The sequence below is a fragment of the Girardinichthys multiradiatus genome, chromosome 20, assembly GCF_021462225.1.
Source record: "Girardinichthys multiradiatus isolate DD_20200921_A chromosome 20, DD_fGirMul_XY1, whole genome shotgun sequence".
NCBI classification, from domain to species: Eukaryota; Metazoa; Chordata; class Actinopteri; order Cyprinodontiformes; family Goodeidae; genus Girardinichthys; species Girardinichthys multiradiatus.
In genome coordinates, this window is record NC_061812.1 from 15,086,971 (window position 1) to 15,333,093 (window position 246,123).

The following is a 246,123-nucleotide window of genomic DNA, read 5'->3' on the forward strand; positions in this document are numbered from 1 at the left end:
CAAACATATCTTAAGCCACATGCTATAATTTTCAATACATTTGAACTTCACTGGGTTTTCCTTACACTGTAATCCCCATATTTGAGCCTGATATGAGCTCTTTCTACTAAAGACAGCACTGGCCATGGAATAAATTCTGATTTCATAGACATTTCTAACAAAAACCAAATCTGTAATCAGTGTAGAAGAATTTAGTTAGGTTTCACTAGTCTAAAAACTGTGTTTTTTATGCTTATCTCTAGCTTGTGGCGCCCTCTAGGATGTCCCGCCCCGGGTAGTGAGCCAAAAACCACCATTTTTATATGAATCCAAGGACTGCGCGCTAATGGTACACATTTCATAAAAAATGAAGTAAAGTGGATGAAATAAAGAAACGACCGAATGAACGAAAACTAAGGGTGACGCAAACACACTTAATAAATGGACCAAACAAGCTCTAAGAACTTTGTCAACTATGTTTCTAAATGCAACACCTTAAGATCGTCTTCCTTCTTACTACTTGATAAACCTCTTTGGAGGAGGAGGTGGTGAAATCAGTCTGAGTGTGTTTCGTTATGGTTGTGTGTGTGTCTGCATGCCCCCTACCCCAGCCCTCCACCCCCTCTTTACAGGACTGCCAGCCCGTCTAGAGTTATTCCAGGAATGCGTTGAACATGGCTGCCGCGATGAAGGCGCAGAAAACAGGACTGCTGGAACTTCGACTAACCGTGGATCGTTGGATCCGAGTGCTGGCCACGCTTACCGCGGACACTCTCACAGCAAACCCCGGTGAGGGCGCCGAGGAGCTCGCGAAGCCCAGCCTGAGTCCCGCAGGTGCTGTCAACGGAGACCCCCCGAACCTCAGCTCGTCTCCGGTCCCGGAAACCATCACCAACGTGAAGCGCACCGTACGAGTAACCAAACAAGACGTGGGAGGACTTGGAATTAGTATTAAAGGTAGGGTAATACAAGCGGGGATTTACTGTCAGTCAACAAGTTTGACTAGGAGTTCAAGAGCTTTAAGTAAAAAACACAGCAGTCAGTCTTCAAACTCTCATCAACTCTTAAAAAACATGCAAGTTAAACTTTTAGGATTTTTCAAACACAACCTACTTGTTTGTGTTGCAAACTCTTCTACATTTTAAAGTATTTCTGTGCGCAGAAAAATATGACAGCTGTGATTTTTGTTAAGCCGCGACTCACCTAGACGGAGGAACCATTTCAGTGTCCCAAAGTCACTGGGAGTAGGTCCTGTAACGTTTCAGACTCTAACCTTTATAATCAGAAGATATATTTTTACCCTCATTTCCCTTTAATTTAGCCTTTGAAGATAAACCAACGCAGAATTATGCAGGAGAGATATGCTGATCACCTCAGGTACGAAGAATTAAAGAAATAAACACACCTCTCAGAATCTTGCTTTTGTTGGAAGCATGTTCATGTTCCCAGAACGACTTGATTTAACTCTTTTTTGTGCCTAAAAAACTAGTTATTTTCAATAGGTGTGGAAGACACTGCTCTGTTTTTTTTCTCTGCAATTTGTAAAAAGCAGGTTTATAAATGATCATCCAACACTGAGTGGAGCCCAGTGTTGGATGCTAAATTTGATTTTGCGGTCCTTTCAGCTACCATCACTCACTACAACTTCACTATCTTCTTAATCTATATGTGTATTACTCATTTACTATAAAAAGTATTATATTTTACTATAGGAAAAAACAATGTAATACATTAATTAAAACTGGGCATGAGTTGACTGAATCTCACAAGTCATTCCACTTGATCTGTTTACTAATTGTTGGAATATGTTTTTTTTATATGTTTAAGAAAATTAAAATACAATGTTTGTAGTTTTTAAGAGAACGTTTTGTGAGGCTTCTGAATGTCAAAGGTTTGTACTTGCCAAATGCTCCTTTATATGAGTGTGCTGAGGAGTTACGCTTTGGTAAACTTGCCTCTAGTGATAATTGTAGTGCTCTTGGGGTCCTCTGCTGGTGTGGAGGACCTAAACAGCTGCTGAGCTTACTTGTGCCTTGGGTCAGCTTTGGGTAACATATTTCATAAAGAAAAATGCCAATCATATTTAATCAAAGTTGCCAGTGAAATGTTAGGTAGCTGTGTACACCGTGTATTTATAGTGGTTTTTACATATTTTAACATTGTCTTTTAGACCAGGGGTTCCCAAACATCTCAGCCTGTAACCCTAAAAATAACAGTACCAGTGACTGGTGACCCCTTATTGGTGACCTGGTGAGCCCCTAAAAATAAATATAATTAAGTCACCCACTCAATTTATTAAATAAATATAGAGTTTTATAATTACCGCGGCGGCCGCACTGATCTGTCTATTGTGGTGAAGAGAGAGCTGAGCCGAAAACCATAGCTCTCGAGTTACTGGTCGGTCTACGTTCCTACCCTTACCTATGGGCATAAACTTTGGGTCATGACTGAAAGAACGAGATCCCGGATACAAGCGGCCGAAGTGAGCCTCCTCCGCAGGGTGGCCCGGCACTCCCTTAGAGGTAGGTTGAGAAGCTCGGCCATCCGGGAAGAACACGGAGTAGCTGAGAAGACAACTGTTCACACACTGGCAGCCCAACCTGCTTCTCTGTTTTAGTTATTGATGTTAATCTGTTCTGGAAAATTTATGCATATGACGCATTTACATAATTCTAGTTACATAAAAAAAATAATACATTTGCCATAACTTTTGGTGAGTTACAGAGGTTCAGGAGAGCTGCAGGATGCAGGCACCTGGGCTGAATGTTCGAGACTGTAACACACAAATCATAGCTGGCAAAAGATCCAAAACCACATTGTCAGTTGAATAAGATGGAGCACAATTCTATTCAAATTCACTAAATATTTTTTTACATTTTCAATACTAATAGTGACATCAACAAACTTTTTTAATATAATTCTAAAAGCAATGGTCACATTTGTTTTGTATTAAATATGTCAGCAATAATAGGTACAATTCTGTCATATATGCAAACTCAGGTTCATTAATTGAATTCATTCATCATATTACAATACAGTAAAATTTAGTCAGTCAGTCAGTCAGAGTCAGTCAGTCAGTCAGTCATTTTCTACCGCTTATTCCATAGTGGGTCGCGGGGGAGCTGGTGCCTATCTCCAGCAGTCTATGGACGGGAGGCGGGGTACACCCTGGACAAGTCGCCAGTCCATCAAAGGGCAACACACAAACAACCATGCACACACTCATTCATACAGCTAAGGGCAATTTAGAGAGACCAATTAACCTAACAGGCATGTCTTTGGACTGTGGGAGGAAGCTGGAGTACCCAGTGAGAACCCACGCATGCACGGGGAGAACATGCAAACTCCATGCAGAAAGACCTCCGGCCGGGAATCGAACCCAGGACCTTCTTGCTGCAAGGCAACAGTGCGCAGTTGGTAAAATTTAGTAAATCATTTAATGCCAGTTGATAGAAAGATATCCTTCTAAACAAGCCCTGCCAATTGTATTGAGTTGTTGACTTTCTCAAACTGAGTAAGCACGTGACAACAGTGGAGAGCAGCCCTTCCCTTTTAACAGGAAGAAACCTCCAGCAACTTAAGATTGAGAGGTCAGAAGCAGATACAGAGAAAGCAACAGAGAAGCACTAGTCTTGAAGTATTTTTCATGGGAAAGAGAAGGAGAGTAGTCCGAGTTATTGGCAATAGTAGCTCTGTTAAGAGTTTCTTCTTTAAGAAAACACAGTTACACAGATAACCATTCCATCCTAGTGCTATCTATGGGATGAAGAAGAGAATACATTTAGTTATTGGAAGCAGTAGCTCCTTTAAGAGCTTTGTTCAGAAAGGGACAAAGTTAAGCACAGAAGTGCATCTTCTGTTGCAAGAAAAAATGAGAGAACAGAAAGTTAATGGCTGCAATAGCTCAGATGATGGCCCTTTCCAGGAAAAGGATGCTGGACATATGATGTTTTTTCAACCTAACAAACCAGCTCCCAAATTGCCTGACTTCTAAAAATACAACTTTGTTTTGCCGGTAATGTTTTGAGGGTTATTTTACTTGTTCAACTGTAAAACAATGGAACAAAGATGATAGATTTACACCCTTAAAAACAATATTTTTCATACTGTCATACTGTTTAATGGATGGTCCTTGTTACAGGTTTATTGCAACTTTGTGAGCAATTACAGTTGAATATGTTTAATATCTTTCTGACCCAAATTAAGGTTGTGATTTGTTAGCCCTAGGACACCTTAGTAGGGATGTGTGCAGCATTCTAACATGTTCAATAATAAAAAAAATTCTTTTATCTTGACTGTACACAGTATGTGTTTGAACTTGCCTTGGAGTGAGCTACAGCCTTCTCCTCCTGGCAGACTTTATGCTTACATGTAATCACTTGACCTGTTAGCTGATAGCTGATGGGTTCCACTTGATTGATTGTTGTAAACTTGCACTGCTGTCATGCTGCAAAGATGGCTCATCACTGAAAATGCTCATTTAACCCCCACCCCACCCCCCACTATTGTCAGCAACGACAGATCAAAGCTGGGCCCTAATGTCATAAATGTAAGGTCCATCTTTTTAGAAATGGGTGGTTATGAAAATAAGACAGCATGTTATTACAATGAAGTCAGAGCTGGCAGCCTGTTGGTTTGACATTGTGATGCTGGCATCTCTAACACAGAGAAGAAAAAACAAGGTGCAGCAAAAAGGCGCAAAGAGCATGCTGCAGTTGAAATGGGACATAGAATAAGCCCAAGAAGTTAAATGAGAAAGGAGGAAAGGAAAGCAAATGTCGGAAAAGGTGTCAAACTGTACCAGGGGAATGCAAATGAAAGAGGGCAGAAGTTGTTGTGGACTAGCTGACCACGCATTGTGAACAGCTGAGTGGAGCAGTCCACAGCAGTCAGTTGTCATTGGCCTAAGATGAAAGCTATGTGGCTGGGAGTGGAGTACTCCACTGGTGTTAATTTTAGGGAGCCCACCCCAGCTTGCAGAAGAGCATGGAGGCAACCTTTACTCACATGTCTAAATTTAAGAGGGGAGGCTCGGTAGCTAGACTTCTGGTCTCTGGATCAGACCACTTTTCTGAGGGAGAGAAAGAATGCTTGTGCTGACCTTTTCATTTGTTTTGGAAGCTTCTCATGTGCAGGATTTGGGATTTCCCCCAAGCAGAAGTAACAGAATGTGAAAATTGAGCAAGTTTTGAAAACATCATACAAAAAACTATCCTAGACATTGATTTAGTGACCTTGTTATAAAGAAAACTGAAAAGTCTCCTTTTGAGATGAATAAATAAGTTCTTATCCTTAAAACTATGTGTGGAGCAGATTATTTTGAAGATTTTGTTTTAAACCTGTTGTTTGATGTTTACTTTATTTTTCAATAACAGTGTCAGAAACTTGCCTGATACGGTGTGAAGTGCTGACCATGCAACATTTTTGACAGGAGTTCTCCCCCAACAATTGCACAGTTAGCACAAAATTACCTAATTAGGCCCATGTCAGTACTGTGCATGTCAGTACAATTCAATTACCTGTCATAAGTAGCTCCAGTAGCTCCACCTTATCTCCACTGCTGCCACCCACCTGTCAGCTGAGTGACAGGCCCCCAGCCGGAAGGCGCTGAAGTATTTGATATGAAAAGTTGTCGAAAGGAAGTAACAAGAATGCAAAGGGGATACATGTGGTGTAGGATTTGGAGTCACACTGGTGCTTTTTTTCTACTCAAATATGTCAAAGCTGTTTATTCAGCAGTCATGTCAGTAAATTATATTTCAGGCTGGAGTAAAACATAAAGTATGAGACACGAGGGAAAAAAAATGGCTAAGCTGGGTCGTGTAGGCTCAAAAGAACCAGAATTAAGGTTCTGAGAAACGTAAGGAATGAAGTTAAATTGAGAATCTTAAACAGGTCGATCATGTCCGAAAACTGCTGCTGAATTAAAACAAATCTGCAAAGAAAACTGGCCAAAAATTCCTCCACAGCAAAAAGACTTCATGCCAGTTATCACAAGTTTAGGAAGGAGGTATTTGCTGTTGTTAGGTTTTGGAGGCAATTACCTTTTCACTTCGATCAGGGTTGGTTTATTTCCCTTGATAACTATTTCCCTTGATAACTTATTCAGGTTATCTATGTCTGATTATATAATGTATATGACCATCTGAATCTTATGACAAAAAAGCAATTACAAAGGAAATCAGTAAGAGAGCTTTACAACATCGTAACTCATGCCAACGTTTCATTCATCTACTTTAGCTACAGTCTCAATGTACCCTCCATCTGTTTTGATGCTGATTTTAAATGATTTTGACATAAATGACACTGCCTTGTCACTCTGACACCCTTGACACTGTTATCTTCTTGCAAGCTTTTGTTTTCCTACTTGTCCAGACAAAGGAGAAATGCAGCTGACAAAGTGGGAAGTGTTATGATGAGCACTCTAGTGACATAAGATGCACTAAACTCATGTTGGCTTTAATAGACAGGAAGCTACTCTCACTGAGTCTGGGTCAGTGTGCCCCTTAGTCAATTTGTTCCCACAATTGCACTGATACATTGCCATTTTATTCCATGTTATGTCCATTTTACACCTGGAAAACAAACCAAAAGTGTGTCAGCTTATTTTTCTTATATACATTTATTGATTATGTATAGAGATACATCATAAAAATTTTCAAATTTCATCTATCATTTAAATGAAATGTATTTTTGTTTTATACTACACCCTTTTTTATTTGATTTTGGTTTTGCTCCCCCGTGGACCAGTTGACTCTAAAATACAAAGAATTGCCAAACTATATCTGAGTGAGTGGTTGTACTTCATAAAGACTAATGGTAGTGTTAAAGCCCTAAATTCAAGGATATATTTGCAACTTGTACAGTGGTGGTAGTGCTCAAGCTCAAACCTTTACATGTAATGATAGATTTTTGGGCTCTGTAATTCAGAAAATATGTGGTGCAAAAAGGGCTAAGGGTGAGGTGAAGGCAAGTGAAGCTTCTTATGACAGGAATGTGTTCAAATTGTAATCCTTAAAACGGCTGAGAGAGCTTTGATTGATCAGAAATGCGGGTGCCAGGCAATTTAAATTCAAATTATAAGTCTCACATGTAATGTTTCCAACGTCATGATAAAATAACCTTTTAGTTGTGCTTATGATTTGCAAATTCTAGCCAGGCTTTTCAGTTCCTGTGCTTTGAATGTTGTGAATTTTAGCCGGTTTTGTTGCTGTGATTTTAGTTCTCGAGTGGCTATTCATGGCATTGTTACTGACATGTGTGCTTTATGATGCAGTGACTTTCAAGCCAAGAAATCTTTTTAAGCAGAATAAGAAAGTGTGTTTTAACTTTAGTTGGCTTAGGGCTGTGTAACTCTCATCTCTCATTTGGCTTTAACCCAAAATGTTCCCACACTACAGCTGTGAAGTGCTGCTTTTGAACGTGGGCCATCTGGTCCAACAGCATTGTTCCATACTTTTTCTGTTGGGGTGAAGCAGTCTAAGGGAAAAACTGTTCGGGGGGAATGTGAATGCATGTTTGCACGTCTACTTTGTTTGCTCCAGTTTCATACCACAGTTCAAAGACCTACATTAAATATGTGCCTCCAGGCCTAATCTAGCTGTAGGTATGTGTGTTAGCCTTTGTCAGCTCTGATAATATCTTGAACTGTCTATCTAGTCCTGGTGTCCAAAGGTTTTTGTGTGCGCCTCCCTCTGTTTTTTGACACTTCGGGCTTTAAACCAGTAAAAACAAAGCACAAGAAGTGTACCATAGCCCATTTTGTTGATGTTCTTGTTATTATTAGAAATAACAAATATTTTATTTGAAAATTGATTTTCTCTTGTGATTTTGATTGTTAGTCATTGTGGTTTTGAGTTTGTGCAAAGGAGCTGTGCCCTCCCCAACAGTAAACCGCCCACTCATCTTCATCAGCTTCAGCTTTATTCCTTTGAGTATTGTGGCTTAACAAAACAATACAATAGGACTGGGAACTAGGATGAAAACAAGAAAAATTGAGTAAGCCTAGAGAAATTTGGCTGAAGGCCATTTAAGAAGATTAGTGCTTTGAGTATTAACCACCCCTAAACCCCAAACCCTCTCCCCCACAGGTTTTCTCCGTTTAAGCTCCTTTAGACACCTACAAGTATAAGATAATCAAATAAATGTTAATATTAGACAAAGATATATGAGTAATTATTAAAAGCAGTTTTGAAATTATATGTTTATTTATTACTTGTTACTGGTTGTTATCCGCAACAGTTGCAGTTAAGGAGATAACGGGCAATGAGGCTTTGAAATCATGGTAGAGGAATACTGGCCACTCTTCTTCACAGAATCGTTTTTATTCAGTGACATTGAAGGGTTTTGAGCTTAAACAATCTGTTTAAGGTCAGTTTTAAGTCATGACTTTGACTAGGCCACTCCAAAACCTTCATTTTGTTTTCTTTGAGCCATTCAGAGAGAGGCGTTGCTGGTGTGCTTTGGATCATTGTCTTGCCGCACAATCCAAGTGTACTTGAGCTTAAGGTCACCTATGGCTGGACATTCTCATTCAGTATTTTCTTTTACAGATTAGATCTTATGATTTCATAATTTACAGCAAACTGTCCAGGTCCTGAAGGAGCAAAGGAGCTTCAGACCATCACACAACCCCCACCTATCTGTTGTTACTGTATGTTGGTCTTTTTCAGAATTGCTCTGTTTGTTTTATCCTAGATCTAACTGGACACACAACTCCAAACAGTGTTCATTTTTCTCTTTTATGTTCACAGAATATTTTACCAAATTTCTTGGGCATCATCAAGATTTATATGTGAGACAAGCCTTTTTGGTCTTTTGTGTCAGCAGTAGTTTTTGCCTTAGAACTCTCCCACGAATGTCTCTTTCTTGTTGTTGCATCATGAACACTGACCTAAGCTGAAGCAAGTGAGCCCATCAGTGCTTCAGATGTTTTTTGTGATCTCCTGGATGAGTTATTAATGCAGTCTTGGATAAATTGTAAGCTGGCCCCTTCCAAGAAGGTTCACCGCTGTTCCTCGTGTTTTCCATTGGTAGACAATGGGTTTCTCTATATTTTACTGGAGTCCCAAAGCCTTAGAAATGGCTTTGTAAACTTTTTCTAGACTGATATATTTCAATGATTTTGTTTCTCATCTGTTCTTTAATTTCTTTAGCTAGACGTATGGCGTTCTGTTGTTTTTTAGATCTTCTGGCCTACTTCATGATGTCAGACAAGTTATTTTGTAATTATTTCTTAATTCTACAGGTCTGGCAATGGATAGCTGGTGAGGCGGAACTAAAGAAATGTTTTTAATCAAAGTTATTTTAGGATTTAACAAATTGGCCATTACATTGTCGCTAATGGCCTGGGTGGTTTTGATAGCTTTTTCCCTTAATAAATAAAATCATCATTTGAAAACTGCATTTTCTATGTACTCAGGTTAATTATGTCAGCTCTTAAAATTTGTTTGATGATCTGAAACATTTAGTTGTGACAAAAAAGCTAAAAACGTCTGTGTTAAAGTAAAATATAAATAAACGAGGAACAATTTAAGGCTTTTGCACAGCAGTCTGTAGAGTAAATTGAAAGGAATAACCCTGAAGATACAACCTGTTCAAGATGTATTAAAAAAAAATTTAATGGAATCTAATCCCCTTTTTAGATTGTTTTTTACTAGCTAGAAGGCTTGACTGCCATCTGGCATTAATAGTGATATTTCTTGTGAAGAGTAGTAGCCGACAGCAACGAGTAGATTCACTGACGTACTACCTGACCTTCACTTAACGATAATGAGAGAAAAAGAGGGAGAGGGTGTGATAGGAAGCTGCTGAAAGTAGTACAGGAGGAATAATTGCTGCTAAATGTCTGTTCTCGTGTGCTTTTAACCACAGTTCACGTACATACCCTTAATTTAGAGGCTTAAATATGAGGAATGCAGCAGTCAAAGTAATAACAGTTTTAGGATGGGGCTTAATTTAGAATTTCTGCTTCTAACTAGGCAGTCATGACCCTTGTTATGCGACTCAGTAATTCAGTCCTCTGATTTTTTTGTCACATTTTGTCCTTGGAAAACTTTTATTTGCCAAGGACATTTCAATGTTTTCAAATCTACATTTTATATAGATTGTGTAATTAGGAAAGGGCTTGATATAAAAATTATTTCCAAGTTTTTAATGGTTGCACTCTGCCAAAATGAATGTGCAGCTATTTGAAATGTTCCTCAATTATTTGCTAAAATAAGTAAAAACTCTTTCTCTTCTCTTTTGTTACACAGGTGGAAAGGAAAACAAGATGCCCATCCTCATTTCAAAAATTTTTAAAGGCCTTGCTGCTGACCAAACTGAGGCACTATATGTCGGGGATGCCATACTGTCTGTCAATGGTTTTGACTTACGAGAGGCCACACATGACGAGGCTGTGCAGGCTTTAAAAAAAACTGGCAAAGAAGTCATCCTTGAAGGTAAGATATGATTCATTCACAGAAAGAGAAAAAACAGAATTAATCCGTTGACTCCGATTCATCTGGCTTTTCTGCCTCGGCTTGTATTTTAAAACATACTGAGAAATGACAGGAGAACTAACTCCAAAACATTTAGAAACATATGTCATAAATAATGTATTATTGTTTTCTGATTAGTTTCTTGCCACCTGAAAATTGAGTTTTTTTCCAAAACAGTCTTTTTTTGTAAATTCTGAGATAATTATTTAGATGGAAACATTTTTTTTTTCCATCTGAATAAAAAAGTTTTTATTGAAAAAGTTGTGTCTAACTGACTTATTCTGTTTTGGCAATGGAACAACTTAGTAGTAGTTGCTTAATGACTTCCACCTTGCCATCTTCTTACCCAAAAAATAGTTGATGCTGCGCTGAACAATGAGGGACACGCAATATTATTACAGTCCAAGTAGTTCTTTGCTAAATGCATCTTGCATATAGTGCGATTAGGATAAATGTGCACTTTATTGCACAATCCTACTCTGTAGTTCTGTTAAACCAGTTTAATTCACTGTCTGAATCACAGTTTTCAATGTGACAGCTTTTTTAGAAGGTTAATGTTTTTTGATGGCCAGCATCAGTATGCAGACAAGACACAGCAAGAGCTCCTCTCAGCAGAAATCATTGCAAATCCTCCTGCGTTACATGTCCACAGTCAAGCAGAAAAGTGTTGATATCAGACGTCTCAGTTGACCCAGCTCTCTGATCCGTAGTGTCAGGAATCATTTCACGGGTTTCCCTTCCCCCAGAGAATCAGGAAATAAGCTTGGAGGCTAACTGAGGCAGTATGTTGATGGGAGTGTTTGAACCCTGATCCATTTTTTTCTTCTTTTTTGATGTTTTGATGTGTCTGTCTGACCTGGAGATGACCGGATTACCTGATGTCTATCTTTAAAGTAAGATTTTGGTGGATATTTTGATGTAGTATAAGAAATGCAGAAATTATTTGCCTAACATAGGCTTATGACCTTTCCAAGTGCAACTTTAAAGATGTGGGTACTATTTTATCTCTACTAGACAATTACAAAAATATGTGTAAATACAGAGGGAAAAACGTTCAGATTTAGTGTTCCGCTTTGTCCTTTGGCATTTTATCAAGATTTTCAGAATCTAACTCAATCTTGGCACTGCTGCAGTGTTAAATGTCAGATCTTTTTTATGTGACCAGCAACAAACAACCACCACTGCTGTGCTCAAGGTGGTTGTCAGTGTTCTGTTAAATTCATAACACAGACAGTCTTGACTGAGATGAAGGTGAAACTGCTTCCTTCACATTAAAATATCTGGAAAGTGTGAACAGTAGCACTTGAACTGTGCTTTTAGAATGATTAATTAGCCTCCCTGGTTTTTCCCCTATGGCAGAAGATGAAAAATGCAACACATATTGATTCCACTTTTGCATCAATGCATGCAGTGAAATAAAGGTAGTCCTTCTCATGACATTTGCATTGTGATCATTTTATAATAGACATTTGTTTCATCCAGTCACTGTATAACATTAACAAGGTAAGGATTGTCAGTTGGCATCAGATTAAAACATTGCCCAAAGATATTTTGTGAGGATTCACCTTTCCCAGCTGCACACACACACACACACACACACACACACCTGGAAGTAGTTTAACCATTGTAAACTACTGAGTTGTACTAAATCATGTGATTTCAATGTGCCACATGGTTGCTTAGCAGCCAGAAGAGCAGGGAAAGGGCAGCAATGACCAGCCCCCAGGTGTAATCTGAATGTTTGTGAACTTTTTCACCATTTGCATTTGTTGCTTCAAAAAGGAAACAGCTAATATACCTTTTGACCTTAATGTCACAACTTCTATCAAAATGGGGATGGAATAATCAATGTGTGTGTAAGAGAGGGGACATGGGAGGGTCAGATAAATATAACAGACCAAATGAAACCATAAAAGCACAGCTGCCTTCATTTCCTCCCAGCGACATTTACTGCCCCACTCAATGTGTGTGTGCGTGTGTGGGGATGTGTGTATGTGTGTGTGTGTGTGTGTGTGTGTGTGTGTGTGTGTGGGTGTGTGTGTGTGTGTGTGTGTGTGTGTGTGTGTGTGTGTGTGTGTGACTGTGAGAACACATGTTCTGAGTCTGTGTGCTTTTGCTTGTGGTGTAACTCTTTGTCTACATTAAACTGTTTCTCTAGTTGCAGGAAAATAGGAAAAAACATGGGGAGAACAACTGCAAATAACACATTTTCCTTGTATTTAACCTATTAAGAAGTTAATCTATTCAGTTTGCCAGGCAAGACAGATCCTGTTTCACTTGTGCACACATACACAAATGCATAGTAACAGAGTAATAAAACTGTGCATGCGTCCATGTATGTGTATGAAAGACATAGAAGGGGGCTCTGTAATACCTTAGTTGTAAAGCTGTTTCCTTGGGAACCAAGCTCTGACAAAAAATATACATGGACATATACATTTACACACATACATGGACACACATTTACACACATTGTTATAGGAAGTACAATATACAATTGAAAACAGGACTGGATAATGAAGTAAGTGTAAATATGACTGTCTAGGTTAAGCATATGTATGCATTTCTTAATGTATACATGCCTGGTTGATTTCCCAGTCTAAGTGCTGGGACACAATATATATATATATATATATTTTTTTTTTTTTTTACTGTGTCCTGTCTGGCAGAATAGCGCTCAGAATTGTTGTCTGATTGCCAAGAAATTGCCCAACAGATTTACTTTCATAAGCGGAGCATCACAGCTAATGCTTTAAAGCTCTGTTTGATATTTATAAAAGAAACTTTATTATAAACTTCTTTGGGAATATTTCAATTGTTACTGAAATGAAAAGGAAAAAAAGAAGCTCAAAATAGAAAGAGATGGGGCAAAAGGGAAAAAGGGGAGAAAAGGAGGAAAGAGTGGAGGAGAGAAAGAAGGATGAAGAGAATACAAGATTACACCCTGCTTGCTTATACACCTGCAGCTGTTTTTTTTTTTTTTTAACAAAATAGTACACGGTAATTATGAATGTAAAATGTACTTAGTGAGAGGTGTAGCCCAATATAGAACATCTGTGTATCTGTCAACACCTGAAGCTTATCACCTGTGACTATGAGTGTGGACGCGCTTTTGTATACAAGGTTTGTCCACAAAAATATGCAATAGCGAGAGTGAGGACCCACAGACCTGCCCCATGGTCCCTGGACGGACAGTGAGGAGATCTGAGCAACAGACATCCAAAGGCCCCCCAAAGCACAGGAACCCCAGGAGAACCACCGCCAGGACTACCGCAACCCCCCCAGAGAAGAGCAGTGGAGAGTCCCAGGGGAACCACCCAGCAGTGACAGTGCAGAAGCCTCAGGGAGCCGCAGCGACGAGCCCACAGGCCCTGCCGGCAGCCGTCCACGCCCGAGCAGATCCAGCCATGGACCCAGAGGCCCAAGACCCCAGGACACACCACCCCCCAAGCAGAGGCCCGACAGAGCCCAGGGGGCCAGCACACACCAAAGCACCCGGCACCGGACACCGAGAACCACAAGTACACCAGCGGGCAGCTTAGGCCCCCCATAATATGGGGGGCCGAAGCTGATCCAGGAGAGGGAGCAGTCCAAGACCCAACCTGTCACAAAAAAAACAAAACAGGCACACACAGTCACAATCAACCACTTCCACCCTCATGCATACACATAAAATCACTCGCAACAACAAACAACAATTGACGTCATACATTTACTCACACTCCCCATGCATACTCTATACTCCCAGGTCCAGGTGCCGGAACCCCCTAGGGGCAACCAGCCCCAGGACCCAGGAGGTGGTCCCCTTCCCTCCTGGAGCAGAGACAGGCAGACAGCGCCAGCACCGCCCAGACCCGGGTGACCCCGGCCTAGCTCCCGCCCCCCCGCCCCGAACCCAGTCCCCAACAACCCCTATCCACCTCCAGAGAGGGGGCTATGTACAAAAGAGGGGCCCACGTGGCTCAAACCAGCCCGCCAACCGGAGCCGCCCCAGGACGGAGCAGTCCCGACGCCCCAATGAGCTCCGCTCATGACCCCATGACCCCATGAGTGTCCCACCCCCAGTGAACACCAACAAGAACCTCCCCACAGGGCCACCCCCAACACGGACACCGATATCGAACACATCCCCCCGAACCCAAACGCCACGAATCCCCTCCCCCACAGGGGCCCACCCCCACAGGTGAACTCCATGGCCGAGAAGCCGATGAAGCCACACCCACACAGCGCAAGCTCCACACACAGCCCTGCTCTAAGAACCCCCGCCGCACCCTGCTCCCCCACCACACAGCGCGCCGCAACGGCAAGGCAAGGGCCCCGCGCAACGCCACCCCCGCCCACTGTCGCAACAGGACCGACCCCACCGATCACCGCACCCACAACAGGACCCCGAACCCCGCACCATGACAGGACAAACTTATCCTCCAAGAGGTCCCCGGCCAGCGGCAGGCACCCAGGGCCAGTGTCCCCCACCATGCCCCCCTCAGCCACAAAAAACACTACATCACTGCCACCGCAACGACCGCCCGGGGAGAAACACTATCCAGCTCAGCTCCACCATCGCCGATCCAAACGCCGGTGACCCCGCGCTCTAGAAGTGGACACAATCCCTCCACCCCACAGGCTGCAGCCCCTCCACGCCACCCCCCAGCCCACCACCCCGATCCCCCCCCGGACACAACAACCAGCAGAGCAGCACACCTCCAAGTCCGCCAAACCCCCCCAGATAGCACCAGCCGGGTACCTGGGCTATGCAGGCCAACCGCTCCAGGCCAAGCACAACCCGCCAGCCACCCCGGTGCAGTCACAAGACATGCTCCGCCGACCCAACCGCCAACCGCACCACGGCCCTCTAAGCAGTCCAGCCAGCCAGCCCCTCCACCAAAGCGGGGATTATTTTTTAACACACATGAAGAATTTAGCATTCCGTTGGTCAAAGTAATAGACAAGATGGCATGTGCTTATTAAAATGATTTGATCTACTGCAGCAAATGTAAAAGTTCTGCTGAGTATATATTAAAGTGTGTCACAGATTGGGTAGGGGTCGGCCTCACTAGTCACAGCGTATTTTAATAACTAATATCTTTAATCGTTAAATTGCTGTATGTTGGACTTATTGTGTATATGACTACTATAGCAAGCTTGCATTAGCTTACCCTCACACGTCCTCTAGCTCATACCCGTTAGCTTCATATGGCATCATGGCTCCCCTCTCTCTCCTGTACTTATCCAGATTGCTTCGGCTTGCCTCCCGCATCCTTCTCTGTTTCTCATCTTTCACTATAAGTCTGACAACAGACCAAAGACTGAGCAGCAGTCAAGGCTGTTGTTGTGTTTGTGACAAATCACATCATCTTATCTTTTTCATACTGTGGGGCCGACCACATTAAGAAGGTACTCAACTGTAATGGAAAACAAACTAAACCATGTAGAGCTGAGACGAACTGTGCCGACCTGAGTCAAGTAGAGTAGGTACTAATGGAAAAGGGGCACTAGACAACAGTAACTGAAATGGAAAGGAACAGATTTCGCATCATTTGCAAGTCTAGACAAGAAAAAAATTAAAGCTTTTATTAAAAATCAAATACTAGCTTAGGTGGGATTACTATGTTGGAAATCTTTGATTGAAAGACAGAACCATGTTCGCATATGGTGCAGATATTATCCTAATGTCAATATTCGTTATTGAACAATTTACTTGAACTTTTGGAGGGATATAATTTGCAGTGTCTCTGTTCAAGTATGAGTTTGCATAAGAGAGACTGACTGGCAAACTGTGAGCAAAGAGCAAGTACCCGTGCCAAGACTTTTGTGAACTTTTCTATCGTGTTCAGTAAATTCCTTGTGCTCAGGCTCAGGGTTTGTACACACACAGGGATTAGCTTGGTTTAGTTATGGGAGCTCTTTATCTGCAGTTTCCATCTTGTTTAAACATATTTTTGTGAGGCAGTGATTTGTTATATACGTTTTGAAAAATGCTGACGTAAAATAATGCAGCTTTCAAGACTGAATCCAGCTGTGCCTAATGTTTCTTTTTACAAATTAATTGAGAGTAGAATACCCAACAGTAAGGTTACCTCAGATAGAGATGCATATCTCAATTAATCCAAAATGTTTAGCTTTCAGCAACTGAAAGCAGAAACCAGTGACAGACTTGCAACATATGAGCATTGCTATTATGTCATTTAAAATGGATTTAGTAGATAGTAGATAGCAGCAAAAAGCCTTAATACTATAGATAGTATTTATATCTATTGTAATCAGTAAGTCAAAAATATACTTAAAGATTTTCTGAAGACCTACTCTTTTATGGCTTAGGTTTCAAAAACACTGATCTAAAACACATTGCGTGAGTTATGAATGTTTTTACTTAAATCTGTTACTGAGTGAGTTTTATTATTTGGAAACAAAATTCCTTAAAGACTTTTTTGGAAATGCAAAAACAAATATGCGTGATTCTTTTTTTTTAGATGCACATCTGTAAACGTTTTTTTCAGTCATCTGTGTGGTCGCCAACAGGTTAAAATCTGTGCTTCTTTTTTCATTTGTTTTAGCCACACAAATTTAACTGTAGCAGTTGTTCCAGTAACTAAAAGATAGCTTTTTTTTGGTGACAGCCTCTATGCAGTCATGTGTGGCCATGTTGTTTGGATTGTCCTCTCTGGAAGATAAATGTGGAAACTGTGAATCATAAAATTGCATCTTTTACCATGAAATCTCTGTGGACATGAATTATGCACATTTGTATTTAATATTTTGTTATATTGACTGCCATGTATGCAGATGTACTGATCTGAATTTTCTGACATATATACAATCTTTTAAAGGTTTGACCTGGCAATACCAATTTTGTGTAGTTACGATTGTGGAAGTACTGTGTGAAACAGCAGTCAAATATACAGGGGTTGGACAATGAAACTGAAACACCTGTCATTTTAGTGTGGGAGGTTTCATGGCTAAATTGGACCAGCCTGGTAGCCAGTCTTCATTGATTGCACATTGCACCAGTAAGAACAGAGTGTGAAGGTTCAATTAGCAGGGTAAGAGCACAGTTTTGCTCAAAATATTGAAATGCACACAACATTATGGGTGACATACCAGAGTTCAAAAGAGGACAAATTGTTGGTGCATGTCTTGCTGGCGCATCTGTGACCAAGAGAGCAAGTCTTTGTGATGTATCAAGAGCCACGGTATCCAGGGTAATGTCAGCATACCACCAAGAAGGACGAACCACATCCAACAGGATTAACTGTGGACGCAAGAGGAAGCTGTCTGAAAGGGATGTTCGGGTGCTAACCCGGATTGTATCCAAAAAACATAAAACCACGGGGTCAAAATACACGGCCGGGCTGCTATAGCCAAACCTTTGGTCACTCATGCCAATGCCAAACGTCGGTTTCAATGGTGCAAAGAGCGCAAATCTTGGGCTGTGGACAATGTGAAACATGTATTGTTCTCTGATGAGTCCACCTTTACTGTTTTCCCCACATCTGAGAGAGTCAAGGTGTGGAGAAGCCCCAAAGAAGCGTACCACCCAGACTGTTGCATGCCCAGAGTGAAGCATGGGGGTGGATCAGTGATGGTTTGGGCTGCCATATCATGGCATTCCCTTGGCCCAATACCTGTGCTAGATGGGCGCTTCACTGCCAAGGACTACCGAACCATTCTTGAGGACCATGTGCATCCAATGGTTCAAACATTGTATCCTGAAGGCGGTGCCGTGTATCAGGATGACAATGCACCAGTATACACAGCAAGACTGGTGAAAGATTGGTTTGATGAACATGAAGTTGAACATCTCCCATGGCCTGCACAGTCACCAGATCTAAATATTATTGATGTGTACTATCATATCCTGGCTTGGCGCATTTCAGCATGACCCATCCAATGTTTGTTAAAGGCGGCAACTTATGTGAGTTAATTGAAAAATGTTCGGTTGTACCCCTGATGTGCGCTCCCCTTGTGAGATTAGATATGAATGGTTCCATATTTGTTAGTTAGCAATGCTTCGTCAGCATTCAATGGGAGCAAACCTGAAACCTAATTTGTGTGCATACGTCTTTGCCTTACATACAGTTTCATGCCTTCATCTAATTCCTTACCTGCCTCTGTTACTAAAACATCTTTTTCTCTTACAGTAAAAGGGAATTTTGTGTTATGTACTACGTATGATAATTGAACAACGGCAGAGTGATGTTGATTTATTATGTTTTATTAAATAAAAAAAAGGTCTTCTCCATCAAGATAGGTATTGTTTTATCCTGGCAGTGTAAAAGAGAAACCTTGAGGAGGAGCTCAGAGCATTTATTGAGCACACTACATAGAAGTTGAAGACTGGCCTCAAAAGGCAGCAGCATAATCATTATGTTATAACTACTTTAAAAATATAAATTACGACCCAAATCTAAATAATAAACCTTTGTTTCCAGTAAAAGATAAACAGTGAAATATTCCCGACATCTTCAGAGTGCTGGCAAAGAGTTTCAATTACATTTGGCATTGAGGGCTAAAACCCATATTTGTTATCTACAAATCAAGCTCTTCAAGGACATGTGTGAAGATGACCGCTGAAAAGAAGATACATACTATATAGTATTTTTAAGTAAGGTCAGCAGAGACATTCATTCCCACCCTATCTTCAAAGCATGGATTCAAATATGGTTTGGTGAGTGATTTATGAAATATAAAGCATTTGGGGAGCCAAGTTAAAAGCTCGGCACAGAGACACAGCATACTGCTGGCCAAGTCTATGATATTCATTCTTTGTCAAAAGTTCTTTTTGTATAACTTCTGGTTTTCTTACTGCGGCAGCATATGCCTCTGTCCTGTTATCTGTTCACACATATCTGTAAAAAAAAATAAGACTGTCCTCATGTGTGCAAGCACATTCAGTTGCATATTCATTTGCACTCCTACATTCTACCACATGCTGCGGTTCAGATCCAGATGATTTCTGTTGTTTGATTTGCTGGAGAGGTAGTTGGCACATCGCAAGTGAGATTTTCTTAATTTACAGTTTCTGATTGAAAATTCTCAGGTAGTTCTCTCAGTTTATTTTTTAGATTTGCAGTTTGTGTTTCTGTAAATTAGCTAATCTGTTGATCTGGTGGGTGGAGGCAGAAACAGCATCGCCCTGATGTTTGAAATAATATTCCCAGATGCCCTGTATCTTCTTTATCTGGTTTAGGAATGTAAACCTTATTTTAAGCGTTTTCTTCAACAGAATGTGTTTAGACAGTGAAATATGAGTGCTTTAAGCAATATGTGTAGCCTTTATTTTCAAATCTGACTGCACTGTTTGATAGTTAGGATTAATTGGAATGTATGTACCCAAATTTAAATCTGTATGATTTGACTGAATTAACTTTGTAAAGTGCCTTGAGATGACACGTGTTGTGAATTCAGGACAAAGAAACTTGAACAATAAATATAAAAAACAACATGCTAGGAAAAATGGCCTAAACTTCAAATGATCAAAACTGAATTATCCAACACATACCACAATTAATACAAAGGCTCCCATAATATAGTTTATATCAAGAAATGTTTAGCTATGAGTACTATAGTGGGACAGTACCATGTAGTACAGTACAGTTGCAAAGGTATTTACACCCCTTGACCTTTTTCACATTTTATAAAAGGATGATGATGTATAGTTTTAAAAATTCAATTACATTCCTAAAAGTATGGCGTGCATTTGCATTCGGCCTTATTGTATCAGTATTTTGTAGATCCACATTTGGCTGCAGTCATAGCAGAGAGTCTTCAGGGGCATATCTCCACCTGTTTTTCACATTAAGTGGCATTTTTATCCTTTCTTCTTTGCAAAATAGCTCAAGGTCCGATTAAATGGAGAGCATCTGTGAAGATCAATCTTTAAGTTTTGGAATTCAACTTGGTTTAGATCTGATTCCTAACTTGACCAAGGATATCTAAACCAGTCTTTTGAAGCTGCTTACAGGTTATATTTCAGGATTCCTGTAATTAGCTCCACCCACTGACGGTTCAACTCTGAGCAGCTAAACCTGCTTCTGCTGAAGAATTTCATCCCACAACATGATGGTGCCACCACCATATGGCACTGTGAGGGTGTTGTTCTCAGAATGATCTTCAGTGTCAGTTTTGTTACAGGAAATCTTTTGCATACAGGACGAAAAGTTACATTTTTGTCTAAAGTGAACAGAGCTTTCCCTACATTTGTTGTTTTAAACTGCAAACAAGAGCTCTAATGGCTTTCTTCAATGATGTTCTTTCATGCCACTGTTTTGGTAAATGATCACGTGTTGGTAAGTTCACAGTTGTGCCATATTGTTTACATTTTCAGATGACAGGAATGGTGTTTGGTGGGATGTTAAAAGCTTGGCATAATGTTGTCTAACCTAACTGCCTGAAACTTCTCCACAACTTAAATCTACACCTGTCTGCTGTATTTCTTAGTCTTCATGATGCTGTTTGTTCACTAATGTTCTCTAAGAAAAAACATCTGATCCCTTCAGAGAACAGCTGTATAATTCTCCTTAGAAGGAAATTGGTTGCACTGGATCTTTAGGGGAACCAGCATGAATGGGGCATAAGACAAATGTATGTACAAATTTTGAGTTATGAATAGTTTGCAAGGAGCTTGATTGTTAAGCTTGGGTCTTTCAAAGCCATGTAGGAATAGTTGACAAATAAACATAGTAAAACTGAGTAAATTGTATGTTTGTAAAATAATTATATATTTTGTGGATAAGCTAGTAGAATGGCAATGTTTGAACCCAGCCAGTGCTGAAAGCAAGACCTTCTGTTATGACTGTTTTTTCTGTGGAAAAGCAGAGCCATAGCCATGTACTTTATAAGATAATTAAACTTTCTGGTTCCTCCTTTTGTGACAGTATAATTATTACTTTTAAAACTATTTTACTCCATACACTGTCTGAATCCCTGTTTCTATAGCTTCTGAGAACCTCCAACAATTGGATATTTTTCCCAGTGTTCTCTTTGCTCCTTCCTCTACTCTCTAACTGATGTACATAACAAGACAGAGATTAAAGATTTTCTTGTCATTTAAGATGCATTATCTTTTTTATGAGGGTGTTTGTGGACCAGTGCAATAAACCAGCTGGTTTGAATTAAATAAACATAATGCACATTTTATTGTAGATGTCATAATGATATTGAGACAACTGAAGTTTTAATTTTTTTATGAGATATATTTTTATGAATTCATCAATATGTAATGTGGTAATACAAAGTCCATCAAAACTCACTCAAACACTCAAAAATTAAACGTACAATCATCTATTTTATAAGACATTATACGTACTTGTTTTATGTAAAGTTTATGATAATTATTTTAGGACTTTAATTTGCGACTCTTGCCTGGATACAATATGGTGTGTGGTTTTAAAATATAATCTGGCAATTTTTTTTAACTATTCCTTCTTATTGTGTGCCATTTACCTCCCAGGAAACTAATTCAATCTCTTAGACAACTTATTTAAAAAAATAAAATTAAGTTGTGTTGGTTGTGTTAAGCTTGGTTGCATCATGCCAAGAGAAAGTGTTGTGCTTCAAGCCAGCTGGCACTGTTTATTCCTAATATAGGAATACTTAAGGATATTGACAGAAGAAACTGGTCTTTGTATGTATTTTATTTAAAATGTAGTTTGATGTAATGAGAGCAATCTCTGAACGTCAATCATCTGTTATAATCTGTATTCTTCAATAGCTTTAGAGTCACTGTAGGAATGCCTGCTGTTAAATGTCCAACCTTATACGCACAAAGCTTGGTTTCAGAATTTTGTTAGAACTGAAAACTCATTGTGCCATGTAGCCATTAACCCTTTAAATAGCTTTAATAAATCACAACTTTTCCTCAGGCCATTCCCCAGTGTCTGGCTGTAAGTTATCTTAATAAGGCCCCGTCTGAACCCCTCTGTCCCAATCCTGGGCCTCTGATAAACTGGTGGCTGACTGTTAGTGCCACTCTGGCTCACATTCAACTCAACTGTCTCAGTATTTTGCAGCACCATGTTTGCATGCTGGAGATAGAAGGCAGCATCCTTTTGCTGTAGGTTTTGCAGACTTTACTTCTTAAACTCATTGCTGCTAAACTGTTCTAATTTTGTTCTATACAAATAACATTTGAAGTGGAAATTAGGTCCTTAAGTTGCAAACAATATCACTGAATCTCACTGAACGCTCACAAATGAACAAAAGTAAAAATTTAAGTTTCTTTTACCTTTAGGCAGCAAATAGAAAGAGAAAGTTGGAACGTAATGTGAAACTGTCTGAAGCTGAATCTTTTTTTCACTCTGTTCATGTCCTCTGCCAGATCATGTCCAAGTTTCCTTCACTTTCACTTTGCTGAATTAAGGATAATTAACTCTCCCGACACACTATGCAAAGGAATCAAATCTGTGCTTTGGCACTATATGAATTAGTTTTAAAGTCTAATTCAGTGGTCTGTGCCCTCTTTCTGTTTCCACTTCTCTCAGACCATATACCCCCCTTCTAAGATTGGCATTCATCTACGATTCTAATTAGATGGGCTGCAGGAATGATGTTCTTATCTAAATCATACAGAAAAGAGGAAATCTTCACTGGATAATTGGCAGAAAGACACCTAAAGAGAAAGACATATTCATAAGAGAAACACAGAGGACACCTAAAGCTGGCATATGCCAAAATGCTGATACAAAGGTTAATAATTACCAAAAAAAATTTTTTTTACATTTGCTTCCTATTTGTACCTATTTATTCATGCCTCAGAACATCACTTCTCAAATAAACAGAAAGCATGATGATTGTTGAGGTACAATAATTCCACCATACATCATAATACGCCTCAACACCCCAGTGCGGATGTCGTGAGAAAGAACAGATGAAGAGCAGGAAATTAAGATTAACACAGGTTTAATTTGGTAAATCCTTACAGTGTTATGATCAGACATACCATTATGATCAGTAACCTTATTGTATGTTACCCCGCCCCGCCCCACCCCAGCCCCTGACACTGATGGTGTTCTGTGGTACCTGGTACCAAGATGTCAGCAGCTGATCCAGCAAGTTGGGAGGCAGGACCTTCTTGAATTTAGCCTTTTTGTGCAGCACATCCTATAGATGCTTGATTGGATTGAGATCTGGGAAATTTGGAGGCCAAGTCAACATCTCAGACTGGTTGTTGTGCTCCTCAAACCATCCCTGAACCAGTTTTGTCTTTGCATTGTCCTGCTGAAAGAGGCCACAGACATGAGGTAATGCCGTTTACATGAAAGAGTGTACATATTCTGCAACAATGCTTAGGTATGTGGTACATGTCAAAGGAACCTTCTAATTATGGATGACAGGACCCAAGGTTTCTCAGCGGAACATTGCACAAAGCATCACAATGCCCCCACAGTGTTGACTTTTTCCATTCTCGTTCTATGTGTGCCCTAGGTAAGCGAGACACTTGTGACAGGCCACCAACATGATTTGCCCCGTATTCCAGTTCTGATGCTCAAATGGCCATTTTTGATTCTTTGCACGGAGACCTGCATTGGCACTGTGACTGGTTTGCTGCTATTCAGACCCATAGGCAAAAAACTGTGATGCACTTTCTATTGTACCTTTCTATTAGAACTAGCATCACCTTCTTCAGTACTTTGAGCCACAGTAGCTTGTCTGTTGGATTAAACCACAAGGGCCAGTCTTCACTTCCTATGTGCATCAGCCTTAGCCATGCAGACTGATGCCTGTTCACCACTGTTCTTCCCTTGAACCAGTTTTTATCACAATTGGCTTGCAAGCTTTGAAATTATGTCAGTGGCATGCATGGAATTACCACTTTAGAGTAAATATTCGGTAATCCTGGTTAAAGGATTAATTTGAAACTAGATTTATGTTTCAGCACAGTGCAGTCAAATAGCAATAATAGATTTATTTATTGTATTGTTAGTAATGGGTGATCTTCAACCTAAGTTGTGTTACTTAAAATTATCCTAGCCCAACATAGGCTAATGGGTTTTCGTAGTTCATCCTTATTCCTTAACATTCTGGTTTTAATGCCTATGTATGGAGATTTGAATCCTAAAGTAGCTACAACACAATTATGTTAAAGCTGAAGGTGTCTGAATAATAATCCATTGCATCAGATTTTCTCAGCTAAGCAACCATTGATATTTACACCGATACATATTTTTTCTAAATCTGCCTTCCAATCTGTCCAATCCACAGCTAAACATGATCAAAACTTATTTTCATAATTGCTATACTTACAGAGTTCACATACAGATGCTTCTGTTTTGCTCCTGACCTCAGTGCACAAATTGAAAATGGCAAATGTTCTTTTGTTTTGTGCAGCGATTTATGTTCATTGTTTTGGCCCCAGACATCTTCCCTTAGAGATGTGACACTGGGGCATTCTGCTCCTGACATACTTTACAGAGCAGACATGTTTCTGAGGTCGCTGGCTGGACTTTGAAATTCCATCAACTCCCACAGTAACCAGTGGTGAGAGCATGAATGGCTACTGTTCATCTTTATTGCACTGACAGTTGTCAAGAAGCCAATGCCTCTTTTTGACCCTGAAAAGAAGAAATGTGTTGAAAACAAATATTCCAACAGCAGGCTGTTGCATTTTTGATTGAATAGCAGAGGTTTTGAAGACTGCAGAATTGATAGAACCAACGAAGAACAGTGATCATTTGGAGAATTTTGCAGAGCGCTTGTAAAACCACTGAATTAGCATTAGTTTTGCGAAGTTTGGCATGAAGATATCGGCAGTTTGGGTCTATTTGGGCCTAGGTGGTGCAGATTGGGGACGTTGTGAAAGAGATTTTTCCAATTGTATATGATATATTATTAATCAGTCTGGAATTTGATTGTTATTAGTATGTTTAGGTCGGATTAGAAAAAAAATATATATATTTTGGTGGTGCAACAAAAGCCAAACTTTTAAAATGTAGGCTCACATTTTATCATTTATCCATCCCACTGACCCAATTGTCTATACTTGTCTGTATTGCTATGTCTGTACTGCTTCGTCCTTGCTGGGTCATGAGGTGAGCTGATGCATATCTCCAGCAGTCAATGGGAGAGAGGCTTGTGTGAATGAAATCATACTAGAGGAAAACAGGTAAAAAAAAAAAAAAAACAGAAACATAAAGTTTTCTTAAAAACTTTTTTATTTTATTTTACAAAATATCTATCTCAGATTGTCACAGTCTTTGCAATATGAATATAATAAATACCACTTAATGTTCTCCAAGAACCATTAAATCGTGCAGTTAGGTAAATTGTTGCAAAACTTACTTTGCTAAAAAGATCTAGATAGTTTTTATGAGGTTCGGTGTAATAGTGGAGAACCGAGCATGAAAAGCTTACTGGCAGACCTTACATAAGAGGGAAAGAAACTCCTTGACTCTCACACAGTACAAAAGTAGTTTCGCTGGCTGGCAGATAAGCTAAGTAATATCGGTTCAATCTCAGCTAATTTTAGCTCTGTATTGAATGTGTCGCCACTGGTATTCACAGCAACATTTCTGGCTGAGTTTAACTGTGCATTCTGTGTGCCTGCTTTGCCCATCTTTTCCTGTTTTAATTGTTTTGGTGAATTACATTACCTTTTTCTTGGAATTATAACCGTTCTCTCCTTCTCTTTATGTGTATAAGGTGTTTTCTCTGATTGCTAATGACCAAAGTTAATGCATGTTGTGTAGAATCTCTAGGACAGAAATCCTTTTTCAGTTAAATACCAAACCCAATTTTTTTAAATAAATAACGCCCTAAGTCTGTTATATCAAAATTGAAATATACTGAAATATTGGGTGTATTCATTCTTTTTTTATCGTAGTTGTTTTTTCAGTCCAGAAAAATCAATATAAAAACATTTTAAAGACTAATGACATCTATGATGCCTTTTTATGTTCAGTAACCCAGTGTAAGTATAAGTGAATTTCTTAATGTCTAATCGAGTGGAAACTTGGTCATGTTCATCTGCCTACCAGGGCCCACCAGGATGCTCTGTGGATGTTCACATCAAGAGTTTTGTGACCAGCTTGAAGGCTCTGATATACTGGAGTTTAAGTTCTGCCACTTAAGAATCACTGCAGTTCCCATTTTAAACAGTAGTAGCTACGGAGGAAATCTGCCTGATCCTTAGATACACAGCTCGACTTTACATGTTACTTGAAGGTGTTTTATTGCTGTTAGTTAGCACAGCAACAGTAATACTCTCAGTAAAAGGGTAGTTTTTTTTTTCCTAGATTACTTTTTCTTGTCTTCCGAGTAGACTGTTTACAAACCAGCACATTATCACCCCCTATGAGGCTGTATGTCTGTATGTCTCTGAGCGATAAGCTGTGATTCACCTGAGACAAAAATAGGATGAATTAGGTTTACTGCTTGTCAACGAGGTCTAAGAGACTGCAGACCTTTCATATCAGTGTTGCTCTTTTAGTGTAACAGTCTCCTTCGGTTTTCTTGAAAATTACCCTAAAGGTTTGACAGACCTTTCCTCTTGACGTTTCTTCCATTTCCTTCTGTAGAATTGTTCAAACGCAGGTAGTATGGAGGATAATTATAGCTATGTTTTTTCATATATTTTATTTTAGATTTTTCCATAGCTGAGATGCTATTTTAGGTAACAGTCTGGACTCCGGCTTGGTCTGCCCTTGAGAGAGTTTTCCCAAACTATGTTTCATAGCAGTGTGCTTTGGTTTGTGTTCTTGTTAGAGTGCATAGTTTTCTCCCTTTCCAAGATTCAGGGTTCTCTGGAAAAGCTTTTCGTGTTGCCTTCTTGTTTTTTTTCCCTGCCGCCTCACTGTTATGGTTTTTGTGTGTGAAATGCATTTTGCTAACTGTTTTTAGATATAAAAATAATGTAATAATGTAATGTAAAATAATATGTTTTTCCAAAAAAAAAAAAACTCTGGCAAAAAACAAAGTTTCTTTGGGCCAGATTTGGCAAAGAAATAAAGATATCTTTATTTTATGTAGCTGTTGTTTATTGAAAAATGAATGGCTCAATTATTAGTCAAGCAGAAGAGACATACTTTGCTGTTGAACTGGCAGCTTTCTGCTAAAATCATGTTTCAGTCAGTTTTATACTGAATTTGGAGAAGAGACCGTAATTACCAAAACATTTATTTTATCCCCACCATGTTGTAGAGAAGTATGTAATTTATTATTTAAATATTAGATGTGACTTTATTGTGTCAACCTATTGACTTATGTCCACATTTTTCCATGCTAATTATATTTAATGTTTTGTAAAAAATTAACTGACAGGTGAGAATTATTTTCTATACAAATATAGTAATTTTGGCTTTTGCACACTTTATTTTGTTAGATTTTTTTGTTTGCTTTTTAAAGTTGTTTTGAAATTCTGTTTTATCGCCCTTAAATGAAAAAGCTGTATTCTGTTGCAGTTGTTATTGGCCAGGAGGCAGGCTACACTACGAAGCCCTATCACTATACAAACAAGACGAATAACATTGCATGCTCAGACTTATTTCAAAAGGTCAGTGCAGATAATCACCATGTTTTTAGACTGTGAGAAGACACAGTACATGGATTTAACACACACATGCATGGGGAGAACATTCCACACATAAAAGACTCAGATTCAAATTTGGAGACCTTTTTGCTGTGAGGTGACAATTTTGTATACAGAGCTAAATACAAAAGCACACCACACTTTTCAGATATTTACTTGTATGAAAATGTGAAAACCAAGTATTCTTTTAATTTCCCTTCACCAATCTGCGCTTGTTTGTGTTGGTGTGTTAATAAAACTCCTAAAAAATACATTGAAGTTTGTAGTAGGAGTGCAACAAAATCTAAAACAGTTTAAAGGGTATGTGTGTTTTTCAAGATACTGTAAATAGTTCAGCAAAATCTGTGATCCTAAACAATGAGCTGTTATCATTAAGGAGAGTATGTTAAGTGACCTAAATAGTATTAGGTATTTTGGTCAAATAGTTTTCATCAGATTAAAGCATGTTGCATCTATGGACGAAGTACACTGTTACAATATTAGCTAAGAAATAATAAAGTGGGCTGAAATCTCAATTTTGCCTCAGCAAAATACTGTCAGTGGAGTTAGAAAAAAATTAGTCTGGAGAACTGTGAAAGAAGAAAACTGAATCTCAACCATGAACATTTTGGAAAATGTAAAAACTGCCCAAAACCTTTGTTGCTGCAATTTAGAAGATGTTCTGAGATATCTTCAGCTTAAGGTAATAATGTAAGCAAGCCTATTTCCATTCTTATTTCCATAGTTCCAGTGAGATTAACTGCATAAATGTTGAATGACCTCAGTGCAGAAACAAGATGCAGTTGCCTTTCCTAAACATCAGTGTGCTGGCACAGGAACAAATGGACAGAAGCTCATTCCCATGAAATATTACATATGCAAGTTGACAGCTACTTCAAAGCGTGTTGACATTAGATGCTCACTGTTTGATACATGCTCCCAGTCTGCACATGCCTAGTTAGTATAGGAATTTGTCTGCAGATTTTGGGGGGGTTTAAAATGTTTATTTTGCACATTTTAATTGATGCATGTAAATAATTAAGAATGGTTGGATATATTAATATTGATTCTTTAATTGCATAATAATGAGAACGGTATGAGTTTAGAGCTGCACAGAGCTCACCAATACTTGTTAGCTGGATACTAAAAAAATACCTACAGTGTTTCAGTCAAAGCCTGATTTCAAAGCATTTACTTGTTTTTCTTTTAGAACCATACTTAAAATGTTAGAGAGCTTCTGTATCAAACACTAATAAGAGGAATTTTAAAATCTCCAGATTTTCCCTTACATTATTCATATACAGACATTATATAAGTACAATTAGTAAAAACAGTTTGATTTAAGTATTTGTAGCAAGTTTTGAAAATAAATTTGTTTATGTCGCAGAAAGCTTTTTTTAGCAGACCATTGATGAAAGAATACCTTCAAGATTGGCAAGGAGACAGGAAATCATTGGGGAAAGTTAATAAATGTTCAAGGTAGGATTATTCAATACTCCACATCCAAAGGAGGACAGAGGAATCATCCCACTCTTATTCTTCTTACGTTTTAGTGATTCAGATGATTTTGCTTCTTTGTTTTACAACTGAGCTCTTCTGTGAGTGGGAAGACAGAAACTAAGATCAGAGACATAATGAGGATCTAGAAGATTATTATTAAGGAAGAATAGATTTTCAAAAGAAGAGCTGCACATTCAGTGATACTGAACATTGTTCTGAGGAGGAGTTACTGTCAGTTACAATTTGTTTTCTCCTCGCCGCTTCCTTTCCTCATCAAATTTGCAGTTGCACTCTGAATGCCTATCATCATCTTAAAATGATTTTTTTTGGTTACATTCTGCTTTGTCAGTCCCAAGACTAGAAAACATTTCTTCACTTTTCACATGGTGTGCCCATTAATTATGTTGACACATCCATCTATCCTAAATGAGTTGTGACTTGACACAAGTATGTTTGTAAATTTACACACTTTATTCAAAGAAAATTCTAAAACATACTGTTACTACACGTGAAGCTTTACAAAGAAAAATCATTTTGAATGGCTTTACTGAATATTTCTTTTTTTGTCTAGAAATAAATGGATTCATTTATAGAGTACATTTAAAAAACAACACCAATTGCACCAAAGTTATGTGCACGTAGAATATAAATAAGTAAATAACAATAAAGTAATGGGATTACCATTAAATATAAGGAGGTCTAACACAGAGGTCACAAATCAGAGAATAACAGTGATAAAACTGGAGTATCACACAGAAAGTCTGTTCAAAGGGATTCAGAAATTATTAGCAAATCCATAAGCAGATGTTACTACTGCAACATTTTTTAAGTAATTTTGGAGCTGAAGAGATTGATTTTTCAATGTAATATTCACAGTATACAGCTGACTGACAGTTGAGATAGCTAAGTATCAGACTGGTTTATCCCTTAAAGGAGGGGTGGCCAAACCTTTTGGAATGCAGGCCAAATCAGCAATTTGAAAGTAGCAGTAGCAATAAAAAAGTAAAAAAAAAAAGAGTTAGCACACTGATTAACAAGCTAATTGTATGAAAAGCAGGTAGGCTGTCATAGGATCTATTTAAACGCAGGAGCCCCCTACTGTCTGCTCTTGTCTGGTGCTGTGACTCCTCTGCTTGCCCCCCGGCAGTTTGCCTCTTGTACTGTGCAAGAAGAGCACTTCACACTTCTCCAATGAAACCAGAGCCTTACCTTCAGCCTCCTGACTTACCATGTCCTTTAGGCTATTTTTACTCCAGCAGAGGCTACAATTGCTGAACCAATACCACAGCCTGCTGAGCCAGAGTTGCAGCATGGTGGTGGTGTGTAGGTGTATGTGCATGGGTGTGTGGATGGACAAATTTTAGCAAGATATGTTTTTTAGATTTGCTCTTAAACTGAATTTGCTTGTACCTAATTATAAAACTACAATTTATTTTATGGCTTCGGTGACCATGAGTCATAGTCTGATTAGGGAAATAAAATATGATGTCTTCAACCTATGATTCTAAGATTGTAAAGGTCCCTAATGGATTTTAAAAATGACATTACAACTGACATTTGATCTCTTTAGTTGTTTGGGAGAAAATATGGAGATAAAATTTTATCATCCACTGAACTGAGTATAAATTATCATACACCATGTAATTGTGTCACAATTGACTGATTCATGTTGGCAAAACAGCATGAGTTCAACAATTGACTGACAGTAAATGTTGGTAGCAATGTGTGTAGTTAAGTGAAACTCTTGAATCAGCTTAAAGGTTACACGAAAAGGGGGTTGAACTTGATTCACCAATATTAATAATTAAGAATAATTTATTATATTTGTAACATTTTAAATCTCAAAGTGCTACATGATAAAATATACCAAAAACAGCAGGATTAAAAATACATTAAATACAATAGAATGTTATGCTCATGATCCACCTTAGGAGGTAGTCACAAAACCGTAAAGACTTTAAGGTATAAGGGGGAGATATGATTGCAGACTGCATTGTCCGAATGCATACACAGCACCATCTCGAGGGATCCCAAGTTTACCATGTCACTCGCCGACTGAGACACATCCCTATTCAGGAGAACCCCCTCATCCTCTCTCCTCTTTGATTAAACCAGTGGGCTCACATTGTTGTGGTGTGGTTCTTGTTAGTGAAATCAGATTAAGTCAATGAACTGCTGTGTCTGTTCTCAAATGGTAATTGATTGTCCAGCTGGGGAAAACAAGCAACTAGATAAAATCATGAAATTAAGATAAACAAACTTCTTTTGTGCTTTTAAGAAGTGTTCTACCATGTAGGAAGGTAACTGCTGTGTGAAGTATACAGCACTAAGAAGTAAGAAGGTATTACGTTTAGGCTGTGTGCAGCGTAGGAATCCAGAATACAGACTAGCAGGCAGCATGATGGTAAGTGAAAAGGATTGAACAAAAACTCACTCCTGATGAGGCAGGATCAAAACAGGCAAATGAACCAAGCAAGACAGGCATGACATGATCGAGCCAACATTACTCCCAGAGAACAGCAACAACTCATCCAGGAGGTCACAAAAGAGCCATGAACATCAAAAACCATGCACGCCTAACTTGCCTCAGTTAAGGCCAGTGTTTATGTTCTAACAATAAACTGGCTAAAAATGGCATCCACGGGGGAGTTTCAAGGCCAAAGCTACTCCTTACGGAACAAAAACACAAGGATTTTTGCCTCTACACCCATCTCACATTTGCCCAAAAACATCTTGATGATCCCCAAGACTATTGGGAAATCATTATGTGTACTAATGAGACAACAGTGGATCTTTTTGGAAGGCGTGTGTCACAAAAAGAACATCATAATGACTCAAAAATATAGCAATGATGATGTTGGACTGTGTTGCTTCTTCAGGACATTTACAAGAAAAGTCTGAATGAGGATATCCTTCTAACGTGGCTGAGTTTAAAACATTTCTACAAAGACGGGTGAGCAATACCTCCTTCACAGCGATGTGAAAGACTTGTTACCAGCTATTGCAAACACTTGATGCCAGATGTTGCTGCCAAGGGTTGGTCGACCAGTTTTTAAGTTTTGGGGCAATTCATTTTTCATGTGAGGCCAGCTTTTCGCATATGAAATGAAATCATTATTGTAAAACTGTATTTTGTGTTCAATCAGGTGATGTTTGTCCAAAATTAAAATTAGTTTGATGATATAAAGCATTTATGTGTTACAAGAAATGCAAAAACAGACGAACTTTGTAAGGCAGCAAATACTTATTCTCAGCATTATATATAGTATATGAATCTGTATTTACCCTCTGTGCCTGTGCTGTTTTTCTCTGTATTGGTTTTCTCATATACATTTAAGTCTAATTGTCTGAAGAGGTGTGAAGTGACTTCCGCCTTCTGACACTTGCCCTCTGGAGTGAATAGTCTTGGCAGAAATGTTGAGATCCTTGTCGTTGCTTCCGCCCCTTTGGTCTATGACTTCTCCTAAAGATCCAGCTGTGCTTGGTCACCCATGCCATTGTGTAACACTAAAGTAGATTACAACGCCTTTATGCCTCCTGCTGGTACTCAAGGAATCACCACTCAAAACAACTTTGAGACAAAAGCATACCTAATTTGCAATCCAGTCCAACTTTATAAAGCACTTTAAAAAACCAGTGCAGGACCACAGTGCTGTACAGTTTAATAAGTAAAAAATAAGCATATTTAAACACACGATACACAAGTAAACAGTCCTATATTAAAACAATATAAAACAGCATAAAAGTCTACTAAAAACAATAACTATAAAAATAACCTAAAACCAACATGTCACAACGTGTCAAATGCCAGGGTAAATAGATGGGTTTTCAGAAGAAGACAGGCAGAGAAGATGCCTTTCTAATTTCCAGGGGAAGATAATTCCACAATTTGGAAGCTTCTACAGCAAAAGCGCATTCTCCTCTGAGTTTACACTCAGTCCGAGGTACTGTGAAGACCAGTTGATTAGCAGACCTAAGAGAGCAGGTATGTACAGGTCCTTCTCAAAATATTAGCATATTGTGATAAAGTTCATTATTTTCCATAATGTAATGATGAAAATTTAACATTCATATATTTTAGATTCATTGCACACTAACTGAAATATTTCAGGTCTTTTATTGTCTTAATACGGATGATTTTGGCATACAGCTCATGAAAACCCAAAATTCCTATCTCACAAAATTAGCATATTTCATCCGACCAATAAAATAAAAGTGTTTTTAATACAAAAAACGTCAACCTTCAAATAATCATGTACAGTTATGCACTCAATACTTGGTCGGGAATCCTTTTGCAGAAATGACTGCTTCAATGCGGCGTGGCATGGAGGCAATCAGCCTGTGGCACTGCTGAGGTCTTATGGAGGCCCAGGATGCTTCGATAGCGGCCTTTAGCTCATCCAGAGTGTTGGGTCTTGAGTCTCTCAACGTTCTCTTCACAATATCCCACAGATTCTCTATGGGGTTCAGGTCAGGAGAGTTGGCAGGCCAATTGAGCACAGTGATACCATGGTCAGTAAACCATTTACCAGTGGTTTTGGCACTGTGAGCAGGTGCCAGGTCGTACTGAAAAATGAAATCTTCATCTCCATAAAGCTTTTCAGCAAATGGAAGCATGAAGTGCTCCAAAATCTCCTGCTAGCTGCATTGATCCTGCCCTTGATAAAACACAGTGGACCAACACCAGCAGCTGACACGGTACCCCAGACCATCACTGACTGTGGGTACTTGACACTGGACTTCTGGCATTTTGGCATTTCCTTCTCCCCAGTCTTCCTCCAGACTCTGGCACCTTGATTTCTGAATGACATGCAGAATTTGCTTTCATCTGAAAAAAGTACTTTGGACCACTGAGCAACAGTCCAGTGCTGCTTCTCTGTAGCCCAGATCAGGCGCTTCTGCTGCTGTTTCTGGTTCAAAAGTGGCTTGACCTGGGGAATGCGGCACCTGTAGCCCATTTCCTGCACACGCCTGTGCACGGTGGCTCTGGATGTTTCTACTCCAGACTCAGTCCACTGCTTCTGCAGGTCCCCCAAGGTCTGGAATCGGCCCTTCTCCACAATCTTCCTCAGGGTCCGGTCACCTCTTCTCGTTGTGCAGCGTTTTCTGCCACACTTTTTCCTTCCCACAGACTTCCCACTGAGGTGCCTTGATACAGCACTCTGGGAACAGCCTATTCATTCAGAAATTTCTTTCTGTGTCTTACCCTCTTGCTTGAGGGTGTCAATAGTGGCCTTCTGGACAGCAGTCAGGTCGGCAGTCTTACCCATGATTGGGGTTTTGAGTGAAGAACCAGGCTGGGAGTTTTAAAGGCCTCAGGAATCTTTTGCAGGTGTTTAGAGTTAACTCGTTGATTCAGATGATTAGGTTCATAGCTCGTTTAGAGACCCTTTTAATGATATGCTAATTTTGTGAGATAGGAATTTTGGGTTTTCATGAGCTGTATGCCAAAATCATCCGTATTAAGACAATAAAAGACCTGAAATATTTCAGTTAGTGTGCAATGAATCTAAAATATATGCATGTTAAATTTTCATCATTACATTATGGAAAATAATGAACTTTATCACAATATGCTAATATTTTGAGAAGGACCTGTATATAAGGCTGCAACAGTTCAGAGAGATGGGCTGAGGCAAGGCTTTAAAAGCAAATAAAATTATTTTAAAAAGAATCCTAAAAGGCATGGGCAGCCAGTGAAGGGAATCAAAAGTGGGGGAAATGTGCTCAAACGTCCGAGTGCCAGTTAAAAGAGGAGCTGCAGTATTTTGCAACCCTAACTGTCATTGTTACATTCATCATGTTTAAGCTGCTTTTATAAAAGAAGTTGCGATTGATCTGTTTGTGAGTTGTTACACATGGGTTTTGGCACTATTTAAAACAGCTCTTAAGCGCAGAAGTTTTTCATTTAAACCAAACTTGAAAGCTCAATTTTTGCAAAAAAACAAAATCTTCTCCATCTTTTCTGCCTGCTGTGCTTTGTCTTGCTTACCATCTAATTCTCCCATTTCTGCACTTGTTCTTTTACAGTTAAGTACATCAAGGAGATGTCTGCATTTTTTAAAAGCTCCGGTTCCCCCGGAGCAAGCCTCCCATGGGATTCTCCCCCCTCTACACCTCAGAGGGGCACTGAGGTCTCCTCTGCCGAGGTGAAAGATCCTCGCAGCATCCCAATGAAGATGTGCCAGGTGTCACGGAAACAGTGCCCCCCAGACACAGAGAACAGGTACTACATTTTACACACCTCAGTTAATGTCATGTTTAATTCAGGTAATATATTTCTCAGAAACAAGCTGAAGCTGTCTGACAAGTTACAAAAAGACTTTGAAAGATTACTGCAAAAGGGATTTTTTCATATCTTACTTTGATATTCTCTTTAATTTGTGAAAGTTCCTCTTCAGCCTGAAGCTTTGCTCTCTTTGAGGTTTGTCTTGTTTTTTTAACAGCCCCCTTTTACCATCTTCTTTCCTCCCTCTCTCTTCTCCTTTTATCGCACTTGCCAGGTATTTCGAAGTGATTTCATCCAACAGAAAGAATTCAATGTTCCTGCGGGCAAAAGACCCAGCCATGGCTCAGTCGTGGTATAATGCCATCCAAGCTGCTGCTGCCAACCTTTTACCACAAGTGAAGGAGGAGATGAAGAGCATGCAACCTGGCATGGAGGTCAAACATTTGGGCTGGCTTACAGAGCAGGTGTGGAAGGATACAGGCAAACAGAGCCTCGCTTAATCTTTTTTAGCTTTTGTACTTAATTACCATTTTTACATTCTTTCAAGTTTTAGTGATACAGTTTTTAGTTGTGTATGACTCTCAACTTCTCAATTTCCAAATTTTAGTGTAGCCACCAAAAAGAACGTTTAAGAGTTGAAAACTTTTAAATGTTCAAACCAGCTTTTACGAAAATCAGATGTGGACAAAAAATGTTGTACAGGGCCTTATATGGGTATAAATAGCCCATCGTACTAACATTTTGTTACAACAACTATTATTAAACAACAAATTAGTTAATAATTCTAAAGTTAAGGAAAAAAAAAGACATGTGTTTCAAACGTTTTTACAAATAAAAATTTGATGTTTGGTGGGCATTTATATTCAGGCTCCCTGAACAATATTTTGCAGAACCTAATTTCCCTGCTGCAAGTTTTTTTGAAGAATGTCTCTACCACCTTTGCAATTCTATAGGCTGAATGTTTTGCCATCTTTACTTCTCCAAATGGCTTAACCTCAGTCAGACTGGATGCAAAGTGTCTGTAAACATCTATTTTTAAGTCGCAGATGCCCACTTGGATTGAAGTTTTGGTTTTCACAGAAATGTTCAAACACACACCATTATTTGATGTTAACCATTCCATTGTAGCTCGGTCTATATGTTTAGTCTTTTGAATTCTTAGACAATTATTCATCCAGGGTTCCTCATTTTCCTCAACTCTGTCCCCACTAAATAATGGTATCCCGCAGTATAATGCTGCCACCACCTTTCACTGTGATGGCACTGTGATCAGGCGGATGTGCAGTGTCAGTAGTACACAACACATATCAGTTTGCATGTAGGACAAAATTTTTAATATTTTATTTCATCTGCCCAGAGCATGTTGTTCCTCATTTTTGCGGTGTCTTTTACATGATTTTTATCAAACCTTAAACAGGGGTTCTTATGGCTTCTTCACGGCCAGATTGGCTTGTTGAAAAGTGTTTCTTTTCTGGTGAAATCTAAAAACATCACCATGGACAAATTTTGTAATGCTAATATTCATTTAACACTGTTGCGAGTTTGACTTACAACATGAAGACAATGAATGATAATGTAATATTATGAGGATGAGTTACTGCCCCAAGAGAAAGGATGCCATTTGAACTATATTCTATGGGGGTGTCTTAAACATACTTACCTTCGCCAGATGAGCTGGCAAAGGTAGATCTATAGGGACCCAGGCCCACTGAGTGGGGGGACAAATGGGCCTGTTGTTCTGGGCAGGGGCCCCGGCTGCAGTGTGAAAGACAGACCAGACCGAACAAAAGCGATGTGAGGGACACTGCCCGCCTTGGAGAGGAGAGACACACTCAAGCTTACAGCTTAATTTAACTTTATCACCAACATCGTCATGCTACCCCCGGCCCAGTCTGTGGGCCTGTAGGGAGGTTAACTGAAGCTCTTTCCCCCACAACCCAGTCACAAACAACAGCTACAAAAATGAATGGATGTTATCTTAGAAGAAAACAGAGCCATTAAACCCAACCTGCTGTATAGTTTTAAAATATTTATTGTCTGTTTGTGCAGATGTCCCAGGGTCCAGAGAAACCTGTCCTTGCAGTGTTAACAGAGAAGGACCTGCTTCTGTATTCCTCCTTTCCTGATAGCAAAGAGAGCCTGAAGAACCCCATCAAGAGTCACACCCTCATCGCCACCAGGTTAAACATCTTTGAAGACATATTGCTCTACATGAGAGTCAATGGGACCCTTAAAATGTTTTTTTTTTTTCTGGAGTCCTTGTTCGCAGTTTAAAAATGGTACAAATTTGTCTCACCAACACAGACATTTGGTGAAGATGGAGGCATATTTTTAATTTTTAGGCACATTTACACTAAAACATTAAACACACCTTAAAATAGAAAATGTGTGGTACAAGAAAAAGTGTTTATTTTTATTAACCACATTTCTTTCCTTTTAAAGACAGAAAATAGAAAGTGAAACATATAGCAGCTTTTACTTAATAACAGATTTGGGCACACTAATTTATTAAACCTGGCTACAGCAAGTGTTTTTGAGCAGTGACCCATTTCCCATCCTTGTTGCCCAGCATTGACGTTTTTCTTTTTATATCTTTAATTATCTACAAATCATTTCCCACAAAAATCTGATTATTTTGCATGTTTCATAGAGATGATGTATGGTTAGTTTATTGTTTAGCTGGTAAAAATGTATAAAACTCTGACAATAAAAATATGCTTGCATTTAAATAGTATTTTGTAACCAGTTAGTACCTTCAACTTGGTGATTTTACCCATATGGCAAAACGTTAAGACTTCCCTGCTCTACCTATACCCACACATTAAATCCTTACTTTTAAAGTAATAGTTTGTCATATATAAGTTGAACAGATTTGTACCCATCGCTGATCAGCTCATTTTGTTCCAGTGGTTTGTGAGCCTTCTGCTCACACTTTCCATAACTGAACCACTGGAAATTTTGCATCATAACATCACTTTAAGTTGGAAAACATTAGTATTTGCAGAAGCTTTGAGTCATGTTTTCCCTTCTCTCCCCTGTGTACTCCACACCTCCTTTTCCACGTAGGTAACAGTTTCTCCTTTAGCCACAGTCTATCCTATAATTCCTAATTACAATCTTTTTAGCCACAATCTGGTGATATTTTCTTCTTTCTCCCCAAAGATTGGTCCACTCTGGTCCTGGAAAAAGTTCCCCTCTGTTAGACTCTGAGTTGTCGTTCGGCCTGCGCTCAGGCACCAAGCAGGGCGTAGAGACTCATGTGTTCAGAGTGGACTCTGCCAAGGAGTTGTCCGCATGGACTCATCTGCTGGTCGAGGGTTGCCACAATGCTGCAGAAGTTATCAAGGAGGTCACTGCAGGTAAAATGATCCAAAAGGCCATGGATGTCCATTTCTGTTTTTATAGTTACTAAGTAAAGAGTCAGAGCAATCTTTATTGTCCCTCAGTGCAGTCTCTGCTCTCTTAAGTTAAAATGTTATACTTCTCTGAGTTTGAAATTCATTGATTTAACTTCATTACTATTATTCATCACTGTTAAATCCCATTTGTTACATTGTTAATGTTTTGTAAAGCATCCAGAATGCTCTAATCTACGTTTGTTTTGGGGTCTTAGCTTACTAACGTGACATTCAGCACATAGCGTTCCACCATTAGTTGGAGTAATATCATTGCACTGCCATCTGCTGGTGATATTAGGTGGTACAGAAAACCTTAAGATAGAAAGTCATCATTTGGACATATTTTTAATTTATTTGCAAACTAATGTTTATATCAAATAGAATTTGAAGACATTAAGATTTTCTGGGAACAAAAAACTTGAGTCCTTCTTTTCTCATCTCAGCACATAAAGGCAGCACAGTCAAAGGAGACCGTAAGAAAGACTTGACTCACCATCCAATATTAATATTCCCTCAGCTTTTAAACTACCCTTTTGCGTGTGTGCAGCCTGCAGTTGGAATGGAAAAGAGTGTATGCTGGGAGTGCACATCGATGACGGCTTCATATTATTCACAGAAGAAATGGGTGTCAGAAAAAATATTCTCCTCCAGCAGCCTTTCGAGCGCCTCCGGATGTCCTCAGATGATGGTGTCCGTATGATGTTCCTGGACTTTGGAGGCCCTGAGGCTGAAATTGTGAGAAATACTTTATGAGTTTTAATAAAGAATTACTACCAGAAAATATTCAGTGTGTGAGAGGGTATAATTGAATGTGCCGGACTTAAAAGCAGGACTGTGATTGGGGACAATCTGCTGAATTGATTAAAACAGACATTGAAAAGTTGTGCATTTCAAATAGAAGTGTAGTATGGATGTAATTTTGTGTGCAAGAGAGCAAAATGGTTACAGGGAAACATACAGAGGGGGACAGATTATTTTGTAAAATTTATCTGGAAATACAGTATAGGTAAACTTGTTGTTCAGAAGGCCTGCCAGGAATAAAGGTACTTCTGTCCTGCTATCATAAACGTACTGAAACCTTTAACTGGAACTGTGCGCTTTAGTCAAATGATACTTATATTAGGCTGTAGGTTAATAAACACTGTAGATGTTTCTGAAAAAAAACAAAAAAACAATGGATGAATATGTGGAACAGCAACCCATGACTACTATTATGTATGGTGGAGGATATGTGATGCTGTGGACCTGATTCTCATCCAAAGGGAATCTTGAAATATCTTGGCATTTTGATAAACATTTGGTGGCCAGTTCGAAACTGAAACTTGGGTGTTATTGTGTCTCTTAGTTAGATAATGATTGAAAACAAATCCAAATCAACACGGAAATAAAAAAATTCAGTAGACAAAAAACTGTGGGAGTGGTTAAAGAAAAGAGAGCTTAGAGGAGACCTAAGACTCTGGATGATCTAGAGTGATTGCAACTAAAACAAAATGACATTTGTTTTAAGACTTTTTACTCACCTTTACCAGGGGTCCAAAAAGCATTGAGGTATCATGAGTAAAGTTTAACCTTATCTGAAGATGCTTACAAAATGTGCTGCAGAAAGGACACCATGTGCTTGATGGCATATTAACCATTGACCTGCTTTTTAAATGAAATGACTATCAAAATATAAACATCCTGATTTGTTCTTTGTCTCTCTCTGCTCCCAGCAACTGGACCTACACTGCTGCCCAAAGACCTTAGTGTTCATCATCCACTCTTTCCTGTCTGCTAAGGTCAAGCGACTTGGTCTCCTGGCATGATAAAGGCCAGCCATCCATAAAATAAAAATAGGAATATTCAGTGAAAACAAACACCAGCCCCAGAAGACCTTCGACAAAAGGGCCAGGGAAGTGATGCTGACAAGCTCACTTTTTCAGCCTTTGCTCTGCCTTTAAAGCGTATTGTTTTTGGCCAGGCTCTCTCTGGTCTTTTTGGGAAAAAGAAGAGAAAACTGGAACACTGATGGACATTTTTGTATTTGTAGTTGTTAGGTAAAAGATGTTTTTACAGTTAATTCAAATCTGTAATTATTTAAGGGGTCTGTATCTTTCAAAGCTGTCTAAGTAGGTCAGGCCACCTCATGATGGGAAACTATGACAAAGTCATGACAGCAAGTATCTTAATGTTTTTAAGCTTGAAGTCACAACCATTTTTCTGTAGTTTTATTTTAATGAGTCACAGCAGGCTTTTGTCATAAACATCAATCTCTGCTTCACAAATGTCCTGATTGATGTTGGACAAACATTTTTCAGCTTCAGAGGAGTGACAGCTTGACGTGGCTGATTGTAACATGATCAATAGCTTGTGCTGAACAGAGTACAGCTAAACTGACATGCTGTTTGCGCAGTTATTTATCAACTTGCTGAATTTACAACACTTTCCCTATTTTAACCAGAAACTATGGCCTATCAAAGATAACAAGCATAACTTTATCAATATAAATTAGCTGTGAAAAAAAAAAACGCTAATATGGCAGTTTTGCCACAATATCTTTCATTTATTTACATCAAAGACAGCTTTTACATCACATAATTATGTTTTATTTTATTAGTGTGAATTAAAAAATATAAAATTGTGTTTACATCATAAAATGTGTGATTGTTTTGTTTCATCAATATTTAGCTTGACTGAACATTGTTTTATAGTTTGGGGCCTTCTCTAATATGTAAAGGCTAGACACACATATAGTAATATATGTTTTAAAACCTGTTTGCTTAAGAAAACAAATGTAGAATATATTCTTATTTAAACAAAGGTGTGCCTTGCAAGGTTGGTTGTATATAAACATGTAATAAACTTTGTTAACTTTTAATGATTAATTTGCCTTTGTGTAATTCCTAAACTTCTTTTATAGCTTCTTGCATATAATTCCTACTTGTTGAATCTTTTCTATATGTTGTCACATCACAACCTGAAACTTCAAATGTGTTTTATAAAGATTTTATCTGACCAACACACAGTATTGCATAATTGTCAGAACTGTGTTGAACACACTAGTACTGCAATGAAGCTAGAGCACTTTTTGTGTAGGTCTCCAAGAACTTTGAACATGTAGTGAATGAGATTTTCCATGTTCTCTGCAAAACAGCTCAAACTCAGTCAGATTGGATGGAGACCATCTAGAAACATCAATTTTCTGTTCTTTCTATAAATTATCTGTTAGATGTAGGTCTGGACTATGACTGGGCCAATTCAACCCATCGGCATGTTTTCCATTGTAGCTCTGATCATACGTTTAGTGACAGTATCCTGCTGGGATCGTACGTTTTTTGCAGCTTCCCACAGGGTTTCTTTCAGAATTGTACAGTACTCAGTTGCAATGGTCTTCCCATCAAGTGTGAAGGGCATGCCCACACTATTGCTGCCACCACCATGTTTCACTAATTGGATGGTAGATTAATTGTTAGTTTCCCAACATACATAGACTTCTGCATTTAGGTCAAAAGTTCAATTTGCTCCAATATAACCAGAGCACACCTTATGTGTTCTGCGGCTCCTGTATGAATTGTGGCAAACTGCAAATAGGACTTCTTATGGTCTCTTTTTCAGCAAAGGCTTTCTTCTTGACACTTTTTCATAAAGGCCAGATTTGTAGAACGCAAGACTTACAGTTATCCTGTTTACAGATTCCTACACCCTGAGCTGGGAATCTCTGCACCTCCTCTAGAATTACTATGTACCTATTGGCAGCTTTGCTGATTATTCCTTTTTCTGCCAACCTGTTGAGGAGGACAATACTGCATTGTTAGATTTACTGTTGTCCAATTCTCTTTTAATTTTCAAATAATAGATTAAGTAATGTTTTGTTTCTAAGTTCTAAGCTTCCAATGTTGTTTTATAATTTGTCACCATATTAAACTTCTCCACAACTTCATCCCTGACCTATCTGATGCATATGTTGGTCTTCATAAATCTGTTTCTTCACAAAGGTTCTGTAACAAACTTTTAAGATCTTCACAGAGCAGCTTTTAATACTGGTTCTATTTACTAATTAGGTGACTTCTGAAGACTGTTGATTGCAGTAAATTTTATTTAGGGGGTTCAGATTAAAAAGTGCTGAACACAAATGCACACCATACTTTGTGGATTTGTTTTAGTAAAAACTCTCAAAAACCATGTGTATGTCATGATTTATTGGTCTTTGTGTTTAGTGCCATAATTGTGGTTTCTTTGTAGCATCATTATTCAGTGTATTTCTTTTGTATTTTGTTTGTGTTTTTGATTACTAGTGTTAGTCTTTTACCTCAGTGCTTTAGTATCCTGGTCTCTAACAGCTGTTTCTCATCTGTCCATTCACTCACCTGTGTAGCATTCACGTACAATCACTCCATGTTGGATCATCTGTTGTCCTCAGCATACTCCCTATGCTCTTGCTGTCCCTGTCTTTGCATTTGAGTCCCCAAAAACACCAAGATATGACAGTACAACTTTCCTTTCACTTCCCAGTGGTACTACTTTGTGTTAGTCTATCACATAAAACCTCCAAAAACATCAAACCATGTGTTTTCTTTATGCCAAAACATGAAAATATAAGAGGGGTATTAATACATTTCCATGGTAACCATAGACGTGAATTTTACATCATAATATCTCAAGAAGGTTGTTCTTCGGTGGTGATTCAGACAGCATATCTTGCCGCATGCTATCTTTATTTAATAGTCCCAGTTGATGCTCTGTCAGTTTCATTAAGGTCCAGACAGATCTGTAGAATGGACAGAGCAAAGTGATGATGATGATAATTATGATGATGTGATGCCTAAGTCAGCAGGGTGAGTAATTGGAACAGTTAGTCCTGCTGCTAGCCATTGTAAAAGGAGCAAACAAAGACTATGCTCTCATGTGCTTTTTATTGCCATTAAGTGGTGTTATCAGTGAGGAGCAGATGCTGTGTCAGCCTTTGTGTGTTCTTTTAAAAACGGCTGTTTCCGTTTGTGTGCCTCAACCGCAAATACAAGCAGGGCTGTCCAGTAATAACAACACGAGCTGGATAACAAATCAGAATCCAGCGTTCATATTTGATCATAACGCACCCCCCCCCCCCCCCCCCCCCCTTCATTTCTCCCCCACCCTCTTGTTGAAAAGTTGCTATAGTAACAGCAGAACACACGAGATTCATCTCTTTTCCACTGAACTATGGTTCTGCTGGTAAAATTGCCAATCAGCCCCTCAGATCCAGTTGGTATGGAGGGAGGAGACAGTGTGAATATATTTTGATTAACAAGAGTGGAAGGGCACTTTGGATGGAAATGAACGGGAAAAAAATATGTAACAAAATATGATGTTCATTGGAGAAGAAGGCGAGAAGATGTTGCCTGAAATAGAGCACATGCTGAGATTGTTTATGTTGAATTCTGGAAAGCTACCAATATAACAAATCTCTAAATAAGACTGACAAAATACCTTTATAGCTGGCCTTGACAGACTTCGAAAATAACATTTTTCACAGGAAGACAGGAATTTGAAAAATGTTTTAGGCATTTATGTGTTTTGTTACCTCACAATGCCTTTTGTTTTTAGACCCATTGTTTATTTCAATGTCTGGCATGTCGTTTTCATGGAACTGGTATTGAGAGTGGATATTTAGTGCTAGCTGCGTTATGTTCTGATATTAAGAACATGTTCAATCAGTAAAACATCTCAAATTAAATTAGTATATAAATATACATATATATTTACATATTTACACATATGCACACACTCCAGCCAAATGCATGTATAGATAAGCATTTGGCTGCAGCCAAAATTATTGGGTTACATCACCAAATCAATGAATTTTGGTGTTCCAGTTACTTCCATGGCTGCAGGTACACTTCTGATTTATCACTCATTACTATGATTACAATTTTTATGATTATTCATCTAAGATTTACTTTTTGTTCCACAAGGATCTGATTGGATAATTTAATTAATAAAATGTGCATAACCAAAACACCATGATCTCATTAACACATGGAAATTGGATATATGTACTGTATTAATTTGTCTTTACATAAATTACATAAGAATACACTGAAACTGTCTTACTGCTTTGAACATTGAATGAAAATTAAATAATGTTCAGATATTTTTTGCTTAATTTACCTAAATAAACTTGTTTAGTTTGATAATCCTCAATCAACATTTACAATTTTGGTTCAAACAAATAAGTGTATTATCGTTTTTCGAATATTTTACGTATTAGAAATTAGCTGAAAAATATCTAGTTATTTAAATGAATCTCAGAATAAAAATGCCTATTGTAAAAATGCAATAGCAGTAGCTAAACAACAAAACAAAACGGATTATCTGATCATTAGCATTTACATCTGTAAAAACAAACGTTTCTTACTCTGAGGCTTTTGGAAGTGTGTGGAAACAAAAATTCCTTGCATATTGCCCTTTATTCTGGAAAATATTAAAATAAACAAAGTATACAATAATCTATAAAAATTCAAAAGCTGCCTCAGTCATGGGTTATAGCATGTCAGTTAGGAAATCATAGGACAATCCTTCAAAAACAGAATAAACTTTTTAGAAGAACAGGATTGCTTAGGTGTGCAACAATCCATCTACATAACCTACAAGACTTGTTTCACAAATAACACTAACCTGATGTTTGGCCACATAAGGTGAAAATCAAACAAACAGTGACACAGTTGCATGCAAATTGTCAAGCACGGTGGTGGAAGAATGAAGATCTGGGCTTGTTATGCAATGACATGACCTTTCACTAAGTTGACCATAAATTTATCTCTACACCAATGTATTCTGGAGTAAATTTAAGCCATCTGTCTGATAGTCAACGAATCCTAAGAACCCTATAAAATCTATAGCAACATGGCTAAAAAAGAATCTATTTTACCAAACCTGACCGAAATGCTGTGTGGGATATTCATAAAACTCTGCATAAATAATCCTCTGCAAACTTCTGTATTCAAACTTTCTTTTAAGATGAGTGAGATAAACTTTCTTTATAGACTAAATTCAGAATTTGACAAGTTTAGTCATGACCCAACTCTGCGTTATTTCCCTATAAAAGTGTTTCTACAAGCTATGAAGTCATAGGGACAAACCCCCTTTTTTTTTTAATGAAATACAAATAAACAAATTACAGAATTGGTAACATTGTAGGTTGTCTAATTCTCTTTCAAATCCTTTAATGTTTACACTATATTTTTAATATGCACTCATACATAAACTGTTTCAGTTGATATAAACTGTTTTTTCTTCATCTCATTACTTTATTGTAGGCAGAAGTGATGTTTTGCATTATATTTATAGCTGGCAGGTGGCAGTAGAGTATTAAACACGTGAGAAAAAGGGCTGCTGTCTGGTTCTGCAGACAGTAGGGGTCTCTATGTCTCCACAAAACATTTTTTAAAGACAGAGGTGATGTTGAAAAGGGGAAAGAGACTGAGAGCATTACAGCTTTGATTGGTTCTGACCAAATTTTGAACAGGACATCCCATCGTATCCCTAACTGTACGCCGCCTCCCCCAACATCCTCTCCACAAACACAAAAGAACAAGAGAATGGAAAGAGGACAAGAGATTAATACCAAGGCTCTCTCAGAGCAATTCATATTCCAACTGGGGAAGCATGTTATCTATTTTCTCACACTCATCCATTGTGCTCCTGTTCCAGAGAGGCATTCGAGCAGAAGCAGAATTCAACATGAATCAAATGGGACCTTTAAGGAACCGCACAATGGTGACAACACTTAGTACAATGAGAAAACATTTCAGGCTCACACAGAACCCAGAAGAACAAACTGCAATCACTCCTGTATCACTTTCTCAATAAAACCATGTCAAATCTGTACAGAAGGGATGGGCCGAGGCTGCCGCTGAATCCTGTGTCATTGGAAAGTCATTCTTCCAAGCTTAATCAATCTGGGTTGTTTGATTCAATTCAAACTCCCTCCCAGGCAGAAGAGAGGAGAGGAAAAGCAAAGCAGAAAATGAGAGTCGACTTGAGCCAACTCTCTCTAACTTTGACAAGGATTCTCACCATCTTTTGTCTACTTTCTCACTTTTCTCTCATCGTCTGTCTGCAGGCAGGAATTATAGCTGCTTATTTCATGCTAAGCCATAGTTTGATTTTTTTATTTATTTATTTTCCAGTCACCAGCATTTTCTTTAAACGTTATTACTGCTGTATGTCTTAAAGACTACGTTAGGGTTATTAAATATTCCAAAGCGAACAGTATTTCCTCTCAAGTAAGCTCCTTGGAAAAATTCCATCAGGGCACCCTTTTATTCTTTCCAAATGTAGTTATGAATTTTAAAGTAGACTTGTATTACTTGGGGAAAGAGACGTGTGATCAGAATACAGAACAAAGCCTAGATTGGACTTTCTTCTCCTTGGAACATCAAAAAGGAGACAGAACAGGATAAAGAAAGGAGGAAATGGTGTTTATTTTGGCTAATGACAACTACTCCTATGTACTCCTTTTTTTCCCTCTTTCCTCTAATTACAACAATAACATTCAGTCAGATTGCCTTTGCAATCATAAGTAATCTGTAGTTTGGTTTTGAATACAGTTCCACTTCTTTTCTTAGCATGGCTGATACAGTATTTAATAGACAATCACATTCAGCACCATCAGCCGTCCTTCCCCTCCCTGACTGATTTTTTTATTTTTTAGTATTCATGAGCATATGCTACTGTGTGAAGTCCCCTGTCAATAAATATGCACAGTCTTAATTGTTCCCATCATAATTACACTACAGTTCTGTTCTTTTTGGCTCAGGTGTGTGTTAAAGCTCTTTCTTTTGTCTTTGCGGCTTGGCACCTCTAATGATTTCCATGACAATCGTTTGAGTGAGTGAGGAAGTGAGAAAGAAAGAGAGACAGAGAGCGAAGTAGAGCGAGAGGAGGTGAGAAACAGTTGCTGGAATAAAGCCCCTTTCTCAATCTGAATAGCTTATTAATAGAGCTGGTCCCAGGCAAACAGATGGCAGCTGCCAAAAAACAAACACAGAAATCACAGAAATGAAAAACCCTAATTCAATTAAGCGGGAAGCGTTTCTCTCTGCAGCGGTTATTGAGCAGTTTTCTTTAATTTGATAACCCATTTTTCAAAGGAAATGGATAAAAAAGTTTGTTTCCCCCCCCCCCCCCAACACTCTCCTGTAATTTTTATCTGAAACTGACAAGCAGGGAATGCAGAGGCCACACGCTGCATGAAAAAAATGGTCATTACATGGCTCATAATTAAAAAATGTAATTAAACTTGCTAATGAAGATTTAAACTGGAGTGGTAATACGAATTAGTGCTTCAGATTAAAACAGTTCATATGGATAAGTGAGTTCATTTCTGTTATAATTACATATTAGCAGAATATCTGTTATTATGACTAAAGCAGCAGATCAATATGAAAAGGTAGTTAAAAACTGGGTTTACTGTAATTCTTATCTATCTCTTTAAATCAGCTATGTATTAGTATTAACAAAAATAATATGTAAAACATTAAAACAGTTTTTAAAGCTGCAACGAATGGACACCACCTTTGGATCTACAGTACATGCCATAAAACACTGAATTTATTCTGCCGAATCCATGTTGCTTTGGAGTTAACATCAAACCTTAAATTTCAAATTCAATAAAATAATAAATGTTGTTAGATTTAAACAAACAATACAAACTCTAATTAGGTGAAACTCAATTTCACAGAAAGTGATTAACCAAGAGAGCTGCAGACCCTCTTTTGGTAGATGAAAGATAAAGGAGCTTCCTTCTGCAGAGCAAAGAAAGCAGTAAGGATCATATGTTTTCATAAACAATCATCCTAACAGAAAGCCTTGTTTGCAACACCACATCAACAAAGTAAGAGTACCGCAGCTGAAGCCAAATTTTGAATTGTCTCTACTGTTTATGTACCAGCTAGCGTCAGGTCTGCAACATAGCTAAATGCTTCAGGAGGTAAGAAAACCAGCAGTTTAAAACTTCCATGATCTTTTGCTTTAAAAATCATAGGTTTATTCATGATGTTTTTATTTCTGCAGGACTACTGGTCCTTCTCAAAAAATTAGCATATTGTGATAAAGTTAATTATTTTCCATAATGTCATGATGAAAATTTAACATTCTTATATTTTAGATTCATTGCACACTAACTGAAATATTTCAGGTCTTTTATTGTCTTAATACGGATGATTTTGGCATACAGCTCATGAAAACCCAAAATTCCTATCTCACAAAATTAGCATATCATTAAAAGGGTCTCTACACGAGCTATGAACCTAATCATCTGAATCAACGAGTTAACTCTAAACACCTGCAACAGATTCCTGAGGCCTTTAAAATTCCCAGCCTGGTTCATAACTCAAAACCCCAATCATGGGTAAGACTGCCGACCTGACTGCTGTCCAGAAGGCCACTATTGACACCCTCAAGCAAGAGGGTAAGACACAGAAAGAAATTTCTGAACGAATAGGCTGTTCCCAGAGTGCTGTATCAAGGCACCTCAGTGGGAAGTCTGTGGGAAGGAAAAAGTGTGGCAGAAAACGCTGCACAACGAGAAGAGGTGACCGGACCCTGAGGAAGATTGTGGAGAAGGGCCGATTCCAGACCTTGGGGGACCTGCGGAAGCAGTGGACTGAGTCTGGAGTAGAAATATCCAGAGCCACCGTGCACAGGCGTGTGCAGGAAATGGGCTACAGGTGCCGCATTCCCCAGGTCAAGCCACTTTTGAACCAGAAACAGCAGCAGAAGCGCCTGACCTGGGCTACAGAGAAGCAGCACTGGACTGTTGCTCAGTGGTCCAAAGTACTTTTTTAGATGAAAGCAAATTCTGCATGTCATTCGGAAATCAAGGTGCCAGAGTCTGGAGGAAGACTGGGGAGAAGGAAATGTCAAAATGCCAGAAGTCCAGTGTCAAATACCCACAGTCAGTGATGGTCTGGGGTGCCGTGTCAGCTGCTGGTGTTGGTCCACTGTGTTTTATCAAGGGCAGGGTCAATGCAGCTAGCTATCAGGAGATTTTGGAGCACTTCATGCTTCCATCTGCTGAAAAGCTTTATGGAGATGAAGATTTCATTTTTCAGCACGACCTGGCACCTGCTCACAGTGCCAAAACCACTGGTAAATGGTTTACTGACCATGGTATCACTGTGCTCAATTGGCCTGCCAACTCTCCTGACCTGAACCCCATAGAGAATCTGTGGGGTATTGTGAAGAGAACATTGAGAGACTCAAGACCCAACACTCTGGATGAGCTAAAGGCCGCTATCGAATTTGCGGGGGGGTCAAAATAGCATCATCATCTGGCAATGTAACCCCCCTCCTCCTCCCAAAAACTTTGTATCACCCAACCCACTTTCTCCACCAAGCATTCACTGTTTGCTGTACTTTTGATTCAGTCACTGGTGAGAGTGGTTGTACTCTCAAAAACATGTGCGTACAACAATTTTTCAAGTCTGTGGGAAGGAAAAAGTGTGGCAGAAAACGCTGCACAACGAGAAGAGGTGACTGAAAAGCTTTATGGAGATGAAGATTGCCTCCATGCCACGCCGCATTGAAGCAGTCATTTCTGCCAAAGGATTCCCGATCAAGTATTGAGCGCATAACTGTACATGATTATTTGAAGGTTGACGTTTTTTGTATTAAAAACACTTTTCTTTTATTGGTCGGATGAAATATGCTAATTTTGTGAGATAGGAATTTGGGGTTTTCATGAGCTGTATGCCAAAATCATCCGTATTAAGACAATAAAAGACCTGAAATATTTCAGTTAGTGTGCAATGAATCTAAAATATATGAATGTTAAATTTTCATCATGACATTATGGAAAATAATGAACTTTATCACAATATGCTAATATTTTGAGAAGGACCTGTATATGAACTCACTTTTCCAAATTCCAGTGTTCCAATTACATCCATAGCCACATTTGTATAAAATCAGGCACCTAGCCATGCAGTCTGCTTCTACAAGCAATAATGAAAGACTAGCTCACCTTAAGGAGCTCAGTAAATTCCAGTGTGGTGTTGTGATAGGATGCTAACAGTTTAACAAGTCATTTCATTCATGAGCGTTTAGACCTGAATTTCCCCACTGTGGGACAATACAGTATCTCTATTCTAAATTTCCACACTACTGACATTCTACTGTCAACATTTATTACTTTTATGAGAAAATGGAAGCAGTTGGGAACAACATGGTTGGCCAAGTAAAATCACAGAGGTCAGGGGATGCTGAAACACAGTGCACAGAAGTCACCAACCTTCTACACAGTTAGTAGCTACAGAGCTCCAAACTTCATTTGGCCTTAATATAACCTCAAGAGCAGGGCGTAGATAGCTTTATGGAATGGCATCCATAAACTACAGGGGTTGGACAATGAAACTGAAACACCTGGTTTTAGACCACAATAATTTATTAGTATGGTGTAGGGCCTCCTTTTGCGGCCAATACAGCATCAATTTGTCTTGGGAATGACATATACAAGTCCTGCACAATGGTCAGAGGGATTTTAAGCCATTCTTCTTGCAGGATAGTGGCCAGGTCACTACGTGATACTGGTGGAGGAAAACGTTTCCTGACTCGCTTCTCCAAAACACCCCAAAGTGGCTCAATAATATTTAGATCTGGTGACTGTGCAGGCCATGGGAGATGTTCAACTTCACTTTCATGTTCATCAAACCAATCTTTCACCAGTCTTGCTGTGTGTATTGGTGCATTGTCATCCTGATACACGGCACCGCCTTTAGGATACAATGTTTGAACCATTGGATGCACATGGTCCTCAAGAATGGTTCGGTAGTCCTTGGCAGTGACGCCAAGGACGCGTCCATCTAGCACAAGTATTGGGCCAAGGGAATGCCATGATATGGCAGCCCAAACCATCACTGATCCACCCCCATGCTTCACTCTGGGCATTCAACAGTGTGCTCCTTGCACCATTGAAACCGACGTTTGGCATTGGCATGAGTGACCAAAGGTTTGGCTATAGCAGCCCGACCGTGTATGTTGACCCTGTGGAGCTCCCGACAGACAGTTCTGGTGGAAACGGGAGAGTTGAGGTGCACATTTAATTCTGCCGTGATTTGGGCAGCCGTGGTTTTATGTTTTTTGGATACAATCTGGGTTAGCACCCGAACATCCCTTTCAGACAGCTTCCTCTCGCGTCCACAGTTAATCCTGTTGGATGTGGTTCGTCCTTCTTGGTGGTATGCTGACAGTACCCTGGATACCGTGGCTCTTGATACATCAGAAAGACTTGCTCTCTTGGTCACAAATGTGCCAGCAAGACGTGCACCAACAATTTGTCCTCTTTTGAAGTCTGGTATGTCACCCATAATGTTGTGTGCATTTCAGTATTTTGAGCAAAACTGTGCTCTTACCCTGCTAATTGAACCTTCACACTCTGCTCTTACTAGTGTAATGTGCAATCAATAAAAACTGGCTACCAGGCTGGTCCAATTTAGCCATGAAACCTCCCACACTAAAATGACAGGTGTTTCAGTTTCAATGTCTAACCCCTGTATGTCATCGAGTGCAATGCAAAGCATCAAATGTAATGGTGTAAAGCTTGCCACCAATGGACTCTAGAGCAGCGCAGATGTGTTCTCTGGAGTTCCAAATCTTACTTCTTTGGCAATCCAACAGATGAGTCTGGGTTTGGCAGTTCCCAGCAGAATGGCACGTGAATGCACTGTGCCAAGTGCAAAGGTTGGTGTGGAAGGGACTATAGTGTGATGCTGTTTTCCAACGGATGGGCTTGGAGCCTTATCTCCAGTGAAAATTGCTTCAGCATACCAAGACATTTTAAATGATGTCAAGCACCCACCTTTGTGGAAACACTTCAGATATTCCTCCTTTCTGTTAGAAGGTGTGAATGGAAGCCAGACCTTCTCTTCCAACATCAGTGTCTGACCTCACAACATTTTATCTAGGAGAACAGTACAAAATTCCCATTAACACACTCCTGAACCCTGTGTAAAGCCTTCCACGTGGAGGTAAAGCCGTTACACCTGCAATAGGTGAGCAGACATTAAAATAATCACTATGAATTAAAAATGGGATCTCACTCAAGTTTATTTGTGAGTGAAGGCAGAAGAGCAACCATTGGCAGACCATTATGGTAGTGTATGCAGCAGTTTTCAGTACTGGTGCCGCGAGAGGACATTATTTCAAATTTGCCAGGTGTTAACCACAATGATAAAAGAACTTGTAGCAATACGTAATATGTTGACAGCATTCATCAGAATAGTTAAGGCAGCTTTATTGTTGGCACAAATATGACAAGGAAGGAAAGAAACATGAAAACCAAGTTAGAAGTCTATTTATATTTTTTACACTGTTGAATATTCTCAGTAGGAGTGATCAACCATCTCCCCTGGAAAAGTTGTTTGTGTGTGTCTTTGTTGAATCTATTGTAATAAAGCACACATACTTTGGATGTGAACATTAACCTTTTAAACTTTCCTTTTTCAGGTCACACAACTGAATGTAGAAACAACAATAGTCATTAGATGAAAATATCAATGCTTTAATGGTCTTGTTGTTATTTTTCCTGTTTGTAAAGCTTAGAAACAGTCTCCCTCATGCCCAGAAGAAAACATATATTTAGATTGGCTAGTGTTCACTTATCCGAGTGTCTATAAAAATCAGCCAACCAGTTTTTCTTTCAAATACGTCTGCATGGTCAATTAGCTTCCACCCGACTGGTCTATCCCAGGAAGTAAAGGGATCCAAGGAGTTGAGACATGTAGATTCATCATCACCACCACTGCCAGGTAATGAAGAAGTGGAACAGATCACCCATTTCCTGTGTTCGGTCATGCTGACTGTTCTGTTTGTTAGCATCCCTAATTTATATATATTAAATACTAAGTTGGTGTGAGATTGTACAGGTCCTTCTCAAAAAATTAGCATATTGTGATAAAGTTCATTATTTTCCATAATGTCATGATGAAAATTTAACATTCATATATTTTAGATTCATTGCACACTAACTGAAATATTTCAGGTCTTTTATTGTCTTAATATGGATGATTTTGGCATACAGCTCATGAAAACCCAAAATTCCTATCTCACAAAATTAGCATATCATTAAAAGGGTCTCTAAACGAGCTATGAACCTAATCATCTGAATCAACGAGTTAACTCTAAACACCTGCAAAAGATTCCTGAGGCCTTTAAAACTCTCAGCCTGGTTCATCACTCAAAACCCCAATCATGGGTAAGACTGCCGACCTGACTGCTGTCCAGAAGGCCACTATTGACACCCTCAAGCAAGAGGGTAAGACACAGAAATAAATTTCTGAACGAATAGGCTGTTCCCAGAGTGCTGTATCAAGGCACCTCAGTGGGAAGTCTGTGGGAAGGAAAATGTGTGGCAGAAAACGCTGCACAACGAGAAGAGGTGACCGGACCCTGAGGAAGATTGTGGAGAAGGGCCGATTCCAGACCTTGGGGGACCTGCGGAACCAGTGGACTGAGTCTGGAGTAGAAACATCCAGAGCCACCGTGCACAGGCGTGTGCAGGAAATGGGCTACAGGTGCCGCATTCCCCAGACCTGGGCTACAGAGAAGCAGCACTGGACTGTTGCTCAGTGGTCCAAAGTACTTTTTTCGGATGAAAGCAAATTCTGCATGTCATTCGGAAATCAAGGTGCCAGAGTCTGGAGGAAGACTGGAGAGAAGGAAATGCCAAAATGCCAGAAGTCCAGTATCAAGTACCCACAGTCAGTGATGGTCTGGGGTGCCGTGTCAGCTGCTGGTGTTGGTCCACTGTGTTTTATCAAGGGCAGGTTCAATGCAGCTAGCTATCAGGAGATTTTGGAGCACTTCATGCTTCCATCTGCTGAAAAGCTTTATGGAGATGAAGATTTCATTTTTCAGCACGACCTGGCACCTGCTCACAGTGCCAAAACCACTGGTAAATGGTTTACTGACCATGGTATCACTGTGCTCAATTGGCCTGCCAACTCTCCTGACCTAAACCCCATAGAGAATCTGTGGGATATTGTGAAGAGAACGTTGAGAGACTCAAGACCCAACACTCTGGATGAGCTAAAGGCCGCTATCGAAGCATCCTGGGCCTCCATAAGACCTCAGCAGTACCACAGGCTGATTGCCTCCATGCCACGCCGCATTGAAGCAGTCATTTCTGCAAAAGGATTCCTGACCAAGTATTGAGTGCATAACTGTACATGATTATTTGAAGGTTGACGTTTTTTGTATTAAAAACACTTTTTTTTTATTGGTCGGATGAAATATGCTAATTTTGTGAGATAGGAATTTTGGGTTTTCATGAGCTGTATGCCAAAATCATCCATATTAAGACAATAAAAGACCTGAAATATTTCAGTTAGTGTGCAATGAATCTAAAATATATGAATGTTAAATTTTCATCATTACATTATAGAAAATAATGAACTTTATCACAATATGCTAATTATTTGAGAAGGACCTGTATGTTCTCCACTAACTCAGCAAGATTTTTGGGGGGGTTTCCCCTTTCACTTTAGCAATTTGTTTCTGTTTTGATACAAGACTGGAATTCATATGTACATTAGTCAGACAGAACAGCAAATTCCTTCCCTGGAGTGACCACAGACAGACTTAAACATCTGTTTGTGCTAATACCCCACTGTCATTGAGGCTGAGACGGCTGTGTCTGGAACAACACATCCCTAGCGATCGAGGAAGGTTGCTTCAGAGGTGAAACACCATGATTTGGACCTCAAGTAAGGCAATGTTTTTTGTTCTACTAAGGTTGTTTTCTGGAGCTGGTAAGGTTGTCTGAGACCACTGTGGCTCTTCTGACTGGACCACTTTCTTTTTTCTCACTCTTTCCTCTTCGATTAAAGTATTATAATTATCGGAATTAGGCCATAAAATCCATTTCCTCTCAGTTAAACAAACTGAAAGGAAACCAACAAACTCCTGGTAATTTGTAGAGCCTTAGTCAGTTTAATTACTGATTTAATGTTCAAGCCCTGGTCATTAAAGTACGTCAATTAGAATTAGAAAGTGATGTTTGTCAGTTTGTTAGTTGTTGTTTATTTTAGGTAATCAGTAGAGAACAGTTTGACTGATAGTACATTTGATATCAGCATTAATCTTTGCATTGATTGTAAAATGATTCTAAACACCTGAGGAATGTACTAAGATCTCCTTGTTCTTCTTTCAGCATCAAATTGAGATACCTTGCTGGTAGGGAAGTCTTCATCCTTTAGACTGATTCTGAGAATTTATTACATTTATTGATTTATGAATATTATCAGTATTTCATGTTGCTTAACTTCACTAAACTGTTTTAGCATCTTTCTCACTACTGAGACCAATACCAAAACAATTTTTCCTAAAAAAATTCTCTTTTAGCCTTCAGCCAGAATATATAAAAAATGTTTAATAAAAACAAATCATTCTCTCATTTCTTGCCTCATTTTTTCTCGCTACAAATGATCACCTAACCTTTCTCTTTCTCAGGTGGTGCGCTACAACAAAACAGAAGTGAAACAGTTTCATCACATTCACTCTTGCAGCCCGATTTTCACAGCGTAACCTCCATCAGGATTTGTATGGAGGCACCTGGAGCTCTCTGTGAATGACTTTCACCAGGATGTTTCTTTTTTTCAAATTTAATCCCAACTTAGAATTCAATCCTCATTTTTCACTCGCTCTATGCCTTTGAAGTCAATTTCTCTAAAACCAGGGAGACTGATTGAAAACACTTTGGAGTGATAGAAAGTACCATTACCTAGAAGAGACACAGACAGGGATAAAACTGAACCAAAGAGAGGGAAAACACTCAGGTAGATTTGATTATAATGAATGCAGATGCATCTGACAAAAATAAATGTCCCATGGGAAGAAAAAAGAAGTTTATCACACGGACCTAAATAGAAAGTGAGGGGCTTTAAAGATGAAGCGATTTATTGGATTTGAAATATGAAATTTACAATCATGCACAAAGCATTCTGGATTTTGCAGGTACATAAACAGTGTAATTGATGAGAGAGGAAAACTATCTGAGCATGACATACCATGTGTCAGATACAATGGAGCTCACAATGACTGAACAAGACAATCTTGTTTGTTTGCACTTTAACTTTGGGTGAGCTCACACTCAAATCAGTGATGAAAGAATTATACTTGTCATATTTTGAAAAGAAGCAGCCAAACGTGCATCAATTTTTAAAGAGAAAGTCTAGTTGGAGTTTATCAGTGTTGGCTTGACAGTAGTTAAGATTAGTTCATTGTCCCAAGATGCTGTATAATCTGTGATATGACCACAGGATCTGCTTTTGCATTTGTAGTATTGTGCTAAAGGTTTATTGAATGTTGAATTTTCCAATTTTCTTGCTATATTTTAATGTGGTCAAAACCAACTTCTTTAGGGCTTGTTAAGGTCTCTCCGTGTCTTTGTTTAACTTTTTGCTATGGTACTTTACCATTTTTAAGGCACTGGTTTTTTGTTGTTAAATAAGCTACAAAGCTCAGACCTGCATCACTAAATACTGAACTAGCTTTTAAAACAGACAATAACTTCGCAATTCCAGTTAGACCAGTTTTATTTTTCTATACAAGATGATGTGATTTTATCTTAGTTAGCTATTGGTTATTTTTGCTATCTACCTGCAAGAGGGTAGAGATGAGAATTAGTCTGTGTAACTATTCCTGGCACATTTTTATGATGGCAGAACATATAATGATTTGGGCACGGCACGTGGCGTAGTGGTAGTGAGCACTACCCATACATGGAGGCTTCAGTCCTTGACACAAGTGTCCTGGGTTTGAGTCCTGACCCTGGAGACCTGTGCTTCATGTCTTCCATCTCTTTCCACCCCACTTCCTACCTGCTTACTTTTGAATAATAACAAAAATAAAGGCCAATAGTGATAATGATTTCCAGAGTTATTTGCTGAAAACTGAGTGCAGAACATAATATGTGTTACTCTAACGCTTTACGTAAAAAGTCTTTTTTCCATGCTTCGGTGTGTGATTTAAAGATACTTTTCATTTGCTGAAGATTGTTTGTTTGTAATTGTTGCACACTATCCGAGAGGGCAAAATCCTGATTGTATGTTCACATATTTTCTTGTATCTTATAACAGTTAAGAGCAATCCTGTGCTCAGTTTGCAGTTCTGGCCATTTTCAGTATCAATCAAGCACAATTGCAACTGGCTAAATTGAACAATTTCAGTAACAATTTACTATTTAAAAAATAAATCAAAGTACTAATCAGCACAGTTTCAAATAGCATCTCATCTACTAAAAAGTAATATTCATGTGACTGATATCTTATGTTTGCTGTATATTGGCAAAGCTGGTTCCCCAGATTGGTTGCTATGGTACTGAATTTAAGAACAAGGACCTTTTTTGCCAGCCAAATGGTAGGACTGTCTATTATACAACATGCCAACATGCTGCACTACATTCAGCTGAATCCGTTCCCAATCTGATATTCAGGCTAATTCAAACACTGTGGCATGCCAAATGCATGACAGAGACAAATACCTAACTTCCCAAGTAACTAGAGTTTTGTCTCATAACAACCCTTAAATCCCAGACATCTGGAGCAGAACCTCATTTCAATAACAGAACCGTTTGTTTCACAAACTCTCTCCATCATGCAGTTATCAGAGGATGTGAGGTGTAGCGTGTGTGGGCGATATTGCTCAAACAGAGCAGCTGTGGTGTTTAACAAACATCTAAAATGAATACATATGGCCGGTCGTGTTTCTGTGGCTCGATTCTGAGGTGATCCAGAGCATAACGAGACCTGCCTTTCACAGACGAACGAAGGGGGTTATGAGAAAATGGTTATGTGTGTGGTTCTTGCTCTGACTCATCTGCACTTTAAGTCAAGATTTAAGAACTGCTGAGATGTGAGAAAACTGTGGCTTCTTTATTTTAGCTCTTAGTCAGAGAGGTTCTTTGTGGGGATGAAGACTCCTCTCCCATAAAGCCACCAGGCAAATATGGGGGGGTGATGTGAGAAAGGGGGGCTTCACAAGTTTATTTTCATGACACCATTGCCCTAATGTTTACAACCACAACCTTCACAAATCTACAGAAAAATTCAAAACCATTTGATTTTATTTATAACTTGGTCCGTATAGAGGAAACTGACAAGATGGAATATAAACAGCTCATAAAGTATGTCACAGAAATATTCGCACTTGGATGGATTTGCTTAGCTTACAGCTGTCTTCCTGAGAAATCTTTACACAAAATGCATCAGAAATAAGACTCAAATGTTGTACTTTAGACCATTTTTCAATTGATCTTACAACGCTGATAGTTTGATATTGAAATATTTAAATTTGGTTTATTTGAGTCATAGAGAGAAATTCTCCCTCACCTGATGTTTCACAATGATGCACAGGGAGAATTATAATTAGAGAAAAAAAAAACCTAAGTTCTGACTCACATGAAGATGTAGCAGCAAGTTTAAATATTGTTTGTTTGTTCTACCACTAAAACAGGAAATTGGTCTTGTTTGGCCACCGCCAGCAGCAACTAATGGTTTTCAAAGCTGACATAGCAGGTATCTTGCATGATGTCAGTAACTACAGGTGTGAAACCGCAAGCGCTACATGTTGCACTTCATGCCCTTAGTTATATATTTTGTTGTGTTCTGTTTGTTTGCTTTGTTCATGAGTGCAAATACAGCAAAAAGATTCTAATAAATTACTGTGTTTTTTTCAAAGAATAAAAAACAGGTTACACCAATTCATTGTCACTCAAATTGTTCTGGTGATTCAGTCAAAAATGTGAAGACTGTACAAATATTTAATAATGACAGAAATTAGTGTTGATGTGTCTGGATTATTCAATGATAAATCGATTATGTGCTGCACAGTCATCTTAAAAAGAATCCCCAACTGATTCTGAAGACAAAGCGAAACTCGTTTCTTGTCACAACCGCCCACGTTTCCTGCCGTTTGTTTCTGAAAGTTGCAACTGAAAGGTTTTGGGTGAATGCGACAGCTTCAGTGCATTTAGAGTTCACTGCATGCAGCTGAGTTTGGCTGAACAATTTAGGCACTGACCACTTGATCTTTCTAAAAAATGAATCCAACATGTAACTCTGTTTGTTTTAAAAAAAAATTTATATAATTTAATAATAAACTCTTACAGATAACAGAGAAAGCAAAATACGTCTGACAGAAAATAAAGATTTTCAGTCTCACAGCTCTTGTAATAAATGCTGCCATGATGTCCATCTATAGGTTTGTGATCTTAAGCTTGAGAGCACTTTTGTTATGCTGCAGGAATATGACCCAAAGCAAACCAGCAAGCTCACAGGCTTAACAGATGTTGTGCCATGACCTAAAACAGACTGGTTATTCTTTATAACCCTCTAATGTGGTGGAATTAAAACAATTCTCCAAAGAGTATAATGAAAACTCTCCTCCATAGCAACGTAAAAGACTTTTTGCTAGTTACTGCCAACGCTTGATGGCAGGGGTAAGATGGTTTAGATAGCTGTTTACCCACAATATATGAAATCCTTTATTCAAAACTTCTGTTTGGTTTTACTCTGATCAAACGAATTTTAATATTAAAATTTGTTTAGGTGTGAATCAACCAGTTCAGGTTTAAATCAGTATCTTTAACATTTTGAACAAGGTATGACTCAATGCAGTGCAGATTCTTTAAAAACAGCAAATAAGCTCTTCAGTTTGGCGCCAAATTGGAGGTTGCAAATCAGAAACTAACTTTACTGTCATTAGCTAGCCACAGGGTGCGTCAGCATTTTCCTATCATGCTTACACATGAACAACACAGGATGCACCCACTCCCCATTGAGTTAACATGCAAATAAGTAAAAGTAAAATTGTATGGGAAAACTGACTGATGCCATTTCGTTTTTTAAGTGCCAATGACCCCACAGCCCATGCAGCCCTGGGCAGTAAGAACATGATCGACATTGAAGTCTTTCATCAATATTCATTAAGTACAAGGATCATGATGGTCTTTGACTAATAATGCATTAATGAAATTGCTGCACACCACCTTTGCAAATTAGCTTATAAACCAATGTGGGAAAATGAACATAACTGGACAAAATATTTTTCTGTATATTGATAGCCTCCTAGCATAATTGCTTAAGTCATAATATGACTAAGCCAATTATGCTACGAGGCTAACAATATGTTTTTATTTAGTATTACATCCACTAAAGTAATCTATAAAACTAACTAAGTAAATCTATTTAAGCCAAAGAGGCAGGATCACATTGACAACCTCGGCCTCAACCATAAATTGTCCATTTTCACTCCAGCTGGCCTCATGACTTCGACTTGGGGTTGAGGAATGGAATAAAAAGGCACTGACAGACGTGTCAAATGATGGTGTCTGTTTACAGCATTCACAACAGAATTACTTTAGACATTAAAGATCTGTTTTGCTGCTTATGGTGGAGCACATGTTAATTTGATTTTTGTGGAAAATAAGGGAGAACCCATCATCACCATACTGTTTTTGTATGCATAAAGCTCAACAAAACCCAACCACAAAAAATGAAAACACACTCATATTCATATAAGAAGATATTCATTTATGTACACAAAAGGCACATAGCCAAATCTGTGTGGCTGCACCCAAACTCCCTCTTATCTGACACTGCATTAAGAATGTATGAGTGTGATTTCATATAATGTGTGTCATATCACAAAGTGGCAGGTTTTCCAATTGTCCAATAATGATCTATTTGCCAATTCAATGCCACCGAAGAAGAGATGGCAGGCAGGCGTAAAATGAATAAAACATCGAATGAAAAGACCGTGACAGTTTCATTTCAATCTCTCCTAGCCTTCTTTCATGAAGTCTCTAAGAAGACTTGTGTGCAATTGGGGTAAAATCAGCAGTTGGACGCTTGCCTGAGTTTGTATGCACATTGCATTTTTTTATGTTCTCTCACACTAGACGCCTACGATGCACTACTTTCACAAGCAAAAGCAAAACGTCTCCTCGCATCTGCTCCCGTTTGTTGAGATAGTTTACTGGCAGTATCCATGCTGGCTTGTGCACACTGTATCCATCCATGGTTAATTAGCTAATGCCACTGGGGCTAAATATAAATATGGGAAACAAAATGTGACCCTCTTAAGTGTGGATATAAAGTGCAAAAGCGAGTTGGGGGGTGGGTGGGGGGATTGTCCGTCTTTCCCATAGTTATTATCAAGCGTTCAATAAAAGGTGTGATCATCTAATTGGAGACGAGGACAGAAAAAGAAAATATGTCTGTGGGCAATGAAATAACATGTGTCAAACTCACTTTTTGAACTTTTTTTTCTTTATTATGCAGGTCTGAAATAAAAGAAGCATTATGACAGAAAGTGATGCTGCTGGCAAGGAAAGAAAAAAAGGCAGCATCCAAAATATAAAAAAACATTACCAAAAAATCATCCTTGTGATCGTCATCATTATTTATCAAACCAAAGCAGAGAATAATAAAATAAGAATAAAAATACACCTCCATTGTAAGAAGCAAAAGTGATCTCATTTCTTTTATAAATAAGAAAACCTGTAAAACAGCCAATGGGTAACTAGCAAAAAAACAATGTAGAGATAACCATTTCAAATATTTATCATTACTGGTTTTACAAATAAAATAACTACAGTTGGCAGTTTTTTTGTTTGTTTTGTATTTTTCCTTACATAACTTAAAATGTTATTGTGTTGCAGCAACTAAAACTGAAATTCTGCTACACAAAAAGAGATAAAAACGAGATGTCTTTCTCAGCAAAATGCAATTTCTGTTAACCACACAAGAGTTAGAAACACAACCAAACACGAACCAGAAACTTATAAAAATCACTTGTGATGTATATGTTCACATGTTGCAGGTCTCCCCTTCCTGCATGGCAAGGAGACAACATGAACATATTGGTCAGATAGCTAAACAAAAGAAGGGAGGGGTGGGCATTTTGAGGCATTAATCCCTCCCCAACTTCCCAATCTGAAACTTCACATCTCATTTTATCTCACAGCATTTCTTTTCTGTCTCTGTGCTCTCTGTCTCTCTACTTGCTCTTCCCATTTCATGATCTGCAAGACATATATTGTGTGTTTGGTTTAAGATTTGTCAAAAAAAAAAAAAAAACAGCAAAACACAAGTGAGCACAGATTTAATGCAGGAATGAAAGTGTGAAATACTCCTCTGAAATCCAGCTGCATGGCATTGTTAAACTTCACGAGAAAGACTCAAATACTGAGACACTCGCACTTACTAGTCCTCTGCTCGCACACACATGCCACGTCATGAATGGGGTACATTCTAACGTCCAGACGTACTCACACACATACATAACATACATGTACTTTTAGAGGAACAAATCTATCTGGACTTTTAATTCCCAATTCGATTCCACAAAAGTGATATTTACAATCACACTGTGACAGCTCAGTAGACCTCTACAGGTCTTTAATAATAATAAAAAAGATTTGCTTTGTTTTTCTGTCTCATTCCCCACCAAACCTTTAATCATCTGGCCTGTAAGCACAGCTACCATAACATCAAGGCCTATGCTCAACATACTAAGAGTTAATATTTCTCTATTATACAGGGCCCATTGCTTACTAGAAATAAACTTAAAATAAAATAAAAAAGAGGAACAAAATAGCCAGCAAGAAATAAATAAGGCAGAAACACAAACAAAAGGAGAAAAAACTACAAAATTGGATGAAAAAAAGGAAGAACACTTATTTTTTTCTGCTCATTCTACATAAAGCTAGATGGGATCCCCAAGGGGTCTTTTTGATGGTGACACACAAGAGGAGTGCTCCACAGCTCAGATCAGGGAGGGCTCAGACACATAACTAAATAGGAGTGGAGGTAGGACAAGGAGGAGGAGGAAGGGGAGGAAGAGAAGGGAGGGGAGGCTTTATAAGTGCTTGGCAAATTTAAACAGCAAGAAGACCATTAATACAATAAGTGGTACAGACAGTGGTCATCTAGTCAAAAAACTCAGGTCACAAATTCTATAAACTGCAAAAAATAATAATTACATTAACAATGAAAAACAAACAGGTTGGTGGTGACAGTTTTCAGGAATCTGAATATGTGTTTGTGTGTGGCTGTATGTAAAGTGTACACTGGATGTAAGAGGAAGGAGGTTGGGGCTGGGTGAGGAGAACAGAGTGGGATGAAAATAGACTCCTCGGTGTCGTCATTTGTTGGCAGAGGATAGTCTTCAGTTTCAGGTGAGGTAGAGGGGCTTGTCCCTGCCTATCATGCTGCCACTGTAACACAACAAAAACATGAAATTAGACTGCGGCAGAGATGCACAGATACATAAAAATAACAACACATCAAAAGAACATAAACATACTTTCATTCCCTAGTTATCACAGGCTTGGTTGTCTTACTTTTATTTTTTGATCGAGTTTAAGCCTTAAAACAAACCAACAATCAAATGTTATGAGCATGCTTTTATTATTTTATTTTATTATAAGCATCTGTAGTACTGTGCAAAAGTTTTAGGCAGGTGTGAAAATGCTGTAAACAATGAATGCTTTCGAAAATGGAAGTGTTAATCATTTATTTTCATTTATCATTTATCAATCAACAAAATGCAATGAATGAACAAAAGAGAAATCTAAATCAAATCAATATTTGGTGTGACCACCCTTTGCCCTTAAAACAGCATAAATTCTTCTAGGCACACTTGCACACAGTTTTTGAAGCCCTGGTAGGTTGTTTCAAACATCTTGGAGGACTAACCACTGATCTTCTGTGGATGTAGGTTTTCTCACATCCTTCTGTCTCTTCATGTAATCCCAAACACACTCAATGATGTTGAGATCAGGGCTCTGGGGGCCATACCATCACTTCCAGTAAGTCTTGTTATTCTTTACACTGAAGATGGTTCTTAATAAAATTGGCTGTATGTTTGGGTTTGCTCACTTAGCATTTTGTAAATTGGTAAAAAAAAATATCATTCATATTCCTGAAAGCATTTTGTTTACAGCATCTAGACTCTAGACAACAGTACAATAATCTAGGAAGACTTAAATGAGGTGAATGAGTATTTGCTGTATTGTACATAATGATGTCGGTAGCCTTAGCTTAAGTGGTCATCTACTTGGGGTTTTATTAAGCTGTAAGCAATAATCATGAAATTAACAGAAATACATATGGGAAATATATCTCTAATTCATATACTCTATATCACTTTTGAGTTGACTTACTGAATTACATTTTCAATAATCATTTAATTTCTCATTTATTGCAATGTACCGATTTTTTGTACAGACTTGCGTTTTACAACTTGGAGCTTAATCAACTTATATATTACAAATACATTATTTTAAGTCGTAAATCAAAACATGTGGTTAAAGTGAATCATTGTAAAACTACAACTTGCATCAATTACTGTGTCTACACTGACCTGCAGTGGTTGCCACACTCTCGATTGCAATATTCTCCATCCCACTCGTGGGTCTGAGCCACTCCGGGACCTGGACCAGAACCAGGAGCTCCTGGAGACTGGGAACCTCCAATACTCTTCTGGTACTCAGACTGGAGGTGGGAAAAACCCTGAAGGAGATTATTCAGGAAAATGTAAGCAACATCCCTGAGTAAAAATGTCACACTGACCTCATCAAATGTGACTAAGTTTATTTCTATACCTGCTGCCCTGGAGGAGGGGAATGAAGAGAGGCCTGTAACCCCATCTGGTGAGAGATGATTGGCTGGGACTGCACCTGCTGCATGCGGATGGGCTGGTTGAGGAGAGAGCTCTGGTGCAGGGAGAGCTGGTGGTGGGGGTGAAGTGGCGGGCTGATCTGGAAGGAGGAAGGTGGAGAGGCACTAATGCTGGGCAGCATCGGCGACTGGCTGAGCGTCTGTGACAGAGCGTGGCGTGGGGCGTGACCAGCGTAGCTCTGCAGATCGGTTAGAGGGAAGGCCCCGGGTCCCAGGTATGGTGATGACGGCTGAGGTGGCACACTGTACAGTGAGTTGGTTGGCATCATATGCGGAGAGGCCTGGCTCGTTTGTGGAGTTTTAGTTTCCCCCGGGTCGTTATACGTCTAAAAGGAAAACAGAAGAAACAAAACACAGTAATTACACCAACTGTAAAAATGCTTTCTCAAATGAAAAAAACTCTTTACATATAGTTTACTGCAGATAGTATTATCATATCTGCAAAAAAATATAGTGAATATATATATATAAATATATATGTTTTAGAACGCCTTTCTCACTTAATGGGTCTCTTTATTTTCTTGACTATTTAAATTGTTGATTCTCACCAGAGACAACAAACCTGTGAATGAACACACATGGAATTATGTAGTAAACAAAACGTGTGAAATGGAAAAATGGAGCGGGAGATCGACAGACGGATTGGTGCGGCTGCCGCAGTGATGGGGGCACTGTGCCGGTCCGTTGTGGTGAAGAGAGAGCTGAGCTGAAAAGCTTTCGATTCAACGGTCGGTCTACGTTCCTACCCTCACCTATGGCCATGAACTTTGGGTCATGACCGAAAGAACGAGATCCCGGATACAGGCGGCTGAAATGAGCTTTCTCCGTAGGGTGGCCGGGCACTCCCTTAGAGATAGGGTGAGGAGCTTGGCCATCCGGGAGGGGCTCGGAGTAGAGCTGCTGCTCCTCCACATTGAGAGGAGCCAGTTGAGGTGGCTTGGGCATCTGTACCGGATGCCTCCTGGACGCCTTCCTCGGGAGGTGTTCCAGGCACGTCCCACCGGAAGGAGGCCCAGGGGACGGCCCAGGACACGCTGGAGGGACTATGTGTCTCGGCTGGCCTGGGAACACCTTGGGCTCCACCCGGAGGAGCTGGAGGAGGTGTCCGGGGAGATGGACGTCTGGGCGTCTCTGCTGAGTCTGCTGCCCCTGCGACCCGGTCCCACATAAAGCAGAAGACGATGAGTACGAGTACGAGTACAAAAAGTGTGAAATAACTCTAAACATTTTTATATAGATTATATTATTGCTTTGATCACTGCTTTTCTGTCTTAGCATTCTCTCCATGAGCTTCATGAGGTGGTCACCTGAAGTGGTTTTCCAGTAGTGTATGTATATATATATATCAGTGGCGATTGCTCTAAGACTGCAAGGGAAGCTCAGCTTCCCCTAAAATATCAAAAAATAAGTGATCAAATATATACTGTTGTGTGTACATGTCATTGACTAAATATGTGTTACAAAGCGCTCAACTTTTGTTCAGAATCAGCTTCTTATCACTGGTAACGACGCGGCTTTCCTCTCACTCATTCTCACAGCTTCACAGTGCTTAAAACAGTGAGTTCAATAGCGAAGCAAAAATGGGGTCTATGGGGCAGTGGGCTGGCCCGAACGCTCAGCCTTCGCATGATGATTGGATGATCTGTCTGAGGCTGAATCCCTTTTTGATTGACAGCTAAATGAGTGAATCAGCGATCTTGAAATTAAGCTTCCCCTCCTTGAAAGACCAGCATCAACCACTGGTTTATATATATATATATATATATATATACATATATATGTGTGTATATGTGTGTATATATATATATATATATATATATATATATATATATACACTGCTCAAACAAATTAAGGGAACACGTAAACAACACAATATAACTCCAAGTAAATCAAACTTCTGTGAAATCAAACTGTCCACTTAGGAAGCAACGCTGATTGATAATCAGTTTCACACGCTGTTGTGCAAATGGAATAGACAACAGGGGGAAATCTTTGGGGATTAGCAAGACACACTCAATAAAGGAGTGGTTCTACAAGTGGGGACCACAGACCACTTCTCAGTACCTATGCTTTCTGGCTGATGTTTTGGTCACTTTTGAATGTTGGTGGTGCTTTCACACTCGTGGTAATATGAGACGGACTCTACAACCCACACAAGTGGCTCAGGTAGTGCAGCTCATCCAGGATGGCACATCAATGCGAGCTGTGGCAAGAAGGTTTGCTATGTCTGTCAGCGTAGTGTCCAGAGCCTGGAGGCGCTACCAGGAGACAGGCCAGTACACCAGGAGACGTGGAGAAGGCCGTAGAAGGGCAACAACCCAGCAGCAGGACCGCTACCTCCGCCTTTGTGCAAGGAGGAACAGGAGGAGCACTGCCAGAGCCCTGCAAAATCACTTCCAGCAGGGCACAAATGTGCATGTGTCTGCACAAACGGTTATAAACCGACATCGTGAGGATGGTATGAGGGCCCAACGTCCACAAATGGGGGTTGTGCTCACAGCCCAACACTGTGCAGGTCGCTTGGCATTTGCCAGAGAACACCAGGATTGGCAAATTCGCCACTGGCATCCTGTGCTCTTCACAGATGAAAGCAGGTTCACACTGAACACATGTGACAGACGTGACAGAGTCTGGAGATACCGTGGAGAGCGATCTGCTGCCTGCAACATCCTTTGGCAGTGGGTAAGTAATGGCATGGGGTGGCATTTCTTTGAAAGGCCGCATGGCCCTCTATTTGCTCGCCAGAGGTAGCCTGACTGCCATTAGGTACCGAAATGAGATCCTCAGACCCCTTGTGAGACCATATGGTGGTGCGGTTGGCCCTGGGTTCAGGACAATGTTAGACCTCATGTGGCTGGAGTGTGCCAGCAGTTCCTGCAAGATGAAGACATTGAAGCTATGGACTGGCCCGCCCGTTCCCCAGGCCTGAATCCAATTGAGCACATCTGGGACATCATGTCTCGCTCCATCCTCCGAGGTCACGTTGCACCACAGACTGTCCAGGAGTTGGTGGACTCTACATGCCTGGTTCCCACCATGAAGCATGGAAGAGGAGGTGTAATGGTGTGGGGGTGCTTTGCTGGTGACACTGTTGGGGATTTATTCAAAATTGAAGGTATACTGAACCAGCATGGCTACCACAGCATCTTGCAGCAGCATGCTATTCCATCCGGTTTGCGTTTAGTTGGACCATCATTTATTTTTCAACAGGAAAATGACCCCAAACACACCTCCAGGCTGTGTAAGGGTTATTTGACCAAGAAGGAGAGTGACGGGGTGCTGCGCCAGATGACCTGACCTCCACAATCACCGGACCTGAACCCAATCGAGATGGTTTGGGGTGAGCTGGACCGCAGAGTGAAGGCAAAAGGGCCAACAAGTACTAAGCATCTCTGGAAACTCCTTAAAGACTGTAGGAAAACCATTTCAGGTGACTACCTCTTCAAGCTCATCAACAGAATGCCAAGAGTGTGCGGAGCACTAACCAAAGCAAAAGGTGGCTACTTTCATACAGTATTCATACAGTATTTCAGTTGTTTGACACTTTTTTGTTCAGTATATAATTCCACATGTTTTAATTCATAGTTTTGATGCCTTCAGTCAGTGTGAAGCTACAATATTCATAGTCATGAAAATAAAGAAAACTCTTTGAATGTTTTATTGTGGCTCCTCCGAGCATCTGATATCTGCGTGTCCGGTCCGTCCAAAAGGGTGGGTCCACCGATGGTGACGGGGTGCCCGGCGGACCGAGAACCTGGTTTGCCCACCCAATTCACACTGCCAGCCACTTTAATTGTAAGTCGTCGCACTGTTCCCCTGACTGCCCTATTAGACTCGGGGTGCGAGTGAGACGTGATTGATTTGGTTAAGCAGAGGCACATCAGGACCGAGGCTTTAACTACGCTGCGCCAGGTTCTGGCCTTAGATGGCCAGACGCTCCATAGTATAACTCATAGAACTGAACCACTTGAGCTGGTGTTGTCCGGAAACCACAGCACATCACTATTTGTTTACCCTATCTCCCAGGCCTCATTAGTTCTGGGCTTCCCGTGGTTGCAGACACATAGCCCCCATCTAAATTGGACTGATCTAAGAATTGAATCCTGGTCTAACCGTTGCGTATATACCTGTTTGCAGTCAGCTGTCACCCCTAGAACTCCTATGGAGGGAGAGGAGGACGAACCATCTGATATTACCCGGATGCCGTGTGAATACCACGACCTTGGATCGTTTTTTAGTAAGTCTCGGGCCCTGTCTCTCCCTGCTCATCGCCCCTACGACTGTGCCATCGACCTCCTACCGGGCGCTCTGTTGCCCTCCAGCCGGTTGAACAAGATCTTTCGACCAGAGAGATATAGCTGAGTCCCTTGCAGCCGGCATAATTTGGCCGTCCTCATCCCCGCTCAGAGCCGTTTTTTTTTTTTTTGTCGGCAAGAAGGACGGCTCCCTTCGTCCCTGCATCAATTATAGGGGATTAAACGCCATAACTGTTAAGAATAAGTACCCCATTACCCCTGCTGTCATTGGCTTTCGAGCTGGTTCATGGAGCTACCATTTTTACCAAGCTTGATCTTAGAAATGCGTACCACTTAGTCCGGATCCGCCAGGGGGATGAGTGGAAGACGCCATTCAAGACCCCGCTGGGACACTTTGAGTATCTGGTGATGCCTTTTGGTTTATGCAACGCACCTGCAGTGTTTCAGACTCTAGTAAACGATGTGCTACGGGATTTTTTGAATATTTTCGTTTTTGTGTACCTGGATGATATTTTGATTTATTCCAGAACTGCCGGTGAGCACCGCTGACATGTCCGCCTGGTGCTACAGTGCCTCCTGGAGAATCAGCTTTTTCAAAGCCAAGAAGTGCCAGTTCCACCAGTCTTCCATCAGTTTTTTGGGGTTTGTCCTCGAGGGTGGGCAGGTTCACGCCGATCCAGACAAGGTCTTTTCCCGCTTTAACCTGTTAATTTCTTTCAGACCCGGTACCAAGAACATTAAACCTGATGCCTTGTCCAGTCAGTTCACCTCAGATGACTCCGAAAAGCAGACCGTGCCCATCCTCCCCGCCAGCTGTACTGTCGGGGCCGTGACCTGGGAGATTGAGGACTGCGTGCAGCAGGCCCACCTTGCTGACCCGGGCCCAGGTACTGGACTGCCGAACTGCATGTTCGTCCCCGCTGCAGTGCGGTCCCAGATAATTGCATGGTTCCACTCCACAAGGCTCGCCGTGCATCCAGGAGTCAGTCGAACCATAGCTGCAATTATTAGACGCTTCTAGTGGCCCACACTGCACCGTGACGTCAGAGTACGTCTCCGCCTGCCCGGTCTGCGCCCGGAACAAGACGTCAAGCCGACCGCCTGTGGGCCTCTTGCAACCACTGGGCATACCCCGTTACCCTTGGACCCACATCGCAGTGGATTTCGTCACAGGCCTGCCAACATCTCACGGTATGACCACCATTATGACCATTGTGGACAGATTTTCTAAAGCCTGCCATATCGTCCCTCTCAGGAGGTTACCCTCAGCCTTACAGACCGCTAAGCTCCTGGTGAAACATGTGTTTCACATGTTTCATGTCCTGGCATACACCAGGACGTGCTGTCCAACCGTGGTCCCCAATTTACCGCCCGGCTCTGGAAGGAGTACTGTGCAGCAATGGGAGCGAAGGTCTCACTGACATTCAGTTTTCACCCACAGACCAATGGGCAGGTAGAGAGACTCAACCAAGAACTGGAGGCCGCGCTCCAATGTGTCACATCCTCCAATCCCACCGAATGGAGCACCTACCTGCCATGGATTGAGTATTCACACAACTCCCACGTATCTGCAGCAACTGGTTTCACCCCGTTTGAGGTCTCTAGGATATCAACTGCCCCAGACGAGAAGGAGATCGCAGTGACGTCAGCGCAACTGCATATCCAGAGGAGCAAGCGCATCTGGGATGCGACGTCCAGAACAAACGTTACGCCGACAGGCAGCGTGTCCCTGCACCAGGCTACCACTCGGGCCATCGGGTGTGGTTCTCCACACGGGATGTTCCCCTCAAGTCTCTGTCCCGAAGGTTGTCTCACAGGTTCATTGGCTCGTACACAATCGAGTCTCTGGTTAATCCTATTTCTGTCCGTCTTCGCCTGCCTGCCAGTTTCCGGATTCACCCCATTTTTCATGTGTCCCAGGTTAAACCGGTCCAAACCAGCACGTTCTGCCCTCTGGCCTAGCCTTCTCCGCCCGCCCGGGACTTCAAGGGCCACCCCGCCTATTCTGTTCGCTGCATCGTGGCCTCCCGTCAGCGAGGTAGGGGTGGCAGTTCCTCGTTGATTGGGAGGGTTACAGTCCAGAGGATCATTCCTGGGTCCCCAGGTCGTTTATTCTAGATCCGAACCTCATTCAGGACTTCTGGGCCTCTCACGCCGGTTCCTCCGGGCCGCCGAGTGGCGTCCGTTGAGGGGGAGGTGGTGTCAGAGTCTGTTTTTCACCCTGCCTGCTTCTAACTTTCCTCCACCACTAAGGGGCGCAGGAGCTGGAGTCTCGAGAGTCTGACAAGTGCACATCGTTGCCTCATCAGCTGGAGGACTATATGAGGGTGGCTCGCCAGCTCTTCTACACCTGAGTGTTTTTCCCTCTGCGGTAGTGATCACCTGGCCTGTTACCTTTGTAATCTTCAGAGAATCTAAGAAGTTCTCTCACTAATTGCCTGTTTGTTTTCACTTCATCCTAGACCTGTCAAACCGAGCTCCTCGCTGGAGACCTCCCTTGGAACCACCTGCAACGGAATCTGGATTTCTGGATCACTTTCTGGCCTGGCAGCCCCCCTTGCAATTCCACCAGTCTGATTGAGCGCAACCTGCTCGCCCTCCCACGGAACCATCTGGACCATCAGAACGCTTCAGCCTTCCTGCACAGCCACGCAGCCCCAGACTTGCATCTCTCCCCCCGGCGGATCATTCTCCACCTGAACTGTGAGCTTAGTTCGTTGAAGTGTTATCTTACCCGGGCCTCCACTAACCTCTGCCGTTTCCTTGAGGACCGGCCGCTTCCACTCTCCACCTTTTCCCCCTGAAGCCATGTAAATAAATAATTGAGTGTTTCTCTCTGCATGTGGGTCAAGTCGGCCTTAAAGAAAATGATCACAGAGAGAGCAAGACCTCAGCAGATAACAGGAAGACTGCAATGGAGCAAACCTTTCTTTCTTTTTCATTTGAGTTTTCAACCTCATGTTTGAGGCCATGGAACAGTTCCATTTGGAAATGTTGCCGGTCTTCTGAAAATTTCAGACATAAGGTAAAGATCCACATTCTGTACGGAACACACACTAGGAGTGCTGTTTCTCTAATGCTAACATTGCTAATCGCGCTAAGTATAAAATGCTAAAGTCTGACTGTTAGCTGCATCCTCATTTTTATTTGTTTTAACATAACAATAAAATTATGTTTCACAACAACTCCTCTCCAACACACAAGCATAAAATTGTCTCTGCTCTTAATATAAATGATTAATGCCCCGGACATTTTTTTTCTTTCATTCTCTTCCATCTTTTAATATTATAGTTCTTAATGAGAAAATGAAACAGTCTAAAATCAGTTTTAGCAAATAAAAAGTCAGTACAATAAAAATAGGAAATTGTCACACAGCTCTGATCAATACATCCCTTCATTAAATGATGTAAAGCTGGCCTGATTTTAGTGTACAAATAAGTTTTGAAGCAAATATGATCATGTGTACAGCAGAGGATGGAGCTCAGGGTCCATTAAATATTCACATTATTCTGTCCTCCTTAAGACCAGAACACTTATTTTCAAGTGCATTTACTTGGGGATCTTCATGTTATAATTATAATTCATTATTCATAATGAAAAAAAAAACTTAAAACTGAGTTATTTAATACTTGTTTGAAAGGTCTTGCTGTATTCAGTTCATTTCTCTGTGTTTAGTTTTGTTAGGAAGTTGAAATATTAGTTCATTACTTTATGTTTAGTTTTTTACCTATTGGGTTCGGTTCTCTGTGTATTTGAATTAATTCTCTTAGACCAGTGTTAAGTCTTTTCACCTTGTTTTTGTAGTTTTCTTTGTGTCTAGTTCAGCTCTCTGTGTTAACTACTTACCTTTCCTTAGTCTCCCTGTTTTGCTGTCCTCCACAACTGTTCAAAATTCCCCTATTTAGCTCACCTGTATTCAATGCCATTCTCCACCCTTACCTCAGTATGACAGCTCACTGTTTCATTGCTCATTACCAGTTCTTTCCATTAGGCTGCCCATGCTCCATGTCCTGCTCCCTCCCCTTTTGTTATTTCCTTATTGAAACTCTGCTCAGTCTCTACGTTAGGGTCCTTTTATAAATTACATCATAACACTTTTACCTTGAAGTAAAGAGCTTACAGTATGTAAAGTTGTGCCCTATCTTATTATTTATTCATTTTTGTTTATTCTTTAACTCCACCCAGCCATTTCGACACTCAGCTACACCCATTAACATTCACTTTCCATGTCTTTTCCATGTACAGTTTCATAATAGCTCTCAGACCTGCTGGAGTGATGTGTGATGATCTGTTATTTAGTTATGTCTCCCATCCATCCAGCCAAATCCCTTAAATAATCAATGGGATGATATGAAGGAGCAGCTAAAGCACGGGTGACAAGACACATTTGCAAGGGTCAAGTGGAAAATGAAATAAGGAAGAAATGAGGTGAAGGGAAAAGGGGAAGAGTGAGATGATGGGTTTGATTTGTTGGAGCTCATTTATAAGTGGATAGTCAAATACGCTGTATTAAAGTAGATGGACTGGAGATGGTTCTTGCTAAAAGTCAGTTTATCTTTAAAACGTTAGCCCAAGCTTTCAATTTTACCTTTTAAACATTTTCCATTTCAAATTCAATTTTTTAAGTTTTCAGATACAAAAGAAGGGCCAATGGTATTTAGATTTGCTGTAAACTTATTTTGCTGCTCCTTTAACACAAACTTACAAATGTCACAAAACAAAAGGGCAACAGGTGCACACAGGATGTAAATCCTTCAAACGATCCTCCAATTACCTCCAATTCCACCCACCCCAATTCACTCTGAAAAGACTCCATCTGTAATTAACAAAAAAATAAGAGAGAGTCATTTTGAAGGATGAGGTTCAGTCCTGCATTCAGATTGGCTCCTCCTGAGTGAGAGAGAGCGAAGGTTTGCAGGTTTATTTTTGTCAGATTTTTTTTTTCCTTTTGACTCTTAAACTGCCATCATATGGCATCAATCAAGCTTCTGCATAGGATACCCTGAATGTGTAATCGCACCAGAGACAAGAGATGAGAATAGTCTTTTGAGCAGAAAGTATGGCACAGTGAAGAGGCTGATGAATTAACTATTCATGCCTTAATCAAGGTGCTTGTTTTCCAGCCATGAGCACGAGAGGAAGTGTGGCGTCGTGTTTGGGGGAGGAGGGCTGGAGAGGGCGAGGAGGAGGAGCTTGGCATATGCTAATGCAATTTAGAGTTGAATATGAAGAACAATGTGGAGACAGATATGAAATTCAGTTGAAACAGTGCTGTTACTGCTTTTAAGCTTCATACATGTGGTCTCTATTTTTCACACAAACATGGGCAGAAGAAATGTTAATGGTCTGGGCTTAAACTGCTTCAAAGAGAGGGCAGAGGATGTGAGCACACCTTAGCCAACACATTAGCAGCCCACCGGGGAGGAACCAAGCACCAGGAGGATGGCAAATGACAGGTAATGTCCACTCCTGCTTTTACACATGCATGCTGGTGAGCAGGCATGCAGACGTGCACTATTACTTTTTATTTCTCCCCAGGTTACAAATTGAGGTGTGTTTCAGGTCTAATTTTCCCTGTTTTCTGTGGAGCACACACATAGCCTTTCTTTTTTACCTCCACTTAAAAATAAATTTACATATTTACATGATAACAGTGAAACACTGTTATTTATATCTATAATAATATATGTCTACCTGAAGACATACTAAACCCTCTTTGCAGTTAGTGGACTGTTTTCTTGGAATGAGAGAGAAATTTTGTCTAATTTATCATCCCTTATATTGCAGCTGACCCATGTATATCAAACATGTGACCCCGCTGTTACCTTGGAAACCAGACTGGCTCTGTAGGCGGCCAGGGCTTTCAGGTACTCCTTCTTTGCAGCCTCTGTTTTTCTCTTGTAGCTCTGCAGGAACAAACAACAACAACAATGTTTGATTACAAGCTGATACCAAATGTTGCAATGAACCAAACGTTTCACGCTGACTGATGCGGTTGAGATTTTGGGAGTCACAGCTGTGATGAAAAAAAGACATTTCACATCCATTTGCAGCACATTTATCAGGTCAAGGAGAATTTTGCCCATCTGCATGATGCTGTTGCATTTGAATCATTTGCTTCTTGAAAATCAAATTCAGCCCAAAATGAAATGTCAAGAAAGATTCTGCACAATAACACAAAAATAGAAGTTAAACGAAGAGTGAAAGCCTGTTTGTCACTTTGCGCACTTTTTTTTTTGTGTTCTTCTCTATTAAGGCCGTTGCTCATCTCTTAATCAGAGCTGATGTCACAGCAAATCACTCCGATAAGAGAGAGAGAAAAAAAATTAAAAGAACTCAAAACAGCTTTAGTAAAAAGGCAATCTTGAACTGTCTGAATGAACCTCAAATGATGCGTTGAGACAGGGAATTCAAGTTAATGTCATCACATGTCACTCATGGCCTGTGAGCAACTGCCGCTGTCTTTTTCATGCAGCAAAAGCGAGTGGCAGAAAGTCCACCCTAAAATCGATAAAGAAGACTCAGATCTCAGCATTTTAATATGAAAGAGGGCACACTTCTTTGCGTGAGTGAATGCAGTGGGTAATTACTGATCCTCTATGAGATACTGTCAGTGGCTACATGGGCAGGGTCATCTCTTCTCAGAGAGGTGGGGTAGAATAACCATTAAGCATTCATGGGTTGCAAAGTGAGCATAGGCTGGCAGCTGCTGACGCATACACTTAAACAAACAAGCAAACAAGAAGGACAGCAAACAAAGTAGGATGAAATCAAATACAATCTCTTGCTCAAACATCTGATGTTTATCCTCTCACTCAATCCTATTTACAATATTATCATTATTACTTTGATATACAGTGCCATTCAAAAGTATTCACACCCCATTTTTTCATCTTTTACACCCAGAACCTTTAATGTTTATTGTTATTGTATGTAATACATAGCAACACATAGTAGGGCATATGTGTGAAGTGGAATGATGTTGGAAGGTTATATGATTTTCAAAAAACTAAAAAGTGTGGTTTGCATTTGTATTCACCTCTCTTCACTCCGATACCCCTAAATAAGCTTTAGTGCAAGTGTCATTGTTCACATGTGTGGAATTTAATCTCAGTTTAAATACAGCAGTTTGTTTGAGAACATTAAAAATCAATAAACTTTGAATATCTTCTGGAGCACTGTGCAATAAGTCATCCAAAAATGGAGGGAGTATGGCACAATTGCAAATGTATTACAACATGGCTGTCCACCTAAACTGAAAGGTAAAGAGAGCATTAATCAGAAAAACAGCCAACAGTCCTATGGTATCTCTGGAGGAGTTGCAGAGACCCACAGCCTAGTTAGGAAGATCTCTTAAAAGGACAGTAACTAGTTGTGTACTTGACAATTGTGGCCATGTTGGTAAAAAGAAACAATAGTTGAATGTAAGCCATAAGAACTCATGTTAAAAGTTCACCACAATCCCTGTAGGGGGCACACCCAACAAAGATGCTTTGTTCCGGTGAAACCGAAGATTAACTTTTGGGTCTACCTGCAAAATAATAAGCGAGGTGGAAACGAACTCACTGCTCATCACCGTGAAAACACAAATCCCATAATTAAACATGGTGGTGGCAGAATCATGCTGTAGCAATGTTTTTCATCAGTAGGCACATAGAAGCTGTTCAGAGGTAATGGGAAGGAGGAAGAAGATAAAACACATACATTTTGAAAGAAATCCTATTAGGGGCTCCAAAATATTTGATACTGGGGCAAAGTTTCACTTTCACATGGTGCAGTGTTTCCACAAAGTATTAAGCCAGAGGGAAAGAGACATACATGCTATTCAGAAATCAAGGTATTATTTTCCTTCCATGCACTACTTTATTTAATCATGCAAAATTCCCATATAACACATTAACGTTTGTAGTTCTGATGCTACACAATGTGGAAAATACTTTTGCAAGGCAATGTGTGTGTAGACTTTATGGAGCAAATCTAGGAATTGGAAAATACTGTAAATATTTACCAGAAACACAGTTCCTAGAATAAATCTTTAAGTCACTACTCACTTCTTCTCAAACTCTTTGCTTTTAACGCTAACTTCTCCCAGCAGCCTTAATTTCAAATTAATTTAACACAGTTAATGATCTATACAACGAAAGATACTTTCAAGCAAATTACTATGCCTAAGGATGTCTAATATTCGAAAGTGAGTGGATTCATTATAGTTGAAGCCGTCAAAGGCTGCAGGTCAATGTGAATTAAAAATAACAAAGCTGCAAGGGGGGATAGCATACGCCTTCAACCTAATCCCAGCACAGAGGTGTCCCATTTGAATTAGCCCCCTAATTGTACGTTAATGAATTGTTCTTGTTTGATAAGCAGTTAATTACAGGAGACAATAACCCTGCGCCCCGCTGACACCGATGGGAGTGATTACCCTGTGAAACAGAAAACCGAACGATTGGTGAGACACAGAGGTAAGGGTGGGGATGGGAGTGCTGGCGATGGAGGATAAGATGAAAGACATAATAAGTAGTAATGGAAAATAAATGGGAGAGGTAAAAAGAGAGGGGTGAAAAAAAAAAAACAACATAATAAAAGTTCACAAAGAGGGAGACGTAAAACATAAAGTGTATGGTTAAATCTAAGCCTAAGCAATGAGTTTAATATCCAAACATGCAGCTTGAATTAAGTGACAGTCTGTTTTTTTTTTTTAGATCTCTGACCTTTCAATAGTACACAAATTCAAAACACAGACTCAATTAAATAAAGCTAAGGTTTCCCCTCACTCCGACGCAAGTCCATTATCATTACCCCCCCTTTCACTGCTGCAAAAACTGAAAATTGATCTTAATCTCAAATAACAAAAACAAGAAGAATGTTTTTTTGTGTTATTGGGGCAGCCGTAACATGTAGTCACCTTGAGTAATATGCAGCCCAAATAACACATTGATCTTTAAAGCACGGGCCTTTGGAAGGAGCATAACTAAAAAAAGTTATAACGAAAAAGAAGAAAATGGACATAAGCACGTCTGTTCTGCTGTGCCTTCAGACAACACAGGGAAAGTAGAGAAAACACAATGAAGCTCAACAAAAAGGATCACAAACAAAAAACAAATGACAACAGAGACGAAGGCAAAGAAAGCAATGACAAAATACTGATCAACATAGCAAAAGACAAAAAATGTGTTCCCTTTATTGTATTTATGTGAATTTTTGCTGCACCGTATGTTTGAGGAGCACTACACATAATTGGAAACAGGAGCTATGATCTAGTTAAAACAAAGCTGTGTAGGGGAAGGATTGTGTTTACATTCTGGTGTTCCTGCAAGGCTCCAGAGGGTCTGACTGAGACATTAAAGAATACACCTCAACAGTCCTCTGGAGATGACGTGACGGCCACATGTTGGCAGAAAAAGCATAGAGGCAAATATATAAACAGATCAAGAGGAGTTAGGTTAAATAAATTAAAGCTGTATGTTGAAAATGTTCTCAGGAGTGAGAAATTGCCATGAACAGCTTTTCCTATAGGTGCAGAGTGTTACAGAAAAGAAGGTATTTTTATGCATTTGTATGCATTTATGTATTTTCTTAATAAAAGACAAGAAAAGTATTTGAGTTGATAGAAAGATGGAGCAAACCTGGAAGACAACATGGGATGGATGTTTACCTTCCAGCAAGATGATTTCACACATATAGCTATAGCTACAAAGGAATGTTTTAGATCAAAACACATTTATGTGTTAGAATGGCCCAGTCAAAGTCCAGGCATAAATATTATTGAGAACCTGTGGAAGACTTAAAAATTAAAGTTAACAAATGCTCTCCACCTAATGTGGCTAAGCTTGAGCTATTAAGAGCTGCATTTGCAATGAAAAGTGGCTGTAAAAAGTCTTGACTTGTGGGAGCTGACAACACATTCACACCATACTTTTTATATTTTTATTTGCAAAAAAATGTAAGGTAATACATTTAAAGCATCATTTTCCTTCCACTTCACCATTATGCTACTTTGTGCTGATCTATCACATGAAGGTGTCAGGTTAAATGACTGTGGTAGTCTGTTGTAATAATTAAAGCAATCACAGTGTTATTGCCCAGACAAGGGTGCTACATTTCATGCGATAATGAATCATTAACTCATGTTAATTACGTGTCCTGCGAGGTGACATGTCTGATTAAACACATGATGCAAAAATAAAGGAATTAGCTATGGAGTGGCATACTAAATGGGGTGATGTTGCTGGTGTACTGCTAGTTAGTTAGGTCTGTTCCTGTTTTCCTGGTTCCCCAGTAAAAGGCAAATGCATATGCAATGTGTGAAAGGGAAACAGAACATCGAAAGAGTGTAAGAAACTACCAGAATAGAAAGGGTTAAGAAGCACAAACAATAACATTTCAGGAGCAGATGTCCTTGAGGGAAAACCAAGGACGAGCCAATTGCTAATCTTGTATTCCCAGCATGATCAAATCACCGGGCAACAGATATAAATAAAAGGACAGGAAATGAGGAATTCACATTCAAGGGTGTCAGCAGCGAAATGAAGATTCATGGTGAAGAGCCCCGGTGAAGGTGGCAAAAATTAACTACAAATAAAAGGGACAGCCGGCCTCCAAAGTCCGGCGTATAAAGCAGGTTCGGATGGGAGAGAAAAAGACACATGCTGGAGAGGGGCGCTGCAGTGAATGGGCTGCACTTTGTCATGAAGACAGGTGCTTTTATTTGACACCCAATAGGCTGTGCCCCCGACTGGATATTCTAAAAATATGAGTCTGCGCACGATCATCAGACTGTCTCATTTTCCGTTCATTTCACACTATCATTTGTTACCACAAAACACACAGAAACCTATGCGTGTCTGTTGGGTTGGAATGTTTGAAAGAAATTGAAACTGTGCTCCATTGTGGGAATCAAAAAACTGCAGTAAATGTTAACTCAGTTTCATACAGGTTGGGCTATACTAAAAACCAAATTTAGATGAGGCCGCTAATGGCTAAAAACAGTTTCACTTCCTTCAAAAAACGCATTTACTTCTGTACTGATGGTGAATGTCAAAATTCATAAATAAACACGAAAGAAGAACTAAAATCTTTTCAAACATTACTGTAAATAAGTAAATAAATGTGTTACGTCTCGCTGTCATGCAAGCTGTTTTATTGCAAGCAGTTAAAATCTATTTAATCTGTACAAATGCTGCTTGTTGCTGTACTTTACAAATAAATGTCCTTGTGCAGTTTAAGCACACAATAAACAAATAAGAAGACATGGTTAAAAGGTTAATTATGAGGAAAATTATAAAGTGTACCATAAGCTTTAGAATTTTCTTTGATTAAATGCTAGCAGTGATCAGATTGCAAGCTGAAATTTATGAGGCTACAAGCTTCAATGTTTATTCAATTGTAGATGCTAGATGGACATGTGTTTTTAACTAGATCACCATGACTCAAAGTTCATAACTTTGAACCTTTTCACATTGTCAGGTTACAACCACAAACGGCAGTGTATTTCAGTGTTATTTTAGGTAAAAGAAGTAGTGCATACTGTTTAAGTGGAAGGAAAATCATACATGGTTTTGAATTTGTCTGTATAAATAAAAAGCTGAAAAGTGTGTCACACATTTGTATGCCCCTTTACTCCGATCTCTCCCCCCCCCCAAAAAAAAAACAAATGGAAATGCATTGAAAAGTCACCTAATTAGAAGATTAGTAGTAGTAGGCATTTGTGTGTAACTGAATCTCAGTATAGATCTCAGTATCGATAACAGCTGTTCGTTGAAAAAGTTTGTTAGAGAACATTAGTGATCAAACAGCATCACGAAGACCAGGAACACAGCATACAAGCCGGTAAAATAGGTTTGGGCATGTTAGGGTAGGTCGCAAAAAAATATTGAACACTTTAAAAAGGATCCAGTGTTCAAGCCATCCCAAAACAGAAAATAAACGTACGGATGGCAGTATCATGCTGTGAGGCATGGACAAGGAAACTGGTTAGTGTTGATATCTGTTAGACGTTGCAAAAGACTTACAACTGTGTCAAAGGTTTTAATTCTAGCAGGACAGCAACCCTAATCAAACCCCCAAATATGGTGAAAGGTGGATCTACATAGAACTGACTCAGGGGGACCTAAAGACAAATGCTTTTCAGTTTTTTATTATTTTATGTATAACAACTGCTGAAAACCATGCATCAGTTTATTTCTCTTTCACAATTAAATGTTACTTTGGGTTTGCCTGTCACATAAAATCCCAATAAAGTACAATAAATTGAAGTGAAATAACATGAACTGGTTTCAAAGTGTATGAAAACATTTCCAGTGCATTGTAACTTTGAATGCTCTTAACTTCAATGAATAAATGTGAGATTTATTCCAAAATGGGCAAAACACATTTTATGTGTACCTGTTTCTGCTCCTCTCCCAGTCCATCCCACATGGAGGCGACTATTTTGGAAACGTCTCCAAAGGTCGCATTTGGATTCTGTCCCTTGATGGCTGCCTGGGTGTCTCTGAAGAACAAGGCATAGGCTGACACGGGCTTAGTTGGCTCATTGGGGTCCTTCTTCTTCTTCTTCTTTTGGGGCTTGGGCTTGGGCTTTATCATCTCTGAAGATGGACGTTTCTCACCTGTCATCTGGAAGACAATCAGTGCACACACAACACAGAAAGGGCTTATTGATACTGAAACGAGTTTTACCAATTTCATGTACAAAGAAAAAAAGATTTTCACGAAATGAATAATTGCTCCTCTGATGAATGCCTATAACACTGGGTCCAGGTGAAGCGTGTAAACTTAATTAACTCTATAATTTGATTGCTCAGTTCAATAACCAACGTTTGAATATTGCAGCAATGTTTCACTGACAGGAACGCTCTCACACACAGGCACTAGTTGACAGAAATTGTCTTTTTTTTTCTCCTGCGGCACTTTGTCAGAAATATCATGTGCTAGTTGAATTTATCAGACCTTTTCAAATCTTTATTTTGCAGTTGCTCAGCAAGTCATAAATTCAGACTTTTCATGCCTGGGCTGAAGGGAATTTTAAATCGTCTGATGTATCTGCTCTGGCTTTGATGTGGTCTCAGAATGAATTGGAGAGAGCAAATGGAATTACTTACTGATAGAAGAGATGGTAATCATTTTTATTCACATGTGCCCTGTGAAACCCAGCAGAGATGTATAGGCCTAGAAATACTTTTTTTTTTAAACTAAAGCATCCCCCTTTACTTATACTGTATCACAACGAACTGCAACTAAAACGAGATTAATCTGATACGTTGATGAGGTGGCAAAGTCAGTTATATACATATCTGCATTCCTTCTGGTTGAACTCAGGCAAATACAAGTAAATTAGGTTGTGGCTACAGTTACATAAAGAGAAAGAAATCTGAAGATCAGCTTAAAAGATATTTCAAAAAATTAGGATTTTAGAGTCAGACTTGAACATGAATGTAAAGCAGCGGCGGAGATCAGAACAACTAAGAAGTGTATGCTTTTTAGACAAAAACATTGTAGAGTCATACAAAGTAATGTAAAAATAGGAACCCCAATTGAAAATTCAGTTCTTTAATAAGAATTGTTAACATATTGATGTCTAATCTTTTCATTTTTTCTGGAAAAGAAAGGGCTTTAATTACAGATTACTAGGAAAATGAGCATTGTGTAACTCATTAAACAAAACATTTCAACAAAAAATATTCTCTAGCTGAGCAAGGAGTTAGGACACCTTACCATCTAATGGCTAGTCTTAAGATCTAAGCTTTGATGCAATTAGGGACTTTCCATTTCTTTATTCTCATCCAGTTCTTGATGGATTTACTAGTATGTTTTGGGGTCATGGTCATGTTGCAGGGCCCAGTTTTTCTTCAGTTGCTGGCAATTTCTATGAATATTTACTTGTAAACTGCTTTTCATACATTGGAATTTCTGATTTCCAATTCTTTTGAGACCGCTTTAGATCCCTTACAAGTCTCAAGATGCCACTATCTTCTTTCTGAAAGCTTAAGACAGCTCCTTCCATCTCTCAATGGGGTTCACCCTCACTTTAGCAGTCAGAAGCTCACAAAACTAAATGCCTGAGGTTTAAACAGGGCAAACCTCCTTTAAAATGCTAAGTAACAATTGCATTTTTTATTACCTTTTACAGAAAATGTTGTAAGGTATTTTCAGAAAATATCAGGTTTTCATAGGGTGTTTCTTTTACATGACTTTATCTAAATTTGACTTTTTAAATATCAGATATAAAGTTTGTGCTTTCAAGATTTTACCAACAACCTAAGTCTAAAAAACTCCACTCTGCCAAACAACCAAACACACATAACAGTGACGTAACATTTGTAACTGTAATTCCAGCAAAACTATAAAAAAAATTAAATATATTTTGTAATTCCTCCCAAAAATCTTCACTGTACTTGTCTTTAAGCCATCTCAGAAGAGCCCCTGCCTCCATCTCCACTACTAAAGAAGCCACATAAGTACCTTCGAATGAGGATCTGTCTCCTCTTCCTGATTGGAGCTTGAAGGGGAGGGTGTGGCTGATTTACTTCCTGGAGGCGAGGGGGAACCATGAGGCAGTGTGCTCCGGCTGACCTGAGGGTTTAGCTGAGACAGTGCACTCATGGGGTTGGGGAGTATCGGAGGTGAGCTGTTTATCATGTGGTGGTTACGGGCAGGATCGTAATGAGCGCCATCAGGGTGCTGGTGATGGTGTTGCTGTTGGTGGTGGTGGTGCAAAGCCATCTCCTGCATCTGGGATGAGAGAAGAACACCAGCTTTACTATCTTCTCTGCTCAGAGCAATAAACGCTGCCAATTAGCCAAATGTGCAATTATTTTTAGGTGGAGATGACATTTTTATGTGGTATAGTCTATATGGTGATTGAAAAAAATCCTAACAGATCTAATGTTGACCTGTACCATTCTAAAATTAAAAAAATTATTTCTTTATCTGAAATATAACAGTTTTGCTTAAAGTTTTTTTTTTTAGTTTTAGTGGAATATTAATAAATATTGCCAAACATTTTGAAATATTTTTCTGTGGGGCAAAGAATAGATTGGTATGCACAAATTAGTCACAAATGATTCAAGTAACTATTATCCTTTGTAAAGCACTTATCAAGTTTTGGGAAACAGAAAACAGTGTAAAGAACAGTATCACACACACCCATTAGCGCTGTAGCTTCCTGCTAGACAAAAAAAAAGTAACAAACTTATTTTGGATTTCTCAATTGACTTGTTGGTTTCTATACCTGTTTTTGGTTTTTTCGGTTCCTCACACTCAGTTTTTTCTTTATCTTACTCTTGTTATGGCATCTACATTTACCCCTGAAAAGTCGTTTGGCATTAACATATAACGCTGGTTCGGGACCTCACACAAGAATGTTGTTCATTTGATTTGTCTGCCTGTCAATTAAAAATGTCAGAACTGTTTTGGTCAGCTTACAAAGTCAAGCCAAAAGCCTCGAGTATTCAAGTTTTCAATTTCAAACCCAATATTTACTTCTATATGGGTTGAAATGGACTGCAGGCAGACCAAAGGTGAGACAGAACCACAAAGCCTGAGATAGACACGTCATGGATTCAGTGATTACTCCACTTGGACTAAGTCAGTATTTAATAAATCTACTGCAATGCTTTCCGTACTTGATGGACAGACTGATAACCTACAATCATAACATGATAGTGCTTTGTTAGAAGCAGGTCTGTTTCAACCCCAGTAATGACTCCATTCTACTAGTTTTATCTTAGTACCAACTTTTAGGTGGTCCAGAGGAAAGAACCACTTTTTTTAAGGAGCTTAAGGTGGGCTCATGGAAACCAAAAACATTTGAAATGTTATGGTTGCCTGAATTATTTCTGCTATGCAAAATGTAATACAGAAAAACATGAAAACGTTGACCATCAGCAATCTTATAAATCAGACCTGCACAAAATATCACAACATCAAGGCATGCAAATTTGCAACCTCCAAAGACTGCACGGATGCAATATATGGGAGGGTATATTTTAAGCACCATGAATGCAATTTTGTACTGCCAAAAATATTTTGACCTGTTGGGTAGACTTGCCCTCAATCCTCACACTAGATATAAATGTGTATGTTTTTGTGGCCAAGACATTAAAGCTCACAAAGAGTGGTGGGACATTGTGGTGAAGAAAAAGAATAAAAGATCAACAATCAAGATCATTTTTGGAATATTCAGGAACAGTGAGGCAGTTAGTTTTCTGGTTATTGTGAAGCCCTACAAAAGCAAAAATTGGCACTGGAACATGAGCTCACTACCTCATATTTTCCTACTGTTTATATTGACATCACTTGTCACATACAACCCAACATCATTTTGGTCTTTCCTCTTTCAGTCTTTTAATATTGCCATTAAACTGCAATCCTCTACCAAGAGTAAAAGAAGGGTTGTTAGTGATGTAATGATGTTACTCCGAGCTACTTCTCTGCCTGCGGATAGTCAAAGCTGTTCTGTTATAGGACCAGGAATGAACTAGCTTTAGTACCAGCCCTGGTTAAATAATGTAAATGCTTAGGTGTAAATTCATGTCTTGCATTTACAGTTTAGTGAAAATTAAATACTCGAGTAATAACAATTAGAAGTAGATGGAAATATATATTAAAATCCAAGCTTTTTCAGTATTTTATTATCCTAGTTTCACTTATTTGGTTTCTTTTTTGTCACCACAATGAGTCACCTAATGAACTATATCTGAACACCATAGATGACGTATCAGTCAAAATTAAACACATTTTTAAATTCATTTTGAATTTTTAAATACATTCTCTTTTAGGTATTTTAGTTTATTTCTGATCACTTCTTGAGGCAATACATGCATCAATTCTCAGACTTCATTGGTTGTGAAGAAGGACTTCAGTTCTTGCGGCTGAAAACGAATTCTTGAGAAGCTGGAGCTTTCAGCACCTGGTAAAGCAATCACGAAGCCAATGATATTGATCAACAACCCCATCAGCCCCCTGTAGGTACATTATGCTCACCGTGTGCAGTGAAGTAAGAAACAATTACTTAGTGCCACGTCAAACAGTACCTTTTTGCAATAACTGGGATCACAAATAGAAGCAAAAGTGGTGCTCACAGCTGGAGAAAGAGCCCTGCATGAAGAACACCCTGCAATAATTATAGAGTCAGGCTCTCACAAAGTTCTGCTCTTAGCTATCTTTAATCTTCAATAATAACCAGATCAAAAGCTCTTCTTCAAGATTCATGTGGACATAACATGAGCACGGAGCAAAGGATGCTTTTAATGCAAGCATAAATGGGAATGTTTGGCAATTTACAGACCAGAAAGTGATGAGCTAGCATTTGTTAGCCCTTTTAAACATTTATGAGTTAAATAATACATTACACATTAGTGCAGTGCTAAAAAGATCAAATTGAAAGGGCCTGAGCATATGAGGTCTTGATAAACACGAGCAAAGGTTCAGAGATGAAGGCTTGGTTCTCTAATCATAATTGGTCCCAGTAGATTGCTAGAATAAAAACGGACTACAAAGTAATGTTGTGTACTGCTCTAGCCTGCTTTGAAATAATATTCACACCACATTAGTTTCTGCATTGCCTCAGCAGCTGCTCACAAAAGCCAGTCCCAAACAAAGTCATTCCTTTTGCATTTCAAATAACAAAGCTGTAACCTCCCCCATCCATGGAAATCTCTGACTTCCAATCAGGATTTAAAACACCATTACTACACTCAAATAGTGCCAGCAAAAGTAGTTCAAAAAAAGAACAACAAAAGAAACTGGTGGAAAAGAAGGAAAAATAACCTATTTATTTTTAATTTTCAATGGACTTGTTCCATAAAGATTCTTGCAACCCAAGAAGCATTGAAAAAAAAACAATTAATCAAACAAGAATAGCCTTTCATTGCTGTGGCAGATGCATTTCCATAGCCACAGCCTCCTAGCAAAATTGTCACCCTTTAATCTGAGTCACACCGTGTTTAATATAAACAAGAAAAAGACATCCAAAGCAAAGCAATTCAGAAAAGGCAAAGTAATGCTGCTTGTTTAAAAATTTAGTATGCCAGAATATACATGAATCTTATAATTTCCCCGGTAAAGGCAAAATCACAAATGATTTTAACTGAATGAAAGAGTTTTTCTTTTATATGAAGTAAGACTTTCATTCATTTTATTTCTATATGTTAAATTTATTTTAAAATGATACTAATTATTGCCAATTGCTGAAAATCTGCATGTTTTGTTCCCTAATTAATGAACCCATTGCAATGTACAGGGGTTGGACAATGAAACTGAAACACCTGTCATTTTAGTGTGGGAGGTTTAATGGCTAAATTGGACCCGCCTGGTAGCCAGTCTTCATTGATTGCACATTGCACCAGGAAGAGCAGAGTGTGAAGGTTCAATTAGCAGGGTAAGAGCACAGTTTTGCCAAGTACGTTTTTGGACATACAAGGAATTTGTTTTGGTGTAGTCAGTGCAATACAATACAAATTAAAAAGTATAAACATATCTACAATATAATATAAATATATGTGCACAGTTTTAAGTGAGTGAGAGTAAGTATAGAGCAGTATAAGATGCAAGAGCAATACAACAGTGCAGATGATCATTGTGCAAGTATGGCAGTGCAAGTAAAGCAGGAGTCCAAGCTGAGCGTTAATGTAACGCATAGAGTTACAGTGTTACAAGTGAAAGGGGGAGTGTCAGTGTGGTTTCCGGGCTTTGTTAACAAGGCTGGTGGCAGATGGGAAAAAACTGTTCTTGTGGCGTGAGGTTTTGGTCCGGATGGACCGCAGCCTCCTGCCAGAGGGGAGAGTTTCAAAGAGTCTGTGACCGGGGTGGGAGGGATCAGCCAGAATCTTTCCTGCCCGCTTCAGGGTCCTGGAGGTGTACAGTTCCTGGAGCGACAGTAGACTGCAGCCAATCACCTTCTCAGCAGACCGAATGACACGCTGCAGCCTGCCCTTATCCTTGGCTGTAGCAGCGGCGTACCAGATGGTGATGGAGGAGGTGAGGATGGACTCAATGATGGCTGTGCAGAAGTGCACCATCATAGTCTTTGGCAGGTTGAATTTCTTCAGCTGCCGCAGGAAGAACTTCCTCTGCTGGGCTTTCTTGATGAGGGAGCTGATGTTTGGCTCCCACTTGAGATCCTGGGAGATGATGGTTCCCAGGAAGCGGAAAGATTCCACAGTGTCAATTGTGGAGTCACAGAGGGTGATGGGGACAGGTGGGGCTGGGTTCTGCCTGAAGTCCACAACCATCTCCACTGTCTTTAGAGCGTTGAGCTCAAGGTTGTTCTGGCTGCACCAGTCCAACAGATGGTCCACCTCCCATCTGTACGTGGACTCGTCACCATCAGAGATGAGTCCGATCAGGGTGGTGTCGTCCGCAAACTTCAGAAGCTTGACAGACTGGTGACTGGAGGTGCAGCTGTTGGTGTACAGGGAGAAGAGCAGAGGAGAGAGAACACAGCCTTGGGGGGAACCGGTGCTGATGGTCAGGGAGTCAGAGACGTGCTTCCCCATCCTCACGCGCTGCTTCCTGTCAGACAGGAAGTCAGTGATCCACCTGCAGGTGGAGTCGGGCACACTCAGCTGGGAGAGCTTCTCCTGTAGCAGAACTGGGACGATGGTGTTGAAGGCAGAGCTGAAATCCACAAACAGGATCCTGGCGTAGGTTCCTGTGGAGTCCAGGTGCCGGAGGATGAAGTGAAGGGCTAGGTTGACTGCATCATCTACAGACCTGTTGGCTCTGTAGGCAAACTGCAGGGGGTCCAGGAGGGGGTCGGTGATGTCTTTTAGGTGTGAGAGCACAAGGCGCTCAAAGGACTTCATCCCCACAGAGGTCAGGGCGACGGGTCTGAAGTCATTAAGCCCTGTGGTCCTTGGCTTCTTGGGAACAGGGACGATGGTGGAGGACTTGAAGCAGGCTGGCACATGACATGTCTCCAGTGAGGTGTTAAAAATGTCTGTGAAGACTGGAGACAGCTGATCAGCGCAGTGCTTCAGGCTGGCTGGTGAGACAGAATCCGGACCAGCAGGTTTCCGGGGGTTCTGTCTCCTGAAGAGTTTGTTGACGTCCCTCTCCTGGATGGAAAGAGCCGTCCTCGGCGTGGGTAGGGGGCTGGTGGGGGGGAACTTCAGGGTGGGGGTTGGAGGTGCCAAGGCCCCTCTTGAGGTTGGAGAGATGGGGGTGGTGGATTGTGGCTGCAGCTGTTGGGGGGCGTCGTGGGGGATGGTTGCAGGACTGTCCCTTTGTCTTTCAAAGCGGCAGTAGAACTCGTTCAGGTTGTTGGCGAGGCGTCGGTCGTTGATGGAGTGGGGGGCTTTTGGCTTGTAGTTGGTGATTTGCTTGAGCCCTTTCCAGACAGACGCAGAGTCGTTGGCTGAGAACTGGTTTTGGAGCTTCTCAGAGTACAGTCGTTTGGCCTCTTTCACTGCCTTGCCAAACTTGTACTTTGCCTCTCTGTATATGTCTTTGTCCCCACTCCTGAAGGCCTCTTCCTTATCCAGTCTTAACCTTCTGAGTTTAGCTGTGAACCAGGGTTTGTCGTTGTTGTAAGCTGATGTAGGAAGTCACAGCCTCTGTGTACTCGTCCAGACTGTTGGTAGTAGTCCTGAACACATCCCAGTCTGTACAGCCTAAACACGCCTGGAGATTCTCCACAGCCTCACTGCTCCACTTCCTTGTCGTCCTCACAACAGGTTTGCAGAGCTTTAGTTTCTGCCTGTATGCAGGAATCAGGTGGACCATGATGTGGTCGGATTGGCCCAGTGCAGCACGTGGGACGGCGTGATAAGCGTCTCTGATGGTGGTGTAACAGTGATCCAGAATGTTGTCCTCTCTGGTCGGACATTTTATAAACTGTCTATATTTGGGGAGTTCGTGGGTGAGATTACCTTTGTTAAAGTCACCAACGACGATTACTAAGGAGTCCGGGTTGGTCCGCTCCACACTCAGTATCTGGTCGGCGAGCATGCGCTGTGCGACCTGCACGTTAGCTTGCGGCGGGATGTAAACACTGACCAGGATGAACGAAGCGAACTCACGGGGGGAATAGAAAGGCTTACAGTTTATGATGAAGGATTCCAGGTCTGGAGAACAGTGCTGCTGAATCACTGTCACGTCGTTGCACCAACCACTGTTGAGGTAAAAACAGATTCCTCCACCTTTTGCTTTGCCGGAGAGTTCCGTGTCTCTGTCCGCTCTGTAGAGCTGGAATCCTGCCAGCTGCAGCGCAGAGTCCGGTAATAATCCACACAGCCACGTCTCCGTGAAGCACAAAACTGCCGATGAATAAAGGTCCCTGTTTTTCCCCAACAGCAGTTGTAGTTTGTCAATTTTGTTGGGAAGTGAGCGCACGTTAGAGAGAAATATTCCAGGTAACAGTGTTCGTAGTCCACGCTGGCAAAGTCGTACCAGCACCCCAGCCCGTTTCCCTCTCTTCCGGCATTTCACCGCGTGAACAAAAGTGAGCGCACCTTTGACCAGAATGTCCAAACATTCCAGAGCAGTAGGCAGAAAAGTTGGAAATAACTCCTCTGGTGTAGTAGCCCTGATGTTCATGAGTTCTTCTCTGGTGAGAGAGCTCCGGGTACCATCACAGAAGACCGTTTTAAAGCAAAAAACATAACAAAGCGCACCAACACGCCGAGGCAACCATCTGTGGCGCCATCTTGGATCCAGGGTAATGTCAGCATACCACCAAGAAGGACGAACCACATCCAACAGGATTAACTGGACGCAAGAGGAAGCTGTCTGAAAGGGATGTTCGGGTGCTAACCCGGATTGTATCCAAAAAACATAAAACCACGGCTGCCCAAATCACGGCAGAATTAAATGTGCACCTCAACTCTCCTGTTTCCACCAGAACTGTCCGTCGGGAGCTCCACAGGGTCAATATACACGGCCGGGCTGCTATAGCCAAACCTTTGGTCACTCATGCCAATGCCAAATGTCGGTTTCAATGGTGCAAGGAGCGCAAATCTTGGGCTGTGGACAATATGAAACATGTATTGTTCTCTGATGAGTCCATCTTTACTGTTTCCCCACATCAGTTACGGTGTGGAGAAGCCCCAAAGAAGCGTACCACCCAGACTGTTGCATGCCCAGAGTGAAGCATGGGGGTGGATCAGTGATGGTTTGGGCTGCCATATCATGGCATTCCCTTGGCCCAATACTTGTGCTGGATGGGTGCGTCACTGCCAAGGACTACCGAACCATTCTTGAGGACCATGTGTATCCAATGGTTCAAACATTGTATCCTGAAGGTGGTGCCGTATATCAGGATGACAATGCACCAATACACACAGCAAGACTGGTGAAAGATTGGTTTGATGAACATGAAAGTGAAGTTGAACATTTCCCATGGCCTGCACAGTCACCAGATCTAAATATTATTGAGCCACTTTGGGGTGTTTTGGAGGAGCGAGTCAGGAAACGTTTTCCTCCACCAGTATCACGTAGTGACCTGGCCACTATCCTGCAAGAAGAATGGCTTAAAATCCCTCTGACCACCGTGCAGGACTTGTATATGTCATTCCCAAGACGAATTGACGCTGTATTGGCCGTAAAAGGAGGCCCTACACCATACTAATAAATTATGGTGGTCTAAAACCAGGTGTTTCAGTTTCATTGTCCAACCCCTTTATATAAAGAGATAAGTTCAACTGTTGCAAGTACATAACTATTTAAAAGTATTCTATAGTGTGTCTACAACAAACGTTATGTCACATTATACAAATTTTGCCTCTTGCTCAGGCCACTGTCACTGTGCTAATTCATTTCTTATAATAATTCCTTTTTGCAGCTGCGGGCTTTTAATTGGTGCTTTCACCTGAATGAGGAACAAAAAGCAAGAGGTTATCACACAGTGGCATCAGACCTGGGCTAAATAAAACTGGCTGCAGACGGCTGTGCAAATATGAAGAATCTGATTGCCGGTTGCCATAGGTACTGTATGCTAATTCCTAATGGTGTCTTTCAAATTGCACAAAGAGTAACTAGATTTAATTAGTCTTTGCTCTTTTTGTTAACCATATAACTACTGGTTACTTTACATTGACAAAAGCAGGGGGTATTTATAATCTCTAAATCTAAAGATTTACAGCTCTTGAAGAAAACTGAAAAAAAAAAAAAACATTAGGTAAGTAGGTAAGATTTGACTGCCTTTTAAATGTTTCTTATAATGGGTTAATATAGAGAGTAGGCCTGGGTGGTTTAAGGTTTCAAGGTAAGCCAAGATTTCGAGACGTCCCAAAACCAACATACCATTTCTATGGTCTATTTTGTTGTGGCACTAGTGGTCTTATTTTATAAGTTCACTGGGTGGAGAGAGACAGGGGAAGACATGCAGCAAAGGTCAACAGGCCTGGTCTCAAATCCATAATGGCTGAGGACAGTAGCCTCCGTATATGGGTCACACCCTTTTACCCCTGCACCACCGCTGCGACCCCTTCTGTGGTCATTTTATTAATATACCAGACACTATGGTATTTTCTCCAGTTGTATGGAGCACAGAGTAGTGTTGTCATCCCTTACCTTATGCTGCGACCTGTGAGTCAGCTAATGAATGTTAGCAAATACAGAACAACTAAAGATTTATTCCCCCAAAAAACACATAGACAGCTGTTCAGATTTCTTTTTTCTCTGTGCCAGAAAACATAAATTCATTGTTTGGATACCAGAGGAGAGCCAATCAGCTATGAAATAAAAGTGATTGTTGAGATTATTTGAAGTGAAGTTGTGTTAAGTTATTTTTAGTAATACTTCCCTTACCTGACAGATGTCATATCAAAATTTTTTGTGATGTGACATCATTTATGTAATTTAATTCTTAGAGCAGTGAGATTAATTTTAGTAATTTAAAACAGCTCAGGCAGAAATAGTTTATCTCCAAAATCCGTGTTATTGTGTGAATGCTGAAGGCATTCACACTATTGAGATCCTGTTTCTCTTTATTCTTTACTATTCCGTCTTCTTCTTATTATTATTCTGGTTGCTTCCGTACACTTTTTGATTCACTTCTCCTTCTGCATACTTTGTGCTGTTTTAAACGTTCAGCTTAAAGACAACTATTCAGCCCTTTCAGGACATTCAGGCTATGACTTTTGGTATTTATACCTTTCATACTTTTTAAAATATTCAGCTTTTTACGATTTTTTTGCTCCCATTGGAATGAATGGAAAACAGCAAAAATTATGCTAAAACGTCACTGTTTTGCCATTTAACTACTTCCGCATACATTCAACTTTTAAAATGCTTTCACAACCCTTTGCTATTATTGTGTCATTCAACTTTTTGATATATTTTACAGATTTTCTACAATTTTGATTCAAACTTTATTACATTTTTTTCAGATTTTTAGTTTTATAATGTAATCCTATCTCCTCCTTCATTCTTTGTGCTATTTCAGCCATTCAAGTTTTAAAATGTTCAGCTCATTTAGGACATTATGGCTATGACTGTTGGTATTAATATTTTTTATACTTTGTAAATTATTCAGCTTTTTGTGCCGATTTTTGGCCCATTGAATTGAATGGAAAATCTTAAAAATTCCGCAAAATTCAGCTAAAACTTTGTGCTCTTTCACAGCTTACTTCTTCTACATACTTTCAGCTAGAAACACCATTCAACTTTTAAAATGTTCACAATGTTTAACAATCGCGATTCAAATTTTACCCAAGATTTTTGAAGTTTTCGATTTTTTAATGTAATCCAATGGCGGACTTCGTCAGTTGGTAGAGTGTGCACTCTAGGTTTTTGAATAACCTGAGAAAGAACAAATAAACTCTCCTCACTCGCTTAATTTTCACTCTACCTATAGAAATTATACATCAAAACATAGGATGCTCTTTCGCAATTCAGAAAATGTCACCCTCATTGATGTGGGACTAACAGATTTCCGGCAACATGCCCCAAAGCAACGCAAAGTCAACACACCCTGAAAGGGAAACCTATAGGAATTTCAGGAAAAATCTGAGCAAAAAATCATTAAACTCACATGTTTTCAAATTTCCGTTTCTCGTAAACCGTTTGAGGTAGAGACATGAGCCTTGTGCAGATTTAGCTTCAGACCTTGCTGGCGCTCACAGTGAAGGACGTTTTTTGATACCTTTTATAGTTTTGTCATAAAAAAGGTTTGTTTAGGAGTACCCAATCTGTCCTTCCCAAAATCCCTTGAAATTTAAAAAAATAAAAATTATCCACTTTTCTACACTGTCACATCTCCTACACGGATTTATGTAGACACATTAAAATCTCCAGGATTGTTCACCAATCCGTGCTGATACCTACGGTCCACAAATTATTTGGATACCTTTTATCATTTCCTCGTGAAGTATGTTTGTTTGACAGTGAAAAATTCACCTTCACTCAGGTTAAAAATGGTCAAAATGATCCACTTTTTCACATGGTCACACCTCCCAGACAGATTTCTGTAGAAAATTGAGAAGCTCCATGATTGTTCAGCAAGGCCTGCTTATTAATACAGCGCATGAGTCAAATTGATAGTCTTTATAGTTTCTGAGGTATTAGACATTATTTGAGAGCATGTTCAGGCATTTTTGTGTTTTTCTCCATTTTTCCCTTTTTCACCTGGAGTTGTGCCTGTATTATTATATTTTCAACAGAAATGTGTTAATATTCTTGTTCACCTGTCCGTTCTGAGAAAAACAGTCCAAGAACGGCGTTGATAGCCCTTGCGGTTTCTGAGTTATGGGCAGTAGTTTGAGAGCATGTGCCACCATGTTATAAAGCCAGGCCATGATGAGACACAAAGTATGGTGCTGTGTGAGTGAGAAACAGCAGCTGTTGGGCACTCATTAATTACCATAGCAACAGAACACAGCTGCCAGTGAACTTAAGTAACCTCTGACAGAGAGTGGCTCTGAGGCTGACCTCAGGCCAGAAGCTTCCATGCCCATGTCCCAATACCCGCACTTCCACCCTTGTGTCCCCTGAATTGCGCGTTCCCATTGATGGGTTCGAGTGCGTAGTGTGTCCCAATTCCCCAGAGTCGTCCTTAGCCCCGCCCCCTTTGTGCCCCACATTTCAAAATAAAAGCCTCAACCTTCCATAGTTACTAATGATTTTGTAAGCTGATAATAGCATAGACAATGATTTTAGAACAACTAATTGAACTAACCCAGACCTGAAAGGACAACCTTGCTGGACTTTCAAAATAAGACAAAACATGCTCTACAAAATAAGTCTTTACATTTTAAACTATATATCATTGCAGGACTGGGCATTACACTACTGTTGGAGTTCACCCAGTGTTGGAAATGGGACTATGCTGGTCCTTTGAAATAAGGCTTACTGAAACTTTCAAAATTAAAGCCTCAGCATTCCATAGTTTGTATTGATTTTTTAAGCTAATAATAGCATACGCAATGATTTTAGAATAGCAAGCAGGTTCTTTATATCTAGTGGAAGAATGCCAGACCTAAAAGGACAACTATACCAGACTTCCAAAACAACACTTAGACATACCCTACAAAATAAACGTCTTCATATTTCACACAGCGATAACTGCAGCATTGGTCTTAACACTATTGCTGGGACTCTGTGATGGAAATGGATCTACTTTATCCTTTAAAAATAAGCTCACTGATATTTACAAAATAAAAGCCTCGACATTCCTTAGTTGGGGCCTGCCATAGCAATGAAGGGAGAACAGTGAGTGGCCTGACTCCCATGCCATTGCCTTGTGGCACCCATTACTACAAATCTCTAAACTGGACTCTTTATTTATTGGCGACTGCCAAAGCAATGCAAGGACGCATGATTACTGGTGAAACAAGAACAGGTCTAGATAGACATCTTAACCTTCTACCCTCAATCGTGATGCACACCGTTCTGTTGCTTTGGTTTTGTACCTCAGCCCCACAACCTTTGGCTCTGGTCCGAAAAGCACGCACCAAGAAGCAGGCTCCGTCTAAATTTCTTCAGAAATGTTCTAGTTTATTATTATTATTATTATTATTGTGTGGATGCTGAAGAGTGAATAATTGTAAATGGCAATTTCATAGACTGTTGAATATAGGCTGTAGTAAGCATTGGCATTTTAGCTAATTTTAGCGTATATATTGCTTTTTGCATGGTAGATGGGTTAAATTAATATCAGCCTTCATGCTAGTGATAGCCAATATGCTAATATCAGCATTTTAGCTTCTTTTTCTCCACTCTTCTCTCTAAGCTGAAGAACACTTGTTTGTTTTTGTGTTTCTTCAGCGTATTTTTTGTCAGTTAATTTTTTCTGAAATGTCTGCAATTTTTTTATGTATTTTAGCAGACTTCAAATTCTTAGGTTATATTTTTGCTTCAGTCTATGCTTTTTCAGCTCATCTATAGCAGCTCTTTCCTACTTTTTTAAACTGTTTGTCAGTTCTTGCATTTCAACAACTCTTTCAACAAGTAGTTTTGAGGTAACTTTACATTGTTAAGTGGTTTTATAGCTAATAGTCTTCCTGCTTAAACAGATCAGATGACAGTTTTTCTTTGCTGTTTCTGCTATTTCTACTAATTTATCAGCTTCCAGCAGATTTTCTGCAGTCAATTTCAGCTAAAAAATTCAGCTTACAGCATTCACACTGCATTTTTGCAGGAAATGCTAATTCTTCTAGTTACACTAAAGTCACGGTCAAGAAACAGTTTCAGTCTGTCCAATCAGCTGAGTGTGAGTCTGCTGGAATTATTTCCAAACAACTATGAGACCCTGAAAAGCACAAGAATGTGGCATCTTCGAGGCAGTTGCACATTTGACAGTCACAAAATCCCAGTTTAGACTACATGGAGCAGGCTGACAAGTAAAAACTGTTGAGGAAGACAGCAGGCATCCTCAAAGAATGTTACTGTAGAATGGTAAAAAGGAAATTGTTCACCTGAGAAAACATCAACTTCCCAATAGTCTCTTGGGAAAGTGTAGAAGTTTATTCCAATATTATGATAATGCATAATGTATACTAGACATTTTAACTTCGAGCCGTTTTAAATAGTCCAGGCTAGCTACATGACAGGACAATTTATTTGTTAATGCCCAGTTAACAATTAAACAACTAGCTAACATTAAATTGTCAGGCTTCAAACATAACTTTACAGTAAGCCTAATAGAATAAAAAACATAAAATTCTGTGCCCAATTATTTTGAACTACAACTAAATTAAGCTGGTGTTTATATTTGTCTTTATTAAAGAAAAACGTTATCACTTTTAAAACAGCCTGGTGACTCTATGGTGTTTTAATTGAGACCCACTTATCAAATTTCTCCTTAATACTGGAGACAGAAATATATTTTGAACCTTGATTATCTAGTAGCCACTGAGTTCTGCTTTAAATAAAAACAACAAGATCATGGTTTACAATTTGCCCTTTTGTTTTTCCAGAGCAATTTATTGTGACAGGGGTATATTTGCTCATTTTTATCAGTCAGAATCTACTTGCAGTAGAGAAAAGTGTGTGTGTAAGTAGAAATTCCCTGCCCAAAGTCAGCAATGGGACAGTTGGGTTTTGCTTTTGGTGACAAGCAGCCAGGCAAAGCTTAAAGTGTGATGTAAAGCCAGGAAACTCGGTGTGAGCTCGTTCCTCTGCCTTCATTACGCCTGTCTTGTTTGTATTCACATCTTGTACATCATAGTCAAATGGGAGTCAAATAACAAAGGCTTTCCAATTATGTGTAGCACAATGTATGAGAGATGGAATATCACAAAGCCATTGTTACCCCTATGCTCCTGCTGACCCTACCTTCGAAATGGTTTCATGGCTGTTTCAATTGCTTGCACCATTTGATTTAGCTAAATGGATCTGATCACCAGCCCTGAGATGTTAGAAAAAAGGAAGAAAGTTCTACACAGCTATGAGGAAAAAAGGAGAATCACACTCCGCAGTTGATCACATCAATAACTCTGGAATATACCTCCTTATGATTATTATATTATTTGTTTCATCAGTTAAATAAGGCAGACGAGAGCATGCAAGGTTTATTGAACTGACATCATAAGAAAACTTGGACATTATACCTCGGAATCTACAAATGTTAGCACAATAAAGCTTAATTCATTACTTTAAATATGTGAAAAAATGTGCCTTCTAATTTGGGGCTGGAAATAAAACAAACTGGAAAAAACAAAAGGATGAAGCATTTTGTCATTAGTTGTTACTATTTGAATAAGCAGCACAGTGATCGATGCCTCTGTGACTCCAAAGACTTCCTCTCCCTACTCACTGCTTGACTGGAGCCATCTTGTTTGGAGTGATGGCTCACTCACACAGGTTCACAGCTGCTATTGTAAAATCAGTCAGCGTTTAATTGAAACAAATGACTATAATAATAGAACATTATCCCTGCAGGCACCCAGCCATGACAGCTTTAATTAGAGGCGCACTCGAGACTGATCCTTCAAAAGCACAGCCACCGTGCAACAAGGTGGTAAACACGCCTTTAGGTGGGGAACAGACCCGGCTCCTCACAGCCCTCAAAGCTACTTCTCATTTACCCCAAGGGCAAAGCACTAACAACTCTGTTCCTCAAAGAGCCTTCAAGCCTCTCACCTCTCTTTCCCTCTTTCCCTATACTCTTTCCCTTTCTGTGTTTCTTTCTCTCTTCCATCAAGCATGTCTTTGGTTTATCAAACTTATATATGCCCTGGAGGGTCATTTACACAAGCTAAGGAGAATTAATAGAAGAATTAATTCATGAATCATATGCTACTTATGTGTGGAAGCAATAGCAAAGCACTTTGCCAGCCTTCTTGAGACATCAGACAGATGTTAAGTAAGGATATATGTTGAACAGTGGATGGAATGTTTCAAACTGAAAAATATAAGTGTTTCAGTGCTGACGTGTTAAGCAAAACAGTCAAATCATCACAGTACAGCATTCATCTGCACCACTCTGTGTTGTCAAAATAAATCACTTAAGAGACAATTTTAACCATTAATCAGATTACAATATTGAGATTGCACAAAAAGTAAGCAAAATCATTTCAGACATCATAGTATATCATTGTTTTCCAGACTTAAAAATAACAGTAGGAGAGACAGATAGTACTACAAGTACACCTTTGCTTGCATACTACTCTACCACGTTGTTTTATTATGACGATCTTTTACAGTTATGGCAAACACGTGCTATTAAAAAGTATCTTTAAATTTATTTAGATATCTGTACATCATTTAAAATCCCTCCACTTGATGCTCAATGACCCACAGTGGGTTTATTATTCCGACTTTACAGTAATAAATGTTGCCTTTATTTTACTTGCGATGACTGAAGTACTTGCCTTGTTAAAAATGTGAAAGGTGTTGGGGTCTATTTAAGATAAGGGGACCTCCTATAGGTAGCAAATTTTGTTAAGATCAATTTTAGTGATCATTGTGAGTAAGGGGTTTTCTAGTCTTATTTATGTAATATATATTCATATATTTTACCCATTCCGAATGACTGTGACTAAGTCAGTTATTCTGAACCGGAAAAAATAATGTCTTCTTGAAAAAGTATTGAATAGTCAAAATAATCAGATTGAAAATGAAACCTCTAAAAACAGAGGATCGAGCCTGAACACAAAATTATGGGTGATTATATAATAATAGTACAGGACTAATTTAAAGAAAGAAGTTGCTGGGTTTTTTTTGTGTGAGAAGAACTGTGAGCCATTAAAACATTTCTCAGAGTGAATCTGCAGCGGCAAAAAAAAAAAAAGCAGAGGTTGATTTGCAGATAGTAATGTCATGATGTCCCCCTTGGCACCATCCTCCATGTTCCTCATTACCAATAATGTGAGATAGAGACTCCTTTACTTTTATCCCCCCAACCCCTTCCACTACCACCCCTAGTTCTCTTTCTTGTTCCTCAGTTCACCATCCCCCCCCCCCCTTTCTTGTTCTCCTCTCTTGTGCCCCCACACCCCTTCTTGCTCCCTCCCTGCCTGGGTGTGTCTCTGAGCTCACCTCACAAAGCACAGCGTCAGAGAATCAGAGCCTTGGCTGACATGACATGTGGAAGATGGTTGTGAGGAGCGGAGGGGACACACACTACTGACAGCAGAAGGCAAGGCTCCTCTTCTGCCACTAATGAGACTCCTGACTGCTGTGTCAAACACACTTTGTGTGCGTGTGTGCACTTACGGATGCAGAAAAATTGCAGAAGCAATGAACACAAAACAACAAAGAGCACATATACTTTTGAAACAGCACACAGTACTCTCTGTGCCATGCAAGTGAAGGTCATGTAAAAGAAATATGTGAATGTAAAAATGTTCTCACAGAGAATTTCACACATCTGACAGTAATTTGAAAGTCATTTTCACGCTATTGTCAAGATTTTTAGTATTAAAGCTTCAAACTGCCAAATAAATTAACTTGTGATTACAATAACCATTAAAAATATCAAACTGTACAACAGGGTTAGATGTCTTTAATAGGTTTTCCATGATTATTGTTCCACACATCTATGAAAACAACAGTTGAACACAAGGGACATTTTCTAAAGTTTTAAAATAAATGCGAAATAGACATGCAACTGATTTAAACTATGGCATAGTTTCTCTCTTTTACGGCACTTTCAAAAAACATTCTGGGCTTTCTGAGGTAAAACATGGTAGCTGCGGTCCCTGAATTCAGCCCTCATTCTACTAACTGTGCTTAGCAAATAAAGTGTTGTTTTCATCACCCTGCCTCAAGCCACTCCTGTGCATGTTAACCAACCAGAGTGGCAGCGTTGTTTTGAAGTGGTGGCTGGTGGCACAGCGGGAGGGGTGGCTGTCCCAGAGCGAGACGACACAGCTCTCCACTGCCACCAGAGCTGAACACTCCTGCCACCAGAGGCAGAATGAGCTGATGGATGGCTGAGATGGGGTACGGTGCAATATGGACATGATTTCATGGCATGATAAATCTCAGTGGGGGGGCATGGCTAAGTTTAATATAAAATTTGTTATCTTTGTATCAGGTTCTCATAACACCTTCTATCTGCTGTGACTGAAGCTGTGTTTTGTTTAGCTTCTGTTTTATGGTTGAACTGCTACTGTTGATCACATCTAGTGTGGATGAAGTTGTTGAAAAAATGTGATAGATCATATTTTACTCTTCTGCTCCATAAATATGATTACAAATTGTCACTTGGGAGATGCTACTCTTCTTATTTTGATCGCAGTGAAAAGCAGGATTATTATAAAAGATTGTATTTGCCCAAAACAAGTTTAAATTACACCTCCAGAATAAATTAAATGAAATAAGATCACATTTTTCCATTTTTTTTAATTAACAGGCAGAAATTAAGTCACCTTGTCCTTTGATAATATTAATCCAGTATGTTAATTGACTTTATCTGGGTGGAGAAAATAGATGAGTTGCCATTCCAGCATGCAATAAAATGGTGAAATTGGAAAATAACCTCTACTTCTTTGAAAATATTTCTTAATATACAACTACAGTTTCATATCACATTGCCAGAGAAATAAGGTACTTTCTCCCAGTAGATGAGAAAAGAATTGAATTTTTCCTTATCGGTCATCTGTTTTTTCACAGAATGCTATTACTTGCTGCCTGCCGTTGCCAAGCAACAGGAAATATTAATAGGACCTTTTATTAGCTCGGCTTTACCCGTGGAGTACTAAAATGAGAAAGTGGAAAACATGAATGTGTTACATAAATCTTTGAACCTTTCAGGATTTGCACAAGTCTCTGTTTGTCCAGTGATTTATAGCGCTGATGGTTCATTTATGGGCGAGGGAGGTGTGAAATACCAAAATGGAACGTTAACTCGAGCGAAAATTTGAAAATAAACAATCTTACAAAAAATGTAGGGGGGGGGGGGGGGGGTCATTTTAAAGAGTAACCATCCTGTCTCTTGGCTGTCAATTTCAAGAAGCCATGAAACAAGCAAAACCAGATTTTTGTTCCACTGGAAGCATTGATCATTCAAAATCATCTATGCCTGAATCAACATTGGAATAAATAATACAAGTCCCTTTCTATCACTGGGCTTGTAATGAAAAGACAGACATTCCATCATTCTTTTTTTTTCAGACACTCAAATCCCTTTAAAACATGCCTGAAAATGAAGGTCTTTCAGAGGAGAAATAGGTTTTCTTCATTTGAATGGATGGTACAGTATAAGCTTCAAAGAGCAGAAAGTCTATAAAGACAATTTTAAAGTTCATATTGGCAAGAACTGTAAACACAGTTAAGTGCAGGACTTTTGAAATGTCATTTTTTTATACAAAGTTAGAATTATGGAGATTTTATTCTTCCTTGAAAGCATATTTTCTAAAGCATTTCCTTTTGTTCCAGATTTACACAGAAAACCAGCAGGTGTACAGTTGGAGATAATACGCTAGCTGGGAGCGAATACATTAAAACACACCTCTAGTCTCTTATCATTTATTCATCCCAGCTTGTCTGTGACAAGTTCAGTTGACATTGCAGCTCATATTTCATTCACACAGGTTTGGGGAGCGAGCACCTGCCAGGAGGACTTAATACCTTGTGAGGAAAAACAAAAGCACAAGGGGAAAACACAGGCTTCCATCCAAGTTAACACGACAGTCGGGGTGGGATTAATACTTGATAATTAACCTCAACAACCGAGGATAAGAAGCTTGTGTGAAAATTCTTATTCTCAAACATTGTAAAAAAAAGAAATTGAGGGAATGAATTTGAATATGAATGCAGTTGGCAGCTCTTTACGGTGTGACAACCTTCATTAGCAATGAACTGACCCTTATTCTGATAAATTTGTGTTTTATATTCAAGAAAAACTTGCAAATGCGATAATACCTGTGAATCTGATGGAGCTAAAGTTGCTTTTGCATACAGCTCTTTCTGTTCTTACTCTGCTGTTATACATAACATTCCCTTCCTGATTATACATTCATCATCTGTTACATATTCAAAACATCACACTCAAGCCAGTCTGATGATGGCTCATACTGGATGAACCACAAAAAAACCTAATGAAAGATAATTTATTCCAGCTGCATGCATTTAAAGAAAAACCATATAGAGCTTTTCAGCTAAAATACATTTCAGGCACACAGGTGTGAGGCTCACATAAACAGATTTATTCAGCCAATGATTAAACAGCTTTGCTTTCAGCAAGTTCAGGTGTAATTGAAAGTGGAAAGTGACTACAATGTGGCCACTTTGCTCGTGAGTCCAAAAATTATTCACCAGTGGCAACAGAGATGTGTATCTGTTCTGGGGTTGCATTGATCTTATCAATGCAACCTGAGCAAGGCTATTAAATTTCTAATGTGTTTTGGAACTTGTAGATGCTATGACAGTCAGGGCATTAATGGAGAGAAGCAGTGAGAGGCTTTGCCAAGTGCAGCGGAGCATCAGAGAAAAAGGGCTCTCAAGTTAGTCCAGGAGTAGTTTCAGACCAGAAAACAATAACCACCAGAAATAATAATAATCATTGAAAATGGGCTCTTTGCAAAATTAGGAGAGTGGTTAATTATGTCTTTCATGTTGTGACTAGAGAAAAACATATATTTTCTGTTAACTTCCACTATGAATGAATGGATTAAACCAGCAAAATCCTTGTTTTCGAACACTACAAGCACGAGTCAAATGGATTAGCAGGAAATGTGTTAAATATTTTAATGAAGCTGATTAATTGATGGTTTCTTGAAATTACTAAAATATAAAAATAGCCAATTTGCTCTTATAAGGAAGTGAAACAATTCCCCAAAACAAATACAATGCTTTTAAAAGAAATTGAAAAGATTAATTTGAAAATGAAAAACAATTGACCAATGGAGGCTTAATTTTTATGTTGATGTTGGTAATATTTCTGCTGATATAATTTAGACCGTTTTCAACTGCTGCTTTTTTGTAAATATATTTTCATTAATAGAGGCTCAGTCACTGTTGGACATTAGAGGCTCTGACAGCAAGTATTTGACAACAGTATTTGACTCTACTGAATTGCAATTAATTCTGCAGTTCACTCTGGAGGCACTTATTACATGTTGTTTGCAATTCTTGCACTTTTGCATTCTTGAAAGTTTGCATGTTCTCCCTTCGCAGGCATAAATATTCTTCAGGTAGTCTGGCTTTATCCCACACTCGAAAAACATGAATGTTAGGATAATTGGCAACTTTTAACGCTGTGTATTTGGCTTGTTCGTTTCTGTGATGAGCTTTGACGCACACCTGACCCACAATGCACATCTGAACAGGATCAAACAGATACAGAAAACTGATGGCTGAAATTAAATTAATATTAGGGTTGGGCTGTCATATGGTAATATGTATACTGGGGTATACCTCATATACACAAGAAGGCTTCTATGATTAATACAAACTTGGGTGGCAGTGGGTAACACAATGGAAGTAAATTTTTCCTGCACTACAATGCATATTTAGGTCGGATCTTGAGCTAGAATGCCTGCTACTGCTTCCACTCTGAATGTTTGAGGCCAGTATACTGGTAGGCTGATTTTAAACAATAATAACCTGAAGAGGTGACGAGCTAATTTAGTGATGTGTTTGCAACATTGGGAACTGTTTGAAAATATAATTAGATCAATCCAATAGAGACAGATTAAAATTTAATGTTGTACATTACACCGTGAACCTAGTTGTAATACAAGGCAGTAAAGTTCAGTTTATTATGCCAGTTGGTAAGAAGCTGTCTAAGAAAGAACAGCCGCCTTCAATGAGTTGAGGGGTAAATGGAGCAACCACTCCTTCTGAGCAAGTATGCAATGACAGTGGAAATTAATGACTCAGTATGAGCAGCCAGCTGCGTGGACCAAAATTATATGAGGTAGAAATTCAACATCACAAGCCTCTCTATGCTGATGGTAATACACAACCTAGTATTTTCTTAGGACATCATGGAATTAAAAATTGTACATTGCCCAACCCTACTACATATAGCTGAGTTTGAACTGGATCTGATTTGTTTAGCATACAATGCTTGTTGATGTTTGTCCTTAAAAAATGTAACTAAGCAGATGCCAACACACCTGAAACAGACCAACATAAACCCAATATGTCAGTTAAACATCCACTACGTCCACTGCTATAGTCTAATGACATTGCTACCAGGTGCAACAGATGATTAGTCTGTACTTCAGTGTAGTCTCCAAATATCAAGGTAGTGAATCACAAATAGATGGACAAAAACATCACTTGTTTAAAGAATTTAATGCAGAGCGGTCTGAAAAACAGATAACATGCTTTAGCTTTTAATATCATTTGTGGGAAGCTTTTGGTCTCCACACAGATTATGTACTTCCATACCACTGAAGGCTCAAATGTGATTGGTTAGTGGTATCTCACTTAATATATACATCTATAGCAAGACTTACACATTCAGTAAAACGTTACAGTAAAAATGAAACAGAACGTATTCAGAAAAGGACTAAAATGCCTTATTAAGAAAAGATCTTTAGCCCTCTAGCTAACCATTACTCTATGTTTAGCTTTGAAGGCACCAGATTTTTTCTCAAAGGTCTTCAAGGCCTTTTTTTAATTGAGGAGAAGCAGATCCAAAATTCCTGTTTTACTTCTGTCAATATGGGTTATCTTTGCCATTTTCTGTAAATGTCTCTAAATAAATGGCAGCAAATTGTGTCTTTGTAGCAGTCTGCCAGTAACAAAGTGCCCAAAAAATAACCAATCAAGCTAAGCCACTTATATATTCTATCCAACAGCTACATGATTATGATCAAACTGCAAAATTCTACTTTGTCTAAATCCTTGGATCTATATGATCAGCCTATTTATTATATGTTTGTTGTTGCACTTGTACTGGAGTACATTCAAATATCTGCATACTTCAATCTAAATTGAACCACATTTAAAAAACAGCAGCTTTCAGGCTTTTGTTGGGATAGAATAACCTCATTTTACTGAACTGAATTATCTCTAACATATCTAATAATGAAATCCAGAAGGTACAGAAAATTGGAGCTATACGCTCATTTTGAATAAGAGTTACCTTTTTTTTTTCTTTAGAATTTCTACTTGCTTTCCCAGCCCCAATCTCAACCACCCCCACAACCCCCACCATGTCACCCCCAACCTCTCCTCTCCTCATCTAACTCTATTGCACTCTTTTCATTGCCCAGCTCACGTATTGAATCTGCTTGATGAAAACAGATCTCACTGCAGCACCACAATAGAATGGTTGATGCAGGAAAGATGAACCCTAATGGATTTTTTTTTCAATGTGCTCAAGATTGAATATAAGGCCTGACCTCCAGATATAGTGGATCCATTTCAGCAGCAGAGATATTGTTTATAGTGAAGACAAAGAAATGTATAAATATACATACTTGGACACTTACATAAAAGTACAATGTCAACACAAGAAGCAGATTTTTGTATGGTGTACAACAAAAACAGGCAAAAAAAATGTGAATTAACCCGCGCTATTTATCCACCCATGTCAAGTGAGGAATTCATAATGATACCATCTCATGTTTGAACTGCAGAGTTTGCTTAATTACTCTGTTCAACAGACTGTGTCAAGGTGAGGCACCAATTTAATAGACACTCGGTTCTCAGAACAAATGAAACTCAGTTACGGTTTGGTAGTTTATGCCAGAGTATTTGAATTAGAGAGAGTTTGCTTTATATGCTGCTTTTTTCAGGGTGAAGTTAAAGCAGGGCACTAAAAGGATCTCTATTCTTCTTTTAAAAGACATTAAAAAGAAAAGGGTTGTTAAAAAAGTATACTTTATGAATTTATATGAAAGAAATCACTTAAATTGTTTACATTTTCTCATGGTACAACCACAAACTCCATATTTTGGGATTTTATGTGATATACAAATACAATGTAGAGCGTAATTGTGACGTTGAAGGAAAGTTATATATCGTTTTCCGATGCTTTTACAAATAAAACTTTGAAACATCTGGTGTGCATTAGGCATCAGCTTCCCTGAGCTCAAACCAGTTTTTGCTGCAGTTACAGCTGCAAGTCTTTATATGTCTCTAATATCTTTGCACTGGAATTTTTGCCTATTGTTTTTTTACCAAATAGCTCAGACTCACTAAGACTGAATGGACACCATCGGTGAGCAACAATTTTCAGGTCACAGATTCTCAGTTGGATTTAGGTCTAGACTTTGACTAGGACATGTTCGCAACACATAGCAGTTGGCATGTAAGCCCTCTTCTAAACTTTAGACATTGATCTGAACGGTGCTCCGGGAGATGTTCAAAACTTTGGATAGGGTTGGTTTATTACCTAATACTGCTTTAATGGTCTCCTAGGCTTTATCATTGACTTGTCTGATGTGTTCCTATGTCTTTATGATGCAGTTTGTTCACCAATGTTGGTTTACAAATCTTGCAGGAAAGTTATATTTATACTCTGATTAAGTTACACACATGGTCTCTATTCACTAATAAAGGAACTTTTGAAGGCAACAGATTGCACTGGATTTTATTTATTGGTATCTGAGTGAAGGGGGATTAATGCAAATATAAATATACTGTTTGCCTCCCTATTCACAATTATTAAATTGTTCATTTAAAAAAGGCCAAAACATTTACTGTCTTATCTCCAAACGTAATCTTTAAATGAACCAGGGTTATCAAAACAACACTCACAATAAAAAAAAACTGCAATTGGAGATTATTTGTTCAGATTTCTGTTCGATATGTTGTGCTTGCTGCACGTTGGGTACCTCATACATTTTTATCATGCAGTCAGCTGTATTCAGCTCCATTAAAACCGAAGCGTGGCTCTTTCTAACACAAACAAACACACACTGACGATGGATTGAAAAACTGGCCAATCAACCAATGTCTCCACAGTAAAGGTCATGACCAAAATGTGAAATGAATATAAAGATAGATGACATGTGGAGCTAATACCTTGGGGGAATTTTCCTGCATTATATATAATGCATAACATGTATGTATTTCAGATCTTTATCAAGATCTATTTCAACTGCTGTTTACCTCTTTCTCCTCTGTTTGTGATGAACATGGTGCATCATACTTGAGCTTGATATGCATTTGTATATGTCTACAGTACTTTTATCTGCTTTATTAACTTAAAAACACACTGGGAACCCCTGCTATTTCTAATGATAAAGAGCAGTGAGAAACAGCTGTGATCCAAAGTGGTTTTGGGAATTAATAAAAATTACAAAAAAGGCACAGCTGCCAGATATAACTACATCTGTGCCAGTTTATAATATCTCTGTCATTAATCAGTAATTTAGAAGGATAGGAAATTCTTGACCTTCAATTCTTAAATAAAAAAGAATATTTCTTATGTTAACATAGCTTTCCATATAATTTGTTTCATTGGGATCTCGGTGCTGCAATCAATAAAAAACATCAATCCCATCCTCTTCCAAATGGATGCATTCAAGTCTGACATTGTCAAACTTAAAAGGACTGCTTTTCAGGGCAATTCTTACATGTGTGTTGCACAGTGGGGAAGAATAATCTGAATAACTTGAACTTCAAACTCACCTCCAAATTTAACAATAAATCATACATTTCAGACTTTATCTATACAATATAATAAAAACAGCAGCATGTGAGTACATTTCATACCTAAACCTTTTCAGATTTTTGTGTTGTTCTGATAGAAACCTGCTTTTTGCAGCAGTTCCCATAAAAGCAATTATGGTTTGGAGATGCTAATTTGCAGACGAGCCCATTTTTGTGTGTGGAGCTGAGGGAGTAATCAGCATGTATTCATGTTTGAAGGCATGACAGATTGACCGATGCATGCTGTCGAGGCAGATATGATGCTGATGGATTTACCCACAATCCTTTTCTCCATGCATTACAGCTGACAAAGCAGGCTCTGAACAATCTTATGTTTCCTTCACTTAGTCTAAGTCTACTTGTCTTGAAAATTACATTAATGTTTTCAGAGTACGATCTGTTTCATTGTTGAAATCATCTGTTTCATTGGTGTTAAAATATTTCCAATGCTATTTTGTTAGCAACAACAATCAAACATAAATCATTGCAAAATTTCATGTGTTTTTATTGATTATTTTAAATGGTAAATATAATGGTGTTTTTTTGTGTACTGCATATTACAAATCAAATCAAATTTGGAGGCTTGCATGTAACCCATTTAAGTTAAAAATCTCCCTTTTTTTAAATGATTTAATAGCCCTAAATATCTGTGACCAATACTCTCTTCCAACACTGCCTCTGATGCGACCAAAAAGCCCACCATAAGATGCTAAATCCAGGCAGTTCTACTCACCGAGGGCATTTGACTGGAGACAAGGTGGCTCTCCTGCGCCAACATGTTCGACATCATGAGCGTTGGCAGCTCAGTGTAGGAGTATGGGTTGATGAGCCCATTGTGTGGCAGCGAATGACAGAGGTAGCCTGTAGAGTCATGCTCCATCAGGTGAAGAAGAGATGGCTCGGGGTGGTTGGGTGGAGTGATCGGCGGGATCTCGTAGTCTTCGTCCCCAGTCCCGTTTCCACTCGAGGTGCCGCCACCTCCGCCTCCTCCCCCACCGCCGCCTGTCTGGCTTGTGTAGCTCTGATTGGAGGGAAAACGATGGGAGGGAACATAAGGAGAAAATGATCATGTGAACAAGTAAAATTAGATGATACTTAAGAGAAGATTGTATGTTTTCTATAACAAAAGCTGAGCTGATGACAATCCCTGTTGCTAAAAGTAATAAAAAACTATGGTGTCACAAGGTAAAACGTGTAAACCAAGTTTTTAACCAAATAGAAGATGAGAAAAAAAAGACAAGCATTATGCAAAAGTTAACAATGTAATTAAAAAAACAGCAATGATGTGTGCATAATTTGTTAATAACATGGATTTTGGGAACATTTAAAAAATATATTCAAAAGAATGGCTTCAAGAAAGTGAGAGGCTACCTTTAGGCATCACATGGTCACAGATATCAAGGTATACCAAAGTTGTCCAGAGTTATAATTTCAAAAATGCTAAAATGTTATGCGATGCCTTTGGTATGGTTTAAGGCCCTTTTAGTGAGATGTGAGATAAATTGTCAGAATGACCAGAGTTTCCCGTCTAACTAATAATCAACACGTTATATTAGTTTAGCAACAGTAAGTTGTTTAAAAACCTAAATTGTCCTAAAGTCTAACAATTCAAACTATGATTTGGACCTTGAATGTTTAAGGATTAAAAAAAAGAGCAAACGTATCTTTTCAAGTTGAAGTGTTTTCTTATAAACTTTTGTTAAATGGGAAGAATAAATAACATCCAATGTGTCTTGCATTATTGCTTTCAGACTCAAGGGTAATCATTTGTTTTACATTTTTAACTAACAGCTGCACATTTTTCAGATTAGTGTATGAAAATCCCACAATGGCTTGCAGAAAGTATATTCACAAGGCCGATCATTTTAAACTTGAGGACCTGGATGTGCAATAAAATGCAAAGAAATTTTTTGCAGCAACAGTTAATAGTTTTAGCTTATTTCTGTTAACAGATTATAAGAAAAATAAAAAGAAGTATGGAAAACATGTATCCTTATACACATGTATTGTAATTGTTTTGACCATTATTTTGTGTAGATGTGACATGTGACACTGAATAAATCACTTTATTTTATAACGTTTTTTGAACTTAATCAACTTGAGGGGCCTCAATGTCAGAAAAGAAAAGAAAAAAAAAAGTTATGATTTTATTTGTAGTTCATTTCATAAAAAAATAAAGCTAATCTCTCAAATCAAACATCAGACATCGTATTTTAGATGCAAACATGAAGCATCTGACCTTGGTGATAAAAGAAAACAATGCTTGATGCATTTGATAGCTGCTGCGCAAACACTGTAAGTCCAATCAGATCGGAGCTCTGCACAGAGCAGGAAGAAAAGAAAAATAGCAGGGAAATTCAACAGGGAATGAAAAGCAATTTTGTCTGAGACGATCCAACTTGACTCCCATTGTAATGACTGAGTCAAATTAATCATCACAAATAATATTCTGGTGTCAGCCATTCAAGGGGTTTTTAATAGAATTTTTATGATTCATGTCTAGCGGTATACATCAAACAGTCAGTTCTGCAACATTTCTGAAATCAATTCAATATCATCTTTGTGTAGGCTGTCATCCTCGGCACCAGACTGGTCATTTATCTCTCAAACAGATACTTTTGGAAAATGAGGACCATGGTGAGATGGAGAAAGGAGAGAAGATACAGGGTACATTTTTTTCTTGTTTCTCACAATATTGTTTCAGTATAAATGGAAAAAAAATCTTTTTGATCAAATATATAAAATTGTTAAACAACAAAGACGATTTTCTGATTTGTACATAAAAAAAAAACATTTTCAGCTGCTTAGAATTAAAATCCTAGGCTTGATTATAAACAACTTTATACAATGCCAGAAATGCAAACTAAACTGTATTCTGAGTGCTAATTGATCCTATTGATTGTTTTAGTTGTTTTGGTTTTTGCATTTAGTAATCAGGTATTCCTTCCATTTACAGTACCACAGAGAGGACTTGCCTCCTTGCAGATTTTTTATGATTATGCTATTTAATTACGCAAATTTATACTATAATGCATTGATGACCTGAGTGAATAACGTGTGTAGTTTTCAAATGATGCCCTGCGATGAATTGGCAACCTTTCCAGGATGTACCCTGCCTCTTGCTGGTAGACTGCTGGAGAAGACACCAGCTCCCCCGTGCTCCACTATGGAATGAGTGGTATAGAAGATGAAAGAATGAATGAATGAATGAACGAACGAATGAATGACTGGAATTGAAAAATCCCTCAAAACCAACCTGTCCTTTGTTAAAAGGTAATTGTCGCCTAAATCTATAATAAGTTGTACTACCTGTGTTCTCATTTACTGCTAATAAGTCTTTGACATCTTTGTGGATAGATTTTGGCTTCCTCACATTGGCGGATTTTGAATGAAGGACCTGTGTAAGGTCTCAGTTGGATTTAAGTGTAAAGCTTGACAGGGCCACTCAATGTTTTTGTTTTATAAAGGGGTTGCAGAGTATCATTGTCCTAATGTATAACCCAATTGTGCCTTGAGTTTAAGGTCACACACTGATGACCATATGCTTCAAGATTATATGTTGGAGAGCAGAAGTCCTTTTTTCCATTAATTATAGCAACTCATCCAGATCAGAACCTGGATGACCCTGACCATCACACTACCATAACCAGCCTTAACTGACAGTATGATGTTATTTTTCTGAAATGCTGTGTTAATTTTATGCCACATGTAACAGGATGCACACCTATGCACCTTTGTCTCCTCAGTCCACAGAATAATTTCCTAAAAGTCTTGAGAATCATGAAGATATTTTTTTTGGCATGATGTGAGATGGCCCTTTGTGTTATTTTGTGTCAGTAGTGGTTTTTGCCTTGAAATCTATGGACTTATGGACACTGAACTTAAATGAGGAAGTCACACATAAAGTGCTTTAAATGTTGTTTTTGTTTTTTTCGGATCTCCTGGATGAACTGTTGATGCCTTCTTAGAGTTATTTTGGTAGGCCGGCCATTCCTGGGAAGGTTCTCCACTACCCCATCTTTTCTCTATTTGTGGATAATGGCTAAATGTGGATAATCTGAAACATTTAACTTTGACAAAATAGGAAAATCGGTAGAACTTGTAAGAGGCAAATACGTTCAAAGCACTATCATCCAATAAATTGACATTCTTCTTCTTCTTTAATTTCCTGAAGAATTGATATTTAAAGAAAAACACATTTATACTCCATACGTCAAAGTATGTTGCAACATCAAGAGTTTAGTGTTCTTTCCTTTATTTGATTTATTTTGTTCTAACATAGCTTGAAAGCAAGCTGATATAAATTTTCTGGACTGTCCTTTAAAGACAGATGTTTTTCTAAACCTTTGGGAATGCTGTTATTGTGTGGCCTAATGGACAAGAAAACAAACATTTCCTGAGATTCAATTCCCCTCATAATTGTTGGAAGGAAACTAAATGCTCTGCTGTAAACACCGTTTACATTGTGTGAAGAGAGTCCCTTGTGCATGTCCCCCTTTTTAGCCATCATGTGTGAAGGCGTTCCTTGTGCGAGAGAACTCCAGGTAATCTGAAGAAAAGTCATGTTGAGTCATCACAAAGCATGTTCATCAAAATGTTGTTTTTTGTCATCCGTTATCAATAAACGCCTGAGCTCTAGAAAAATTTTTTAGTGGCTGCATTTGATTGTGCAAAAGGGACAAGGAGTGGAGAAGTGTCATGTGTTAGATTGCTGTGACGGCTCATCCAGCGCCCTTGATGATAAAATGTAAATACCAAGGACATTCCCAGTTGGATTGTGGCAAGATAAATTATTCATATGACACTGTTCAGAATGAAATTGCAAGCACAAAACCACATGCACAGCCTGGATAATGTATACTTTAGTCGACTTTAAAAGCAAAATCGACACAAAGCCAACTTAAATGGTGTGTCACATTGCATGTTTTTGAAAACAAATGTTTTGTTCTTATCTTTTAATATTCCTCTGAGTTTAATTATAAAGTAAACACTTTTTGCTAAAAGCTTCACTACACAGAGTTTAATCCAGCATAGAACCATCTTTTATTAACCTCATCTGCTCCATGCAAGACACTGTAGCGAACATTGTTTCCAACGCACAGTATGTTGTCTGCGTAGCGAGAGAAACACAATCTGCAATGTTTTAATTAAGACACAGATCTCTCGACTGTAAGTGTTGCATACCAGCACACCTTTCATTTCGAGAGAAACAGATGAATAGACAGTTGGTCTGGGACTGAGAGAAAAAAAAAGCACTGATTGGGAACATTTCCAGCTTGTCTTTTACTTGGCGCAGATCTCCAACTCCCTCTGTAACACTGCCTGAGTACTCAAGGCCTTCTGGAGATGATATTGACTGTGGCTAATGGCTCATTATCTCTATATTCCTTTTCTTATTAGATTATTGTTGTGGTGCCTGTAGAAATCAGGATTTAGGACATCATCCAGTTCCTATTAAATTGTATATCCATTATAAAAAAGTTCCACTGTCAAATATAATTAATTTGTGCAATAGAAAGCCGAATGCCTTTTTGTGGAAGTAAGAACCATAATCGTGGTCTGCTTTTGTATTATGAACTGTAAATATTGGACAATAAACCAGTCTGATGGACAGCTGGTATAAAAACAAAACTGTCAGTATTTCAAATTTCAGGATTTTCCATTCCAATTTTGGGGATTTTTATAAAATAACATGCTAAGACATTACATTGATTTAGACTTTAGTAATTGAGATTTTTACTGTGCTTTGAAAAGTGTTCTTACCTGTTTAACTTTTTCACATTTTCTTTACTTACAATCACATACTGATTGTATTGTAGGATTATATTAACACAATGTTAACACAAAACATGAAGTGGATGGAAAATTATCCATATTTTCACAAAAATTATGTAAATAATCTCTCTTTTTTTATTCAGCCCTCCTGATTCCATACTTTCTACAACCATCTTTCCTTGCACACATGTACAGTTTTGATATTTCTACCCACGCTTCTTTGCAACGTAGTCAGATTGCATCTGTGAACAGCAATTTTCCCATCCTACAACAGGTTCTCAGTTGGATACAGGTCTGGCCTTTGTCTGGACCATTCTCACTCATGAATATACTTTGATCCAAACCATTTCATTGTAGCTTTGGCTGCATATTTTGGGTTGCTGTCCTAATGGAAGTCAAACCTCCATCCCAGTATTGTTATGATTCTGGCACATCCGCTCTACCCTGTCTCCCTGGCTGCAATCAGCAGATGAAATGCACCTGGTGGCTGTTGCTGTGCAGTGCAATCTGTGGCATGCCATACACCTGTGTCTTCCCTGATATATACTAACTCTGACAAGCAGACGGTGCCAGATTTTTGAAAGCCATTGTGTGAGTAGATATCCAGCGTTCCTTCCTGTCTGATCATTGTTCTTGACCTCGCCTTGCCTTTTGGATTTATGTCTCTGCCTGCTCCCTGTCGGACTATTTGGATTTTGGTTTTCGACCTTGTTTCCTGCATCTGGTTTATTCCTCTGCTTGCCCCTTGCCTGACGCCTCTGGTTCCGATCGTTGACCCTGTTTCTGTCCTTGGATTATTGAGCCAGCCTAGCCCTCGGATTATTCAGCCTGGAGTCACTTCTTACCTGTGCTGTGGAGATCACCGCCTGCCGCCCACTAAGGTTTCCCCTCTGGGTTTCAAGTTCCACTCAAGACAAAAGCAGGTTAGTGACTTTTCTGATCCCTGCAAAATCTGGAGAGACTACAAGTCACTAATCCCTCTTTCTGCCTCAGTGATTCCTGGAAGCTGTGAGGAGTGTTACCTGTGTGACGTTTTCCTGTGGCTGAATAAACCTTTTAAACTTTCAGTACTGTGTCTGGCTGAATCTTGGGTCTGCCTTTTTCTGATTCATAGCAGAAAAATCTGGCCAAAAAAATTGACCCATCGCCAGCACAGCAGAGGCGCACCCACATTGATGAGACCTTTTTCCGGTTGAGATCCAGCATGGAGGAAATATTTTCCACATTACGTTCTGGTAATCTTGTCTCCGAGCCGCCACCGTCACAAAGGGAGCCACGCCTATCTCCGCCTCAGATGTTCAGGGGAGACCCAGACCAGTGTCGAGCTTTCCTAACTCAGTGTGAAATTCATTTTTAGCTTCAGCCGTCATCCTTTCCCACTGAACGTTCTAAGGTGGCTTTTGTTATATCTCTGCTGGCAGGAAGGGCGAAGCAGTGGGGGACTGCTGAATGGCAGAACAGGTCTGCATCTTGTACCTTCTATGAAACTTTTTCCAAGGAACTCATTCGAGTTTTTAACCCTTTTCTTCCAAGTCGTGAAGCTGCAAGAGGCTTACTGTCCCTCAAACAGGGTGATCAGTCTGTCTCGTCTTATATAATTGACTTTCATTTGTTGGCCGCAGATAGCCGTTGGAATGAGGCAGCACAGATGGATGCATTTATGCAAGGACTAAACGCAGACATCAAGGATGAGTTAGCAACCCGTGACTACCCCTCTTCCTTGAAACTACTCGAGGACCTGGCTGCTCGCATTGACATTCGGCTGGCAGAGAGAGGGAGGGGGAAGCGACATGAGGAGGAGCAGGAGGCCAAACCTGAGATGCAGTGTGCTATGTCCAAGGCTAACAGCGAGGTGGCTCAGTGGAGAACTAAGTATGAAGAGAGTCAAGCCGAGCTGGAAGGAGCTCAGAAAGAGGCACGTACTTTGAACACAGAGCTGTTCAAAATGAAAAACTCCTATGAAGAAGCTATGGACCACCTGGAGACCCTGAAGAGGGAGAACAAGAACCTGCAACAGGAAATAAGTGAATTGACTGAGCATATTAGTGAAACAGGAAAGACAATTTATGAACTGGAGAAGGGTAAGAAAACTGCAGAGAATGAGGTCAGCAGCAGGAACGATGTCCTAAGGTGCCAAAGAATATGGAGAAAAGCCAGGAGGTTGATGATCAGAATGTCACTGATTCAGTCAAGAACGGCCAACCGCAGACGGACCCCTGCCCCTAAGTACCAGGTGGGGCAGAAAGTTTGGCTCTCCACCAAGAACCTACCATTAAGGGTAGAATCCCGGACGTTGGCACCCGATTTGTTAGACCTTTCCCAATTTCCAAGATCATCAACCCTGTCGCTGTACGGCTGAGATTATCCAGTTCCATGAGGATTCACCCCACGTTCCACGTTTCTCAGGTCAAGCCCTTCATGGAGCCCCGACTTGAGTCATCGTGGGCTCCTCCTGTGGGCTTAATGCTCTCCTTGCCCATATTGTCAGCTTAGGTGGCCAGGGATGTCTTGGAGGATTGCAGTTGTGGCAGACTCTTTAAATTGTTGGATGATGAATTGAAAAGTACTCTTGGATGTCCAAAACTTGGAATATTGCTTTATAACCTAACCCTGCTTTAAACTTCTCCACAACCTTATCTCTGACCTGCCTGTTGTATTCTTGGTCTTCATGATGTGATTTGTTCAAAAATCTATTAGGGCTTTATACAACAGCTATATTAATACTGAGAAAAGCCTCTACATTGCTTGCTTTGAAGCGCAAGGATCTGAGACAGTTGCAGCTCTAACACTGGGCTGCAGCAGCTCCTGCCTCATGATGCAAGAGCACCAGGTGAGGTGCACACTAAGGACAGTAAACCCCAGGAAGGCTGCCATACCAGACAGCTAACCGGCAGTGTCTTCAGCAAATGTGCAGAACAACTGGCTGGGGTCTTCACCAAAATTTGCAATTTCTGTCTCAGTCCTTCATCCAAGAGTACCTAAAAACATCCACAATTGTCCCACTGCCCCAAAAGTACTTAGTGCCCTACTGTACACTCTGTACACCAATGACTGTGTCAGCAACTACCCTGACAATGCTGTCATCAAGTTTGCTGATGATACCACCGTGGCAGGGCTCATCTCTGTTGGTGATGATATGACATACAGTGACAAGGTCATCAGGCGGGTGGGTTAGTGTGCTGATAACACCTTGGGCATTAACATCTCTAAGATCGAAGAGGTTATCATTGACTTCAAGACGAGGAAGTCTGACCTGCGGCCTATCACTATCAGTACAGCATGTGTGGAGAGGGTGGCCAGCTTTAAGGTTCCTGGGTATGCACATGAATGCCATCCTCCAATAGAACTCTAACAACACAGCAATTGTGAAGAATACCCAGCAATGGCTCCACTGTCTTAGGCTCCTCAGAAGGCTTAACCTGTGGCGGGCCCTGCCAACTATCTTCTACCACTGCTCCGTTGAGTGTGCTGATTTACTGGATATCTACATGGTTCACAGATACAGAGTGCTACAGGTTATGCCCTAATAGACTCAGGGACACTTTTTACAATGGTGTTATAACCCTAATCAATACCTTGCTTATTTGAAGTGAGCCATGTGCAATACACAAGTGCAATTTTTATTTTTATGATTTATGGCAGCACAATTTATGCACGGCATTTTATTCTCTACATAGTTTTTGTTACAGAATTTCTCTTTGCAAATTACAGGGGTCAGCAGCCTAATTCTGTTGTACTACTAGAAATTGTATTGTGGTACAATGATAATAAAGATTTATCTTATCTTATTTAGGGGAATCAGAGAAAAATGGGCTAAATACAACTGCACTTCTGTTTTTCAGATTTGGCTGTAGACTGTATGTATCATTTTCCTTCCACTACAAAATTGAGCACTACAGGTCCTTCTCAAAATATTAGCATATTGTGATAAAGTTCATTATTTTCCATAATGTCATGATGAAAATTTAACATTCATATATTTTAGATTCATTGCACACTAACTGAAATATTTCAGGTCTTTTATTGTCTTAATACGGATGATTTTGGCATACAGCTCATGAAAACCCAAAATTCCTATCTCACAAAATTAGCATATAATTAAAAGGGTCTCTAAACGAGCTATGAACCTAATCATCTGAATCTACGAGTTAACTCTAAACACCTGCAAAAGATTCCTGAGGCCTTTAAAACTCCCAGCCTGGTTCATCACTCAAAACCCCAATCATGGGTAAGACTGCCGACCTGACTGCTGTCCAGAAGGCCACTATTGACACCCTCAAGCAAGAGGGTAAGACACAGAAATAAATTTCTGAACAAATAGGCTGTTCCCAGAGTGCTGTATCAAGGCACCTCAGTGGGAAGTCTGTGGGAAGGAAAAAGTGTGGCAGAAAACGCTGCACAACGAGAAGAGGTGACCGGACCCTGAGGAAGATTGTGGAGAAGGGCCGATTCCAGACCTTGGGGGACCTGCGGAAGCAGTGGACTGAGTCTGGAGTAGAAACATCCAGAGCCACCGTGCACAGGCGTGTGCAGAAAATGGGCTACAGGTGCTGCATTCCCCAGGTCAAGCCACTTTTGAACCAGAAACAGCGGCAGAAGCGCCTGACCTGGGCTACAGAGAAGCAGCACTGGACTGTTGCTCAGTGGTCCAAAGTACTTTTTTCGGATGAAAGCTAATTCTGCATGTCATTCGGAAATCAAGGTGCCAGAGTCTGGAGGAAGACTGGGGAGAAGGAAATGCCAAAATACCAGAAGTCCAGTGTCAAATACTCACAGTCAGTGATGGTCTGGGGTGCCGTGTCAGCTGCTGGTGTTGGTCCACTGTGTTTTATCAAGGGCAGGGTCAATGCAGCTAGCTATCAGGAGATTTTGGAGCACTTCATGCTTCCATCTGCTGAAAAGCTTTATGGAGATGAAGATTTCATTTTTCAGCACGACCTGGCACCTGCTCACAGTGCCAAAACCACTGGTAAATGGTTTACTGACCATGGTATCACTGTGCTCAATTGGCCTGCCAACTCTCCTGACCTGAACCCCATAGAGAATCTGTGGGATATTGTGAAGAGAACGCTGAGAGACTCAAGACCCAACACTCTGGATGAGCTAAAGGCCGCTATCGAAGCATCCTGGGCCTCCTTAGGACCTCAGCAGTGCCACAGGCTGATTGCCTCCATGCTACGCCGCATTGAAGCAGTCATTTCTGCAAAAGGATTCCCGACCAAGTATTGAGTGCATAACTGTACATGATTATTTGAAGTTTGACGTTTTTTGTATTAAAAACACTTTTATTTTATTGGTCGGATGAAATATGCTAATTTTGTGAGATAGGAATTTTGGGTTTTCATGAGCTGTATGCCACAATCATCCGTATTAAGACAATAAAAGACCTGAAATATTTCAGTTAGTGTGCAATGAATCTAAAATATATGAATGTTAAATTTTCATCATGACATTATGGAAAATAATGAACTTTATCACAATATGCTAATATTTTGAGAAGGACCTGTACTTTGAGTTGATCTATCGTACAAAAACTTAATACAATACACTAATGTTACAGGCACTATATTTTAACTGAAGATCAAAATACTGAAAATGTTTATATAGTGGGACATGAGTCAAAAAAATGAGTTTAAGAGCTGTGTATTCACATCTGGTTCTTGTTTTCTACACAGAAAAAGAGCTTAAGAGGCATCCCAAAGGTAGAACAGACAACTAGAAGGCAGACGATGACATATCTGTCCTACAACTAATGTGCACTTATCTGCATGTTTGAGTGCTTTGTCACAGTTGTGATTTATGCCTGAAATGCCTCGCACAACACCACTACTTCCATCACCTCGGACACTCTTCATTCCAACACTTTCCCATATCCAACATGCAGCCCTCTGCACACAGAGTAGAGCCCTGTTATCTCTTCTTCCCATGTGGTTTGTAAAGAAAACTGTTGATTTATCTTTCGAAATGTTTATAAAAGCTTTCATTATTTATTCACTTTATTCATTATTCTAGAGTAAGATTATAGTTCACATTTATGAATTGTCCTGTTTACAACACATCTTGTTTGCAAGACAAATAATTGTCTGTCTACAAGGGTCTTCTAATTTAAACAGCGTGATCTCTTTACTATTTGTTTTTGTTCTTTTCTTGTTGATCCTCTCTTCTTATCTGCCCATCTCTTCTGTCCATCATCTTGGGCTTAATTAAAGCCATGGCTGTTCTTTTGCTACAATACCAAGTCAGAGGGTATCAACACGCCATTGAGCCCAAAGAACTGGGAGGGGGAGAGCGCAGAGGATCCAGTTTCAGCCACCCTACACCTCCATTTTTTCCTCTTCTCTCGGCTGGCCCAACACCAGCCTTTAAACCCAAAACAGTTCTGGTACATGCTCAGTATCTAGTCTGACCTTGATTACCCCTCTGTCAACCATACATTTCTGTCAACATATCTTGTTCTTGAATTGCCCAATTGCATTATTTATCTGTCACTATTTTGTGGTTTGGAAAAAGGAGCACTGGCGAAAGCGATGTCCTGGGAATAAGTAGAAAAGGTAACTTGGGAGAAGGGAAGGTGGGATGGAAAGGAGGTAGGGAGGTGGCACACATTTAAGAAAGGTGAAGCCCAGCGGGAGAGAAAATATGGAGGGAATTAAGTGTACAATTGCTGTCAAAAGCTGAAAATGCCCTCATTCACCCTAGATACTCTGCTGATTACTAACTAATCATCATTGACTAAAAGTAGCCTTTATAATTGCATGTACCTGCCCACCCCACCTTTCCTTTCATGTTTTTTTCCCTCGTTCTCCCCCATGTATCCTGTTCCCAGTACCTGTCTCACTTGTCAGTCGGGGTTAGAGGGTCATCTCCATCTGATCGCGTGTCAGAACCGATTACAATCAGAGCTTTTGTGCAATGTCATATTTCATTATGCATCTGACTCATCTCGTTGGTCCAAGGGTCAGCGTGATTTGATTGGATGACAGAAATGATATAATTTGTGTTTAACCCTAGGCTGTACGAGGTTCTGAGTGGTGTACTAATGCATTTTGCAAAGATGGGGCAGGCCCTCTCCACGAGCGACTAATTTGAAGTGGCACACCACAGAGTTGAAGGAGAGCCAGAGCTGTTGCACAACATGCCGAGGTTATAAGGGCGGCTTTATCAAATAATAAACACAAGCTCCCTTTTACTCCACGATTCTCTTATGCTTTCTTTTAAAGTCTCCAAGCTGATGTGACTAAATATTAGCTACATTCAATGACAAATCTCTTCATGTCATTCATATTTTCCTTTTTTCCCCACACTTGGATATATTGAAAATATGTCACAAGCATTCTTCGCTCTTGTTGTCTTTTTGTTTGCCTCTCCCTCCTCCCCTCTCAGTAGTCACGCTTTTTGTCAGCTGCAACAACCGTACTGCTATCACTTTTTTAAGGAAATATTAGACTCTCCACCAAACCGATGTAAAAGTTTGTATGGGCATTTAATCAGACAGTGTGTCAACAGACAACAGTTTAGGTTGTTGTGGTTGCAAGGACATGCAGATGCAGCAATGTCAGCGTCAATTGCGATCTCCTGCAGTGGGGTTGGTTGGGAGGGGGGTAAAAACATGGGTGCTCAGGTTTCCCAATCATGTTCCAGAGTCAAAGTGATCCCAATGCTGATACTACTGAGGTGGTGGAGGGGTAAGATGGGGTGAGCAGAGAGGAAGAGAGAAAGGATAAGAGGGTGCTGAAAATGAGGGGAGAGGGGACAATAATCAAACTTAATGTCAGATGGGGTGAATCTAGAATTACAGTGGTGCTTTGGCAGAAAAAGAGTATTATTTCCCCCCTGTCTCTTCCTGTAGGGAGCAGCCATGTCTTGTTAACAGGGAAAGCCTTTAAAACCTTGCTTATTGGTGCAACGTTGCCTGTTCTGCAATGCTAAACAGCAACCACTATTGCTGCTGATTTATGACTTGACAGAAATACAACAAGGCCAACAAACAGCAGCTGGTAAACTCAACTGCACAGTCGTCGTCCGTCCGTGCCCCCTGTTAGAAATTACCATTAATGTACAATCATGCCACTGTGTCTGAAAGACTAATTATTGTTATAAGAAAAAGTAAATGGACAAAAACAGCAGAATAAAGGGGTGGTGGATGAGTACCAACTGACTGTCACAATGCTCAAAATGACAAAGAGAGTGCTGATGGCGCAGTCATCAAAACAAACATGCATTATTCTGGGAATTGTTTGGATCCTGTCACCCTCAAATAATGCTGCAGATAACTACCCCTGGAGAAAAAGCGTGTAGAATAGCATGTAGATTGAGAAAGTGGATCCTGTTTGTGCATTTATGGTGAATGTGTCTTGGTGCAATTTTTTCTCAATGTTTCTACTCACATACCTACTTTTCTCAAATAAATTCAGTTGTAAGACAGTGTGTCTCCCATATGTGCATCTGTGTGTGTGTGTGTGTGTGTGTGTGTGTGTGTGTGCGTGTGATGTCAGCTCTTCTTGTGTGCCTGCTTCAGAGTCAATGAGCCTGTGTATCAGTGGCTGGCACAGCTGGTGGAAGCAGGAGCCTAACATCTGGACCCTCGCAATCCTGGTGCCATTCTTAATAAGAGGCTGGTTGTGAGTGGAGGGGAATGGAGGAGACAGCTCTCAAGAGTGTCAATGAACCTCCCTGTTTCTCACTGGTTCAGTGTTGCAACTTGCACTTCGTGCGTCACAAAAAAGGTTTCACAAATGGGCACGGAACATAGATGTGGTACATTTAAAGTAGAACATGCTGGTAGGACTGTTTTTTCTTGTGTTTAGTCACTTTGGCACCAGGACATTTGATTGGTCCTTTAGTAATTTATTTAGAGACATTTTTTATAAGATCTCTAAATTCAAATTTTTAATCTAATATTTTTTTTTCATTTTTGGTTTTAGTGATTTTATTACTAAAAACCTTGGTGCATAAATTAATTTGAGCCTAACAGTGCCACTTGCCATGCTTATTAGACAGTTACAATAATAGAAACAACCTTTTCCAACCTGCTAATTCACAGAATCAACTGACTTGAACAACCATGTTATGTTATCTGGGTTTAAATAGTTGAAAATTGTTTTATTTACTTGCAGTATTCTGGTAATCATTTTTGATAAACTCCATGTTGAGGATTTCAGGTATGTCTGATGCATAATGTGATAGCAGACATGTGGTAATAACCTCAGGCTATTCGAGTTGTAATCTTCTAATCAGGTGTGAGAAGTGTTTTTTTTTCTTGTAACACTTTCAAATTTTTCAGTGCTTAAGCTGAGCTGAGGTGTGCACAATAATGCTATAAATAAAGTAATTTTTATTTTGCTATGCTTTTTTTACAAGAAAAAATCCACTAATTTCTTCTCTATTAGATCATTTCTGTCACTTTTTCCGAACACTAATTTTAATGAATGAGGAAAGAAGCTGTAAACAAATTCTGGATTAAATCTATCTTTAGAACAGTTGCAGTTCTAATAAATGTACCACCCATTCAAAATTCATTGAATGTTTATCTTGCCAAGATGGATGGCAGCAGTATGTAATACTGTTAGCACACATAGCTTTGATGCAGCTCTTGGTACTGATATTTCCAGACAAATTTCTAATTACACTCCTTATTTAGAAGGCAATGTCAAGCATTGATATGTTGAAAAGATCTGGACAATTTGACATCAAAGATCTTTAAGCAAATTGAACAGATGTGATGGAGTCTACTGATGGAGGAAGTGACAGATATTGCCTACCCAGAACTAAGGAACTAGTTCAAGGTTTTCTCCCACCGATTGCTTTTTACCAACTAACAAATATAAAAAGAAGGTTTAGTTTATGCGCCTGATGATTAATTCATTTTCAAAAAAACCAAACAAGGCAATAAACTAACAATGAGAAATGTTTTACCAGACATTTCACTATATGAACGTCAAACAAGTGATTCTATAACATAAGATACATGGGCCATATAAAATATATTAATAAATCAAGGAACAAGTGGTTCCTTTTTTTAGTTAAAAAAAACTGTATCAACTTGTATTACTTTACATGTTGCATTTAAACTGGAAACAACTCTTAAGAAAATAATTGTTAATTCTGGTATATTAGCATTCAACTTTTGACTTTTTAAAAAACATTCACACTAATTAAACTTAGATATGAATAATTAAATACAATACTAGAAAACTAGCATGCCCATATTGTCTACCAAACACGTGAACAGGTGGTACTTTCATTTAGTTGTAAAATTAAGATATCTAACTCATGAGGGTAAATCTCACCTCAGTTTCTTCACATGGTGGGCTGCTTTAAAACCTAGTTATAAATATTTTCTTAATGTAAAACAGTGCAATTCATTGGCCCTAGGTCCCAACACCTCTGCTGCATGCTGTTTAAGTGGTTTATTAGGAGAACTTACATAACCTGATTTCAACTTTATCTAAGCTGAGGAAATAAGCCAGGATGAATTGTTAGCTCAGCACAGTATTCTCACCTTTTAAATACTGCATTAAAAAATAAATAAATATTTTATTAAGTGTTTGTGGTTCAGTGTAATGCTCTAATATCCCCTAGTCTTTCTTCCACAGCAATTAAGGAAAAATGATTCAAGGCATTCTTGGAAAGTTTGCTCTTTAGAAGAAATTGAACCATCTGATGGAGTGAGTTAGCTCAATATAAAAGTATGCAACATATTTTTCCAGTTTTATGACACTTTGGTATGTTATCTAGAAAAGAGTGAAAGGTGGATCTCTCATTTTACAGAGAGAGTCAAAAGGCCTCCACAAACACATTCAGGTGCCATTAGTTTTTTCTGTTAACTCCAGGCAACGAGAGGGAGGGACAGAACGACAAATCTGGGCCTTACACAAATATACATCTTTGCATTTATTTACACACAGCCATATCGGATGTGTGTTCCAAACAGGGAGCTTTTAAACAGGGTTAAGAGAGGAGAGGCATTAAGGGTGGGGAGTTTCCAAATGGCTGCTAAAATACCATGGTGGAAAAAGCTTTCCATCTTTCGGCTGGTGCGACAAATATGCCACCATATCTTTTTGCTTTGTCTCTGCTCCATGCTTTGTCAGCAAACGGGCTATAGAAATATTCTGGCAGGCTGCTCTTTGTTTTCATTTTCACAAAAGATGTAGTGAGGGAGTGAAATAAGGTGAAAAAAGAGAGGGGTGACGTCGCAGAAAGAAGGGATGGTGAAGGTAAAAGATCGAGGTTGGAGGAGCATGTAGGAAAATAAACTTTAGAACAAAAGTGAGAGGGAAAGATTGGCAACGGGTTAAAGGGAGGTGTGGAAGAAAGAATAAATGAAAGTTTGGGGTGACAAAAAAAAAGAGAGGGCAAGTGGAATAGGGGTGGAGTCTGCTACTCCAAGGAAGCTGTAAATCAGACTAATTTGACCAAGCTGTAATTCAGACCAGCAGGGCCGGAGCGCCGGGACCCCAAACGTCAGTTTACAAAATGCCACTGCTATGCTTTAATCAGAGCAACTGTCCAAAGATACTGTCTCCTCCAATCAGCTGTCAGTCACACCCGACTAAACCAGATCAATCAGGCATCATCAAGATCCCACATCTACTGGCTGAACTTTGGGCCGTGGCCAAAAGGGAGAATTACTCATCCAAACAGGAAAAGTGTAATGGCTGTTTAATTCAGACCACAGAGGGAAGAGGTGATATATTTGTCAAAAGGTTAAACATAAAAGACTATGGGATCATGTTCTACAATAACTCATCAAAAACATATGAGGGAGATGAGAGACGCCAGGGAGCTTTAGAAGAGGACATAATTAAATGTATAAAACCAGAATTTCAAGAAGTTGGGCACACGAACAATGTGATATATCTGTTCAAGTGTTCAAACAAGAGGTTTCACACCACTCAATCCGTAAGTAATGGCAAGATGAACAGAAATAACCGGAAACAAAAACTCAGTCTTTCAGCTTAAGTCAGAAATCTGATTATAATCACGTGTTTGCAACACATTAAAAAACAAAACGTTCCAGCAATTTCCTCTACTTTTCTAAGTAGTAGTAAAGCACCTTCTCAGATGGTTTTACATTACAACACGCATTACAACACATCAGAATCTTTGCCTCAAATGAATTGCAAAAAATGAAAAAAAGCATCAATCATATGGTGGACAAACTATAGAAGCTGCATTTCCATGATGGCCTTTTATCATTTTGTCTAAACGTACAGGAGGGCAATGCTTTATCTCATAAGTTAGAAAAAAATGCTAATACCAAGATTTGTAACTTCTCATCCAGTAGGCCACTTTAACTGAGCAATCCATAATATTTCAGCTTTGATGATCATAAAATGGCCACGGCCCAATGATCCTGCGGAGCTGGATTCGGCTCTGAGAGTGTTGTTGTAGTACTGCTGTAGTTTGGCTGGGCTTTAACACCCACCACACACACACTGTGCATGTTAAAACCACATGCAGCGTCTTGGCAGCAAAGACACTAAGCAGCAGCCAATCAATAAAACCTTGTTACGCTAATTGCAAGATCATAATCTCCGTTCCTACTTCTGCTGAATATCCAAACAGTCACTCCATTAGTCGAATTATTCCCTTGTGCAGTTTCTCCATCTCTACCATTCCCCCATCCCATCTCCTGATTTCCACCCTCAGTTTCTCCCTCTTTTTTTCTGTGACACATTTCTCTCAAACAGCAGTTCTGCTAAATTAATTCATAAGTCAGAGAGAGCGAAATCAATAGAGAGCATTGTCAAGGTAAAGTGCTGATGAAGTTTATTTTACAGCACTGTGGAGGTATGAGAAGGCATCTCCACAGTGCATTATCTTTGACTGTGTTGTTGTGTGCTTTTCTCCTTTAAGACAGGCAATGGGGATTTATAGTGCTGTCAAAAAGTATTCGCTAGATAACCTGAGCAAATATAAAATACTTTCTTTCTTTTTATTTATTTTTTGCCATTTAAATGGGGACTTGCTCATGTGCTTTAGATTGTAGCCCTGCTGCGCAAGCCATGTACGCTTGAACTCAGGGTCACAAATTAATAGCCACGTGTTCCTCTTCAGGATTATCTGGTAGAGTGGAGTTCATGGTCCCATCAGTTCTGAAAAGTATCCATGTCATGAAGAAGCAAAGCAGCCCCAGAGCATCACACTACCACCACAGAATATTTTTTCTCAGTCTGTTTCTTACTGTTGAATCATAAACACTGACCTTGACTAAGGCAAGTGAGGCCTGAAGAGCCTTAGATGTTGATTTGGATTCTTTTGTGACTTCGTGAAAGAGTTCTAGATGCCACTTATGCAAAGGTTTAACACTGTTCCTTGTTTCTCCATTTGTGGATAATGGCTTTCACTGTCGTTCACTAGAGTCTGAAAGCTGTAGAAATGGCTTCCTAATATTTCCAGAACACTGGATATCAATAAATTTGCTTATTGTGTATTTCTCTCAATTGTGACATGGTGTGTTGACATTTTACATAGTATAGCCTACTTTATGTTGACAGATGGGTTCTATTTACGTGTCTTCTTAGTATTACAGGTCAGGCAAGAAAGCGAACACAGGGACATTGCAATCAGCTTTACTCTGATCACCTTTTTCTGATATTAAAATTTGTTCGATAATCTGAAATATTCAGGTTTGTCAAAAAAACCAACATTAAAGAAATTTGTAAGGTGTTGCTCTATTTTATGTTGTTTCAATTTGATCAGATCTGAAGATCTAAAGTGGTTACTCGCTTCTACAATGTCGCTTTGGATGGTTAGTCAGAGGCCACAGGGGCAGACAAAGAGTTAGTAGATGCCAAGAACAGGGTTCCCGGCCTTGTCATTGAATCAGTAACACTTTGTCACTCTAATAAGGCGGGGGGGGCAAAATGAGAAACAATACAGAGAACTACAGAGTCAGAAAAAGATGCTGATGGGAACATTGATATGACAATAGCACTGACCCCATTTCCTTGTTACTCATAAACAGTTCATACCCATCTAAGCACTATTTCATGTGGTTTCTTTGGCATTTTCATCCAACAGCACAAAGCTCATGACCTATATGAATATACTTTATCGATATAAAGTGTTTTATAACAGGTGAGCGACATTAAAAGAGAGCAATTAGATGTAGAAACCCAAGGTAGAGACAGCAAAGCACTTTCATAAAGTTTCAGAGCAGAACCACTGACCCAAATACATTTAAATGTAACGGGCGGTAAGAGAGAGAAAGGAAGATACAGAAGGAGAATGAGCGAAAGAGGGGGAGTCAGAAATTATGGTGAAAAAAAAGCTGAAAAAGTAAAGTGAGATAATAAAGCAGTGAGCAGAGAGAAGTCTGCTTTAGGCTGTACGATTTGTTTTCATTCAAGAAGGAATATATTGAGAATAATGTGGCAACTGTGTGGATTTGTTAAAAAAAAAATCCACTTCGAAATAAAAATCAGCCCTGCAGCATTTGTGTCTCTTTGTCTCTTACACCAAAAGTCCATTTAATCTCAAAACCAGCTAAAAATATGGGCATAAACTGCTTTATTCTTCTTTAATGTGTTTTTGACTTAGCAAACCCCAAGCATATAAAACATAAACTTAAAAAAGAAGTAAGCACCAGTCACATCTGTCAAATGTCTGCTTTTTCCCGCGTGCAAATCAGATATGAGGGTGTTTTTAATTGCAATGTGTTGGATAAAGACACCAGGAAGAGACTATTTTCTCTTATTTAAACTTATTCATTAAGTAATGCTTATTATTTAACTTTCTAATCCAGATTATATCACATTAAACGTACTGTGGTGACCTCAACTTTATAGGAAATATAGCAACAACTCCAACCTCATAAAGCACCTCACATCGTCTCACCCTTCCACAATACTTTTTAAATTCATTTAAAATATTTTTATCTATTTAATCTTTGAATTAACAACAAGCCTACACTGTGCTAAAAGAAAAGGCTTGATTTTTCTGGTCAACAATTTGTAACATCATTTTAGATTCTCAAAAGTAACTGATTAGTTACTTTGCCTAGTAACTAGTTACTCTGATAGTGCAGTAAATGAGTTACTAACTCAGTTACTTTTTGGGAGAAGTAAATAGTAACTATTACTAGTTAAATTTTTTAAGTAACATTCCCACCACTGGTTGTCAACAGTTGTGATCTGCGCACATGCAGACTTGACCAGGTGGGTGGGTCTGTCAGTCAGTCCTCTCTCACAGCAGAGCAAAAGGGAACAGTGGGTGATTTTCAAACTTTTGAGGAGTTAGATGAGATCAGTGGATAAGATTGGTTTCACATGTATGTATCGGCCGATCACTCAAAATTAAGGAAAGTTGGGACGATTATTCGGTCGGCCGATAAATCAGTGCACCCCTAGTAAACACTTTACAGCCCATTAGTTTTGGAATATTGTGAAATGTAAATTATTCATATTCTAATTTACATAATACATATTTGCAACTTTTCCTGTTTCATATTCCTTACTTTATGAAAGCAGTCATAAATAATTCACATGTACAACAGAGTGATTATTGTCACCCTTTAACATTCTCAGCTCAGGAAAGGTTTATGGAATAATTATGGAAAATAAATAATTAAAAAATTAAATAGATTAAATTGTTTAATATTAATGTATTCCATCTGATAAAATAAAAAATATATATATTTAAAGAAGTGACACATTCTGTCATACAGCCAATGCAATTCATTGTTCCCTCACCAATTAACAGTAAAACAAGATTTTCTTTTTAAATGCAGGTCAGAAAAGGACTATATAAAAGTGAGATCAGTAGCACTGTGACAGCAGGTGAGAGTAAATGAAGGGTGGGGTCTACAAAATAAATGCTGCCTTGGGCCTCATAAAGCTTTGCACCAGCTCTGAAAACTAAGCTGGTGCTTTCATCACCATTTCCATGATATTCACCTGTGTTTGTGCCCCTTCCTGCTGTGGCTCACTGTCATCAGCTTCATGTTTTGTGGCACTGATATTTGACAACAGCATTTCAACAAAAAGCTTTTTGACATGGATGTCATGAAAACATGTTGCAAACTTAGCATTACAGACATGCTGTGGTACATTCTGGTTTAAAGACAAGCAACAAAGTTTAACACTATTCTTAATCTAGCATGACATAAGCATAACACAGTTGAATAAATACTTGCAATTATCTGTCCAGAACGAATTTTTTTACAAAATGTACAGAATACAGCGTAAAAGCACTGAGTAATAAGAGGGTAATTGGATTTATGGCTCTTCTCTGTCACTTTTGGTGTGCAAATAAATATTTCTGCATTTAATTTTTGTTTGTAAAATTAAAATCTCTTTGGTAACATCATTACAGCAAAGGAGGAGGAGTTCAGTGATTGTTTTGTGTTTTTTCGGTCTGGTGTCAGAGTTTGTGCGTCCACCCTTAAGGCCTCCCTGATTTGAGCTGTCAGAGGGAAGGAGAGGCTAGACTTGGTGAAGCATAGAATGGAGCAAGGCACATGTCAAATATGAGAAGATCTTGAGTAAACAAAGTATAACATGGAGCAAAACAAAATCGTCTCTCATCCCATCACAGCCTTTCCTGCTGTTTTACTGTCTTTTCTCACTTGCTTCTTTAAACTCTAGCATTTCCTTTTCCCCAACTGTTCTTTCTATGACGGCCAGATTTTCCTTCAGTCCTCACTGATACATAATTCTTTGCAAAAAAGCTATTTTTATTCAGGTAAACGTGGTTTAATGAGATGAAATAAAATGGTTAGTAGAAAGTGACTTCTTTCATTTTTTTATAGGGACGTCCATCATCTACTTGGAAAATGGCCAGATCTCACTGAAAATCATTTGTAACAGGCATGTGTTGTTAAAGGCATGCGAGTAAATTTACAGTTATAAAACCAGGCAGGATTAACGTTGTTGTAATTCAGTCTGGGCTGTGCGCCATACTTTAACAAACAAAAGCATTCAGACAGTTAGAAAAACAGAAGATGTACAACAGAAATACAGCCACTGTGGCCTACAGGTTGGCTTCTAATAATTGCAATTGACAGGGACAAATTCCCTGCTTCCCATGTTTGTCAGATGGGCTTATTCCCAAACTCCACAAATCCTCCTGTCCAAACACAACCATATGGTCTCCCAGCTGTTCATGACCAGCTGTGCTACAGTATTTCTGGAAATCTTGCCACGTCCTGTTGCACTCCCCCTCCATTCCAACTCACTAAATCTTCTGCAATGAGGCCAGAACAATTTCCATGCTGGCTTGTAAAGCAAAGTAAAAAATGGTGCAAGGATAATTGCAAAGCAGGAACAAAAAAGTGAATTTACATTTTATAATAGCAGAGTTTGGCCTATTCTCAGAAGGATGTCCCCAGCACCTGATATGTAAGATTTAGATTATTTTGCTGAATTACATTTTTTTTTTTTCATTTCTGCCTATGACATGAGAGGAAGTTACATGTTTTAAGTGCACTGATGCCATACTTAAACTTTGAGAGCCATGCAGTAATTGTTATTCCCACCTGCTTGCTCTTTGGGGCTGTAAGGTGAAGCATCTTTCACACCATATTAGGTTTTATTCCAACATGTTTTTAAAGATAGCTAATTGCCTGATTTGCAAACTTTATCTTACTGATGGCTTTTAGTTTTAACAAAAGATGATCCAAAATAGGAAATTTGTAAAAATAAAAACAAAATCATTAGATTAGGTCTATGAAGTAAGAGTGAAGCAATTTAAACTTACGTGGTTTGGCGGGAGGAACTCGTGGTTGTTTTCATTCATGTACATGTTTTCACCATCAAACTGAAAGAGAAAGAAAAACTTGTTAGAGAACATCAATTTTAGTCAGTCATTGGAGATACTAAAACAGTGTAACACCACAGCCTAATGACTGCAAGTCTTCAGCTTATGGACCTTGATGCACTGGTGGATGTAAGTAATTACTGTTCATTAGAGACATGTATAATTAGGCCCTGCCAACGCTTGTGTAACTCACACTCTTTTTCTCTTTTTGCCCACAGCTTTCGTTTTTGTGTGTGTGCATGAACTTGCACACCTAACGGCTGCAATTCCTGGGGTGTCAAAAGACAACAAAGGGGAAACGGAGTGATAATCACAATATTGAAAGCTCAATGTTCACTCTAGTAGGATGTCGACTCAGTGAGTCAGAACAGTCATTTTTATAAGGAAGATCCATCTTAAATCATGGAATTTTACAAAGTGTGTTCCTGTTGCTGCTATGTTAGCATGCATCAGTTTCAAGTTTGCTAACATGCTAAATTGAAATGGTCAACAAGATAAACATAGTTGGTTTTGTTTACCTCTAGCATCATGTTTGCATTGTCACTGCTAGTATGCTGAGTTGCTGATATGCACCACCTCATTGACAGACTCTGTACTGATAAACTGACTTATGGGCAACACTTATATAAAGTATGTAAACAGCATTTGACAGGAAGGTCAGCCGGCACATTGACCCAGATACCGATGATCTGTGATGTCATGCAGTCTTCTTTCCGGGAACCTACTTTTCTTCTGATACAAATATTCAAAAATAATGTCTGAAGGATGGAGGCAAAAATATTTCATTTCTAATGTAGAACTGCATAGTTATTACATTTAAAGTAATGTGGCTGCCAGTAAAATATTCTCATACTTAACTGTCACATTAGATCGGTAGGCCTACATACGGTGCTGTTCAACTTTTTTATATTCTGTCTTGTTACAACAATTTTTCCAACTATTTTCTTTCCAAAAGAAAAAATCTAAAGAGTGTAATATGCATTTGTATTCACCTCCCTTTACTGTGATAACCCTAAATCAAATCCAGAGCCTTTATGGAAGTGTGGAAAATGGTAAGCCATTGTTGATATAAAGCTACTTGTCCTGTTTAAAGCTTGCCAGAAGTCATGTACGGGAAGCAACAAATGTGTGTTAAGAAGGTGCTTATCACACAATAAGAACAAAACTGAACCTTGTGGCCTGCATGCAACACATCACCATACCATTCCTTCTGTAAAGCATGGTGGTGACAGCATCATGCTGTGGCGATGGTTTTCTTCAGAACAGACAGTAAAGTTGGTCAGAACTTATGGAAAACAGATGGAGCTCAATACAAGAAAATCCGGTAAAACAAAAAAAAAATTTTAAAGGCAGTATATGAGATTAGAATGGATTGGAGGTTCACCTTTCAGCAGCACGATGATCCCAAACATACAGCCAGAATAAATGCATGCCCACCACAAATTTCATTAATTTGTCTTAAAAAATTGTGAAACCCACAAATAATTTTTACTCCACACCCCCGTTAAGCACTACTTAAAACACACTGAAATTTGTGATTGTATATTGAAAACACATGAATACCTCTGCAGGCCACTGTAAATGTGTTTTTCACTAAGCGTGGACAATTTTGAATTATTTAGCATGTGAACCTAATTATGATGCATAAAACTAATCGATTTACCCAATCAGTAACACAGATGATAGCCAAGCACGCACTGGTTTTTTTGTCAACTACTCCGATCAGCTAACCAGCTGACGAGACACCATGCAGACTCAAATAGATGAGAAATATCATAGAAGTGGACAGTTGTCTATCTCGAGCTCAGGAATCCTTTAGTAGGCGACAATCTGAGAAAAACAAAAATGTATTCCTAATGGTGAACAAGACAGCACAATTATTAAGGTGGGAGGTGAAATAGGTAAAGACAGTGCCGGTATAAGGGGGTTATGAGGAGGCAGAGAACAAATAATAGAGTGGGACCATGAATGAGCGAAACCAAGGAAGAGAGGAAAAGGGCTGTAAAAGCAGCAGTGCCGAAAGAACCTGTGGTTGTTCGAGCTGTGGAGTGATTAACACTGGGGTCACAGCCAGCATCCGCAGATTGAAAGACACAGCCATTTAAACACACACATACACATACACACACACACACACACACACACACACACACACACGCGCGCGCGCGCGCTCAGAGACCTTTCCTGCCTCTCTGTCTGATATTGTTTGGTTGTAGCCCTTTATGAGAAAACAAAACACACCTCAAGACAGCTTGTAGCGGCGGAGATGAATGGTGCTACTGTAGGGTAAAATAACTGGATAGATATGTGCCTCCAGGAACATATTTGTCAAGCTTTGTGCAGAGACAGAAAACAGAGCAAAATCTTCTCATACAACTGTCTCAATGTCATAAAAATGTAAAATTTCTCACAGGTAAAATATAATTATTTTTCTGTTTTATTTCCTTGCATTTTTTTTCTATTTTGAAAATGACAATCTGAACAACAGATAAACCCAGTAAAAAAAGGCAATTACTATGAAAATGATGCATTTCAAAGCACAACATTGTTATTCAGCCCCTGATGGAGCTGTTACTTTGAGAGCAATGATTACTGTTTAATAGCACTATTAGTTACCAGCACGACCAATCATTGTATTCGTCTACGGAGATGAAAATGCCTGTCTTTATAACTCTGCAAATGATGTTATTTAATACCCCAATATGAAAAATGTACTGGTGTTAAAAAAGGTCATTTTCACACCTGCAAATCAGGCTAAGCACAAAACAATGAAACGAAGTGTCTAAGTGCAAGTTGGTTTGTAGCGCTGCTTCTGAAGCACAATGTGAGGGAGTCAATGTAGGACTCACTAGTTAGAATAACAAACAGCTTTGATATCGAGGGGAGAGGTAATATAATTGTTTTCTGGCTGTTTGAGGTTAAAAAAAAAGGTTTAATTAATCTAAATGTACTTTACACATCCTGGGAAAGGGATACAGGAGGGGATCCGAACTAGGGATAGCCAAGATCAACTTAAAATGTAATCACAATATTTAGTGGTATTTATTTTAATGATGTTGAAAAGTAACAAAAAACGCTTTAGGATCCAGCGCAGTCTTTTTGACATCCAATCTCCCAGAGTGTACAGTTTCGAGCAGAGGTGGGTAACTCCTGTCCTTAAGGCCCAGTGTCCTGGAAGTTTTAGATTTGTCCCCATTCCCACACACCTGAATCAAATGACAGACTTATGTACAATTCCGGAGAAGCCAGCTAATACCCAATTTATATGATTCAGGTAGGGAAATAACTAAAACATCTAGGACATTGGTCCTTAATGGCTGGAACTGTCCAGTGAACAAACATACAGGGGTTGGACAATTAAACTGAAACACCTGGTTTTAGACCACAATAATTTATTAGTATGGTGTAGGGCCTCCTTTTGAGGCCAATACAGCATCAATTTGTCCTGGGAATAAAATATACAAGTCCTGCACAGTGGTCAGAGGGATTTAAGCCATTCTTCTTGCAGGATAGTGGCCAGGTCACTATGTGATACTGATGGAGGAAAATGTTTCCTGACTCGAGTTGAGGTGCACATTTAATTCTGTCGTGATTTGGGCAGCTGTGGTTTTATGTTTTTCGGATACAATCCGGGTTAGCACCCGAACATCCCTTTCAGACAGCTTCCTCTTGCGTCCACAGTTAATCCTGTTGGATGTGGTTCGCCCTTCTTGGTGGTATGCTGACATTACCCTGGATACCGTGGCTCTTGATACATCACAAAGACTTGCTGTCTTGGTCACAGATGCGCCAGCAAGACGTGCACCAACAATTTGTCCTCTTTTGAACTCTGGTATGTCACCCATAATGTTGTGTGCATTTCAATATTTTGAGCAAAACTGGGCTCTTACCCTGCTAATTGAACCTTCACACTCGGCTCTTACTGGTGCAATGAGCAATCAATGAAGACTGGCTACCAGGCTTGTCCAATTTAGCCATGAAACCTCCCACACTAAAATGACAGATGTTTCAGTTTCATTGTCCAACCCCTGTATGTCTCTCTTGTATTGTCATTGAAGTAAATGCCCCAAAATATTGAGATAAACGTTTAGGTTGACACCGTATATCTCAAACTTAGATCACCTCTTGTGTCCCTGTGTTAGCATGTGTACAGGAGTCCCTGGTCTAGAGCCTCACAAACACAAATATTGCTCTAAACTTTAGTGATGAAAAAGGCTACTTCACAATTTCAATTGTATTAAGTTGTAGATCTGCTAAACTATACAGAGCAAAAACAGCAGTAATACTTTGAAATATACAGGTCCTTCTCAAAATATTAGCATATTGTGATAAAGTTAATTATTTTCCATAATGTCATGATGAAAATTTAACAACGAGTTAACTCTAAACACCTGCAACAGATTCCTGAGGCCTTTAAAATTCCCAGCCTGGTTCATCACTCAAAACCCCAATCATGGGTAAGACTGCCGACCTGACTGCTGTCCAGAAGGCCACTATTGACACCCTCAAGCAAGAGGGTAAGACACAGAAAGAAATTTCTGAACGAATAGGCTGTTCCCAGAGTGCTGTATCAAGGCACCTCAGTGGGAAGTCTGTGGGAAGGAAAAAGTGTGGCAGAAAACGCTGCACAACGAGAAGAGGTGACCGGACCCTGAGGAAGATTGTGGAGAAGGGCCGATTCCAGACCTTGGGGGACCTGCGGAAGCAGTGGACTGAGTCTGGAGTAGAAACATCCAGAGCCACCGTGCACAGGCGTGTGCAGGAAATGGGCTACAGGTGCCGCATTCCCCAGGTCAAGCCACTTTTGAACCAGAAACAGCGGCAGAAGCGCCTGACCTGGGCTACAGAGAAGCAACACTGGACTGTTGCTCAGTGGTCCAAAGTACTTTTTTTAGATGAAAGCAAATTCTGCATGTAATTCGGAAATCAAGGTGCCAGAGTCTGGAGGAAGACTGGGGAGAAGGAAATGTCAAAATGCCAGAAGTCCAGTGTCAAATACCCACAGTCAGTGATGGTCTGGGGTGCCGTGTCAGCTGCTGGTGTTGGTCCACTGTGTTTTATCAAGGGCAGGGTCAATGCAGCTAGCTATCAGGAGATTTTGGAGCACTTCATGCTTCCATCTGCTGAAAATCTTTATGGAGATGAAGATTTCATTTTTCAGCACGACCTGGCACCTGCTCACAGTGCCAAAACCACTGGTAAATGGTTTACTGACCATGGTATCACTGTGCTCAATTGGCCTGCCAACTCTCCTGACCTGAACCCCATAGAGAATCTGTGGGGTATTGTGAAGAAAACGTTGAGAGACTCAAGACCCAACACTCTGGATGAGCTAAAGGCCGCTATCGAATTTGCGGGGGGGTCAAAATAGCATCATCATCTGGCAATGTAACCCCCCTCCTCCTCTCAAAAACTTTGTATCACCCAACCCACTTTCTCCACCAAGCATTCACTGTTTGCTGTACTTTTGATTCAGTCACTGGTGAGAGTGGTTGTACTCTCAAAAACATGTGCGTACAACAATTTTTCAGTGATGGTCGACAACAACACCTTGTAAAAAGAGCGAAAATCAAAATAAAGTAAATATATATGTATTGTTAAGTTAATTTTCTCTATGCTGCTCGCATACACCCGTACACGCAGACACACTGAATGGCGGTGCATGTAGACTAGCTCCGAAATACAGTGGTACCCAGCTGCTTTGTTAGACCTGTCTCATGGACCCCTGGGACTGAAGCTCCAGATGTTTTCAGAACAGCCCCGAATCTCACAAAAGAAGACATTTAGGAGTTTGTCTGTTCAAATGCATTAAGCCCCAAAATGACTTCACATTTTTATATAAAAACAATGAGATTTGTTTTTGTTGTGTTCCGTATAATCACTTCCCACTCTACCCAACCTGACAATGAGTCTAAAGGAAAAGAAGGCAAAAAGTGGTTATTTGCGCACACGCAGTACCGTGACTGCGCAACTACACGCACAGGCTCAGGCGGACTAGCAATTTGTCCATTCTGGACAAGTCCAGACTGGCTCTTCGGTCAAGGAGCATTGGCCTGCATCATTAATTACCCGTAAATTTCCACTTATCGCATCAAACAGGGCTACAATAGGGCAGACAGCTCTATTCAGAGCAACCGTGGAGCCAACCAGAGAGAGAGAGCCTGGTGGGTGTGTGCACCCAGGAACAGGTGGACGCAGAGCAACTTAACCCAGACTGAAGTTAGCGTTCAACCTGAGAGTTGACTCAGAATGGGCTAATGGTAAGCTAGCGCTAATCACTGATTCACCCAGCAAGACATGAGGTTTACTAATGAGCATCATCAGGGCCATGATGAGGGACCTTCACCTAAGCTATAGGTAAAGTTAAATGGCCTGGCCGTAGAAACCCTCTCTGTAAGCTTCCAGCGGGATCTGCATCATGATGTAAAAAATAGCTGATCTTTAGTCAAAATGTTCATGAAAGGAGGAACATATGTTAATGTAATGTTGGGATAGCTCACAGCATAATTAAAATAAATAAATGTGTTTTTAGCAGGTCACCATTCCATTAAAATCTAAGAAAATCAATTTTATAGCAGTTTTTGTTTTAGAAATGTAAGAAATTATGACAATGGAGCCTGAGATGTGGGACAGAGAGAGTAAAATTAAAAAAATGTATTTATAAGCGCATTTATTTGAGCAGTAAACAGTTTCTCTGTGTTTAAGAACAACTTTAGTCAGAGGACTGAGCAGAAAGTTTTTTTTTTAAATATCACAAAATCCGTCATTATCTGCTTCAGCCAAACGTTTTTTCATCAGGTATAAACTATTAATCTTCATCCTTCACTTAAACTACTAACACATTTAAAATCCAAGTCAAAAATAAAAACCAAGTCAAATTATTGTGAAGCTTTTGAAACACCACAATGCGGCATTCGTGAATATGAAGGTGCTCTAAAAATGTTAAATGTTTGGTTCTGTGTTAGAAAAAAGATTAAGTAAAAGTAAGGTTTTTATTAACTGCTGAACTGATGTGGAACAGAAAAACTGCAGAGTAAATACAAAGAAAACAGGAAAGTTAGGTAAATCACAGTAAAAGCGTTAGAATGAATTTCTGAAACAGGAACGCAAAATTAGCCTGACTCCATTTACAAAAGTAAATGATTCAATAAATAAACAATCCCCAATGCTAGACCCAAAGTCACGCCCTTGTGTATGTGTGTATGGTTGTTTGTCCTGTGCTGCCATATAATGGACTGGCGACCTGTCCAGGGTGTAGCTTGCCTCTTGTGCAATGACCAGTGGAGATATGCACCAACCCCTTGTCTATACTCGTTGGTCCTGCATGGATATGCAGTTATAGATGGTAGATGGATGCATGAATGGCCCTTGTAATTATGGCTCTTGTTATTATCGCAGGATGACTAATTTTCTAACTCTAGTTTAAAGGATGTTACAGAGCGCCAATGTTTAGCCCCAGTGTCATCAAACTATATCTGCAGTTAGCTGTGAGTAATTTTTTAGTTAGAAGATGCTACTTAGCCATGTACTGAAACTCCTTAGCTTTGCATCAAGTAATTTAGCTCTTCTAAGCTAACAATCTCCTGAATGATAAACCAACACAGTAAATAGCCTGCTTTATAGTTATTCCTAGTCTCAACTGATAACAGAAACCAATTAATATGTTCACTAAATTGATTTCTATGCATTCTAAATATGGCATTTGTATCTAATACTTATTAAAGACCTTTATTCCATTGTGCACAGCCGTAAGAAGTACTTTTCTTGGATTTCTACATGGGTTTATCTACTGTTTAACTAATACTGCTAACATCTGATTACAGAAATCTGAGGCAAACCTGTGGCAGTCATTTAGTAATCTGGAACACACAGAGTTGGATTTAATGTGCTGCAATGAGAAACAACGTTACAAAGAGATATGTGATAGAAACAGAACATGGGATATTAATAGGAAAAAAATATTGGGAAAAGATAGGGGAAAAGTTAAAAAAAACAATATTTAAATATAAATCTCATTCTTGTACAGCATTAATATGTAGATATTTAACCGCAAGGCTTCTGGCATATGAGAAAAACAAAGTTTCGTAAGAGAAAAGCGAGCATGTCGTGTCTCTCTGTGTTTGCCTTCCTGCGGGTTTGAGGTCATTAATCATAGCGGTCAAATCTACAGCAAAACAATTGAGCAAAGGAAAACAAAGACGGGGGTGGAGGAGGGTGGTCAAGGAGGAGGGGACATAGGTGAGAGTGGATTCAACAGTGAGATGAAGGAGAGCGAATGACAGAGAGGAACTTTAAAATGCGGCTGAAAAAGAAAAGATAGAAGGAAGATCTGTGGAGCTAAGGCAGTTGACGCCAGAGTACTTTGGTGTGGCAAAAACCCAAATAGATGAAAAAGACAATTTTAGCGAAGGGAGAACAGAAGGGACAAAATGAAGTCGAAGAACTGCTATAAATATCTGTGAGTCAAGCCAAACCACTGTCAGTTAGATAAAGGAAGTGCACACAGTCATTGAGGTTAAGGAACAGTTGAGTTGATCAAACCAGATATATGGAGCTTTCCATATCCTTTGGACTGGGTTACATACTTTCAATTTATTTAGCCTTTATCCATTCATTTAGAAATTCTGTTAAACTCATCGAACGATATGATAAATATTCTCTCATATTATTGGGTCGGTTTAACTGTTTTCTAAATATGCACCATTGTCTTTTTTTCATAGCATTCATACCATATGTTCAGTGCACTGGAAACAGTCAAAATCTGTTCAAATTCCTAATGTAAGTCACCTGGTTTGTGCATACTAGTGCAGCATTTATCTTATATATCAATAATGTCATATTTAAAATAAAATAAACGAACATTTATTCATTTATTCGTCTTCTATACCGTTTGTTCCATAGTGGGTAATGGGGGAGCTGGTGCCTATCTCCAGCAGTCTACGGGCGGGAGGCAGGGTACACCCTGGACCAATCCATCGCAGGGCAACACAGAGAAATACAGGACAAACAACCATGCGCACACTCATTCACACCTAAGAGCAATTTATAGAGACCAATTAACCTAACAGTCATGTTTTTGGACTGTGGGAGGAAGCCTGGGCAGAACATGATGATACTAATTTCAAATATAATTATAATATTCAGAAAATCAGCTTATTTATATATATAGCTTATATAGTGGATTTGTTTGTACAATCCAAAATTCATTACAGAATCAATGATGGGAAACCTCTAATTTAGCCACCACCGTCTCTCATAGTTGAAATATGACCCTTATAATCAAATGTTGTTTTTTTTATTCCAAGTTTTAGCTCAAAACCCTGATCAAAAAATAGTTTTAAAGAGAAGCACTGCTAACCATAAAAATGTGGCATAATTTTGTCTTTGGTTTTGTATTAAAGATTCTCTGTGTTTTTGGGATAATGTGTTAGAAGGACTGATTGTACCAAGTCATTTTCCCATATTTATGAGCCTGAAAACAATTAAATCCCTAAAAACCCATGACATAATCATAAAATCTAAGCATAACTTAAAACATTTTAAAACCCCACTGATGATGTTTGTTATTTCACATTCCTTCCTGAAAACGTTGGACCATGACCATTTGTTTTAGGACCTCTGTGTATGTGCTCACTAAATCCCATACACTGAATTTGAACAGATAAAACAGTATTGGAATTTTTTTTTGCCATGCTAAATCTGTTTTGTAGCATGTCATTTTATGAATAAATTAAATAAAAAACTGTCATGTACAAATAAGGCAATAACAAAAATGTGTATGCTTCTTATGAACCAATACAAAAAAATGACAATACTGTGTCTGTACTGTATATCAATGCTCCTCTTTAATCTGTGGAAGCTCAATGTTTGGAACTGGCTTGGATAAATATGACATCTAAAGTGGATTGGCTGCATTGGGTTAATGCCAAATTGACTCAAAAAAGTCATATTCAGATCAGTTTTCCACTAAATCTGATCTTTCTACAGTGCAGCAGTTTGCTTTCCATTTTGTGCTGTGGTGCTGCTAACAGTACTGATCTGGAGCAGAGGATTTTCTCATAAGGTTGCTGTGAATCCAGCTGTTCTTTGCTGTATGAACTGACTACCAAATCACAGAGCTGAAAGCTGCGGCTGGGGATGTTTCAGATTTGTAGAAAGATGAAGCAGGGGAGGTGTGGAGAGAAGGACTTAAACCTCCTCTTCAAATCTTTTTCATAGTAACGGCCCATCCCTCCTCGGCTTTTTCAGCCCACCGTAACTAATCGCATGTCAGTCAATGTGGCGATGGAAAGAGGCAGCAGTCAAAATACCTGTGTCAGGACTGTGGTCATTAGAGCATTCAATGAGTCATAGACGAGCACACAGTCAGAGAGAGACAAACACACACATCTACACATAAACAGACTGAGGCAAAGGACAGAGAGAGTGGGGGATGGTTAGGAATAATACAGATATGGTTTGGATTAGGGCATAAATTTGCTCCTGCATATGTATTCTCCCTTTATGTCTGGCTAATATGCATACATGTTTGCATACTGATTAACTACAGCTTGAGAAGATGTTGAAAGATCTGGTTTTGTACATATTTCATTCTGGCCAATATGTCTGTGTAATGTAACCTGAATAATAACACTCACATACACACACACACACACACACACACACACACAGAGAGAGAGAGAGAGAGAGAGATATACACACATGCATTGATCCCAGTGCGATAAAGATAACAAAGTTAGATCTTCCATAATATTTATTTTCCCATAACAGACCAAGTCTGACACGCCTGGTCAAATAACTCCATGCAGATGAAATATGGTCTTCATTACCTTTAAACCTAAACAAAGAAACTAGCGAGGGGAAACAGAATTGCCCTTCTTTCTCGACTGAAAGAGCACAAAATGAATTGGAGCAGCTATGATTTCTTTTTGCATTGCCATGACAAATGCACCAAAATGGGGAGAGGGAGAAAAACAGAGAATGATAGTGACACATGAAAGAGCCACAAAAGGGCACACAGGACAAATAAATATACATATAAGAAAAAGACATATAATAGCCTTAATTGCATCTATCAGTTTTTAGATATAACATTAATCTTGGATTTAATGGTTGTCTTTATGGCCCTGTCAATCATGCTGAGGGGCTTTAAGAGCCAGGCCACTCTTCAAATTGCACCCTAAAATAAAGCATGCCAGATTACAAAGTGAGGGTGGTGGTGGTATATTTTAAAATATATCAGTAAGCTGAAAGAACATTGAATCTGTGAAGACAGTGATTCAGAATTATTTTGAAGGGATGGCGGATGGATCATACTTTTTTTTTTTTTCCAAAATGCACGGTTCGTTGGGCTAAAGGCACACACACTTCCCCCACCTCTGACCTCCAAAGCTCTTGGTAGGTGTAGGATTTCAGATGGCCAGATAATTGAACCATTGTGGCCCTGTAAACACAATGAAAACAAAGCTCACACACTGCTGACATTCCACTTTGACTACTCTGCCTAACCTTGACTTACAATGCAGCTCAGGTGGAACGTAGAGATGGATATTCAAATAATACATAAAATATGACAAATACCACAGTAAAGCATGTTTTTTTCTAGTGTAAGTCCACACAGAAAAAGCATTTAAGAATATTTAAAATAAGGAAAAACTATTAGCCACAAATGAAAACTGCCCTACACCTGACTTATCTTTAAGTTGTGGTCCCTAATATTTACACCAGCACATGTCTCATCACATGTGGGCTTCAGAGCTCTGTCTGCTTGTTCCATTAAAGTTATTAAATCTACTTGCATTATAACATAGTGCTTATAGCGCACAATAGGAGCCTTTGAAGGGCAGTCCCTGAGAAAGCCAACAAAGAAGCCTCTCTTGTAGAGACAAGCAAACTAATTCATAATAATCCAAACACAGTTTGTTGTGTGTGTGTGTGTGTGTGTGTGTGTGTGTGTGTGTGTGTGTACACCTACTCCAACATAATCACAAACTATAATTTTACATAGCAACAGATAGTTGGAGGAAAATATTTGTAAAATGACAGAAATAGAGAGATACTTTGCTTGAATTGTATAGTAGAAGCTATTGTAGGATTAGTGTTGTAGGGTTAATAGATATATACAGTGCCTTGCGAAAGTACTCGGCCCTTTGAACTGGTCTACCTTTTGCCACATTTCAGGCTTCAAACATAAAGATATAAAATTCAGATTTTTTGTGAAGAATCAACAACAAGTGGGACACAATCGTGAAGTGGAATGACATTTATTGGATGTGTCAAACTATTTTAACAAATAAAAAACTGAAAAGTGGGGCCTGCAATATTATTCGGCCCCCTTGCATTAATACTTTGTAGCGCCACCCTTTGCTGCAATTACAGCTGCAAGTCACTTGGGGAGTGTCTCTATCAGTTTTGCACATCGAGAGACTGAAATTCTTGCCCATTCTTCCTTGCAAAACAGCTCAAGCTCAGTAAAGTTGGATGGAGAGCGTTTGTGAACAGCAGTCTTCAGCTCTTTCCACAGATTCTCGATTGGATTCAGGTCTGGACTTTGAGTAGGCCATTCCAACACCTGGATACGTTTATTTGTGAACCATTCCATTGTAGATTTGGCTTTATGTTTTGGATCATTGTCTTGTTGGAAGATAAATCTCCGTCCCAGTCTCAGGTCTCTTTCAGACTCCAACAGGTTTTCTTCCAGAATGGTCCTGTATTTGGCCCAATCCATCTTCCCATCAATTTTGACCATCTTCCCTGTCCCTGCTGACGAAAAGCAGGCCCAAACCATGATGCTGCCACCACCATGTTTGACAGTGGGGATGGTGTGTTCAGGGTGATGAGCTGTGTTTCTTTTACACCAAACATATCGTTTTGCATTGTGGCCAAACAGTTCAATGTTGGTTTCATCTGACCAGAGCATCTTCTTCCACATGTTTGGTGTGTCTCCCAGGTGGCTTGTGGCAAACTTGAAACTTTAAGACTTTTTATGGATATCTTTGAGAAATGGTTTTCTTCTTGCCACTCTTCCATAAAGGCCAGATTTGTGCAGTGTACGACTGATTGTTGTCCTATGGACAGACTCTCCCACCTCAGCTGTAGATCTCTGCAGTTCATCCAGAGTGATCATGGGCCTCTTGGCTGCATCTCTGATCAGTCTTGTCCTTGTTTGAGATGAAAGTTTAGAGGGACGGCCGGGTCTTGGTAGATTTTCAGTGGTCTGATACTCCTTCCATTTCAATATGTTTGCTTGCACAGTGCTCCTTGGGATGTTTAAAGCTTGGGAAATCTTTTTGTATCCAAATCCGGCTTTAAACGTCTCCGCAACAGTATCTCGGACCTGCCTGGTGTGTTCCTTGGTCTTCATGATGCTCTCTGCGCTTTGAACAGAACCCTGAGACCATCACAGAGCAGGTGCATTTATACGGAGACTTGATTACACACAGGTGGATTCTGTTTATCATCATCAGTCATTTGGGACAACATTGGATCATTTAGAGATCCTCACTGAACTTCTGGAGTGAGTTTGTTGCACTGAAAGTAAAGGGGTCGAATAATATTGCACGCCCCACTTTTCAGTTTTTTATTTGTTAAAAAAGTTTGACACATCCAATAAATTTAATTCCACTTCACGATTGTGTCCCACTTGTTGTTGATTCTTCACAAAACATTAGAATGTTATATCTTTATGTTTGAAGCCTGAAATGTGGCAAGAGGAAGGGGGGCCGAATACTTTTGCAAGGCACTGTATACACATAGATATACTCTTAGTCAAAAGTTTGGACACACCATTTTCATTCAATGGTTTGTGTTTGTTTTTATTCCAACCTCTGGGAATCCTTTCAAGGCTGTTGGAGGACCATTTCAGGTGATTACCTAATGAGAAGAGAAAATGACAGTGTGCAAAGATGTAATCAAAGCAAAGGTGGGTTATTTTCTAAGAATCTAAAATATAAAAGATGTTATGAGTTATTTCACAATTCTTTTGTTCACTACATAATTCCATGTATTTTGCTTCATCAATATCTATCTACAACGTAGGAAGGTATAGAAATAAAGAAAATCCATTGAATGACAAATGAACACACATGGAATTATATAGCAAACAAAAAGTTTGAAATAACTGTAAATATTTTTATATTTTAGATTCTTCAAAATAGCCAACTTTTTGCTTTGATAACTGCTTTGCTCTTTTAGCATTTTCTTCATGAGCTTCATCAGGTGGTTACCTAAAATGGTTTTCCCAAGAGCCTTGATAGAACTTCCCAGAGGTTCATTGAGAGATGGGCATATATATATACAGGGGTTGGACAATGAAACTGAAACACTTATCATTTTAGTGTAGGAGGTTTCATGGCTAAATTGGACCAGCCTGGTAGCCAGTCTTCATTGATTGCACATTGCACCAGTAAGAGCAGAGTGTGAAGGTTCAATTAGCAGGGTAAGAGCACAGTTTTGCTCAAAATATTGAAATGCACACAACATTATGGGTGACATACCAGAGTTCAAAAGAGGACAAATTGTTGGTGCACGTCTTGCTGGTGACCAAGACAGCAAGTCTTAGTGATGTATCAAAAGCCACGGTATCCAGGGTAATGTCAGCCTACCACCAAGAAGGACGAACCACATCCAACAGGATTAACTGTGGACGCAAGAGGAAGCTGTCTGAAAGGGATATTCAGGTGCTAACCCGGATTGTATCCAAAAAACATAAAACCACGGCTGCCCAAATCACGGCAGAATTAAATGTGCACCTCAACTCTCCTGTTTCCACCAGAACTGTCCGTCGGGAGCTCCACAGGGTCAATATACACGGCCGGGCTGCTATAGCCAAACCTTTGGTCACTCATGCCAATGCCAAACGTCGGTTTCCATGGTGCAAAGAGTGCAAATATTGGGCTGTAGACAATGTGAAACATGTCTTGTTCTCTGATGAGTCCACCTTTACTGTTTTCCCCACATCCTGGAGAGTTACGGTGTGGAGAAGCCCCAAAGAAGCGTACCACCCAGACTGTTGCATGCCCAGAGCGAAGCATGGGGGTGGATCAGTGATGGTATGGGCTGCCATATCATGGCATTCCCTTGGCCCAATACTTGTGCTAGATGGGCACATCACTGCCAAGGACTACCGAACCATTCTTGAGGACCATGTGCATCCAATGGTACAAACATTGTATCCTGAAGGCGGTGTCGTGTATCAGGATGACAATGCACCAATACACACAGCAAGACTGGTGAAAGATTGGTTTGATGAACATGAAAGTGAAGTTGAACATCTCCCATGGCCTGCACAGTCACCAGATCTAAATATTATTGAGCCACTTTGGGGTGTTTTGGAGGAGCAAGTCAGGAAACGTTTTCCTCCACCAGTATCATGTAGTGACCTGGCCACTATCCTGCAAGAAGAATGGCTTAAAATCCCTCTGACCTCTGTGCAGGACTTGTATATGTCACTCCCAAGACGAATTGATGCTGTATTCGCCGCAAAAGGAGGCCCTACACCATACTAATAAATTATTGTGGTCTAAAACCAGGTGTTTCAGTTTCATTGTCGAATCCCTGTATATGTGTGTTGTAAGCAGAAATTGACATGAAAACATCAGTCTGTGTGTAATTCTTTTATATTATGCATTTCACTTAGTGAATTAAGTTACTGAAAAAAACTGTTAAATGATATTTCAATTAATTGAATGTGACCGAATGTACTTCAGTTTGCTTTCTGCAGTTCATCAGGTTTTTTTTTCTACATCTTAGCTACAGAAAAACAATTTTAAAAATTGGCAAAGATTAGGAACATTTTATACAAATTGAGAGATGGTCTGTGAAAATACAAGCTTCTGTCACACGGTTTATTTTTTTCCATGTGTGTTGGCAGATCAAAAAACTTTATGTGGATCTAAATGAAAATAAATTGAGCACATTTTGTGATATGCTGAGTCCTGTAAAATGAGAAGGATATGTATTGTTTGTGATGTTTTGTATATTGCGACAACTGGGATGAATGGTATAAAATGTTCAGACTATGATTAGATCAGGACGGAGTATGTTACTATTGCCATCTCAGTTTTCTCTTTTTGTATATATAATGTGACAGTTTAGGTTTTTGAAGTCAGGTTTTGTGAAGTTCCCATAACTATAGTAGAAAGATGTCATATTACCATGAGCTTGTTAGACATGTAAACACAAACTCAAATGCTTTGGACAGCCTAGTGTCCAAAGCATTTGAGTACTGCACCGTGGAGAGACAGCGAGACGTTAATAAACAGAGATAAAACTTTATTAAGCCTAATTTAAATGCTCATAGGAACCGTCTGGATGTGGGACATAGTTTGTATTGTAAAATTCGTATACAACCCTTCAAACAAAGGACTTTAAAATGCTATTAAGGTTACTGAGCAAGTGATGATCTCCCCCTGCTACAGTCCGGATTGCATCAAGTATTCTGCCTGTGGAGTTGGGGGAGAGGCGTTGACATATATGATTAAAAGTTGCCCTCGACATGATAAAGTTCTCGGTCTGTGTAAAGTTGTTAACATCCCTGCCCCACCATTGATGGCTGTGTCTCCACATCCAAACAGTTTCCTGTGCTCAATTGGCAGTTGGATCTTATGTGCATGCGGGTCAGTTTGGAGCCGCAGCATTATCAAAGTAATGTGAACGACCTGCAGTGTGAACGACCTGCAGTGTGAACGCCGCCTATGAGTGGCCACAACTGATTTTATAACAGCTGTTTTTATCAGAATAATAAGGCCAGGTCAAGCATTTGGCATACCAAGGTGAGTGTATATTTGTCAGTTCTTTGCATAGTAGAGCATGAGACTAGGTAATATTATTATCAGTGTTGTTGCTGCCTTTGCATACCTAAAATGTAAATTTTGTATCAGTGGTGCATTTGTGCAGCATAATGTGGCATCTCTGGATTGCAACACTCATTCTACAAAATTATCTGCAAATATGAAAAAAATACACAACAGCTGTGCTTGACCAGAGTTCAAATAACATATGCTATAGCATCAGACGCGATCAAAGTTGATGCTGGATTGTTTACTTGAATCTGCATATCGTCACAGGTCAATGAGGAGAGACACACAATATTGTAAGAGAGTAATACTGTGTTCATACTGCAAGTCTATTGATCCTGCTAGCTTGTCACACTTTGAAGCTTCACCAAGACTCCCTTTCACCCCTTTTTAAGTGTCAGGCAGCACTGAGTTGTGCAACAGTTTGCAAATAAAGTCTCACTCCTTCTAAAAGAAACAACAAGTCAAAGGTTTACAGCCATATGAGCAACTTTGCTATGCAACATGCGGTTATCATTGCCAAAATGTCTTAGTTAACCCAAAACATGGTAATGTCTCAAGAAAATTGAAACTAAAGTTTATAAACATTAAAATAATTTCTTTAATCATTTTTGCAATAAAATGCCAACCCTCCAAACTCTAAGCACTGTACATCCATTAATATTTATTTTCATGGCTGTTTCAAGTTGGCTGGTCCTTTTAAGAGTGTAAAGATTGTCAAAATTAACACTGGACATATTCGAAAACTGTTTAGGGAGCGTTTTCAAAAGTCATAGAATCCATTTATTAGGATCAGGATCAGAAACTTTAACATTTTGTTTTCACTCAAAAAATAACATATTTTAATGTTCCTAGAGTAACTTTGTCAAAATTCTTTACAAAAAAAGGTTGTCATTTCAAGAAATGCATAAAACTTCGAAAAAACTTGCATTCCTGATTTTCTCCATTTAAATCTCAATCATTGTCTTGGTTTATCCTGCAGAAGTGAAGGAAAGATTTGGCCCTTCATGAACTGTTGTCCCTAAAAAAAATACAACCTGTAAGCATAAGTACAGTAATTTGAAAGTACATGATTCTTCACCAGAAGGAACAGGAAAAAACCCTCTTTCTTCATCTTAAAACTCAACATGTATTTAAATCTAAATGCAGCAACCAAGTGCTGTCTTCGTCTGTCAATGGGCCTCGAAATAATTTGCTGTTCTTTCATTCGCTGCCATGCTGACTTCGCATCAGCCTCTGCCACTAGCGTTCAGGCAGAATTTTCTATTACCAATCTAAATGCACATTCCACGCTGACAAGAACTCATTAAACCTTAATTATACACATGTTGTTTTCTACAAACATCTCCATTTGGGTCTCTATGCCTTGTAATTGTTCAACAGGGACAAGCTGTTGAGATTTTTTTGCAGACTGAGACTGGAAAATGAGAGTTAGAGAGGAAAAGAGTGAGAGGAAGAAGGGAGAAAAAAAGAAAAAAATACCAGGGAGAAAGAGTGGAGTGTCTGGAAGTAGGTCATGCCTCTCCATAAACAAGGCATGGTTTCTAAAATAATATACCCATCCAGTGGAAGTAATGCCAAACAACTAAGTGAATGTGGAGCTCATGTAATATTTACAGAGCACTAATACATAGATGGCAGGTCTTTTTTTTTTCTCTGCCCCCCCAAACCCATTCCAAATTCAGAGGTTTTTTTTTTGTTTTTCATCTGCTTTTGCCATTTGAATTTCAGAGAAAGCCAACTACACTGATACATCAAGCAGGGAGGGTTGCTGCTAAGTGTTAAGATGTTGAGTTTCCTTTACTTCCCTACTCATTTGTTTACCACCCCTCTGCACCAACCACCGCGCATCACACTGTTCCCTTCACGTTGGCTACAGCTATGATGTTTTTCACACATTAGTTATATTTTAGCTACCTTTATTTGCATTACAGAAAACTAAAAAGCCTAATGTGAATATACAACCCAAACCCTGAAAAAAAATTTGGAATCACTTCTTTAGCAGGATGTTAAGTAAATTGTTTTTCTTTAAAGCAAAGAAAATCAGACACGACAAAAACTATTTCACTCAACCTTTTTACCTCGTAAAACATTATCAAAAAAGATTGTTGTAGTTAATATCACATCCTATTTCATATAAAGCAGAATAAAAAGTATGAAATCACTCAGTGATCAGAAGAACATATGGAATTGTGAACCTGACTAGTACTTTATGGCATCTCTTTTGTAGAGATGTGCCATTCAGGCTTCTCATGATCAATACCACTTTTTAGTTTTCTTTGAGGTTTGACCAGTGTTCAGAACACCATAGTGTACGAAAAATAATAAACACAATACCATGCAAGTTATTTGATCAAGGTAATAGTTTTGAATTCAAAAGACAATATAGGAATCAAAAAATTATGACATAAAAGGTGAAATGGAAGGCCCAAATGGAGAGAGAAGGCAGAAGGAAGGCAGGTGAAAATATTTTTTACGGAAAAATCATGGGAGGAACACGTGAACAAATGCAACAACATGAGGATCTGGCCAAAAGCTGACTAGGTTTAGGCAGGAGCGGTGATTACTAAACGAGGAGCAGGTGGTTTATTAGTAACAAGGTGAAGCTGTGAGGGGAAGATAAGTAACTGAATTCCAACTGAGGAAATGAGCGAACATTTTTGATAAACAGAATACAGGGAACTAGGTTAGAAACAGAGACCAGAAGCACAATCCATCATAAGAAATAATCAAGATTCAACCCACAAGGTGACAAACAAACACAGAAATAGGAACAACAGGAAAACATGAAGTAAACAGAACAAGGACTTCAAGGAAAGACTCTCGGAGAAGAATGTATTGAACACTGCAGTACAAAACAAAAGCACAATGAATCCGAAAACCAAGCAATAAACTGAAAGCAAAGAGTGGCAAATTCCAACATAAAGAAAACACAAAACCAAAATCCCAAATATTATGACAGTTTATGCATCTAAGCACATCCAGTCACTGACATTTATCTGATTTTACTAAACTTAAAAAAAATGCTTCTAAGAACATTCTGCTGGTTTATGCCTTTATCTATTAAAAATGATGAGAGTTCCTTATTTTGATGCATTCAATAATTGGGAAAAACAATTGGATTTTCCTGCTGTTTTACCAGCTAACCAAGGGAAAATTGTCTGGTTCCAACCTTGGCCCGATTGTTTGGTGCATTTCTACATTTGGGGCAGTTTATATTCTTTGAGGTATTTCAATAATGAAAAGCTGTTTTTTTCATCAGTCAATTTCCAACATAGCAACAACATAGCAGTTGTACAGGATGGATTGCCATGTACCATTTTTTTATTTCCACCATAAGTTTTTTAGTTGGAAATGGGATTCTGAATCCCTTGTTAAAACCCAATAGTTTTCCCTCACATTTAAAACTAGCTGAGCAGCACAATTTAACTGGGGTAGCTTATTTATGAAGGTAATGTTGTATTTTTATTGTTTGTTAAGTTTTATAATTTGCTCTTTGAAAATCAATGTTTTCAATGGAAAATTATTTTTAAATGTTCCATAAAAATCTCTTTGATTGATGCACAATGCACTATTATCCTGAAAATGACTTCTTATTGCGTCAGTTGAATGATGGACATGGAGTGAAAGTAACTAAAATACTTTTTCTTCAATTAATGTAGAAATAATGCTGCAACATGTTATTAATAACTGTGGAAATGTGCTTGTTTCTTAAGGAATTTAATCTTTTTAAGTTGCACATTTAGAAATTATCACTAAATACAACTTTAATCTAATGATTCACAATTCATGACTGCTTTTCTTTAGCCCACTAAAGCCTTCTAAAGTTTAGGTGCTAGAAATGGTTCTGGTTTTTAGAGTCCTCTGCTCTACCTCTACATCATGCACTATGTCCCTATGTGAAATAAGATTTGAGCGATGTGTCTATACTAAGCAGTACCAAAGTGTAATATTTCTGGGATTTATAACTTTTAGCCAAAGCCTTGACCTGTTCTTTTGATATATGTGTTGATGAGCAATTGTAACTCTTCTGTTTTTCTTTAGTTGTCAGACTCTGGAGATGGAAAGTAGCACTACAAGGAGTTTTTGCTCAATATTAAAAACAAGTAGCAAGTAGCACCTGTTGGGACCCCAGCCATGGGTACAACATGATGGGCCAGTAAGAACTTTTCTGGAACTTTCAAAATAAATTGCATTAACCTACTTCCAGCACAGCCATAAACGGAGTAACAGCAGACTTCCCGTGACGTCACTGTCCGAATAAAAACCCCGATTTTGCAACAAACTGACCTCTTTCACGCAGGTCCCCAGAGGAACTGGACGGAGGAACACAGTGCGTTTATGTCTCTTTGCAGGCAAACAGACATAACTATTCAAACTGGATCGAAGAGTGTCATACGGTCATGCGATCATATGCACTAAGTTAAGTAGGAATGAACTGCTGTTTGTGTATCCGGTATTCATTCATGAACGGGGGTAACTAAGGTACAAGCGTGGCTTGACTTTTCTCTCTAAGGTCTACAGAAGCAAACTGTGTTATAGAGAGTTCCCAGCAGAGACCCTGTCTCTACAACGCCGAGTGGAGCAGTTTTCCTGGTCTGAAGGAAGGACAACGGGACTGCATCACCGTGGCTACAGCAGTTACGCGCAGTTTGGCTGGCCCGACAGAGCGAGCCGCCCCACCCCACAGCTACGGAGGTTAGCTGCAGTTAACCCTTTGTTCACGGTGGATGCTTTCTTCAACTTCGTCGCCCTGGACAACTTTTCCTCAGCACGGTTCACATAAGAGGTTGTGTTTTGGGCAGAGAGAAGTAGTTTAGAATGAAATAATCTAAACATTTTTCGTTTTATGACGTTTGGTTTTGTTTATGTTGAAAATTCAGCCATTTTAGTGCTAGCAGATTATCTGCTCAGCACATGTGCTCAGTTTGTCTTCTGTTTGTGTTTTTTTTAAAAGTCAAGACAAACTTTATTTAAAGGGTGATTTTAAACACAGAAGATCGGCCATAACACGCTGTCCAGCTTATGTATTTTAAAGGTATGTGTTTGATTCTGATGATAACATATAAACTTCTTTTGTTAACTCCAACAGCTAGAACACGTGCTTGCCTACTGAAGATCATTTACCCAAAGAGGTTGTTAGTTTTCAATCTAGGAAATAATATTTCCCTAAATATTATTTTACTAAAATTGATAACTAAGTAACACAATTAAGCCCAGTTGTCAAAGATTTGGTTCTTATTGAAAATAATATTTCTTTAAATATTATTTTAATAAATAAAGGCAGCTAATTAAACACCGTTGAGAATTAGTCATCCAGAAGGCAAATTCAGCAAATCCTTCTTTAAAATATTATTTTATTGAAATAATATTATATCTGATCTTGCATTGTGAACAGTTGTCTAAAGGTATACCAATTATTGCCTAAGTTGGTTCCAAGACTAACTTAACTTCATTTCCAGATTCTTCAAGATAATCCTTGGTTCTCAAACATAAACAACATTGCATGATAATGTTGCATCACTCTTTTGGTCATGGTTTTCAACCATCTTTGATCAACTTGTTTATATTATACATAGCCAATTAGTTTTCCCTATTCTTTAATTCTGCTTGGTAGTTTAGTTGGATTGTTTTAGCATAGTAAATAGTTTGTTGATTGAAATATGTTTGACTTGAGTTGACTTATTTCTGTTAATAAATTCTTGTATTTTAAGAAATTGTGTGAATTCATTCCATGTGTGTGCAGAGTTTTGCTGTTCAATATGTTCAAATGTCAGAGCTTGGTTCATCCCTTTCAATTTTGTCCTAATACCACCGCCTTATTGGGCTGGTATTCACAGGACCGAAATATTATTTAATAAAATATTAATATAAGTAAAGTATTAATATTAAATAATATATTGATATTCATAATAACAACACACTGTCTGTCTCTATTCTGTGCTTTTTTTTAATGAAAATCTGCTGTTTTGTTGACACATGATAATACGTTTTTTCTTTTTTGCTGACTTTGCAAAGATTACATGTAAACTTTGTGTTTACAAACATTTTGTCACAATTTTGAACACAACTAACAAAAAATACAACTAACAATTTACCGAAATATAGACCAAAAGAAAAATACAATTTACCATATCAAAGTTAATAAGTTACTATGATAAAACAGTGATATGTAAACTATGATGGGATCTTTGCACATGTGACTTTCAGTAGTTCATTTCAATCACAAGCTAGTTGAACTATAAATAAATAAATTATTGCCAAACGTTCAAACTAAGTCTTGGTGTCATGAAATGAGATGTCTTTGTACAAACTGCACCATATCATCGCCACTTAACACCCAAAGTGCAATAAGTGTCCACACTGAGCATCTCAGTCATCACTGGGGACCTTCTCAGCCTGTCACTGTTGACACATTCTGCATTTAACATTGATACCCATCCAGCAGCTGGAAATAAACATGCTGGTGTCTAGCATATATATTAATAGTATTTTTATACAGTTTGCAGCTGTCTTCTCAAATTTCTTTTCAGTGGGTTGGTTAACAAATTCCAGTCTTTGCACAGTTACGGTGAACCTCAGTCGATTCTCACTAACATCAAACACAATAGCTGTTCGGCCTGATGCGAGTCATGTCAGGATAAACAAACATGACATATTAAACAAGAAAATGAGTCGCTCTTAATACTCCTCTATATTAAATACAGAAAACACTAATTAGAACAACCTGTGCTTGATCCTGACTGATTCACCCCTGCTCTCATGCTCTTGTGTGTGTGTGTGTGTCTGTCACATTCTTCTCCTGCTGCCGCCTTAATAGGCACTGTCTTAGATATTCGCTACAGAATAGCGCTCATGCAATATTAATATCACACCAAAATATGGAAGCCGAAGCCCCCTCTTCATATCTGACTCCCTACATAATTGACTATGCAAGACTACAAATCAACTTGGAGACAGAGAAAAAAACATGTAGAGAGACAAAGCAGCAAAGAGAGAGTGAGAGATGTAGAAAAAAACAGTCCTGAAACGATGCTGTCATCTTTGTGTTGCAGCCAATTCTGAACCTTCACCCTTCTGTGCTTCAGTCAAGGCAGAAGAACTAAACAACAACAATAGATGCAAAAGACTTGAGACTGCTGGAGTGTTTCACCTTCCAGCAGGACAACAACCCTAAACATACTACCAGAGCTAGAATATAAGGATTTATATTAATGCACATTCATTTGTTAAAATTACCTAGTTAAAGTCCAGACCTTAATCAATTAAGAATATATGACAAGACTTAAAAAGTCCTGTTCACAGATGATTTCCATTCATGCTATCTGAGCTTGAGGTAGAAGAATGTGTAAACATTTAAGTCATTATTTGTAAAATGTTTGTAGAGACATTGACGAAAAGACTTGGTGTATAGACTGAGTGACTATTGATTATAACAGTATAACTGATTTATATATAACTGATACGATTGATTTGATCTTTTTTGTAAACAAGGGAAAAGTGTAGAAGCCTTGTTTTAGCCAGCTGACTGGTAGAGTGCTGCTGCAGATAGGGGACGGGCAAAGCTGCTTTCCTAGATGCTCTATACATTCACTTGAACACTTTCTCTGAGATCATATTTAAAGCACAGAAATAGTATAATGGAAACACCTTTTTTTAAAATCTGGGTATACCTTGATACTGGTAACCAACCCATGACTAGTATATGTTGTATACCACATATAAATTTTACACTTGTTAGTTAGATATGTCTGTTCCTATAAAGAAATTCATCCAAAGTCACTAATAAAACAAAACAATTCCCTTCTTTGCACAGATCACAGGGGAGAAGTACAGATCATGCCCTCTGCACTGAGCATTTTAGAAAATAAACTGTAGGCACTTAGCGCTGTAATAGATGTTAAAAGAGAGAAAAAGCAAAGGTTGCGGGGGCAGAGCCGGAGGTTTTGGGTGGGGTGGGGGGTTATATGGTGGAGGTGGGCAGTGCACCTTGACAGGAAACAGAGAGGTGAAAAGCAGGAGTTGGAGGTTAGTGAGAGAAGAAGTGGTGTTGGTAGTGAGGGGGGAGGAGAGGGGGGTGAGTTAGCTGCTGCGGAAGTGCCAAGCCCACTTTTAACTGAACTGAATGTAGTGAGTGGTGAAGATGAGGTGAGTGGAGGGGGTACAGAGATAGAAATCAGGGAAAAATAAAAGGAGTGTGCAGGGGGAGGGGGGGCAGGGACCTAGTGCACCTTGACACTTGCTCTTACCGCAGCACCTGATAAGTGCAATGGAAAAACGTCTGGTTTCCTCCTGCATGTTAAGTGGTTTATATTCTCCTCCTCTACATACAGCCTGTAGCTACAGTTTGCTACTGTACAGACTCTTACACACAGGTAATAACAGACAAAAGGAAATGACAGATAACCAAAGGGGGGTGTGAGGAAGAAAATAGCACACATTGTCTCCTTTTGCAAATCTGCACAAAACATGTAATCTTTAAGTTTCTTCTGAACTCGAAGACATACAATTAAGACGTGTTTGTTGCATTGCAAAAATATTTTTTTAAAGCCATAAATTAATTTCACAAACAGCTTCTACATTCAGTTTTAGATGCAGTGTAATTTGCACAAGAGAGTATCAGATGAGGGTAGATTTATATCTTTACTGCCTCCTGCATGCCCTGACAAGGAGCTCATTCCCATGATTTGTAAGTAGGTCTCTTCACTGAAAAGCATTAACAATATTCACTTTAGATAACATATGATTCCAGCCCCTGTGAGAGGGTGGCTTTCTTAGAAATGCTTTGTTAGCACTCTCTCTCTTGATAAATGATTTAGGACATGTGGCCAGAGACATCAATACAATCTTGGTCGTAATTAAAAAAGGTGCACACCAACAATATTACACTGCTTTATTTTAACTTTGCCTGTCTTCTCTTTCTTTCTCTCTCTCTCTCACTATAACTCCCCCTCCCCCCCTGATTCAACCCACTCTTCCTCTCGCTGAGCCCTGGAGCACCCAGGAGATAATTCAAAAAGCACTTGCATGGAGTGAAACATGAAAAACGGGGGAAATTAAATTCTCTCTTTTTGCTCTATTGTTCTTTCATTTTCTCCCTTTTGTAACATAAATGTATAAAAGCAAGGCGAGCTAGATTCTAATTATGATTTTTTTGCATCGCTAAAAGATTTTTTTTATATATTTAAAAAAATGAAAGAGACGTTTCGCAAACAAAGTAGGCTGACTGCTACAGCACTTTGTCAAAGTCAGAGAGTTGCAAATGCAGCAACTTCAATAAACTTAATAATTTTTTTCAATATCCTTGTGAACACTTATGTGTTGAAATACCTGAAAATGAGACTTTGATGTTCAAACAGAGCTGCAAAACTGAAGACATTGTGAAAAAAATGTATTGTTTTGCATTATCAACATTCACTTGTTTCATATGTTGTCACACAAACAGGTCTGAGGCAGCAGAGTTTATTCAGAAAGCTCTTGCATCTTTTGCATTGTGTAAGGTGGTAATCGAATGCAGATGATCACCTGCAATAAAGGTCTTTTTGGGAAGCTACATGGGAGATACAACACAAACTGCCAAGTACAATCGAATAAATTAGATGCTGTAGTGATGTACTAGTAACTGGTAATTCAGAGAGAAAGTGGGCAAAGTAATTGGTTTAGTTAGTGTAGAAGAGCAAGATAAAGAATATCTATTGCCTTGCATAAGTAATTATTGCCCTTGGGCATTTTTACATTTTGTAATATTGTAGTCACCAACTTGACTATAATTTTCAATGGTATTTTATATGATAGATCAACTATAAGTAGTGTATAATTGTGAAAAGAAGGAAAAAATTATTTTTTTTGCAAACAAAAATCTGAAAAGTATGGTGTGCATTTTATTTAAACCCTTCTGAGTCAATACAGCTGTTTGAGGTATGTCTCTACCAGCATCCGGAGACTGACATTTTTACCATTCTGTGCAAAATAGCGATCAATCAGATGGGATGAATCCCATCTGTGAACAGCAATGTTCTGGTTTTGTCTTAGGTCTGGACTGTGACTTGGCCATTCTTACATAGGATTGCTATGATCTAAACCATTCAGTAGTACCTCTGGCTGTATGTTTAGAAGTTGAACCCCTACTCCAGTCACAAGTCTTCTGTACCCTCCAACGGGTTTTCTTTCAGGTTTTTTATGTAATTCTGACCAGCTTCCCTGTCTCTGGTGAAGAAAATCCTCCCCACTGAAAGATTGCTATCAAAACCTTGATTCACTATAGGAACATTTTGAAGTGATTCACAGATATATTCTTGGGCCACATAAAACATTTTGCAAACATGCTAACAGTTTCACATTTTCACGCCTTTACACAACAACTGGATTTATAAAATTACACAGAGGTGCAATATGTATTAAGTAGGAAACTTCTAAAAGCAATTGGCTGCATGTGATATTTTTAGGGATATCAGTGCAACGCGGCCTAAATACAAATCCACACCGTACTCTTCATATTTTAGTTTGTAAAAATACCATATGAGGGTTAGGTCATAAAGCAACATGTAAAGCTCACCAAGCACTGTTCAGCTTGTTGTCTGAAAATGGGAAGATGGCCTACATCCAAAATGCTATGTGTGGTAGAAAACTAACACACCACAACAAGCTGTGCATATCATTATGGTGTGGGGATGTTTTTCATTAGCCGGAAAAGGAAAGCTGGTCAGAATTGATGGGAAGATGGACAGAGTTAAATACAGGGCAATTCTGCAAGAAAACCTGTTACAATTTTCCAAAGACATGAGACTAGGGCAGAGGTTCACCTTAAAGCAGCACAACAGTGAACAGTTTAAGTCAAAGTGTTTTAATGTGTTAGCATGTCCAAGTCAAAGTTCAGACCTAAATGCAACTGAAAATCCATGACAGCAATTGAAAATTGATGTTCAAAGATGCTTTCCATCCAGTTTGAGTGAGTCTGATCTATTTTGCAAAGAGGAATGGCCAAAAACATTAGTTTCTATATATGCATAGATGTCACAGACATAAAAATACCTGCAGCTTTAACTGCAGCAAAATGTGGTATTAACTCAGGGGAGCTGAGCTTATATTTTTACCTGTAAAAAATGTATAATTTCCTAACCCTTCACAAGTATGCACTACCTTGTGTTCACAAGTATGCACTACCTTGTGTTGGTCTCTCACATAAAATTCCAATACAATACATTTTAGTTTATGGTTGTAACGTAACAAAATGTGAAAAGTTTAGGGTGCGTAAATACTTTTGCAAGACACCTTTCAGAAGATTTCCACTTTGCTGCAATCATGTGCTCTTTGCTGGGTTTGATTTAGATTGTGTTGATGCAGACACTTTCCATCTAAGATAAAGATTTCCAAATTAAAGCTTCCAATCCTTTAACTACAATGTTTAAGCCCAGCAGACCCTTTTACATTGCTAGGATCATTTTGATGCATCAGATGATATTCAGGTTTAAATGAGACCAGTAGGTGAGGATGCAGAGGTGTAGTAGAGAGGTGGGGAGAGAGAGATGATTCATACCCCAGTAGAGGGCAGCCTCTTGCCATCGGGGTTTGGGCGCATGGGCAGGGAACTGTAGAGCCTCACGCCTCTGTCGGCAGCAGCGTATCTGTTCTGTAAAAGCAGAAAGAGAACAATTTCAGTTGATTTTCTAATATTTATAATTGAATACCTTAATCATTTGTAAAATCTTAAAATACGATTTCTAAAATATTTCCTTTTTTCAAAGTCAGCCAGATTTCTTCCCTATCAAACCAGATATGCAGGAATCTCACAGCTCAGTCCTATTAGTTGCTTATGAAGTGTTTGTTTCATAGATTTCTACCAAGTCACAAAGCTGTTGCGATGACTATGTTAAATCCCCTCAGACCACTAACACCACTAAGCTGTTGTGTGTTTGGTAGCTGGGCTCCACTCGACTGACTATATTTTCTATATGTTGCACAGCCCATAATTAGAGTGAAGGGGGTTTTAAGTTTTGTGGCTCCACCCTGCAATTCCACATGTGTAGTTTCAGCCATAAAATTCAACCCTAAAAATTGGGGCAAAAGGCTTTCACTAGTTGGGAAGGTAATGCAAAAGACATGTTTGTCCTGCCAGGGAAAGACATGGTTAGCTCAACAGGGTTGACAGAGAGGACCACAGCATGAGTACCTCCTAGGATTCACTTCAAATCTCACCTCCTTTATCACGTTTCTTTGTCATTATCTCCCTCCTCACTTCCCTCTCAAATATGAGCACCTTACTGCACCTCTGAGACTCCTTGATATTCTGTTATTCTCACATTATCATTGCTCTTCACTCCTTTTCATCTGATTTGCAGTGCATCAGTGTCCCTTTATGTGTGTTAATTGACAAAAATTAAATGTTTCTTTTCCTCTCAGGGTCCAGCTTTAGCTTCTGTTTGCTGTTTAGTTAAAACAAACACAGAAAAGGCTTTTCACCGGTGATCAAAACAAATTGGAAATGATGCACTAGTTGAATAACAACAAAACAGATAATCAATTTAGAACAATTTAGAACAATGCTATCATTTTCATTTTACCTCATACTTGCATCACTTTTTTTATTATTTTCTCACCTTACAAAACACATGCATAGCATGAGCACAAAAACCACCCCAATCTGCACGTGATAACACATTTCAAATGAAATGTTCCTATATTTTTAACAGCTAAAGGAGACAAACAATTTTGAGCTGACCATTTCTGGCATTGCCTTTAACTTCTGATCAGTCACGTGACTTAGGCTTAAGTACATCTAGTGTACAAAAGAAAGTATAACAGATGCAGCTATTACAGTGAAACTACATAAACACACAGATGCTGAGTGTGTCCAGGGGCAAATGTAGAACAATTACCACACAGTATGTCAGTGTCCTTTGTTGTTTGTTAATTGACAAAAATAAGTGTAACATATATATGAAAGAAGCACATAAAACAGCAAGTAGAATGATCATAACTTATATGGCAATATTGGTGTTCTTTAACTGCACATGTCATGGTAAAAAGAAAGTGCAATACATATTTTTCCTTTGTATCTTCAGGATTTTAGAACCTGGTAACGATCAGGTCATTTAATTATGTATTTGTTATATTTTTTAATAGCTTCTTCTTCATACAGTGACTGTATGTTAATTGCACTCTGAAAAAAATAAACATATAGTCCCACTCCAGCCCAGAACTGCCCTGTTTAGGTTATTCCACCAAGCTGATTTAGACGCGTGTTGTACCCTACTTTGATTTCCTGTGTTCGTTATGAAATGAAAAACAGATGAGTAAGCAGCAATGGCCATTTTGTCGATATGCGTTGCATAATGATGACACAGCATTATTAAATATATCCCTGCAATGTCCTTACAAGAAATTATGTAAAGCTAGTAAAGCTGTTTTTGACAGATTGCACAGGAGATATTGAAGCCTATCTCCATCTCTTACAGTTTATCTTTTGAGCCTTGTTAGTTACCTGGTCAACAAACAGCTAAATGAACACCTCACAGAATGACTAGCAAAGAAGCAACAGTGAGTAAATGTTTGATATTTTTCCTGTGTGCCAGCCTAATCTAGCCCCGTGGCATGCTGTATTACAGGGCTAATAACAGCTGTCTGTGGCCTGGAGGAGACACAAGCAGGCCTGGCTGTGCTAACTGGCCCTGACAGACTCATTAGGTGTACTGGCAACTAGAACACCAATAGCCAAACTTGTCACATTTCCTCGCTGGCTCACAACAATTCACAAGTGCAAGAAGCACTGCTCTCTGCTGCTTTTCTTTTATTTTTGAGTCCTCACTTCAGTGGCTCTCACTCCTTGTCTCCACTCTTTCAGTTTTTGGATGACTTTTGTCTGGTTTCTCCCAAACCAGACGCTCTAAGTTGTTTGCCATCTCCACTCAACATAATGCTGCATCTAACATCGCTTTCTTTTCTTCAGCCAGCGCACCCACAATCTGGCTCTGCCCAAAATACAGCAGATCTTAGACGTGTTGCTCTAACTTAAAAAAGTGGCCTATAGAAGTAAATCTGCACATGTATAAATAACTGACCTGCTTTTTTGACAAACATTTGTGATCTGTAACAGGAAGATGCAGCACCATACCAGGAAGGCACGGGCATCCTCTGAACCTTGTGTTACATACTGTAACTAGACCTGTTTGAGACGGACAGGGACTTCCCCAGGCAGACGGTGAAAGCAAACAATCGTTCTACGACCTGGTGGGGGCTGAGTCAATCAGACAATAAACACAAAGAACCAATCAGAGTCATCTGAACACAGAGCCTGTTAACAATGGAGGGAGGGATACACATTGCTGCCAGACCTCAGCTATGTTACAATCTTGTATACCTTCACAAATGTTTACATGACAGGGATTATTCTGATGCACAAGTGTTACGTGTTAAAATACACTAAAACAATTAAGGACTTTCAAACTAATTGTTAAGACAAGTGTTTCTTTTGCATGGTAATATTTCAATATTTCAAAGATCTGGTCTTTATCAATCTATTGATATAAACATGTAAATTTCCAAAAAAGAAAATAAAATGTGTGCTTGTTTCCCTTGTAGTTTTACAAATTTTTTTTTTACTTTTACTGTCACAATGTAGTTATATTAAGTTTCCCACTTCTATTTTTTAGGAAAAAGCACAATATACATTGTTTCATTGTAGAGAAGGGGCCAAGAAATCAGCTTATGACTAGAATCTGATCATTTTCAGCTTGTCAGCAAATGAAACATTTTCTTTTACCAATCAGTGAACACCAAGGCTGTGGGAATAACACTCTTCAGTGTGGGATTGTTACTGAGCAAAGAAAACTCAAAGTTAAAAGTAAAAAAAAAATATGTAAAAGGAAGCACAGAAATGTATGAAGCTATTTAAAAGGAAACCACAGTTTCTACAACATGTTATGACACGGCCATGGTTTATTCAGGGTACAGAGAGAGACTATAACAGGAAGGCTTAACAGAGTACAGCATAGTTGCTCTGGTGTTTCCTTTTCAACATTTAATTTCTGACTGTCATTGAACAATCTGGATTTGCAAATGTTGGCAGCTATTTGGCCTCAGGCTTTAGGTGAGGAACTACATTCTCATAAGAAATACACACAGTAATGCTAACTGTGCCAAGCTAATAGTTAATATAAAGTGCTAAAGTCTTTAATCATTTTGTCCTTGCTTTAAATGTTTTGTAAATCTTGTTTTAAAGCACAATTGTTTCTGATAAATAACTGACTGCTCCCCGCAGGATGGCTAGAAAAATATCTTGAGTGCTGTTCTTATATCTTCTTATATTGTTGTTCTCAAAGAAAAATAGAAATCAGGTAAAATTTATATTAACAGGTAAAAGCTTTACAAAAGCGAACAATTGGAAATCATACACAAAGTTCTGATCAGTACATTTTATCTGGATGTTAAATCACTAAAACAAGTTTTTATTCCACCATTTTACTGTAGAATATTGGTGCAACCACACACACAAAAAAAAAAAGAAAAGTTTTGATCTCTAACAAACAATAATTATTTTAACAGCAAAACTTCTTATATATAAGATAATATTTTAACTTCATACCTGCTTGCTAAAAGCACAAAAGGCACTGCCGTACCTTTCCTCATTAAAAATCAAGATTGGCTTTGCCGTTTTATATGCTGGGCTGTTAGGGCACCGTAAAGCTAAAAGGCGCAGCTGTGGGGTTATAGTTACCTGCTGTAATGCTAGCTGTTGCATGTTATATTATTTACACAGATCTGGTCTTAATGGAACACATGTGCGTCTGAGGCCAACATTCTTCCCAGATTAGCTGAAAGGCTGCACTCATCACACGCTGGCAATGAGAGGAATGCAGGACCCAGACTGACTTATAGGGAAACACTAGAACTCATCAGTGGTAAATTGTGCTCTCCATGTATGTGCAGAGACACAGAGAATGTACATCAAATAAGTATTTCTGTATTACGAGGGTTGTTTTTTTATCTTGTTAGAACTACATGTACTGGACAATGCCTGTAAAATAACATTAACTATAAAGTCATTTTACTTTTTGTCGCTCCTAAATGTAGTCTTTCTAAGACATCTGCAGATAAAATACATGCCCTCAGCATCACAAAAATGCATCAGTAGTTTTTCTAGCTGTGGTGGTCCGACAGTCAATGACAGACTGTGAATCACTTTTTCAGTGGTTTATACACATTATTAATTGCTTTAATCTAAGGGAAGCAGGTGCAAACTGTTACATTGGTTTACGAATTGCATTTTGATGAATCACTTTCTCTTACATATTTAGCAATAAGTGCGATATAATTTGGCAAGAGGCAATACATGATATTCTAATATGCTTTGCAGCTGGGATATTTACACTTGACTGAAGAATTACATTCGAAAAAAGCTGTATATGCATCAGGATTCAGAAGGTTGTATTTGTAGCTAAATCGTCCTGGTAAAACCCCTTTGATACATCTTAGGCTTCTTTGTTTTATGTAGCCAACTCTTCTTTGCATAGAGTTAGAAGGGATTTACGCTCATAGTTTGATGTTAATTTGTCCACTGTATCTTTGCTAATGCCTGTGCCTTCCTGTGTGTCAAACCTGAAGTGCAAAAACTGCTGCTTATTTCAAAATAAAACATATTTATGCCAGAATAATAACGAAATGGGGACAGTCATGACTCAAGATTCTGACAATGAAGTATAAAAAAAAGGCCCATATTTTTAAAGTGCTATTTATTTAACCACAGCAAAAGTTTTTTATTTATTTGTTTTTATTTTACACGTATAAAAATGATGAAGTATGCTGTCTTCCATTCAGTTTCAACTTAGTCCTTTACTTCAAATAACTTTTGCACTGTGGAAAGCACAACTCTTTATGCGGGAAAGAGACTGTGGATAAAGCAGCTCGAGTGCAACCAGAACATGAAGCCAGGGGCTACCTGCCTCAGGCCAGTACTGACACTTAAACTACTGGTCATACTGCTGGAAATATCCAACAAACACCGGTATCATAGCTGGGACTATTTATAGAAAACTCTAGCTTTCCAACTCTTTTATTCCACTTGCAGACAAGTCAGTATGCATGCACATTCATAAACCTTGACCTTTTTGGTACGTAATTATATAATTTCCGCTGAAATAGAATTTTATTCATCCTTGCTATATATAATGTTATATAAACCTTCCTCTCTTGTCCTCTTTTGTTTGCTTGCATTTTCAGATCCTCTGCGATAACTCCACCCTTCCTCGTGTTTACATTTCTTCAACAGTATCTACTCCATTAGTCAACACTGATCCCAGTTTACAGTATGGTACAAAATTCAAAATATTTCACACTCCCATCAACCAGCAAAAAAAAAAAGCTATTTTAGTAATAGAAGTTCATATGATTATGAACACACGGGTGATTTGGTCCGTGAACAAACTATTAAAACTGAACATAAAATACTGTATCTTTTTATGAAATGATATCAAGCAAACTTTGACCTTATGCATCTGTAGCACCATGGACCACATCCACTGGTTCCTTACTTTCTGACTTTGTGGTTTTTCTCAAACTTTCATAACAGTGTTGCTTTTGGTTCTGTTCAGGGATTCTTTTTCTACTTCTTTCTGACTTGACTTCATGTCTCCAGTCACTCTGCATGGTGACAGATTCTATATCTCATAAACAACAATGCAAAGCCTGGCTGCATGTGGGGGAAGGCAGGTGTGATAGAAAATTCAGGACTGTAACAAAACATTATACAGTCCACGGGTAGTGGCATATATTTTACATCTCCTCACAGGAATGTGGAGTAAAAGCTGGAAATGTATTTGTTTTTTAATTGGAGGAAAAGTAATTTGGTTTAATCTACATCAGTAAAGCTGGATGCAAGACACATGTTCAATAGACCTTTCTTAAGAATGCAGCCTTTGGCAAGGATAATATGCATTAAAATAACTCCTGATGGAAGAAATGTATTTGCTCACTCTCCAGTCACCTTCTCTCTCACGGACACATACCTGCCCTTTGCATGAAGTGTGACACAAACCAGGAAAGATGGAGTGCATTAATAAGGTACAGTCAGTGCCCTTGTTTTGTCCAACACACAGAGGGAGAAGAAACTTTTCATTTTCTTTTATCCCCCTCTTTTTCTTTAGAAAAAACACCTTCTTTACAAGCATTTCTCCTGACGACAAAACAAAATCAGCAGCACAATAATACAACTTGCACCAACAGCTGACAAGCGGAGGCTCCTCTTGTGTTCTAGCCACATATAGTCTGGTACATGCTGAAAGTAAATGGATGAGAGAAGCTTTAGTTAAGAAAATAACTGAGGATTTAATGGTTCTTATTTTATGAGCCATGCACAAAAGGCCAAGGATTATTTGTATACAAAAAGAAGCTGGAATAAATTTTTCCTAATGTTATCGGTATCACTAAAGAGAGCAAAATCTCACAAATCTTGGGTTTTGTGTAGAGAAAAATCTATGGGTTATTCTATTAATATGATAGTGTCAGAATAATACATTTATTTTGCAATATTACTGTTGTTAATCCTGGGATTTCTTGCATTTGTTCTTACACACAACATGACTTAATTACATCTGGCAACAACAACAGCACCTGGGGAACTAATGTGTTGCTTGAAACAGCATTAAATTTGACATTCCAAGTCCCAGAAAAAAATAGGTCTTCTCTGTGAAATACAAATATTACAAAACACTTGTGTCTCTGATTGTAGATGCAACTTCTTTAATGAATTTAACATATAAGCTATAGATACAGTGAGACTTTCTTTATGGCAAATAAAGCAAGTCACGTTTGCAGGCATATATAGAGGTTAAATTAATAATGCGAAAAGAGGGGAAAATGCAGTCCTAAAAAGTCTCCACAGAAACGGAGTGACATGAAGACACTAGAAAAGAGGAAAAGACAGAGATAAAGAGAAAGAGTTGAGAGTTGATATGCTGACTACAGGCAGTTGATTTGGTTTCAGAGAGCATTGTTACGGTGCTTTGAATTAATGCCTCCCAAAGAGTCCAATTGTGATTCTTGGGTTGTGCTGACAGAATATTTGACAGCCAGGGGTGAGCTGCTGATCTCAACCCAATCCTCTGTTCTCACTGTGCGCATGTGTGCATGCCTCATGCTTTACACATCTGCACACATACACATGTTCAGACGCATGTGCACAACAGAAAACAAAACCGACAAGGATATTTAATGATAATTAAAATAATTATTAACTAAGCACTAACACACACAGAGATGCAAATTACCTGCATATGCAAGGAAGGCTTCTATGCAGGTGGATTGAACACATTCAGTTAATCATGGTGGAAAAGTTTGACCGACAGTTTTCCCTGGTCTCTGTGTTTTCTTCTCCCTGTAGGAAACAAGTTACCACTCTGGGCTGCTGAATAAACAAAAAAACACAGCCAAGCCTGATGCTTTGCTACAGCGAAGGGAGGAAAAAGAGACACTCCAACAAAAATAAACCTGCATGATGCAATAAATTGTAAAGAATCACGATGTACTGTAAATATATAGAATAGTTATTTTCACATTGCCCATTGGTGGCACTGTTGTGCCTCTTTCTCTCCATCCTTTTTTATTATGCAGAGTTGGAATGAAGGTTGAAGCTGACTTCTGAACAAGCAGTGGAGGCTCCTACATATATCTGTGTATCTGTGTGTATGACTGCGTACGTGTGAGTGTCTGTGTGTGTGTCAGGGAAAACCCTGGTCCAACACACAGCTTTAACTAACCACAGTGTTGTTATTCAGGTGATCATGCATGGTAGTGGAAAGCACTTAGTAAGTGCTTTTCCAGTGCTTTCTTAACCTCTAACTTTCTAAACCTCTAACATATATGCAGACAAATATGATAACTAGTCCTGAGAAAATAATTTCATTCCAAAAAGTTTTATAAACACCTAAATGTTGCAAAATACCAGAATTACTGTATGTCATGCCAGGAATAACTGCCTTTAAATCACTGTTATGACCCACCTGTTCCAACAGAAGTTTTGGCTTCAACATCATCATCATCAAAATTAGTTAGCCTTAATTTGGCGCCTCAAAAGTGTGGACACCCGATCTTGGAAACAAGAGCTACAGTTTCAAACTTATAGTTATTTTGTTTGAAATGCTAAACAATGATATCTACTTTTTAATCCTTGAATAACAGAAGGAGACTTAGCAAGCTTGTAGTCACAAACTAAAAACAGTCATAGATTACTGCTGTAATAACATGTTACTCACAATTTTCCTCCAAAACATTATCAAACAGGAGTTCCCACTGACACTGCTTGTTTTTTTCTTAGCATTGTGAAACAGCAACAGTAGCTATTTTATGAAGTACAAGGTAGGACAACAAAATAGAGTGGAAACAACTAATGGATTTAATTGATTAAAATCGATTATTAAAATAGTTATCAACTAATTTAGTCATCAATTAGTTGCTATGTAATCACGTTTTGCCATATGCAGTCTATTTTTTAACACAATCTGTTACATTTGCGGCCAGTGTTTGGCAGCAATGATTCACCGAACGCGGTAGAACAGTAGAAGGAAAAAACTAAGCCAATAGTTGGGCTTATTTTGCATGACGTTCCACACACATAGATCTATACGCCGCACAAACAAATTTGCACTGAGCATGATGGCGGAGCATGAAAAGGTACAAAAGAGAAGGAGGACAATTGAGAAAACAAGAAAAAACAACATGAACAAACACATCAAAAGTACGGGGGCACTTCACCCTAGATGCAGTAAAAAGATGAGTGACCTGCAAGATATGCAAAAACGGTCTTGGTCTTGCATGGCACGGAAGCACGACTTCTCTACATGAACATCTGAGATGAAAGTATGTCGGAGTTAAAGTGGGAGAGGATCAGGCATAGTCTGTTCTATTGCACATTTATTGATTTTATGATATTGATATTTGCACTAATATATGTAAAGAGTGGAAAGTGGGAGTGTGTTTGTGTGTTTGTTTACTAACAAAATCCATTGGTCTGGTTCTCGTAAAAATAATCGACAGATTAGGCAATTGTGAAAATAATCGTTAGTTGCAGCCCTACAATAAAGTACCAGGTATTGACAATGTAGTAGGTTGGCACAAAGACAAGTTTGTGTTTATAATGTCCAAGCTACTCTACCATGACTATGTGTCTCATTTGTAAATTACTTGGTTATCATTGCAATTTTAAAATCTCAGCTACAGTGCTTGACAGTCTCACAGATGATATTTATAATTTGAGGTCAGATAAGAAGTCACCCTGGATAGTAAATCTTAAAGTTTAATACACACCTTCATCCACACTAAGTTGGTGAGCCAGAAGATCACAAGTAATGTGTCCATGCTAAATAACTGTAAGATTAGTGTTTACAGTCATTCTTTAAAATGACTGTCATTTCTGAGTCTATAAGGATATGTGGTGTGCACTACACACCAGCAGTTCTTGCATAAAAAGGTACCCTGGGTGATCTCCTCTGCTTTTTAATTTCATGTCATAACTTACAAAAAACACTTAAAAGTGAAAAAAAAACATTGATTTATTTGACTTTAAGTTCTTTGTAGCTTTGCCGAAAGATTAACTTAAATTGCAGCTTACCTTAATTAGCTCCATAAAGCATAGGCCTCTCTGCACAGTTCTGGTCATTTTTCAGTAGATTTCTCTACATTCTACTTCTGGTTTCTTCCATTACACAAACATTTGTCGTTGTTTGTTGATGTAGCTCACGCTTAATTACCAATGAAATGATACACCACTTTGTTTGGCTTTGTAATGATGACTTTAAAATGCAATTAGATTCGAATTTTTTATTAGTAGGAAAAATGCATTTAGTAGGTGTATCCTTACAGCTGAATCTTAACAACAATTCATTTAAGGTATAAACAGAAACCCACAAAAATATTTTGATAATAGTATTTTCTATTCCTTGCAACAACTTTCGTCAGACTTTAAATTTAAAAACATTAAACATCTTTCTAAGTCTTTGCTATGTATAACTTCAATTCAAAACAGTATTAAAAAAATAATTTTATACATTCCTCAATCTGCTTCAAACAGCCAAGGGAAAAATTAATCAGTGTTGTAATTATAATTAATCATCTTGATGATTTTTACTGTAAAATTGTATTATTTTTGATGCATCTTAAATGTAACAAATGCCCTTTTTTTTTTTAGCATTTATAAATACTACATTATTGAGTAGAATTCTTAAATGCACTTATTGTTCAGGTTAAGCTGATTACTAGTGCCGAGTAGTCATTTTGTCTGGAAGATATATCAACATTGATGTTGAACTCAGAACATGAGACTTTTGGCCACAAGGAAGAATTGTCCAAACATAAATCAGGAAATACAAAATTATTCAGGTTTTGATTATAGATACAGTATGTCACACATTTGACAAATTTTGAGAAAATTATGATGACATCAGTGGCAAATGAGTTATGTAAATGGAAGATATTAATAGTTTATATTAAGTTTGATTCCTTTCTCCCCTTTAAAATGTTTTTTTGTCAGTTTTAGAACTTCGCTTACCACAGTATCTTGTGAAGTCTGTCAATGAACACAAAATTTTAATTTTTAAGGTTCGCATCATCCCATAGTGAAACAGAAGGTGTTTTCATATGTCTTACTGTAAGCTTGAGAAACCTTTTATATCTTTCCTCATTTTGAAAAAAAAAAAAAATCCAGAATATGACTAAAATCAACTTGGATAAGCTTAAAAAAAGAAGAAGAAGAGAAGCAGATATGAGAATGAAAGCCAACTGAAGAGTAAAATTGTGATGCAGGTGTTGATTTTGTGGATGAGTACTTCTCATCTGGCTGCTTCTCTCTCAGCCTTCTCCACCTTACTGTCTCTTTTCCTCTGCCTTTACATATTTCTCTCAATCTTGAGAGCCGTGGCTCACCCTAATTAGAAATTCCCCCTCCGACCAACTGAAATTGAATTGCCCATCATTTGCATAATGATAGCTTACCGGGCTGACGGCCGATTTACCATGAGATGAAATGTAGCAATCACTTAAGAGAGTGACCACGGGGGAGTGCGGGTAAAAGGGGCACATAAGGAGAAAAGGAGAAGAGTGAGAAAGTAAGGATGAAATGAGATCGCAAAGACAGAGAGTGGAAAGGAAAAGCAACGAGAAAGAAGGGTAGAAATTTGACAGGTATTTAGGTTATTGTCTCCCATAGCGGTAATGCTGGAGGGAGTCAGTGTCCTTGATATAAAAGCAAAGGGACACAACAAGGACACATAAGGACACTTATTGTAATAATGTTTGCCTTTAAAATCCAAATTTCATCTATCACACAGAACTAAATTCTTAAATGTTTTAGCTTTTTCTTTTTCCTGATGTTTCAGTTCTGGCTCTGCCTTCAAGATTTTAAACTGGGATTTTAAATTTTAAGCTGGGATAAAACTACGACATCTTTTTAAAGTATGGGATAGAGCAGTCAGTTTTGGGAAACATACGTTTTTATTTAAGAGCCAAGTGGGGTCCGTTTAAAAAATGTCTTCCATTTACATCAAGATCAATCTCATGAATTTTATAACAGTTTTATTTTATAATCCTATGGACTGCCATCATGTTTGCATTAGATGGAAATTTACGGAGTGGTTTACACTGAATATTGTTTTGGTGTGTGGTCACTATCCAATAGCATCCCATGTTTAACAAATCTAGTAACATAGAATATGTTAAGTGGAAAGAACAGGTTTAACTATTGTATCTGATTCATAAGTAATGCATGTCAAAAAATGAATGCGTTGGTCAAGTAACTACTATCATATTTTTGCTTTTTAGATAATAGTTTTGCATCAGATGATTAACACATCTGTTCTGCAGTAAATGTTTCACATTAAACAAATACTCCAGATACCTACTGGCTAATAGTGTAGCTCATAAATGAAAATTGTTTTATTCTAATATGACAGAAGTTTCAAGGCTTACAATATAAGTTTTGTTTTTACTAGTATAAAAACTAATGAACCGAAAGGGGAAAAAATGACCAACCAGAAAGATGATTTCTTGTCCTTGGGGAAGACAATAAAGTCAACATTTGATAATCGACTAATGACTAAAAAAGTCCTGAATAAAAGCTGATCATTTCTAATAAAATGTATGTGTTTTACATCTCGCCCCAATCTGAGTAGTCATTAACAGGTCTCTGGGTTTCTTTTTCTAAACGAGAATCATTTCGGCAGCTATCTGAAGCAGCTAAGACTTTGACAACTCATGATCTCCACACAAAACCCCAGTTTAAAAAATCTCAACAAACACTATTTGGGTGTGTATCCTTTACCTGGAACTTATTTTTTTATTCTCAGTAGGGTGTGATAACACTTATTTTTCTCTCATTTACTTAGCTGTGCCCTATTCTTAGTTTCTTGAGCAGAGGTTTGGCGAACACTGACTGTCTTCCTGCACATCAGGAACTCCCTGCCCGCCCACTGTTTATAAGAAGTGGCCACATTGTCAACTGTGTACTTGACAATGAATGCCACAACTGATGAACCACTGCCTCCCCAGGTACAAATTACTGTAATCAGTGATATGATTATCATCTTGTTAGCTTCCCTCCTTCGGGCCATCAATCTCACATTCCACTACATGCCTGAAAATTTGATTTGTTAAAAATTATGATAAATCTTGTGTGAGTGATGTCATGCTACTGTCGGTAAATCGAATAAAGCAGCATGATCAGTCCAGTAAAATGATAGTGCAGAAGCACAGTGCCAAGGCTCATGCATGCATGCAGGCATAGGTCCTAATACTTTTTTCATTAGGGTCCTGTTTATAGAATTTGCTTATTCATTTGAAAGAGTGGGTCATATTTGTTAGCACTGAAGTGATCATGTTGGAAGCTCTGCCTCCAGTCTGATAAGGCCACTGTTTATTGTCTAACTTCTATTCTCTAACCTGAAGAACCTCAGACTCACAGACACGGTACTTTCCACTACTTCAGCATGTGCAGATGTTAGTGAGTGTGTGCACTAATGTGTGTTTGTGTGACAAAGCCCTAGTGTATGGTGTGGTCCCTGAATTTCTTTATGAGTCCTGACCTAATTAAAACGTCCTGTCACTGTTAAATAACTGACAAGTCATCACAAAAAATGCACACACTCCCACACACACTAACAGTGGCGCTCGCATCACTCATTGCTTCAATTATTTATTCAATTCTTCAATCTCCTCTTCTTCTGTCCATCTATGCATAAGTGATCTGTGATCACATGTCGCATGTTGAAGTCGGTTGCCCAGACAGGACGGAGTTAAGTCCCTTATCTCTCCTCCCCAGAAGAAATTCCTACTAGAGGCCTCGCTCTGCTGGTTTCCTGCCTTCTTGCCCAATGCCCTATTTTTACTCATCGGGGCTCTAGCATACCAGGGGCAGCTTTTTCCTTGTCACTAACATACTTCCTGCCATTCTCAGCCTGACATTTCGCCCCTCTGCATGCTTTGCTCGGATCGTTCCCCCTCTTTATGGGTCATAACCTTTCAGTCGGAGACTGTTCATATTTAAATGTACCTGCCGACACCGGCACTACTGAGAGCTCCGAGATCACTGGGGTTGGCCTTTTTTTTTTAAAGAACAAAACCCTGTTCACTGGTTTTTAACATCAGCTTTCAGAAAGTGTTAATTTCAGATCTTTCTGCGAGCTGCCAGAGACAATCAGTTCTACTCTTTTTGTTGCTGTCAGGCCAACTCGAGCATTCATGCACAAGACGCTTTAGATTCTAAATATTACGTGGCTCTTCATCTTCACTTTGGATTTTCAATTTTAAAGGTATTGAGTCCCTCAGAAGCCCTCAGAAGTTACCTAATTATAAAAGACTTCACCTGTTTGTAATTTCTCCCAAGGATAAAAACATCTGTCCTGTGAAAGCCTCAGAAGTTTGCTAGAGATCATTAGTGAAGAGTAGCAAGAAGAAAGCCATTGTTGAAAGAAACCATATGAAGTTCAGTTTGCATTTTACCACAGTCCATTCAGGGGACACAGCAAACAAATGTGAAGGAAGTTCTTCTGGTCAGATGAGACCAAATTTTAACTTTTTCAGTAAAAAACTAACAGTGTCCATATCTAACAGACCATCCCCAATGGTAAACATGGTGATGCTGACATCATGCTGCTGGGCTGCCTTTCTTCAGCAGAGACAAGGAAGCCAGTCATCTTTCACTTCACAATCATGCACCATGCAAATATATTAAAGTCTGTGATTGTAAGGTGACAAAATGTAAAAGTGTCCAATGGGTATGAATACCGTTGCAAGGCATTGTAACATTGGGCATAACCACATTGCCAATAGGCTGATTTAGAATGTCAGTGCTATAAAATCAAATCAAACAAACAACTTGAGTAACTGAATGAACTCATATGATCTACTTCAGCTATTCTCGAATGTAAAGTCAGAGGATTTAAATAGAAACAGACATGATTTTAGAGAATGGATAGGGAGACATAATATCAGTGACTGGCTCTTCCAACAGCTTTCATCTTATTCATACGCCGACGTGGTCAAAGACAGGTGGATCGATGCTTGGTAAAAACACTAATAACATATAAAGTGAGCACACTTAGCGACAGAGTTTCTTTCTCATCAAGGTCGGAATTCTCCTTTTTAGTGGAATTTAGGTCTCAAAAGAAAATATTCAGGCAGCTACGGAGGAGAAAAAAAGTACATTGTCTAATTTTCAAGGCTGCTTCTCAGCAAAACAGGGATATTGACATTCTAGATGAAAACACTTTGGATTCTCATTCATATCTACAGTAATAAATGTGCTGATTTTCAATCGAGTGAGTTATCATGAATATTAGACGATGGACACCTGTGCTTGCCTCACACTGCATAGTGCACAGCTTTTTTTGTCTTTTTACTGAGTACATTTGTGAATATCAATATTATTTTCCTGTAGGGGGTAAATTACATTGAATAGTTGCCAGGCTGCAGGAAGAGAGAAACTGCTCAGTTGACTAAAGGAGCTATTCTCTATTTTATCTCTCAATCAGTGCACTTGTGTGAGTGTGTGCCTGAATGCCGTCCTACGACCGTGTGTGTCTCTGTATGAGCAAACGTGGGCTTCATTTTGACGAGAAGCAGATCGAGATGGAGCTTGCTGCGTGACCAAAACCATGGAGGAGAAAAAAAGTCCACAATATGCAGACCGATGTATCCAGACTTCAGCAGGATGCAAGGACTGTAATCAAACCATAAATCATAAAGCACTGAGGTTACAACACACCTCTCCCTTTGGGTCTCCTTTTCTCATTGGTTGCCACCGTTAATAATCTTTACGATACATGCACACACATTGCTGTAGATGCAAGTTTCTCAAGTATAACTGTTGGTTTGCCTTAACCTGTGGTTAGTAAAAATGTTTTGTTAAACTATTTACATGATTAATACAAAATTATTAATCGATGATGTAGGACAAATAGGCCACCATCACAAACCACCCAAAGGAGTAGTTGAAGTAAAACAGGTGTTTGCAAATAAATCGATTATCATTGCAACTATTGCTGTTTTAAACTGATGGTGACCATGTTTGTTATTGAGATCTTGGTTAATGAAAAACCTCCAACTTTCCTACTTTAAATTCAGACCTCAGGATACCTTCCTGTTTATTTTTTGTAACCTACAACTTGCAAAATTTGATTCCTGAATAAAAATTAAATGCACAGTTCAAAGCATCAAGTTTATGAAAAAACACAAAAAAACTGAAGAAACCCAATTCCAGTTTTAAAATAGTCATAATAATAGTCACTGCAAACCTTACTTTTACTGAGGTGGTACTCCTTAAAAAGACTTTGACAACCCCTGATGTAGAAGAGCAAAATAGACGCTTAAACGGAAAAAGCCTCTCATTGCAAAAAGGTCTTTTTTTATTTAAATACCCCAATATTTCTTGTCAGATTGACAGATAAGATGCGAACAATTTGCAAGCACTGTAGGAATATCATTAATGGCTACATGGTAACTGTGTCAGGGCTTTCCACTGAGGCTAAACTGAAGAGCTACTTCACAGTTTTTAATGAGTCAAACTGCATTTGATCATCTCTATTTCCAAATCCAAAATACTTTTAAGGGAGAATTTCAGGGTTTTCATGGTATCTGACTCCTGTGACAGCAAACAAAAACCTCAATACATGGACTAGAAAAACCTGGACTGGAATATTTCACACTGATTATAGAGTCTTTAAAACACATGCTGAAATTCATAAAAAAATTACTCTATCTTGTGAAAAATCCAGTTTTGTATTGTTCCTGGGAAGACAATATTGTCTCATTTAGCGAGCTAGATTTAAAATCTCATGTGATGGGTTAAAATCTAAAACTTGTTTAGATTTCTTGTGATTTTGAGATCGAATTTTTTCTGGAAGCAAACAAAAAATCAATAAGAACAGAGCAGCTCCAAGCAAGTGCTTTTGCGACAATTCATGAAGACAAGAAGTGCATATTCGCCAGGACTGGGACTTTTTCATAGTGAGCCACCTGAAGTGCCATAATATTGGGAGAACAGTGGTGTCACTGTGAAGTAGCTGTGTGATATTGAGTAGACAGACCCATTTAGAGCTCCACTATAATGCTGACAAGCTACTGTTATGTCCACAACATCTGGAAGGCCAGTGAAGCTCACACTACTGAAATCCAGAGAGAGGAGAAAATAAAGCACCTGACATGGTCATGGATGTTTCACACACTCACCTATAAGTCCTATTTAGAAGAGAGGACTGTAGATTGCCACTTATACTGCTGAGGATATGTTACAGTGTGGTGAGTAATTTGGAAACAATCCAAGCATTATCTAAAGCTCTTATGGTCATCTTGAGCAGAATTTAAAGGACTGGAATTGGCTCAGCAACATGATGTGTAGCAAGAGTTCTTTGTAGAGATCGAATAGTTTTCTCTCATTATTTAAATTACAATTTCTTTCTAAGTAGCTGAAAAACCAATTACACCTTGTCATGTTCAAAAGGGGAGTTTGCATGTTTTGCAAAATAACCAAAGTAGAAGAAAACAACTGCCTGAGGTAAAACTGGAAAAAGCCAAAATCAAAGAAGAAACAGTGTGTATCGTACACAATGGTGTCAAAAAGGGCTTAGAGATGTGTCCAATGTAGCTGCAGGTTTGAACACTGTATAAGGAATACATGAATGCATAATGAGAGTCCAAAATGAGCCAAGTAAAGCACACTGAGCAAATCCCTCAAGGGAAAGGAAATTATTCACAGTAGACGAGGACACAACTCATAATAATATTTGGAACAGAAACTTTTGTCTTCTTTTTTAAATTGAAATCCTTGCTTTAACTGTAAAATCAGAACAACCCTACATTAAGTAAGCATGCTTTAAACTGAAGATGGGGATTTTAAACCCAAAGCCTTGCTTTCATATCATAGCCAGAAGTAATTTAGAAGCAAATCTGCCTGTCTGTTCTGTTTAGCATGTTTCAAGCTCACATGTGGGCTTGCACCAGACAATATGTGAATGTGTGACCTGAAATAAGATATGAACAAATGACAGCTAAATTTAAGCCTTTGTGTTCACTACAGCTTGCACAATACTGAAAGACGTTTTACAGCTCAAACAATAATTCTGTATCAGGATGTAATTCATTCTCGTATCAAGAGGCTTTTGGCAGCAAAGATTGAATCATCAGCCTTTGTTTCATTTTCCATGTAATTAAATCAGCAATTGAAAAAACACAATGTAAGCTGGCATGTGATTTAGGGAAAATTAGCATTTTTAATCACAGTACATTACTTTAATAACTCAATAAATCTGAGGCAGCTGGAACATCCGAGAATGTTGTCACAGCTACTTAGCTCTGCATTCGTGACTAATACAGGCTGATGAGAATCACCCTAAGAGAGAGAAAGTGTCAGAGAAAGGGAGGAGAAGAAAGAAGTCAGAGAGGAGGAGAACCCATGGAGATGGAAACAAAAGCATGCCAGGTGAAAAACGTGGCTGAGCAGAGGCAGGAAGGAAGACATAACTGCACTGTGTTTGGCACAAAAAGGGGAGGGGGGTTGGCACTTGTCTCCCCTCTTCGAGCTAATAACAGTTAATCCCCAATTAGCTCATCCATTACCTCTGTCATACACAAGACCTGCTTACCCCTTGTGTTGCTTTGTTGCTCTGCTTTGTTTGTACAGCTTAGCGATGGCTGTAGTCAGGGACACAAAACAAGTCTGAGTAACTACAGAAAATCTCATTTAATTATACAGGATTTCAAGAAACAGGGATAAGTACAAACAAATGCAATTAAAGTGCAAACGTCTCCATATTTTAAAGCCAATTCACTAAGTCGTAACCTGGAGCAGAAGGAATAGACTACAAAGTGGGAAAAACTGGAAGTGCTTCAAAGATGTTGGGCAGAAAGACAGTTTGCTATTTATCTCCTCAATTTTGCATATAATCATGCAAAGTAGTATGATTCCTCCAAAACACTGACCATTTTAAGCCATTTAACAGAGTACAAAATACATTTAGCATGTATTACCATATGAATGGAAATGACATTAGACTGCACAGCATGAAGGACTTGAGCCAATACACTGAACTCTTTATAGGAACAGTCCCTTCAGTCATTAAATTAAATTAAATGTAGTTTTTAAGTTTTATTTTTATTGCAAAGAAAATCTGAAAAGTATAGGGTGGATTTTTTTTCAGTCCCAGAGTCAGTAGTGTTTAGAACCATCTCTCACTGTAAATATAAAGTCTTGCGCTTTATGTCTCTACCTGCCATGTACATGTCCCATTAACCCTGACCAGATTTCCCGTCCCTGCTGAAAAAAAGCCTCTCCACAGCATAGTGCTGCCAATACCTGGTTGCACCATGGTGACGGTGCATTCAAAGCAGCGTTGAGCAGTGTTAGTATTTCTGCACACATTGTGTTTTGTTGTAGTACAAAAGCCTCAATTTTGCTTTCATCTTACCAGAGTCTCTTCTTCCACTAGTTGGTATGTTCCTACATGGCTTACGCCGAACTACAAATGGAATTCCTTAAGGTGTTTTATCCATAATAACTTCCTCCTTGCCACTGTTCCATAAATTATTTTTGTAATACACTTTATTTTAGAAACAAAATGTAGATCTGATGAGATGTTACAGTGTTTTCAATTTATTAGGAAATAAAATTTATCATATTCATTCCCATCTTCAGTGTAAAGTATTCATTCATTCAATTTAGGGAAATATAACAGATAAATCCATATCAAACAAGGAAAACTAGCATGCCTTACATCTGACAAGTTTGATGAAGTAAAAATTTGAGCCTTTTCTATTGTTTGACATGAGTATTAAACCTTTAATCCTTTAGTTTAAGTGATGACAGTAGATGTTTGGAACATCGGCCCACCTTGGATTGACTGTTGCTTGTGAACTGTTGGTGATCAGCCAATGTTCCTCTTCCCTCTGGCTACCACCCAGTTGTTTTGGTATCTATCTTTAGTTTAGTTCCCCTGTAGTTATATAAGACATTTATTTTTAGGCAGAAATAATGGGTGGCCTCCCTCCTTTCAGCCAGGTTGTTACAATAAGCAATTTAGTAAAGCACATAAACTATTTCAGTTGCAGATTTCTCAATGATAATAGCATGTGCTTAAGTGCATAACCAGCTTAGAAGCTTAAACAGCTCTTTATAATCTGTTATTTACTGTGTGGTCACAAAGTAAACTTTGGTGTCACTTCAGGACAATGTACCTTTTACTGTAGTGACAAAAACAGTGATTGCCAGCAGGTGCATGATTACAACTGAAAGTGAGAGCTGGTGTCATGACAGCACGTGCACGCTTGCGAAGGGTATTTATCTGCATGTGCGAATTGTGGTACACATCAACTTTATTCCACTCTTTTATCTCTGCTTTAAAGTTTGCAGAAGTGCTCAATTTCTATCTTTCTGACAAAGATTTATCACTCTATCTTTTCACCTCCTCTTCCTTTTTAACAATCTTATGTTTTTGTAGCTGCTTGCACAATTACAGAGCTGCACCTGAAAGTCCATGTTGTTCTAAAGCTCAACTATGAATCTCCTAAGTATGAAATCACACCTAAAAAGTGGAATCGAAAACAACTTTTAAAATTACAAATGGAATGTTTAGTTGCATTTAGTAAGCAGAATCCATAACCCTGTGGTGATCTTGCAATCCTTGGTTCTGTCTTTGGAGGCTCATTAAGGAGATTTGTTAATAAACACACTTTTCATTCACTTAGCAGGCTTTGTCATGTGCATATTTGATTAAGCCTCTAACAGTCAGCTGTACAGCATGAGCACACACATGCATGCTACAACAACCGCAAACCCACAAACCGTCATTAGCACAGCAGTTGTAGAGCCAACTAATTAGCTCATCATCATCTCAGCACCTCTCTGCCTCGCCTCATGGATCTGGTTTCAAAGACTTCCTAAAGAGTCATAACACAGTCAAATACTATGAGACTGGACTTGCAGACATGTTTCAATTGACTCTTAGAAGAAAGAAGCAGTGACAAACAGTATTTGTAGTTTCGTATATCGATTGCTTGAGTACACCTAAAACAGCCCCATAAGAGTTGATTTGACAGGACAAGTACAAAAAAAGTTGATATGACACCATTAAGCACTGGATAAATGTAGTAAGGATGTTGCTGTTGGACGGCTCAATCCGTTAGCATGGAACAGAGGCAGCTGGATTTTTCTAATAACAGCCAGCAAACACAAAACAAATACAATTTATGGTGCTGTATAGATCATTTCCTTCTCCCTTGTCATTAAAGTTTTGACATTAATGCAGCTGTAACTAAACAGAATTATATCTAATGCAAAGACCACCAAATTATTTAGATGAGACTTCAATAGTATTATTTCCCTTTCCAGGTCGTTCTTTTTAGAAATTTCAAGAAGTAAATAAGTTTTTGCTTTAAAACCTCAAAAGTCTGTTCATATTGATCATTATACCCCTACTGAACGCTATCAACACTGTAGCATACAATACTTAAACACCAGATAAAGCAGGCTCCTTTAAAATTCTTTCATATGTCAGAAAATCTCACGCAACATGTATATTATGGACGTGCACCACTGCTGCAAAATCAATGCAACAACTGATCAGATATTACAGTAGTAACCCAATAATAGCATTGCTTAAACGTATGCAACACCATGCAAATGCTTTACTGTGCTGATGAAGAATGACAGATGCTTAATACTAGACCAGAAACTGACAGCATAAAACATCAGCTCATAATTATCTGACTGCTTGGAGGCACCTATAAAACATTGAACTTTTATTGCCAGATGATGGGTTGAGTCTTAGATATGTAAGAAAAATTTAACGAAATAGTGACGTAAGGACAAAAGTAACATACACTGTCCATAAGTGGATTTCAAGCTCTTTATCTCGATATAAATGTACTAAAAACAAGAGCACATCAAAAGTGACCCACATACTTCAAAGATGTGATAGAACTTAATGTTCCACTAAACCTACCTAATTTCCTGACATTTACACCTTCACAACATGCTTTCTTCAATGCACCAAAGCACATAGCAAGAGAGAAAACATAGTAACAGCAGCTTTACAAAAGTTAAAAGAACATGTATTTTCACTGTGTTAGTACCAGTAATTAGTCTGTACTATATTGAAATTACTTGTTAAAATACAAGCAGTATTTAAAGCTTTATTTTTAGTGGGAAATAAGGGGGCCTGGTTAAAAGTGTTCCTTTTTTCCAATATAAACTGATTACTGTGAAGTATAACAGAGCAGGTTTTAGATACCCACACTCGATATGATGACTACAACTTCTGCTGCAGTTTAATATACAGAAAGGGAGGAACAACTGGGGGTTTACATGGAACTGTGTATAAATATTATTACAAAGTCTGCATCATCAACACAGTCTTTTAATTTGTGATATGGCAAAGCCAGCAGATGACAGAGAAGCCAATCTACAGTTTATAACTCAACCACACATCGGTAATAGAAAAAATAGATTACAGTAAATCCATGGTTCAAAAGCTACATACCTTTGAAATGTCAGAGGGGAAACCACAGCGGATAACTCATCTCAAAACTCATTTCAGCTGCACAATGCAAGCTGTAATACAAATATTCAACAGTCTACTGTTCCCTGCAGGTATTTTTTAGCAAAACACTATGCATTTTCATTTGAAATAAGAAGAAAAAAAAATTATTTTTTTTTTTACTGGCAAACAGCCAAAGCAATTTAATTACATTCCAAATGGGCATACATTCCTCGCACAGCAACCGGCTCGTCTTGTATTTCTCAACTTCAACAGCCCATCTTGACTTTCTCTGAGTAATTGGAATCTTCCACTCTTCCACCCTTGTCATTATGCAAAGCAGCAGAAAGTACAAAAAACAAAACAAAAAAAGGAACAAGGATCTGGCAATCCCAGTCAGAGGCTTTAACCAGTTTGCAAAAACACTGCTAAGCTACAACTAACATGAGCAAAGCTGGTAGAAAGGTGGCCACTTTCTTCTTTGGAGTCATTCTTCCTCACGCTAAAAGAAAATCTATATTAATTCACAACAAATGAAACCGCAATGCTTCTGCACTTACAAGACATGAAACCACAGGTGCAGGTTGCTATGAAGACACAACTCCTCATAACATGTCAATTTAAAAAAATCACAAATTCTTCTATTTAAAAATCTGTAAAAAAAAAAGCTTTTTTATCTATTCCCATATTTAATTTATATCCTAGTTTACCGTGAAACATAAAAGGAGGCTTTTTAAAAACCTTTTTTTTCTTTTTACTGAAAAGACAAACTATAATCTCAGAGGATTCCTCCCATTTACCCAGTGGGTAATTATGGTATAGATGGGAAAATAAATCACCCATCCATGGCTGACAGTATGTTTGGATGTGTGTTTACAGTTCAGTCCAGAATTAAGGTCCTGACATGACCAAAGTTCCAGGCCTCCAATCATTCATACTATGCTATGTTTTCCTCACAAAGGCCTAATAATTCTCTTTGATGTTCCAAGGCCTGAAGAAATCTAAAAAAAAAGGCAAATCGCAGTCCAGATTAGGAGATAATTAAAAATAAATAAATATAAAATGGCCTAAAACATAAATATCTATCACTGTGTATTTGTTCTTACACAGCGTACTGCTCAGCTCTGCTCTCGTTCTCTGTCACTGAAACAGTCTGAGAGCCGTGCCATATGCCAATGCCTTTGTGTGGAAGATTAAGTGAAACCAGGAGTGCCAGCAATGCTGTGTTTGCACAGTGAAGCCACACAAATTCAGCTACACCCGCTTATCACATACCAGTCAACATACCAAGGGCCTAGAAAGACAGCTACTGTGATACAAATATTTACAATATCAACTGTAATATCAATGATATGCAAAAAAGGCGCTAAGTACAATTAAATTAAAAACATAAGTACAATTATTAAAAACAGAAAAAAAAAAAATTCTTGGAAAGTTTAACTTGGCTACAGTGAGAATACTGAATACAAAGCCCAACAGTGCCAGAGGTGGTTTACAAGGCTGAGGCAAAAAGGGACCTAAAGGGACTATGGTTTTGTAGCAAAAGGGACGAGAGTCTCCCATACACAGCAGAAAGTACAAAACACAAAAAAAAACGGAACAAGGATCTGGCAATCCCAGTCAGAGGCATTAACCAGTTTCAAAAACACTACTAAGCTACAACTAACACTGCTTGCTACAACAAACATGAGCAAAGCAGGTAGAAAGGTGGCCATTTTCTTCACAGGACCAATCCGTTGTGACCAAACCAACCTACCTTAACTCTCTGTACAACCTTAAACTAACACAGTCATGGCATATTCACAGGAAAAATATCTGTAGAAAAAGACATGCTTGCTCAAGAACGTGAAAACTGTTGACGTTTCTTTAAAAGCAGTCTGACAAAAACCTTAAGCCAAAATGTGATTCCAAACTAATCAATTACCAATTCCATGAAAGGGTAATTACCAAACATTAAACTTTAAGGTACCGTAACCTGAGTTGTGCTTTTGTTGCTGCATAACATGATAATATTTCTATGGTCTGTGCACACACATGTGCACTTGTGTTTATTTCTGTGAAAGTGGCGGAGGCATGTTTGCATCTGCCTGCAAAATAGTGCATGTCTACCTGCGAGGTAGCATATGCAATAGAGAGTGTGCACTCAGTGGTCCTGCAGTCTTTGAATGTGGATCTGAACCTGCCGTCTCCAGTGCTGTTTGCACAGGACATGCCTCAGGAAGTTAAGACAACTGTTCATGTTTGCCCAGGCTTGCTGGTCTTCCTTAATACACTCAACAGCTGCAATCTTTAACATTGCCATGTATCACTGTTTTTGTACTTGTTTCCTATGCAACCTGTTTTGGATTACAGCATCCTCCGAATGCCTAACATTTGAAGCAATGTCCTCACAAATTAAAAGACTGCAATGTTGGAGCTCTGAGAGGCAAAGCAGTGCCTTGCAAAAGTATCTATTTCTCTTTATCACATTTTGTCACATAACCACAGACTTCAATTAATTTTGGGGAAGTTTTTTCTCACAAACCAACAGAAAGTAATGTAATCATGAGGTAAAAAAAGGATACAAGGTTCACAAATTTCTATACAAAAACAAATCTTACAAATGTGCCATGCCAATGGATTTATCCCCTTTTGCTCATTTACCCCTAAATTAAATGCATTTCAATCATTCATCCATTTTTTATACTTAGTCCTTCTGGGTCACTGCTGCCTACCTCCAGCAGTCAATGGGCAACAGGTGGGGTACACCCAGGACATGTCATCAGTTCATCACAGGGCAACACAGAGACACCCTGGACAAACCTAATTAGAGAAACAGCCAATGTACACTTTGGAGGAGCTGGGGAGAACAACAGCTCAGGTGAAAGAATTTGGTGGTAAGATCAATAGTATTGCAGCATTTACTATTATTAGTACACTTTACAAACGTAGCCCTGATGGAGGAGTGGCAGGACCTGCATTGCTGAAAGAAAGCCGAAAGGATTCCCGTTTGTTGTAAGCCATGTAGGGGACACAGTCAACATGTGAAAAAAGGTGCTCTGGACAGAAGCTTTTGGACCAACATGCAAACGCTATGTGAAAACAAATGCTCCGAACACACCACGTCCATAGCATCATGCTGTGGGGATGATTTTCTTCAGCAGGGACAGCAAAGCTAGTCAGAGTTGATGAGGAAATAGAGCTAAATAAAGGGCAATCATGGGAAAAAATCTGTCTGAAGTTGCCAAAAGACTTAAAACCTGGGTGGAGGTTCACCTTCCAGAAGGACAACAACCCCAAACATACAGCCGAAGCAACAACAGAATTGTTTGAATCAAAGCATTTTCATGTGTTAACATGGCCTAGTCAGCCCAGAACTGAATCCAACTGAGATTCTGTAGCAAGACTTTAAAATTATGTGGATTGATGGTCTTAAATTAGGTAAACTGAGCAACGTCCCTATGAAATATATGGAAGTTCAAGGGGTATGAAAATGTTTGCAAAGCAATGAAAGTATTCTGCAGTTCTTGTGAATTACATACATTTTTGTATCATTGTGTAGAAATAATTTTCAATACATTTAGTGAGTCCTTAAACAGGCCTAACTAAAGTTCTCACAAATCCTGTCTCTTACTTGCTGTTGAAAGCTGATTTCCCATGAACACACCCTGTCAACAATCTGACCTGTCAAGATTGTTAAAAACCCCTCTGGAAACTCATCTTAGGAGACTAAGTGATTTTTTTATTCGCCAAAACTGGTTTTAGACTGAACCTTTACTCTTAAAAAAAAACAAAGAAACCAAGACACTTGTAAAATATCAACCACATGTTTCTCAGGAAGACAAACCAAGGAAAAACAATGTTGGATAAAGTGTTTTTTCTTTTCAAAAAAGTAAAATATGAAAGTAAAAAAGATAAGATCCATATGTGCTTATTTGTAATGTTAATTTGTTTTTTTCATGCACTGGTTGCACTAATTTGTGTACCAGAGCTGGCTTTACACACAAATCTGCCAAGGCCAATAACGGCGCTCATAATCTCTAGCATCGAGCCCAATCACTTTGTGGTCTATTTGTTTATGAATGACACCAAGCAATTATTCTGATGAAGATCATCTTTCTTCCTTGTTCGGGAAAACAGCAGCTGAAAATGTTTTGTCTGCTGTTGCCACGTTGGCATGCTGATGCCTTAATTATAAAATAATAGTTGCAACAAAATGTTACTGTATGATGATTAGGGACAGGTGGTTGACAGTCGAGCTTCTAAAACTGTTGCAAAAAGAGTGAAGTGCGCACTTCCTGACCTACAGACTAAACCACATGCATGTGGATGCAGCTAAATGTCAGCAACAACAATCATTTGTGAACCATATACATAAAGCTGCATAACACAAGGTAAAAGCAGTTTGAATATTAATAACAGCATTGACTTCTTGTGATAACTGAGCATTTACATGCAACACATACTTATTTCATTAAAAGCATATTAAACTATTTTATTGTTTATATGTTTCTTATAAATAAAATTAACCCTCTGTGCAAAACAAAACATCTGTTCATCCGACAAACCATCAGTATGACAAGCAGGGAATCAATGCTTGTATTTTTTCAAATTTCAGTGCTGATGGAAAGCAGATGAATCTGCTCTGAAACACTGTAGCATGGAGAAAAAACACAGTCAGTATTTTCATCAGCAGACACAGTGAAGAGCAGGGCACAAAAAAATGGTTAAATGAATCAGATAAAGCAGATATTTCTTTCTTTTCTCGTTCTCTCTTATTTTCTCTTTGTCTCTTGCTCTCTGACACATACACACACATTCTTTAGTGAAATGCATCAATCAGCATTTCATGCAGTTTGGGTTTGAACCACAGCAAATGCACTAAAACAATAAATGCCTGTCTTTTATGTTGCTATCTGGACTCGCACACATCTGCTGGCACTGCTTATTTTGGTTTCCACATCGCTGAATGACATTAGAGACTCAATGGTAGGCTGAAAAATAAAGTACCCCTAAAAATCTTTCTTGCAGTTTCCCTCCAGCTTCTACCCCTTCACCTTCTTTTTCTTCGTTCTCTCTCTATCTTTGTGCACACACCAAATCTACTTCCCCCACCCTGCTCTAACCAGCTAACCTCTCAAACACTATTTCCCAGCCCATCCTCCAACCAATCAAGAAGAGAATATAAAACAGCACGAGGAAACTGGGCTGCACGAGGGAGGTGGTAGGGGAGAAGGCAGACAGACAGGAGAGAGAAGACGGCAAGTCAAAACGAATGCTACTGAGGAACCACCAGCCTCCTGAGGTGAGGACAGTTTAAACAGCCTTGGCTCACTGGACTCAACTTCACACAAATCACAAGAGTGTGAAACACACACCCAACATCCAGCTGAGCAGCCAGAAGTCAAAACCGGATAGTAGCGTTTTGGCTTGAAGAAGCTGCAATGAAAATTAGGGTTAATGTGATTTAATGAGGGGCATGAGCTGGGCTGAGGTTGAACTGCTTCAACTCTCGATCAACATCAAACTTGGAATTACTCTGACACCTTGTGATGTGGCAATGCTTCGTAGTGGCTTACAGTTGTGCACTCTGTAAAACATGGGACCCTGCAATAATTTTTAGTCTAAAAAAAGACTGACAATTTCTGGTAAATATAACAATCACGTGACAGATTACAGTGTGATAGTGCAGAGATGACTGATGCAGCTGCAATTTACCAAAGCCCGAGTCTGCTGGAAACAGTTAAGAAAACGCACTGTCATAATTGAATTCTTGGTATGTAATTCAAATAGTCATCAACATAAATAGACTGGTGATTAAGTTGCAAACCAAGCAGGGTAAACCATAGAATCTATTTTCAGCCATTTGTGACTTATGCCCTTGCTAACACCTCCACCAGTTCTGAGTCCTTGAGTCTGATCTAGATGGTAAAGTGCAAAGCAAAGTTATTGCATCAGAGCATGGCTTGTTACTTTCACTGTAAACTGCCAGTTAAACTCAACCCACTGTTATTAATATATGTTATGAATAAATAAATCTATCAATAATTTTCTCTATAAATTGATTTGACAGTAAAATGTCAAGACTGAATTCTGCATAGTTGCACCAGTAAAACAGAAACTAAACCATGATGGAGATGACAACATTTGGGTCTATTTTTCATTACTAACAAAACACCTTAATACAAAAATAAACTAAATGGCAGGTTTTTTTTCTGAGGCAAGGTTTTCTTTCTTGGGTGATAGTTGTGAACAAACAATCACCTTCAATTAAGCTTGCTTTTTGCACAATGGACTGGGAATACAACAAGTTGAATTCAGCTTGCTAATTTGTCAGACTATCTGTTAAGGTAGCCTGTTTGCAGTAAACTGTTTCAACAGACATGTCACTGGTTGCTTGCCAGTTGTAGTCTTTACACAGGGTTACCTTAATGAGAGTGATGGCAGAACCTTTTAATGTCTCTTTTCCATTCACGGTTCCAGCACTGCACAGCTCCACTCCGCTTGACCTCGCTCTACTCAGCATGAAAACTGTTGTGTATCCATTGACTCACTGACGGCTGTAGATGTGGCTTGATGCCCCACCTCCACCAGTAAGCATCCTGTGCTGTGCTTCATAATTGCACTACCAAAATGCATGTCATACGTTTTCTGAGATACCATCAAGTTACTGCTGAATGTTGCTGTCTCCAATGATGCACAGAAAAGCCTGCAGCTCATCGTTACACCAAGGGTTTGACTTGCTGGTTGATTGTGTGGATCCCATGGCTTGCCTGTAGTGTAGCGAGTTTAGAAAATGGTGATTTTTTCTGCTCACAGACATACAGGGGTTGGACAATGAAACTGAAACACCTGGTTTTAGACCACAATAATTTATTGGTATGGTGTAGGGCCTCCTTTTGTGGCCAATACAGCATCAATTTGTCTTGGGAATGACATATACAAGTCCTGCACAGTGGTCAGAGGGATTTAAGCCATTCTTCTTGCAGGATAGTGGCCAGGTCACTACATGATACTGGTGGAGGAAAACGTTTCCTGGCTCGCTCCTCCAAAACACCCCAAAGTGGCTCAATAATATTTAGATCTGGTGACTGTGCAGGCCATGGGAGATGTTCAACTTCACTTTCATGTTCATCAAACCAATCTTTCACCAGTCTTGCTGTGGGTATTGGTGCATTGTCATCCTGATACACGGCACCGCCTTCAGGATACAATGTTTGAACCATTGGATGCACATGGTCCTCGAGAATGGTTCGGTAGTCCTTGGCAGTGACGCACCCATCTAGCACATGTATTGGACCAAGGGAATGCCATGATATGGCAGCCCAAACCATCACTGATCCACACCCATGCTTCACTCTGGGCATGCAACAGTCTGGGTGGTACGCTTCTTTGGGGCTTCTCCACACCGTAACTCTCCCGGATGTGGGGAAACAGTAAAGGTGGACTCATCAGAGAACAATACATGTTTCATATTGTCCAAAGCCCAAGATTTGCGCTCCTTGCACCATTGAAACTGACATTTGGCATTGGCATGAGTCACTAAAGGTTTGGCTATAGCAGCCCGGCCGTGTATATTGACCCTGTGCAGCTCCCGACGGACAGTTCTGGTGGAAACAGGAGAGTTGAGGTGCACATTTAATTCTGCCGTGATTTGGGCAGCCGTGGTTTTATGTTTTTTGGATACACTCCAGGTTAGCACCCGAACATCCCTTTCAGACAGCTTCCTCTTGTGTCCACAGTTAATCCTGTTGGATGTGGTTCGTCCTTCTTGGTGGTATGCTGACATTACCCTGGATACCGTGGCTCTTGATACATCACAAAGACTTGCTGTTTTGGTCACAGATGCGCCAGCAAGACGTGCACCAACAATTTGTCCTCTTTTGAACTCTGGTATGTCACCCATAATGTTGTGTCCATTTCAATATTTTGAGCAAAACTGTGCTCTTACCCTGCTAATTGAACCTTCACACTCTGCTCTTACTGGTGCAATGTGCAATCAATGAAGACTGGCTACCAGGCTGGTCCAATTTAGCCATGAAACCTCCCACACTAAAATGACAGGTGTTTCAGCTTCATTGTCCAACCCCTGTACAGCTGACCATGCCCATGGCCAATCAGTTAACGGCAGTCTGTTCACGTCACATTTCAGCCCTGCTCAGCCTCAATGGGACTTGCTGCTAAGCAGATACCAAAAAGCCAGTACTGGGCAGGAAAAGCCAGTAATGGCAACAGTCAAAACATGGGCCAATTGGAGTGAAAATGGCCAAAGTAGAGCCCATGGAAAAGGCAATTTTGTTTCAAAGCCGTAACTGATTTTTTTTCAAGACTAGAAAAATTTCCAAGCAGCCAAATTTGTAGTTAGGCTAAAAGAAAATTAATAGTCTTTTTAAAAAGCTGTCCTGCAGTGCGCAGCAACAAGTGAGGGGCGGGCAGTTCTGATTTACTCTGCTCCATACAGCCAAAGAAAAATCCCGCTTTCTCTAGAAACTCATTAGAAGGACTGGGTAGTGTAGGAAGGGTATGATGGAAGTTTAGCATTTTTAAAACTGCAACTTTTAAAAACTTCATTTAATACTAACCATCTCATGTCTAATTGCATCTGCAAATTGGAAACTTAAGCAGATGTGGCAATATTTAGCTTTATTTCTATATGTAGTAATGCACTATTAGAAACATAAACTAAAAGGCATGTTTTGCATGATTTAAGTAAATAATCTCTGAGATCTTTCACTGTATTTTACATTTAAAAATAAATTCCAACTCAAAAATGTGTTGTCTTTTTTTCTTACTGTAATGGTCTGCACCAAAAACACTGAGCCCCACTGCACCAGAGAACAGCACTGTAGCTACTTATCATTAACTCAGAGACACAATCAGCCCCGGGCAATCCAGCTTCCCTGCATAACCTTTTGACATTGCTGCTGGGAAGGTAAATGAGAGAAGAAGACACTGAGAGGGGGAGAAGTGAAGAGACTTGATTAGGAGTTGTGCCAGAAAATGGGAAGACAAAAAAGAAAAAGAACAAAAAAGATGATTGTTACACTAATGTAGTTATTTTTAAATAGAGAAAATGGCTACTGTGTGTGTTTCGATTCCATGTTTTTTTGTTCTGAGTTAACTGCCTGGAACTGGATAAGAACAATAAACTCAGAGAGTTCCCAGTTCCAGCCACTTGGGTTGCATTTGGTGTGTAATGGAGGCATGCATGGGTTAACATTTTCACAGTGAGAACGGTGGGGACTGGCCAGTCAGCAGAATGTTATGAATGGGCACAATGAAAAAAAAAACCTAAAGTCCAGGCTGTTGACCAAGGAATGCTTGCCTCTGTGTAATTAACTCCTCTCTGTGTACAGAATGAGGTACTACTGAAATAACTTTCGTTTTTCAGTGTCTATTACTTTTACATTTCTGCGAGAAAGAGAAAAAAAAAATCACATTCTCAGAATTCAACATGATTTTTTTTTTTTTTACCTGACCATACTTTGAAGTATCCCATGACTAATACAATGATTTGGATAGCATTTGAAATGAAACCAACCACTTTAGAAGGGGTTTTACGTACTCTGCTACAGTTGGCCTCACTGCTTTTTGAACGGACACATGTGTTTCTGTCCTGATGAAAAAGCAAAATGTTAAATCTATAGATGACAGTTAAGTTAAAACTAATTTGTAACACACCAGCAATGATGTACAGCACTGCAAATAAACACACTGATGTGTCCTTCACAAAAAAGTCCTTCACAAAAACAGTCAAGTAAGGGTATATAAATAACATAAAGTAAGCTGGAACAGATGGCTGCCTTTCAAAGAAAAACATCTGCAAACCATTGGATTATAAACCTACAGAATAACTACAGTGTAATTACATGAGAGGCTCTCTCTTGGGCACTGTGCAATTAGAGTGGAGAGGGACAAGGAGAAAGTGGAACATCTACAGCAATCTATCTAACTTCATTTCACCGGAGTGATTCTGCCCGAGGGTATGCACAAGTCATAATGCATTTGACAAATAGTCTCCCGCTAAAAACAGGCATTGGCAAAGAAGTGGCCTTCAGCGCTGGTATACACAGCTGAGTGTGCGCTGAGCAAACAAGCCTCCCACTCAGCGAGGGAAAAGATACAGAGAGGCTTCAAAAAGATTAGGAGAAATCTTGGGTGAAAAGTAAAGATGATTCACGGTTGATTGTGCAAGTGCAGGACAATGCAAGCTGGATGGAGTTGAGAAGAGCAGCAGAGCCGTGGGGCTCTTAGCCATACACAAATCGATGCTCTTCTCATGTGTCTTTCTTTGCATTGCTTTGAAAAGTGAATGCATAGGTTACTTCTTTTTTATTTTTAAGAAGAAAAAGGGACTGTTTGTTTTTTAGGATCTCTACATGATGGTACTGGTCAAGAATCAGATTTAGATTGTAAAGTTAAGGTATTTTTTTGACATAAAAAAACTTGAGTGCCGCACATATAATGAAAAACTATTCATGTAGTAAAATAATACATTTTTTTCCTTTATCGGCTCTGATCGAATCCAGGTCAAATACTAAAAAGTATTTTCTTTACCTAATGTAACATCAAAACTAAGACCTCCCCTCCCCACTACATCAGCCATTAGGACATCAACTAAGAGCATGTACCTTAATGTGTTTTGTTTTGACCGTAGTAAAACTCAGATTAGGGACATCTAACAACAAAAACACCCCATTTAATTTTTTTTTTTTTTGTTATAGTAATTTGAAAAAATATTGGAATGAATATTTCAGACACCTCTTCTAAAAGCATGTGGCGCTTTAACATTTTCAATTCAGAATATATTTTCGTATTTTCTCCATCCTTATTTATTTAAGAAATTAGGCTGCCAACTGAAAGAACAATCCACTTCCTGCAACTCAACATAGCAACTTTGATGAAAGTATTATTAGTTCCATGGCTGTGTTTTTCTTTTCTTTCGGTTTTATCTTTGTGATTTTTTAACATCAAATCTTGAGCAAAGGCTTACTCAAAATTCACTGCACATTTTATGCATTTGTGGTGCTCAATTATCCTGTCAGACTGATCCATACTCCTGGCACGCATCAATCAACCATCAGTTTGAATGTGGCCAATCAGTTCCAACTGGTTTCAGCTTACCCGTTCTCTATATACTTCCCCTAATAACCCCTTTAAGACAAAAACAATTACGTGAATGCATATTTATAGGAAGCAAACGGCTCAACAGTCTTTCACATATAAAATAAGTAAATATCAGTTTTTGCAGCTAGAAATAGGCAGTGACTGTGTTTTAATACGTATTTCAGTTAGTATTACGCACACTTCCTTGTTGATGCCTTGAAATACTATGGTGTTGATTTTAACACCTTCCATGAGGTTTTCACTGGGAGGAATTAAGACTTTTAAGCATGTTCCATCGTTGAACATCTAGTTGTAATGTAGTCAAAAACAAAATGTTAGAATAAAGATAACACTTTTTTTATAATCATCACAAGCCCTGCTTGTAGCTAAAGCACCTTTACCCCCTGCTATAACAAGAGGAATGCTCTAAAAATAAAATTACCACATAGGTGAAGAATGACCTAAAAGTTCCTGCATCGTTATACAAGTTATGTGTAATAACAAGAGTACAGTTGCAATAATGTGTCACTTTACATCTTAGTCACAGTTGCTGCTTTAGTAATGACAGTGCTATATGTTTTGTTTTTCTATGGGCTCTGTTCTTGCTGTATTACAATAACTAGGACAGTTCATTGTGTTAAAAGTACAAATCCTGTTACATAGCCCCAGGCTACACTGTGAGCATAAATATACACTGCCTGCCACAAGTATTAACACCCATTGAAGTTTTTCACATGGTGGCATGTTACAAACTATACTTCAATGTAATGTGTCAGGAATAAAGCTGTGGATAGGTTTAAAGGACAGTTGGTTTATGAAACAATATCCCGAGTATAGTACAAGTACAAACCTATCTAGGCATGGATCACCACCTAGACTGATAGGCAGAGAAAGGAGAACAATAATCAAACCCATGGTGACTCAGGAGGAGCTGGAGAGATCCACAAGATCAGGGAGAAACATCTTTTGACAGGTTACCTATCTATTTAATCTGGCCTCTATGGAAGAGTGACAAGATTGTTGTATTATCAAAACCCATCAGAATCCACGTCTGTAGTTTGCCACCATGTATGGAACACTGTACATTTTTGTAAAAGAATCTGCTCTGGACAGATGAGTCTAAAACTGAACTTGTTGATTTACAAGGAAAACACAATTTCTGGAGAACAACTGACATGGACTCTCACCCTGAACATACCATCCTTACTGTTACATGTGGTGGAGACAATGCTTTGGGGTGCTTTTTTTCCAGCAGGGACAGGGAAGCTCCTCAGAGTTGATGGAAAGATGGATGAAGCTAAGCAAAGATCAATCCTGGAAGAAAGCCTAGTAGATGATAAACTTCTACAAGGACCACAACCTTAAACATACATCCAGAGCCTTAATGGAATGGTTTATATCAAATAGAATGGCTTAGACCCAAATCTAATTCAGGATTTATAGCAAGGCTTTAAAACTTATGTTTACAGACTGAATACATATACAAGCCACACTTTTTAAATTTTTAGTAGTAAAAAACTGTGAAGATGATGTATCATTTTCATTCTCTCCACAGTTGTACATGTTGGGCTATCACATACATTTTCAATAAATTATATTTTTGTGGTTGTAACATTACAAGACATGAAAAGGTTCAAGGAGTTTTAACACTTTTGCAAGGTCCTGCATATCAGCAGCTTGACTGTGTATGACTACTTTATGTGCACACAAAGCCTGAATGTTGCAAGTTAGACATAAGCAACTGCATTTATACAGGCAGGTGACCCTGTGTATGAACAGGGGATATTAACAATCTAAATGTTGCACTGTGCTATTATGTTTCACATGTATCACCTTGTCATCAGCAAATGTTAACTGCCTGCTGGCTTTCCCCCAGGTGCTAAAGCAAGCAAACCCGTATGAATGGCTGTGGACACCTCTCCCCAGTATAGTTACTGATGGCTGGTGGCACAAGTTTTACCCTGATCACAAAAAAATTGAAGTGTCAAAAATGCTGAGCAAAACATGGAAAGAGTTTCACAAACTATACAGTCACAAACAATTCAGAAAATGACCTAATGAAAACAAGTTTTTTGTTTGTTTTGTTTTTATTGTAGTGCCAATGTTTTAAATAAATCATCCCTCTTGAGCATATGTTGAATTCCTTGTGTAAAACCAGTTTATGTTGCCAGGTCTTCAAAGTGTTGACAACATAAACCTAAAAGCTGACTTTAAAGGGGAAATTTTGATGTACAATTTTATACTACACCACAGTTCGTGTTGGTCGTTTAAGACAGGATTGCTTAAAAGTATCAAACCATTTCATAAGATGATTATTTTAGATATTTGCACACAAAAGGTTTAATAATCATGTGCGAGAATGTGCTACTTAAAGTGATTCAGGTAAATCAAAAGAAAAAATATATATATATATATACAGCTGCAACCTTGGGTCTTTCCATACGCCTCAGATGCAGAACATGAAGTCAAGATCATGTTTCGAAATGTTGGTAACTGTTTATTGGATTAACTGTGCGCAAACCATTGCCATCTGGGAACGCGTTCGTGGCAGATAAGGGTATAATTTACGCAATTGGTTGAGATAAGTTTTAGTGATTCAGGGACGTTTGCAGTGCTAAATAATATCCGTTAAAGCGCAATCACGCACACATTCAATGTTTGGGTCTATTTGTTCAAAGAAGCAGCACCTGAAAGAGAGTGGTGCGCTCCAACTCTTCCATGGCACAACAGTTATATTCTGAAAAAGACATTAAAGCAAACTGCAGGTGAAGAAAATTGCACGTGCATGACCTCTGAGCAGGTGTCAATGATAGCAAACATGACATACAAAAAAAGTTTAATGAGAGCCTGCTCTTGCCTGCGGACTCACACCATGATTATCCTCAGGGGAACAAAAGTGCAAGGCATGCCCAACCTAAATACTCTGTGCCTGATTACACAGCCATGTGTAACCAGTGCACGTCTGCGCGCTTGCATTTGAAACTGGCACATCTCAGTGGACTTTAGTAGAGTTAATTGTTTACCTTGTTGGAATGGTAATAGTCCAGCCCGGAGTCAGTCGGTAACGTGCATGAACCCACGCTGGAAGGGGGAGCTGGATAAAACCTCACGTCCATCTCAAAGAGCGCAAGACTGACGGCATGAAAGCGTAGCTCCAAAGGAAAAAAAAAAACTGTGCAATGTCTCTCTCCCCAGCACACTCTCACGCACACGTACACATAAACGGTCTCACACCCGTCTGTGTTGTGTGTCAAACCGAGCAAAAAGTACAAGAGGAAGAAAGATGAGTCTCTCCAGACGTTCAGTTTCTATATCCGTCCTACAGATACTTCAGCACTAGGTGGACATTCAGCACAATGATGCTGTACGATATCTAACATCTCTATAAAGTTCACTTGGGGGAAAGGAGCAATTGATGGGAGCGTCCCCGCCACAGTGGTCTTAGGAACTAAGAACCAGGACAGTTCGTGAAGTTGTTGGAGCCGAACCGAGCCAGGCTGTGTTGCAGGTAAAGATGCAGGAATGAATTTGTCAGCGGTCGCTCCCAAAGCGCCCGTTCTCCCTTCCAGCTTTCCAGACGCTCTGAAGCTTTGTCATGCGGGAGCGCTCTAGTGCTCTTTACGTATCCATGCGTTCCCGTCCACTACGCGGCTGCTCGGCTACGACCTCTACCGTTCAGATGGGGGAACAAGTCTGAGGAGGACGAGCGGATTGACTGGATGCTGTGGATAGACTAAAAAAATATTTTTGTTTGTCAGGATAGAACAATGATTGCTAAGTCCAACAGAACTCTATCCTAAGGTAATTAGGTCCAAGTCTAAACAGACTGCTTTATAAAAAAAAGTACACCGTTTTTTTTTTTTCTCAAACTGGAAAAAAACGCTCAAAAAGCGTGACTCCTTATTACTTGTGCTCCCATGTAATTGCTTCACTCTAATCTACAGAAAGGGCAAGCAAAGAAAGTTTCTTCACTACCAGCAGACAAAGGTTTAGATTAAACTAATATGAAGTTCGATATTTCTACCTTAATGTGTAACTGGCGTCCAGCGGTTGTAAAAAATACATCATGATTCTTTAAATGGCTAAAAAGGTTAACTTCTTTTTCTTTCACATTTTGTATTTTTTACATTCCCAATCTTCAATGGATTTCATTGGGTTTTTATGTAATAGACCAGCACAGAGTGCGTAATTGTTATTAAGTTAAATACATTTTGCCATGAACATGCCATGGGCATCTTCTCTGCTGTGAAAAAAAGCTTCTCCACCACCATTAGTGGCCCCAACATGTTTCACCGCAGGGGTGATGTGTTCAAGGGAATGTACAATGTAAGTTTATCGCAAAACATAGTCATGTAAGCCAAGGACTGCAGTTTCTGAAGTTCATCTCAACCCAAGAAGAAGCTCCTACTTCCAAAGTGAATCTACTTGAACCATCAATGCTGCGGATAGCAAGCCTTAAAGACACAGGCACAAATTTTGTATTTTAACCACAATAAAAATTGATTGAAGTGTCATGTGGTAATGTGCACTAAAATGATCAATCATGTACTTTTTATAAATTACAACTGCAAACTTAATTAGACAATAATAACAGAGAATTAAAAAATTATTAAAAAGCATGACACGGACCATTTAAAGAATGCAAGAAATGTATCTTGCCAAGAGAGAAACATTATTTTTAGATGACAATAAAAAAATTGAATAATGTCTTCTGCTCCCCTACCAAGATCTACTAATAGTACTATATAAGTTCATATATTGTTTAGCGCAAATATAGCTCTGTTTGACACAATGTTTTAAACATTTCTGCCTACAGCCATTTTGTAAATGCTCTTTATGCTTGTTCTTTTGTTGCATGTGTATCTGACAGCAGGCAACAGAATGCATGCTGAGAAGAGATCTGATAGCTTAGATAATATTCTTTGCAACTCTGCTTCAATTTTGACCCTAGCGCACACAATCACATTTACACACCTGGATGAACACAAAACACACTCACACAGCAGCCAACACAACAGGAAGTGCACACAGAACAATGTCCAACCAGAGCTGCAAAAAGATATCGAAAGGTAAAATATAACCCCACTCTCAGAGAAAACTGTCTCACACTGGGTTTAAGAACAGGTTGGTGTTATTTACTCAGTCATTTGTGTCTTTAAAGCGATTTGCACAGTGGAGCAACATGTTAGTTACACACTCCTGTGTGTGTGTGTGTGTGTGTGTGTGTGTGTGTGTGTGTGTGTGTGTTTATCCTTCTGTGCTTTTGGTGCATGTCTGGGCATTTGTGTGTGTTAGTGTGTTTGTGTTAACCAAACTGCCATTGTCATCCCAGTGGGCGACTTGTTGCCCCCTTAGGATGGAGCCTCGGTGTATGTAGGTATTACACGGCGTGGTGGCTTTGGCCTTGGGGTGTGAGCCTGCTTTAATACAAGGCACAGATGGATTTCACCATGGGCTTGCTGTTGTGGTCCACCATCAGCTGCCAGTTCAGGCTGTCGTTCCTCCAAGCTCATAAGGTTAACTGTCACAAGGATACTGATTTCTTCTCTCTTTTTTTTAACCTCAGAGTCGTTGTTTGAGTGATTCTTTACTATCTGTCAGTTTCTGTCACAGTGTCACTTGTTCAACCAGTCTCCCTCTCTCTCTATCTCTATTTCTCTCTCTTTCCATGTAACAGCAAAAGATACAGTACACAGGGGTATTTGGCACATGTAGACTTGTGGCTTCATTGGAAAGGAATGTGTTTAGTTTTGTGGAGTCTTGAATGCTGGCCAATGACAGAGGAAATTGTGCCATGGTGAAGGGAAATTGTGTATCAAAAACTTGCAAATAAAAGGGCCTAAGTTACAGGAAAAATAAGCAGTCAGCAGCAAGATGATGTATTGATTCAATTAGTTTTTACACTATAGTTATCATGTCTATAGTAGGAAGGTAACAGGGCAGAGGCAAAGTCATGTACTTTTAAACAGTCCACGGCAAATTTTCCGATGTCTTATGCAAGTTATATCATTTAGAATTCCATCAACGAATACAATCATCTAGTGGAAAAACTCTTGCTGTGTCATCAGAAAATTAGTGGAAAATATGCAACATTATTTCCTATTAAGTATTATTGCCTTGCCAATAATTACACGATGCCAGCAAGGGCTGGCTTTATTGCTTCCAAGAAACTTGTGATTTTACATTAAAAATATTATAATCTTATTTACATATGTTGAGAAGTAAATTATTCAAATAAATGGCACATAGAGTAAAAATAAATAAAAGCATTGTGTACTTTTTTAGACCAACTAAAATTTTGAAGAAAAAAAAACTATTATATCCTGTGTTATTACAGTTAAGCCCAAATGTATTCATTACCCTGGCAGATTTAGATTTAAAATATGATTATATATATATATATTTCAATTGTTAAAGAACAGCCATGTATGAAACAATGATAAACCATTTTCTAATTCATAACTTTCCATCTTCAGTTTCCGTCTTTTCTTTTAAATTAAAAATTTGACAGTTCGGTTGTTTCCTGTAGATGGCAAGTGATTTATTGTTCGTCATGTCCTGATGCAAGCGGCGTTTTTTTATGTCTGTGCACCACCTGTGTAAAATCTCCCAGTCCATTAAATCGAATGCACCAATCTCCTTGGCAACCGCTCTGTTTTGGAGGTAAGCGCACATGCGCTCTCGTGTAGTGTTTATGGAATCTCAGGTCATAACGATGTTTTCAAGCTGTACTGTGTTGTGGTAATTCAGTAAAATAACATGAACCACAACTAGTTACTCTCCCTGTGCTTTTAACTGGGGTAGTTAGCAGCGAGCAGACAGACATTAAACGTAGCGGTGCTCGTTTTAAACGCTGGCCGTCCACAAGAACCTCGTGCTCCGAGGGGAGAGAAGCAAAGCAAGAGCATTGAGGCTCCAAGATAGCAGAACAGTTCAGAAACGATTTGGTATGAGGGGAAAAAAGCTATATTTATAAACAGATTAAGTCGTGTTTTAGACTGTCTATTGGTAGCGGATCTGATCTTCTTTGTGTGCTCGGGAATTGTTGCAGCCGTAACTGGTTCTGGATGACGGCTTCATAGCAGACAGCCGTTCCTCCCTCTTCCCGGTACTGCGTACCGGCGCAGAATCTTTTAGTGGTACGCAGTACCGGACCGTACCGGCTCACTTTTTAAGACCAAATGTATTTATTACCCTGGCAGATTTAGATTTAAAATATAACTATATTTAACCAAAAAAATAGTTGTTAAAAGAAAATTAGACAGAAATCTGTCAAAAGATAAAACTATGTAAAACTTGAACAATCAAATGATTTAAAAACAAAATATTTCTGTTTTCATTTACATTGTAATAAAAATGACATTTTAAAATATTTAAACCCTTTTTAAGGCATAATAGAAACAACCTGGTTTTGCAGCAAGCATTTTTTCTCATAATTAATGACATTAATTAATGACACAGGGAATGCTACTCAATTCATCCATAGTATAGCAAATCTACCAAACCATGGCCCTCCACCTTAACCGACAGGCTGGGGATGGAGAGCAATAATCAGAGAAGCAGCCAGAAGGCTACTAAATCTGGCAGTGCAACCTGAAGTGGAAGGTAAACCATAAAACTAGAAAAACATTAATAAAAGAAAGCCAAAAGAATGCTGTTTGTAGTTTACCACAAGCCATGTAGGGGACATAGCAACATTTTTTGCTTAGAAGCAAAATACTTTGTGCAGAGGGCAACTAAAACTGCACATTAACCACGAAACACCATCCCTATCATTAAACAAGCAGGTGACTGCATGCCAGGGAGTTGCTTTTATTCTGTGAACAGGGGGAAGTTGGCCATGTTTAATAGGAAGATATTGAATTCTCAGAGAAAACCTGTTAGATGCTGGAAAAGATCTATGGTGGAGGTTTACTCTCCTGCAGAATAGAGACCCCAAAGACACAGCCAGGGCTACAACAGAATCGTTCAGTTTTTTCATGTGTTAGAATAACCCAGTCAAAGTCCAGAACTAATGCTAAATGTGAATCTGAGGCAAGAATTTCAGTCCCTAGATGTGCCAAGCTGGAAGAGGCACAGTCCAAAAGACTTGAAGCTTTGATTGCACCAAAAGGTGCTACTACAAAGTATTGACTCAGGGGGACTGAATACAGATGCACAGGACATTTTCACGTTTTTATTTGTAAAAAAACATGAAGCTATGTTAATATCCTTTGATGTTCCAATTAGGTTCTGCTTTGTGTTGGCACTTTATATGATATCCCAATATATAACATTGGAGTTTAAGGTTGTAACTTCACAAAATTTGAAAATTTTGATTTTTAAAACATTTGCACTGCATTGCATTCTTATATCAATAAATTCTTGTTATTTATGTGAATTTGCATTTTGAGCAAAATCCTGAAATTACCACTCATCCTTTAATGCAACACCAGGTACGGATGAGTGATGTCTGATTTTCTTTATAAGCTCTGTAAAATTTCAGCATAAACTCTGCAAAAAAACCCATGAAGAACCATAATGTTATGCATATAACTACCGTTCCTTGAAAGAGAGGAAGGAGGTACAACACAATATTTCAGGGGACTAACACAACTTAGTCTGGCAGAAATCATTAGCAGGAAAAATGGGAACCTGTTTGCTCCTTGTAATAAAAACACATGAAAGGTACTGGAACAATAACTGAAAAAGAAACACTGACATACTATTTAAAACAAGAAACAAAGTCAAATGTTTAGGTTCAGTGTGCTCTGAAACCATTCACACACCCCACCCTTATTATGTGCTTGTGCTCTTTTTGGGATAGGGACTAACCTGAAAAACCAAATCATTCGACACACCAAACCATCTGGGAAGTCATCTGTAGAAACTGTTTAAAAATTGAAAAGCTTTTTTGAAAAATTCTTGGCAGGTGATTGGACGAACCATCTGTGCAGTACTCATACCAGCTGAAACAGTTGGTAATTCAGTCTTCCCGAAAGGGAAAAAATCCTTTTTTTATCAAAACGATAAAAAATCTGGAAAAGAAAATCAGATGCATGTATATCATTGAAGTCCTACTATAAACTGAATTCAGTATTTTTTCAGAGGCTTTGACTTCCTCCTTCTCTGCATTAGCAAAGGTACATTAGGCTACTCTATCTGTAACAAATATGCAAGAAATGAGTTATGCAAGTGCTATTTAATGTCATAATAATAGGAGCTTCAGTTTAGTACAAGCTATGGGAAGCGAAGCTATCAAGGTGTGGTTTAGTCAAAAAGTACAAGATGTTTGTTGTTGAGCACTTTAAATAAAATATTAATGCTTAAAAAAACTCAAAGCTTTCAGTTTTAGGAATTCCCACCAGGGCTTTCATGGATCAGATCAACTGCTCTCTTTTCAAATGTCTTTTTCAAAGAAGGTCAGTATTGTCTATTTTTGTTTGATATATCTTTTGTAATATAAATCGTAAGCCTTACGATTTTTTAAATTTTTTTATTTAGCATTCTCTCAGGTAATATAACTACATCGCCTTGATCCACTGACAGCAATATAAGGCTGTCCTGAGTACTGCAAACATAAAACTAATGGTAAACAGGAAATAGTTCAATAGGTTCAATCAAGCGGAGAGATGACTCATTAATGGCCTGAATTTAAACATAAAACAGCACACTGTGTTTTCCGTGTTACACAGAACCAGACTATTTGTAGGAAAAATAATAAAACATTATTTAAAAAAACACTCGGAAACAGCTTATGCTAAAATAAGATTCACCTTTGCTTTGATTTGTGTCATTTGTGTTCTGTGGCTCACTTCGTTAAAGAGAAGCCTGTGAACAGGCTTTGTAAATGCCTCTATGGATGACTTTGCCTTTGACTTTGCCTCTCATACAATGAATTTCACTTTATGCCAATTTAGGCTGAATCAGAGTGGTGCAGAGGTGATTAATTTTCCATTTTCACATTTCCACTCAGCTTCAGCTACATGAACATAAGCCCATTCAGGTCAATAATTTGGTTTTTTTTTTCCCAACCATGTACATAAAATAATGTCTATCTTTTCCAAACTACACAGATATGATCATAAACAGAGGATGGCTAAATTAATTTAAATAGGGCATAACTATCAGAACAAACAATGCAAATGATGACATGAGCGGTTAGTGGAATGAGTAACAAGGCACCATTATTTTTCCAGATCCGACCACTTATGCCTCAGTACATTTCCGTGTGTTTCCATCTTGGTTGCTCTTTACCATAAACAAATCTCAGCGGCTGTTGTACCAGGTAACATTTCTGATTTTCTTCATAAAAAAAGACTTGTGCAGCTCTGTTTAGAAGTTTACATATGCTCATTATTGAGAGCGTCATCATTAATTTGAGACCTTTTAATGATGGATTTGAACTGTTCTTTTTACAGGTTGAGCTGATACACAGCTTAAAGAAGCAATAATTGAAAGTACAACTATGAATTCACTGTGGATTGTGTGTAGTCCACACAAGATCAAAATTAAACATAAACGCTCACAATTATTCATACCACCCCAGTAATGTTTAGATGAAAGTCCCTTAGCAAGGTATACCTCAACCACACACTTTGGAATGGATATTTGGCCAGTCTTCTTGTTAGAATATGTAGAGTTTATTGGTTGGTTACCTGGCAGAAACGTGATCTTTAACTATAGTCCACTTTTTTTTTTCTTGAGGTTGAGGTTAGGACATTGGGAAGGCCTTTCAGGAAGCTTAACATAAGTCTTCCAAAACCAGTTTTAATGTGTGTTTGGGATCCTTATGGAATCTGGAATAAACAATTGCTTCTACGTTTCAGCCATTTGACCCAAACTGTCGCTCTTAAAATAAAATAAATTTCTTAGGATGTTCTATAGCAACCTAAGAACCAACAAGGAACAAGTCTTTCATAGTCTGGAAGATGCTGGAAAACCAGTTCCACAGACCACAGTGGAGCAATTTTAACATCAATAACACTGGCTATGAGACAGAGAAATAAGTGATAAATCTTCATGCTTGTGAAATCTGTAGATGCCCACATGGACAAATGTAATGCTTTCTGGGAAAAGGTTTTCAGGTCAGATGATGGACAAAAGATTGACATATTTGGCCTCAGTAACATGAAGGATGTTTGGAGGGGTTAAGGGGATGGTTTCAAACCTAAGAATGCTGTGCCAACTATCATGAAAAGGTGGTGGTAGCATCAAGCTGAGAGTCTGTTTGGATGCCAGTGGCCTTGGTGCAATGCACAAAGTGTGATGGAATAGTGGAAGAAGGGAACTATTTCCAAATTGTTCAACTTTACTTTAAATCAACAGCTTGTCAGTGGAAACTTGGACATAGTTGAAACTGTATTGAAACTGTATGGACTATAGTTAAAGTTGAGAGTTTTCCAGGAAATAAGCGAGCTTAAAAGAACTCTGCCAATTTTCTCAGAAGGAGTGGTTAAAAAAATTGCCAAAACCAAGCCACAATCTTGTTGATGGCTACAAAAGCATGTGTTTAAGGTGCAACTTACTAGGGGACATTTAACATGTGGATTAAGAAATTTAAACTTATGCACATCATTACTCTTACAAAAGTGTATTCAAGTTATATGTTGCATAATTGGTCTACACCAAAAGGAACAAAATGTAGCATGAAATTACTGTTGATAATCGATGTATGTATACTTCTGTCATGAACTGTATGAGTAACATGACAAATGACCAACAGTAAGATTCAAAAGAGAGTAATTAGAATTCTGACCAAATAAACTTTATGGCAGTTCCAGAATAAAAACAATTATGTGGCAAAGAACACTTTGTAGAATTTGCAGTTCTGTTCATCAAAGCCTAGTTTAGTTTTCTATCAAAGCTTGTGAGAATAAATTTTGTGTGAGGCTGCGGCAGGCACGCCACAAGGGGTTGTTTACTGCTGAACCTTTGCTAACCTTTTCTGGCCACTGACATTCAATAATGAGACTATGTTGTCTCTTGTTCCTTTGGACAATCGGCCATTGAAACAAATGGCATTCATGGACTGTGTTCCACCCTCTGCATGACCCTTTTCCACACTTTAATTAGCTGCAGTTGCATTGCACTAAATGTAAGCCAACAAAATTCAGTATTTAATGTTGACATTGAATTTAATTTCCTTAGATTATATAGCATATGTTGCAAATGATAGATATTTCTGTTTAAAATGTTTGTTTTCCAGTTTACTTTGCTTGTTAAAAAAGTATTTAATTTAAATAAAATGTCACTTTTTATAATTTCAGTCCAACATTCTAACTCAACTAAGAATGGAGCAGTGGACATTTTCTACTTCTTTGTCACAAAACAATCCAATTTATCCCCTTTTATAGGATTTCTAATTACAGAAATGGTCATTTTAACTTGTGTTTTTACAAATCCATTATGCCCTCATTTTTCCATACCTCTCTTGAATAAACCCTGCTCTTTATCATCCTCTCATTCCCCAACCTTCTACTTATGTTGCACATGAGAAATAAGAGGGGGATGGGGCCGAAGATGAATGAAACAGAGAGTGGGGAATGAAAGGGAGTTGGAGGAAAAAAAAAGAAGAGAGCAAGATTGGGGGAAAATGCCCTTTGACTGGATTTAAAAGTCTGTGGCATTTCATTTTTGGAGAGAGGGGAGCTTCATCTCTTTCAGATCCTTTAAGAGCCAACCTAATTGATTAATGTTTCCATCTCATTGCAAAATGGGGAGGAGGGGAGGGCGACTTAACTGGAGTCTTTCACAATCTAAAGTCTTAAAACAGAACCAGAAAAAAAGACAGACAATGACAGAATAAAGGAGTGATGAAATAGTCTAAAATTCCATAGGATGAGAAAAATATGTTGAGTCATAATTGCCACAGCAGTACTCTCATCATAGAGTGCCATGTTAACCACTATACTGTATGATATTTCTGTAATAAAATAATGTACTTGTGGAAAATCAGGAATGTGGTTTCTGCACCCCTCATGGGAAGCTGGTATGCAGGATTTCAAAATTGAATGTAAGCGAATCTACCGTCTTGGCTCTGCTGTTATAACAGAAATACAAGTTCATGTCTTGATCATTTATTGTTTTGAGGGGGTGATGCCCTTCCTGGAAAGGAAAAAGTATCACATTTGTCTGCTTTATGACACAGAATTCATTAAAACATGCTAATTTTGAGCAATTCCTACTTGGGACCTGAGGTCATAGGAACACAAAGATGATCATTATGAAATAGAAGTAATGGAAATTAATGAGAGTTCAGTCACATAAAATTATATGTGCAACTTTATCAGCTTGGTGTGGTCAGAAATATCTGAATTCCTTGACTGAAAACGTAATGTGATTACTTGCCCTTTTTTTATGATTTTGACAGCAGCATGAAAATATTTAGATATCGTGGAGTCTGTGAGCATTTTCCGATCGCAAAACAAAGCCAGTAGAGAGAAACCAAAACAGTAGTGACCTTTCTCCAACATGGTATATTAAATATGAAAGGCCAGCTCATACTGTGGGGGAGGGTAGGTCAGTCTTGCACCGAATGGACACAGACAAAATACTGTAATATCTACCAGGCAAATCCCGGTGGTTTTCTTCAGAGGTCATTTGAATGTGAGTGGAAAAGGCAAAAAAGAGTCAGAGAAACATACTTCAGTAGTGTTTCTTGTCTGCTCTTGAATTTCAGATCTGCATTCCGCACTGCAGTATAGTTCCCTGGCTATTTTCATAAACCCTTAAATCCCTCCACTCTTGCATGCCTTTGTAACATCTGTTCCACTTTCTGAGTCAAAAATATTGCAATTTAATATAATTTGTGGTTATTTGTTAACAGTAAAATGCAACCTCTGTAATAACAGCCATAAAAATGATTTTCATTCACTGTAATTAACACCCTGTCATGTAATTCACATGTCCTCTGAAAAGAGAGTCTGCTATTTAACTGCCAATCCCTCCATTCAATGCCTGAATGCATAAAGCAACAAAACAAAACAAAATTATCACCCTTTATGATTGTAGATGCTTTTTCACTCCGAATTATTGTCTTTTACGAGAGGTAGCTTCATTAACTTAGTATTTACCATGGATAGCACATGATGGATGTATATTTAGATGTAAATCAGTCAAGCTAACTGAAATTATAAAACTTTTTCTAACATATAGAAACCAAAATGTGTGAAGACAGTTTTCTAACAACATGGTTTGAATTTAATATTATTTTGGAAGGATTGATTTTAGATTAATATTTATTTAAAAAATAACAGCGTGGTTTTTCTTGATTTAGATTTAGTTTTGTTTTTAAAATGCTACTTTCAGTCCAAGAGCCTCTATCCAAATCCAGAAAATATATTCAGATATTTAAAAGAGGGAGAAGAAAAACTAAAAGTGACACATAGGTCCAAATACAGACTTGTTGCCAATTCCACAATTTAGCGTGTTTTTTTACCTTTACTTGAGCTGAATAATGCATTTTGAAAGTAATAGTATTGGAAATATTAGTGAAACAATGTGTTATGGTGGAATAACTGTTGATTGTAATGTTTATTGGGATTTTAATCCTAACATAATAAAGAAAATGTGCGGTTCAACAAAGCATAGCATCATGGAAACTGAATACAAATGCATTCCACACATTTCCATGTTTCTTTTAGTAAAGCATTTTAGAAAACATGTATCATTGTCTTTCCATTTTGCAGTTTATGCTTTTCTTTGTGTTTGTCAAAACAAAAATGGAATACAATGAATTGTTGTTTGTGTTTTTTTTACCTCTATGAATATTTTTGCAAGGCACTGTAACTACTGAACATGGTCTACTGTAGTGAAATGCTAAATGCATAGCCCAAAAGAAAGAGATCAAAACAGTTCAGTTACTCTGTGAAGCCCCTTCTGCTGTGACCCAGTTCCTTAAGGTCAGATAAAGCCTAATTAAAACGTATTGTTTTGGTCATTTTACAGAATTCGATTTTTTGAAATTATAGGTGCAAGAAATTGAGCTGCACAATGCGAAGATTTAAAGAAGTTATGATGCTTCCCAAAAACACTATTACCAACTGTCGATTACTTCTCATAATAAACTACAAACTGTAGCCTCTGAATAGCAACTCATCGTGTCAAAGCATAATGTCAAAGCCACTATGTCTATGCCTAGCTTTCAGAAGTTAGATGCTGCAAAAGTGTTTTTTTCTTCGGTCTGTTCACATGGCAGTATGATCACAATTGTAACTAAAATAACCTGCATATAATCAAAAATGGTTAAGTAACCTTTAAACACCTTAAACCACAGACTGGTTTTATGTCGCTTTTTTAAGACAACAGGGTGTGAGAATGATTTCTAACATTATTAAGTTACAAAAAGCTCCCTACTTTAAAGCATCAGGTTACAGTTTAATGGCTTATTAATATGTCAAGTAACATTTGATTTAGCCAACAATTTGCAAAGATAAGAAAATAGAGAAAGAACTTGGTAAGAGTAAGAATAGACAGACTGTACAAATGACACCATGTCTATATTATTTGGTATTCCAACAGCAATTTGGTATGATGATCAGAAAGGTTTATTAGCCCACGTTCAAAAACGTATCAGCCATCTGGAGAGCTTAGAATTGGTTGCCTAGCCAACCTGTGGCTTGGGCAACTGGCCAGTTTGATATAAGATATTTAAAATGCCATACTGGATCCTGATTTGACAGACAGACTTGGACAGCCTTGAAAGCGTTTTGGAAGTAAAAAATTAGATACAGAGTGAAAGGAAAAATTGCCATGAAATAATGTATTTAAAATATTTGGTAAACAAAAAAAAGAAAATGGGTGCAGATGTATCAATTTTTTACTTATGAGTAAAGTTTGTTGAAAAATTATATATTCACAACATTTGAAGGCTAAAGCTAGAAAGTACCTATGAGGACCCGAGACATCCCTATTTGGTGAGAGGACAAACAGTTGAACATCTACATGTAATCACATTAGGTAAATGTCATCATGCCGTCTCCTTTTTTTTAGAGAGGTTGAGGATTGTGGGGTTAATATTAACACTCAAGGTTTTCTGTTTGTCTGTTTCATATTGGATTTACACAAAGCTCTCTTCGTGGATGTTGTAACGGACTGTAAATTATTCAAATGCAATGTGTAAATTGTTCAAAATAAATATCCAAATCTTGTAGATTGTTTATAGATGTTTGTCTGTTTTGATTAACACTGTGTTGATTGTTTATAAATATTTTGTTTTTAATGGTATTTGTATTTTGTGTTTGCGTTTCAATTAGTTGTTTTTGTTTATTTTGTACTCACGGAATGCCATAGCCAATAAGGGCCAGCCATATAAAAGCTGGCAGCAATCAGTTGTACTAGTGAATGGCTGGAAAACAACTGTCAGCAATATTCAAATGTTTTTTGATGTGTAAAAGACAAATCTATGTTTTTCACCCTTGGTGAAAGCAGAGAGGTATGTTTTGTTTGTTGTTGGTATTAGGAACCCATGTTCTTGTATTTTAATGTTTATATATTTTAGTTTTCACGGTGATGATGGTGATGATGGTGATCTGGATGGAAAAGGAAAATAAAAAAACTTGAAACTCACCCATCGAGGCTGGGCTGAATGTTGTTCGAAAGCTGGGGGCCTGCTACAGATGATGATGTGTCAAACACATTTAAAACAGTGGGTGTAAAGTCACAACACAATAAAATCAAAATCAGAATAGCCTTTATTGTTATTGCTAGAAGTACAACAAATTTGAGAAAAAAAAATCGATCTGGTCTCTGTATTGAGCAATAAATATTTTATGTATAATAGAAAAATAGAGGCAGTTATTAAATAGGTAAAATAAAAACAAATGTACACACATAGTGATCGCACATTCCCATTATTGCATCTCCCTTTACATTCTGGCTATACTGAGTTTAGATATTGCTGTTGGATAGCAACTGTTTTTGAATGGACTTGTCCTTGCTTCAATTGATCTGTAGCGTCTGCGTGATGGTAACATTTCAAACACAGTGTGATCTGGGTAAAGTGTCCTTTATGATGTTATGGAGACAGCAAGAACTGTGAAGTTCAAGTGTGGGGAGAGTACAGCCAATGATCTTTTGGGCCACATTAATGACCCTCTGGAGAGCTTTTCTCTGACTCACTATACAGCTGGTTTGCCGAACACGGATAAAAGGATTTATAAAAGGACACCAGCAGTCTCTGTGTGATGTTATTTTGATGCTCCAGGTCAGGTGTTCCTAGATGTGGACTCCCAGGAAGTGGAAGTCAGCCACACACTCTTTGCTTAAGGTCAGTGGTGAAATGTCCGTCCTCTTTTTCCTATAGTCCACTGTTATCTCCTTGGTCTTGGAGATGCTGACCAGCAAGTTGTTCTCTTTGCACCTCGCTATCAGTCGCTCCACCTCATCCCTATAGGCAAATTAATCTTCCCCAGAGATAAGCCCCACTACTGTGGTGTCATCTGCAAACTTTAAAATGGTTTTGTTTGGTGAGCAAGGATGCAGTCTAATGAGTAGAAGGTGTAGAGCAGGGGCTGTACACACAACCCTGTGGAGAGCTTGTGCTGAGGGCCGAAGATGTATGTTGACCCAGTATGACCCTCTGGCTGCAACCCGACAGGAAGCTGTGGATCCATATGCAAGTGGAGTGTAACAATTGAATGTCTCTAAGTTTGCCCACCACTCTGTGGGGGGATGATGCCACTGACTGCTGAGTTATAGTCTACAAAAGCAGCAGCACGCATAGAGGGCTGTGGACACTGTGCTTACTCTGCTGGTCCCTAAAGGTGCTATGTAGCAGCTGAGCTAGCATTAGCGTCCAGTGGAATGTAAACAGCAATTACCAAGAGTACGGTGAACTCTCTCAGGAGATAGATTGGCCTGCATTTAACAGTCACATACCCTAGGTCCGAGAAGCAGTGACCATCTACAGTCACTGTGTTGGTACACAGGCTGTTATTAATGTACACACCAAGCCCCCCTTTTCTGCTCTATAATTGTCCTTGAGCTGTGCAGTGTATCCTGCAAGCTCAATAGCAGAATCTGGGATTGATAACCAGGGCTGTGTCACCAACAGAATGCAACTGTCTCTCACGTTTGTGGCTACTTGTAGCCTCAGTTCATTCATCTTCTCAGAAAGGGATCTGCAAATTGTGATAAAAAGATTAGGAGGCAGTGGTCTGTGTGGCTGTTCCCTTATCACCGCTAGTGCTCCGGGTCTATGGCCTCGCTTCTGCTTCTGCTCACGGTGTTGCCTTTCTCTCCTTTCCTTGGCAATGGTAATCCATGGAGATTTTGGACTCCTTGCTGTGTTAGCCAGTATAGTGTGTATACTAGCAATGCATGCCCACCATAGTAGCTGTCTGGTGATGTTAACAGCTGAGCCCCTTGTCAGTTTAAGTAGGTTGCTGTACCTCTGTTATCTGTATGGATCAAAACATGCTACATGCTGATCCTGCAGTAGATGAGCAAAGTACTGTTTCATTTTCCACATGCTAAGGCATAAGATTTTGTCATTTTCCTCCCACTACCTGAGAGACACATCCTCCCCCATCCGGACAGTGACGAGTCTGTGAACACTGGTATGTGTGACTAAGGCCATCTGTGGGGAACTCCCCCTGACAGAGTGTGGAGGTTTCCCCAGTGAAGAAATCATCTGCCTTTTCTGGCACACAAGATCTATGTGCAGGTGGGTGAACCATCTTTACAGGTGTCTCATATGAAGCAGACCAAGTGGAACATTCATGCGAGTTGCTGACATCATTCCCAGTAACTGCATGAGAGGGCACACCACACTGTGGGGCCTGACACAGTGGAGACACGCTGACAGCGCCTCTGCTCTCGTTTGTGGGAGTCAGGCTCTCATTGTGGCTGAGTTTAACTCCACCCCACACAATAACCATCTGGGATTGCAGAACAGAACTCTTTTCCCAGTTTATCGAAAAGCCTACGTTTGCTAGATGTGCTGCCAGTGTCCTCATCTGCACAGCTGCTTCCTCTCTGGATCGAGCTGGTAGAAGCAGGTCATTCAGATAAAAGAGGATACTAATCCCTGCAGTGCACAGCGGCTGGACTGCCTTCTCCACGCATTAGTAGAATGTGCACAGGGTAAAAGAGTAACCAAACAGCAGGCAGTTGTACTGACTGGGTCTCGTCAGCAGGGATGTGGTAAGGCAAATTTCCTTACCAGGTCATCTGTGGAAGGCAGGCCTTGGGACCAGGACATCTTTAAATGGTGATGTTGCTCGCCATTTGTTTTGCTCATAAGAATTTTAGGAATCAGTGCTCTTAGCTGACGCTGAATAAAAAAATGGGAGCCAATTACTTGGTCTGAACGCACTTTATACAGACCGGGGTGAAGCCCAACCAGCAGGTGGGAGTATATTAAAGTTTTCAGTGCTCACGCGCACACATAGAGCACTCAATAACGATAGCCTTAAATGGTGAAGCCTATATGAAACTGAGACAAGTATTCTTAGGTAGCTGAGGACAAAACAGCATTGTTTTCCAGAAAGAGTTGCAATGTAGAATATTACAGTGAAAAAGAGTCATACTGAGAAAGGATTACCACCTTTTAATACAGAATCCCAGAAATAATTTCTTTAAAATATATAAAACATTGACTTGCTTTTTTCTAGCTGGGGGTTGCAAGAATTAGAACAGGGTAAGATATATCTATAACTGATGACATACTTAAAACAACAAAATCTTTGGGTGCCCATTTGGATGACTACAATGCTAAAGTAATGAGTAATATTTTCTACAAAAATAGCTCTTCATGTTCAGGTCAGAAAATAATTAGCATCCTCCTAGTGACTGTTGACCAAATAAAATGAGTTACCCCAACCAGGACCTCTGAAAATAAATAAATATAAACATTAGCCCATCTTTTAAAAGATCCCATAAATCATATCTCTGCTTTTCACTTTGATGTTACTGTCTCATTTATTTATTTTTCAAATTCAATTTCAATCTAGTTCACTGTCATTACCATGGTGATTGTGGCAGGGGTTGGTCCTTCAATCCAGTGGGTTGCTAGTTCGAACCCCGCTCCGTCCGTCTCAGTTGTTGTGTCCAATTGGATGGCAGCCCAACTTCTGTCAGTCTGCACCAGGGCAGCTGTGGGTACAATGTAGTCTACCACTGTCAGTGTGTGAATGTGTGCATGAATGGTTTGATGACTGATTGTAGTGTAAAGCGCTTTGGAATAAAAGCCATTTACCATTTCTTTATGTAAATAATATGCGAAAAAAAGATAGCATTTCTCACAGATCTAATAAATCTGAGGAATAATTAAATAAAACAATAACACATGAAAAAAACTTACTTAATGATCACCTGACCATGTTGAGGTCCAAGTTTTAATTAACCACACTCATTGTATCAGTGCCCCCAGGAGGTATAAAAAAAATATTATTATTAGCAGCAAAATAATTATTAGCAGAATTTATCAGAAATTAGAGCCTACTCCTATTTGGGGTTGGCCATTACAAGCATGATGCATGCCCTGGTAAGTCAATCTTCATCAATACATAACATTAAAATTACAGTGGTGAGTATGTGCACTATATTTACTGTCTCCATGTTGAAATGCTCATGACACAATTCTTTGACGTATCCAAATAAAATCTGTGGAAGCCTGATTTAGCAAGGCATAAAATTACATTTGTGTGAGCATCAGTTGAATAAAATGGCCAATGCTGGAGTGTCTTTACACCTATCCTCAGAAGCCAGAGAAACACATGGTATGTATGTACCATAATAATGCAATGGTGGTATAAAAGCCTGGAAAAACCAAATTAAGAGTTCAGATCAGAGAATTGAGTTTACGCTAAGTCGCTGTGTAGCAAGCACACAAAGTACAAGGTCCCTCAGACATTCTGGGCTTTGATGGGCATAACAGCTATGTTATATTAGCTAAAAAAAGAGAGTAAATAAATGGATTCTGTAAGTTTGCTTCATCAACATTCTTTAGACCGAGGCAGACCATAACTGTCACCAATCTATTACTGCAGACATGATACAATCTCATGACTGAGGCTGTGTTCCTGAACAAGCATAAAAATGTAATCCAGCCACTGAAAGAAGACAGTATTCATATTCATTAACAAATTCAGCAACAATCAATATTTAAATTAACACCTTTCAATGGGATCTGAAAGCTTTTTAAAGCTTTTCTAGATGAGCAAAAAAAAAAAAATCATTTAAGAGAAACAGAAGAAAGTGTATAGCAGGGTAATATAAAGCTTACCGATGTGCTGATGTGTTGATTGACTGGTTTTAATTACACATTTGCTTCCTCAGAATACCAACAATGATGATAAAAAAAACAATGCTTTCAGCTGTTATTGGGGTAAAAAAGTATATTTTTATAACATAAGTTTCGAATGGGAAAGGTCAGTATCGCTACCAAACTCTGAATGTCCTTTGGTTACATAAGGCCAATACAGCATTCTTGTTGATAAACTTTCTCAAGTATCTTCAAACCTTCCCACAAGTTTTAGAAAACTTGGGTTTTATCAGACAGACTTATACAGCAGTTTAATGTGAATGTGTTTTTGACATTTTTGCAAGATTCTCTGTCATTAAATCTCACCTTGTGATTCCTTTGGTCAGAAAGGAAGCTCTATACTCAAAATAATTTTTGCTTCTTCTGTGGTGACTTGAAAAACTTAATTATGAACATCTGAAAAAACTGAATAATCTTCATTTTCATCTCTCTGTATCTCACTTGTGACAGGAAACATTTGCAACTGCAGCACATCACTTTAATTGTGAAGAAACCAGCGCTTTAGCAATACTAATCTCATGCAGTATAATCAAGGGCACTTTCTCACTTATTTTCTGAAAGCAGTTCCTAGCAGCACAAAAGATGTATCTTGGATTTTAAATAAGAGGAAAGAGGAGAGGATCTACAGATTTATACTATCTTGTAACGTTACATAAGCCACTCTAGGCTCATGACATACTTAAATAAGCAATGTTATATAACAGCTCTATAACTGCACTTTACAATTGAGTCGCACAGCAAGTTAGGTACGAGCATAGGAATTTACAAGTGAAGGAAAACATTGTACCAGATTCCTGCTTTTGTTCTCTGTGTGCATTAAGCACGGTTTTCACATAAAAATAAAGGTGCAGCTATAAAGTATCCCCCCACCACACACACACACACACACACACACAAACGCCCCACCCCAATCTCCGGCTGGTGACTCACAGGAAGTTAAAGAGAAAAGTGAAAAATAAGTCAGAGCTACATCAACACAAAGCGTGCATGTGCATGGGGAAACACGCATGCATAAAAAGGAAGACAGAGATCACTGCATCTTTTGTGTGTCCATCTATGAAAAACAGAGGGTTATAGAGGGTGTGGTCGTGAGAGGTTATTTATCACAATTTAGTGTTACTGCGGTCCCTTATAAATTCAGAATAGCGCCTGTTTTGAGTAAACCCTTTTATAGACTCATTAATATTTGACAGAAGACATGGCTTTTTTATCAGTTGCACAATTTTACCATTTCTTTTCTCTGGTCTGATGTGAGCTATGTGCCACAGTGCATTACAGGGTTTTGCTTTTATCTTGCTTTGTTCAACTAAGTAAATTCATGGATCTCATTCTCCTTCTTCAGCATGATTGGTATGTACAAAAAAAGCACTTTTCCTATCTCCTCAGTTATACGTGTTTTGTCTTCCTTTTCTGTCACAATACTTACAACAACTCTTTTGTTTTTAGCCCAATTGTTATTTGTGTTATTGTGACGTGTCAGAGATTTTATGTTTTCCAGTAAAAGGTAATGGAAGCAAATCAAATCAAATCAACAACATATTTTAGTTAAATGGCTGGTCGGTGGCACTGTTGCCTTGCAGCAAGAAGGTCTTGGGTTCAAATCCAGGGGTGGGGTCTTTCAGCACCAAGTTTGCTTGGAGTTTTTCCCTGTGCATGCATGGATTACCCCCTGGTGTGCCGGCATCCTCCCACAATCCAAAAACCTCCCTGTTAGGTTAATTGGTTACTCTAAATTTCCCTTAAGCGTGAGTGCAGACATGATTGCTTGTCATGTGTGTCTGTGTGGCCCTGTGATGTGCATGTAATGAAACCTCCTCAGCCCACTTCACCCCATCTGGAACAAGTCAATGAATGGATTTTAATCATAGCCCAGTATAAAACAGGCCCATTTTACATTTCTAAATTCGGCAAAGTTGCCACAAAGAAACCTGTGAGTTTTGTCCTCCGTACTTAATAGCATTTAATCATGAAGGTGAAAAATGTGAAAGACTTAAGTGACGGGGTTTGAAGACACAAGACTGACACAGTTGGAGAAACACAAGATAACTCAAGTCGATCTCAAATCAAAGCTATCTTAAAACTTTACAGCTTAGGAGCGAACTTTTACTTTGCTCCTTACCATAACAGTAATGATGTGCAGTTTCTATTGCCACACCTCTCTGATCTCCAAAGTCTGACTTTTGTTTTGCTTTATATGTCAGGAATATTTGTTTGTGAAAGTTCCACTAACCCCTTTTTATAGAAGCCTCACGCAAAAATAGCAAAACTGTCTCTGGAGAGATATCAATAGATGGTTTACTGTTTGAGTCAGTATCACATTTGGCTTTGAAACAATGATGTTTTATCACATTGTTTGCTAGAGGGAAAGTACAGAGGGTAGGTGGATAGGCCAAGAAAAGACTAATAATTCACTTTCAAAACATCTGATCATTTTATGTTTCACACTAAATGATCTCAGTTGTGTTTAAAACGTACGTACAGAAATTGGGAATTTTTGACACAGATTTGGGCTGTGTTATAATTTGTTTTTGTTATTATTTTTGTAAATGGGTGTAAATGTTCCTGTGAACAGGAAATGCCACCTCATGACACTAATGAAGACCAGCATCACTGCATAGACATACAGTTAAAACTAAATATTACGTACACTATAAAAAGATACAGAACATTTTTTTGACCTCACTGTCGGACATCCTTTAGGATACCAAAATAATGTATATTAGCTAATAACCAAAATAATGGGATAAAGACTTTTTTGTTTGATTTAATTTCTTCAAAATCAGAATTTTACATTTATTTCCAAAGTATTTGGCAGAATTACCTTTTAGCCATTTATGAGTTAGGTTAAACATCTATTGTGGGATTAGAACAGGGCTTTGTAATGGCTCTTCCAAAACCTTGACTTTGTCGTATTTGAGCCAATTTGTGCTTTATTTGCCAGGGGTTATTGTCCATTTGGAAGACCCACTTGTACCCAAATTTTAAGTTCCAGGCTGATGTGGATTTATTATTTCAACAGAAGGTTTTTCCTAAAAATCACATCTTTTTTGTAAAGTGTACCAGTCTCTCCTGCAGCATAACACCCACACAACATGATGTTGCCAAACCCCATACTTCACAGTTGGGAGGGTGAGCTCATTCTTTCCACCACTTTCTCCTCTAATTGTAACAGTGGTCATTATGGGTAAACACTGTCATTGTAGTTCAAACAGACTACAGAACATGTCTTTAAAAATTCTAAAAATCTTAGTCCTAGAATGCATTTGTTATCTGTAACCTTGCTTTTTATTTTACATTTGGAGCAATGTTTTCTTCCTCAGTAAGTGGCAATTCAGCCCATGTTGGTACAGGACTCATTTCAATGGGGATAATTCTCTTACCAGCCTCATCCAGCATCTTTGCAAAGTCATTTCCATTTGTTCTTGGATTGATACAATTTGTACCAAAACATGTTAATCTCACAGAACCCTTCTTCCTGAACAGAATGATGTTCATACCAGTTTATATCATGTTGTGTATCCCTTCATATAATTGTTTGAACAGATAAAAGTGCCATCTTCAGGAAAATTGAACCAAGAATGAACCATTATTCTCTTACTGATATATTGGCTGCTTTTTCTGATTATTCCATGATGTCAAAAAGTGAAGCAGTGTCTTTGTTGCATTAAATTACATAAAAGGATGTTCCTCCAATTAATGCAAATGTGATTAAATTAACCAATGAGAAAGCCATGTCACCATCATATTTGCTTTTCCAAATTATTTAAAGGCATAGTCATCTAGTGTACAGTGCTGTGAAAAAGTGTTTGCCTTTTACAGATTTCTTCTGTTTTTGTTTATTTTTTTGTTGTTGTTGTCAAACATACATGTTTCAGATCAATGAACAAACATTAATTTTGGATATAAATAGCCTGAGTGTTTGAACTGAGAACACTAAATGTTGAAGCTTTGTAAGTGAAATTCTTTCCGTTTCTCTCCATCTCTATTGTCGTATTTTATGCTTCATAATGCACCATATATTTTCAATAGAAGACAGGTCTGTACTGCAGGCAGGCCTGTCTAGCACCTTTTTACTAAAAAGCCACGCTGTTGTAACATGTGCAGAATGTGGCTTGACATTGTCTTGCTAATGTAAGCTTGGATGTACCTTTCAGCATTGATGGTGCCTTCACAGATGTGCAAGTTACCCAGGCCATGGGCCCTAACACACCTCCATACATTACAGAAGCTGGCTTTTGAACTTTGCATGATAACAATCCAGGATGTCTTTTTCCCTTTTGACCCAGAGTACATGACGTCCAGGATTTCCACAAGCAATTTGAAATGTGGATTCGTCAGACAACAGCACACTTTTTCACTTTGCGTCAGTCCATCTCAGATGAGCTCAGACCCAGCAAAGCCGGACGCATTTCTGTGTGTTGCTAATATGTGGCTTTTGGTTTGCATGGTAGAGTTTTAACTTGCACTTGTAGATGTAGTGACAAACTGCATCAACTGACAATGGTTTCTGAAGTGTTCCTTAGTCCATGTGGTAAAATCCATTACAGAATTAAGTAGATTTGTAATGCAGTGCATCCTGAGGGATCGAAGGTCCCGTGCATTCAGTGTTGGTTTTCATCCTTGTCACTTACATGCAGAGATTTCGCCAGATTCTCTGAATCATTTGGATAGAAAAACTTTTTATCCAATTTGAATAAATAACTGAATCTGACTGCACTGCACTGTTCAATGGTTACGATTAATTGGAATGTATGTACCTAACTTTTGTGCCTTGAGACGACATGTGTTGTGAATTGGCGCTATATAAATAAACTGAATTGAATTGAATTTGATAATATTATGGACTATCGATAATAAAATCCCTACATTCCTTGCAATTGTACATTAAGAAACATTGTTCTTAAATTACTGAACCATTTGCACACGCAGTTGTTCACAAAGTGGTTTCAGGGATGCTCCTTTTATACCCAATCAGAACACACACCTGTTTCCAATTAATCTATTCACCAGTGTTCCAAACAGGTGTATTTTGAGTGTTCCCCAACTTTTCCAGTCTTTTGTTGCCCCTTTCCCAGCTTTGGTGGAACGCGATGCAAGCATCAGATTCAAAATGAGTTCATATTTGCAAAACACAATACAAACTACCAGTTTACCAGTAAATATCTTGTCTATGTTATAAATTGCATATGGGTTCAACAGTATTTGCAAATCACTGTATTCTGTTTTTATTTCCATTTTACACAATGTTCCAATTTTAGTGGAATTGGGGTGGTAATAACTACTTCGGGCCACTCTTAGCAGTAACAACTAACTTCAAGACTTTGCAATAACTGACAATAAGTCTTTAACATCACTCATGAGGAATTCTGTCTCACTGTCCTTTGAAGAATTAATTTTTAATTTAGCCATGTTGGAGTATCTGGAGGGCTGCACAGTTGGTAGTACTGTTGCCTTGCAGCTAGAAGGTCCTGTTTTTGACTCCCAGAGTTTGCAAGTTCTCCCCGTGCATGCCTGGGTTCTCACCGGGTACTCCGGCTTCCTGCACAAGTCCAAAGACATGCCTGTTAGGTTAATTGGTCTCTCTAAATTGCCCTTAGGTGTGTGAATGAGTGTGTGCATGGTTGTTTGTGTGTTGCCCTGCGATGGACTGGCGACATGTCCAGGGTGTACCCTGCCTCCCGCCCATAGACTGCTGGAGATAAGCATCAGCTTCCCTGCGACCCACTATGGAAGAAGAGGTATAGAAAATGAGTGACTGACGGAGTATCTGAATTGGATTTAAGTCCAGACTTTGGCTAGGCCATTCCAAACTTTTTTTTTGTCATTCAGAGGTCACCTTCCTTTTAGTGCTTTGTATTATTGTCCTCCTGCACAACCAAGGAGTGAGTGGGCTTAAGTTTTCTTTTTCATTAGCAGTGGTTTTGGTCTTGAAATTCTCCCATGGAGGCCATTTTTGCTCATTCTCTTTCTGAAGGTTGAGTTGTAAACTATGACCTTAACTGGGAGAGGTGAGGTCTGCAGTCCTTTAGATGTTGTTCTAGGTTGTTTTGTGACCTCCTGTTTGGGTTGTGGATGTGCTCTTGGAGAGATTTTGGTTGACTGGCCTCTCGTGGAAACGTTCACTACTGCTAAATGTTCTCTCCACCTGTGCCTTATGGCTCTCACTTTGCATTACTGGTCTCCCAAAGTCTTAAAAATTACTTTGTAAACCTTTTCAGGCCAACAGATGTCAATGACTTTGTTTTTCTAATATTTTCTTTTTAATAATGATTAGGTAATAATCAGGCCTGGGCTTGGCTTGCGATATTGAGCTCAGCTTTCTAGAAAGTTAGCTTATCTGTATTCAGTAATAAAATTTGTTTTGATGATCTGAAACATTTTAGTGTGGTAAACAAGCAACAACAGAAGAAATCTTATAGGGGAGAAATATTATTTTACAGCACTGTATATAAACTTCGGACTGTGAGGAAAGTAACTAAAATTTCTCTAAATGTCTCTCTGTTTTTTCGATCTTAACTGACCTAACATAGGAAAGGCTTAGTCTGATTTCAGACCCGACAGTGAGAACACAAAGTAAAGTACATTTATATGCACTATACCTACATTTCTGTTTTAAACTGTAGGTATGACTTGCTTTTGTAATGCTTTTCAGAATTTCACATTTTTACAAAACAAGAGAAAAGTAATACTATGAAATGATAATTACATGATGAAAAAATTAAAGATGTCAGTTACAGGTGTGCCCTCAAAGGTAAAGACAAGGTAAAGAGAATCCATTATATAGCATACTTGTTAACAAATATGATAAAACAATCATATATAGACCATAGGTGTGTGTATATTTATGATGCATTTAGTACTTATTACTAAGTTCTTGCATTTGTAATATCAGATTACAAATACAAGAATAAGAGCATACAGTGATCTCTACAACAATTAGTCCAACAACATAAAGTATCCAGAACAATCGGGTTGCACATAATAAAAAATTAGTAGGACAGAGGCATTTTAAACCACAACAAAAGATGCTTCCGTCACATGATGAATGAGTAACAATAACAATAATGATTGTAATATAATGAATAATTCAATAAAACGTTTACTTCCGAAATATTGTTGAATCATCTCTAGTAAGAAAAAACATTTTCTTAGTGGTGAACAAAACAACTCAAAATCAAATGCCCTCATGCTCATATTTTACCATCAGAAGGCTCACTGGTATAGTTGCTTTCAGTCTATTATTACTATCCATAATGTGCACAGGTGCAGCCTAATTCAATTGGAAGATGTTGCTGCAGCTGTACACAAATAACTTGTCTCCATGTTACCAGCAAAGCTGTTGTCATGGAGATGACAAGGCTTACATAAGCTCAAATGTATTTATGTTCAAAACATTGCATTGTCTTCTTTGTGCTAATTTCATTGTGATTTGTTTATACCCACACAGTATAAAGGTAAATTGATTTTGTGCCTGTCTTTTTCAGACATGCACTGTACACAGCATTACACTTCAAAATGCATTGTTTTCGTAATGCTTAGCATGGTATGAAGGATCTGCTCTCATACCATCTGCAAAAGTCTTCTGCATTTCCCCCTCAGTATCACTTTCATCTGTATCACTGACTAGCTGATCTGCAGCTTTGATATTAAAATCTCAGATGTCTGGTTTCATAAAAAACAATAAGATGATTAAAAACCTTACCTTTCAGCCAGATATGCACTAGTGATGGAAAAAGCCTTCTGGAGCATGGGGGTGGTCTCTTCATTCACCTAACCTTTAACCTCCTGTCTGCTTCTTGATTCAGCACCTACCAGCTTACGGCAGAGGATTAAACAGCTATTGATAGAGAAGTGACATGATTGACAAGTGAAAGTTTCCTCCCTTGTTAGAAGGACCACTCTGTCTGTCTCACACTTTTCTTCCCAAAACTCAGCATTCACACTGTAGCGTGATTTGAACAACTTCTGAATCCCTTCTGCTGTGAAATAAAAGTAAAACTTTAAGCGCACCGCAATCCACACCGGCTGTCTAAAGTGACTTTTATGTATGGAAAGAGGGAGAAAATTCATGAATAAACTATCAGTAATGTGTTATGTTCTTACTTTGCTGTTTGTGTGCCTTAAAAAGGGTTCTTTCGCTGTGCATATGTCCAGTCTGCATCAGTGCAGTCTGAAGCACGTAATAATCTTAGATGAGGGAAATTTCAGCCTTGGTTAGACATGTAGGAGAGGGTACTTACTGTACATTTATGATACGCCTTTAACTGTATTTCAGCAGAGACTGAATGCTGGTGATGAGTATCAGAACTACTTCAAACAAAAAGTTTTGAACAAGCTCTGTTTAGTTATGATTTTCTTTGGAGAGCCCCTACAGTCAGATGCACAACTCTAGTGTGTATTTTGATTAAGCTACATTAATGAAGGTTCATAAACCAATCATTTTCTGAAAAATTAAATTAATCAGTGTAACAATCTTTCAAAAATCAATCTGAATTATAAATATATAAATATATATGTATATAAATATATATATATAAATTATAAATATTTTCCATCTATTTTACAATCTTTGTTCCAAATAAAACAAAACAAGGATATTTCTGTTTAATATATTTCTCCAAAGTAGTATTTATTTAGGATCGACAATGAAATTGTTGCATTTCAACTTAAAATATTATAAGAAAAAGATGATGGGAACTGTTAATCAATGCAATCCAGTCTTCAGTTTATTTTTAATAACACTAAAGTCTACTTGCTACTGATTTAATTAAACTAAAGACACAAACACATATACATAAAACCAAAATTCTAATATACAACAGTTTCTATTAAAGGTTAAAGGGAGAAGCTCAGTGACAAAAAAAAACTCAGTCAGTCAGTCATTTTCTACCGCTTATTCCATAGTGGGTCGCGGGGAAGCTGGTGCCTATCTCCAGCAGTCTATGGGCGAGAGGCGGGGTACACCCTGGACAGGTCGCCAGTCCATTGCAGGGCAACACACATACAACCATTGCACACACTCATTCATACACCTAAGGGCAATTTAGAGTGACCAGTTAACCTAACTGGCATGTCTTTGGACAGTGGGAGGAAGCCGGAGTACCCGGTGAGAACCCACGCATGCACAGGGAGAACATGCAAACTCCATGCAGAAAGACCCCTGGATGGGAATTGAACCCAGGACCTTCTTGCTGCAAGGCAACAGTGCTACCAACTGCGCCACTGTGCAGCCCACAAAAAAAAAAAAAAAAAAAAAAAAAAAAAAGAAAAACCACGGTGGCGCAGTTGGTAGCACTGTTGCCTTGCAGCAAGAAGGTCCTGGGTTCGATTCCCGGCCTGGGGTCTTTCTGCATGGAGTTTGCATGTTCTCCCTGTGCATGCGTGGGTTCTCACCGGGTACTCCGGCTTCCTCCCACAGTCCAAAGACATGCCTGTTAGGTTAATTGGTCACTCTAAATTGACCTTAGGTGTATGAATGAATGTGTGCATGGTTGTTTGTGTGTTGCCCTGCGATGGACTGGCGATCTGTCCAGGGTGTACCCCGCCTCTCGCCCATAGACTGCTGGAGATAGGCACCAGCTCCCCCGCGACCCACTATGGAATAAGCGGTAGAAAATGACTGACTGACAAAAAAAACCTGAATGTTCAAAATGAAAATTATAATGTTAAGTCTAAGATTTATGAAAACTTTACAAAATTCTGAGGTGTCTGAAGAAAGGGTTGTTGCAGTCTAAGTTTAACTCGATTTATATTTTATTCTGAAAGGGAAGACAAGGCGGACAAGTTTTTGAACCAGCTAGATCTGTCAGATTGCATGATATGAATGAAAAAGAACAAATAAAATGAACACATATCTAAGAAATTGGATCTGGACAAAAATGATGTCAAAAACACAATTGTTGCATTTCAAGCTGGACAGTGAGAAGGCTCATCCCTACCATATGAGGAAAATGACACTGAAGGAAGACAAAACCTGCTATGCTAGCACACTGTGATGTGTGGAGGGGCTGTGATGTTTTTCATTACCATCCACAGAAAGTGTGTTGTTTGCTTGCTTGTTTGCTTTGTTGTAAATATACCTATAGTTTTGTGGGAACATTAAAGAATAGTGTGCATTTACATGACATAGTCAGTATGTCACTGTTCCTGCTTTTAGTGTCAATTCCAGTTAGCTCAAAGATTCGCCAGAAATCAACGTTGCACAGATAAACATGCTATGAACATATGTGCAGTTATAAACAGTCCATTCTGTTATCTTTAGAACAAATATTAAGTTGAAAGGGACAAAGGGGCAAGTTAACACAGAGCCACATCAGCAGGAAAAAGCAGTGCCGTTCCTTTAACCAGAGGTGTGGACTTTGACTTGATCACTTGACTCGAGTCAGACTCCAGTCACATATTTGATTACTTCATACTAAACTTGGTTGTATTAGAAAAAACTTGCGATTCAACTTTGACTTGAATGCTAATGACTTGTGACAGGTTCAGAGCCAGTGGGTGGTCAGGGGGCCATTGCCACCCCTGAAGCCACCCCAAGTGATTTGTTGTTTTCATGGGGATATAATTTACCAGGAGGGTGCACCTCCAGAACAAGCAGTTCCCCTCCAAAACAGATGGCACCAATAATGCTCTTAACCACTAACACAATTATAAAACCCCCGGAAAGCTGCTGGTCCGGATTCTGTCTCACCTGCCAGCCTGAAGCACTGCGCTGATCAGCTGTCTCCAGTCTTCACAGACATTTTTAACACCTCACTGGAGACATGTCATGTGCCAGTCTGCTTCAAGTCCTCCATCATCATCCCTGTTCCCAAGAAGCCAAGGACCATAGGGCTTAATGACTTCAGACCCGTCGCACTGACCTCTGTAGTGATGAAGTCCTTTGAGCGCCTCGTGCTCCCAAAACTAAAAGACATCACCGACCCCCTCCTGGACCCCCTGCAATTTGCCTACAGAGCCAACAGGTCTGTAGATGATGCAGTCAACCTAGCCCTTCACTTCATCCTCCGGCACCTGGACTCCACAGGAACCTACGCCAGGATCCTGTTTGTGGATTTCAGCTCTGCCTTCAACACCATCGTCCCAGCTCTGCTCCAGGAGAAGCTCTCCCAGCTGAGTGTGCCTGACTCCACCTGCAGGTGGATCACTGACTTCCTGTCTGACAGGAAGCAGCGGGTGAGGCTGGGAAAGCACGTCTCTGACTCCCTGACCATCAGCACCGGTTCCTCCCAAGGCTGTGTTCTCTCTCCCCTGCTCTTCTCCCTGTACACCAACAGCTGCACCTCCAGTCACCAGTCTGTCAAGCTTCTGAAGTTTGCGGACGACACCACCCTGATCGGACTCATCTCTGGTGGTGACGAGTCCGCGTACAGATGGGAGGTGGACCATCTGTTGGACTGGTGCAGCCAGAACAACCTTGAGCTCAATGCTCTAAAGACAGTGGAGATGGTTGTGGACATCAGGCAGAACCCAGCCCCACCTGCCTCCATCACCCTCTGTGACTCCACAATTGACACTGTGGAATCTTTCCACTTCCTGGGAACCATCATCTCCCAGGATCTCAAGTGGGAGCCAAACATCAGCTCCCTCATCAAGAAAGCCCAGCAGAGGATGTTCTTCCTGCGGCAGCTGAAGAAATTCAACCTTTGTCTCAATCCCGGCGACCTGTGCTGCATGTCTTCCCCCTCTCTTTACCCTACTTTTAAATAACAATAAAGATGAAGGCCACTAGTGCCACAAAAGAAACCTAAAATCAGGTTTTGGCCACCCTTCAGTGAGCAATGGTCTCAGTCTGGCCACCAGAATGAAACGTTTCTCTCTCCACCACTGCTTGTGACTTCACTTGGACTTGAGCGTCTTTACTTGAAATGACTTGATGTTCTCATTAAAGTCAAAACTGTTTTACAGGCAAACAGACAAAACATGAAAGGTCATAAAAGCATTAATATTCTGAAATAGGAAGTTATTTTGGCTTGACAAAGGGTCTGGCAAGGATATTTTGAAAGAACACAGAGAAAAAAAGTGAGGTGAAATGTCAAACTGGAAGTGTTCATGGGTAATGCAAGCTTTTCCAGCATTAAGATGCAGTTCTGTTTCAGCATGCCAAGTTGTGCTCTTCCTGAAACTTGACAGCCTAAAATAAATGGAAAATGCTTTAAAAAGAAAGTAATGGTCATGCTAAAGCCCCTGTCAGATTGAGGAGTGAAGTGGGCTCTGTATCAATAGGAATGGACAAAGTGTTAGAGCATAAATTTCAAATTTGGACTCGTCTTTCTGTCTTTCTTAGCCATTTAGACCCACCTGTCCACAGTCAGAGCCTGTTAGAAGATTTACTGCTTGCTGGGGAATTTGTTGCTGAGTGATGGGTCAGGCGTTGTCATATAAAATATAAGCACTTTCCCCTTAGTAATTTAATCACACACGTTTATGGAGGCATCAGCTAACACAGAGAAAGACATAGTGAAAGACTATAATTGGCCTTTTTTCATTAAAAGTAATATATGGAATATGTGGTATAATTACACCAGTCATGTAATGGTCTGTGAACGACTAAAATGCTAACATGTGGTAATGGGTTTGATGCATGATCATCAGGGGGGGAATTTGCATCGTATCGACCCGTGACTTTTCTTGGTGGTATTTCATTTGTGCTTGTCTGACATTAAGTTGTGTGGTTTTTGTAACCTCCCGACTCATTGTGACCGTCCAACACAGTGAAATGACTGAAAACCCAGTCTTCCCAATAAATGAAACTTAACAGAAATAGTTTTATAGAAATTATGAGTAATTTGCGTGGGCAATGTCTAAGCTCAAGCCTACCATCATTAAAGGGCTCTTGAATAGTCTGGAAACCTTCTTGTGCAACTGGGCTGGTTAAATAGAAACTGCTTTTTCCTTTGCAGTTTCCTGGCTGCTTTTGTTTCACCATCTGCTCAACAAGAAATATTTGTGACAGAAAATTGTTTTTGTATTGCGTACTGCTTGAACAAATAAATATTTAAAAAGAGAGGTGAGGTTTAATGAACAGTCATTCAAAATAATTAATAGGTTCTATATTGCATGTAATAATTTAAAAAAAGGAAGGCTTATTTAAAGAACCTCCACAAATGAAAGCACACATAAATCACAATATTATTTTAAATATAAAGTTGAAATGCATTACAAAATTTTATTTTTATTTAATGTTTTGCTCTTATGTTTTTAAAACATAGGCTTTTGTGCTTCTGTTGGTTGGTACTGCAGTTCCTTTCAGGTTATTATCATTTTCACATAAAAACACACATTTTCGTGGCATCATCTGCTTCTTTGAAACTGAAGTTACTTCTTCATGAAATATTTCATATTAAAGTGTGTATTTATGCAGATACAAGAATAATACTTGTAACCTTGGCAGTTTCTGGATGGTATGGGAGCTGACACTCTGTAGGCGACATAGTTAATGCATCCTACCCTGGACCTTTCCAAACACATCAGCACTCTTATTTATCCTGCTTTGTACAACCTATGTGTGTGGGTGAGTGCTTGCACACCAGGATGCAACCGGGATGGATTCAAGGCTAGACAGGATAAGGGAAAATGACTAAGATGACACAGAATCGCCACTGAAGGGAATCAAACGGAGGAAAGAAAAACTAGAGCAGGGGTGACCAAGTCTAGTCTTCGTTAGCTACTATCCTGCAACTTTCCCTTCCCCAACTCAAATAAATCAAATGGCTGAATTCCCCTCATCAGAATGTCATTTATCTCTGCAGAACACTGGTAACAAGCCATTCATTTGAATCAGATGCATTGGATAAGGGATGCACCTAATAGTTGCAGGACAGTAGTTCTCGAGGGCTGGATTTGGGCATCCCTCAACTACAGGAATATTTAAAATGAGCAAAAGAATTACTGTTACATTTAATTAATAAAAACTTTTAGGTGGTTGTGAGTCTATCACAAGTGATAATAAATAAATGTACTTGAATTTTCTGCATTTTCAGATTGAACAGGCGACTGTGGTCTAATGTAATATAGAATGGCAAAAACCAAAGACTGCCATTGTTGTGTACACTCAAACTTTTGTTCATCATGAAACGTTACTTGAAACAAGGTCCAGGCTGTGAGAAACTCAATGTGACAAGATGGTTACTTTCTCCCTCTGCTGTGACAGTTAATTCTGGACTAGGAAAAATGTCAAAAATGTTTAGCTGCGCTTGAGCGAAGTTAATTACAGAGCCCAAGGCAACTCAAACTGGAGCTGCTAATGCCCCTGACTCACAGATAAAGCTTCATTTACCAAAACTGTTTTAAAGCTACTAATTTGATTTGCTTAGAATCAAATGTTTTGGCAGCAGCTGTTAGATTTTTACTGCTTAGTTTAGACTTCACATCACATAGCAGTTTAACTTTATTTAACCTGCTGTTCAAGAGTTTTAAAACATTAATTCACTCAGTGTTGCACTGTGTACAGTGTTATGGTTATAGTTCTGCATGAGAGACACAAATGTATTTGTGCAAGATAATATATTATCTCGGCTCTAGTTTGACATTCATGCTCCAAACTGTCACCCCTGACATTTAGACCCTCTGACCACCTACAAAACAGTCACTTTCTTTCGTTGTCTTTGTTTCTGCATCTACCACTTGGTGTTTTTGTCTCTTTCCTTCCTCTGAGGTCAGTGAACCACAGTGTTAGTGTTTTCAAGCGGCTCTTACACGTCTTTGTGGTTGCTTCACTTCCTTTTGCACGGGTCTCTTCAGTGCTGTTGCACTGAGATGCAAAAGGCTAGGAAGAATAAAGACATCATGGGCCTGAGCAAAGAGAACCCAGTACCAGAGAGCAGGACCCCAGAGATAGTCGTTAAAATGAGCCAGAGTAGAAAAGACAAGATATTACCATAGTGATGTTCCACACACTGCAATTATGCTATCTGCAACTTGAACTTGTTGTGGGAAAGTAGTCAACCAACTTTTTTGCTGACACATCTGCTGTAATATTGTACAATTTATTATTGTTTTTTTCCTTCCTCACTCATTGTGATCATAACACAGTTGATAAGAAATTCTAAATTTTAAAGCAGTTGTATATGTACAGTGAATATTAAAACTGTCAATAGAAATAGACTTTAAGAGTGAAGCAATTACAACACAATCGATATTCACAATGGAAATGATCAGTAATGCCAAAATGGAATATTACAAGCTGTGTCTAATAGTTTTCCTGCTTGTTGCACAAATACCAGTTAGCATGTACAAAAATGAAAAGACAACATCACCAAATGTTTTTAGGAAGAACTAAATGAAGAACTTTAGAAAGTCTTCCTAAAATAGAAAAATGTATTTATGCTAAATGGAGCCTTAAACATTGGCACACAGTTGTTTTTTTTACTGTATTAAAATAGAGAATTGATAAGTCATGGCAGAAAAGTAAATGTTAAACATCGGCTTCTGTTTATCATCATTCTTTATATAATGAATAGTTTTTAAAACAAAACTACATGCCAAAATGTTGCAACACTGGAAAAATATTGGAAAAACATTATCTAAATGGATAAGGAAAATTCAGATTTTTTAAATATTGAAACATTTTCTAAAGGCTTGCTCTAAATATTTATCAGAAATAGATGTACACCACTCTGCAGGCAAAGCTGATTAATGGTAATATGTTGTGATATGAAAACTTTCATGAATGCACACTGCAAGGATTACTTAACTATTGCCTTTGTGCCAGCAACACTTCATCAAAAGATGACTGAAACAGTCTTGGCAGAAAATGCTCAGTTTGCAGATTTCCAGATAAACAGGAAGAAAACTTAATTGGTAGGACACTGACTCATTTACATCAGACATTCTGTTAAATAGGTTTGAGCCTTTGTGTGGCTTAAAACTAACATTGCAAATTACCCTGAAAGTCCATCACCACCATGACACTTGCAGCATCCGGTTGTCAGGATGTCTTTTTCAGCAGGGGGAGGGAAGCTGGTCAGAGTTGAGGAGAAGAAGAATGGAGCTAAATACAGAAGAAAACCTCTTATAGGCTGCTAAGGTCTTGAGAAGGAGGTTCACCTACAGGCAGGACAACTACCCCAGAGCTACAATGACACAGGTTAATTTAAAGCATTTCTGTGTTTTAAAATGGCCTAATCAAAGTCTATATCTTAATCCAATTGAAAGAATGTGCCAAGATTTTCAATTGTAGACACTCCATGCAATCAAAGAGTTTGAGCTATTTTGCAACAAAAAATGGACCAGAATTACAGTCACTGTCATATGCAACTCTGGGAAGAGATATACCCCAAAGACTTGAAATGGTAATTGTGCCGGAAGGGAAAGTATGCATGTAATGCATTGAAAGATTGTTGTTTTCATTGTTACTTGTCATAATTGTTTATAACATTTCTAAACAAAAAGCCTACTATTTCTTCTTTAAAGAGAAAATCTCAACCAATATATGTCTGTTTAAAACCTGAAACAATTTCTTCACGACGTTTCCTGCATGTCAATTTATCTTTGTGTTAGTAAATAGCCTTTTTACTTTATATCTTCAGGAAGTTGCTCAGATCTGCCTGGCAGCCACCTGCTATACAGGTATATACATGCAGTGCTCATTTGCTTTGTGAGTGAATATGGCTGTCAGTCCTGTAAAGATCATAACAAAAGAACACACTCCTTTGCATTGTGTTTCACTTTGCTTCAGCATCACGCATTCAACCCTTCTGACTAATTTTCTGTCTGAATAAAAAACAAAAGCTTTTCAAATCCTCTCATGGGCCTCGGATGGCTTTACAGCACATCTAACTATGCTAATTAGCTTTTGCATGATTATTTTGACCAATTAAAATCAGAAGAGACAGAGGAGTTGGCGAGGTGTAAAAGATTAATTAGTCATAAAAATGTTTATTAGTCACCAAATTTAATCTGACAGAATACAATGAGATTAAGAAGACAAATTAGTTATGTGTAGCATTCCTAATCACTCTTGGTTACAGAAGGAGTAATGAGTGTCGCCGCTTACATTGTTCTATATCCATTTACACCTATCTACTTTACAGTTTGAAAACACCCTTCCTCCTCTGTCATCATCTGTCATATAAATGCAGCTGTAACCCAAATATTCTCTTCTTTAGTGATGAGTTGAAACCAAATAAATGGCTTACAGATTTATGCCCTAAAATTACACTGTTTATATTCACAACAACAAAACAACAACAGCAGGAGTAGCAGCACCAGCGCCTAATGACAAAATAGCTTTATAACTTTGCTGTATGGCATTGAGTATTAAAATATTGCATCGTGGGAAACTTCTTTCAAACATCTTTCAAGGCAGTTGATTTTGCTGGTGATAAAAAAAACAAAATACAGTTCGTTATGGGCACTAAAAAGCATGTGGGTGTTTTCTCACATTTTGTAGATTCATGCAATAAAATAACACTAGGAGTGGCTTCACACTAAGCAAACCTGGATCCATAATGCGCAATAACCATCCATGCACATGTTCAGTGCTGATTAATCCAATGTAAATAATATAGCTTATTTATTTGAAAGACAAAATCATTAGATCTTTATTTGCAATATTTATTGGTCTTTATTTCCTAATTGACAATTTAAAGAGCTAAATGTTTGGTGCTTAATTTGAAGGGGAGCACAACTAGCGTGCCTCATGCTAGAGGTGAAACATGAAACTTACAGAACAGAAATCACACTTCTATGTTTTTTCCATATAACAATATAACAAGGTAACAGTTTCACCATTTTCAAAGATAGGTGGTTTTTACCCATAAACAGTTTCTATAAGTTGTAAGATAATGTTGTTGCTTGTTATACTGTATAGGGAAATACACCAGAATGTTTCAATGAATTTCAATTTGCATGTTCACAGTACAGTGGGAGATGGAATCACCCTCTTAAAAAAGCATGTTTGCCTTAAGAGTACTGTGTAGATTAAAAAATATTGACAATAACAAGCATTTTTAAATACTGACTATGAAGATCTTTGCTTCTTTATTGATACTGCTATTGCAACATAAATAAGTAGAGATTTCTATAGATTTTGACACCGATTTTGTAAACACAGTGCTGCACTATTCAGAGTAAAACTAATTAATTACTGAAACACACACTGCATTAAGTCATGGTAAATGCTAAGGTTTTAATGTACAAATGATCAGGCCCGTACCAGGCTGTTAAATAGTTTACATCAAACCTCAAATGTAGAAAACCACATACCATGGACTCCTTCTTGTCATCATTTATTCAACGAAAAGGGGTGTACTTTATTTATGTGGTAACCTATGCAACATCTGTGACTTAATAACTGAGTAAAGTCACTTTGAGTTTGTTTTGGTGCATGTTAAGTTTCACGCCTCTCCTATTGATCTGTTTGGATCTTGCGGGCTTGTATTCAAGCAGAATGGTTGATTTTCAAACTTGTCCAATAAAGTCTGGTGAGTGTTGAATCGATTACAATGCACATAGCATTACATGTGATGTGAAAACATATCACATTGAAAAATAAAATAAAAATACCAAGAGAACTAAACCACTCACAACTCAGTAAAGAAAACTTTTCAGGGAGAAAATTTAATTCAAAAAGTTATTTTATTCAGCTGAATTCTATTCACTTTATTTTTTTTAGCACAATTTCACAACAATTGTCATCTCAAGCCACTTTGCAAGACAAATAGATGCAATTCATAGAAATATGTAGTCAAATCAATCCGGCACAATCCAATCATATGGACAAAGTCAATTAAGCTACATACTTTCCTTTTCCAACCAAGTTATTAAACAATCCAGTCAAGTTAATTGTAAATGTTACAATCTGCTACCACCGTCGCCACTTTGGCCCTATGTAATTAGTGATAAATTCATTTAAAGGCTGAATTTTGCATGATAGGATTGGTCTGCACGGTGTCACAGTTGGTAGCACTCGGTTCTACTCCTGCCCGGGGGTCTCTCTGCATGGAGTTTGCATGTTCTCCCTATGCATGTGTGGATTCTCTCCGGGTTCTCCAGTTTCCTCCTACAGTCCAAAAACATGACTGTTAGGTTAATTTGGTCTCTCTAAATTGCCCTTAGGTGTGAATGGGTGTTTGCATGATTGTTTGTCCTGTGTGTTTTTGTGTTGCCCTGCCATGGACTGGCGACAAGTCCATGGTCGCGGGTATACCCCGCCTCTCGCCCGTAGACTGCTGGAGTTAGCCACCAGGTCCCCTGTGACCCTGTTCATAAGAAGCAGGTTTAGAAAATGGATGGATGGATGATTTAAAGTTTTTTTTAGACATTTTAACTAGGAGTAGATTAAGTGTGCACATCAACCAAGACCTTGCTACTGAAAAACCTTTTGAAAACAAAATCACTTATGAAGATTTTTTTATACTGTAGCAGAACTATAGGAGTAGTGTTTTCTGATGTTCAGAGATGGTAAAGTTATTATTCATAAAAATATTTAGGTTTTATTCTGTCTCTTTGCAATTTAGTTTACAGATGGTGGTCTGCTCTGGTCGATCACCTGATTGTTTTACAAATATTGAAGAGAAAGTAATCTCTCCCAGTCATTTTGCTCTTTTGCCCTCTCTTGCTTTTACAATTGAAATTGTTTTATAACCAAGAACAAGAAGGAGTAATATGTCACTGGACATTTCGTGCCAACCCTGCGTTTATTTGTAACCACCTCTCAGATGTTTATGAGTACAAACAGGCCACAGGGATAAATGACTCGGAGCTCCCAGCACCTTTAAACTGTATAACAACACAGTACCAAGCAAACCAACTGGTAGACATTATCTATACAATTGTCATAGTACTGCAGACAGTGTTGTAGGGTTGTGCTTGAACACCTGAAGTGCTTGGAAAGTGATCACATTCACAGACGTAGTCTAAATGGGCAGCTTTTTAGAAAAAATTATTTTGCTTTCTAACAAAGAAAGCAGTAAAATATGTGAGTGAGGGCAACTGTTTTTGCAATTGGGCCACAACAAAATACATTTTATGTGAGCAAAGAGAACTGCAGAGAATGAAACAGATGTAAATAAGCTGTAAAATTTAACAACTCCTTAGCAATGACACATTCAGTATCCGAACTGGTTAATGACATAATTTTCTACACTTGTATTTTTAACCTTGATTTTAGACAAATATAATAAATGAACAATAATTATTTCATGTTGGAGCTGTGATCTTAGTTCTGAAGGTTTATGTGATAAATCATGAACATCAATTACTTCATTTTAACCTGGCTGAGCTGGACTTAGAACCGGCTGGTGTTAAGGATGAATTAGCGCAACACTGACTGTAAATAACATGGACCTAATGTTGCATCTAGTCTTTGCTTTTTCTGTATCTTAACAAAATTGATTACACAAACTTTTAAACATAACAGAAATTTTAGGAAATTCATTATTTGACACAACCCGAATAGCTGCTTTTTAACGTGCCCCTGTCTATGGAAATCTAATAGAGGCATACTGATCTGTTAGCAGCACTGAATTATTCTAATCAAAGAGAAATACAGGTACAGCTCACCAGCAAATCAGTGACAACATTCCCATCCTTTTTCAGTTTTTGTAACTTGTGCAAAATTTCTTTCAGCAGAAATGATATAGAACACCAATAATGTCCAACGCTAATTTAATACCTCATTACCATAAGCTGGCTGCAATGCATGCATAATAAATTGTTGTATCTTTTACATGGCTCAGGCATATGGTTGGGAGACTGGATTCTCTTCAAACTGCACCAAATTTGCATGATAGGATGTGAGAGTTGGATGGATTTGGGGATTATATGAAACACAGTTTCCATTTTGAGTTCATTGTACTAAGAAGAGGTATCACATTTACACAGATGGCAAGGAATTTGGAAATGCACAACCTCTATGATTCACAAAATGTGCACAGGAAAAGCAAAAAACGGCACTTCAAAGACTTTATACTCTTTACTGTTATTTTTTTTTTTCATTTTCAAGCTCTGCTCTGCTCTCTAATGTTCTGTACTTTTTAATGGGCTGCAGCTTTGTGCAGCTTAAATGGAGCAGATCATTATTGTTATTAATCTTTAAAGCACATGTCCTCAGCTTCATGATATGCTTTATGGGATGTTCCTGAAACCTGCCATAACAGTCATGCTTCTTATTATCTTTAGATCTTTAGAAGGTCAGTTCTGTGAACATTTACTGCACAGATGACTGGCATCACCTTGTCAGTGCATGGATTGTGTTTTGATGTTTGTAGGCCCTTATGTACGTTGTAAACAGAGAATAATTGTATATATATTTTTTTTATATAGTTAAGATGGGTCGCAGCTTTTGTAGGTTTTATATTAGAGTTAAAAGAGTCTGATTTTATTAAGGTGCACACTTTTCAAACTACTGCTAACATTTTAATTCAACTTGTAAGAGGCTTTGAAAAGATGACACTAATATTTCATAACACTAATATTTCATTACAGCAAGCAAAGAAAGACTCGATTAGCTCACAGTCTCTTCACATAGATTTTATCTCAAGTCTTGAAGAGCATGATCTTTGGGTTGCCCCAGATTTTAGTTTCATGTTTAAAGACTCCCACGAAAATGAGAGCTAACCTCTCTCACTCCTGCTGTCAGTTTGAATTTGTGTTTTTCCCCGTAAGACCTGATTCAGTTTTCGACCAGTGCAAATACCAGTGGCCAGGTAATGTTGATTTGCAGTGATGTCAGAATCTGGGCAGCAGTCACATTCATCAGCAGGGTTTCCTTCAGGTGATACTAACAAGTCTCGTTTTGCTATTGAAGGTCACAAATTCTGCAGTGAAACTAGCTGGGGTTCAGTGTGGTGTTTTGTTTTGCAGCTGCATCAGACAGCAATCTTTTACAGTGCCCTGATTGCTAACAGTGTCAAAGAGTTTTTGATTCACAGGACCTACAATGATCTACCTAGAGCTCAAATTTTGCATGCGTGAGCATATTACCAGCCAATAAATGTATTATTATTTCTTCTCTAGGTAGAATAGGTGGCTTCTTTCAGCCCATTGCACAAAAAGAGGATTTTTGTAGATGAAAAAGTTACACTATTTGCCAGTTTAGTAAACATCAGTCTGATATAGAACCACTCTTAATAACGGTGTGGTCAGCCCAAAGTTCAGTTTACATTTCAGACTGAAGCCTTTTTAGTGGCATATGCTCAGTGCTAACTCAAGTAGGCTATTTCAAATATTCACAAAACTAACTGCTGATTCATTTTCATCATCTCTAAGCTCAGCTAAACATCATTCAAAACAGGCGTTTAATTCTGTCTTAAACTTACCAAACCATAACAAGCAACAACCTCATTATATCAAAGACTGTTATGAGTTAAACTTGGATGACCAAATTTAAACTACAATTAGGCTCAAAATTATTTATACATCTTACAGATTTAGATTTAAAATATGTATTTATTAGGAGCAAACTTTTTCTTCTCACTACAAGTAATGTAAATCTGACAGAAAATATGTGAAGGGAACCAAAGATTAGGGTCACAGTAAGGAGGAGTAAGGAGTTGGTGCTTATCGCAACAGATGAAAGACTTAAATTACCAGTGGAAAAATGAAAAAAGCTTGTCAGCAATTATTGTCAAGTGTTTAATATGTGTAATGCAAATAAAGGCTTTTGACATGCTATTTTTTGTTAAAATATGATTGACAGAAATTTCTTTTTTCTTATTATCTTTTGGAAGATGCCTATGACATTTCCAATCAGAAACACATTTCTTGGTTGAATGAAAATAATAAATAAATAAACATATTCCAGAGGTATAATAAATGTTGAGCCTAGCGGTAATATTTAATAAAAAAATGTGTTATGGACTTTGTGACAATTTTTTTTTGGATAAGATTTCAAACATTAAACATAACTAAAACTAGGTCATGCTATGTACTTAGCAGGTAAAAGGCTATTAGTATCTTAAATTAACAAACTCATTCTCTGTTGTAACCTAATTAATACAACTCCCTGAGACAACTTTTATCATAGAGCACAAGTTTGCCATCTTACCAATTGTTATTTTATCCTGTGGAAGAGATTTAGTGAAGTCTGATGAGGCTGTTGTATAGTTCCAAATGTTAGTCTGTGAAGAATGAGGGGGCTCCTTCTAGCCTCTTTTCTAACTTTAAAAACTGGGTCACAGCATAAACAAAACAAAATTATATAAAAAAAAAAAACTCAAGTAGGCACAGTTATTTACTAGACCTATGGATCCATATAAACAAGAAAATATGTCCCCATTAGATATGAAACTTAGAACATACACAAGATTAATTTACCAAGTCAAACCCAAAATGTCCCTCAGTCCAAAAATCCTAGCTTTATTATTGCATAAACTCCCACTTTTATACAAAAAAATGCAAGCGGTAAGGGTTTCTGAGGTATGAAAGAGCACAGCAATGGTGAGTTTGTGAACTTCCTCTTATTTTGACTGAACCACGGTAGGCACTTATCTTAGGTTTTTAAATGAACCTTTACAGCGAATTCTAAAGAAGACATTTTTGGTTTTATTTTACCATTGGTGTCCTTTTACTTCAACGACTGCCATGTGTTGTGTGAAAAGAGTTTGTGTTACTTAAGGCCAGACAGAAAAGGCAGAGTTTACTGTATTTATAACCATATATGTCGAATTTATATAAAACGTATCAGAAGTAGGTAATGGTCAAAAACTGCTTAAGAGTATAAATCATGTCACACCTATCTAAATATTCTCAGCATGCATTTGAATTCAAGGTTATTCTCTTTTCCATGCACACTGAAGATCCAACTATCACTGTGCACAGCAGCTGACTCTGCTTGTTTCTCTGTCTGTCAGCCTGTTTCACATTTCATAATCAGTGTCAAGTTTAAGCTCGAAGGTCTCTAAAATTAGTTTGTGTGTGACTCATCTTTGAAACCATCCCATAAAGGTTAGGTGATTCTTAACAGCACTAACTGTGATCAGAGTGCTGTTGACTATGCTGGAGGACTCAAACCACAGAGACCTAAGTGTCGTTGTGTTCTTTCACATGCTCTTAGACATTGTTCAGTAAACTTTGTGTTGATACTTTCATTGAAATATTGATGGTTTAAAAAAGAGGGTCACCCCATTAGTAAACTGCTGTATTTATCGTCTGATGTGATTGTTGTGATGTTTATAACTTCACAAGAAAATCAATCATATCAGACCATAACTATAACCCAATGTGTCAGTTAAACTTGTGTCTGGTCAGCTTAGTTTTAGATATCCTAGCTGATTCTAACAGGCTTTTCTGCTTATGTACACAGGCATTTAAGGTTACAAAGAAGTTCAATTTCATTTACTTGTGACATTTATGACACTGTGACAAAAAAACAAAATCATCTTTCTCTCAGACATCCTTGTCCAATAATGACTAAGCCAGACCCAAAACAGATTTGAACCTAGAAAGAAAACAAATTATGAGCTAGGCTAGCAGTAAGTCCTAAGGTTGAGATTATTGGCCTTTACAGCTGCTGTGCATACTGTAGTGAGAGTTGAAATGACATATATTAAGACAGTAAGCATCCCTTTTTTATACTATCTTACTGTAACAGTAACAAAAATTTTCAGTACAGCCCTTACGGCTCACATGCATACCAAACAAATACAGCTTTGTCTTAAACATGAATATAATTAGAATGTTTATGTGCAGAATTAAGTAAGCATCATGCAATTATAAAAAGCTACACCAAAACAAAACTACACAGAGCGGACTCACAGTTATCTCTAAACTCTGTTATTTGGGAATAAGGTTTCTTCTATAGTTACTATAGTGAAAGAAAGTTTACCAACCGCAAGCGTTACGTCACAGTTTTCCAGTAGTGACAAGGTACGTACAGTAGCTTGCTAAATGTAATTACTCATCTGAAACAACTCCAGGCCAAATGTAAACATCAGAGATACAGGAGAAAAATTAGATGATGTCCAAATCCAGCTACGAGTAGCATCCAATCATCCTAAACTCTGTACCTCTATGAGATCCAAGTTGGAGGAATCCCTGTTGATGAGAGGACATTTTCCCAACAGCTGTGCTTGCTGCATTCAGGTAGAGTTGGGACACAAGGTGATTTAAATATTAAAATAATCCAAGCTGATTTAAACATGTTTTATTCTCAAATATGGGCACAGTCCTATTTAAAGATTTCTAAACCTCAATATTGACTGTTTTCAAGTGGTTATATTGCTGTATAATGTTTTTATCTGGGCATTGGCTATACCTGCTAATGCTACTTTATTCACTGAAAAGAATCCAACCAAATCTCCAGCTGGATTTTGTATTTTCCCCTTTTTTACATTTTAGAAAATAATAAAATTAAATGAATTTCAGAAATTGAACAATATTCTTTTACTCCTGATCAAAGTAAAAAAAAAAAAAATTTATATTTATTTTTCTTGATGGAAACATATTGAAAACTGTGACTTTACAATTTAGGAAATTGACCAAACTAAGATTATTGTGTACTTTTACACACCTACCGCTTACCCTTGCAGTGTCAAGTGGGGGTTAATGGTCATTGGGTGAGAGGTGGCATACACTCTGGACAACACAATTAACAGACAAACAGTCTTGAACACACACAATGGCAATAAAAACAGACCAATTAACCTAACATGTAGAAGGCCAAGGTAATTGAACAGCATCCACCCATGCAAAGGGTGAGCACGCAAACATCATGCAGAGAGAAATATTAAATCACAGTTTGCAGAAAAGTGGCTATTAAAAGTACAAACAAATTAAAGACAAGCACATAACAAAGTCAACAAGACCAAACTAAACATTAAAAGTAATCTTAATAACAACAGCTTATAGGCTATAGGTATCATGACCAGAGACAGAGAACCCAAATTCAGCCAAACACCAAGTGATAAGTGAAAAGGTTTATTCAGTAACACAGGATCAGAAAGCAGGAGAACAGCACTCAGCTTCCAGGAACCACTGAGGACAGAGAGACTAGTTAGTGGCTGAATAAAACTCAGGATTTGCAAAGAGTTAGATAAAGCCACTAGCCTTCTCAGTTTGGGGATGAGGCACAGAATCCAGAGGAGGATGTGATCCAGACAGTTAATGAGGAAGCGTCCAACAGACTGAAGTCGGATTGCTGACTGATCCAAATCCTCCGGGAATCAGCTGAAACTGTGACAGGAACACAGGGAGCTGTGATTGTCCTCTTGACAATAATTCCAGGCAGACTTGAGAGCCAGGCGGGCTCAGGCTGAATAAACCGGTGGCTAGGCTGAGGCGTATATCCAGGGACAGTGTAAGGAATATGATTACTGATTAATTAATCTTCATCAAGACTTATAATTTAAAATCATAATTTGGAAAATATTAATTTCTTAACCAAAAATCATCACTTATGAATAGAAATCAGAGATGTCCTCTGGTGTTGTGATTACAGGCTCAAAGCTCTTTAATAATTATTAATTATTAACCAAACCCACAAAGTGTCACTGTTTATTCAACCGCTTCACCAAAGCTGGGGATCTTCAACCTTGTTTTGACAGATAAATCACTCTTGCACAAAATAAACAGAGTCCAGCAGGAGGACGACGAGAAGACTTGGCTTGGGAACATTAAGTACAGGCCGTGACGTAATCTCTAACATCTTTGATAAGAGATGGCCACCAAAACTGAGTCTGGACCATCTGCAACGTCCTGCTGATACCAGGGTGACAGAACAGACGTGGATTATGGCATGAATTAAGTACCTTGGGTACGAGGCGCTCCGGGACAAAACACCGGTCAGGTGGGCATGAAGTTGGGATAGGGAGGTCTTTGGTGGCATCTCTAACCTCTCCTTCCAATTCCAACATGGTGACAGAAATCTCACTGATTCCGGGAGAATAAACTCATCCTCCCCAGAGGCCTGTGACTCAGAGGGTTCCTGTATTCTGGGCAGGGCGTCCGGTTTGCCACTTTTGACTCCAGGTCTGAAAGACAGAGAGAAGTTGAATCTTCCAAAAAATAAAGCCCACCTTGCCTGCCTGGGATTAAGGCGCTTCGCAGATCTCAGGTACTCCAGGTTCTTATGATCTGTCCAAACAAGAAACGGTCCTTTAGCCCCTCTAGGCAGTGCCTCCACTCCTCGAGAGCCAACTTGATAGCCAGAAGTTCTCAGTCAGCCACATCATAATTGCGTTCTGCTTGAGACAAAGTCCTGGAAAAGAAGGCACATGGGTGAATACGATCATCAACCTCTTTGGCTTAGGACTGCTCCAACCCCAGTGTTTGAGGCGTCAACCTCCACTACGAACTGTTTATCAGGGTTAGGGGACCATAGAACAGGAGCAGATGTAAATAAACCTTTGAGCTTGACAAAAGCTCTTTCAGCCATCTCGTTCCATACAAACTTGGTCTTAGACGAAGTGAGAGCATGAGAGGGGCTGCTACAAGGCTATAATTTCTGATGAAACGTCTGTAAAAATTAGCAAACCCCAGAAACCTTTGAAGTTGTTTGCGATCAGTAGGAGAAGGCCATTCCAAGACCACCTTGACTTTGGAGGGGTCCACTATAACTTGGTCTGGAGAGATGATGAATCCTAGGAATGAAGTGGTAGTGGTGTGAAACTCACACTTTTCAGCTTTAAAAACAGATGATTTTGAAGAAGACGGAGGAGAACGGCACGAACATGACTTCTGTGAGTTTCCAGATCCTGGGAATAAATCAGAATGTCGTCAAGGCAAACAAAAACAAACTGTCCAACCATGTCCTTCAGGACATCATTCACCAATGCCTGAAAAACTGCAGGAGCATTGGTTTAACCAAAAGGCATTACACAGTACTCATAGTGACCAGTGGGAGTGTTAAATGCCGTCTTCCATTCGTCCCCCTCCCTGATGCGGACAAGGTGGTGCGCGTTTCTTAAGTCCCCCCTAGAGGGGGGGGGGGGTGCCTGGTAGGAGCTCAATCAGTCCTATGGTCTATGAGGTGGAAGTGCCGTGGCCCTGGACTTGTTGAAAACCTCTTTAAACGCATAATATTCAGGCGGCACCTTAGACAGATTGAGGTATGTCTCCTCAATGTCATTCTCGGGAATAATAGAGGCAGAAGACAGACAAGTGGCCGAGCAGGACTTAGCCCAACCCAATATTTCTTTGGCTTGCCAGTCAATGTGGGGGTTGTGCTTTTGTAACCAGGAGGCCCCTAAAACAATGGGTAGTTTAGGCGAGTTGATGATCCTGAAGGTGACTTCGTCATGATGATTTCCCCCCAGTGTGAGTCTTATTACCTCTGTTTTGTAGTGTGAACTGTTGATACTATGACCATCCAATGCCAGAACATTACGGGTGTCAGACGTGGAAAGGAGCTTGATGTCATGGTCCCTGGCGAACGACTCATCCATAAACTCTGTGTCCGCCCCTGAGTCAATGAACACCGACACCTGATGAGAAGTGGAAGACACTTGAATGGTTGCAGGAAATGAGCATAAGGAGACAGATAGTTGGCTACGGCTCAGAAGAGTTCTCCTCACCTCTACTGAGCCTGGGCTTTTAACGGACACCTGAAGGCAACATGACCCTGTCCACCACAATAAAAACACAAGTTGTTCTTCCTGTGTCGATTGCGCTCCTCCTCCGCAGAAATCTTTGAACGACCCAACTGCATGGACTGATGGTCATAACGGTGATCAGAAGGGAGTGGAAGACCCTTGGGTTCAAGGTGGGGAACAGGACTGTGAGCTGAGGTGGGTTTAACCTCCCTATGATGCCTCTCCCTCCTCCTTTCTGTGAGCCATAAATCAATGCGGGTTGCCGGGTCCTCAAGTTGGTGAAGGGAGGCAGGATAGTCCCAGGTAGCAAGTTCATCCTTGATGTTCTCATTAAGACCTTACATGAAAGCATCCATTTGAGCATGCTCATTCCAAAAACTGTCAGCTGCCAACAAATGAAAGTCAATGATATATGATGTGACACTTCTCTCTCCCTGTTTTATGGAAAGTAAACCTCTGGCAGCTTCACGACTGGAAAGAACTTGGGTCAAAAACCCTGATAAGCTCCTTGGAGAATGCAGCATAAGAAGCACACGTTACCGAACCATTCTGCCACTCAGCAGTGCCCCATTGCTTAGCCTTTCCAGAGAGCAGGGAAATGACAAACGCCACCTTAGAGCATTCAGAAGGGAACGAAGAAGGCTGAAGCTCAAAATTAATCTCACATTGAGTGAGAAAAGCTCGGCACTGGTCAGGATCTCCCTTAAACAGTTCAGGAGGCGTGAGTCTAGGCTCTCTTACCACAGCGGAAAGATCAGGAACTTTGGGGGAAACTGACTGTGAGGGCGCTGGCGTGGAGGCAGGAGTCATGGAGCACAGCATAAAAATTATTTCCCTCTAGACGGGCAATAGAGTGATCAACATTAGTGCACCACTGCTGTGCTGGCAATGGGTCCATCTTTTGGCCAGATTTTACTATCACGAGCAGAGACAGAGAACCCAAATTCAGCCAAACACCAAGTGATAAGTAAAAAGGTTTATTCATTAACTCAGGATCAGAAAGCAGGAGAACAGCACTCAGCTTCCAGGAACCACTGAGGACAGAGAGACTAGTTAGTGGCTGAATAAAACTCAGGATTTGCAAAGAGTTAGATAAAGCCACTAACCTTCTCAGTCTGGGGATGAGGCACAGAATCTAGAGGAGGAAGTGATCCAGACAGTTAATGAGGAAGCGTCCAACAGACTGAAGTCGGATTACCGACTGATCAAAATCTTCCGGGAATCAGCTGAAACTGTGACAGGAACACAAAGAGCTGTGATTGTCCTCTTGACAATAATTCCAGGCGGACTTGCGAGCCAGGCGGGCTCAGGCTGAATAAACCAGTGGCAAGGCAGAGGCATAAAACCAGAGGCAGAAAACAGAGTCAAAATCCAGAAATCCAATCCGTCAGACTAGGAGCAGGCAGGCAGGCAAAATCCGTGAGGCAAGCCAAGGTCAGAGAACAAGATCAGTCAGGAAGAAATGCTGGATAACTACTCACAAATGTTTTCGAAAATCTGG

At 38.9% G+C, this 246,123-nt stretch overlaps 2 protein-coding genes across 3 annotated transcripts; one reads left to right on the top strand and one right to left on the bottom strand.

Annotated features, from left to right (window-relative positions):
* The first annotated feature begins 594 nt into the window (after window positions 1-594).
* Window positions 595-41,951, top strand: snta1 (syntrophin, alpha 1). Its single transcript, XM_047346310.1, has 8 exons — window positions 595-936; window positions 10,236-10,421; window positions 35,491-35,686; window positions 35,964-36,153; window positions 37,739-37,869; window positions 38,852-39,048; window positions 39,635-39,822; window positions 40,800-41,951. The coding sequence occupies exons 1-8, from the start codon at window positions 654-656 to the stop codon at window positions 40,890-40,892; spliced, it is 1,464 nt and encodes a 487-aa protein (XP_047202266.1). The 5' UTR covers window positions 595-653; the 3' UTR covers window positions 40,893-41,951.
* Window positions 41,952-62,350: 20,399 nt separating this feature from the next.
* On the bottom strand, window positions 62,351-198,532 carry tox2 (TOX high mobility group box family member 2). Of its 2 annotated transcripts, XM_047348738.1 has the most exons (10): window positions 197,927-198,532; window positions 161,351-161,443; window positions 132,959-133,018; window positions 110,214-110,501; window positions 84,503-84,772; window positions 82,427-82,657; window positions 75,868-75,948; window positions 65,711-66,112; window positions 65,470-65,618; window positions 62,351-64,321 (listed from the first exon to the last, which is right to left on the bottom strand). In XM_047348738.1, the coding sequence occupies exons 1-10, from the start codon at window positions 198,017-198,019 to the stop codon at window positions 64,279-64,281; spliced, it is 1,710 nt and encodes a 569-aa protein (XP_047204694.1). In that variant the 5' UTR covers window positions 198,020-198,532; the 3' UTR covers window positions 62,351-64,278. The 2 variants fall into 2 exon arrangements, with proteins under 2 accessions (XP_047204694.1, XP_047204695.1); XM_047348739.1 differs by lacking the exon at window positions 84,503-84,772.
* Between the last annotated feature and the right edge of the window lie 47,591 nt (window positions 198,533-246,123).

Bases quoted from the DNA above. Each gene is read 5' to 3' on its own strand.
- tox2 (XM_047348738.1), bottom strand. From the start codon at position 198,019: ATGGACGTGAGGTTTTATCCAGCTCCCCCTTCCAGCGTGGGTTCATGC. The intron at 161,444-197,926 runs GTAAACAATTAA...CTGCTTTTACAG, and splicing joins ACTATTACCATTCCAACAAG to AACAGATACGCTGCTGCCGA. The intron at 75,949-82,426 runs GTACACATAAAA...TTGTTCCTGCAG, and splicing joins TGGGAGAGGAGCAGAAACAG to AGCTACAAGAGAAAAACAGA.
- snta1 (XM_047346310.1), top strand. From the start codon at position 654: ATGGCTGCCGCGATGAAGGCGCAGAAAACAGGACTGCTGGAACTTCGA. The intron at 35,687-35,963 runs GTACTACATTTT...CGCACTTGCCAG, and splicing joins CCCCCAGACACAGAGAACAG to GTATTTCGAAGTGATTTCAT. The intron at 39,823-40,799 runs GTGAGAAATACT...CTCTGCTCCCAG, and splicing joins GAGGCCCTGAGGCTGAAATT to CAACTGGACCTACACTGCTG.